Below are 288,358 nucleotides of genomic sequence, written 5' to 3' on the forward strand. Positions count from 1 at the left end.
TAGTTGTTAGTTCACTCTCTTAACTCCTCAAATCATTAGGTATATACGTATCTATTGATTTGTTGCATCCCCCAGAAGAAGGTACCTACCTTGATAGCAGGTACTGACTTCCATTTTGATTTTCTATACCTATCACCTATCATAGTACATGCGTATAAATCAACGGACAAGCACCGACTAGGGGTCACTTACAAAACCCTCTGTTTGGTGGTCAAAACCCTTTTGTTCCAGTCTTCTTCCACCTTATGTCCCTTTACAATTCTTAGATAAAGTGATGCTGGCCTCCTGGTTGTTCCTTGAATAAGACTCCATCTCTCCCGACTATGGCCATTTTCACTGGCTGTCCCCCAGGCCTGGAAAGCTTGGCTTCAGCTGCTCTGCCTCCTGGCTTCCTTCAAACCTCAGCTAAAATCCTACCATCTCCAAGAAGGCTCTCTTGGTTACCCTTAATGCTAGCACCTTCCCTCTGGTGATTATCTCCACTTTATCTTGTCTGTAGCTTGTTTGAATAGTGGTCTCCTTATTTGAGTGTGAAGTCCTTGAGGGCAGGCACTGTTTTTTGCCTTTCTTTGTATCCTTAGCACCTATCACAGCACCTGGCATATAGTAGGCTCTTAAACAATGCTTGTTAACTGACTTATTAAGTACTTAATGTGCTAAGCACCAGGGTTACCAAAAAAGAAAAAAGTAAAAACAGTCCCTAGTCTTAAGATTACATTCTAATAGGGATGACAGATTGTATATTTGTTGGTATATATAAGGTATATAGACAGGGACCTTAGAGGAGAAGGCACTAATCATTTAGGGGACCAGAAAAGGCGTCCTGTAGAAGGCCACATTTGTGCAGAATATAATGAAAAGCAGGGATTCCAAGGGAGAATGCTTACGTATGGGAGACCCCCAGCACAAAGGTGCAGAGATGAGAGATGGAGTGTTGTATGTGAGGAACAGCTAATAGGCCAATATGGCTAGACTGTAAAGTTGGGGGGTAGGGAATTTAAAGTGTAAGGAGACCAGAAAATTGAAAGGGATAGGATTGTTGTAGTTCAGTTGTGTCCAATTCTTCACAACCCCATTTAGGGTTTTCTTGGCAAAGATACTATAGTGGTTTGCCATTTCCTTCTCCAGCTCATTTTACAGATGAGGAAACTGAGGCAAACAGGGTAAAGTGACTTGCCAGGATCACACAGCTAAGAAGTGTCTGAGGTCCAATTTGAACTTGGGTCTTCCTGACTCTAGGCCTGACACTCTCCACTGCACCACCTAGCAGTTTCTATCTTAGAGGTAATAGGGAGCTTATTTAATTGAATTCAACTCTTCCAAAGATAATCCCCAGTATCTGGCAGAACCTGGTTCTGAACCTGCATCTTTCTGACTACGGATCTGGGGTTCTTTCCACTATACCAGGAAACCTCTTAAAGGCCAAGATTTTTGACCTGGAGAAATACTGCCTCAAAGCCTGGTGTATCTTAGGAATCATTTATTCTTTTCATGGACACATTATGGGATTATTCAGTGATTTTACAAAAATAAACAAATAACTCCAAAGGGCCTCCTTGTTTTACTAGGGACAGAAGCATCCCGTGCCTGGATCAGGAATTGTTTGAACTGGAGTGGGGGGCAGAGGGGAGTTTAGCAAAACATCCATCCTGAAACCACCAGAACTGAGTGACCTTTAGGAATCAACTGTACGAAAAGTCCTAAGCAAACACTGTATTAGAGATTTATTTTGTCTCTGCCTTACTGGTGGCTTTCCTCTCGTTTAAATAGCTTTACACATCCACAGCTAGGCCTCCTTAGGTACGATTAAGTTTGATCTTTTAAAGAACAACATCGGTTTATTTTCAAATTCAGGCTCTGGTCTTTGGAGACCAATATCCTTTTCCTTCTCCATATTTTGCCATTGAGAGGCCTGGGGTTCTGCCAAAGAAATGTATTAATAAATTAAAGCTTGAGATTTTCGTTGTCATGTGAACCAGAAATTGGCTCTCAATGAGATGAAGCAGCCAACTTAACAGGGCATGTACGTGTATTGGATTAATAATGAGCATGTCTCCAATAGAATGACTGAGCAATTTGGGGTTTTGTGGTTTGTTTTTAATTTGTAAAGAAGTATGATCTACCAGGCAGAAGGCGCTTGGCCGACTTAGGGTGGGTTTATTTGGAAAAATACATGATTTTACTTTTATCAGGCAGAGCAAATTTATTTGACAAGGACCCTTGATTTAACATTTGTAAGGGGGTGTTGAGGGAGTTCCCTGATTGACTTGATGAGCTTTCAGAGTGGTAGCTTTTATAGGGAAGTTTGATGGTCTGCTTCTTCCTATGTAGAGAAGAGGCATGACCTTTGGCACCTCAGAGAGAATGGGTCTTAGTAGTGAAGCATGAATTTATCGGCTCAGATAGTTATGGGAGAAGCCATCGTTATGTGGGGGACCTGTAAAAGGAAGTTTTCAATTGCACATTCATCCTTTCCCCTTCCCCCTCTCCCCTTTTTTGTGGGACAGGATAGAGTGCAGCAGAACTAAAAACAAGATAGTGTCTTGGGACAATTGGTGGCTCTACCTGCCACCTAATTTGCATTCCAGCCCAGGAGTGGCTTGGCACATGAAAGCCGCAGGTGGTCTCAGACAGATAGCCCAAGAATAGAGTTCCTGATCCTCAGCCTGGGTAGTGGAAAGTGGATCGCTTGGGTGGCTGAATCCTGGAATCCAGCTTTCTAGCAAGGAAAAAGGGATTTTTCTTTTTTTTGGCCAGCTGGTAGCCTTGGGATTACCTCACTAGAAGCCCCATGTTACCAGAGACCCTATATTCCATTCCACAGAAAAAGCAAAAAAAATCTCTGTCTCCTATGCAGAGAGAGAGACAGAGATATAAAATCAGAAAGGCCATGCATCAAAACACTCAGACTTTTCTGAGAAATTCCATCAGGTAAAGTAATTTAGGAAGTATGGTCAATTCTCAGTTATTCAGAACCCCCAAGAAATAGGTTGTTCTATGTAACCATGTGGGATGGAAAGCTTTCTATAATGTTTTCAGCATTCCCATGCCTCCTAACACAGTGTATATAAACATCATTTAAGCTGTTCTAGATGACTAAGGGTCACTGAGGCAAGAATAAACCATCACATGGTTCTGTAATGTCTTCAGGGTGTGGGGAGGTATTTGGGGCGATTCACTCCAGAAGGCTGCGCTTTTGTTCTTATTCTCCTTTATTTTTACAGTTATTCTGTCTCTTTTCTTGCTGTCAGGTATTCCCACCTATTGGCACTTATCACTTCTTTCAGTGTGTCTGCTCAAAGACCCTCTCCCTTCTTCTGTTTTACCATGGATTTGGAAAGCAAATATTTGTGCTTATTAGAATTGTGTTCAATGGGTAAATAAACTCCTCATTCTCAGATCTATTCATGTCACCCTCCAGCATCTTATCGGTAATCAAATCAGCAATGATTTACATACTGCTTCATGGTTTGCATATATTATCTCATTGGATCCTCATAGCAATCCTATCTAGTAGGTGCTATTATCATCACCATTTTACAGATAAGGAAACTGAGGCACACAGAGGTTAAGTCCAGAACCACATGGCTAATAAGTGTCGAGGCAGGATTTGAATCAATCCCATCCCTCTGTAGCTATATTAAAATGAAAGTCACTTCTCTTTGCTTTCAAGCAGTTATCCATTGCACACATAAGCGTTCAATGTATTTGTTTCTCTTGTCAGTTGGTCTTTAAGATAATATACCAGAGAGATGTGAATACCAATGTCCAATGTTAACCAGGTATGTTGCCCAGGCTCTAATGACTTGGACTTGCCCAACAGCACTTTCTTCCATAAGTATTTGCAAAAAAAAATCTTTCAAAATCAAATGTGGAATCATATTGTCATTATTAAGCTGTGCCAGTTAAGGCTGTATTCACAACAGTAACCCTTAACTAAAGTCTTTGAACCTAAGATTTGTTACATAAAATTGTGGAGCTTTTCTCTTTCAGTTTTCAAAACTGTACAAATTCTCCAACAAACAGAAAGACTAAGGCAAGGGTTCTTAACTTTTTGTTGTGTCTTGGACCCCCTTGGCTGAAGCTTATGGACCCCTTCTCAGAATTGTGTTTTTCAATGCATAAAATAAGACACAGGGTTACAAAGGAAATCAGTTATCTTGAAACAAGTATGGATACCTCAAGTTAAGAACTCTTGGAGAGACAACACAGTCAGAAGGAAACTAAGGTAGACTACAGCCTAGTCTATGAGTAAAGACTGAGAGCTGAAATCATTCCAAGCCTTCTTCTGGTTTTTCTAGTACTTGAAAGTACCAAAGTCCCTTTTCTCTATAATACACAAAGAAGGTCCCTAACAGTCCCTATGGAGAGACAGCATCAGTCCAAAAGTCTAAGGGATAGGCAGGAGTCCTGGCTCCAGGACGGCCACTGGTGTGGGTGCTGTTGTTCATCTTTCATACTCAAAAAGGACCAATGTCATCATGATGTTGGGGTCAAGGTACAGTGTGTTCAACTGTGGCTGGCCGGTTCGATATGAGCTTAACAGGCTCTAGCACAGGTCAGGCACAAATAGTCCATTTGAACAGTTGGTGGGATGGAGATGTCTCTATATTTGTGCATCTCATGTTTTCTTTGTGCTACTGTGATTCTGCTTTGCCCATGGAGCACAGTGCCTTTTTTGATGTGGGCATGCTGGGAAGTCCTGCACCAGTGTCTCTCATATCTCACAATCGATACTAAAGTTCTTCAGAGAGACCTTGAGAGTGTCCTTGTACTACTTCTTCTGACCAACATGTAAATACTTGCTTTGTGTGAGTTCTCTGTAAACAGTCTTTTAGGTAAACATGTGTTTGGCATTTGAGCTATGTGGCCAGCCCACTGGAGTTGCACTCTCTGCAGTATAGCTTGAATACTTGGCTCCATTCAGCTCAAGAGAGGACCTCAGTATCTGGGATCTTATCTTACCAGGTAATCTTCAGAATCTTCCTAAAACAATTCTAGTAGAAGTGGTTCAATTTTCTGGCATGTGCTGGTAGACTGTCTAGGCTTCACAGGCATACACCGATGAAGTTAGCACAGCAGTTCCATAGATCTTCAGTTTGGTATACAGCCTAATACCTCCTCTTTCCCACACTCTCTTTTAGAGTCTCCCAAATGCTGAGCTAGCTCTGACAATGTGTGCATTGACCTCATCATCTATGTGGACATCCCTGGAAATATACTGTCAAGGTAAGTGAACTTATCCACAGTATTCAAAATTTCTCCATTTGCTGTAACAAATGGTTCTATGTATGGATGGCGTAGTGCTGGCTGATGGAGAACATCTGTTTTCTTGGTGTTGGTTGTCAGGTCAAAATTGATCCATACTCTGTTGCCTCTCAGTCTCAGAGGCTGCATTGAATACACAATCATCAACTCTCCCTCCGTTTTAGTCTTGGCTTGTAACCTTTTCAAGTTAAATAGTTTTTCCATCAGTGTGGTAAACTGACCACAATGCTGTTTTTTATCCTTGTTGAAAGAGGCTGACATAATGGAAAACACCATGCTAAAAAGCATGGGGGCAAGGACATAGCCCTGCTTTACTCCACTGGTAACTGGAAAAGTATGAGAGCATCATCCTTTATCTAGAACCCATGCAAACATGACATCATGAAACTGATGTGCAATATTGATGAACTTCTCTGGGCAACCAAATTTTGCTAAAATCTTCCACAAGCTCTTTACAACTGACAGTACCAAAGGCCTTGGTCAGGTCAACACACATTGTGTGTGCTCAGACTTCTGTTCTGCTTTGAGCATTTCTCCTGGAATTGTCAGGCAGCAAACACAATGTTGATCATTCCTCAGCCCTTTCTGAAGCCACACTGCCTCTTGGGTAGATGATCATCTTCGAGGTGAAGGATCAACTGATTCAGGAAGACAGGCAACAATCTTGCCAGCAATGACTAAGAGAGAGACCTCTTTGCAACTGTGACAATTCAACCCGTTTCCTTTTTCTTTATAAAGATGGACAATAGAGGCATCCTTGATCTTCTGGGGGATAACCTCATCTTGCCACGTAACCCGGAAGATTTCAGTCAGCTTTTGTATGAACAGAGGACTCCCTGCCTTGTAGATATCTGCTAGGATGGAATCAGTGTCGTGCACTTTGCCATAGTAGAGGAGCCTAATGGCATTCAATATCTCTTCTTCAGTTGGAAGTTCAGCTAGAAAGGGATTGACTTCAACCTGAGGTATAGTCAATGGCTTCAGCACTGGTTGACGATGGTCTGTTAAAAACACCATGGAAGTGTTCAGCCAATCCCTCCAGGATCATGGGAAGAACCCAGAAATGGGCAAATATAATATTCAGATATATATCTGTCCATGAATCTGTGATCTCTTGGAGTTTGGTACCTCTAAAATAGATGGCAACCTACTTATGTCTTTTCATTCTGTGCTTCTTTCCCCTCCGTCCTGAAATACTTTTATGGGAAGCTTATGCAATGTACTGGTGGCCTTCCTCATTGTATAATGTCAAGAGGTACCAAGATATAGAGACTGTTCTGACCATATATAGAAATAGAATGTCTAGGATGAAGGAAGCCATTGTCCTATCTCATGCTTTGATCCAACTATCGCTGAGGGTTTTATGTCCAGTTCTGGGCACATTTTAGGAAAACTATGCTAGGGCACATGCAGAGGAGGGTAAACAGGATGATGCAGGGACTGGAAACCATGCTACAGGATGAACAATATATGCAGTGATAACCAGAAGAAGAAAAGACTTCAGAAAGAAATCAGGAAGAGTTAAATTCCTATCTTAGTGAATGTGGTGAATGGCTTCCTCAGATAGATGAAGGGCTGTCACAGAAAAGGGAAGAACTAAAAGCAGTGGGTGGAACCTGCAGTGGGGCAGGAAGGGGCACCTCAAAAAATGTTGACTATTAGACCAGGGGCTTGGAGTAAAGTAAGCCTAAAGCTCTCCTAGGTCTTAGCTCTCCTAGCCTGAAAAAAACAAACAAACAAAAAACAAGCCAATCACATCTCTAAAGTCCCAGAGGTAGTTTGTGTATGGATGATCTATGGCAGAGAAGGTATCTGGGGTGTAGGCAGAAGAGCTAGACTAGGGATCAGGAGAGATCAGAGTTCCAAAAAGCTTGGGCCCTATCCAGCTGTATGACTTCCCAGAAGTCATTCCTTCTCTCTAGACTTCAGTTTCACGATCTTTAAAATTAAGAGGACAGACTACATGTTTTTGAAACTCCTTCCATCTCTAAGGTTCTGTGGTCCAAGGATTGGATCTCTCTGATTTGAATCCATAGTTTAATATTTCTGTGGTACAGTTAGACCCTACTCCTTAGGGAAACTTCAAGCCCAACCCAATGAAGTGCATAGAGAACTGGCCTTGAAACCAGGACAACTCACATCCAAATTCTCTGACATATACTGGCTGTGTGGCCATGATCAGTCAGGGACCTAGGCAACTCTGTGAGGCCATCCGTTGCAGAGAATGCTCTCTGCAACAATGTAATGACAGATCCAGTCCCTATCCCTTCCTTGTAGAGGCTTGGAGCAACTGGGGGGGGGGGGGCCTTGACCAAAATTCTAACCTCTACATTACAATGTAGTTCTTTTGCAGGCTCTACGCTATTCATTCCTTAGGGAGTTAGGGGATATTTATGTATCTTATAAGATCAAGACACAGTGTAAATGGGGTCACTGACGAGTTGGGGGAGGCATTTAAGGTTTTCTCTATTTTGCATGAACCAATGGAAAGTCCAGGGTTTCTATCTCAGAAAGGGATGGCGTGGTTCTATTTTCTCTTATTTTTTTAAATGTTTCCCAAGTCGATACTTTGCCAACACTTTCTACTTGCAGAGAAGGAAAAAATAACTATAATAAACAGGTTAAAGTTTGCTCAGCTATTGCCTGGGATTGTTTATCTACACTCCATTGTTTCCATGGCAATCACTGAAACTGAAGGCTTGTTTTAATGGCCTGTCCCGCACGGTTTGCATATTATGAAAATCAATAAAACAAAAAATAAAAAGTTTCATTATTTGGGGCCATTAAGTGGGGGGAATGGAGGAGAGCCTATTATAATATGCCTGATTTTAGAGGAATATGCATACTGACATGCCCAGATAAGCTGGAACCCTTTTCAAAAGAAGAGAATATTACAAAATATCCTCCTTCCAGAATGAGCTTGGAGCCAGCCGTCTTTGTTAGAACATCAAACAATGACTGAGAATTCTTTAAAAAACCAGAGCAGTTGAAAGATCACTTTCCTTTCAGATTGAAACTCTTCTGAAAGGCAGGGCATTCCTGGATTCAAGGGCTATTCGTCCTTTTTTCTTCCAAGCTCATAGAAAGGACATGTTTGAACATATGACTGACCTTAATTTTAACTGCTCTCCTTTTACAGATCCTCCCTTCTTCACACCAACAATCCACTTTGCAAACCACCAAATTGGGTGCTAGATAGCACTGAACTGAATATGAAATAGCCTCGAGGATTCCGCAACCAAATGGAACTGATTATACAACGAAAAATAAACTTGAGCAGGGCTCCGGGACATCATGTAATGTATTTTACTATGTTTTGCTAGGTTATATGCATTTGGAAGCAAGAAAATTTGTTTTCAAGCACAGTGCCTTTCCTTTAGAAAACCGAAACACAATGCCTATTTTGGAAGAGGAAAAAGAACAAATAAATGAGAAGCTCATTATTCAGAAACTAACCATTTGTTATCAACTGTGAAATCTAAAGGGGAGAGCTTGATTCAGAGCATGGCCTACCACAAAAGCATGTGCTTAGCTTCAAAGCAGGGCTGATCTGTTTAACTATGTGCAGATAGCACTCAGCAGGCTGTGAACCTTTTAGAGGGGACAGACAGTTCTTAAATACCTGTCATCAGTATTACATCGTAGACACACTAGGATGGAACAGAAAGATTCTCATGTCAAGCCTTCACTATTACTACAACACAAATGACTTCATCTGTGCAATTAGCGAACAGGCTGTTCCCGCTTGGGAAACTGTTCCAGAAGGAGAAGCTTATTTGGGGTTTGATTTGTCCCTTTTTTTTTCTGCTGTGAATGTTGCAACTTTAGGCCGACTCAATCTCTCAACCTAATGCTTGCTGCCAAAATGGGAAAGCTCTGCCCTCAAATGATTAAGACAAATAAAAAGAAGGAAAAGCAAATTAAAAGCAGCCCTTCTACCCTCAATCTAGATTATATCTACCTACACCTTATAATCTCCATGGTCAAAATGTTTTAGCACTTTTACACTTGTAAAATCAAATTAAATGGATTTCTACTTAACAAATTGGTTTTTTCCAAAGCCATGCTTTGCTACTATTATCATTACTTTATTGAGCTGTTTCAGCAACTTATTCCAGAAAGCTGAAACTAATTAAACTCCTTTACTTAAAGGAAATCAAAAGCAAAGGAAAGAGAACCTTTTCTTCTCTACCTGGTTTTTCCTCTCTGGAGAGTAAGCTACAGCTAAAGGCAGACCTGTGGAGATTTAAAATTACTATGAGAGTAGTAGAAATGAGGAATACCTCCCATAATGGTCATGACTTAAGCTTCTAATACAAAAGAAGGTCACATATTTACACAAAAAAAGGAGAAAAACCACACCAGAAAATGAAGCTGTACAGAGATTGCTTTCTTAACTTTGACTCAACAATGAGACTGAGTAACCATTCCCAAAGTCCTACTTAATAAAAAAAAAAACAAAAAACTAAAAGCAGTTTCCTGTTTTTTCATATAGGTCCTTCTTCCAATCCTAATATGTCCTACTGTTGGCAGACACTAGGGACTATCGGCAAAGTTATTAAAGAGATACCAGTTTCTTCCATTAGCAAGTAAAAAGTGAATGTGGTTGGTGTAACGATAGATCATAGAGTGTTCCCATTAAAGAGCAGTATTAAAAAGTTATTTATGCTGTTGCTTGACTGGTGACCTTATTATGTATTACAGCTTCAACCCATTTGAGAGTTTGGGGGATGTATTTCCTAAGCAAATTATTTTCACTTTAAAAAAGCTACTTCATTCAGTTTCAGATATGATTTTTAAAAAAGAACAAAAGCTGTTATTTTATAACTAATGCTCTCTTTGGTCTTAGTATTTGTGAAACATAGGTTTTAAAAGGTTAAAAATGTTTCAAAGCCCAGATGCCCCACTGCTGCGATAAGACTGTGCACTCACTCATCCATCTGCTTGAGATGGAATTTAATGGATTCAATTTCAATAAACATGTATTGAAAGCCTACAATATGCAATACACTCTTTTAGACACACGGGAGAAAGCGAACTGAGATGATGTGTGTGTCTAACTATAGCTGTGTAAAACATGCAAGGAAAGTGATGGGAGAGTTCAAAGAAAGGAGAGATCACTTCAAGTAGGGGCATCAGAGAAGATGGTATGTGAGCTGGCTATAAAGAGACAGGTGATCTTTCACCAAGGTGAGGTATGGTAGGAACAGATACTTTCTAAGATCTGTCTCAGGAGCTGATAACCACACATAGGCATTCTTCAGCACAGACAGCGGGATGGGAAGGCAGGGCAAATGTGCCAATGCTGACCGATTCCGGGCACTCCCTAGTCTTCTTGTTGTCTGTCAATTATGGCTCTGGTCTTGGGCCAGATACAGTTAATTTGGAATATAGAGCAGAAGATATAAGAATGCATCAGAAAAAAAATGTGCTACATTCCACAGTGGGTACAAAAATGATCAGAGGTCTTACTGATGCCCGACTTACTGTCAGTGGGTTGTTGGGCTTGGAATATAAATGTTCGTTGTCTCAGGATGGAGGCTTGTTAAACATTTTCATCAATGACTTAGAAGCATATCAAGCTAGGCAAGGAAGAGCTTAGAGGGAAGAATTTTAACATGAAATGATCTTAGTAAATGTAGTAAAACCTTTCCAGACTATGGCAATGAGACCCTTACCTGAAATCAGAGCCTTCATCATCTACACCATTCATTTGGCAGTGAGTCATATAGGCTGTCTTGTAACATTTTTTTGTCTTGTCTTCCATTTTTGATGCTTATATAATAATTTTAAGTAATTAAAAATAACCTTTGAGATTTTAGATTTGGTCTCTGAGTTCTTGGAGAACCTCCTTTTCACATGGTAGAGCCTCAATATGTAATTGTCAATTTCAAGATTTCAAGATGAATGTTTGTTCAGAAATAAAATCCTGGGATTTACACATCAAATACAGAGGTAAATACCTCATCGCTACACTGGCTATGCCCCCTTGTAGCACCTAGAGCGTAAGGTTTCACATCACCCAGTTATGAAAAGATCAGATGCTCACATACCTAGGAAGGATCAGTTCATTAAAGTAGGTTTGTTGAATCCATGAACCTCCTCCCTTCTCTACTTGTCTTAGATGCTATTATTTGGTAGAAAAGGAGCAGTGGATTTTTTTTCCATTTCCATTGGTGAGGAAGAAAATGGGCTCAAGCTGAATCATGAGGAGATTCATATTGAGCACAATGCCTTCCTATTGTGAAACATTTCTGAAAGGTTATTCAACATCGGAACAAGGAAGGGATACTGGGCAACCTTCTCAGAGGCTTTCAATAGGGGATAGCATTTTACCAAGGGGGCTCTGAGAATGATAATTTACCTCTAAAGGAACTTACCCACACCATAATTAAATGTTTTTGGAGCCTTTCAAGTTTTTATTCTTCTATAAATTTCCATGATGTTCCTGGAATGGGTTATGTCTCCTTGATTAATAGTCACTGCATTGGCTTGTACCTCGGCTTAGCTGATTGTCTAACAACAGAAAAGATAAAGTCCTTTCTTGTTTCTCCTTTTTTAAAAGTCCATCCACTTAAAAATATAATCATGACAAACTTTTCAGGGGGGGATTTCTAAAATAAGAATGAAAGTATAGCAAAGTGTGACTGATGTTGCCAGAAGCTTTTTTACCACCTGAAGAAAAGGGAGGCATAGTTGAGGTTGTTTAGGCAGTCCCTTCTGGCTTTTAACGACTGCTTTTGGAGAAACAATTGGTTACTACAACAACACGGCATCACACAATTTTTGTTTAAGTGAGAAAGTGAAGGAGAGAAGTGAAACAGATGTTAGAATATCCTTAAGAGAGTTCTGAAAATAACTTGACTCAACTTTTCATCTCAAAGGAATCAATCTGTAGCTTACAAAAGGCAAGTTTAATAAGATTATTAAAATCTATTTGGTAAGTTCTTACAAAGTAGGATTAGTATTTTAATACATAGGAATATAATGGCCAAAGCAAGCATTTCTCATCGATATAAATGAAATTATTTTTAATTTCTTAAATCACTTTAACCTTTCTTGGCATTCACTGCTTCACCTGCAAGACGAGAAAACTGGACGAGATGATGTCCACATGCTGAAAATATTTTTATTCATATTTGTGAGATTGTTTATTGCTGAAAATGTACTAACAAGATTAACTATGTAGCAAAAATATGTATTATATCTAACTCCTATGATTTAGAGCTGAAGGGACCTCAGGAATCATCCAGTTCAAGTCTTTTCTTTTAAAAAGAGGAAGCTGAGGCTCAGAGAGGCAGGCTGAGCTGCCCAAGATCACAAAGAGCTGGGATTCTGAACCCATTTTACAGTATATTGTAAAACGTGAGGTTTGTCGGCTTACGTTTTAGCCTTCTTAGCTGTTTACTCAGGTGTTTAACAAGATCTAGAGAAATACCACAACTTGTGGGAGGGCAGAGAAAGGCAGTACAAGATCTATTTAATCTCATCGACATCTATGAGCTGCTGCCATCTGTGGAGTCAGCACCCCAAGACTTCAATGAAAAAAAACAGATGGCCTGTCCAACCCTGACAGACCGAGGTAGCCACCACAGTGACACTGATTTTCATCCTTTAGCTTATTAACATTTTAAGAAAAAGAAGGCAAAATAAATTATTTTTAATGACTGCCACACTGGCAACATTGTAACATTGCTACATTACAAGATTAAAATGTGGGAATTTCCATACTTTGTGAACTCTGAAGATGGAGCTTGTTATTTAGAGCAACCTGTTCAGGAACAAAGCAGTTTTACTAAATAGTGTTGCCTGGGTGACGCTTCCTAAGAGCACATGGACACCATTCATCCTTTAAGAGAAGCCATGTTCTGCTCACAGATGTAAGGAAACTTGGTGGGTTGTGTGTCAAGGGAAACATTTAAAATGTATATCATAATTACAATAGACTATAAAGATATAGATTTGTTTATTGTTGATCCTTGGCTCATTATTGGTAGATTTTTTTAAAAATAAATTTTTAAATAGAAAAATTCTGGAAGTCTTAAGTATGGCTTAGCATCAAATCTAGCTTCAGATCAAAGGAGAAATAGAACCATTCTATACTTCTGGAGTAAAACAGTAAATTTAGGTTAATTCAATTGACTGGGAAATAGCAGCATCCACTAAGTTTCTCAATATCTCCACGTAACAGATGTTTCAAGACTTCTTAAACTATTCCCTGTTGTGCACCATTGTTTATAGAGGATTGTCTCTACAGGTGAGAGGCTCCTACAATACGTGCAAATTAATTGCTCTTTTTGAGCAGTGAATCATAAGGGGTAACACAGATGCTTACCTAACTCTTTTTCAAGAGGACATTGCATTGACAGCCAGTGTTGATTGTTACCTCTGACCCTGGTAATATATGACGACCAAGTGCTGAAAGGGGCTGTTCTCTAGTTCTCTAGAACCTCTTCACAACCACACCTTGAAGTCTCCATAGGTAATTTGGCGATTTTGAACTGTGTTGTCGTTTGGACAGAAAATTATTTAGTAAATGTTATGGAAGTGAACTCAATGTGAATATTTTCATGCTGAAATGATTAGTACAAATAGCCTACACAACTTAACCAAGTTCAATGTTTGGGTAGAGCTAATTAGGAAGTATATTACCTGTTATTAAACTCAAAGTAAATGGTTTTTGTCTTTCAACTTCCATTGCATCACTCAAGTATCACAGCTTAGTGCCTGTAATACCATTATGCTTTATTTTAATTAGGCTATTCAATTTTTACTTATTCAGGTACACTGGGGTTATAGATGCTTCCATGTGGTAATAGGATGCACACTGTCAAGTTACTTGTCTACCATGACAATAAAAAATCCTTGGCATTTTTAAAACACAGAAATAATTTTTTCGCTGATTGTGTGGCTGGTTATTAATTCCTTTATGGGTCAGACAAAACTCAAGTTAGTCATTATAGAAAATTTGCACAAATTAAGATGACTCCTAGATAATATTTTTCAACCTGTGATAAGAAGCCCTTATGATGAGCTGAAAAATCTCAGGCTAGTAAATATTTTGTAAGAGAGGTGATCTCTGAAAGTTGTCATCCTCCAATATAATAGAAGTGGATTTCACCTTAAGTCTAAAGCATATGAGCTGTCAAAACATCCCTCCTATGCAGTATATATTATGTAGATATAAAAATTCTATACGGTCAACATGAAGTTCAGTCACTAAAAGAAGATTCACTATCTGAACTCTCTTTGGCATTTGCTTCATCTTCCCCATCAGGCACTGGGGCGTCTGGCCTCCTAAAAGAGAAAAAAGGGAAAAGTTTTTTTAAACTTTTTTTCCAGTTGAGCAAAGAATTTACTAACTGTAAATGAAATTCATCTTAACATACAATATTTCTAGTAACAAGGCTGCCAAGCCTGCCAGGCTTAATTGTGGGAGTCTCCCCCTCAACCACCACCGAGCTGTCCTCTGGCACCTTCGGCATCCCAGGGATTAAGTGCAATTCCTCTCGAGCCCACGCACTCGACTTTCCTTCGCCAGTCCTTCCATAGTTCGCTGCTTCAGCACTTTCTGCCTCTCATTGCCATGGAGACGGGGTTGCAGACAGAGATGGGAGCTGTAGGGGCATGCAGGGCAAGTGCTTGATGCCAGCAGGCTCCAAGTGAGGGAGAGGTACAAGAGAAGGGAAGAAAAGAGGGATGTTCGGGAAAGAGAGGCTTGAGGATGGACAGCAAATTCAAAGAAGCCTCAAGGAGACACATAAAACAAAGATGCTGAGTGGGTAAAGAAAAACAAAACCCTCAAGGTAGAATATGGAAAAAACAATTTCCTAGGGACCTTATGATATTTCCAAGGAGTGCCAGAGAGACATAAGCATTCCTGCAGACGAGCTTCGTCACTTATGATATTTTTAAAAGGTCATGATAACAGCAGCTGAGGCTGCTTCGATCCCTGGTTTGTCCTGGCACTGTGATGACAAAGTCTATATATTTTAATCAGGCCAGTAAAATTCTATTTGTAGAAGAGAATACGTCTGAGTGAGGGCCCAGCAAGAAGGACAGAAAGGATGTAATACACAATTACCTGTTTTAAGACAAAAGAAACCCTCCAAGTTTTCATTTCTTTCTAAAAGTTTCTTTAGGCTCCCTGTCTCTTGGAGACTTAGTTCTTCCAGTAAATTCACCTTTTTCCTTTGATGAGCCTCACAGGAACCTGGATTTCTTTGGAAAACCCCCTCTAGAACCGCCCCCCCCGCCCCACCCCCAGCTGAGGCTTCCTTTAAGTCTTAACTAAAAACCTACCTCTACAGGAAGCCTTTCCCAACTCCTCTTAATTCTAGAGTCTTCCCTCAGTTAATTACTTCTTATTTATCCTCTATGTAGATTGTTTGCATATATTTCTAGTCTCTTCCATTGCACTGTTCACTCCCATTCCCACATTGTTCCCCATCCTGGCTCTTTGCTACCCATCCTAAGCAGCTTCTCCTCTTCCACTGTTCACTCCATTTGCCAACATCATCCTGTCAAGCTCCTTCCTGCTTTCTCCTTTTGTCCAAGATAATGTCCCTCCTTTCTTAAGGTGTTTAATACCCAGCTCAGAGCTTTCTTCTTGGACCCAGCTGTTACACTTCTACTCTCAATTGTCAAAATTCAAGCTGATACTTCCACTAACACCCTGGCCTCCCAGATCATCAGCCCCTTCAATTACTATGCTCACTCTCTCTACTTCTCAGCATAGTCATTAGCTCCAATTGCTTCATCTCTGTGACCCTGAACTCTGAAATTCACCTCTCTGCAGAATTTTCTATCATTCTACTGCCTCACCCCTCTGAGCTCCATTTTTCTTCCTTACCACAACATTCACTCCCTCCACATCTCCTTGTTCTCTGGGTCCAGCACCTCCCATTCTGGTTTCACTTTCCTCCAAAGTCTCAACCCAATGGTTAGCGAACTTCCTCATGCACCATCTCTGAGCCCTGAATCCTTCTGCCATTCGTACCCTGCCACTTCTTGACCTCAGATCCCTCCCACTACCTGTTGTCTTTGCTATCATTCACAAGATGCTTGACATCACTGAAGCAAGTTCTGTAACTTTACCAAATTGTTCCACGACAAATTCATGCTAAAATAATACTAGCCAATATTCATACAGTGTGTACACAATAAGTTAATTTGATCTTTAGAATAATCATCTGAGGAAGACGCTATTATTATGCTCCTTTTACAGATGAGGAAACTGGAGCACAGAGAGAGTCCTAGTATTAACTGGGCCTTATCCATTGCATGGCAATCTCTTCATTCTTACGTGGTAGACTTGCTATCACACTTCCCACAGTGAATATTCTAAACCTTCTCTTCTTGTTAAATCACCCCAGCCCCCTTTCTTTCTCTTCCAGTAGATAATCTTTACCTCCCATTTTACTGAGAAAACTGGGGCTATTCATCATGCATTTCCTTTTCTTTCCTACCTCACCCAGCATCCTCTCCTTTGTTCCAGACTTGAAAGGGGCTTCTGTCTCTTTTCCTTGTCAAACTAAAACATTCTATTGTGCCCTAGGTCTTACCCTCTCCCATTCCTAGGGCACCTTACCCCAAGGAGAATCCAATCTTTCCCTGTCTTCCTTGCCTACTACCTAAAAACACAGTTTCATAGGCTCTGGAACAGGAAATGACTTTACAGATCACTTAGCAGTCCAACCCCCTCGCATTCTACAGGTGAGAAGAACAAAACCAAACCAAAAAACTAAACGAGGACCAGGAGGGGATTTTGCACAAAATGATATCAGTTCACGTGGGTAGTATGTAACTTAGATGGGTTTTGAACTCAGGCCCTCTGGTTAAAAATTCAATGATATATCCACTACAAATTCAAATCTGGTATGCTACAAAACAGAAAAATACTGGCAATGTTCCATGGCTTTCAAATATAAACATAAGATGTTTCACATTTTTGGATGACATTTTGGTGTAATGTTCCTAGAGGTCAACTATAGAGTTTTTGCCTTTCTTTGTATCCCCAGCACTTAGAATGGTGCTTGACACATGGTGGTTGTTGTCCTTTGTTCTCGAAGAGGACTAAAATGACACATGGTAAATGCTTAATATATGTTTGTGGACTGACTCACCAATAAATAAAACAGTAATAAACAGTTTGCCATATATCAGAAGTCACAGAATTTCAATGTTGGAAGAAACCTTGGAGATGAGCCAGTCTAGCAGGGACTTGAACAGTAATCTCTACTATGATGTCCCCAGCAAGCAGTCTTCAAGACTCCACCTGAAGATCTCCACTAAAAGGGAACCCACTACCTTCATAAAACAGTCCACTTCACTGTTGGATAGTTAGGAGCTCATAGGAGCAATAGCATCTACATGGGCCAGTTTCCCAGGTTCTAATTTATGTTCCATTTGCACAGGATATGAACAATCAGCTAGAATCAGCCACAACTATGAGTGGATTGTAAGGTAACATAGCAATACGTGAGGCCTATACAACTGAGACTGGCCTAGTTGGCCAAATGAAAATTGGCCACAAGACTGGAGGTAGCAGGTATATTTTTTCCCTTGGCTTTCAGTTTAGAGCATATACTTTCTTACTAATTACAATAGAAAAAAAGGCAAATTCCTGGCAAAAGGGCACAGATACTAGAATATTCCATTTTTCAGTTATGGGCCACATCAGAATTGGATGACCATCTAAGACAGTCCAAACAAATAAAAATGAACATATCTCAAAGTTATTTTAAAATAATCTAAACTCTGAAAAGGTTAAGAGTTGAGATGAAGAGAAAAGAGACATGAGAAACACAAAGGACAGGAAATCAGTGAAGGGAATAAATCACCTTCCCTCAACCCTACATATATACATCTAAGTTTTCATTCAGCTGGCCTGCCTAAATCTTAAATTCTAATCCAGCCCATGTGTTTGCTTTGGGGATTAAAAAAAAAAAGCCCTGAAGCAAAGTGTAAGGGCACTTTTTAAGCCTACATCTCTGTTATTTAATGGCATTTTCCCCACATAGGGTAGAAAGGAATCTTCCTTTTTAAATTTCAGGATGATAAACATATTGGAAAATTAAATATATGTTGAATCAAAAATCATATTCTATACTTAATCTTGACTCCATACATGAATCTTACATTTAAAACTTATTTTAATAGGATGACAATATTTTAAAAGACATATGCTATGTTGAACCAGGATGCTAAAGTAAAGCTCCTTCTCTTATGGCTTAAAGGAATATTTTCAACTCAGATAAAAAAGAAATCACAACACCTTACTGCTAAAATTCAGAAATGAAGATACCACATTTATGTATCATATTTAAGATATCTGAATGACATTCACCAAAAGGAACAAATATATCAGCAAAATCTAGAAAAATTACATAGTTATGGGATAAATCAGTAGTAGAAAATTATATATGCACATGCCACCAATTTCTCAACTTTAAGTTTAGTTATACAATTTTAAAAATTTCGTTTGATATATGCCACATTTGGCAAGCAGATAATATCACCAGAATCTATGTTACATAAATTCTTAGAGTAAACTAAAAGGATAACTTCTAAGCCTGAATCTTTTACTGAGGCTAAGTTCTCTTAAATAAGGCTAAATTCATCTCCAAAGAAGGAACTGATATGTCCTTGACCGAACAGGACCAAAAACAGGAAAAAGACACGAAAAGAGCACTTTGACTACATGAAGTATAACTTCTCTGATTTAAAAATCCTTTGTTAAAGACAGCACCTTCCTGTTATATTGACATGCATGGAAAGCATCTGAACCATTATTTAAGAGAAAACCTATTTATGCATGTAGACACATAGTTAACAAAAAAGTTCCTGTCTGCTTTTTAACTCAAAACAGTTGAACAGCCCATTCCAACCCTATAAAAATGTAGTTATAAAATCATTTGGGGGCTCAGACTAAGTAGACTGAGTATGAACTTAGGATATCCTAAGTAATATGGGATAGGGCTATCATGAAAGATCCTTTTCAAACTCCACATCAAATCTATCATACATTTCAGAAAAGCAATAAAAGGGTAAGAGAGCAATAACAGCAAACACATCCCATTTCGTTTGATATGTTATGACTGAACTGTCTAAGTCCTCAACATAAGCCTTTGAGCAGCACTAAGAACTTATAGAAAGTCAGAAAGCTGACCAGGGAAATAGAAAAGAGAAACCACATGAAATCCTCACAGCATAGTGGCATTCCATCCGAGCTCAATCCAGCCTCAATAGGTGGTCTTGAAGAAAGATCAAACCACCAAGACTCCTGCACTCAGTTTGCATTGGCTATCTGACGATCTACTGGGAGCCCAGATCCATTAATTCCTGTTCTCATATCAATAGAGTTGGTTTTGCTGAAAGGTTTAAAATAAGGCAATTATTGAGATGTGCAGTCATAATAATTCAATTATAGTTCTACTCGGGCCATACCAATATGCTACAACAACCCTGATTAAGAGTGAGCTCTGCCAAATTTCAATTTCAGAAATCTGTTCTTGAAAAAGCACACAATATATGCTATTTTTCTCAATAGTTTAAGAAAATACATGAAAGCATAATAAAAAAGGCCTTTTAAATACCAATATCTTCAGTAACAACAAAGATATATACTATATTTCTGAATGAAGAATTCAAATAAATTAACTTTTGGACAAGATCCACTGTAAACTTTCCATTGTCTCTCTCCCTCTTACTGTTAGTTTAATTTCCACTAATGTATCCTTCCATACACCTTTATATATCATTGGCATCTGGGACTAGGTTTTACCTGGAATATTAAATCAATTTCCTATTTGGGAAAATAGGAGATAATTTTGCTTAAAAAAAAAATTAAACAAACCCAAACCTGAGGTTTTTGCAAAATTCTATCTTCACTCAAAAAACTTTCCCCAAAACCCAACTTAGCAAATAAACCAATGGTACTATGACACTTATTTTTCTGAGAAAAAAGCCAGATCTCCTCTCTATTGTCATGCTGACTTAGTTTTTGGGCTGAAATTCAACACTATCACTTGATTTTCAGTAGTTCTTTCTCTACAAGTGAATCAAACAGAATTCTTGGACCACGTTTATTGTAAACCTTAGTTTGGTTCTTTTGTTTCTTCATGTGAGCAGAGCAGCACTGTTTCTACCAGCCGTCATATAAGTCTGTGGAGATACACTTACTACTTAAGGCTATAAAAACTTTTGTGTTTAGACTTTTAAAGAGAAAAGACAAAGAGAACAATCTCTACCAAAAGTTCTTGGCTAAGGCTTCTTATGTACAAAGGAGTCTAAATGAGAGATGAGAAGGGGGCTTTCTTCAGTTGGCATATGGTGCTGACCCTTCATCACCCTGCCTTCTTTGCCAAAAGCAAGGGCTTTAACTTTTATGTAAAAATCATTTACCAACTATCAGAGCTGCTCTATCAATAGGAAGTTTGAGTCCATTTATCATCACATCTAGATGTGCAATGTACTTCGAGTGGCTTTTCTAGTAGTGATGAGATGCACTGAGCTAGCCACATTCTCTCACCCAAACCCCCTTGTGATAAATGGCATGCATTTGTGAGAGAGCAAGCCAAGACTGAGGTTGTCAACTGTGGTTGAATAACAGTTTTTCCTCTATGAAAAGCTAAATGGTTACTGGAATTCGACCCTAAAACCTTGGCAATCATCTTCCTACCCAATGTTTCCCAACTTTCTCAGTCATTGACATGCCTATGAACACACCAAGGGGAGGATTTTTTCTTTCCTGGCTTGGAATCCACGGATCAAACCAACTTCCCCACTCCTAAATGCACTTATGGATGTATGGATGTATACAATAGCACATTATCCAGAAGAATGTGCCCCTCTCTACAATATTTCCTACTATCATAGTTCACCTAATCTTGATCAAAAACTGGCAAAACTGGCAAAAAAAAAATAAAGTCGGGAAATCAGAAACATCATGACACATCGATTCCAGTCACATTTTAAAAAACAACTCTTGTCAAAAGGCACAGAAATAACTACTATAATTCACAACTCTTTTCTTATGATGATACCTTAACTCGATCTATATGGTGCGTAGTTTCAAAGTGTTTTTTAATGCGTTATCTCATTTGATTCTCACAACGAGATAATACAAATTTGGGTGGGAATTGGATTCAAGTTTATCTTTGTAAAGATATTTTTGTACCATTTTTCTGGTATTCAACATGTCTAAAGCAGAATTCATCATTCTTCTCCCCAAGCCTACCTCTTTTTCCAATTTCTGTCAGTGACAATGCCATTTTCCCCATCTCCGGGTTCATAACCTTGGCATCATTCTTGACTCCTTGACCTCCCTCAACTCACACAGCCCATCAGCTGCCAGCTCTTGCCCCTTCTGCCTTCATCAGCCCCTTCTCTATTCTCACACATGAGGCTCACTGCCTGCTCACTGGTGTCCCTGCTTTGAGCACCTCCCCACTCCATTCTCTCCTCTACACAGCTGTCAGAGTGATTTTCCTCAAGCACAGATTTATGTCACTCTCCCTGGTCAATACACTCCAATGATTCCCTGTTGCATCTATGATAAAAATAAAAATACCAACTTCTCTGTAGCATCTTTAAATCCCTCCACGACTTGGACTCAGCCTTGATTTCCTGTCTCACTGTATGTCCCTCCCTTTTGTGCGCTCTATGGTCCAGCCAAACTGGCCTTCTCTTTGTTCTTCCCCACCTCCCACCCCCCATTCTGGGATGCCCTCTCTCTTTTCTCCACCCTCATGGAATCTCTCTCTTCCTTCAGGATGCATCTCAAGTACCACCTTTCTTACAAAGCCTTTTGTGACTGCAGATGCAAGTGCCTTCCTTCCTTTCCTAGCCGCCTTGTTTGTTCCACACATGCTTACATACATGTATATGAATGTTAAGTTCTTTCAGGGTGGGATCATTTCATTTTTGTCTTTGGATCCAGTGCCTGGCACACAGGAGCCACTTAATGGATGCTTCTGATTGAATAAGTTTTCAAAAAAAATGGCAAGCTCTCAAAGAGTATGTGAAAACATGCTCCAAATCACTAATAATAAAAGTGTAAATAAAAACACCTCTGAGGGTTTCACTTCATGCCTAGCAAATTGGCAAAGGTGACAAAAATAGAACCTTAATTCCAAGGAGTTGTGGGAAGGCAAGTATAGTGTTGTACCACTAGTGGCATTTCAAGTTTTGGAAAACAATTTAGTCATGCAAAAAAAAAGTAACTAAACTCTTCATACCCTTGACTCAGTGCAAGATCATGCAGGACTGACCTCATTGACCTTAAGGAGGCAAAGAGAAAGGACCACTACTACACATTCAGAACTTTCATTAAGTTGATGGATCTTCCCTTCCCTTAATCAAAACACACAGGATTGTAGCTAAGTTCCTTGAAGGCAGTAACCCTGAACTTCTTCCCTTTGTACCTCCTTTAGCAAGTAGCACAATATACTGCACAGGTCTCACACCTTAAGAAAGCATGTATAACACCTATGGTTAAGGAGGCTCCACTGTGTAACAGAGGCTAAAACATGGGAAGGCATGGTCATTACTGAATACATTGTATAAAGTGGTATCTTAAAATATATTATATTTTCATGACTGCCAACCAGAGGCTGGACATGCTTTCAACTCACATTAAATGCACATATGAAGCCAACACAAGGAAGGGAAGGGAGTAAGGGTGCTATAAAGCACCTACTATGTGCCAGGTATTATGGTAAGTGTTATCTCATTTGCTCCTTGCCACAACCCTGGGCGGTAGGTGCCAGCTCTTAGTATTCCCATTTTACAGGTGAGGAAACTGAGGCAGATAGCCATTAAGGGACTTGCCCGGGGTCATACAACTAGTAAATATTCAAGACTGAGCATGACGCCTGAGCATGATGCCAGGCCTGGCACTCCATCCATTAGGTCACCGGTTTCCTCTACGACTTTAACAGTGTACATTGGATAGAAATCCAGTAACAAATGTTATGTACGATAGTGATGCTTCAGTGGAGATATGGAATTAGTTTTGATCGCTGAATTACTGAGACATGCCAGTGTTTGAACTGTGTGTTATCTGGAAAATGCAACTGGGGAGCCAAATATGTTGACTTTTTTCCGAGTCTTCCATTTCACGTTCTGGTAGGTAGAAATAACAGAGAATTCCAACACTCCTTGTAAAGTTGAGAGCCATGCAAAACTGCAAGGTCTAACACCTGCGGCAGGATCTGAGACATGAACGATGATGACTAAATAGCTCAGAATACCAGGATGAATCAAAACTGGAAGCCTCTTTACAAGAATTTAGAGCAGCTCTGAAGAGGCCGATGAGGTGTATGGGCCTAAGGTTGACAAGCCGCGGGATTCCTTTGAACAGAACAGATTTGATGAGGGCAGGGACTGTCTTTTCCTTTTCTTATTATCCCCAGTGCTTAGCATGATGCCTGGGACACAGTAGGCACTTAATAAGTGTTTGACTGACTGACTAGAAGAGAATCTTGTTAAAACTTTTAAAAAACACATTTTCACACTTCTGAAAACCAACACATATGTTTCTTAAAACTCATACAAACCAGGACTTGTTTTCTGTTTGTTAATCCCTGTTATAGAGACTCAGTAAAACTAACCCTGTTTTTTCTTAATTTGGTTCAACCAAGGATTTAGTAAAATTCAAATTCTTAGCACTCTAAGGTCTTCAATGAAAAGTTTCTAAGTATTATGAAGACTAAAAGAAGGGGAGTTAAGGGAGAAAAATAATAGCTTGCTCTTCTATCCTACCTTCCCCTTCATAATGCTGTCTTACCTTTGGAAGATCCATCGGCTACTTACAGCTATGTTTATCAACAAGCTCCTAAAACTCTTTGCTAGATGATGAAGACTGGTTAACTGACCATTTAATCATTTAAAACAGCACTGTGCCCCACAAGTGTGACTGGAACGGGCCATTTATAAAGGAAGCTTATTCATTCATAAAAAATCAACAAAGAAATGAGACTTTTTTCATTGCCCTGGATAAATTCACTTCATTAATGAGAACCCAATCAGCACTCTGTAGGAAGAGTTACTTACTCAAGAAGATCTGGGTCCAGTCCTTCAGATATCATTTTGTTTCTTATTGCTATCACAGGAACACCCTAACCAAAGAAACACAGAGAAGACATAAACATCAGCAACGTCAACCTACACAATTTATCACCTCTCTGTGGCCACCCACTCCATGTGTGATCTTCAGGTCTACCCTTTGTAAAAAGGAAACTATATGAAACCAGAGGGACTGTGAACTATTTTTTTAAAGACTGCAATAAGTGTATTTCAATACAATTGGTTTCCTTTGTAATCTGATGTATTTTTTAAATACATTTAAAAACCTTATTTTGAGACGGGTTCTATAGATCCATTTGGCCAGACTGTCAAAACCCCTGTATAAACCTAGGCACTAATGGGTACTTAAATGCCTTCTGAGGCTATTTATGAATCTTTTTCCACCTTGTTCTTGCAAAATCCAGGTTCTTCCTTAAACACACCACTGTTAGATGAATGATAATTCACATTATTAAACCAGAGGGTAACAACTGTTGTTGACACTATTCAACATATCCAGCTGAAATTGAAAATGTCTGACTGTATAATCACTAAGGGTGACTTCTCTGTTTATCTTTTTTTCTTTTAACCAGACCCATGATTTCATTCACCTAAGGGAATTCTAATGAGGAACCTGATGGATACCTGATATGCGTTTTAGGGAATTTAAGGGGGGTAGTGACCTATTCAGGGTCACAGAACCAGTATGTGCCAGAGGCAAAACTTCAACACAGTTTTTCCTGACTCTGAGCCTTGCTTTCTATCCACCAAGCTATGATTTTCCGCATAGAAATAGAAAAGAATTCTAAGTTGGGGCAGCTAGGTGGTGAAGTGAGTAGAGCACCAGCCCTGGAGTCAGGAGGACCTGAGTTTAAATCCAGCCTCAGACATTTGACACACCTACTAGCTGTGTGACCTTGGGCAAATCACTTAACCCCAAAAAGAAGAAAAGAAATCTAAGTCAAGAGGGAATGAAAACGTTACCTGTGGGGGATGTTTAACATTAAGTCACTTCATTTTTAGTAATGATGACCAAGAACCTGGATAATTAGCCACCTCTTCAAACTGCTAAGCCTTAGGTCTATCACTATGATTTTAATGACCTGTGATCAGTATTTGAGGGAGGGTGTTAGGAGTGCACCAAGGTCATCAGCCATCACACAGCTCTTCTGTGAATGAGAGAACCTGTTTTGCAATCTGGTAAATCCGGCACGTTTAGAATGCCAAACTTAATTTTAAATATATCAGCAGGAACACTGGAGAGCTAAGAGAGGAACTGTAAGATGTAAGTTAATGCTGTATTTTTAAAAAGAGACTTTTCTGTGTCTTTAACCTTGGCCTGATGATATGAGGGCTTTCTACAAATCCAACTGCTTGCTTTAATTTGACTTTAGCATAATCCACAGGCTATCACTGGAAAGGTTATGCAAACAAGATGCGAGTCCAAGAAAACAGAAAGGGAGGGGGAAGGAGAAAAGGGGAAAGAATGTTTCCTAAAACATGGCAAAGAGAACGAAAGTAGAGATAGGGATTGACAGATTAAGACTCTTGGATTCATAAGCACTTTATATTAACATGTTTCCCAGAACTGGTGGAAAGCCAATTCAGTAGAGAGATGTACTTGGACTATGGAAGAGCTCTGGTCCAAACTTGATATGCTCAAGGTTACAGAAAAAAATCAAACAAACCACCTTTTCAGCATCTGTCCTGCTAGAGACTTCATCATGATCACCACCTTTACAGGAAAGACATAATGCATGCTCCCTAAGAATACCTATGGATCATCTGCCTCCAGAAGGAAGGATGTTTTGAGCTGCCACTAATGTTGCCCAGAAAATTTGTTCTTGTGCCCTATTCTGCTTCAGAGGTCGAGAAACACTGCCTGGCTTGTTAAACATCCAAAAGAAAAGAGTCCCATTTCTGACTTCCAAAGGACAGAGCTACTGGTGGTCTAAGGAGGACACGAATGACCTCAAAACCCAAGTATACTGAGCTGTGGGATTTTTTTTGGCATGGAACAATTGTAGCATGTCCAAGGTAAGTAAAGAGGAGGAGAGAAGGCAGCCATAGGGCTGATGTTCCAGAAAATCTCGTCTGGACTTGCGTCACTGGAGAAAGTGTATAAAGAAGCCAGACTACTGAGATTATGACTGCAGCACCAAGAGTTAAATATAAGTTCTTCATTGCATCACAGAAACTTATGTTTGTGAGGTTAAAAGTTGCCAAGATATACACTGATCTGTTATTAGTGTTAATAGGAAGTGCCCTGCTAAATCCCTTTATGCTCTGTTGAAATTTTCCTAAAAGTTTAACTAAGAGTAATATTGGGGGGGGAAATTTTAAAGGCCCTTTATCTGCTTTAAGATATAGAAATTGTTTCTTTTCACAATATCCTCACAAAAAAAGCAGAATCCCAGAGTTGGAAGGGACGACAAGAGATTATGTATTTCAATCAGCACCTGAACAGGAATTCCCACTGAATGATTATCCAGTCGCTGCTCAAAGACCAGCAGTAAAGGGCATCTTCTGAAGGCAGACCATTCCACCTCAGAACAACTCTTAATTGTTAGGAAATGTTTCTTTACGTGGAGCAACTTCTCCCTATTAGTCCCGGTTTTGCTGCCCAGGGCCAAACAGGCCGACTCTCAGCCCTCCCGGCACATGGTGCCCTTCCACACCCTTGGGAGCCCGCTCTCTCTCTCCTCAAGTCTTCTCCAGGCTAAACATCTGAAGCTCCCTCAGCTGCTCCTCCTATGGCCTGGTCTCCCTGCCCTTATCATGCACGAATGGATGTACTTGACTTGGCAATGTCTCTCTTCAAATGCGGTGCCCAGAACTGAACACATGCTCCAGATGTGGTGGGACCAGGGTGGAGTGCACTGGGTGTATCAGCTCTTTCACTTCGAACATAATGCCCTTCTTAATGCAATTTAAGAAACTGGCAATTTTTCTGGCTGTCATGTCACACTGGTAACTCATGTGGAATTCAGACCGTCTTCTACAACCCCTGGCGCTTGTGCCCAGGACCTATTGTCTAACCATGCCTCCCCTTTCCTCTCTTCATGTAGTTGATTTTTTTTTAACTCAAGCATGCAGTACATTTTGTGATTTTTCTCCTAGATTGGTAAACTTAAATGACAATAATTTAATTAACAAATAAAGAATGGAAAATCTGAAGACTATTTACCCTATTATGTTAACAAAAGAAGAAACAGCTTGTTAAATTGATGGGTAGGATTTAATAAACCTTTGCAGCCTATTGTTTGGGGGCAGTGGAGATACCACTATATCCAGATGCCAGAGCAGGGGTGGGGAACCTAAGGCCTCGAGGCAACATGTGGCCCTTAGGTCATCAAGTCCAGCTCTTTGACTGAATCCAAACTGCATACAACAAATCCCCTTATTAAAAGGATTTGTTCTGTAAAACTTATTCAGTCAAAAGGCCACACACAAGGACCTAGAAGGCCACATGTGGTCTCCAGGCCACAGGTTCCCCACCCCTGTGCTAGAGATTCAGCTGGCATAAAAGATCATTAAGTATTTATGGTTGTCTTGGCCCAACCTCTTTCTGGCTCTACATATGTTAGCAACCTAGTCACATGTGAGATGATGCCTGAATGTTATGAAATGTTGTAGCAGTTTTTCATTGAGGGTAAAGATTTTTATATAAAATATTCTGCACAGTAGAAAGAAAATCTAATTTGGTTAGCTTGGCAGCTTTCATTGGACAGATGAAAAGTTCAAAGCTTCAAAATGAAATACCTTTCAGACACAAACTACTCCATCACTGTGCTCCAAGTTAGTTATTTAGAACAGTGATGTTAAAAAAAACAGATAAATGATAAGAGTCCAGGCAGCTAGGTGGCTCCATAGTGCATAGAGCGCCTGGCCTGCAATAGGGAAGACTCATCTCCCTGAGGTCAAATTGGATCTCAGACACTTACTAGCTGTGTGACTATGGGCAAGTCACTTAATCCTGCTTGCCTCAGCTTCCTCACCTGTAAAATGAGTTGGAGAAGGAAATGTTGAACCATTTTGGTATCTTTGCCAAGAAAACCCCAAATGAGGTCACAAAGGGTCAGATATGACTGAAAAACTACTGGACAACAACAAAAATATTAGAGTCACCACGATCAACTTTTAGCTTGCCTGTTAGCAAAGACTCAGGTACTTGACTTGAAACTAACATCTTCCAGAGTGTGGAGGTAAAGGGATATTTGCAGATCAGAGCAGCTACTGCAATTTGGCCAAAGGCAAGCTTCTAAGGAGTTCAGTTCTCAATGACCTGATCTAACTTTTTAAATTGCACTCATATACAGGTGAAAGACTTAGAAATTAGTCTAGTTGGGTTTGGGTCCCCTAAAAGATGGGCTACGAAGGTTTTAAATTCTACCCACAAATTTACTAAGCTATTTCTTCCTTTGTTAACATAACAGGGTAAATAGTCTTCAGATTTTCCATTCTTTATTTGTCAATTAAATATTTGGGTTCAAATTCAAGTCGTGATACTTTTACTAGCAAATGACTGAATCTCAGCCTACTTCCCCATCCATAAAATGGGGTATATACTTGTAGAATCTATTTCTTGGGGTGTTGAGAGGCTCTAATGAAATAATCTATATAAATCACTTGTTATATTCTCATCATCATCAAATGGACATGATGAAATCCAAAGGCCAGCCAAAAGAAACTATGAAGCTGGTTGGTCTATTATTGTGAGCTTATTTATGCAAAACAAAAACAAACAAAAACCAGGTTAGCAGTCTAACCAAATAATTTTAAAGACCAAGAACTGAAGTAATAGGGTCAGTTGGTACATGAGAAGTTTGTTTACATTCCTAAACCTCTTAAGAAATACTGTCAATTGACAAGTTCAGTGCAAAGCATTTGTCACCCAGCAACCTGAAGAGTCACTGCAATAGTTTCACAATGGGGTTCAAGTTTTGCTCTCAGAAAAGTATGCATCATGCAAAACCTTCAAGTGCTAAAATGTGGAGAAAAAAACACAGCCCCTGGCCCACAGATGGGCCTTGGTATTGACTGATTTTAGGTGGTTAGGCACAACAGGAAAAGTACAAGTTGTGGGGCCACAAAGTTTAAGTTTAGATTCTGCTGGATCTTGGGTAAATCAGTTTGATGCATTTGTTCCTTATCTGTAAAATGATCACAAACGATGACAGTACTATTCACCTCACAGGGTTGTAGTGAGGATCAAATGAAAAAATGCTGCAAAGTGAGTTGTAATCCTTAATATGCTATAGAACAGAAATGGTTATTCCTTGAAGAAAATGGTTTTAGGGTGGTGGAAGACAATATTTCTCCCTCATCAAGACACAAAACCTAAAGTCCAAAATCTACTTTGCACCTGGCCTGCTAAATAAGAGGATTACATTTTTGAAAAAGCATTTTTTTCATGCAGCATTCCTTACAGTCAAAAAAAAAAGTTCCTGAAAAGTTGTATGTAGACTAAAGTGCTGTAAACTGATTTTGGGCACTTTGAGGGAGTTGGTTATTTAATGGAATTTTGTGGAGATTCTTTTATGATGAGAATACTGACCCACTGAATTACATACGATGTAAGTTCTGTGTTTCTCCTATCAGGTTTTCTTTAAAGAAGGGTTCACTTGTCTTTACCTGTTCCTATTTCTCACTGTTTGAAAGCATCTGAAAGAAACACCACACAGTTCTACAGTAAGGACTGTGATGAATGCACTGTTGTTCTCCTTGGAAGGTGATCCTATACCACAGCAGAGCATTTGCTCTGAGTTGCTTTTCAAAGAGGATTCTGCTTTGTCCCTTTCAACTCTTGCACTCCATCTCTTTGGTAAGCAATGGGCCCCTTTACGGACAACCAGCTGGTGAAGGATGCTAGCTGTGGCCATGGGACAGAGTACAGTTCATTGATCTATATGGAAATTGAAGTTATGACCTTGGCCTCATCCATAGAGTCTCTAGCCAATGGAATTAATCACAGACTAATATAACTAGGCAGGAAAAAGCAAGAAAGAAAAGTATGGGTTTATCATTAAATCATATAAAACCTTAGTGATTAAACTATACTGGACATGGGCACCTGGAGGTATTAAAGCAATAATAATGAAGTGTTAAGATTTAGGCAACTTCAAGCATGTGTATGGTAGGTATAGACAATTTCTCAATCAATGGCATTACTCCACATCAATCAAAAAATCATCATATCTCAAAAACTATAATTACTTTGATAAGCATCTTTCCTTGAACATAATCATTTCTGTTAGATTACTAACGGAAAAGGAAATTGTTCGTAAAGATCTTTAACCACATCTTTTGTGGATGTGGTTCAATCAAGGCAAACTGTCTTACACTTTCCTGTAGCTGTGCACTATGCCATGAAAGCTCATAGTACCAACAGTCCTGCATAGAGCACGAGAAAGAGTGGTTTCACACTAGAGGTGAGATGGGGATGGAGAATATCTCCACCATCAGGGCTCCTGTCTTCACCACCTGAAGTCCACTTTCCTTTCACTGCTCCTCCCTTGTTTCTTCCATCATCATTTCCCCTTAACCTGAACCTTAGACAGGCTGATTTATCTTTATTTATCTTTAAGATTTATCTTTTAAGAAAATGTTTAAAGGTATGGCCAATATGGTAGAGTAGTGGGAAGAAATACAGCCAATGCGGCCAATATGGTGAAGTGGCAGGAAGAAAAACAGCCGAGCTCTTCCCCCTAAGCCTCCAACTCCTCCAAACAGATCTAGAAAATATACCAGATTTAAGTTCTGACTGGGAAGTCCGAGAATAAAATCAATGAGTTATTTTTTAGTCCAGGCTGGTATAGGGAGACACAGAAGTCTACAGAAGCTAGGGATGGGATGCAATCAAGCCAGAACAGCCCCATGGAACATTCCAGAGCAGGAGAACCTGTGCACAAACACAAGAAGTGCTCCCAGATGCTAAAGAGATGGGCCTAACTCTGTGCAGGGTACAGGAAGAACGTCAACCTGACAGTTCTGCTGCTCATTTCCTCATTTTGGGTCACAGATGCAGGGCATGTGAGGAAGGGGTAGGCAAGACAGGATGGTACTCCGGCTGAGAAGCAGTTGCAGGCCTTAACCTGTTGTGTCAACAATCTGGCTAGCAGCTGTTGTGGGGGTGTAAGACCAACCCAAGCCCAACAACAAGAACGCTACCAGCACACTGCAAAAGCACAGGTTCTTTTGATTTGCTTAACTAAGGAAAGCTACGTTTTAAGGGGTTGACAAGCTTACTTTAATTCAGCATACAAATATCATTCACTTAGTTCAGGGGAAAAAGCCAGCACCCTGAACTTCAGAACAAATACAAATTACAAACATGGACAGACAGACCATATCTGATTCAAATCCCAATACATAGTTACCAGAGTTTAACAAAGTCCCAGCATCTGGGTTACAAGCTGGAGGGCCCTTAGCTACAGCTGCCTGGGAGTCTCTGAATCAGCACACCAGCACGAGTGAGAGCCATCTAGGTTCAGCCCGGGAGCTCATAACATGGGCTGGCCCAGAGTCACTCGCGCCACCACTGCTGTGGGAAAGAGCTCCAAAGAAGAGAAAGCCAACCCCTGGTTTTATATCTTTTTCAGCGTCAGGGGTGAGTCACACATGTGACCTAAAATCGTCACAAAGAGGGGACTTAAACCCACATGGTCTAAGAGCCTCTGATGTTCCAAACCTATCACTCAAACTCATGTGTAAAACTAGGCCCTCCCCTGAGTTAGCCCCACCTTGGGCCCCACCTTAATTACCAATCCACACCCACATAGGTTTTACACCTAATAGGGGTTTGGGCCTGGGGCTTAGCACCTAGTAAGGCTCAATGAAATACACTGAATTACTCAAAGGAGACAAAAGCCAACTAAATGCTAAGAGCCCATTTTGCTTACCAACACAGCTGTATACTGAGGAAGGACAGAAGGAAGCTGTAGTTGTATGGCCAGGACCCCAGAAGCATACCTCCTATTGTAGTGTAAAACCTGCAGGGGCAGAAGCAGCACAAGAATCCCAGACCAAAGGGTAGCCTACAATTGGTTCTGTTACTCTGTTTCAACAGAGCCTTTCGCTGGCTGAGAGTGGATGAGTCCAGCAGAAGTCTACCAGAACTTCAAAGGAGTTAAGTCCACAGGTGCTGATCAGACCCAAACCTAGGTTAAGAATTTGCAGAGCTCAGGAAGTAATCAGACACTGCCCTGGATCAGATCACTTTGAGAATACTGAAAGCTTTCAGGTCCCCAGCTTGAGCTGTCCCAAGATCCTGGAATAATACAAGACTTAATACCCTGAGAAAGCAGAAAGACCAGTCCAGGCATTCTCTTCAAAAGTACATGGAATCTGGCCTTAACATAAAGACTCAAGTCAGGGAGTAGGCTGGAAAAATAAGCAAACAAAAAAATAATCCCACAATAAAAAGCTATTATGGTGACAGGAACATTTAAGACATAATCCAGAAGAAGAGAATGACTCCAAAACATCTACAAGCAAGAGCCTCAAAGAAAAACAGAGCTCCGGCACAAGTTCAACTTGAATTTCTGGATAATAAAGCAAGCATTTAAAAAAAGAACTAAAATGTTTTTTATAAATGAAATGAGAGCGCTAGGGGAAAAAATTGGAAAAGAAATGTGAGTCATGGAAGAAAGAATTGAAAAGAGGAATTAACAGGCTGGCACAAGAGGTACAAATCCTTGCCCAAGCAAGAATCACTAAACAAGCATCAAACTCCCTGAAAATTAGAATATTCCAAATAGAAGCCAGAGACTCCAGGAGGAAAAAAAAGAAATTGTCCCAAAAGTCTTGGTAAAGTTTTAAGCAACTGCCTGCTCCCCTCCTGGCACTAGCTTAAAACTATGCTAAGACTTTGGGAGATTCCAGATTAAAACAATGTCAAAAAACTGGGGGTGGGGGGGTGGGGGAGAGAAAGTGTAAGGTATCTGCCCCAGAAAACAAATCAAAGAAGAATAACTTAGGAAAGCATTGGTCTATCCAAAAGCTATGAGTAAAAAAAGAGCTTAGACAAATTATTTCAAGAGATCATAAAAGCAAAGTCCCCAGAGGGCAAAGTGGAGATAGAAAGAATTTACTGGTCATGTCCTAAAAGAAACTCGAAAATGAAAGCTCGCAGATACATGATAGCCAAAATCCAGAGCCTCCAGGTCAAAGAAATAATGCTGTAATCAGCTAGAAACAAGGAATTCAGGTACCAAGGAACCATAATCAGGCTCATGCATAATTGAGCAACCGCCACTACAAAGGCACGGAGAGCTTGGCATACAAACGATATAGGCTTACAACCAAGAATAAGTTACCCAGCAAGACTGAGTAATTAAGGAGGAAACAAATGTACTGTCAATGAAAGAGAAGAATTCCTGATGAAAAGGTCAGAGCTGTGTAGAAAGTTAAAAATACAAACACGGGAGTCAAGAGAAACAAAAAAGTGTTAATATGAGTGATCACAAAGAACTAAATAAGGATAAATTGTCTACGTTCTAATACGGGGAGAAAATGCATGTGACCCCTAGGAACCCTTCAACATCATGGATCATAGAGTCTAATTAGATACAGCACCTGGGAGCAGTTCCATTCTATCAATGATTTTAAAAGGAGAAGGAAAAAGGAAGGGAAGAGAAGAGGAGGAGGTAGAAAAAGGATTGGGAGAATGATATCTCATAATTGTGGTATGTAAGCAGAAGTCAATACAAACAAGGACAAAGGGGCAGGGGAAGAGAGTCACACTGAAATTCACTGTCATTTCAACTGGTCAAAGGAGAGAAGAATATACAAACACACACACATGTACATGGTACTCAACAGGCAAGCAGGAAGAAAAGGAAAAGGGAGGAATAAGAGAGAGAGAAGATTAAGGGAGGGATTAGTCCCAAGCAAAACAAACCCTAAGGATAAACAAAAAGGTTTGCAGCAGCTCTTTTTGTGGTGAGGAAGAATTGGAAATTGAGGGAGTGCCCATCAGCTGGGGAATGGATGAACAAATTATGGTACACACGTGATAGGATACTACTGTGCTAAAAGAAGTGACGAGAGCAGAGTCATGAGAATAATTTACACAATGACACAAATAATTTTAAAAGACTTGGGAACTCTGATCAAAATGATGACTATGATTCCATAGGACTCATGAGGAAACATGCTATCCATTTCCCAAAAGAGAAGTGAAGGCCCTGTAAACTGAGATTTTTTTTTTTTGGAACACAGCTGATGTGGGAATTTCTTTTGCTTTATTATATATGTTTGTAACAAGGGTTATGGTTTTCTTTCTTTCTCAGGGTGGGGCATGGAGGAGATGGGAGACAAGGTGAATTTTTGCTGACTGAAAAAAAGGTAATTTAAAGGAACTTTTAATGGGGAGCTCCAATGTGCCAAGCACTTTATCTAATACTGTGGACCGAGAATTTCTGATATGGGTGAATACAAATAAAGATGTTATCACCTTATCCTCAAGATCCTCGAGTCTGGAAATTCTTTGTATCCCCCCCCCCCCCCCCCCCCCCCGCTTTTTTTTTCAGCAAGGGCAAGATCAAAGGAAAGAAACCAGAAGGGAGTTAGATAAGAGTTTGAGAATCACTAAACAAGAATATTGTTGTTAAAAGAAAAAAAAATAGAATATGTCATTTAACTCTATTTTTTAAAAAGAGCATTATGGTACAACTTCAAAGGGACTTTGTGGTAGCTATGAGAGCAGAACTTTGTACTTATTGTACCAACAACAGGATGGGAACTGGGAATTTTTTTAAAAGGGCTAATGCAAAAGATGTGTAATCAGAGTTATGACCTTCTTCTGTTAAATGCTCCTCACTGCTAGTTGTTGCTTTTTATGTTAGAGTAAACCAAAGTGAAATCTAAAATGACCCTATAAGCCACTCTCCTGTCCCCAAAACCCATCACCTAAATTGTGCCCCCCCTTTTAAAAATAATTCTATAGCTGGCTCATAAAGCAGCTGAAATAAATTGTGTCAAAGCTTGACAACCACCCCCACCCCTTTCCAAAAAAAAAGTACATAAACTAAGACTAAGAACGGAAAGGTACAGCTTGAAAGGAATATTTCTGCAAAAACTTCTACTGTCTGAATATAGCAATTCTGCACATAATAGTTCATTGCCTTTTCCCCTCAGTCCCTATTACCTTCATAATATCATTGGCACAAAAATACTTTGGATTAAATTATTTCAGAAACATATGCTCTCTTCATGTCTAAGTCTTTGCTCTTAAGAAAACTTTATGAGTGCTTTGAAAATATAAAAATATATCAGCATGGATACTTCTCATTGTGTATATATTTAACACCTAATGCATTTTCTGAATTATTTTAAAATGCTGGGAGAGGTGGCCCACACCTGTAATCCCTGCTGGGGGTGGGGGGTGGGATGGAGGGAAGCTGGCTGAGGGATCACTTGAGCTTGGGAGTTCTGAGCTGAAGCTGGATTTAGGCTGCTCAGGTGTCTGCACTAAGTCCAGCACCAATAAGTCCCTGAAAGTTGGGCCCAGTGCAGAAAGGGCCCAAAGGGATTGGCCTGTGAATGGTTATGGGAGATAAGGAGACACAATCTGCCCTTCAAGACCACCTCCCCCCCCCGCAAAGATATCATTGTTATGTATTCAAATTTTCCTTTAAATTTTCACTTAATCTCCTTACCTGAGAAGCAATTATATTATGAAAACAAAAAATTTAAGAATACAGTGGCTTGAGATTCTTCTGCAGCTTTAACAGGGACAACAACATCCCGTGTTTATGACCTTTCTAATGCAATCAAGAATTTTAGGTTCTCTTGCTCTCCTTTTTTCCTCTCTTTTTTTTGGTTTTGTTTCTTCTTTCTCATGATTCATTCCATTGGTCATAATTCTTCTTTACAACTTGACCACTGTGTAAATAAGTTTAATGCGAAGCTATATGTAGAAGATATATCAGATTCCATGCCATCTTGAGGGGGAAGAGAGAGAGGAGGGAGGGGAAGAAAATCTGGAACTCAAAAACATGCAGAACTGAGTGTTGTAAACTAAAAATAAAAAATCTTAATTTAAAAATTAAAATTAAAATTAAATAAATTAAATTAGAAAATTTGACTTTCAAACACAAGAATCAAGAGAAGCATGAAAAGGAAACAAGAAAGAGAAATCATAAGGGACTTGCTAAAGTTGAACTGTTTTGTTTACATTCCTACATAGAAAGATGATGTGTTATGATTCATGAGATCTCAATATCATAGTACCTGAAAGGAATATGCATATATATATGTTTTTGTACATATATATATATATAAGTGAATGTGCATGTATGTATATATTTATGTGTATATATATATATACATATATATATATATATATATATAAAGAGAGAGAGAGAGAGAGAGAGAGAGAGACAGAGGACACACAGGGTGAGGTGAAGATGAAGGGAAGATATCTAAAAGAAATAAAATCAAATTAAGGGATGAGAGAGGAATATATTGAGAGAGGGAGATAGGGAGAGATAGAATGGGGTGGATTATCTCACATAATGGTGGCAAGAGGAAGCAGTTCTGTGGGAGGAGGGGAGAGGGCAGGTGAGGGGGGAATGAGTGAATCTTGCTCTTGTCAAATTTGGCCTGAGGAGGGAATACCATACATACTCAATTGGGTATCTTACCCCACAGGAAAGAAGAGGGACGAAGATTAAAAAAAAAGGGGGGATGATGGAGGGGAGGGCAGATGGGGGTGCAGGTAATCAAAAACAAACACTTTCGAAAGGGGACAGGGTCAAGGGAGAAAATTCAATAAAGGGGGATAGGTTGGGAAGGAGCAAAATATAGTGAGTCTTTCATAACATGAGTATTGTGGAAGGGTTATACATAATGATACGCATGTGGCCTATGTTGAATTGCTTGACTTCATAGGGAGGGTGGGTGGGAAGGGAAGAGGGGAGAGAATTTGGAACTCAAAGTTTTAAAAACAGATGTTTATAAACAAAAAAAAAAGTTTTTGCATGCAACTAGAAAATAAGATACACAGGGAATGGGGCGTAGAAATTTATCTTGCCCTACAAGAAAGGAAGGGAAAAGGGGATGGGAGGGGAGTGGGGTGACAGAAGGGAGGGCTGACTGGGGAACAGGGCAACCAGAATATACGTCATCTTGGAGTGGGGGGGAGGGTAGAAATGGAGAGAAAATTTGTAATTCAAACTCTTGCGAAAATCAATGCTGAAAACTAAATATGTTAAATAAATTTAAAAAAAAACCAGAAAAAAAGAATTTTAGATTCTCGAGGTTTATATACCAAAGAGAAATATTTTCCATAGACCAAAAAAGTACTTTGTTAAAATAATATGAATAACAATAATCTTGACCTAACTAATGAATAAAGGACCATTGACTCTCACATATTCATGAATGCCATTTAAGAGTTTTGATTATCATAAGGAAAAAATGTGTTATCACAATAAAATAGAGTCAAATTATAACCTGTCAACAGGGCATATGTTTTGGATTCAAACAAATGGACATAGAGAAAGCTCCTGAGAATCACCTTTCAGGTAGGTGATCTTGGCCATTATTCTACTCTAGATTTTACTCTCCTTCCCACTGCAGTGTCGCCTTCTCAGTTCTCACTTCTTCTAATCATCATTACTTCATTCTAAGTATAAGATAAAAATAAAATGAAATTGATAAATGGTCTTAGCAATTTATTTGCTGAGAGATGGGCAGCTACCTAAGATGAGAACGTAAATGTTGCTAAAATTTGCCATTACATTTAAGAATAGATGGGTATGATAGGCATCAAAAGGTCCAAGACTCTGAAAACCCTGAGCTATTCAGTGTTAAACTACGGGTAATATGTATTTGCAGCTGGAGTGTTTAACTTTCAAGGACACCTTGGAAAACATTCAAATGGCAGCCACAACTGTGACTGAATATAGCTAGAAATTAATCTTCTGTAAAATGGGTATAAGAAAAAGTTATTTAAAGGAGTTAGATTTTCATCATTCCTTTCACTTACTTGCACAGGAAACCAAGCCATAAGTAATTACAATTCTTAGAGATCTCCTCCAGAGACTGAGTGAAGTTATAAAACATCCTGAGAACTGGCTACAAGAAACCATTAACAGCAACAGGAACATTCCATAACACAGCATGCTACTGTTAGTTCTTGGGATTTAGTCATCTTTAGGCACTTTGAAATGGTTGGACACATTAAGGTAATGAAAACAGGTCTGTATTAAAGAAAATCCATGATAGTATTTTTCACAATTCCTATCATTAACTATCTCTCAAACCCACTCAGGCTACCTTAAGGTCTTCTGACCAAAGTGGGATTCTCACAATAGATTTGCTGCATTATAGGATTAAAAGGTAATTTTACTTGTGGACTTCTATGCCACTGAAAGTCATAATGGGATGATCAATTACAAACTCTAACTGCTAAAGTCAATGGCCTTTTTTAAATTAGTTGAATTTCATTCAAATTCTATATACTATCTTTTCCCTGCTTCAAGTTCCTGGAATTTTTTGTTGGAATTCTGTTTGGAATTTGTGTTGGGGATAGGGCTGGACTTTGCAATTTCATTGGTACTGGGAACTCCCAGATGAGGCACTTTCCTCTACAAATACAGATGAATGTCTTTCCTGCAATTTATAATTAGAGAGATGACTTGTTCAAGTGCACACACAGTTAAGAGGTGAGACTTAAAATTGGGTCTTCCAGTTCTCCCATCTTCTCCACCACCCCTTTGATCAATTCTGTTTTGGACTAGGATAGAGTTCCCAGGCTGGAAGCTGTGGAGGTGGTCAGAAGTTGGAGTAGGTGGGGCTTCCCGGACAGATTTATGAAGCTGAGACTGGGTATGTCGCAGACCCTGTACGAACTTAATGAGAGAAGCCCTTCTATACCACATTTTAGTCATGAGTCTCAACCCACTAGTCTCAGCTATAGCTTTATGGCTAAATTTGCCTTTTTGCATCTTCTCCTTGCTTAGATTTATTTATCAAATTTTTGCTTCTGGGTATATCTATGTGAAGCTGGTGGTTTTATGGCTGGTCCTGTTATGCCCTGCCCCACCCTCTCCAGTTTCTCCATCTTGCCCCAGCTCACCCCACTGTTTTTACTCCCATCTCCACGGACCCCACTGTTTGTACTCCCATCTCCACGGACCCCACTGTTTGTGTTCCCTTCTCCACGGAAATAATCCTGCCTCAGCTTGTCCCACTGTTTGTGTCCCCATCTCCACAGAAATCTAATTGTGTTCTTTCCCTTTAAATACTCTTTCTCTCCCTTTGCTCAGGGCTGTTCGATTTGAGTAATTACTCTGAACAGTTGTGCGCTTCAATAAATCCACATCTAAATTTATATCCGGGTCTTGCTCACTTTTTTTCGGCACAACATTTCTGGAGGCCCCAGCGAGATTTGGGGGTGGTTTGTGGCACCCCCAGGCCTGGGCCAGGTAGGGTCTCGTCCTCGGGTAGTGGGTGTTTCCTAGTCCCGACCTCTAAGGGGAGCCGGCCTCTGAAACATTAATAATTGGCTTTTAGGCCAGACGTTTCAGAGCCCCTGGAGCTCGAGAGGGAGAACTAACCCACCCCCTGACGCGGACCTACCCTCTATTCGGACTTTTGTGGATCAAAAAAAAAAAAAATCTTTAGGGGAATCCATCTCTGAGACATTCCAGAGCCCCAGAAGGTAAGTTGAGTCAGGTTTCTGTTTTCTGGTGGGAATTCCCTTCTGGTTCTGGTGGAGATTTGGGGCTGCACGCGGCTTTAGTGGTCAGTAAGGTTGGGAGACAGACCTAATTAGTCTGACAGGCCTTCTGAAGCACCATCTCCCAGGCATGCTGGAGACGGTCCAGCCTCTGCCTGTTCTGGTTTCTGGTATCTGTTCCGGGGTGTCTCTCTGTTTTGTGTTTTGTTGTGTTTTTCTCTGTCTGTGCCTGTACGTGTGTGTGTCCGTGAATGAGTGAGAGTAGCCTGTCAGCTGCTACAGCAGCAGCGGGCAGCAAACTCCCCCCTTGCCCCTCCCTATCACACTGGCATTCCTGAGGAGGGAGCAGAGCAGTGTCCATAAGTTAAAGTCAAGTTGTGGGGGGAGACTGATTTATGTTGAAGATGGGAGAAAACAGGGTATGTGAGAAAAGAAAGCCTGAGAAGTGTTAAGACTGAGTTCTCAGGGCTCTGGCATAATCTCCACTCAGAAAAAGGCAGAAAAAGGCCCCAGAGCTCTGGTCAGGTTGAATGAGCAAACCACACCCTTAAAGAGTTTCTATCTAAACTTGTCCTGGAAAGCCAGGAGAACAGGGTCACTCTACTCCCTCTGACCTTGCTCTGCAGCCGAGGCACCCCTAATAAACTAGGTTTGACACCTCTGAAATTCTTTTTGGGCGGCCCCCTCCTATTAACGCTTCCCTCATTAAGTTCATACAGGGTCTGCAACATACCCAGTCTCAGCTTCATAAATCTGTCCGGGAAGCCCCACCTACTCCAACTTCTGACCACCTCCACCGCTTCCAGCCTGGGGACTCTGTCCTAGTCCAAAAACATACAGCCTTTGGTCTCGAGCCTAAGTGGAAGGACCCTTACACTGTCATCCTGACCACCCCATCTGCATTCAAGGTTAACTCCATTCCGGTCTGGCTCCACCACAGCCTATGAAAGCAGCTACATCCACACAATGGAAGGCAGAACCCCTCGAGAACCCCCTAAAGCTAAGACTGTTCTGATCTCCTTCTTAATCTTCCTATTAACCCCTTCCCTGGTCCCTGGCAATCCCCATGCCCCCAAGCTAAGCTCTACTTGGGTAATCACTACAGGGAACAAACAGTCCTGGACTTTCCAAAATCCCGAAGTCATACATCTCCCCCTCAATACCCCTTTTCCCCAGCTGAGCCCGTTTGAGGAACAACCTGTAGATGCAGGCTACCTGCTCTGTTGTACTTCAGGATGCCCAACCACTTGTGCCTGCCCTTGTGTCATGGCCTACAACCTCCCCTCAACTGACCCCAGCTTATTGTCCTAAACCCTTTTGACCCTGCCTAGAGAGGCCCGATCTCTCGGGTACTGGGATTCATTATTATCTCTTGGGTGACCATGGGGTTGCCACACGTGGGAGAGACTGTGACCCTGACTGTGACTAAGAAGCCTTTACCAGGTCTCCATCCTATTGGCCCAATAGGGAACCTGGCCATCCCTGCCCCATTAGGGAACCTAGCCATCCCTGCCCCAACATCTATTACTCAGGAACCCCACACCTACCAGGTTTCCTTGCTTGCCCTTTTATTGGCTGTTCATAAGACACTCAACAGTTCTAACCACATGCTGGGCAAAAATTGTTGGATCTGTGTTAAGCCCCAGCCTCCTTACTATGTAGTGGTGGCACTAAATGTCTCCATCACCCCTACCTCCAACACAGAGAACTGCCCTCGGCTCACCCTTGGACATACAGGGAACAGGCCTTTGCCTTACATCATCTAACACCACTTTATCCAGTTCTCAGTATGGTTCCATTTGCAAACAAACTCAGGAGATTCAGGCCTCCAGCTCAGACTACTTCCTGGCCCCTCCTGGAGCCTGGTGGGCGTGTCATGATGGCCTTACCCAGTGTATCTCTGCTACTGTGTTCCTCAGACACCAACAACACCCGGAGGGCCCCCTGTGCATCTTGGTGGCCATAATTCCCCAGGTTTCCCTCCTCCCGGGTGAGGAAGGCTGGTGCTATTTTTCCCCCGAAGGGCAACCAAGTTACTGTCAAAGGCGAGCAATACCACTCCTCATCCCCATCTTAGTGGGCCTGGGGCTTGTGGGCTCTGCCTTCACTGGGACGGCAGCCCTAGTCAAAGGGGATCTCAACCATAAGGCCTTAAGTGCACAGGTAAACACTGACCTCTCCCACATAGAGCAGTCCATCTCAGTCCTAGAAAAACAAGTGGACGCATTGGCAGAGGTGGCCCTCCAGAACCGCAGAGGCCTTGACCTTCTTTTTCTCAAGCAGGGTGGTCTATGTGTGGCCCTGGGAAAGGCTTGTTGTTTCTATGCCAACAACTCTGGGGTGGTGTGGGAAAGTCTGAGGTTGGTAGGCCAAAATATTGCCAATAGATAGAAGGAGCTGGAAAACTCTGAGAACTGGTATCAGTCCCTGTTCCGTAGATCCCCTTGGCTCACTACCCTGGCTGGCCCCCTCCTCCTCTTCATTATAGCTCTGGTTGTAGGCCCCTGCCTCATTGTTTTCTGCAATTTGTTAAGTCCTGCATAAACTCTGTAAAACTACTATTGATTAGGGATCTCCATTACCAATTTGCAAATCCCAGTCCCCCTGATTCTTGTGACAGATCTCCTGAGAATGTGTCAAAGAATTGACACACTTAAAAAAAGAAGTGGGGAATGTTATGCCCTGCCCCCCCCAGTTTCTCCATTTTGCCCCAGCTCACCCCACTGTTTTTACTCCCATCTCCACGGACCCCACTGTTTGTGTTCCCTTCTCCACGGAAATAATCCTGCCTCAGCTTGTCCCACTGTTTGTGTCCCCATCTCCACAGAAATCTAATTGTGTTCTTTCCCTTTAAATACTCTTTCTCTCCCTTTGCTCAGGGCTGTTCAATTTGAGTAATTACTCTGAACAGTTGCCCGCTTCAATAAATCCACATCTAAATTTATATCTGGGTCTCGCTCGCTTTTTTTCGGCACAACAGTCCTGTTCTTGGACACTTTTACCTCTGAGTCGCAGGTTGACCATTTCTGTGCTGTATGCCCTGAAACCCTCTATGGTATGTGGCTTCTGACAGGCTCATCTGAGCAGTTTTCTTCCTTTTCCTCCATTTTCAGTTGAAAGCCTTCTTGGTCCTCTCTACTAGACTCCAAACAATTATATTTTCTGTACCTTATTAGGTATGTTCCACATCTGCCTAGAAGTCCATCATCTTTGTCTTCAGTTTCTTACTCAGAAACCTTACAGTTCTAGTGACCTAGGTTCCTTCTGATGGTATCTTTTGTGCCCATATGAATCGATGGGAGTGGGAGGTTTTCCATCATAACCCGAACACGTACACTGGGAAGACAATAGCCTTTAACATATCAGGCTGACAGTTTCTCCAAGACCCCCCAGCAGTGAATCACCAAGGCCTACTTTCATCTCTTCTACTGCTGATCTTTACATTTCTCCTGATAATACCTATGAATCCATATGACCATTCTCTAGACCATAAGAAACTATTTTTTTCTCTATCTGAGGAAAGAGCCTCATGCCTGTCACTCTAAATATTCAGTGGTGCCTCTTCCCTTCATTAGCTATTTCTTCTATCTTCCACCGGTCTCCCAGAGTTAGGATTCTATTCTGCCTGATGCTGACATTAACTGTCATTGATGGCAAAGGCAGGTCAGTCCAGCTGAAGCAGCAACATACCCTGAAGAAGAGACTGCAATCAGCATTTATCAGGCTGGTCAAACTACTGTGACCACTGGTAAAGTCAGTCTAGGATCCTAAGCACAAGAGTCCGGGAAGCAGCAGTATCATCCAGAACCATCAGCCCTACTTCCAGCCCCGCCTCAGCAGCCATTATCATCAGGGAAAGGAGCCCCTGAGGAGATACAACCTGGTAACTGTTTGTGAAACTGATGTCAGCCTCACCTCCTCTTCAGTCATAGTCCTGAGAACCTGGCAAAGTAAGTCCTCCCCAACAAAGCCCTCATCGCATCAAATGGCTCAACATTAGGAACCGAAAAGGCTTTCTTAATGGAAAGGACATGAAAGATGATGCATTTCTGTTTGCTTTGCTATTGTGACCTAAGGGCCCGGGTGTCTTTCCATCAGAACAGAAGTAAAAACTTCCTCCAAATATGTGGCCTCCGTTAGAACGTGAGCTTCTAGAGGGACAGTCTACCTTCTCTATTTGCACCCCCAGTGCCAAGTACAGTGCTTTGCACTTAAATAAAGGTGTTTTCATTCATTCACTCATTCATTCAAAGCCTCTTCTTCCTTAAAGTACATCTTCATTTTTTTTTCCAGAAAAAGATTTCATTTTCCTTGCTAACATGAAGACCATGGATGCAAGTGAGGTTTCCATAGCTGTTATGTCACATGGCTATTATAGAAATGCCAATATTGGCACCTTTCTGCACCTCCTGGTAATAAACTTCTTGTTCTTCACCCCAACTAGACCTGAGGCCTGAAGTGCCACTATAGCCAGGAGTTGCGTTGCCTACTAGTCTCTCTTCTTGATCAGCTGTCTTTGATGGGCAATTAGTTCTCTCCTGCCAAGTCCACAGGAAACAGGGCAGTCCTTTGAGCAAGGTCATAAAAAAGCATTGCAAAAATAAAGGTTGAATAGAAATAAAGATACTAGAGGTTGTTCTGAAAAGCAATGGGACATGGAACTTGAGAATGGCTAAACAAAGTGTAATATAGGAATGTAATGGAATATTATTGTACCATAAGAAAAAATGAATATGAAAAATTCCCAGAAGCACAGTTAGATTTATATGACATGGTTGGAGAGTGAAGAGAATTAGGAAAGCAATGTACATAGTAAAGACTAATGCTGGCTGCTATGTAATTGCGGGGCAGCTAGGTGGCGACATAGTGCACAGAGTCAGGAAGACTCATCTTCCTGAGTTCAAAACTGAGCTCAGATGATTCTTAGCTGTGTGACCTTGGGCAGGTCACTTCACCCTGTTTGCCTCGGTTTCCTCATCTGTAAAATGAGCTGGAGAAGGAAGCAGTAAACCACTCCAGTGGCTTTGCCAAGAAAACCTCAAATGGGATCCTGAAGAATCGGACATGACTGAAATGACTGAACAACAAATGTAATTACGACCAATCTTGGCCCCAAAAAAGACATGATAAAATGTATTTCCCTCCAATTCTTTAGCAGACAAGGGGGACAAGGGAAGCAGAAGGCTGCGTACATTGCCAAATGTGCCTAGTTTAAAGACATTTTTAATTGATATTTTGTTTTTGCATTACCTTTATCACCCCAAATGTCCTTTCCCACCCTCCCCAAGGCAGCCATCCTTTTAGCAAAGAACAAAAAAGAAAAAAAGCAGTTTGGCAAAACTACCCAGAACATCTAAGTCCAATAGCACAGACAGTACTCCATTCCTATATCCCTCCATCTTGGCAAAGAAGAGAGAAGAGGGATTGGTTAGTTTTGCTGGATTACTTTTTTCCTTTTTTTTTTTTTTTTGTTACAATGAATGGTGCACACATAGAAGGGGAGGGATATAATCAGAAACAAACACATACATACATATCATTAACGTTAAAAAAAAACCCAACAGGATAACTGGAAAATATTTGGTGAAAGCTTGTCAAAATAACGAGAATAAAAATGAAGCTCTCAATTTTCCTCTGGTGCTCCTTGAGACCAGGGATTGCCTTGTACTTGTCTTTGTATCTCCAGTGCTCAGTACAGTGCCTGGCACATAGTAGGGGGTTAATAAATGCTTACTGATCACCTGAGTACATCGAAGCTGAAGTAAAAGACCTGAGGGTTGTAGATGTTCTTGGCAAGTGTGAGGTAAATGGATTAGCATCATAGGATCATAGATTTGAAGCTGAAGGGGCCTCTGTTGACCTGCTCATTTTAGTTAATATGACTTGAATCCATCCATGGAAGACTATACTGTACTTCTGGATACCTCTTCCCTGGCTTCATGCTCTGGCATACACCATCAGAATTTGTGAGTAACAACAGAAGTGCTTTCAACATTACCTTATTTAGACCAGGGTTTCTTAAACTTTTTTCACTCACGACCCCTTCAGCACTTCTTAAACTATGGGTCGAGACTCCGTATGGGACCCCCCCGTTTAAGAAATCCTGATTTAGATGAAAAAATCTGTTATTTTTTTCTACAAATGCTGACAGAGGAGCATTAAAATGAAAGAACAATCATCATCACCAAAACAAAGGACATGTTTCTTACCAGCACATGGCAAATTTAGCAGTGAATTTCTGTATGATTCTCTAAATACTAATTTTCCTTACCTGACTACCTTCTACCTATCTAAAACCATTCTCATAACCAGTTTTGAGAAAAAGAGGGAAAAAAGATTTGTAAAAGTCCCAACTAAAATACAGAAAGCCCTCCCCAAGGCCTCTTAATTCTAGTCCTCTCCTTTGTTAATTACATCCTATGTCTACAGCTTGTTTGTATATATTTGTTTGCACGTCGTCTCTGCATTTGACTGTAAGCTCCTTGAAGGCAAGAAGTGACTTTTTTTTTTTGGTATCCCCAGAGCCTAGCCCACAGCAGTAGATAAATAAATATTTACTGACTAACTGATTGTTAATTCTTTCCAAGAGGAAAAAAAAAGGTTGACATAAAACTATAGGGAACTGTGTTAGTATGAAGAGTCAAACCTTCAAGGTTGTATAATTTTTTGAGTTTAGGTATTCCTACTGACATAAAAATCGCTGTTATTAAATAAAATTGAGAATTATTTTGAATGATAAAACAGAGAATTAATTAAATCTAGTCAGGAAACAGGAGATCGGAAAACTTGGTCACTCAGTTTAGCAGTTTAGGAGAAAAAGAAGAAAAAAAATTCTCCGAGAATTTTCAAAAGCTGCTGCTAGACAGAGAAGACAGACTAAATCAGCTTACCACTTGAACCATTTTGAGATATCTGGCATATCTTGGATCCTTGGCTACAGTTAAGATATGTTCTGCGGCCGCTTCACATTTCTGTGGTCCAGTGTCTTGTATACTCTTCTGCTGTAGAGAGTATTGTGTATAAATCTTTATGTAATTCAGAAAAGGGGACTGTCATTCTATTTACAAAGGATGCTTCTTTTTTAGAATTCTAAAGCAACTAACAAGCTTTAATCCCCAAAAGAAAAATCATATTTCTAAGACTTAGATTAAAAATAAACTGAGGTATATCTCAAAATATTTGTGCACACCCAAATAACATTTCAAAAGAGGTTAACTTCAAGTTTGACATACTGTTTTTGGAAAGAGAAACTGTGGTAGGAAAAGACTCCTTTCAAAATCTGAAAATTCTCAGAAATGTTAATATATGGGTCTCATATATATATATGAATAATAGAAAGACATTATTTTAATGACACTTTATCATCATTCCTTTAATTATCAAACTAATCTAAACTGTTTTAGGGGCAGTCAATGACATCCTTAAGTATGTAAAGCTGGCTCATTTGGATCCCTTACTAAATATTTCAATTTAACTGTGTAAAGCTATTTCTACTTCTTAGAAAATGGTACTGAGGGGCAGCTAGGTGGCGCAGTGAGTAGAGCACCGGCCCTGGAGTCAGGAGGACCTGAGTTCAAATCCGGCCTCAGACACTTGACACATGTACTAGCTGTGTGACCTTGGGCAAGTCACTTAACCCCAATTGCCCTGCCAAAAAGCAAAAAAAAGAAAAAAGAAAAAAAAAGAAAAAAAAAAGAAAATGGCACTGGGAACATCACTGTATGGTAAATAGAAGCCTATCTCATAGATGAAATTCTCAATTTTGAAAGTTTCACATACATATAATTATTGTTTCAAAGGTACAGAAAAAGAAAAAAAATTGAAATATTTGGACCTGTGATTTCAGCAGTGCAGTATAACTCCCAGTGTGGAAATTCTCTACACCATCAGAGACTAGCAAATGTCATTTATAATCTTAGAGCATTGAAAGGCTAAGTGACTTGCTTATAGTTACAGGGTCAGTATGTGTCAGAGGAAGAAAATGACTTCAGGTCTTCATAACTCCAAGGCTGGTCCTCTAGAGATCCATTATGTCATACCATCTCTGAGTAAGACTTATACAATTCTCTCAATATTTGCTACACATCACACTGATGTATGACCTTCAAAATTTAAATATGTGTGTGTGTGTGTGTGTGTGTGTGTGTATACACACATACATATATATATTTCATATTCACTGCTTCAATTTTCTAGTAAATTGAACCCTTTTACTCATGTGAACATTCGAGATAAAGTTAATGATTAGGAATTTAAGCCAGTATTGATAGTTACTTTGTGTTCAATTCTCTAAAGCAGAATCTGTATGCAGTTTAATAAAGAAAACTTAACCAAATGAAAAGGAACCAGGCAGTGAGTCATTCACTTATGAAGGTCTAGAATAGGGAGATCTATTCAAGTGTAGCATGCCTGTCTTCTGCTCTCTGAGAGTTCAATACCTGTTTTATATAGTAGTAAATGAAAATACATAATACAATTTAAACCAGAGGCAAGTCTGACCAAAATCCCAAGTTAGGCTAACAAGAAATATTCCCCAAACCTCTGAAGTCTCTCAAAATGAAATGTTTAATAGTCCTAAATGTACTACTAAAAAATTTAGGCACACTTCATATTTTGTCTACATGTAGGTGAGCATGTGGAGATGAAACCACTAAATTAATTTTTAAAAAATTCAAACAAGCTTCCAAGAATATTTTTATTTATGGACAGTAAATTTGCACAACAAAATGGAGCAACTCTCAGTGAATACACTTGTTTAATAAATTTTAATTCGTAACTCTTAACTCATGCTGTAACCAAGACTTCAATAAGGTTATATAACATTTTGCATTTCTGACATTTGAATGACCGTCTTGGATCATCTACCATATCTCTCAACTGGCCCTAATTTTATTTCAGAACTCACCTCAATCTGCATGAATTAACTATTGCTCCTGTAACAAATGGTAATATCTGACCCTTGAAATAAAGGTTGCAGAAAATCAGTGTGACATTTTAATTTAATGCTTCCTAACTCCAAATCACGAGCTAGTCCTATATTTAGGCCACGGGTTGAGAGGTATGGGTCACGAACACAATATACATGATCACCCATTACTGCAAGGTTTTCCAAACATATTTGGTGTTGTCTTACTTTAGAAAAATACAGATTTAGCAACTGAGCTAATGGCGGAGTCAATGGAAAATGAAAATGTGTTCACTGGCATAGCAGTATCAAGATAGTTTACATATGTATATCTATTTCAAGATTACGTTGAATAGATTTTTAAAAATTAACCCAATAAGCATGCAACATCATCAGAGGCTTGCAATACATGCAATGAATGGGCATACTTTATGGATATTCCAGTTGAACCGATGCACAGTTTTTATGTAAAACGGCAATACATTGTACATCCACTTTATCTTAGATACACAACACTTTATCATCACCCTGAGTTTGCAAAATATGTTAGAAATCTGGCAGAGTAGGGCTGATTAGTGTTTTTCCTAAGCAAAACAACGACAACAACAAAAATCCCCGTTAACAGTTAATACGCTAGGGCCACATTAACTTGTCAAATACATTTCAGAGACAACATTCCACAGCGGCACCTAAAAGGCCTAAGCCAAATTTCATCCCTGTGTCGCTTTTAAGTTTGCAGGCAGACATTTTAACAGGTCCAGGTGTACCCTGCTTAATGGTAAATGTTTCCATGCAATCGCAACTTTAGGCAAAACAGGAAGCAGTCGACTGCTATAGAAACAATGCTATGAATGTGAAGGACCCTCCTTGAGGGCAGGATGGGAAGGGAAGATGTTGGCCAGAGCTCGTCCAGAGTCTGAAACATGGGGAAGAAGGGCTAAGCACCAAGGAAAGGGGCCCTGGGCACTCTGCTCCTCAGCAGGGGCTGAAATGGGTGGAAGGTTTGGGAAGACCTAGGTATCGTGTAGGAGGAGGGCCTGAGCAGGGGAGAAACAAGTGGGCAGAGGAGACTTGGGTGCGAGGGAGCACTGAGACATAGCCTGCCACAAGAACTCAGCCTCTAGAGGCTGGGATGGGGTCAGGTTTACATCAGAACAACTACGCTGGCCCAAGACCATGGGGCTGACAAAGGAGAATTAACTCAAATGAAAGTGGGGTTTCCCATTGTTAAGATGGAAGTTTTGTTAAACTGTATTGCTCATGTGGATTAGGGTAACTTTAGTGGGATATGCCTGTACAATTAAAGATAATTACAAGTAAGTGTATAAAGGAGACAGATGTAAAAATTTCAGAAATCTCATTTGGGGACAAGAAAATTTAGTTTGGTTGAAAGAACAAATAATCCTTTAAAGAAAGGTAAATTCCTGTCCAACAACTGTACATATTTTTGGAGGCCCTAATGATAAATGAAACTATACACTGTGTACCAAATGAATATTAAATTACCCAATTGTAGGGACTTATTTCTCTAATCTGCATCCAAAATGCATGTCTGAATATACAGCACAGTAAGTACTTTGTTCACAATAAGTACAAATAAATGTTGAATTAAATATATTTAAATAAAAGTAAAAAATAAATGACTACAGACAGAAGTACACAATTCCATACAGGTGAATGGATATCATTATTTTGTGATAGCCATTTAAAGGATTATAAAAATGGTCTTGCTTATTAGTCTTTGAACTAAATACCTCACTGAAATAAATATCTGAAGACTGTCCTTATCTCAGATTGTCCTGAATGGTAAAAAACTTAAAAAGAACTTTTAATATGCTTTGTAACTGGACAACAGCTTAAATTAAATCCGACAAAAATTTAAAAAACCATTAACTGTTGGAGGTGAAGGGTAGAATCATATTCAAGGTTTTTTTTCCTAACTCCCAATACTTCATGTTTCCCTTTTTAATAGTTTTAAGGAAAAGATGAAAAAGTTCAACTTTAATCTGAATTTCTGAAATGACCACCCTCAGAAAGCAGGCCACTTGAACAAAGACAAACAGGAAACAGAGGCTGACAGTATTTTTACACTTCATATTTTAACTCATTTGAAATTTAGAATTTACTCTTAAAACTTTTCCATTTTTCTTTATCTCTTCTTTCCACCCTAGTTGCTCTTCCATCAGGTTCAACCATGAGGACATATTCTTTGGGAATTAGATATTAGTCCTCAGTACTTAAATACTTACCTCAGATTGAGGAGACAGAGATGACTGTTGACCTGAGGGGGCTTCAGGACCACTTGTAACACCATTTACATTTGCAGTAGATATTTCAAATTTAACATCTTCTAGACCCGGAATAGATGACAGCTGAACATAAAAAATAAGTTCCAACATATGAGGATAATTCTGAAAGCAAATCAGGTTCTAGCTACTATTTTTGCAACGGCCTCATCAAGTTAGTACTCAGATCAGGGGTTTTGTGTTACGTACTCTTTGGGTAGTGTGACAAAGCTTAAGGTTCCCTTTTTGGAATAATGGTTTTAAATGCACAAAATAAAAATATGTAGGTTTGTAGAGGAAACCAATTATATTGAAATGCAGTTATAAAATTAAAAAAAAATAAAGCAAGTTCTAACTTGATAATGAACTCCTATCTAGACCATAGAAATTTACAGGTATATAAAATTTCTAAGAAATATTTTTTATGTAGAAAAATATATTAAAAATATACATTGCAGTTGGATTTATCATTATCTCTTAGTTTGTTTATAATTCAATTTCCTTTCCATTAATAGTTAACATCTTCCAAGTTGTATGTACATTCACAGTGCACTTCAAACTTATAAAATGGTCACTGTGAGGTAAGAACATGGTCACTACTAGAAAATATGGATTCAGAGACATTTTCATGCCACAAGTTAATCAAGATAGTGATTAACTCTGAGGAAAAAAACCAGCTTCTCAGGAGAGGGCCAAGTGTTAGTGCAGGCTTCTGAGTCTCCAAGATTTCACCGAGAGGGAGGGAGTGGCCACCAACTTTCCTCATCAACTCATGAAAGTCAAGCTGTATGTCTCTATTAGAGAAGGGGGCTCTACTTCCAGGGGAGAGAAGGAATCACTGGAAGGTGACACTGATATAGAAATGGAAATGAACGTCAATAATGTATTTTAAAAGAATAAAAGTAAAATTGAAGTCAGAAGCTGAATGGGCTAAATTACGGTCTGAATTTCATGTATTATGTAAATGTATCCATTCTAGTTATTAGAAGATGCTGGCATTCCAAATGAGAACACAATCAACTTAAAAAGGACTGAGCTATTAAAAAAAAATCACCTCTATTAGAAACCTAATGAAATTAGATCCCTAGTCTATCTATACAGAAAGGGAAAGGGAGAGCAGACTGTATAATGATCTCCAACCCCAGTTTTACAGTAAACTTCCCATTAACTGAAGCATTGGGGGATTTTTTTGGCCTGATCGAACTGATATAACCCTCCAGTTTAATTTCATATGTATAAACATTTTAAATATTCATCACTGGGTATTGCTGACATAGAAAAAAAAATTATGGAAAATTAGATAATTCTGGAGCTCGAAAAATTTAAGAAGAGATCTAAAACAATTTTGTAGAGGCCAAGAGAGAATACCAAAGATGAAGTTGCTTTCAATAGGGCAAATATTTGGCTGATTTTAGATTAATCATTCTTTAGTAGCATTTCCCAAACACTGTTTCATAGAATGTTAATAAGACTTCTATGAGAAATGGTTAGTGATATTTCTCTCTCCAAATACTGAATACATAAAATTTTATACACATACATACACATATAAATAAAACACTGTGACAATTTTTTTAAAATTGAAGATAATGTCGTGTCTTTAGTGCCTAAACTACCCTGACTAGTTTATTTCACCCCAGCTTTCCAACCTGTTGCCAGATCTTATTATTTCTTCCCTCTACAATATCTCTTCCATCCATCCTTTCTCTCTCCTCCTCTCTAGGCAGACCCTCACTCCCTCTGCTTGGATGACCATGAGCCCTTCCTAACTGGTCTCCCAGTCCAATCTCTCCCCTCTCCATACAGCTATCAAAGTGATTTCCCTTAAGTGCGGGTCTGATCACGTCACTTCCCTAGTCAGTAAACTATGATGGCTTCCTCTTTCCTCTAGACTCAAATAAAAACTCTTCTGTTTAACTTCTGAAGTCCTTTAGAACCTTGCTCCACCTAGCATACTTTTATAACCTTCTATGTCCCTGTGCTCTGCACTCTACAATTCAGCCAAACTGGCCTTGCTGTTCCTCACAAACGATTCTCCATCTCCTGTTCCCATTCCTTTGTGCTGCAAATGCCTGGAAGGTAGTTCTATTTTACACTTAGAATCCCTTGTTTCCTTCAAAACTCTGCTCAAGAGATACCTTCTACCTGAAGACTTTCCTCACCTCCCATGATGCCCAAGGAGAATGCCTTCCTCCACAAAAACAACTCACCATGTATTTTGGTGGTATATATTTACGTTTGTCAACATTGCCTTCCTCACTTGAACATAAATTCCTGGAGGGCAGGGATGCTTCATTTTTCTCTTCCTAACTCCAGTCCCTGGGCACAAAACAGCACGAGACATCACCCTTGTGATGTCCTTGGTCCTCTTCAAGAAGGAAGGAGGAACACCAACACAGCACCAACAGCACAGCACCTCGAGAGCAGCAGGCACTTGGTCAACGCTTGCTGACGGACTGACGTGCCCGTAATCCCATTCCCCAAGAACCACCAGTCCAGCTCTTCTGGGTTCTGTCGATCTATCTCAAGCCCCCAAATGCTCTGTGGCCAAATAAACTCAGGAAATGCTATTCTTTTTTCTTCCCTGCTCCCTTGTTGCAACCACTGGCATGTTTGGCTTGGTTTAGAGGTATGGTCAGAGACTAAGAAATAGTTTCATATCCCATCCTCCATCATGTCTGTTCCTATCTCCTTTTTGAAGAGACATCCTAACTCCCAACTTCACTGAGATTCAGGAACCGGAATGGGAGCATCTTCAATTCCCTTCCTTTATTCCTGAAAACTCACTATCGCCATCCATTCTCTCCTTCTTCCATTTTGTCTCAGAGAAAGAAGTATCTGTTCCTTGTAAAAACGAATTCTCTCCCTGTGCCCCTGCTCCCCTAGTCTACGGCTTTGCCATCATAATTGTCCTCTCAATCATCTGTGTTGCTTGAGATGACTGTTTCCCATGTGCTTATGGATATGCTCAGCTTCTCCCCAAAAGTTAGGTCCTGATCATCTTAACTGCTCTAGCCACAGTCCCATTTCTATGTTTCTCTTCACTGATGCCAGCATGGGCACAGTGCCTAGAGCTGTGTGACAACCAGTAGAAGTCACTGGCTGAGTTGCAGTTTTGTCAAATGAAGATTGGGGTAATAATTCTATGGATCTACCCCACAGAGCTGTGCAGCTCACACGACATAACAGAAACACCATGCTTCACAAATGCCAACATGCCAGATGACTGTAACCTGGTAGGATTATTCATTCTCAGAAAAGGTTATCTACATCCTGTGCCCCTGCTTCTTTACAATGTGCTCTCTTCACAAACTCTATCCATTGGCTTTCATTCACTGTCCTGTTCTCTGGGAAGTCACCAGGGCCCGCCTCAACCCCAGATCTCAGGGCCTTTTTCTTTTCTCCATCCACTTTAACCAGTCTGGAGCTCCCTTCTCTGCCACCTCTCCCACATCTCTCCATCATCTTGGTTCTCAGTCCTCATGCTGCCATCCCAGTACGACCCAGCCTGTCTCTCCTACTAGCAGTCTCCTATGAGTGTTTTTTCCCATCTCAATTCTCCATCTTGCTCCAAACCATTTTTATGCTGATGCCAGACTTAGCTTCCTCATGCAAAGACTTAGCCATATCTCTCCTACTCAAAACTTTTCACTGGGCTCCTCCTGAGAAGTCCAAACCTCTTTGCCTGGCATTCAAAGCCCCCCCACACCGACCTATCCAGCTTGTGAGTATACTACTGCCCTTTGTAAAGAGAACATGAAATACTTCCTACTGTCTGCATGCACCTGGAATACACTCTTTCCTGGCTGAATTCCTACTAATCCTTTAAAATGCATTTCCATAACACAGCCTCCCAGAAGCTTTCCCTGATCTCCTAGTTGGTAAGGACCTATTTATGCATGAGCCATTTCCTGTTACTATGGAGTAAGCTCCAGGGCAGCACAAGTCAATCCTTCAGGAGCTTTCAGTTTCCCCCTACAAACGACAGGCACTCTAGAAACCAATACACAAAAAGTACTTAGTTGGCAGAACTGAATTGAGTGACCTTAATTGACCTAAGTGGTGATCAAACCCAGGACTCTGCCCTCAATCAAGGGCCAGGTATTGATTTAGCCCCTGTCATGCTATTACGTCCAAGGCACTGGGGGATACAAAGACAAAATGAAACAGTCCCTAACCTCAGGAAGCTTATATTCTATTGGTGGAAATAATGTATACATATAATACTAAGTAATTGGACAGGGGGAATTACTAGGAGGAGAAGGGATGAATTGGAGCTGAGCTTCTGAAAGGCATCAGGGGTATTCAGAGGTGAAGCTTGGTAGGGAATACATTCCAGCTGTTGGAAGAGGCAAGGAGAAGGAATGCACGTACAAGGAAAAGTAAGTTGATCTTATGGGTGGATTGTAGAAGAAAGGGAAGTAATATGTAATAAGCATGGAAAGGAGAGCTGGGGCCAGATCAAAATGAATTTTGAATGTTACGTATTCAATCTAGAGGTAATATGGAGCCCCTAGACTCCTTTTATTTTATTAAAGGGATTTGTTCAGTGAAGTCTGGATTCAGTCAAAGGGCTGCACTTGAGGATCTAGAGGGCGACATGTGGCCCTGAGGCCGCAGGTTCCCCACCCCTGGTCTAGAGCTTTTCTGAAGAGGGGAGTAACACAGCCAGACCTGAGTTTAGGAATATCACTCTGGCAGCTATGTGGAAGATGGCCTGCAGAGGGAAGGGACTTGATGGAAGAAGACTAACACCTGAGTATTCCTAGAGCATTAAAACAAAGTACAATTACATTAATCAAACAATAAAATCTCAAGAACTAATATACACTGAGAATTTGTCAGGGATGAAGATAGAGGGACTGAGTCCCAAGTAGCCCTGCTGAAGGCACAGCAAGGAAATGTTCAAGGACACATCCTTTTATTCCCCCAACTGTGGAACCGTTCTAGGAAAGCCTGCTCTTACTACTTCTGAAGTCTGAAAGGGGAAAGACCAGAGACTTCAGCAAGTCCACATCGAAGGGCACTTTCTCCAGCAGTGAGGATGGCAAACCACCCCCCCACCCCACACACACGCCTTTCATTTTCTGTTACCATAAATGGGGGATGATAGTACAGGAAAGATCCACTCAAAGGCTGTATATATAAACACACACACACACGCACATATACATCCCACACACATGCCCCTCAACTTTGAAAAGATGTGGGCCAGAGCAATGATATATACAAGATACGTTTATATAGAACTTATCCTATTACTTTCTGTATTGGTGATTATTCTGAATATTTTATATTCTTCATCTAGTAGTTTAAACTGACAAATGTGTCACCTATCATTAAGAATTTCAATATTTTAAAGAAAAGAAACTAATATTTTTAAAATGGCTACTGGAGGAGACAATGTGTTGCATTTTATTATAATGAAAATAACAAACAGTTTAGGACAAATCTCGTTTCTCCTCTGATTTCAGCTTTTGAATATCAAGTGTTGGAAAATGTTAGCTTTCTTACTACATATAAGCAAAAAGCTAACCTGAGTCATCTTGAATTATGACTGAAATAGCGTCATTTAATAGTTTAAAGATACTGAGAAAAATCTATGAAAAAGATAAATCGGGTGGAAAGACAAACCTTTGCATCCAAAATATTGAGAGTTGTTTCAATTTGTTGGATCCGGAGAGAAAGAGCTGACAACTTCTAGAAAAGAAAGAGTTCAGACATGAGAATGAAGTTCATCGGCAAGAATGGAAGACCAAAAGAACACTGGACCAATTTAGCAATGAGAAAAAAGAGCATTCTACTATACAAAGAGTGAGACAATCTATTATATGACTTGGCAGAGGCAGGAAAACTTAAACACACACACATACACACAAATATGTATGTATGTATGTATGTGTATATACATATATGCATATATTAGTAAATAAGAAATATAATGTGTTTAGCCTTGGATTCACAATAGGATACACATATAAAAATAAGGGTAACATAAAACCAGCTAGCTAGAATTCACTTGGAATAAGATACAACTTTACTGCATTAACACATGAGCATATATTACTGGCCCCACCCTGACTTTCAAGATTCAGAAGTCAAAGGGTGAGACGAGCATGTTGGGAGATAGGTAATTCTTGTTGGGAAGGATTAAAGGGGTAGGAAAAAAAAATCAGAACAAGATGAAAAAGCAAAAGGAAGCAATCTACCATTAAAATCAAAGATAAACCAGAACTAAGAATTTACCATGCTCTAATTACTCTGCACAATTAAATTACACATACACACATAAACAAACAACAGTATCATCATCATAAAATCTGATCCATAAAAACATTTAAAAAAACCCCCTAACCCTAAACATTACCACATTCAGTCAAACAGACCAAGCCTAGCTGGCCAGGTTGCTAGTTGGCAATTTTGCACTCTGACTGCTTTCTGGCACATTAACAGGATTCCGACTGGCTCATAAGAGCAACTTTAACAGCCCGAGAATGCTCAATCTGCCAATTTTTTTAGAGAAATTAAAAAAAATGAATATATAACCACAATGTAGTTAGCTCTCTTACAGAAGACAATTATTTTTAAGATGGGATTCTTGAAGTTGAGAAGGACATTATTGGAAAAATCAAAAACATTAGAATAAGATATAGACCAACTAAGGCCAAAAAGGAGATTCAAAGTCAAGAGAATCAAGTTTAACCTTAACCTGCTAGGATTTGTTCACTGAAGTTATTCTGATTGCAACAAATTTAGGTCATTTTCAACAAATTCAAGGTAATAAAAACAATCTGTTGAGATTTGTCAGGTCAGTAATTCAATGTTCAAGCTCACACATAAATGTAAATGGTTTAGCAAAATACAAATAAGTGTGCATTTCTTTTAACATAAAAGATTTCTTAAAATTTTAAAAATCATGTTTTGATCAATGAAATTGTACTGTTATGAAACTCAATATTTAAAGAAACCCTATGATGACTCATACAAAATATATCTACAAAATCCTGTATGTGTTAGTTCTCGAAATACAGATGTTCATGCAATGGGCTTGACTGAGATAAATTTGCCTGTACTCAGAATGCAAAAAAAAAAAAACAAAACAAAAAAAACAAAACACGATTTGGGAAAAAACAAACAAAACTGAATTTAGTCTGATACCCATCGTTTGCCTCTAATTCAGCTTTGTCTTTTGACATAGAATTCTTTTGACATTTTATAGGTTCCTTAAATATATGAACAAATCAATCAAGAAGCAGGCATTTGTTAAGGGCCCACTATATGCTAGGTACAAGATACAAACGAAACTCTATTTGTTTGCAAGGAACTCAGTTTCTATTGCAATGCACTAGTTCAATCTGAACTACACCAACACAGCACTTCTCAAAGTTCACTTTTTTAAAAGTAAGATTTTGACACTAATATTGTAGTGAAGGTTTCTAGCATGCTGTCAGACAGGTATCCCTATTATAATGCAATATCTAAATTAAATTCACCTGCCCCAAATGGCATGTGAATTTTGGATTAATAACTGGGATTCACCTCTTATTAATCCTAATAAATCTCTAAGGAAACTAACTTTTCAAATTTTGCCAATTAGTGCGCTTATAGCCTTTGAGGCTTAACTCAATCCACCAGGATTAATCCATTCAATTCAACAAAGATTTATTAACAATAGTCCCTAAACTATAAAGTCACTCAATGTCAGCCAGCCAGTTCTTTTTTGTTGTTCTTAAATATCTCCCAATTACATGAAAAATAAATTTTAACAATCATTTTTTAAAATGTTAATCATGTTTTAAAATGTTAAAATTCTCTTCTTCCCTCCTGCCCTTTCCACATCCTTTAGAAGGCAAGCACTTTGATTTCCATTATGCGAGAGGTCATGCCAAACATATTTCCATATTAGCCATGTTGCAAAAGAAAACACAAACAAAATAAAACAATAAAAATAAAGTTTTAAAAAGCCTGCTTCAATCTGCATTCAGAGTTCATCCGTCCTCTCTCTGGAGGCGGACAGAATTTTTCATCATGAGTCCTTTGGAATTGTCTTGGATTACTATCTTGATCAGCCTTTTGCAGCTCATCATCCTCACAACATTGCTGTTACCGTATACAGTGTTCTCCTGGTTCTGCTCACCTCGCTTTGCATCACTCTATACGAATTTTCCCAGATTTTTTTTTTTGAAATTTGCATGCTTATCATTTCTTATGGCCATTACAAGCACATACCACACCTTGTTCTGCCATTCCCCAATTGTTGGGCATCCCCTCGATTTCTAATTCTTTGCCCCCCCAAAATAGCTGCTATAAATATTTTTGTACATACAGATCCTTCTCCCTTTTCTATGATCTGTTTGGAATACAGACCTAGCAGTGGTATTTTTCTGGGTAAAAGGGTATGCAGTTTTACAATCCTTTGGGAATAGTTCCAAATTGTTCTCCAAAATGGTCAGATCAGTTCACAACTTCACCAACAGTACATTTTGTTCCAATTTTTCCACACCCCCTTCAGCATTTGTTATTCTCCTTCTCTGTCATATTAGCCAGTCTGATGGATATGGGGTGGTACATCAGAGCTGTTTTAATTTGCATTTCTCTAATCAGTCGTAATTTAGAGCATTCTTTATGTGACTATTGATAGATTTGATTTCTTCTTCTGAAAAGTGCCTGTTCATATCCTTTGACTATTTATCAATTGGGGAATCAGCCAGACAGTTCTTAACAGATTAGGTTACAGAATGAAAGAGATAATTTGTCTTTGGCTTTGCTGGTGAACAGAATAACTGAAGGTAAATGCTGAAAATAGACAAGTGGCTCTCTCCATGTTTTCAGGTAATAGACTTTGGTGGGACAAAGAGTCTCTGAATAATCTACCTCACTCACTAATATACTACTAGAAATAAAAAGCAACTCATGCTAATATTGAAGGCCCAGGGCCTGACCTATTACTTTATCTGAGCCTTACAACAACTGTGAGGTATATTACTATTGTTCCCATTTTCCCTGTGGCGAAAGTGAGGCTCAAAGTCATCAAGGGATGTGTTTATCATTGTAGCTTGCAAGTATCTGGATTATGATTTGAACCCAGGACTTCGTGACTCTAACATCAGCCCTATATCCATTATACTATACTGCCTCTCAAACACAAACTTTTGGTAAAGCATTAACAAACTTACATGAATGAATCACTCAAGCTACCAGGAAAAAAAAATAAAGGATTATCTATTCAAATGAGAGAACAGACCAATGACTACTAGTGAAGAGGCTTAAGAACTAATTTCTTAGACACAGATATGGACAAGTTGAATCTCCTATGGTTGTCTTTTGCACACTACTCAGTTAATTTGATGATAGAATAAAGGTTTGAGGGAACATGAAAACAAAATTGTTTAAATAAACAGCCTTGTATCTTAAATTTTATACCTTTTTTCCCCCTAAATTACATATACACACAGACTCACACATATAATAAACTGTATTGTAACAAATCGCTAAGTTTCCATTTTTACAGAAAACCTTAAGTGATTCAAATATTTATGTGTGTGCATTTGTAACAGGATACTGAAAGGAGAGAATACTTAGAGAACACAATTTACATAATGTGCTGACAATAGGGAACGACAAAGAATTTAGAAAAGGATCCAGTTGTTAGTCCACAAAGTGTGGGAAAGAATGCCGGTTATGTTAACCAGGGTTCTTCACAGATGACACTGGACCCCAGGAAAACCACGTGAAAACCTCACCCCCTCCAAAATGACTGTCATCTAGAAGCTCTAAGTGGTAGGATTCTGACTCTTATAAGACAGCAGTTACAACACAAGGACAAGCAGTTCATTTAAGCAGTAACAGTGTCAATTCTTACCAAACGGCCTATGAGATGATCTGGTGATCTGGTCACCACCAAATTCTCTACACAGAATAATCTGGTGCAGTTAACAGTGTGAATGGCATCTTTATTTTCACATACAGCCTGGATCTGTAACAGTGACAACAGGACACAAATAGTGGCTTTCTAGTTGCAAGTAGGGCAGTCCCACCGGGCTTCAGTTCTGCAGGGATCACCAGCATGTAATCACATACGGCTTTTGCGATTGTTTGCAGCCATCAAGAACTAGTCCTTGATGTTGCTATGTGATGCCAGAGCGGATGTGGTACACATTGGTGAGGTGAGGACAGAAGACAAGAAGATGATGAGTGCCAACCTTTATAGAGCACTTTCTTTGTTTCAGGAGCTGCGCTGAGGGCTTTATGATTATCATCTCACTGGACGCTCAGAACAACCTTGAGAGGTAGGAGCTGTGATTATTTCCATTTTACAGATAAGGAAACTAAAGCAAACAGAGATGAAGTGACTTGCCCAGGGTCACACATCTAGACAGTGTCTGATTCTGGATCTGAACTCCTATCTTCCTGACGCCAGGTCAGATGCTCCATCTGCTAAGATCTCAGGCCACCTCAAGACTCAAGGATGACGGGCCCCTTCTCCAGCGGTCTTCTTCCTCCTCTCTAACTCCAGCAGGGTTGTAGCAGCAAGACCTCAAGTGGCAGCCACTTCAATGAAAGGGCCGAGTCCCTCCCAGAGAACAGAGAAGTCTCTGAAATATGTTATGGGTGACTGAGAAAAAGGGCACCATCCAACAGCAAGCAGCAGCCACCTTCACTCTCCCTTTCTTCTCCCCATCAACCATCACAGGCTTGGAGATCTAAAGGTTCAAGGGAGCAAGGGATGGGCTGGCATTCTGCCCTCTCCCCTCTGACCCATTTCACAGATGAGATCATTCTGGTTGAGTGAGGTTAATAACTGGAATTTGAACTCAGGTCCTGCAACTCTAAATCCAGTGTTCTTTCTGCTATGTCTCTGCCAAACTATTGATCAAAATAGTAAATATGTTAAAAAAAATGGGACTAGAAACGTTTATATTCCTTTGTAGTACCTATCAATTTGTTCTTTCTTTTTCCTGTGCTCAAGCTATTTAAAAAATCTTATTAATTACCTTCCTCTTGACTGAGAGATTTTAGCATTTATTCCATTTCATTTTTTCTTCAACTGTATGATTTTTGGATTTATGAATTAGGTCAGACTGTTAATAGTAACATTCTGGCCTAGAAAAATTTAAACATTCACAGGATACAATTTAGCCAAATCTGACCTACAAAAACAACAAAAAAGGGACTAAAAAAGGATCATGCAGTACACCCCAGGAACTGCGAGGAAAACTACATTAACCAGTTGAAGAACATAAACATATAATAAAGAATATGCCTCTAAATAAAGACCCACAGAACCAATTTTCAGTTCTAGAATAATGATCTTCCTTCTAATTATAGACAAAAGATGACATTTTAACAGACCACTGTTTGTTGCTCTACTGGAAATGATGTACAATTTTTGTTTTTACATTTCTTAGGAGGCAAATATAATATAATACAACTGACAATGTCTTGCCTCCGCCACTTGCAAAAGCAGAAAGGCACCGACTGGGTCGTAGGCCTGCTCATCCATTTAAACAGCGAGAGTAGGTCAATTCTCTCCCTTTTAGAAATGGCTTCTTCGGAACAATGTTAAGGTCTACTGACAAGGGACTGGAGCAAGTTCACATGGTGCCTGAGATTTTCTCATTTTTTCCAACGACCATAGACTTCATGCTCAACCAGTGCATTTTTTATACAATACATTAAAGGACAAAGGGAGAAATACATATTTCATGGCTGAATATGTTACACAAAACCAAAATGCTGTGGCTTTGGGTACTGTAAAGTATACACCGCTTACACATTCTGTACTCTACAAGAGAAACACCACTTAGAAAATGAACTTCTTACTAATGGGTAGTGGGTCTACTAAAGGCCCAAAAAGGGAAACTTGGTCAAATTGATGGACATATCAGTTTGAGTGGATACTCTTGAAGCACGATGCCTACTAAAATAACGAGAACGAGGAGGAAAGCACAGGATTTCTGCTAGTCATGACGTTCAATGAGCTTGAAGAATTTCAGCAAAAATGTATATTATGAGCACAACAATGGTAAAACGCAATATTCTAGTTTGTGTCTAGAAAGAGACTCCGAATGGTTCTAGTGACAAAGGAAAAAGGCCAATCATTTTTTTCTCTAATGCAATTCCATTTTGGGTTTAGTTTAACTGAATCTGTTACAGTTTGGTTTGGGTTCAAAACAGTTCACATGGAAAAATAGAATTTTTTCATTTTTCATTTCAAAAGATAGCAACCAAGTTTTCATTTGAGGGAAAAAACTAGCTGTTTATGTCTGTGTTTGATAGTTCTTCCAAAAAAAAAAAAGAATCACTACATTCCTTAAAGGAGCAAGTAATATATTTAAAACAGTTTCAGGCAAGCAAACTAAACACTCTCCAGCTTGGAAGAAAAATCACTCTATATGTTGTGTGTACAGATTATCTTTTCAAGGACAATGATTATCAGATTTCCTAGTTAAACAGACATATGTGTGTACATATGTGCGCACACACACACACATATATATACATATATGTATAGATATGGAGAGGAAATTAAAAATAAATGTGGTTTAAATGACTGAAGGAGCATATAGGGCTTTCTTATATAAAAACAACTTAAAATGCCTCTCATTCCACTGACTCCGAATAAATATCCAGCCTGCTAATAACCAAGACATTCTAATAGCAGCAGAATGACTTGGACACATGACTTTGGATCTATACTATGGGAGATTTGGAATAAATAAAATTCTTGGGCAATGTTAAATTTCATTTTTGTTTAATCAATAGTTGCAATTTTCTCCCCAGCAAAAATTTTGGGAGTGGGTGAAGGTATTAAGGAGCACTGAAATATAACCCTGCAAACTTCTCTCATAAAGGAACATTGAGAGTAGAGAGAAGAAGTTAAGTCATGGTGCCTAGACAATTCATGACGCTATCTAAATCAAATCTGCTGATGACTAATTAGAAGATAACTGTAGCTCCTGCCTTCAATATAGTTGTTAGTAGATACTTTCCAAAGAGATGTGATGCATGAAGGTTAGGAAAGCTTGCTACTGGGCAGCTCAACAAAGTGTTTTTGTTTGTATATAAAAAAGCAGAAAGTTTCTGTAATACAGTAGGACAGGAATTCTTTTCTTGTACTCACACCAGGACTTCCCCATTGTAGCTTCTTCATCCACCTCAGAATGGTACATTTTGCTGTTCCCACCCATCACAGAAAGCCTGACTGTAATAACTTGAGTGTTGCTTAAAAAAATCCAAAACTCTAAAACAGCAGAAAGAGGAAACAAGATCATGTAAAACGTTTGGAAAATTATGACTTACGAGAATCGAATTCAGGTGATTCTAAAAAGAAAGAGGTCAGAACAAATGAGTATTGGCCCTGATACCAGAATCAGTTACAATACACTTTTCCCATAAAAAAAATCACCCCAGTTTCTCTGCCACTCTGAGAACAAACACCAAACCTACCTCTTCACAAACTGTAGAAAATCGGTTGAGGAACTGTACAGTATGTACCACAAACTGGTTTAGAAATGCAACAGTCCTTTTCTGTTGAATTGCTGGCACCTGCATTAAGTAAAAAGACAACATAATTAACATAAAAACACAACATATTTCGAATAGGAAAAAGGGTTTCCATTGAATGCTCTAAGTGGTTCAGTACTTTGTGTGACATCCAGGGCATTGCCAGGAGTGGAAAGAAACTCATTCTAGAGTCAGAGGGCCTGGGTTCCAGTTTGGCCTTTGCCACTCACTACATGTGTGATTTTGGGCCAGTCACTGACCCCTCTTGGGGTCTCAGTTTCCTTATGTCTGAAATGATGGGGTTGGAGTGGATTATTTCTTAGAATCTTTCCCACAAATCCTAGGAGAGCTATCTTTAAGTATTTAAAGAGTTAATAAATGGAAAAAGAATTCTACTTTCTTGGTTTAGCTTAGGGAGCCAAACTAGGGGCAAACAGTAAAGACAGATCTTGGTCAATGTAAGGAGATGCTTCCTAATAATTAGACATTAGCAGTGGAATGGGCTGCCTCCAGAGGTGCACAGGGTCAGTTCATTAGTGGAAGATATTCCAGTCCAATGTCCTCATCTTACAGATGATGGAAGTGAAGGTCAGAGGCAGGAAGTATCTCATCCAAAGGCACACATTCAAGCCCTAAACCCAGTGCTTCTTCCACCACACCATACAGTTCTGTGGTGAAGTCTGAATCTGACCGAGAGACACAAGATTCAGAGTATGGAGAATCTGTATTGACAAAAAAAAAAAAAACCATTTTTTTAAGGAGAAAACTAAAACAGTACGAGAGGAGTAAGTTGTGAATACTGATCTCTGCAATCTGCAGAAATGGGGAATTCTGGGAAAGAATTACTTCTTTAGGAGCCATCCAAGGATAGACACGATGACCTCCTTTTTTAACCCATTCAGGAGCTTATTTGTAATTTAAAGGGGTTGGCTTGGGATTAGTGACACTTCATGGCATTTTGGTGCCGAGAAAAGAGCCTGGATTTGGAATTGGAGAACTTGGGTTTCAATCAATAAACATTTATCAAGAACCTATTATGTGTCAGGCATGGTGCTAAGAGCTGGGGATACAAAAAGAGGCAAAAGACAGTCCCTAGACTTAAGGAGCTTACAAACTAAAGGGGGAGACAATATATAAACAAATACATACAAAGCAAGCTACCTACAGGATAAACAAGAATTAAGAGGGATGGCAATGGCTTCCTGTAGAAGAATCTAGAATGAAAGAGGGAGAATGTTCCAGGAATGGGGGTCAGCCAAAGAAAAGTCCTGCAGCTGAGAGATGGAGGGTCTTGTTCGAGTACCAGCCAAGAGGGTGGGGTCAGTTTCACCCTTAGTTCTGTTGCTGTGTAAACTTGGGTTAGTCACTTCTCTAGATTTAGTTTCCCCATACATTAAATGAGAGGGTTGAATTAAACTTCAGAACTATTGAAAAACAATCAAATAAAATGGCCAAGGAATATTCTTTCCTCAAATCTCTAGGCCAGGACTGCATAATGCCCGTGGGCCCGCCAAAGGATTTCAGGTGGCCTGAGAAAAATGCAGATGATGCTTTCCTCTACACTTTTCAGGCAATGTAGAGGACATTTTCCTCCACATTTTTCAGGCAATGCAGAGGATGTTTTCCTCTACATTTTTCAGGCAACCTGCAATCTTTTGGCATGCTGCAAGCAAGCTGTGCAGGCCTGCTCTAGGCTTTAAGCAGGAAGGACTATGACAATTATCAACCAATCGAGGAGCTGAGAAAATACTTGTATTCCGTGTCTCCTTCAAGGACTGTCCCAAGTACTGGTGCCCTAACTGTGAAGCTGGACAGTGTAACCATGTCCCTCCAAGTAACTGACTAACTGGCTTTCTGTTTCTGAATAAAATAAAATAGCTTCTCGTGTTCTAAATGATGAGAGGAGTATAAGAATGGTTTAATGCGGAGGTAGGGTGCAATTCTACCACCACCACCACGATGTGACCCAGGTGACCCCTGGTCACTGAAAGGCCACTAGATCTGGAGTCTGGACTTGAATCTCATCTGTGTCTGTGACCTCAAACAAGATGTGACTCCTGGTCACTGAAAGAGCAACACAGTCAGGGTTAGAAGACGGGCTCTTCCCGTTAACCACCAGTGTGACTTCAGGAAAGTGCATATTTTTTCTGTGGGACTCAGTTTTCTTATCTAATACCAAGGGGCTTGGACCGGACGGCCTCCTCTAAGGTTCCTTCTAGATGACAGATGGGGAAACTAAGGCCCGGAAAGATCAAAGGATCATAGATTTAGAGCTGGAAGGGACCTCAGGAGCACCTAGTCTGACCCCCCTTAGTTTACAGATGGGGAAACCGAGGCACAGAAAGACTACCTCCCCCCCGCCCAGGATTATATATTTAGGGCTGGAAGGGATGTCAGGAGCATCTAGTCTGACCCTCTTATTTTACATATGGGGAAACTGAGGCCCAGAAAAATCAAAGGATCATAAATTTAGGGCTGGAAGGGACCTCAGAGGCATCTAGTCTGGCCCCCTCCCTATACAGATGAGGAAAGAGAGATTCAGAGAGCAGAAGTGACTTGCCTAAGGTCACACAGACACTAAGCGTTCTCTCTGGGCCTCAGTTTCCTCCTCTGTCAAGCTAGAGGACGGGTCTCCGTGACCCCGTGATCCCCGGGAGCGACCCTCCTCCCCTACCAACCTTGGTCAGGTCTATGCCCGACCCCATCAGAGGCAGCCCATCCTCGTCCATGGCCCCGGCGAGCGGGCCCCACGCCCCCTGCTTTCCCAGCCCGGACCCCGGGAGCAGCTCCCGGCCGGCCCCCTCAGTCCGAGATCCCACGGCCCTTTCCCCCCGGAAGTGGACACAGCGAACAGCCGAGGCTTCTGCGCCTGCGGAGAAGAACAACCGAGCCCTGCCCGCAAAGCCTTTTGGGAGCTGTAGTTTTGCTCTAGAGCTTCCCATTGGCTCTGAGCCTGCGGAAGAAACCAATCTCCCCGGGCCCCTTCCGCACGGCCTTCTGGGAATTGTAGTTTTTCCTCTACTCTGCCACCGGAGAAGTCGATGGCGCATGCTCAGAATAGTGCTCAGAAAGTCAGAGGAATTGTCAAACTTGGATAGAACTAATGTCAGTCTCAGAGCTAGAAAGAGAGCTCACGTGGCCAGGTAAACACGTGTGAGCTTAGGGTCATAGCTCCAGAGCTGAGAGGTGGCCTCAGGTTGTTAGGACCTTGAAACCAGGGCTGAGAGTTGGTCCCAAGGTGGCCAGGTGACCACACACACTCTTAGAATCTTAACTCCAAAGCTAAGAGGTGGCCAGGTGACCACACCTGTTCTTAGGATCATGGCTCCCAGAGTAGGGAGGGAGCTCAGGGGGCCAGGTGACCACATCTGTACTTAAGGTCTCGACTCCACGGCTGAGAGGTGGCCTCCGGTGACCATACGTGTTCTTAGGGGTCTTGACTCCAGAAGTGGAAGGGAATTTAGGTGGCCAGTTAACCATTCCTTTACTTAGAGTCTTGACTGCAGAGCTCAGAGAGCCTCCACTGATCAGGTAAGCCAGCCATGGCTCCAGAGCTAGGAGTAACCCCAAAGGCCATGTAGTCCAAATTCCCTTATTTTACCCTAGAGAAAAGTGAGTCCCTGGGAGGCTGAGCATCTCGCCTAATTTTTGGATTCATATTGGGCTGATATTTAACTGTAGTCAGTTGTTATTCACAGCATAGTTGATCTGTGCTCTGAGTAATGGAAACTGGTAGTGTTAGATTTTTGTAGCTCAGAACAGAGGTGATAACTACTCTGCATTGGTTTCTGAATGCAACTAGTGTGTATTGTTGTTGTTTAGTCACATCCGACTGTTCATGACCCAGTCTGAGGTCTTTTTGGCAAAGATACTGGAGTGGTTTGCCATTTCCTTCTCTAGCTCATTTTACAGATGAGGAAACTTAGGCAGACAGGGTTAAGTGACTTGCCCAGGGTCACGGAGCTGGTTTCTCAGGTAGCCTGAGAAAAATGCAGATGATGCTTTCCTCTACACTTTTCAGGCAATGCAGAGGACATTTTCCTCCTCATTTTTCAGGCAATGCAGAGGATGCTTTCCTCTACATTTTTTTGGGTAATGCAGAGGAAGTTTTCCTCTACATTTTTTGGGGCGATGAAGAGGATGTTTTGCTCTACATTTTTTAGCCAATGCAGAGGATGTTTTCCTCTACATTTTTTAGGCAACCTGAACTCTTTTGGCATGCTGCAAGCAAGCTGTGCAGGCCTGCTCTAGGCTTTAAGCAGGAAGGACTATGGCGATTACCTATCCTGAGATAGGATTTGAACTCATGAAGATGAGTACTTCTGATTCTAAGCCCAGTGCTCTATCCACCATGCCACCTAGCTGCTCATGTAACTAGTGTGGAATGCTGAACATTGGTAGATCAATAGAATGTTTTTTTCTCACAGCTAATTTGCAATGCATTCAACTGGATTAGTGTTATTAGATTGACAATAAGTTTTGTATTTATGATTTAAATCTATGGGACTGATTTATACTAGTGTTAACTTGATAAATTGTAGGTTTTTTTTTTTAACATTGTGACTTTGGAAATCATATAGAAATGTTCTTTTTTTAATTTTGGAGTGATACTTATAAATGTGATTTCTTTGTAACATTAGGATAGAACTTCCTTGATCAGAAAGCTGTGATTGACTTAAGAATTAGTACTGCAACTTATTAGAGATTTTTGTTGGTAAAGAAAGAGACTTCCTCTTAAGTATCCAAATGTGTGTATTTTGGTTTGTAAAAGAGTTTGGTAAACTGTGCTGCAGCCTTTGGGAAGTTGTGATTGGGTGTGAAGATAGCAAGAGACAATTGTCTGCCAGACCTTTTCTCTGGGATATGAGACATTTCAGTACCAGAAGTATCCAGAGGGCCCCTGCTTAAACTCCTTGAATAAACATCAACCTGTTCATAGGAAAACTGACGTCGGGGGAAAAAAGAAAGTTAAATGGAATATTAAGGCAATGAACAAACTTTAGCATTTCTGATCTGTAGACTGTGTGAAGCCTATTATGAAGGATTTTTCAGAAGCACAGTCCAAAACCATCATGGGAATAGCGAGACAAATCTAGGCTGACTCTGTAGGGCAACTACAGTGTATCGAACCCTGGACTTGGAGAAAGGGAGACCTGAATTTCCATCCTGCCACAGACATATGTTCACTGTATGACCCTGGGGAAATTAATTACTTTTAGCCTCAATTTCCTAATCTGTGAAATGTGAATATGGTGCCATTTGTTTTATAGGGTTGTTCTAAGGCCTTGTGAACTGTCATGTGCTCTCTCAAACTATTAAGACAAGAACAGCATCCATCATGGTTCTTTTATCTTTGGTATCATACAAGGTGCTTCTATCCAGATGACTAGACACTATAGTGATGAACATGTTCTCTTCATGGTATATGTGTTTTTATATGACTTCGAGTTGACCCTGTTGCACAGGTAGATTTCAAAGCAGTCATGAGGGAAATTGCCCAGAGACTTTTTGTGAGCCAAGGACCAAAGCTGGAAGCTGGGATCTTCACTCCCAAAATTGTATGTACCACAGTGTAAATGAACTTCAGCTTCCAAGATAGAAAAGACAGAGTGATTGCACTACTAACCTTTCCCCTGTCCAGGGAAAAGGATGTACCATTTCAGACCAAAGAGACTGGATCCTTTGGTAGAGTATCTACCATCTCCAGGACAAAAGATTGTATGTTAAGTCATGATGAGTTCCGTTTTGGAAAGACTCATGAAAGCTTAAACTGAGAACGTGAGATGTTTTATGTTGTACAACCAGCTGCATTGACTGTTATATACCCTTACCTGTTGCTTCCTGCCTTGGCGGCCAGAAATGTACTCTGTAAGAAGGTATTGGTTAAGCGTGCATCCTGGGGTCAAATGTCTGTAATATCTGATATATAAATGTTGCCATTAATGACCACAGTGGTTCTTTATAATGTCACTGGATTTTGCAAGATGGTTCCATGGTACTGGTGACCTGAGAATGGGATCATAATGTGCTCTAATTATAGGATCTATATGCAGGATTTTTAAAGCAATCCTATAATAATCTGTTGCTTCCCAATATTCTTATTGTTCTAAGACTTCCGCTGTCTGTTTGACATAACTTAATGGGCTCTGGGTGGATCATATCGGATATTTTGAGGTAAAGTTAACTCTGGCATTTTCACTCTGGAATGTTCATAAAGACCTCGAAAGAGAATAGACCTTGGAAGGGATGCACGTAGAGGAACAGCCCTGTAAGGCATCATTAGCCTTATTTTATAGAAGAAGAAACTGAGAGGTAAAAATGAGCTGACCAAGGTCCTAGTTTCAGAGATCCTCTGACTTTAGGCATAGAGCTCTTCCCATACCCCTCTCACCCCAAACTGCATCTGGTAAATACAGTGTAATAAATCTCATAAGAGATGGGAAGCAAAATGCTGGAATCAAAAACTAATGAAAGGCATCACTTTTACCTCAATGGCTATTGAGCACAGAGAACCAGGTCTAGTGTCAGGAAGACCTGAGTTCAAATCCAGCCTCAGACACTTACCAGCTGGGTGATCTTGGACAAGTCGCTTAACTTCTGTTTGCCTCAGTTTCCACAACTGTAAAATGGGGATAATAATAGCTCCTACCTCCTAAGTTGTTGTGAAGATCAAGTGAGATATTTGTAAAGTGCTTAGCGTAGTGTCTGGCACATAGTAAGCACTATATAAATGTTAGCTATTATTGTTAGTTGAGGAGCTCTGAGAGAAGGCTTCATGGAAGAAGTATTTATTTGAGATAAACCTTTCAGGATAAATAGTGTTGAAAGTGGATTTTTGGGAGAACATAAATGATTTCATTTTGTCCAGTGTTTGCTTTTCTTTCTTTCTGTGTGATGCCTCTTTGATAGTACTGTCTCCTTCAAACACCTCCTTTCTGCCTAATCACTTTAAGACTAGAAAAGAAAAACTCTGAAGACCTCAATTGTTCATCCTTCATTCTCTAACATAACCACAAGGGTGATGCCGTGACTTGCATGTGAATTGGATTTAAGCGAGGCAGAGCTGAGCAAAGTTGTTGGCCTCACTCTCTCCTCCAGCATCATAGGAGTCCAGGTGCAAGACCCAGGTCAAGATGACTGCAGATGGCCCAGGATACAATGGGTGACCTTGGCCTTTCTACATGAAGGTCTTTTCCAGGTCTCATTTTGTCCCAGGCAGTGCCCATTCAATGACTAAGGGCTAGGTAAAAGTCAAGACAAAAGATGGCCCAATTTACCATCACGAAACTATCGAAACTATCGCTCTAGGAGGGGAAGACCCTTAGAGTTTCTGGCTGGAACAGAAAACAATTGCTATTTATACTCATTCAAGGACCTTAACAGTTCAAGAAAGTCATTCCTTTCTCTTTATTCTATCTTAATAAAGCACTTAATAGTCTCTTAACAAATGCTTATTTACCAACTGACTGATAAAGAAGGTTAAATTTTCTTTGGTCTAGTGCAAATGGCTATTATAGACAGATAAATAGACAGATAGACAGACAGGCAGATAGATAGATAGATAGATAGATAGATAGATAGACAGGCATATTGTCTGTGTGCATATATATGTGTATATATGTGCATATTTGTATGTATGTATATATACATATATATGACACTGAAATACACTTGCCTACTTGTGTGTATCACACTCTTGAGTGAATAAATAAACTGTAGTTACCCGCCTGTCTATATTCTATGTTGGCTTATTTGGCCAGTAGCTAGTAAGGACCTGGAAAATTCTTCCAACTGTAGGATTTCATAGGCTCATCAAGAATTTATCAACTACCTACTATGGGTCAGGCCCCAGGCTAAGCAGTGAAGACACAAAGATGAAAATAAACTAGTCCCTGCCCTCAAGGGGGGAAAGTGATATGTGGGATCAGGGAAGAGAATAATTGCACCCATCTGAACTGGGTCTTGAAGGGGAGTATGGATTCAAAGAAGTTAAAGAGAGGTGGGAGAACATTCTAGGCATAGGGTTCAGTCCCAGAGGTGGAAGATGTTGTGTCTGGTCAGTTTATATAAAATGTAGGGTGATTGAGAGGAAATAATATCAAATAAGTCTGGAATCATAATCTAGAAACAGGTGATGAAAGACTTTAAATTCCAAATGGAATAGTTTGCATTTTATCCTAGAGGCAAGAAGGAGACTTGAATGCTTCTTGAGAAGGAGAGTGACCAGGAAAGTCGTGCCTTGGGAAAACCAATTTCCTAGCAGGCTGTTTGGAAGTTGGATTGGTGAGGGGAGACACTAGAGTCACAGAAATCAGGATGTTGTTGCAATAATCCAGAGGGGATTCGATGATGGCCTGAGCTAGGATATTGGCTGTGTGAGCGGAGTGAATGGGACAGATGGGAAAAATGTGGATATATAATTGAAAAGATTTGGCCACAGACTGGCTGTGCAGGGAGAGTGGGGTGGAGTAAAATTCCAGATCTGGACTGAAACAAAGATTCAACCTGAACTTGTTCTCAGCTGATAACTCGATGGAAAAACTGCTCCGAGTTCTCTCAGATCTATTTTTGTCAGATATAAGGCTAGCATCCCTAGTTCTCATGTCAGGGAAACACTTGGTGTTTCTTTGCCTACTGGGTACCCAACTGCTACTGCTCATCAGTCATACTGATATCATTATAACCCCGGCTTTGTGTAGTTTTAATTACTGGACTCCTAGGGCCACTAAAACTGATTTGTACAGCAAGTACTCATTAAAAGAATAGTCACAGAACTTCCAAAGAAACTACTCATTTTTCCATGTGCATGTGTATCTCTTAAAAAACCTGTAGACATGTGTTGTATTACTTCATTTGTTGGAGTGATCCTGGATGCTCTAATTTTACTGACCAGGGACTATAGAGACTGGCCCTGCTTATTTTCTTCAAGATATCTTTTCTAATCTTCATATTTCAATGCAGATGCATCCATAATCTTGTTGATGTGCCTGTTCCCTCCAGGATGGATTACGATCTATCTCTGCCTTCTTTCCCTTAGACTAGGAACTCCTTGGAAGGCAGGACTATTTTGGCCTTTGTATCCTTAGAGCTCAGCCCAGTACTTGGCACAGAGTTAGTGCTTAATGAATGAATACATGTGGATTCACTGGCCCTTTTTTACCTTATGTATCTTTTGCCCATGTCCTGCCATAAATTCTCCACAGGGGATCCACCGCATGTGCTAGAGATCTTCCTCAGGGTCTTTCAGGGCGGGGGGGGGGGGGGAATTTGGGACCATAAAGTTGTCATTCCTTGAAATGCGAATTAAAACAACCCTTAGGTACTACCTCACACCGATCAGATTGGCTAATATGACAGAAAAAGAAAAGGAGAAGATGTGGGAAAATTAGGATTCTAATGCACTGTTGGTGGAGCTGTGAACTGATCCAGCCATTCTGGAGAGCAACTTGGAACTTCAAACTGTGCTTACCCTTTGATCCAGCAATACCACTCCTAGGTCTGTATCCCAAAGAAATAATGAAAAAGGGAAAAAGACCCACATGTACAAAAATATTTACAGCAGCTCTTTTGTGGTAGCAAAGAGTTAGAAGTTGAGGGGATGCCCATCAGTTGGGGAATGGCTGAACAAGTTGTGGTATATGATTATGATGTGATACTATTGTGCTGTAAGAAATGATGAGCAGGATGGTTTCAGAAAAACCTGGAAAGACATGAACTGATGCTGAGTGAAGTGAGCAGAGCCAGGAGAACATTATACATGGAAACAGTAACCCTGTGTAATGATCAACTATGATTGGCTTAGCTTTTAGCAATACAATGATCCAAGATAATTCCAAAAGACTCATAGAAAATGCTATCCACATCCAGAGAAAGAATTGATGGAGTCTGAATGCAGATCAAAGCATACTGCTTTTGCTTTTTTGTTGTTGTTTTTTGGTCTTTTGTTCTGTTTCTTCTTGCCCAACGTGACTAATATGGAGATATGTTTTATATCATTGCACATGTATAACCTGTATCAGATTGCTTGCCATCTTGGGGAGGGGGGTGGGGAAGGAGGGAGAAAAATTTGGAACTCAAAATTTTTCAGAAAATGAATGTTGAAAATTGGCTTTACATGTAATTGGAAAAAATAAAATACTGTTAAAATAAGTTGTCACTCCTCCCCTTTTGCCCACCTCTTTCCCCAATACTGGATGATATCTTCTACATTGCTCCTTATATAGAAGCCATTTTAGTAACATGCTACAGCTACTGCTTACTTAGAACCATTCTACATCTGTATCACATCAGTGGGATAATATTGGTGTTCAAGAGGTGGCCATTCTGCTTGTGAGCCTTCTACAGGGAATTCTTCCATTTGGACTCCGTGCTGAACATCCTCCATGACAGTAGCAAATTAATGTATATTTCCCTGTGTTGTGACTCGTTTTATTTGATAACCAGAACTGTTGAACATGATTATCTTGTGGTTACATTTTTCAAGGAATCTTGTATGATCTTAACATATGCAAGGGAGATTCCTTTTTTTGGTTTTATACCTTTAAGGCTGCATTTGGTTCTGTTGTTGGATATTTTTTCAGTTACATCCCACTCTTCTTTATGCCATTTTGGGGTTTTCTTGGCAAAGATACTGGAGTGGTTTGCCATTTCCTTCTCTAGCTCATTTTACAGATGAAGAAACTGAGACAGACAGGGTGAAGTGACTTGCCCAGGGTCACACAGCTAGGAAGTGTCTGAGCCCGGATTTGAACTCAAGAAGAGGAGTCTTCCTGACTTCTGGCCCAGAGCTCTATCCACTATAGCGCCACCTAGCTGTTTCCATTTTGTTCTACCGATCAATCAGTAAATAGTTTTAAAATGCGTACTATGTGCAGTACTGTGCTAAGTACTGCGGATACAAAAGGAAGCAAAAGATAGCGACTGATCTCAAGGAGTTTTTAATAATCAATAAACAATTAAGTTCAAAGGTTTTTTATAATCAAACAGTAGACAGAATAGCATCTTGTTTTATATACATCTTTCTGTCAGCTGTGTGATTATGAAGATGTGGTCTTCTGGGAGAAGGAAGAAAGTGAATAAGCATTTATTAAGCACCTATACGCTAGGCACTATGCTAAGAGCTTTACAAATGCTATCTCATTTGTGTTCACAACAATCTTGGAAGGTGAATCCTGCTATTATCTTTATTATACTATTGAAGAAAGTGAGGTAGATACAGGTTAAGTGACATGCCTACGTCACACAGATTTTAGTGTCTGAGGCTGGATTTGAACTCAGGTCTTCCTGACTTCATTTTTAGGGCAGCTAGGTGATGTAGTGGATAGATCATTGGATTTAGAGTCAGGAAAATGCCTCTTCCTGAGTTCAAATCTGGCCTCATACACTTACTAGCTGTGTGATCCTGGGTAAGTCACTTATCATGTTTGCCTCAGTTTCCTCACCTGTAAAATGAGCTGGAGAAGGAAATGGCAAACCACTCCAGTATCTCTGCCAAGAGAAACCCAAATGGGGTCACAAAGTTGAACGACATCTTCTTGATTCCCAGCCCAGGGAGCTATCCATTTGCGCAAGTTTGCCTTCTCATGTTTTCATCAAGTATACTCAATGTATATGTGGCTCATTCTCATAAAGATTTAAGAGGGATAGGAACATAGCCATATGGTTTGGTTATTAGTGATTTCCTTTTGATCACTTTTGTTCAGTAGTGGTATTAATAGCATCTTTTGTGCATTTCTCCAATCATTTGTTATCTTCCTCACTATTTCCAGATATCTTGAGAATTGATCCCTTTATGTTTACTGCACTGAGGCATTATGATGTGATGATGGTCCCCAGTTTTAGAAATCTATGCTGGTAGAGTATAATCCTTGCAGGTTCTTCCGTGATGAAAAAGCTTTGAGTACCATCCTGGCAACAGGTTATGTCTGCTTTCCAAAGATCAGTCCAGCTAGTCCCAAAGAAGCTTATCCCCAGTTGGCTGACCAATTGGTGATCTATTCTTTTCTCCTGGTGACCCATTACACACACACACAAAAATACAAAATGATATTTAGTCCTGATTGACACCTTTCCATTCTTCTGTTGTGATGGTGGCTGTGTATCAGAGAGAGGAGGCAGAGAGTGCTAAGTATCACACAGTTTTTAGACCATTTATAAGCATTAACAATTATTGCTGCTTTGAAAATGAGAGTGAGTGAAGAAATAAGTCATATCAGTCTTGACATTGTCACTGTGAGATCTGAAGATGAATGGGAGTTGCAGCCAAAGGAAAGAATAACATGTAGGTTCTTCTTATAGAGGCAAATCACAGAGCTGAACAGCTGAGGTTTACTGCACATCCATTGCCTCATGAACCATTTGCTTTTCTACTCACTGACTGTGTGACTTTGTGTACTTCCTTTATTCTCTCTGGGCCTGTTTCCTCATCTATAAAATGAAGGAATTGGACCTGATGGCCTCTGAGGTCCCTTCCATCACTAAACCTGTGATCCTGTATTGCAATGCCCTGGATAAACATTTACAAAAAGATTGTTGTGAAAATAATTTTAACTTACCAATGTCCGTGGCAGAGGATGAGGAGATTGACAAATTCTATGAAGAACCTGATAAAACCCTTCAAATTAACATACATTGTGAGGTATAATGAATTTAATGCAAAGTTGAGCATAGGCAAGAATGGGGATAACTATGTTGGAAAATATGATGCCCAACTGAAAGCAGAGAATCCCTTAGGTAAAGTCCCAAGTATCTGTAACACTGATTCTACAGACTCCACTATCTGAAGGCCAGGTAGGTTACATTTTGTCTTTCTCCCAGAGTTCTCCAATACTTTTAAGAGGGTTGAGGATATTTAGTATCTGCCATTGGCTCAAATCCCCACTGATTGTGTTCTCCAAATTTTAAGACTCTAAGCACCTCAGCTCTAATTAACCACTTAACAGTTGGACTAATTTTTATAAAGGATTCAAAGGTTACATTCTGCATCTATCAAGGTTACTTTGTGTATCCATCAAGGTCACTCTGCATCTATCAAGGTTACTTTGGGTATCCGTCAAGGTCACTCTGCATCTATCAAGGTTACTTTGGGTAAACGTCAAGGTCACTCTGCATCTATCAAGGTTACTTTGAGTATCCCTCAAGGTCACTCTGCATCTACCAAGGTTACTTTGGGTATCCCTCAAGGTCACTCTGCATCTATCAAGGTTACTTTGGGTATCCCTCAAGGTCACTCTGCATCTATCAGGGTTACTTTGGGTATCCCTCAAGGTCACTCTGCATCTATCAGGGTTACTTTGGGTATCCCTCAAGGTCACTCTGCATCTATCAGGGTTACTTTGGGTATCTATCAATCAAGGTTACTCTGTATCTATCAGGGTTACTTTGGGTATCTATCAATCAAGGTTACTCTGTATCTATCAGGGTTACTTTGTGTATCCATCAAGGTTACTCTGTATCAAGGTTACTTTGGGTATCTATCAATCAAGGTTACTCTATATCTATCAAGGTTACTTTGGGTATCTATCAATCAAGGTTACTCTGTATCTATCAAGGTTACTTTGGGTATCCATCAAGGTTACTCTGTATCCATCAAGGTTACTCTGTATCTATCAAGGTTGCATGTGTTACTTTGTGTTACTACAAGGTTAGATGTACATATATCTACATCTTGTGTATACCTACATATATACATGAATCTACATGTACATGTATCTACTTTATAGGTATCTTGTATATATCTATAGATGTGCATGTATCAACATTGTAGGTAACTTGTTTATACCTACATACATACGTTTATGTACATGTACATGTGTCTGCTTTGTAGGTATCTTGTATATGCCTTACACACACACACACACACACACACACACACACACACACACACACACACACACACATTGTCTCTCCCACTAGAATGTAAACCTCTGGAGGATAGGGTAGTTTTTACTTTTTTTTTTTTTTGTATCTGCAATACTTAGCACAGTGCCTTGCATATAATAAGCACTTAATAAATGCTTACTTGATAGAATGGACCTGACTCATACATTGGAAGATCCATGGTCTCATGGTCCTGGGTCCTCTCTCCACTAATGAAGAAGTAACCATTCCCTGATTTCTTGGTTTGTAAGGTTCTAGACCGCTTTCCTCCATAAATCCTTCAGAAGGACTCTCCAATGGACCACAGGCCTTCTTTTGTTCTTTTAATGACTCAGGGTACCAGAGTACCACTTGGGTTGCACAATTGTTGTTACTGATTCAATTCTTCTTTCTGTTACCAATATTCTCAGTAATATCTTTTATGCTGCTCCTAAAATATAGCTACTTACAAACTTATGTAGATACTTGCTCTGTATTAGTTAGTATAAGACAATATTCACTACAAGGAGGAAACATAGGATAAGTGAAAATAGTCCTACAAAATTACAAGTTGGGTTACTTGTGTCTGATTTTAAATGCATAGCAAAATGAAGGGGGAAAATTATTTGCTTATAGCTTAATCAAAGGAAGCTTGCTTAAATGAATGAACCCAAGCTACTTAAAGTAAAAAACCAGTTTATAGAGAAAACATCTTTGTTTCCTTATCATTGTTGTATAATTTACCACCAGTGGCCCTCGGCTTGCTTTGGCAGGCATTGTTGTACCTGGCTTATTTTTTTGTGACAAAACCACCTCTCCAAAGAGTTTTGCCAACAGCTTTAAGAGAGCTCTTCAGTTGACTTCAAAGATTAGCCTTACTTTTGGCAAAAGGCTAATCTGAACTGGGCTTGGCTCAATAAGAAGCAAGACAGCTGTGTTTATAAAAAAGATCAAAGTTTTATGTGTACCACCGTTTGGAGCAAAGATACCAGCAGGATTTACTGTCTTTTACTACAAAGCAAAGAAAGAACTGTGCAGCTCAACAACAGTAAATGAAATTGTGAGGAATGTTGAAATTACACAAAAATGGAACATAGAGTCTACTGGGAAGTTTAATACCAGCAATTGAGATTGTTTGTACAGGCCAAGGAAACTGGCAGATACCTCTATTACTTACAATTGTTTGTATGGATTTTATAAGCTTCTCTAAGTGTTACAATTCCCCAGTTAGACTATTCTGTTAATAATCAGTGGAGAAGTCAAACAGCCATACAGCTATGGGGTAAGTTAAACAGAAATCTGCTGACCCAAGGAAATTTCCAGACATGTTGTCACCTGATCCTCCACGAGGGCAACACTTGTTTTTACTGAGGTGGTCCAAAGAACGACTGAAAGGGTCACAAAGTAGATCGAATTCTTTTGATTTCCCATGAAACCCAAGCCCATACATGCAGAGGAAACTATGGTTATATGGTGTCTGTGTCATAGATTATATCCACCAACAGGCTCTCCACATCTGCTTTTATGAAATGATAGTCTCCAAGTTGACACTCTAATCATTTTGTTGTATTACTACATTGCATGTTAGGAAAGTATCCTTTGCAAATTAAAATTATGTGGATTTAAACAAAACAACCAGCAAACCACTCCCCTTCCCCCTCCCCTAATAATTTTAAGGTTCATATCTTTTTAAGTTCATAATTAGAAACAAATGTTGGCTGTTTTGAAATTCTTTTGATATGGCTGCTTTTTTAAAAAAGCATTTTTAAATCATCAAGGTGTTAGATCAAAGAAACAGTTCTCTCGTCCTTATTACTGAGGATACTGGCAGCTAGTTCAAGTTACATAGAAAAAGACTTGCTTCTCTGAGGACTTGACCATGCCATCATAAAGGATATAAGGAAAAGGCCATGATAATAGGGTTTTTTTCCCCTGCTTTTTAACTTTTGAATCTAAAGTCATATTTGGGCTCAAAATTGGGACTACTGGTATGATATTAAGTTGGGTTAAACAGAGTTTAACTTTGGGGGCTACAGAAAAACATGAGAAATACCCCAGAGCAGCTGCTCTTCTCCCTTCAGAACTATTAACATTAAAAATCTTGGGCATGAGAATATCTCATAACTTCCCAATCAGTATTTCTGGGACAAAGTCAGATTTTGGACAATTACAAAAATCCAGACACAAATGTGCAAACCAGATTCCAATTTCTCCTCTTGACATAAGATTTAAAACAGCCCAGGAACATTTCTAGGTCAGTGTCAACATGTAGTCACAAATTACCAGAGTAAGAAACAAATTGGAGTGCATGGGTGTGCGAGTTTGTGTTTTGGCAAGGGAGCAACATTGAAATACTCACAGTGTACAAGCCAAATCATAAAAATAAAATGGGATTTATGATCCCATCCTTTTTGAAAGAGTAGGACTTAGCCCTGACATCTTGCAGATTTGTGATATCCTGACTTTTGTTTCAACAGTCCTAAATCACACTGCATTTTAGACTATCAGCACAACTATTGCCGGGTTTCTGAATGAAAGAATAATGTAGAAAATGCACAAAGTAGCTTTGATTGCAACAGAAAGCCAATCTACCTTAGTTATATTGAAAAATAAGGAAAATTTTATTCAACTCAACAAGAATATGTTAACTTCTATGTAAAAAAAAGGCTGTGTTGGGTAATTCTTCAGTCATTTCAGTTGTGTCTGACTCTGAGACCCTATTTGGGGTTTTCTTGGCAAAGATCCTGAAGTGATTTGTCATTTCCTTCTCCAACTCATTTTACAGATGACAAAACTGAGGCAAACAGGGTTAAGTGACTTGCCCATGGTCACACAGCTAGTAAGTGTCTGAGGCCAGATTTGAACTCAGTCTTCTTGACTCCAGGCCTGGCACTCTATCCACTATGCCACCTAGCTGCTCCCTGGAGACAGAAAGCCAAAGGCAAAACAGTTCCTGCACTCAGGGACCTTCTACTCTACTGATTGTGACTGGGTTACAAAAGTCGGATTCCATATTGTGTGTTGGCAATTGAAAAGCTATTAACAACAATTAATTTTCCCTTTCCAGTCTCTCCTGGTCCCATGGCTACACCTGACCAGATTTCAAAAGATAGACCATACCCAAAGGAGAGCAAAATTGCTGTCTCTTTTATGGAGCCCATATTAATTTGAACACTGAAGGGGGAAGTGGGGAAGGAGAGGTAGAATCCCACTGAGGACACATTAAGGATTGAAGATTTAGGGGTGGAAGAGATTGCTGAGATCTTCTGGTCCTGGACTTTGGGATTCATGGATAGGTGTTTTAGGGGGTCTATGAACTTAGGTGGGAGAAATTTCATCTTTATTCCAATATAATTGGTTTCCTTTGTAATTCTTTGCATTTTATTTTATGTATTTGAAAACATTCTGAAAGTGGGTCCATAGGCTTAACCAGACCAACAACAGGGGTCCATGATATAACAAAAATGTTACAAATCCCTGCTCATTTTAGAGTAAATTGAGGCAAAGAAGTGAATTACTTTCCTAAGGACACACCAGTAATCAGTGGGTACAAAGTAGAATTTGAACCCAGATCCTGGGATTCCAGATCTTTCTGCTGCTGCTTTCTTGCCCCTGTGTTTCAACACTCTGGCTAGCAGCTGTTGTGGGGGTGAAAGCCCAACAACGAGAACGTTACCAGCATGCTGCAAAAGCACAGGTTCTTTTGATCTACTTAACTAAGGAAAGCAAGGTTAAGGGTTTGGCAAGCTCACTTTAATTCAGCACACAAATATCATTCACTTAGTACAGGGGGAAAAAGCCAGCATTCTGAACTTCATAACAAAATACAAACAAAGTACAAACATCAACAGACAGACCTTGTCTGATTCAAATCCCAATATATAGTTACCAGAGTTTAACAAAGACCCAACATCCGGGTTTACAAGCTGGAGGGCTTCTTAGCTACAGCTGCCTGGGAGTCTCTAAACGCCACCACGAGTGAGAGCCCTAAACAAGTTACAAACATCAACAGAGAGACCAAATACAGATTCATAGTTACCAACATCTAGGTTCAGACCGGGAGCTCATAACGTGGGCTGGCCCAGAGTCACACGTGCCACCACTGCTGTGGGAAAGAGCTCCAAAGAAGAGAAAGCCAACCCCTGGTTTTATATCTTTTTCAGCATCAGGGGTGAGTCACACATGCGACTCACCCATGTGATCCAAAATCGTCACAAAGAGGTGACTTAAACCCATGTGGTCTAAGAGCCTCTGATGTCCCAAACCTATCACTCAAACTCATGTGTAAAACTAGGCCCTCCCCTGAGTTAGCCCCATCTTGGGCCCCACCTTAGTTACCAATCCACACCCACATAGGTTTTACAACTAATAGGGGTTTGACCCTGGGGCTTAGCACCTAGTAAGGCTCAATGAAATACACTGAATTACTCAAAGGAGACAAAAACCAACTAAGTGCTAAGAGCCCATTTTGCTTACCAACACATGCTGGCTCATGGTAAGAGACAAGGGCATCATTGCCCTACTAGAGATCTAACATTTCTTGGGACTTAAATTTTCTAACTTGTAGAAATGCCGATGTCTCACAAAAAGATCTCTTTCACAGATGACCCTTTCTTTCACAAAACTCCAGCACCCTAGCATGGCAATCTTCAGTAATAATTATGAATAACCTGGATTTGCTTTTCTCATGATAGCTCCCCTCCAAAACACACAAACTGAATGGGATTATTTAACTAGAGATTATGTTCTTGAACATTTCCTCATGTAGAGCTATCATCTCTCATCCTTGAACACTCATGCTGAATACAATTCCCAAGTCTCCACCCTAAGCACAATTTTTTAATTCTCTAAATCAAGTCCTCTAAGGGCAAATCTTTTAAAATTTTGCAGTAATTAGTGCCAAAGACACAGCATCCTTTGAATGCCACCAAACTCCCATATCCTGAGATGGCAAACCACCCTGGAGAGCCACGGATTTGAAGTCAGAAGATAGGGAGTTAAGGCTTGGTTTTGCCTCTTGTAATCTCTGGGACCTTGAGCAAAAGAGGCTGTGGTGTGCTGGTGACTTTCACAGCACAACATAGCTGAGAAATTTTACAGGTGATTAATTCAACAAATACTTATTGAGCACCTATTATGTGACAAACAATGGAGATACTTACTCTGGAGGATACAGAAAATAAATGATGTCGCCTGCACTCATGACACTTATTGTCTAGGGACAGACAGTTGGGGAGGGGGATAAAGACAGATACTCCCTTGTTACTGTAACAGGAACTATGTGAGAATGCCACAGGAGCCCTTACCCTGTGATGCTGGTTCAGAGTTCAAAGAAGGCAGTGATTTCTGGCTGGGATTGGGGCAGACATATTTGGCATGCCCTTCCTTCTCACCTTCACCTGGTAGAGTCTTTGGTTTCCTTCAAAGACCATCATCCCCTTAGCTGTCTTTGGCATCTCTCCTCAAATTATCTTGTATTTATCTAGGTTTATGTGCTGTATATTCCAGTAGGATGTAAACTCTGTGAGAGTAACGCCTTTGCTTTGTATCTTTGGCACATAATAAGGAGCTAACTAAAACATAGCGGTTATTGCATTGTCTTTTTTTGTTGTTGAGAGGTCTTTTGAGCTTTTGAGGGGTGAGGGTGTGTTTAATTTACATTTATTAAGCAACACTTTTTTGCAGTTTTTTGTGCCAAAGGAAATACAAAGTTTGAATATTATATATTACTATGATATAAAGATGCACATGTGTACATCTGTATATATATATACATATATATATATATATATATATATATATATATAACTTAGTATACATTTGTTTGCATGTTGTTTGTCTCATTAGATTGCAAACTCCTTGAAGGCAGAGATTGTCTTTTGTCTTTCTTTGTATCCCTAGCACTCAGCACAGTGCCTGACACATAGTAGATGCTTAATAAATGTTTATTGATGGATTGATATGGGGCTTGTTCTTATGGACTTTGGTAGATATAACACATCTTAGTAGAGAGAATTATTAAAAGTGATATTATATATTTTTTTTCTCTGTGTCTTCTTCAGTTCAAATGGGATTCATGATGACCTCTATGTTGGCGACTCAGATCCAGTCTCTCTCCTGAGCTCTAGTCTCCCATCATCAATTGCCTCTTGGAAGTTTCCAAGTGGACATCCCATAGGGATCTCAAATTCAACATGTCCAAAGCAGAGCTCATGATCCCTCTTCCCAACTATTTCTGTCGAGGGCATCACCATCCTTCCAGTTACTTAGGTTTGAAACTGCAGTGCCATCCTTGACACCTCTTGCTCTCTCATTCCATATCAATCCAATCACTTGCTAAATACCATGGATTTCACCTTCACGACATCTTTTCCATCTGTCCCCTTCCCCTCCATTCCCACAGCCACCACCCGAGTTCAGGCCCTCCTTACCTCTCACTGAGATTAACCCAACAGTCTCCTAATTGGCCTCCCTGCCACAAGGGAGGCCTCTTCCCATCGTAATCTATCCTCCATACAGCTGCTGAAGTGACTTTTTTGAAAGCACAGGCTTGACTGTGTCGCCTTCCTTCTCATAAAATTCCAGTGGCCTCTAACATCACTAGGATCCAATATAAACTCCTTTCTTTGACATTTAAAGACTGTCACAACAATTAACTTTCCAGTTTTCTTTATTACACATCACCTCCTTTCACACGCACACTCTTCTTCATATGCAGCACTTTGTTTTCCATCTTTGTGCCTCTTTCTATGCCTGAAAGGCATTCCCTTTTCCTTACGTTTTCCTCTTAGGGGCTCCAATTTCCTTCAAGAGTCAGCTTAATGACAACTCTCTCTACATGAAGCCTCTCCTGATCCACCCTGGTGATAATGTTGTGCCCACACTGCTTCCCTTGTGCCCAGCACATAGTAGGTTCTTACTAACTGCTTACTGATGGAATGTATTACTTTGTATCAATCAGACATCCTAAATAAAACACTTTGTGAAGTCCAAGAGGGAAGAATGGGGAAGGCATCATGTTGATGCTGAAATAGGAGTTGGGTTTTGAAAACATCTAAAGAATGGGAATGTCATTACAGGCATAGGAACAGTGTGAGCAAAGGCATGGGGTGCGAAGGGTTGGGCCTGTATGGGAGACAAGTGTAGTCCTCTTTGGGTCGGTAAGGCATACTGTATGTTGTGGGGAGCAGCATGAGGCAGGGATGGCGATGGAAGACAGTGTTAGGTTACAGAGGAAGAGGAAGGTCAGGCAAAGTCGATGGCCATAGGAGCCACTCAAGATTTCTAAGGAGTAATGTGGCCACATCTGTCCTAGGGACATCAATCCGGCAACCAGGAATATGAGATATTATGTACATCACAGCATCCCCTCAAGCCAATTTACCCTCAGAGGAAACCAAAAGCTGGAGTTGGAAAAGTATGGCTGCGTCCAAATGGTGGTGAAAGCAATTCAGTCGGCCACACTGACAGTTCGGCGATAAGTGATGCAGCTGGGATATTAGTACCTTAAGAAATTTCTTGAACCTTAAAGCCAATCACTCACTTATTGGCTATGTGGTATTAGATTAAAAGGAAGCATATTAGCATCATGAAATGAAAAACCAACCCAGAATTTGCCAAAAATCAGAGGGACACAGGCAATCAGGCAGATTTTACTTTTCTGTATAAAGAATTTTTATTCTCTTTCTTATTTACTGTCATCTAGCTTCCCTATACATTTTTCCTACTGAGAGTGGGAGAATTTTAGGAAAAAAGGGAGGCTAGTTAAAAGCATGTTGCTGGGATTCAGATTTTGAATGGTACTCATTACTAAATGTTATTGTGTGAATCATCTATTAAATTGTCTGATGGTCCTACTTTGTTGAGCAAGTAATCAGATGAATTTGAACAACAAAATGAATTTCCTATGGTAAATGAAACATAACAACTCATAGTCACTGATGAGTTCAAAACGCTCTATAGATTTAATCTTATTAAACCCAACATTCCAATAAAGCCAAACTGCCAAAGCAAATGTATATACACATGTATATACATACTCTGGCAGTGGTGGAGAAATAATGGAAGAGAGCCAAATTTTCTGACATTTTTCTTCCTGTAAAAAATGTTTGTGTTGTGGACAACTGGGAGCAATACATACATCCCAATACAGCAGATGCCCTTTGTACACTACTGTAATAAATCAAAAGCACTGGCCTTTCATTTACCTTGTTTGGATTAAGGTCAATTACATGCTCTCAAAAATATATGAAAAATGAAAATTTAGAACAGATTAAGAAAAAATCATTTAATAATAAGATTAAACACTTAGACATTAGTATTAAAAACATCTGACTGTTTAAGGTATATTTGAAATATAAAAAATAAGGATTCTGACCAAAATATTTATTAAAAATATAGTTTGAGAACTTAGCGTACAAAGAAGATATTGTTTTACATCTCAGTCACCCAAAATAATAACTTGTGGTCACCTCCCATCACACAAAGAGGGAGAGTCCGGTGCCAGGACAGACCAGATCCCACAGCTGAAGAACCAATGAGGATGGGCTACAAAAAACAAAAAGCAGAAGATGGGAGAGAAGATTTAGAATGTAACAATAAATTCAAAAGGCACAAAAATCTAAACAAAGTATCCTCCAAACAGCTCTCTGTCCTCATTTATAGCATATACCAGAGATGGGGAGCCTGTGGCCTTGTGGCCACATGTGGCCCTCTAGGTCCTCAAGTGTGGCCCTTTGACTGAATCCAAATTTCAGAACAACCTGCGACCAGGTTCCCCACCCCTGGCATTTGCTTTATAGATTAAATTTCCTCTTGTCTGTTGTCTATACAAATGACCACCCTGACAGATTCAGGGGAACATGCCTGCTGACTGATGTCTCCAGGATGAAATCATGTTCTTGGCCAGTCCCTTCTGCCCCACACAGCATGTGCTACTGGGATGGCAGGGCAGCAAGGGTACTGTCTGAGACCAAGGGAGTAGGAAGATGACCAGTCAATCCCTTAAGGAATCAAGTTCGTGACCTTGTTGTCATTAATACTTCAGAAAATTTCACGAGAAAATGACACAATTTAAATAAAGGAGGAAAATAGAAAATCAACAGGAGGGAAATGTTAGCACTTTCTAAATTTGAAAAGACTATTTTATTAACTTGCTATTAATGAACACAAACATTAGGAAAAATACATCTTCATATGTAACATAAGTGGCTAAAATGACAGCCAATTTAGGGATTATACATTTAGAGAGAGGAAAGCAAGTAGAAGGGACAGAGAGATGATGACAGAAACAGCTCTAAACCCTAAGACAGTACTACCTGAGGGTGCCCCAAATGATGAATCAGAAGTTGAGTCGTCATTTTGCCCGGGTAGCCAGTAGTTGCAAATAGGTTCTCGTTAACTGTCGACCACCTGAGAAAAGAATCACCATCAGTCACTTTGGCCTCTCCATACACCTGAGCCTACTCCTCCACCCAATCCTGACCCCAATCTCTGTCCTAAACTCCAGTTCCATGTTACCTAAGAGAATGTCTTCATCTAGTCCTAGTGACACCTAAAATTCCAACTGGTCTGGAATTACTCATCTTTTTAGAGGATCAATCCTACTTTGGCTCCTCATTTGGGAAAGTTACTATTTATTCAGGCGTGGGGTCAACCCACAGATGTACTAACCGGCTAACTTCTGCCACTGCTACTCTCACTGTGTCTTCCCTATTTTTTCCTTTTCATTGCCAGTGACGCCGCTGGGATGCTGCTGCTTGATATTCTCCTGTCTTCTGCCTGGGCTACTGCAGCGGTCTCCTGACTGCTGCATCAGATGTCTGCATCTGGTCTCTTTCCTTTCTAAACTCATCTGTCTACTGCTGTCACATCAACTTTTATTCTCAGGGATCTTAGAAACCATCTAGTCCAACCCCTTGTTTTACAAATGTGGAAATTGAGGTCTGAAGATGAGGAGCCTTTTCAGAGGTCACAGAACAGAGATGACCACTTGGAAGGTCTTCTCATTCCAAATTCAGTGCTCTATTACAGGGCTGTCCAAAATGTGGCGGCCCGCATGTGGCTGCAGTGTGATTTATGCGGCCCGCCTACAAGCATAGAAATATACATAAATGCTTTAATAAACGAAGCTGAGCTACTGCAGAGCTCTCACTAAAATGGCAAATCAAAATATATTGTCTACTGTTTCAATAAAAACCTAAGGTTGGCAGCCCTGCTCTATTGTGATACCAGGCTGACTCCTCATTGGCAGTATCATAGCATTTTGTGCTTCTACTTTTTCATTCTGTGTTACACCTTGGATTTTCACCTACTAGATTAAAAATTCTATGAGGAGAGATTCTCATTTGTATCTCCCATAGCATAGATGTCAAACTTGGGGCCTGGGCAGCTTGTGGCCTGCAATACTCCCCAGTGAGGCAAGGAAATGTTTTAAAAAATAAATAAAAAATACAGTAAAATACAGATAATGTCAATTTGTGGTTTTCTAAGTTTCTCTTTGAGTTTGACACCACTGCTTATTTTTTTTGGGGGGGGTGGTGCATGGGTGGGTAGTTCCAAACTGCTTTCCAGAATCACCAGATCAGTTCATGGCTCCACTAACAGGACATTAACCTGCCCATCTCTCCAACAATTTTCACTCTATTGTTTTTCATCTTTGATGAACTGGTGAGTGTGAAGTGGCACTACAGAGTTGTTTTAATTTTATAATGCGTTGGAACATTTTTATATTTTTTTTTTGCTTTTTTTTATATGGCTTTTTTACTCTTTTTGAAAACTGCTAGTTTGTATGCTTTGACTATCTGTTGGGGAATGGACCTTGTTCTTATATATTTGAATCAGTTATCTATATCATAGATATTAGATGTTTATCAGAAGTTTGCTGCAATATTTCCCCTCTGAATTAACTCTTTCCCTGCTAATTTCAGCTACAATGACTTTGTGAAATAATTTTCAATTTCACGTAATCAAAACCATTCATCTTATTTCTTGTTATGTTTTGTATCCCTTGTTTGGTCAAGAACTCTTCCTACGGACAGCGGTGCTTGTGATGCGACCTTTTACTTTTAGATCACATACCCATTTGGAGCTTAGTATGGTATATGGTGTGAGATGCTGATTTAACCCACATTTTGCTAGACTGCTTTCCAACAGTTTTGTCAAATTCCATACATTTCTTCATTGCATGCCCTTGAAACCTCCCAGGCTTTTCCTAAGGGGCCTGAGGTCAGGACAGGGTAAAACTGTAGATTTACTGAGCAGAGACAATGGCCCTCTGGACTAGGGAGGTGGCAGTGCTTGTCTAATCTAAAAGATGTAAAAGGACAAGATGACAGATGGAACTCGGCAGAAGGAATCAACTAACTCCAAGGTTTGGAACTGAGGAGACCAGAAGGACTGTGGGGGAGGGAGTTGGAGGCTACTTACTACAGGAATCCTCTTCTTCAAATACAGATTACAAAGGCCTTTTCTCATATAGAAAACAAATGGAATCAAAAGGCTTGTAATTTAATTGGAAGCCTGCCAAAACCACTGCTAAAGGAACTAGTATGTTTAATGCACAAATTTTATAGTAATCAGTGTGGATCCCAGTCTTGGAAGGGTGCTGTGAGGAGGGAAAAGAAAGCTCTTTACGATGGAAAAACTATTCCTTGAGGCAAACCCTATAATTGTGTACATTACTGATAGCTGCTGAACATGCATAAAAGGAACTAATGAAATTTAGGTTAGAAAACTAGGTTTGGGCCAATTGGAGAGATGCAAGTGTTGGGCAAAGAAGCCTGGATTTTACTGAGTAATGGGAGCAGGAGCAGGGAAAGAAGTGAATTTAAAGAAAGTCTGGCAAGAGACCTATCAAAGCAAAATAATCCTGGGGGCATTTAAGGATGAACAGAGGAAGATGACGGCAAAGAGACAAAAATGGAAACAATCTGTACAGATTTTTGCAACAAACTCTTTTCTGCCGTCAGTAACAGTGGAGCAGCCATATCTGGACGATCCCTGATGGGCTGCATGAGGAAGGAGAAGCTGAGTAGCCACACTAGCCACAGCCTGCACCTCGCAGAGGAACTCTGTGCCTGAGAGGGCACAATTAGGAAGGGGGAGGAAGCCAAAGGCCTGGGAGATACCTTGGAGCTTACTGTTATTTTTAACAATGACAACAAAATGGACTAAATGTTAAACACTATTGATGCATACATCTCTACACAATTTTAATGAAAATAATCTATACACACATTGAGGTTATTCTCAATGAAGTTATGAGAAGGAACAGGCAGGGCTTTGCAAATAACATTCACCAGCACATGCCTTTTTTTTTTTTTTTTTTACAATCATCCAATTTTAGATTTTACTGTGCTTATAGCATATCTATAAAAAAAGCATTTGACTTGGTAGAGCTAAACAATGCCTTAAAAGCTCTTTTTCAGCAAGGTATCTTTCCTGCCTATGTTAAAGTCATATAAAATTCCTTCAATGATGTAACAACAAATATAACTTTGGTGATTCTGCTTATTATTATCAAAGAGATCATAGAAAAGGTAGACCTGTCTCCCATATTTATGAAAGATTATCCTGTACAGTATCCAAGTGGGAGAGGGATTCCCCAGTGATGTATTGACTGAATAATCTCCTCACTGTATAATCTCCCTTGCTATCATACAAACTGCTGCTATGGCCCCATCAATGGAAAAAGAAACAAGGGATAGTAGACTGTAGAGTTGACTTAGATTTGTTTTCTTCCAGGGGTATAGACAAGGACCTCTTTTCCTTCTTGCAATACCTGTCCATTCTCTGTATTCTTTAACTTGTTTTTGGTTTTACAAAACCAATCCAAACTACATCCATCATACAACCAAGTTTTTCACCAATCTACAAGTTTTTGTTTGGAATATTTAAAAAAAGTATTCTTGAAATATTGATGATGTTGACTCCACCATTATTCCATTTCAGTCAGGCAGAGAGTATTCACTGAATGTCTGTCTGCTTTGTGCTCAGAACTATGGTAGCTCAATGGGGAAGAGAGGAATGAGTGGTGGTGGGAGAAAATGAATTGTGGGAGATAAGAAAAGTAATGGGGCATAATCTCTAATTCAAGGAACTTACAAACTAGTAAGCAAGGAGACTAATACATGTGAAATTGTATCTAATAGTATAAGAAAACAAACAAGTGATAAACTGTGTAGACTGCACAGCATGTTTTATGGGAATTCAGAGAAGACGGACATCCAGGAGAGCTAGAGTGGTCAGAGGGTGATCTATGGAAGAGGTGGAGTTTTGAGCTGGACCATGGAGCCTGAGGGGAATGGGGGTAGGTGAAGGAGAGTACAGAGCATACAGAGCATTACCATCATGCTAAACCGGGGGGATGTTTTGGTGAGAGGGGAAGTCGATTCATATGATAAGAAACAATATTAGTACTTTGAAGGGGTTGGACTAGATGGTCTTTAAGGTCCCTCCTATCTGAAATGGTTTGTGATGCTTTTTTTCTATCCCTATCCATTTTTTAATTAAAAACTGCAATTGACTTAGAGGTTAACTTACTGGCTGCAATATGCAGGATTCAAAAGGTTAAATTAGAAACTTTCAAAATAACTGGGAAACTGTACCTGAATAAGTGGGCTCGATCCATATGGACAGGTCTCTTATCCTGAGGATAACTAAAAAGAAAGTATTTAATTACAACCTATTCATCAACCAGTTAGCCAGTCAAGTCAATAAACATTTATTAAGTGCCCATTATGTACCAGGCTCGGGAAACAGAATGGTTCTGAAGAAACTCATATTCTAATGGAGGAGGCAGCATGTAAACAACAAACAGCGTAGGAACAAAACATATACAGGATAAACTGGAGACAATTAACAGAGGAGGCATGAGAATTAAATGGGATTAGGAAAGGCTTTCTATAGAAGGTGAGATTTTAGCTGGGAAGGAAACCAGGAGGTGGAGGTGAGGAAGGACAGCAGTCCAGGCCTGGGGGACAGCCAGAGAAAATTCCCAGAGTGGAGAAATGGAGCATTTTGTTTGTGGAACAGCCAGGAGGCTGATGTCATTGGATCAGAAAGTATGTGGGGGAATAGAGGGACAATGAAAAAGACTGAAAAGGTAGGGGAGGGGACTAGGTGAGCTTTGAAAATCAAACAGAGGATTTTATATTTGATCCTGCAGGTAACAGGGAACAAATGGAGTCTAGGAAAATCAGTTTGACTGCTGTGTAGAAGATGGAATGGAATGGAAGAGCTCACGGCAGGCACACCAACTAGCAGGCTATTTTGAGAGTCCAGGTGTGAAGTGATGAGGGTCTGCATCAATGTGGTGACTGTCAGTGGAGGAAAGGGGCGAGAGATGGTACAGAGGTTGTGGCAACAGACTGGATATGGGGGGAGAGTGTGAGAGAGAGGAGACTGAGGAGAACCAGGAGAGGGTGGTGTCCTGAAAACCTAGAGAGAAGAGAGTATCAAGGAGGAGAGAATGATCAAGTGTCAGAGGTCAAAGAGAGGTCAAGAAGATGAAGACTGGAGAACAGGCCATTAGAATGGGCAATTATGAGATTGTGAGAAACTTTGGAGACAGTAGTTTCAGTTGAATGATGAGGCTGGAAGCCAGACTACAGAGAAGAGAGTGAGAGAAGACGAAGTAGAGAAACCTACTGTAGATGGCCTTCTCAGAGAGTTTACCTACAAAAGGCAAGAGAGATGTGACAGCTGAGATGGATGCATCAAGTGAGGATTTTGTGAGGATGGGGGAGACACAGACACGGTGGTAGTCAGTAGGGAAGTGGCCAGGAGACAGAGAAAGAATGAAGATAAATGACTGTAGAGATGATAAAGGGGGTAATCAGCTGGAAAAGATGGGATGGAATGGGATCACTTGGTCATGTAGAGGGGTTAGCCTTACTAAGAAGAAGGGCCACTTTTTCATGTGAAATAGGGGAAAAGGTGAAGATGGTGGAAGCAGCATCTGAGTGATTTGAGATGAAGAGGAAGGGAGAAGAGGGAGCTTTTGGTGAGTGGCTTCAATTTTTTGACAAAATATGAGGCAAGGTTCTCAGCTGAGCTGGGAAAGCAGAGTCATGGGAAGTTTGAGAGGGATGAAAAGGTTTGGAGGAGCTGCTGTGGTGAATAGGATAGGGAGTTAATTAGGGAGTGGTGGAAAGGCTGCCTTACAGCAGTGAGAGCCCAGTTGAATTTTGTAGTGGACCCAGTCAGCATACTTTCATGATTTTCTCTGGCTTTGTTCAGAAGCAAATCTGTAGGGAAGACAATGAATGGTGGGAATGATCCAAGGCTGAGACTTAGCAGGGAATGATTGGCAATAAGGGGCAAGGCACTCAAAGGAAGACAGGGTGGAGATGAAGTGGTTTATTAAAAGGTCAAGATGAGGAAAGGAGGAGAGTGTAGCTAGTATAGGGGTGATGGCCTGGGAAAGAACCAAGGGGTTGAGGGACTGGATGTTACAGTGGGGATGAAAAATGGCGTGGGGTTGGAAGATGAAAGGAGAGATGGAATGGTGATAGACTGCGATCAGATAAAGGAATTTCAGAGTTCAGGAACACAAAACTGCAGCATGGGGAGTGATGGCAAGATCAAAGATCTTTGTGTGTGGCTGAGGTGAGATGGAGGATGAATGAATGAACTGGAGGATTATGAGACGAAGGTGCTTGAAGGCTTGTCAATATGTACGTTGAAGTCCCCTAGTATGAAGGCAGGAGTTAGAGGGAAAAGACATGAGTTAGTGTTGCAACAAACCAGCTAGCAGCTGCTGTAGGGGGTGTAAAACCAACAACAACCAGCACACAGAACGCTACAAGCCCAGGTTCTTTTGATCTGCTTTACTAAGGAAAGCAACATTAAGGGGTTAACAATCTTACTTTAATCCAGCACACAAATATCATTCACTTAGTTCAGGGGAAAAAGCCAGCACCCTGAACTTCAGAGCAAACACAAACAAATTACAAACATCAACAGACAGATCTTGTGTCATTCAAATCTCAATTCATAGTTACCAGAGTTTAACAAAGTCTGAACATCTGGGTTTACAAGCTGGAGGGCTCTTAACTACAGCTGCCCAGAGTCTCCACATCAGCACACCACCAAGAGTTTGAGCCCTTGCTCAGCACTCTCCAGTCTGCATGTGGGTCAGTCCTGCTGTAGCTCAGAGCTCCAAAAAAAGAAAGCCAACCTCTGGTTTTATATACTTTGTTCAGGGTCAAAGGTGAGTCACACATGTGACTCACCCACATGACCTAAAATTGTCACAAAAATGCGACATAAACCCACGTGGTCTAAAAGCCTCTAATGTCACAAACATATCATTCAAACCCATGTAAACTAGGCTTTCCCTTGAGGCAAGGAGGTCATCAAGGACTCCTAATTTAATCAAGGAAACAAAGGCCAAACTCTTCAAGGGCACTTGGTTGAAAAAGTGCTAAGAGCCCATCTTGATCGCCAATAGTTAGGCACTAAACTCAGAGGAAAGAAGGGGAGTGTCCTGGAAGCTGGTAGAGGACTGTTTCTAAAATTCTGACTGGGTGGTAGATATGGATTGAGTGAACCTCAAAGGAGGTGAGGTTACTGAGTGGTCATGATAGAGGGAAGCTGGAATATGCCAGTGAGTCAGGGGGAATGAGGGAAAGTGCAATCTGTGCTGGAAAGGAGGTCACAGGGAGGCTGGGTCATCAGGAGGGAAGCAGTTCTCCATAAGGCATCTGGTTTAAACTGAAACTTGAAACACGCATTTTATGATAAAATGGCAAGTCTAAAGTATTTACACAATGATTGATTGATACAATTATGATAAAATGCCAGAGAAAATCAACAGTAGCTTGAATCTCATAAACAAGGATGAGACAATGCTCTATAATCATTTGAAAGGTAAGAAGTGACTCACTGAGAAGACACCATCAAGTAGTGGTGTAACGCTAGTGTGGCAGCAGAACAGTCCTTGGTACACAGGAAGTGCCCAATTGATGCTTGCTGACTTCATGAGGGCACCCAGCCATCCACTTACTTTGTTCCCAGCTCAACTCACCCCTGCTCTGATCCTCCACTTCCCAGTTCCCTTTTCTCCTCCCCATGAGAATGTGAGCTCCTTGGGAGTAGAAACTGACTGGTTTTCTTGCATTTGTATCCTGAGCAGTTAGCATAGTGCCAGGCACAAATAAAGCACTTAATAAATACTCATTCACTCTACCATACAATAATGTTTAGTAGAATAAAGATTTTTTAAAAATAACAAAAATGCTAAGGAAATACCTGGACCGAGTAATATCCCAGATTAACCAATCATTTCCTGCAACAGCACCAACTTTGAAGGTGTTTCTTAAACACCAGTGTGCTGACATTAATGGTGTCTGTTCAGATTCCAGAGACAGGATAGCCTGTTGGGTAATGAGATCATAGAATCTGATTGTTCCATTCTTCTCTGCAACCATCAACTAAAAGACAGAAAATGATAAATTTAGTGAAAATGATATTACACTTTTCTGCTAAAATAAGAATTCAACAGACAAGTCTGTGCCATAAGATGCTGATCAAAAAAAAAACAAAACAAAAACCACAAATCCAAAAACCAGCTTTCTTGCTAATACTTAAAATGTATGCTAAAGTATGAGGGTATGGATTCAATTCACCAAACATTTTCTAAAAGAATTTAATATGTTTGCAAGGCACTGTGCCGGGTGACATCAGATGGGGATTATATTCTCCCAGAGGTCACAAGGCTGGGTGGCAAAGGGTTTTGTGTAAGCCTTCAACAGTAAGTGGGAGACCTTGGATAAAATAAGAAAAATAAATTTTAATGAGGAAAATCATTAATACAATTTCAAGTGATAAGATAAAACCATTAATGGCTACGAAGAAAGAGTTTGCCCTCCTAAAACTGCTGAGAAAGACTATTATTCAGGATGAGGTCACGTACTGATCATATAATTTTACAGAATGTCAATTTTGCGATACCCTCTGAATTAGGAAAAGACTAAGTTATAAGTTCAAGAGTTTATCAAGCACATACAAGTATTTGTTTCAGATATATCTCTCACTTGTTTAGTCATGAACTTTTCCACTATCCAAAGATCTGAAAGGTAATTCCTTCCTTGCTCCTCCAATCTGTTTATGATGTGACTTTTTACATCCAGATCATGTATCTGTCTTATCCTGATATATGGTATGAGCTGCTGACCTATACCTAATTTCTGCCAGAATGCTGTCCAATTTTTCCAGAAAGTTTTGTCAAATAGTGAGTGCTTCTCCCAGTAACTGGGGCCTTTGGGTCTATCAAACATGATACTTTCTTCTGTATGTCGCAAACTAAAATCTGTTCTACTGCTTGCTTGCTCTTCTCTCTCTCTCCATTCCACCCCTGTCGCTCTTTCACCAAATTTTTTTTTAAGGTAGTATTTTCTTCAGTGGTCTTTTGGACCTCCTTTTCCATTTGGCTAATTCTGCCTTTCAAGGCATTCTTCTTCTCACTGGCTTTTTGGAGCTCTTAAATTTGAGTTAGTTTATTTTTTAAGGTGTTATTTTCTTTAGTATTTTTTTGGGTCTCCTTTAGCAAGTCATTGACTTGTTTTTCATGGTTTTCTCACATTACTCTCATTTCTCTTCCCAATTTTTCCTCTACTTCTCTAACTTGCTTTTCCAAATCCTTTTTGAGCTCTGCCATGGCCTGAGACCAGTTCATGTTTTTCTTGGAGGGTTTTGATGTAGCCTCTTTGACTCTGTTGACTTCTTTTGTCTGTATGTTTTGGTCTTCTTTGTCACCAAAGAAAGATTCCAAAGACTGAGTCTGAATCTGAGTCCATTTTCGCTGCCTGGCCATGTTCCCAGCCAACTACTTGACCCTTGAGTTTTTCGTTGGGGTATGACTGCTTGTAGAGTATAGAGTACTTTGCTCCAAGCTTGAGGGGATGTACTGTTGTTTTCAGAGCTATTTCTGTACAGCCAGCTCTGCCACACCAGCGCTCCTCCTTCCCCAAGAACTGCCAACCCAGACCTGACTCAGACCTAAAGCAGGCTCTGCACTCCTACTCTGATCTGCCACTTCATTCCTCCCAGCAGGCGGGCCTGGGGCCAGAAGCAACTGCAGCTGTAGTTCTGTAGCTGCACCACCCCCGCTACTCATGGGGCGGTGGCCAAACCCTGAACTTCTTCTTTCACTCTGTCCCCTGCAGCTTTTCCCACTAACCTTCTCTGTTGTCTTTGGTGTTTGTGGGTTGAGAAGTCTGGTAACTGCCACAGCTCACTGATTCAGGGCACTAGAGCCTGTTCTGCCCGGCTCCCGGTCTGGTTGGTCCGGGTACAGCCAACGCTGGGCTCTGCTCCCCTCCGCTCCCAGCTCTATGTGTGATAGACCTTACCCAGACACCATCCAGGCTGTCCTGGGCTGGAGCCCTGCTTCCCTCTGCTATTCCATGGGTTCTGCAGTTCTAGAATTTGTCCTGAGCCATTTTTTATGGGTGTTTGGAGGGTCCTGGGGGAGAGCCCTAGCAAGTCCCTGCTTTTGAGTCACCATCTTGGCTCCCTCAAATGTTGTTTTTAATGATTACTGATTTGTAACACAGTTAGAAATCTGGGACTGATAGACTCCCTTCCTTCTTACTTTTTTCTTGACTCAGCAACTCCCATTGCCCCTAGTTCTCGACTGTCAGGCACAGCAGGACAAAGCCAATCCTTTTTCCACACTGTAGCTGCCTCCCTTGAAATCTTCTCTCCTTCAGGCTAAGTATCTCTAGCTTCTTCAACCCTTCCCATCACCATTATGGTAGGCCCCCCCTCTCCCCCTCAGGTTTGTACAGCTTATCAATGTCCTTTCTAAGTGTGGTGCTCACAAACACCATAATAATCCAGATGTGATTTGACCAGGGGCAAGAAGAGTAAAATGATCACCTTCATCTTTCTGGACACTAGGTCACTTTGACTTAATGCAGCTTAAGATTACTGTCTTTTCCCTTCAATTTAACAAGTATTTATTAAGTGTATACTATATGTGAGACACTGGTGCATGCTGGTAATCTACAAAAGGCAAAAATAAAACAGCTCCTGTTCCCAAGAGGCTTTACAGTTAACTAGGGAAAAACCATAATGTAGACTGATAAATATAGTACAAGGTAGGGAAGAAAGGGGCTACGAGAGAGAACAAAGTACTCTAGGACAATCTGATGAGGAAAGCGTTAACAGCTTTGGGTCACAGGGCAGAGGCAGGAAAGGCTTCCTGCAGGACACAGAAGTTGAGCTGAGCCTTGAAATTCAATGCAAATCAACATGCTTTAATAAATGCCTTCTCTGTGCACAGCTCCATAAGAAACACTGAGAATACAGACACCAACATGGAAGTTCCTGCTCCTGAGGAACTTAGACTCTATTGGGAGATAAAACTTCTACAGAGAAGCATATACAAAATAACCTTAAGAAGGAGAAGGCACAAAAAGCTGGAAGAATCAGTTAAGGCTCAGGGGAGACCTGAGTTGAATTGTGAAGGGAACAAAGGATTTTTAGAGGTAGAGAAAAAGAGAGAATGCCTTCTAGACATCATGGACAGCACAAGCAAAGGCGTGGTGTAGGAGGAATGCAGAATTCTGAGGCTAGGAGGGTCAATTTGGCCAAGTGAGTTGGGCCTAGACCTGAAGCAGAGCAGTGTAGGCCAGAGGAAGAACTCTAAGAGACAGGATCTAGCAGTTGATTCTTGTATTAAAGTATTTACTGTTTTTGCTGAGTACACACAGGATATACACCTGGCCCCTTGGAATCAGTCTCATTATAGTCACAGCCCACATACAAACTCTATTTGCATTGATAAAATTAAAAACCAAAAGAAGCCTATCACAACTCACCTTACACGCTTCCTCAGGATGCCAGCAGACACTCATTCCAGGGGAGCGGAGAACAAAGTGAGCTTTCTGACTCCCTTCTAAGTCCCAGACCCTAGTAAGAGAATATGACAGGGTTTACTGTTAACCCTTTATAACTGTTCATTTACACGACACTATTCAAAACTAACTTTGACAGCACACTGAGATTATGTAGTTACTCGGTATTTTTTTTAAAGAAAGTTAAACTTTTTTTTTTTAAGCAAATGAGACAGCATTACAGAAATTCAAGCCTTGCTCTCTATTGCATTATAAAAAGTTGAAGTGTTTTTATACTCCATTATATAGGAAGTTGCCATACTCTTTCTGTGATGTGATTAATATGCTACAGCACATGCCAAACTATTCTGGCACATGGCAGAAAAACTTTTAAGTTAATTACTTTCTATATTGTGGGCTGTATTCCGGAGTTTCCAGAAGCTGAATCTCACTAGACTAAACAAGCTGCAATGCCCTAATTCTACAGTCAGTTCATGTTATACTTTCCATCAATGGAACTTAAAAGACAGGGCTCCTGTTTTCAAAATAACAACATATCATTATGCTGCAGCTTCTAAACTGGCTTGATAAAACTGAATTCACTGAGGTCAGTGGCCATTTACTTGGTATTCCCTTGACCTCTCTGACCACCCTAGCCAAATAGATGCTATCTTACTCATAATTCTTTTGCTTTAGCTCTCCTTTCTTTTTACTGTTGCTACCATAAGCTCGGCCTCTTTGTTACCAATTTTTCCCCCAGCAGAACTCAGGAGTGGTGGCCAAACAGAATGGCATTTGTTCCAGTAACTTCCTTGGTTTTTTTTTTTTTAACAAAAATCCATAACAATGGTGGCCGGCTTATAAAAGAAACTGAACCTCTGAGGAAGGCACTAAGTACTCATACTTTGCTCATACTTTGGGGTAATAAATGTGGAATAAGCCCAGTGGAAGTGGTAAGCCAAAATAAGAGAAGGGCAATCTGTGTGCTGTACTCATTTAATGTCAATAGGCCCACGGCCTGTTGGGTGTGCTCCTGATGGGAAGACATGGACAAGAGCTGCAATGGATGAGAAGATGAAGATGAAGATGAACTGCCCTCTAGAGCCCTGAAGGGAGGGCCCATAGAAATATCAGCAGGGGATACACTGTAGTAATGAAGAACAAGGATGATCAATCAATCCATAAGCATTTATTAAGTGCCCACCCCTTGCCAGGCACTGAACTAGGCACTGGGGAGATGATGTATTAATTACTCAGAAGGAACTGTATTAATAAGGTAATCATTTCTAAGAAAGATTACTTTCTCAGAAACTTATTTAGATGCTCTTAACTCTTTCCTCTCTTCCCCCTAAAGGTTCCCAGGTTCATTGTTTGTCACTTGTAGACAGAGAGGCAGCACAGTAGATAAGAGCGCTGTGCCTGGTCAGGAAGAACCAAGTCCAAATCTGGCCTCAGATCCTTACTGTGTGACTCTGGGCAAGTGTTTTAACAACCCAGCTAGCAGCTTCTGTGGGGGTGTAAGATGCACCCACAGCCAGCACCCAGGGGCCTGCTGGGACCCAGGAGGCTGCCGGGACGCCAGGAAAGCACAGGTTCTTTTTATCTGCTTAAACAAGGAAAGCACGGTGAAGGGGTTGACCAGCTTACTTTGATCCAGCATTCACCTAGCATACAAACAACATTCATTTAGCTCAGGGGAAAACGCCAGCATTCAGTTAGTTCAGGGGAGCATACAGACAAGCATCAAGAGACAGACCAAATAGAGATTCATTGACTTACTTCAGGGGAAAAAACCAGCACCCTGAGGTTCAAAACATTCATTTAGTTCGGGGGGAAAACAAACCAGCACCCCGAACCTCAAAACCAAAATACAAACAAGTTACAAATATCAACAGACAGACCCAATACAATTCATAGTTACCAACATCTGGGCTCGGCCTGAGAGCAAGGGCTGGCCCACAGTCACGCTTGCTTGCCGCTGCTCCCACACCAACCGGAAGAGGAAAGAGAGAGCTCTTCAAGCTGTCCTCTCCCCTCTTATAGGGTTTTTGACATCATCAAGCACCGCCTGAATGACCAGGGCCGATTGGTTCTTGACTTGGCCCCTCCCCCTAGCGTAGATGTTAACACCTCCCCTCAGCCAGCCCCATGACTCATCACACAGGAAGTTTTCTGCTTCCTGACATGGTCTCTGGGCTTCCTGCCCCGGAAGAGCAAGCCACAGCATCCAGAGGCTCAATGAGGTAAGCTGAGTCATTCAAAGAAAACAAAGGCCATTCTGGTTACAGCAAGTCACTTCTGTCTGACTGTTTCCTCAACTGTAAACAGGGATAATAATAGCACCTACCTCCCAGGGGGGTTGTAAGGAACAAATCAGATAATATTTGTAAGTCCTTAGCATGGTGCCTGGCACACAGTAGGTGTTTAATAAATGCTTATTCCTTTCCCTTTATTTTCCCCTCTTCCCTCCCTCACTTCTGTAGAAAGGAGGAACAATGCTGACATGAGAAAGGGGAGTCAAAGAAAGTGGTAGTCAACAAAGTGCCCACAGGATTCTTCTTTTATGACTCATCTGAGTAATTACACACTTTTCTGTTTGTGCCACAGTATCTTTCATTGAATTTTTACTTCTAGACTATTTTGATTATCTCATTATAGGATTTAACTTTTTATTAAAGCAATTTCAAAAATCTAGACAAAAATAATTTGAAAGAAAATATTTTTAGTGAAAAATGCCCATTCCTAGTGTTGAAAGATCAATATATTCACTTTTAAACTAATTCAAGTGTTTTTAAAAGAGTATCTCCTTGACTAAGTAGAGCATGCCTTCTCTACTGCCAGACATACTGCATTTAGACCCATTTAAGTAAAATAATTTTTTTCAACTATATTTGGTATACGGGGGGAAGATTATGATTTTGTTGCATTATAAAAATTGTTAGGTTTGGCAACAGCCACATTTATTAGACATAAACATAGTAACAAGCAAGAAATAAAATGCTAACACTAGCATCTATTTTATTTCTATTGAAATAATAATGGTTTAAAACCCCCATTCTTTTGATTCCACTCTGATTTTACTTGTTAGCCATTCTATAAAACCCAAGTATACACCAGGACTTTCCCCCTCTTTCAAAGGGAAAGCAAGATGTGGAAGTTACAGAGTAAGGATAATATTTTCAAAATGCTAGCCAATTAAGGATTATTTTCCCAAATAGCCTATCTGATCATTGTGCTATCCTCACTTAAAAAACCCCACAACATCACCTCAAAGCACCTCGATTTAACCCTAGGCAAATAATAACATCCCTACAAGCTTTCCCCTTTTCTTTGGGATAAGATGACTTGTGGTTTAAAATTATATGCTTATTCAACAGATTTCAGTGGTTGTATTACTACGTCCAAACATGCAAAAGACAATAAATTAGGCTACAATGAGCATAACTAAATTAGCCATAGATACTATATAAAATGTCTATTCTTTTTGAATGTTTTCATTAAGTTTCTTTCAAGCCTTTTGGTAGAGCTCAATAGACTTTTCTATGACATGTGATTGGGTGTCTTATCTGATTTACTCCACAAATGTCTATTTCCTTGGGGTTCTCACTCAGTGTGCAGAAAATTCTGTGGAACTTACACCTGTGTTCACATGTTCATTGTGTGAGTCTTCCTATCCTTTCCAACTGAGGCACAATTACGGATTTAATTTAGACACCTAACCTGACCATGCCTGCTGACAAGGCTTAATTAACTTTCAGGGCATGGAAAAGGCAAAGCTTTTTATATATTACTTAATAAAAAAGAGAATTTGAGATGAATTCTTCCTTTGCATTAGGCTACATTTTAATGTTTATAAGCATCTATTTGTGAGAAGTTTTATATATCTATATCTATCTATTTAGCAATCTAAATAATTAAAACTCACAATTCAGGAATATGTTGTATGTTGTCTAAATTAATTTGGCTTCATCATTCTGAGAAAAAAATACAGCTTATAAGGAAAAAAAAGCTCCTTTTCTAAGACACCATTGATGGTAATAAGTGATACTTAGAGAATGAGAATGTGCAAAATAAAATATTTAAAAAGCTGACTATGAGCCAGACACTGTGCTAAGCTATCTCATCTGATCCTTACAACAACCCTGTGAGGTGGATACTATTATTATCCCCAGTTTACAATGGAGGAAAATGAGGTAGAAAGGTTAAATGACTTGCCCAGGGTCACACAACTAGTGTGAAACACAACCATTTGAAGTCACATTTGAACTCAGGTCTCCCTGACTGGCCTCCATCGGCTGCATCACCAGCCGCCTCTCCTTGTTCAGTTACTCAACAGAGGAAGCGTTTCCTCCATTCAAATGTCGTGTGTTAATGAACTGAATTAGATCAATAGCTTTGATCTGATAGTCATTGTGTCTGAGCAGACTTTTCCAGTTTACAAATAAGCAGAAAAGAACCGAGTAAAGTCTAGAACTTGTGCAAGGAATTGGTTCAGTCGTTTTCCTTTTGGAGGCCTCAACTTGCTGTCCTGTGTCCTGTCAAATGACAGGAGTACATTGGGGTTGTTGCCACACTAGATGACTTGTTCTCAAAGTGTGCTGGGAGTTCTCCCTGGCTATGGAGAAAACTCTGTGGAGCTTACATGCGTATCCCCATGTTCAGTGTGTGAGTCTTCTTACCCGCCCCTGGGGGGCACCATTACACATGATACTGACACTGGGCTGGGATGATCTCCAAGGTCCTTTCCAGCTTTAATATTCTATGAATCCAAGTCACACATGACTCTCCTATGAGACCTGTCTTAACTGAACAGTTTCTAAAATATAAAAATCAAAACCTTTATATTTATTTGCTTTATGCTGCTGCTGCACGTGTTGTATGTATTTTTATATGTGCTTGCTGTCTTTCCCATTAGAATGAAAACTCTTCAAACAGGGATTGTTCATTTTTTGTGCTTCACACTCCAGTGCTCAGTACACACAATAGGTGATTGATCTTAGTCAAAATAAAAAATGTCGAACTTTAAACAAGGCACTAACATTATTCAACTTTCTTATCTTGTAAATTATGCTAATAAACTCAACTAAAGACTAGGATGAAATTTGACATTAAGGATTTTTAACAAGAGTAAAGGATGTTCAAAAGGAGCTGTTATAAAACTGTGAAAGCAGTTAAAAAAAATCCCAACTAGCCACAATTTCTTAAAGATTTCAAGAGCTGGCCATATAAAAGGTATGGTGATTCTGGCCAGGTTGAGGAATTAACCACAATGGCCTTGATGGTCAAACCTCTTAAATACCATTACATCTCCTCACAAGCATGCAGATAGTTTGATTCAAAACCTCTGTTTGGTCATGGAATGAATGTGAATCTTAAAAAATTCATGCTGAGAGCAAGTTTTCAAATAAAGTCAGGCTGACAACAAGGAATGAAATTGGTTTATTTAAGAATGTTCACAGGTTGTAGTAGAAACCATTTCTCTGCCTCAGATCCTAGAGCAGGTCCCTTTTAAGGGCTTCTGAAGCACTGAAAAAAAAACCAACAACAAACTACCCCAAAACTGACAATGTCAGCTAACATTCTAGATGGACTATAAAAGAAAAATGGCTCCCTTATTAGTAGCAGGTAGAGGTGTATAGTTGTTGGGTGTGAAGAAAATCTGAGAAATGCTTATGACCCTCTAGGGCTTTAGAATGTATAAGGGACAGACAGACAGACACACATACACATGAGAAAGGCTGGCTGTGCAAATGTCAGAGATGTTCTTGGGTACTAGCCACACAACATCCAAGGCCCATACATGATGAATTGGTGGATGGAGGTCTTGTTTGCATCTGGGTAGCAGGACAGCCCTGCTCCCTAACCATCTTTGTTCTCTGTTCCTGGTAAGCTTTTGGGTCAGGTAGCTCTGCATCTTTGGCTCAAACTATACTGCTAACTCCAGCTGCCAAGGAAAAGTGGAATCAGTTTGAGCCTTGCACATTCTTGGAGATGTAATTTGAAATGCACATCCTATGTGCAGGTTCAGCATGTATGGCCTTTATGAAGCCAAAGGAAAAAATACCTGTGGGAGGCGTAACAGAAAGTTCACTAGAGTCAGAGTCAGAAGACCTGTAGTCTCATTCTGAATGTACTAGTGTGTTAGCTTCACCAAGCTATAGTCTATTACCTACAAGATGTAGATAGCAAATGCCCTATCAATTTAACATTAAGATGAGAGGGAAAGGCAGCATATGTGGCAGTGAAAAGAAGATGTTATGTACTCATCTCCCCAAAAGAATGTAAACTCTTTTGAGAATGGAGGGCCAGTTGCATTTTTTTTTCTGTATATGTATCCCAGGGCCTGGCAGATGCTTAATAAATATTTGTTGGTTGACAGGATGGTTGGGCTGCCAAGATAGCACTCATCATCCTTTAGTCTTTTCATTAAGTTTCACCTGGAAGAACAACAGAAAAACCATTCAAGGGGTGGCAGTGATGGGGAAAAAGTGAAGTAAGGAGTTTCCTGCCATGGACAGAGCCTGGAGTTACTACTGTGGGATGAAGAAAGCCTAATCAATTAAGGAGTTCTGTAGGAAGGCTCAAATCTAGAGAGCAGTCAGCACCTAGCTCCACTGACATTCCAATGAATACTATTGGCTTTGGTGAGATCTCCTGACGCCACGAATTTCACCTGGTTGTACTTGCTTCCTTGTAGGTGGCTTAGAAAACCTCAAAAAACTCGTGTTGCATCAGGGATGGGGAGGGTAGGCGTTCAATCTAAGCATGCCTGGAGAAGCACACTAATTCAATCTTCTGATAGAAATATTAGAAGAAGTGGGCAGGCCCATCCCTGAATCCTCAGATGAAAAGAAAGAGGGAAAGCAGAGGCCCCAGACCTTGATACGAGGAATATGAAGCAGGAGCTCCTTAAGTGGGGAGGGGGAAAAGTGGGGGAAAAATATGTTCCTAACACTCCACTCTGAATATGGTTTCCCATAGAAACAATGTTATAATCAGTGGTTAACTTCAGGCACTATGGGTTAAATCGGCTTTTGTGGCCTACTCTGACCATCTTAACACTATTTTTATGGAAAAATGAGGTCTGAATCACAAACTTACAAATTAAGTTTTGGAACAAAGGCTACTTGGAATTTGGGGATTGCCTATATAGTGGATCTTAGTGTACTGAGATTGTTCTTCGATGCTACTTGCCATAAAACAAGCTGAAATTGCAATTCAATATTAGCTTTTTGAATTGCAAGTCATTTCAGAGAGTTAAACCAAGAGCTAGATCTAGGCAAACACTAGATCTAGGAAAAGAAATATTTAGGATTATAATTTGAAATGAAGAAATGGCTCCATTTTATACTTTTTCTTTAGAACTTAGATGCCAGGAAGCAATTATAAAGAACCCAAGGTGGGAAAAGATTACTTGTATCTCAGGCATGTAACATCACATGCATTAATTCAAGATACTTTAATTAAATTTAGCAATCATTTATTAAGTGCTTCATGTGCCATACACTGTACGAGGTGCTGGGGATGCAAAAACAAAATGGTCCCAGACTTCCAGGAACTTAGGTTCCATGACAGGAGAACACAGCATTACACAAATTTGTTGCTGAGTTGTTTCAGTTGTGTCTGACTCGTTGTGACCCCTTGTGGGATTTCTTGGCAAAGATACTGGAGTGGTTTGCCATTTCCTTCTCCAGCTCATTTTACAATAGGAAACAGAGGCAAACAGGGTTAAGTGACTTGCCCAGGGTTATACAGCTAGTAAATGTCTGAGGCTGAATTTGAACTCATGCAGATTACTCTTCCAGACTTGAGGCCTGGCCCTCAATGCACTATGGTGCCACCTAGCTGCCCATGATTTTGAAGGGAGCTAAAAAGCACTAAAAACTGGGTGAATCCTGAAAGGCTTCTTGTAGGAAGGAAGTGATACTTGAGCTGAGCCACGAAGGGAGTAGAGATTTTAAAAGGCAGAAGAAGGGAACAGCAGCAGACAGAATGTCACGTACAGGGTAGGGCAAGTAGGCTAGTCTGGCCAGAATGTAGAGTGCATGACTAAGGGGAAATAAGCCTGGGGAGACGCCAGGTTATGAAAGGCTTTAAATGCCCAATCAGATGGTTTGTATTTTATTCTAGAGCCAATAGGGAGCTACTGAAGCTTCTTAGGAAGGGGAGAGACATTGTCAGACTTGTGCTTTATAATATCCATTTGGCAGCTGTGTGGAGGACAGATTGGAGAAGGGAGAGACTGGTTGCAGGGAGCCTAATTAGCAAACCATGGCAAGAGGCCGGGGGAGAAGTGGCAAGGCCTGAGCTTGGGCAGATGACGGATGAGTGCAAAGAGGAATGAGAATGAAAATGTGGTGGAGGTTTAAGTGACAAAACTTGGCAATGGGCTGGTGGGGGTAGGGGGAGTAGGGAGAGTTAAAAGTCAAGGCACTTGAAGGGTGCAAACCTAGGGGCCTGAAGAGAAAGGGGCCATCTTGAGAGAAAGGGGTGTGTTTAGAGGAAAAACAATGAGTTTTGTTTTTAACTCTTCATCAGAATGTTACTCGATAATATTGCCAAATGACATATAGTCATTTGAAAAGATTCCCTGGAATACTGGCTTGCCGGTTGTTAACTAAATTCAATCGACTCTTGAATATTCTTACAAATAGAGGTAAGGATAATACAAAATGGCAGATAATCCAAAAATCATTTATACTTGGCTTTAGATGGTGTTTTTGTACTTACATTTGACTATGGGTGTGTCTGATATTCTGGGATTCATTTCAAACCAAAAAAAAAAAAAAATGAAACCACATTTTGAAGACCTAACTTAAGAGCTGGGAAGCAGTTCAATTTCTTCATCTTGCCCCCTGTAAATTTTCCCCCTGCAAGCTACTCTTTGCTAAGAATGGGTCACTTATTCTCATACCAAAGCAAGAATGCCTTTTCTGAAACCTTCCTTGGTTAGGGGAAGTAGTTAACTGGGTTTTACATAGTTTCAACTGGGCAAAATCAGAAGTGGAAAGTGAACTGTGTCCTTTGTGAAAGAGATTATACATATGGGATTATGCAGGATAGGTCTGAATAAGCTGCTAGAACCAACATTTAAGGACAGGTGACAGGTAAAGTTTAGAGCATGCCCAGGTCAAAGGCTACACTGCTGGACAGAGCACCACCTGCGTGTGGTCAGAAGCCTGCCCATTCAACAACAATGGCCAAAGATTTACATGAAATAAGCAGTGCTGTTTATTGAAACGTTCCCATTGAAAACACAGGATGTCCCTTTGGAGTGTAAAAATCTTAGCCTACTAGGTGTGGCTCATTGGATGTGAGAGCTAAAAGGAACTTTAACAGTGAGACTAGGTGAGCTCTGAGGTCAGTTCCTGGAGAGATCAGATGTCTACTTTGCTTCTAGTCGGGTAGAGCTAGCTGTTAAAATCATTGCTTCATTTCACTTAGGAGCAAACAAGATTTTTGTGCTGCATGAAACGCTCTCCATGCTCTTTCTCACTCTCTCCCTGCCCTATTCTCTTAATATATTCATGAGATGAAAGGATTTATGCAAATTCAGAACTGGAATATGGAACAAACTCTAGATATTCACAAGGTCTTTTAAAAATGATAATTAGTAGAGGGCAAAGTGCTTTTTGTGGATTCCAAAGAAGGAGCTTTTCGGGTAATAATTTATTCCTTTTATCCTATTGTTCTTGATTTCTGGCTAGCTAATTATCTGCTTGGGAGTTCACTGCAGAAGGAAATTCCTGCTACCAAATGTTTTTGTCAGTATGGACAAAAGGAAAATGGACGGTATTAACTGACACATCTGTATCCACTTGGCTCCTCTAACTGGTAGAAACCACGACCCTTGTGAGAGAATTAAGCTGTTTGATGAACTATAATGCACAATAAAATATGCTAAGTAATAGCTGGGAGATATATAACCAAAGTGGGACTACTGCATGAGAGGATGAATTGTACAGGAAGTCAGGGAAAGAGACTTCCCCGCACATTGACATGTCTTCTGGTAAGGTCTCTCCATAATACGGCCTCATACTACCTACCCCTTTTTTCCACTGTTTCCCAACATCTGGTCAGCCCATATTGTGGTGCTGGAGAAATCAGTTATTGCTAAGGAGAACCCTGCCCCCTGCCCCCTGCCCCCAGCCCCCAGCCCCTAACTAAATACCCCAGTTTGCATAATAAAGAATGGACTCAGACCTTTTGGCATTTAGCAAATGTCCCTGGGGCTCCACGGCTCCTCCAAGGAATGTCAATAGATAAGATTATCCCACTTAACCATAACCTGTCCGAATCCTTGATCTGTCAGGACCTTTGTTCCTGTTCCCCCAACCACCCTGTGACCTGGCCTGTAAATTTCAAGAGATTATTAACCACTGCACCCTGTATTTTCTATAAAAACAACTTTTTCAGCTCTACTTGGGGCCATTCTGATTTGGGTTGAACCCCGAATGGACGCCGGCTAATAAATTCTCCATTTAAAACTTACACTCTGTGGCCTGTCTCACTCGCTCTTGGTATAACAATATGATCCTAATTTTGTTTATACCTTTGACTGTAAAAGCAAATCTGCTTGCTTCTTTACTCAGATGAATCAATTAAGAAAGATTCATGAATACCTATTATATGACAAGAGCCCTGTAGAATAAAAAAAGACAAGGTATATTTGCTAAATAAGAATATAATCACTGAGCTTTGACACTCCCCCCCCCCATTATAAAAATCCTAGAGTACTTTTCCATTTAATTTAATGAGCATTTTAATGCCTGTCTGTCCACAGGGAGCTTCCATTTTACTGGGGGAAAACACATGGACAAACAGGTGAATACAAAATCAATGCACAGAAATTCTGGAATGAAGTGGGAATTAGGAAAATCAATTGATGTGGGAAGTGATTCCTGAACTAAGACAGAGCCAGAGAATGCAAGAAGGAAGGCAAAGCATTCCTGGGATGGGGATGGGGGTGGGGTGGGGTCAGAGATGGACCACTGTGCACAGAGAACAGCAAACAGGCTGGGCTGGCTAGAAGAGTATGTGACTGGAGGATTTTCAATGGCTGATGAGTTTACATTCTATCCTGGAGGCAAAAAGGAGCCATTGAGGCTCTTAGGGCAAGAGTGATATGCTGAGGCCTGGGCTTTAGCAATAACAGTGTGGCAGCTCTGTGTGGGGTGGATTTCCTCACATGTGGAAATAGGACCAAATGAGGCTGTTCACCAATAGATCAGGCAGAGGCAAGGAAGGCTTTGATGGGATGTCTCTGGACTTCTCTTCGCATGACTTTTTCTGTAAAATATGACTCAGGTTCCACAACACACTTGAAGCAATTAGAGAAGAAATTACCACGAAGTGTTCAGAAAAGGGATCGAAAGGTATCTGTCAGAGTAGATGGAGAAGGCTTTGTCACAGAGGTGCAATTTAAGCAGGACATTGATAAATGGGAAAATCTGAATAGGCTAGGAGTAAGGAGGGATTCCATTCAAGTTGGGAAGAAGAGTATAATCCAAAACATGGCATTAGCAGTGCATGTGCTTAGAGTGTTCTAGGAAGGGCAGAGCTAGATTAATTAGCTTTGCAGGTTGTCTATAAATGGCTTTGAAAGTGATGAGGCAAAAAGCCACAATGACAAAAAAAAGGATAGGTTGGTTAAATTATGTGCTTTGAAGAGTTCCTTAATGAATGTCTATGAACTTCTAAAAATAGACTCCTGAAGGACAAAGATTACACTTAAAAAGCATTTTGATGACTACCTAGAAAAGTGACATACGTATCTATCTGGGTATGCAACCATTATAACAGAACAGTCTGGGAATATTAGCAATTTTACTTTAAGATAAAAATAAGGGCCCAAAATAAAGGATTACTGCCTAAATATATCTTTTTTATTCTTAAATGGTAAAAACATTGCCTCTATATGATTCAAAAAATAAACTAGGTAGAATTTCAGGGAAAAATACCTCTGAATTTCATTTGGGCACTTAGAATTAAACATTTCAAAGCCTATTTTCTGAAAAATGTCATAGGCTTTTTTTTTATATACCAAACTCATATGTCTAAGTTAAGTTCATGAAAATTTGAAGGGGAAAATAGTCACTTAAGAATATTTTTTATAAATTTAGCAACAGCAAGGTCTGACAATTTAGTTTCCTGGAATTGTTTGAAAAGGATTAATCAATGCTCTGTGAAAACAGCTAATAGATATAAAGCAAAGTTGTGAAACAAAGTTTATTTTTATAGAGGTGAGAAGCTACTTTGAGGCCAGTGTACAGAATAATCATTAACATGATTTAATTTGTATAGACAAACCTTACATCTTTTCAGATTAGATACATTTTTGGAAAGATGAGGATGTTGAAAAATTTGTTACCTCTACAATATGCTCATGTGTTCTACTTTTCTGTGTCGTCTTAGATAAAACCAAGCCCCATGAGGGCAGGGTGCCTATCTTTTCTTTCTTTTTTTTTGTTGTTTTTTTGAGGGGGGAAGGCAGGGCAATTGGGGTTAAGTGACTTGCCCAAGGTCACACAGCTAGTACATGTGTCAAGTGTCTGAGGCCGGATTTGAACTCAGGTCCTACTGACTCCAGGGCCGGTGCTCTACTCACTGCGCCATCTAGCTGCCCCAGTGCCTATATTTTCTAAACTCTATTCTCCTCCATGATCCTGATACTTAGATGCTTAATAAGCCTCCTGAATTGTGTCTGTAGTTCAGCAGGGGCAGTGGAGAGCCTCAAAATCAATACATTTCCGCTGCCACTGTAATACCATGTCAGTTTTCCAGCAGATCACATGTGATGATTTCATTTTTAAGAAATGCAGAATAAATAGGAGAAATTTTTCTGCAATATAATGTTTTAACATAAACTTACCAGTAATACCACATAGGGAGTATTAGTATTCCCTTATTTCCAAGAAAAAAATTTGAGTCCAATTTGTAGCTTCAAATTTCAGTCTAGGCTATAAGTTCTAACTTTAAAGGAAAACATCTTTTACCATTCACACCAACAGAGAGGCTTAAAACAAACCCAAACGCCTATCTGAATGATGCTCAGTGATTCTTTGGTGCAGCCCATTTCTAGGAAGCATAAGATCCACAGAAGTTAAGTTTAAATTTCAATAAGAACCAATACAGTAATTGAGGGATTAAAGAATGAGTACTAATTAAGCTGCTCCTGTATAGTGCATTGTGGTTGGACGAAGTTTTACACGGCAACATTATACTGAGATTCAATTTTTTGTGGGGGCTTAAATCTTTTTTATTTGGGGGCTTAAATCTTAGTACAAATCTTAACCTAATCATGCCATTGCATTGGATCAACATTTCACTACTCAGCTAGTGCCAACTATGCCACAGCTCTGCACTGGTCCTCCTCCACCTCCTGGCAGAACTTGGCCTCCCTCCTACTCCAGGGATCCTGGGCTCGGGCTTTCGGCTTCTCCTTCCTTGGCCAGCTCCAAATGATATGGCTGTGCTCTTGCCCAGTATCTTCCTTGCTCCTTAGAATACTAGCTCCCTGTAAGGGTTGCTTCTTCACCTCCAACAGAATGCAAACTCCTCGTGGGCAGGGGCTATTGTGCTCGCTGCTATCTGTATCCCTAGTGCTTAGTATGGTGCCGGGGACAAAGTAAGCACTTAATAAATGTCTTTTCACTTACTGATGGATCCACAACCTCATCTATGTAGATACACCTTCTCTACTGCCTAGGCAGCTGAGGTGGTGTGGTAGATAGAGCACTGGGTTGTTGTTTGTTCTTCGTTCTCGAAGGGAACTGAGATATCAGGGAGGTCCATGACATCCAAGTGAATTGGATTTAAGTGACGCAGGGCTGTGCAAAGTCACCAGCCTCACTTTCTCCTCCAGAGCCATCTGGGTCCAATAACAAGATATAGATCAGGATGACCAGAGATGGCCGCCAGGGGACTGGGCCTTGAGTCAGGAATACCCGAGTTCAAATCCAGCCTCAGATACTTACTATCTGTGTTACCTTGGGCAAGTCACTTAACCTTGGTCTGCCTCAATTTTCTCAACTGTAAAATAGAGATAACAACAGTGCCTACCTCCCATTGTGAAGATGAAGTCAGTCAGTATTTGTAAAGTGCTTGGCACAGTGCCTGGCACATAGGAAGTACCACACAAATGCCAACTATGATTATCATTAATACTAGTTCATATGTCAACCCTTTATTGTCTTCTCATCCTATTAAATTCTCACATAGGTCTTCAGTAAACCCATAACCATAAGACATGGCTGTGATTATACTGGTGTAGTGAAGGAGGGCTCTTGTGGCAGCAAGCAAATTGTTATTATTGTAAATATCACACAATTTCCTAAGTGCAATCCAGTTCCATCTCCCTCTCCAAGAACTTAAATGGCCTGCCCAAGGTCCCAGAGAACTCAGACTGGATTCTTTCTCTGTGACATGGCCAACACCTCCAGTGAGCATGTGCTGGTTTTGTCTTGCTTTATGCTGACACTCAGTTAATCAATGAACAAAGTTATATCCATGATCATGTTGATTACTGATTCTTGTAGGTTTTTTTAACATGCATGGGAAACTCCTTGTTTGAAGAAAGTTTTTAAAGGACCCACATGTACAAAAATATTTATAGTAGCTCTTTTTGTGGTGGCCAAGAAGTGGAAATTGAGGGGATGCCCATCAACTGGGGAATGGGTGAACAAGTTGTGGTATATGAATGTATGGAATACTATTGTGCTATAAGAAATGATGAGCAGGCAGACTTCAGAAAACCTGAAAAGACTTACATGATCTGATGCTGAGTGAGGGGAACAGAACCAGGAGAGCGCTGTACACACTAACAGCACAGCATGCCAGGACTGACTTTGATGGACTTAGCTCTCCTCAGCAATGCAAAGATGTAAAACAACTCCAAAAGACTCATGATGGAAAATGCCATCCACATCCAGAAAAAGAAAGACAGAGTCGGAATGCAGATTGAAGCAGACTATTTTCTTTTTTTGTTTTGTTATATGTTTTTCTTTCTCATGGTTACTCCCATTCGTTCTAATTCCTCTATACAAGATGACTAATGTGAAAATATGAAAAAAAAAAGAGCCTCTAAGGTTCCATATTGATGCACAGAACCACCTTAGAAAGCACAAACATAGCAAGGCTGGTTATTCTTTATGACTTGAAGTCACTTATATGACAGTGCAGATAGAGTCTACTGTAGGGAATCTCCAAAAGCCCATCAATCACCTTTTTGTACTGTCATATTAGGGTACTCCAAAAGGCATATGGACCATTTTCACAAAGATCGATGAGAAGAAAAGCCATTTCTGGATACAAATTTCAATTTGTCAGTTAGCTTCTTTAACTCCTGTGACCTCTATTTTCATTCCATTCTAGTCACACACAAAAAAATGGGCACACCCTTGATCCAACAAGATCAAAATTTATGAAATTCTGACCGTAACCTCCTTTCAGTCAGTCAACAAACATTTATCAAGCCACACACTGTGGTAAACTTTGAAGATACAAGGAGAGAAAAAAACATGGTTCTTTCTTTTAAGGTGGTCGCATTCTAATGGGAATGTGCACACTCTAATGAGAACGTGCCTGGGATTATGTACATACAAGACAGATGGAGGGTAACTGGAAGGTAACTTCCAATGCAATTTCTCTTCCATCTCTCCCCATGTTTCCCTCCACCTTAAACCACTTCTTTGTTCTTATGTGAATTGCTAATCTCTCAAGCCCTCTGGTGATGAAAACCCAAGCACCAAACTCTACTCTGAGCCCGCTTTCCTCTTTCCCCAATATTGGTTCTATAGGTAACCAGGGAGATGCTTCTTTAATACTTCTTGCCTACCTGTCTTATTACTGTTCATCACACACCAAGCCCTAACCCTGGATTACTCCCAATGACTGCCTCCTACTCACATGGATCTGTGTTGTACTGGAGGAAGTCACAACTGTGCGGCCCGATCTGTTACGGCATGTGGATTACCTCTCCTGCCCTCCAAAATGTCCACTTCCCTTTCCACTGGTTCCTTCCTTGCTCCATGCAAACCTGCCCAAGTCTCCTCCCCAACTTGGAGAAGCCTTACTTTATTGCTAAATCCAACAGTTTCCCCCTCCCATCCTGTTGCCTCCTCTTTCCTTCTCAATACTTGCTAGCGTGCTCTCCCAGGCACTCAGGGCAGATAAGGCAAGCCACCTACTTTTGAGGCCAGAAAATGGCCTAAAGGCAGGATACAACAAGCACCTGGACAGCCAAAATCAATAAATAATATCCACACAAATTAGACCAGCATCGAACTCAAATAAAAACAGGGCCACTAATCCACACATAAGGATCCCTGTGTGCCACATATGGACCTAGTTTTAAAATGTAATAATATCTATGTTTTATTATATTTTTACTTATTTCGTTAAATATTTCCTAATTAGATTTTAATCTGGTTTGGGCTGCGCTTGGGTTGCATACTTGCCATCTGTGTATTAGAAAGCTGAAAAACCAGGTGCTTTGTGAGATCTGAGGGCTGATGGTCCTTCCTGACTGGGGAAGAGGTCTGGATGATGCTGGTTTTCACAGGAGAGGTTCTAGGATCCAAAATGCAACAACAAGAAGAGGGGAGGGAAATCTTGCTTTCCTAGGGGAAGTACCCCAGACTCAATCAGAACCTCCCTTTACATGTCCAATACAAAGACCAACACTAACTTGGGGTATTCACATAGGAATGAGAGACAGTGCCAGCATGAATCCTGAAAATGATGCCAAGTATTTGGAAGTCCGGGGAAAGAAACTAAAAATCTCAGCATGGCTGGTGTTTTCACCCCTGCTGTAAACCAAAGACAGGAGGAACTTCATAAAAGAGAGGTAGCTTGGATAGTGCTGAATAATGCAATGTGAGTCTGTACACAAAGGTTTTTGATATAAGAAGTAGAATGGGGCACATCAAATAAGAGTGAATAAAAACGAATACATTTGCCTGAAGACTTTATGAATCTGATTAAAAGGGTTTTAAACAGAAAATGGAAGAGGAAGAAGAACATGGCCTCTATGTATCTATTAAGCTGGTTACTATAGAGGTTAATGGGGATGATATTGGAAAATCAATGGAGAAGAGTAATTCTTAGGAGACAAATATCCATAAAGAGGGGCAATGATAAAACTCATGCCCTCAAACATTTATACACAAATGCATCAACTATGGATGATAAACTGAAACACTAATCTTAACACGTTATCGCCGGTTTGGGATATGACGTGATTACAGTATTCTTATGAAAGGGCAAACTATTTAAAAAAACACAGACTAGGAAAAAAGGGACATTGGGTTAGCACTTTATATCAAGAACATATACCTATGAAAGGAAATCCAGGTACCGGAGGACAAAACGATGGTGGAGAGCATGGGTTATCCTGTATATAGTTTGCTTTGTATAAATTTGTTTGCATGTTGTTCCCTATCAGATTGTAAGTTCTTTGAAGGCAGGGATTGTCATTTAGTTCTTTTTGTATCCCCAGCACTTAGCACAGTGCTTGGTACATAGTAGGCACTTAATAAATGTTTACTGATTATCATCCTTCACAGCCTGACTTTACAGGTCTAAGTTTGTAATCTGACCCCAACCTCTAAGTTAGGCCTTCTGACTTCAAGATTAATTCTATTACACCATAATTCCAATTTCATCAGTATTATTTAGAAGGGAAATCTCTGAAAAATCCATAATATTGTTTTGCGGGCTTGTAAATTGCTAATTGCTTTTTGCTAGATATTGTCAGTCATCAGAAAAGACATTTACTTTGATGCTTAGAGCAATTTGTGATTTCAGTGGTATGGAAAACACCAACGCCACGCTCCCTCATCAGAGAAGGTGCTGTGCTCTGTGAGCAGAGCAGAATTGAAGTAGCTCAAAAGAATGCAAGATGCACAAACTTAGAGAATCTACCCCAAATGTTCACATGGACTATTTGTGCCCAACCTGTGGTAGAACATTCCAAGCTCATATTGGTCTGATCAACCACAGTTGAATACATTGTAACTTGCCTCTAACATAGTGATGTCATTTTGGTCCTCTTCGAAAACGAAGAATGGATGCATGAAGATGAAACAGTCTTCCTGTTCTTATTCTTACCATCTAAGTGGTAATATTTTCTCAGTATGTAAGCATTTGATAATGTCTTATTCCTTGCACACAAAGAAAATATATGTGGTTCTATAAATTATCTTTGATTATAAATTGCATATACCTTTTCAATGCACACTGGGCCCTACCCTTTTCCATTAAATTAAACATTTATATGTCCATTATCTGTAATGCATGCTGGGCACTAGATCTATCCACTCAAGAGAATTTGATAATCTACTTAAAAGAACTACAATACAATGAGCTTTATCTTTCTGTTTAAATACATCTACATGGGGAAGATCACAGTGAGCCAACATGGGTTCACTGAAAATAAGCCAAGTTGCTCAAGAACTCTGAACAATGCACTGTGACTCTAGAGGACCAACGATAACAAATGTTTTCCAATTCCTGGACTCATAGCAAGTCACACAGTTTTTGGAAGTGGTTAATGTGGGAACTTGTTTTACTTGACTATGCATATTGTTACAAAAGTTTTGTTTCACTTTTTCTTTTTAAAGTGGAGAATAGAAAGGAAGAAAATAAACACTTATTAACTGAAAAAAAAATAAGGAATATGTCAAAAATTGTCACAATAACAATAAATCATGTTATGTTAAAAAAAGAATAAATCATATTAGTGTAAATTAAATTTCTCTTATGACTAAACTACCATAGTTTAGGGGAATGGTGAAGACATGGTATATCTGGATCTCATTTAACAAAGGCTCTTCGATATTTATAGAAAACATAAGAGAGGAAAATGATTAAATGGGTAGGTTTGTAAATGGCTGACTATTGCCTTTTTATCAAAGGATGTAGCGGAACTTGGTATGAGAGCCTGTTACTAGATTGTCACAGGACTTTCTGTTCTAACATTTCTATTAATGACATGGATGAAGGCAGAGATAACATTTTTGCAGATGAGAAAGTTAAGAGTTATTGTTAACATGCTGATGTGACAGAATCAGCATCTCAAAAGATCTTGATAGCCTAGAATAGAGAACTGAAGATAACGAGATGAAATTTAATAGGTATAAATGCAAAATCCTGCAGTTGGGCTAAAAGAAAAAAAATCAGCAGGATAGGATTCTTGGGGTACAGCCAGAAAACTTCATATGAAAAAGGCAGAGTATCTTTATGGTACTGCAAGATCAGAAGGACTGACAGTTTGATGTGGTAGACAGAAAAGTTCATGCGACCAATTATAGGCTGAATTTAAAGAAGTAAGGTTTCTACAACAAAGAGGGGTGGGCCTAATGTACTCTTTTCTGGTCAGATCACATACAGACTATTCTATCCAATTATGGGAACCACATTTTGGAAGGGACACTGACAAGTGATATGGCAAAAGGAGGGCACCCTAGACGTCAAGGAGGATCAAAACTCAGTCACCCAAGAATTGTTTTAGAGAACTATGGATGTGAGCCTAGAAAACTAAAGACCTGGAGAGGGGTAGAGGAGGGCATGAGTTGATAGTTCTTTTTAAGTACCTGAAGGGTTCCTACAGAACAGCAATTAGACATGCCCTGCATGGCCAAAGAAAGCAGAATAAATGCATGGAAGTTCCAGGACACAGCTTTTTAAGGAAGCCTTTCCTTACGCAGAGCCAATGAGAACTGCCCACAAAGGGAAGGGCTCCCCATAGAGAGGAGTGAGCTCACCATCACAAGCACAGGCTAGCTGACAGCCTGTCATGCAGGCTGCTGTGGGCTGTATTTCTGATTTAGTGGAGTTTGGACTACAAAGAGTCTGAGGTCACCATCAATGCTAAGTAAATTTCTATAATACTCTAATGTATTCTGTGTTTACCTGTTATTGAATTGTAGTTTTTTGGTTTTCTGCGAAGCAGTCGGGGTTAAGTGACTTGCCCAGGGTCACAAAGCTAGTTAGTGTCATGTACCTGAGGCTGAATTTGAACTCACATCTTCCTGATTCCAGGGCCAGTGCTCTAGCCACTGTGCCACCTAGTTGCCCCTTATTGAATTATAGTGCAGAACATCTCCCTAACACTCTCTCCAACTGTTAAAACTAAAGGTACATGACTGATGGCATTTTCAGAACAGCATGGCCACCACGGTCATGTGGACAGGCTCATTCATGGAATACAGCCCTCCCTGCCACTGCTGCTTGGGACAACAGAAAAGACCCTGTGTTGGTAAGCAAAATGGCCTTTATTTTCTTTGAGTAATTCAGTGTATTTCATTGAGCCTTACTAGGTACTAAGCCCCAGGCCCAAACCCCTATGAGGTGTGGAACCTATGTGGGTGTGGATTGGTGACTGGGGTGGGGCCCAAGCTGGGGCTGGCTAAGGGTAGGTGCTAACTCCAGAGCCATGCCATCTTGAGTCTTACTAAGTGCTAAGCCCCAGGCGCTAACCCTTATTAGGTGTTAACCTAATCTATGTGGATGTGAACCTCCCAGGGTCCTAAGGGGAGGGGCTAACTCAAGAACCAATCACCAGAGCCTAAGTTCTGGTCATTCAGACGGCGCTTGATGATGTCAAAAACTCTATAAGAGGAGAGAAGACAGCTTGGAGATAGAGACTTGTTGCAGCCAGAGACAGCTACAGCCGAAGCTGAAGATAAAGCTGAAGCCAAAGGAGCTAAAGACGCAGGAGCTGCTGGTAGCAGGGCTGACCCTCGTGTGGACCGAGGAGTGCTGAGCAAGGGCTTGAGTCCAGTGAGTAATCTTCTTACCGGAGGGGGGAAGCATGAATATGATTTGGTTTAATGCCATCATGTTTTTCTGTGGCCTCCTGGTTACTCTTGTGAGGTGGACTTATTGGGCCTGGAAGCTTTTGACCAGGATATCAAAATGGGGATGCTGGTTCATGGGTCTGCTACTTTGGAGCTTGAATAAATGCTTTAATTCTTCTGCCTTCTACTTAGGGAATTCCTTATATCCTGCAGTTCTAAACCATTCAGACATGTATATGATTCTCTTTGAAATTATAAATTCTGCCTTCATAATACAGATGCCCAGTTGGTGTCCCTGGCATGGTCACATTTGCACTATCATGCTAAATGTAGATGGCTGCTGCCCTCCCCCTTGGCCCCCCCACAATGGCTCTTTCATCTGCTCCTTGGGTCAGGGTGCTGTCCACTGTCTACTTCTCTTTTCTCCCCTGATCCCTGATCACTGGTTTGGTCCGCTGCGGCTCTGCCAACATAGCTGGGCTTTCCTGCTAACAGGTTTGGCCCATCTGAATGCTCCCTTACTCCTTTTTGGTAAATCAGAGCACTACGGCTAATTGGGCATGATCTCCCAACACTGGATCCCAGCCTCTCCCTTTGTTGCTCACTGTTTCTTTCCTGGGAGAGGGCTTGTTTACCCCGAGCCTGCCAGCTTCAGGGATAGTCTAGTCTTCAATTTGCTGAGTCTGACCTCTGGACAACTAAGCATTTGTCTTAAGTGATGCTGTCTAATGTCTACACCTGCAGCATTGAGAGTGCTCATGACTTTCAAAACATCCTCCCTGCAGGCCTCTGAGGTGGCCATACACTTCTGATTATGCCTGCCTGACATATCAGGGCAAGGCACAGTCAGAGAAATTAAATGTCTTTCCCAAGGTCATACAGCTCATAAATGCAGAGTTCTAACCTGAAGTCAGGTCTCAGGACCCCAAACCCAAGCCTCTTCCCCTTACAGCCCAGTGTTTTCAACCTTGATTTTCAGGACTCAGTCAAGTTTTGGCCAGCTTTGGCCTTGGGTCTTTCTGAGGAAATGGCACCTTTGTAACGGACAGTCAAGGAATATGAGATGATGACAAAAATGATAAAAGTAAATGGTCAGAAAGAAATTTTAATGACATTTAAATCTTTTGGGTCTCTAACATGAAAATGCCAATATATAATGCAATACACAATGAGTAACAGTCTTATTTTTGCAACTTAAAAAAGTTACTGATGGTATTAGAAAAACAATTATTTGAAGTAGAAAAAAATTTTAAAACTAAAAAAGAAACTTTAATGCTAACATGAATAGATATTTCACATTTTAAATGCATGTGGGTACTCCATAAATCTGTACCTTATCACTAAATATTATCCTACAGTAAAATTGTAGAAAGTATGACTTTTACATAAAGTTAAGTCATTTGATCATTAAGGAAATTAGTCCTTCTCTATGAGTTAATACTTCTCATTTCAGTTCTCTCCCTACCCCATCCTTCCCCTCTTTATATCTTCCTTCCACCTCCTACTCTTCCTCTTTTAGCATTTTGATCTGTGATATTTACAGGCTTTAGAATTAGCATTTTATAGTTCATCAGTACGTAACCCTGAACAAAATACATGATCCTTAAGTGAACCATATCTACTTACACACAGAAAGCCTCACATATAAAATTTCTGTAAATTTTGCCATACAATGATGAATGAATTTGTGGCTTTTTTTAAAAATAAAAAAAGTCACAGTTCATTTTCAAATCCAAATTTCATTTTTTAAAAGGGTAGTTCCTAATGAACTTTGACATAGCTTTTCATTATCTTTTTCACCTTACAAAAAAAAGTGGAGATTTTGAGTACTTTTATATACAGGAAAATCTCAAACGAGATTATACAGGGAAAGTGGTTTGCATGAAGCAAGCAAGAAATATGTATTAGTTAGGAATAGAACTCATTATTGCTGGTTCCAAGATATGTATTCATACCCCAATTCCAATTGAAATGATTCAGTATGAATGCTTGGCACATGTTAGGTACTAAAGATTTAAAGTGAATTTTCTCTATTCTGTGTAGTTTTTTGCTTCCTATAGTTTTCCATGTAATTCTTCATTTATTTATTTATTGGGAGTGGGGTCAGGAATAGGGATCTCTTTCTAGAGAAAGTTCCTCGGCGAGAAATACCCATTATTTACTGCCCTGAGATGCTACATGACTTAACAGGGTCCTCCAATCAGTAGTCCTCACTCAGAATCCAGGCTTCTAACCATTATAACACACTGCCTTTTGATTATCAAAATAGAAAACAGAAATATGACCTACCTGCATGTATGATCATCACTCACACTTGCAATCTCTTGGCCTTCTTTGGGAGCAAACACCAAATCATTTATGTAATCTGAATGACCGGCTAAAACCTGTCACGTGGAAAAAAATAACAAAAACATGATAGAAGAAAATTCCACTTCTATTTTCATTCCCTTGCCTCACAAATTTCTACTGTGTGTGACTGTTTTCTAGAAACACTTCTTAAGCAGTATGACATTTTAAAAGTAACACACACACACACACACACACACACACACACACACACAAAGAGTTCATCCTCGAAACACGTTGATAATTCCACACTGCTAGTAGCTGGATCTTGCTTTTCCAACATGCAGCACTTGTTAAAATGGAGATGCTCCATTCTTTTCCTCCTGCCTAACCTCCCGTTGCCTTTGTTTTACGGCCCGTAGAAGATAACAAAATAACAAAAAAAGTTCTCAGAGAGATGTGTTCTGGGGAAATTCTGGCTATTATAAAGGTCGTTTTGCTCTTCTGCTCCCTTACCCACTTCCATGATGTTGCAAGGCCTGCGGCAGGAATGACCTGGAAGGAAGGAGCCCTGTCAGCTGGTACTAAGCCTCTCTGAGGGCTCAGAGCTATATGCCAGCCCATCATGAAGACCAATCACTGCACTGAACATGCCCCCGTTAGGAGGCTACCCTTGATTTCTGGGTTATAGAAGGGAACACATGGGGAGAAGCTCAGGAATGAGAGCACTAGACTGAGGAGGCTGGGATTCTCCAAACCCCCCAAGTGAAGCCATTCCAGAGATGGTCATTTTATTAAAGAATGGTCCCAACTTAGAGCACAGGTCAAAGGTTAAAGAAATTATTTTGGATCCTTCTGCTTCTTGCTAATAAAAATTTTAAAAACCAGTTCAGGTAGGAAACACTTTACAGCTGGTAAAGCATTTTGCTCAAACAGTCCAGTGAGGCAGAAAATATAAGTACAATGTTTTCGACAGTAAGCACTCTAGCCCTCAATAAACTGCAGACATTACATTTTGAAAGCAAACAAATACATACAGATCAATAATGTGTAAAGGCTTGTAGGTCTAAACATTATTAAATCTATTACTATGTACCTTGTATTCATTTTTATCCTGAAGATCTGAAGTGAATAGTCTCAACTTCCTATCAGCAGCTGCAGTACAAAATCTGGAAAAAAAAAATCTGGTTATTGGAAGTGAAATTAAAAAAAACCAAAACAACAACCAGCAGACATTATAGATAAATTTTCATACCATTTATTTTCCATTCAGTAAAATACTGACTACAAAGTACTGTGCTAAAGGCTGTGAAGGATAAAAAATAGAAGATAAAATCTGTACCCTTAAAGGAATTACAATTTAGCTGGGAAGACAATTCATAAATGCATGAAAAGCTAAATATAGAGGCAGGGAGGTTAAACAATGATAAAATGTGACATAAAAGTACGATCATTAGTCAGGAAGACTCAATGTATATAATCTAATTTTATTCCTACAAAAAATACCTTAAAACTTTTCAGAACTCAAATATAATCTTTTATTTCCAACAGTAGATATGTCCTCACAGAAAAAAAAGTCCAGAAGGACTAATTCTGTTATTACCTTGTTAAATTGAATACCTGCTTAAAAACTATCTTTAACAAGCTTATGGTTTCATATACAATCTCCTATTTTTCTTCTGGTATAGCATAACTTTTGTGCTTGTGAAAGATCAGTAAGTTAATAAAAAACAAGTTAAGCCCTAGAGAGCTGCTGGAAGCAGACAGAGGTCAAGTGACTTGGCTAGGGTCATCTAAACTAACGTCAGTGGCAGGATGTAAAACCAGGTCTTCCTAACTCCCAGCCTAGCACTTGATCCATGGGATTATGGGGCCTCTCACAAAGGTACACACAACATACGCAAAGTAGGGATTTTGTTATTTTTTTCAAATATACAAAACGTGATTCCTGTATTTACAAAAAACTAACTTAACCAAATAATCATTTAGTAACTGAGTAGACAAATGCTCTCCTATCCACCAGGATAATGATAATACTTGGATTTTAGCAGTTTCCCTTTTTACTGAAGTGTTGCTATTATCACAAATTACAGTATTTTAAACAATTTTTAAGAAGGAAAAAAACCTCATTTGATCTAGGTTAAAAAGAAAAATTGAGTCAAGCCCTTTTAATTTAGCGCCTGGTCACTCAGTGCAGTTCCCAGCCCTCCCTCACTGGCAGGATGAGAGCATGTGCAACTGATGAAGACTAAAAAGTGGTGGAGCTACTGCTGAGGGAAGAAGCAGCAGCCCCTCTGCTCCCCGCACCACCCCCTGCCCCTGCCCCCGCTCCCCCTCCCCGAGCAGTGTCTTGAGTATGGGCACACCTGGATTTCCACACTCAGAGGATTATATCCTCCTATCTTAAAGTGAAATTATAATGAAACAAATTTAATTCTTTGTTTAACAACTCTTTTAAACATTGTATTTAGTTGCAAGTGATACATATGCTCTTCCAGAAAAGAAGTTTTTTCAAAGGAACCTACCAGTAAGACAATTTATAAAGAAACTGTGGTTAAGATCAAGAGGCTGAGTTCCAACTAAAGCCAGCAAATAACAAAGGGAAGAATGGTGAGTGGCTTATTTTTATTTTTAACAAAACAAAATGAAGAGAAAAATTATTATAGAAACCTTAACCTTCAGGAAGTCAGAAGACCTACATGAGCATCCTAGGGCTCAACAACTCATTACATCCATGGACCACTCTTGACCTCTCTGAGTTTCAGTTTTCTAATCTGTACAATGGGCACAATAACAGGGTTGTTGTGAAACTCAATTAACCAACCAATCATCACCTATTAAACATCTGTACTGTGTCAAGCACTGGGCATTCAGAGACACAAATGAAACTGTCCGTCCGACCGAGAAGAGAGCATGGAAAGGGCTAGAAAGGCAAACTCAGGCTATCTCTTAATTAGGCTGAATAGCTCAAGTAAAGTAACTTGTGGCTGAAACAAAAATGTACTAGTGGCCAAGTGATAAGCTGTCACGAGTGTGAGGCAGAGTAGTGCAGAGTGAGCCCAGGTATGTCATACCCACTCTGGGTCCCAGGTCCTCACACTGAAGACACTGCCCTCCGTGGCCTCTGAGATCCCTCCAATTCTAAATCTATGATCTGTGACAATGAACAGAGGCCCCTCTGACAGGCTCACCAGAAAGTGGAGCCGATGAGGTGGGAGAGCTTTTGAGGACAAACTAAAGCTAAGCATTAGTTAGAAAGGTGCTGAACTGGCCCAAAGACATCGATTTCTTCACCATGCTGTTCAGATGGATGGCATTAAGTGTCAGTCAGTATCATGAGTAACTCCTGACATTCGTTTAGATGGTGCTGGGAGCTGGACAAAGCATCTTCCCCAGGGAGTGCCCATGTAATTCCCACTTCAGCTCAGACAGGGTAAAACAACTTATTCAAAGTCACAGAGCAGAGATTCTGATACCAAGACCTAGAGGTCTCTCATCCCAAATTGGCACACCAATAATTCTGGCAGCTAATTCACTTTACTTTACCTGATCATTGGAGGTAAGGCATCGAGCCTGGTCTCTGGGCTCCATGCGATGGCATCAACTCTGAGGCCATGGTGAAACGTTCTCAGTGTTCTATACTGGATCCCATCCACTTCTGCCTCCTCCTCCTGCAGTGAGCAAGGAATAGTTATAAAACCATTAGGGGAAAAAGGAGTGATGCATTTTGTTTCAAGATGAAAACTCTGTTAAATACATGAATGAGACAATCTAAGACAAACCAAACATTATGACAAAAACAAATCATCATACCACATTTTTCTTAGTTAATTTTAGTTTTTAATGCTTCTAACATTATAATAAATCCTTTAGTACATTAAGCTGTTTAACAACAGGAGGAATGGGATATTTTTGTTAAATGAGTTACCATACCTGAGAAATTTATTAGCAAAAAATTAGGATTCAGACAGACAATTTGTTATTTGGGAGACATTTTGTTATTGTGTAGTGCTTCAGGGTCATTATTGTGAACAGCTCCAATGAATGAACATTCAGAGGGGATAAGGTAATTAGATGACTTGAGGAAGCTTTGTGGACTCAGAAGAATACATGAGATCACAAAGGGAATGCTTTTTTATCTTGAAAAGTAACAATTTCTGAAAGTAATGATTTGTGTACTTCTAAGAAGTCATATTCCTACTGCATGCTCATCGTTGTGCTGCCCCTCCTCCCCAGGGGAATCTAGGACCTAATCCTAGCTTTCTTATTTTACATTACTTCAGAAGAACTTGCGTAGAAATCATTTGACCCCTGCGCAAGCTCATCTGAGAATTGCTTTTTTGGACCATATTCCTGACGCTAGTTTATTTACATGCCATCTGCCTGGCTCAAAAAGTAAAGAATATATAAATTCTTGTTATTTGGATTATTTATTGGAATCTGTACAAAAGGTATTAAATTAGATTTAATTGATTGCTACAAGGAAACTCTTTGACTGAGTTAGTATTACTAACTACACGACTGGGCTAGTATCACTGAACTGGTTTGAGCTGTTATTCTAAGAAATGTGTAAAAGAGAAAACCTTAAGAAGTTAGTCAATGCCTCCACTGCTATGGACAAACTAAGTTTAGATTATTACATGGGGCACATCATATCCAACGTGGCAAAAAAGCATTCCTTTGCCAGAATCTCACAAAATTTCACAGTCAATAATATACCCAGAATATGCAGTATTTTCTAGGGGCATTCTACTTGAATATTCTCTTTATTTCTCTAAGGCCAACCCAAGAATTTCCTTCAGATTAAATTTGCAATGTGTTTGCTAGAAGGGTTTCCTAAATGATATCTATTGCAAATCCTTCCTGGCCTCCCCAGAAAAGCCACAATGACCTAGAGTATGAAGACATTTGCTCAGTATAGAAGCTCAGAATGCTCCCTCACACTTATTTCTTGCCATCATTTGAAAAGGATTATAATTTTAGATTAGTTCAGAGTAACAACAAACCATTTCCTTAAAAACAAAAGAAAAAGTGAGAAGGAAAAGGAACAGAAGTCAGTTTTTTCAAGGAGAGAAACACATCAGGTTTTAGAACTTTACGGCTCACGTATATGCTCGATGTATAACTTTAGCTGATGTCTCAATCTGTCAAGGGACACCTGCTAAACAATTTAAAAATGTTAGGGAGTCCAACACCTCATTTCTTAAGAGTTCAGATTATTTTTAGTTTTCTTCACTTGACTAATCAATCTTTTGAAAAATGAAGCCTACGGGTTTTTAGATCAAAATACAGTCCTCTGGATACTGAAAAAGTATGTAGGACAATTAGTCACTGTAATTTGTTACCAAACTAACACAAGGAATTTTATGGAGAAAAAGCCTCAGAAAAATCTAACGATTGTATAGTCTATGCAATCATGTGTCACCCATGAAGCTTATTCCTGGCAGTCAATAACGTGTCCTGAGCCAGCTAAGGATGGGCGGGTATGGTAGGGGCAGAGATGGATGCTATTTTGAGGCTAATGTGGGATTGCATGTTACCGGAGAGACAGCAAAGACAACCTGCTTTTGAAAACTAGACAAAGTGTTGCTAACTTATATTTCCACTGTACTTGATGTGGAAGACATCGTTGGTCGATGGAAAAGTAAGAATCAGAGCGTCATAGCTTTGGAACTAAAAAGGATATTCAAGATTATCTAGATGAACCTTCAGAGAAGGACACTGAAGTCTCAGAGTCAAAGTGACTTGTCCAAGGTCACGTATAAGGGTTTCAAGTTGACAGAAATTCCTGAGATGTCTCCATTCCAGGCACAAACATACCACTAAGTGAAGACTCTATCAGCTTGTATTTACTGTGCAACCTCCATGTACACCACATTTTATTGGGTGGCATGGAACCTGAATAAGCTGACAACCTCCAAAGAGTAGTTGATCATTTAATAAGAAATCTACCTCCCTTCCTTCTTCTGTTTCCTCACCCATCTTGCTCCCTTTTCCTCATGTATGTTTGGCTCCCCTCCCTCCAAATTCCTGTCTATTGAATTCTGTCCTCCTCTCTGCCCACATTTTTTTTAAACTTCAAATCTCCATTCTACTTTTTCAATAAATGAATATGGAACTGAAATAGTTATTGTTCTTTTTGTACAAAACTTTATATTCCCTGCAAGTTTCTAAAAGCAGGATGTTTGAGCATATAAATAACATATCATCATATTACATATATAATACGTATACATTATGTGTATATACGTGTGTGTGTATATATACACACACATGTATATACATACACACACGCATATACTTATATACACACATTATACCATCCCTCATTGTTGAACAGCCTGCATTAGGATAAAAAAAAAGTTTTCTATTTGCCTTATAACAATTCATCCCAATTAGGTGCCCTTTCATGATCCTAAGCATGAGCTTACAGTTTGGTTCCAATCAGCTGACTACTGTCACTTTGTAGGCTTGAAGAAATCAATAAATCAAGACAAGATTTAAGAGTATCTTAGGGCAGGGGTGGGGAACTTGCAGCCTTGAGGCCACCTGTGGTCCTGTAGGTCCTCAAGTATAGCCCTTTGACTGAATTCAAAGGGCCTCACTCGAGGACCTGGAGGACCACAGGTGGCCTTGAGGCTGAAGGTTCCCCACTCCTGATCTAGGGTATCTTACTCTTGATGCAAGACAATTTGGTATGGCTCTTTTGGATCGCTCAGAGATCAGCTAAGTCATAACCTTTTTAAAGGAATCATGCAACATCAGTATAGATTTAGCCCAAACATATACCTCCTACAGAAAGCTACAGAAGTGTGTAAAAATAAGTAATGCTCATCATTCTCAGTCATTGCATGATCCAAAAGTGTCTTTGGAATCAAAGAAAGATTAAATTATGTTCAGTACAGATTTAATGCTAAAAGCATATTTCAGTTTTCTGGAAACTCGCAAACCATGCATTGTATTAACTGGAATGATTCATTGAATAGTTTGGCTGCTAAAAGGTTAATCATAAATATTTTTTGATTTTAAGCCTTTTTGTAGAGGGATAAAAGCAACTTCCCTTTTGTAAAATACAGTGTGTTTGATGCAATTAGGTTTTTGATGACTGAACATCTTGTAATTCCCCAGGGTTCATTCTGAACACTAATTATAGTTCAGCACTATAGATGTAGGTGTTTAAGACCAATAATTAGTACAAATTCTATGTGATACCTGGAAGTTATTTTAAATAGATCCCAATTATCGGCCTGTCATGCCATTTTTTCCTGTCATGATGGTGGAACATAAGAAAAAAGCAATTATTACTGATCATCAGTTGATGGAGGTTTATGACAACTCATTTTACTACTAGAATATTAAATGCCAGAACATGCTAGTACTCAAAGACTTTAGAAAAAAACAGGAATTCACCATAGTTCTTTGGTTCATATTTCTTTCCCCACAATTTGCATATTGGTTGTACTACATAAGGGCCCATTTATTTGTAAATTCTTTTGTTCTTTAAGTTAAGATGAATAGCAACTGTCTGAGAATTATATTCCATTCAATGAGATGGGATAAACTTTGGTCTGTACTAATTTAACAATTCAGTGACATCTCTTCACTAAGACTTTCCCCTATCTAGGTTCAGCAACTGCTATAATACTGCACGCTCACCTGAAACGTACAAGTGCCAACGACCACATAATTATTGCCACCATATGCAATTAAGGTTCCCGCATCACCACACTCAAAGGGATTAAATTCTACCACGTGAACATAATCCTCACAATCCACAGTGTAGGCAGCATTTCCAGAGGAATCTTGCTTCATCTCCTGTGACAAAACATAAGCAAAGTTGAAAACACAATCTTCTGGACAAAGTCAGAAGACTGTGGATTGTAGAATAAACAGACACAATTAGAAACAGACAATGTGTCATCAGAATACCACACATTCAGATGATGGAACATGGAAGGGCTTATGTAGCCCAATATTAGTTCCAAAGGTACTAACAGTTTAAAAATCTTTAAATGACCACTCTCCCCCTTCCATACCACCCCCCCACCAAATTCCAAACCCCAAAACCCATCTTAAAAATCTGAGCCAAACTCCATCAGACTTATGTTTGATACTTTTCCATAAACATTAGTGAATGATGCCTGCATGGTATCACTGTAAAGTTCTCATTTAATTGGCTATATAGAGATTTGGGATAATAAGATTTAGAAAATAAGGGAAATTTAGAGATCATCTAATCCAACCCCTTTCTAGGAAACTGAGGCCCTGGGATTGCCTTTTCGAAGTAACAGAACCAGATTTGATGAACTCAGAGCATTCTGATGCCAAATTCAGTTTTCTTTTTACAACATCACAGCTGCCTCATTAACTGGGAGTATAAAACAGTACTGAGTAACCTTCTAAAAGATATGTGGAACCCCTGATGAACAGTAAACATCTAGCAGAGGAATGATAGAAAACATCAACCACTAGACCATGATCAGCTCTCTGAGAGTAACACTGCTACCTTTGCATGACCACCTGAATTTCTAAACAGGATTTTTTAAAATTTAAAGTTAAAACTAACTTTTTTTTTCATTTATGGGCTACTGAAAATATTTGTGAAAAAATCAAATCCTGCTGTCTCTATTAAGACAACTAACAAACTCTGAGAATTTGTTATGTGCTGGCACTATGAGAGAGAAAGAATTCTCTAAGACTATAAGGCACAGAGACAACGCTCATGTGCGCTGGCAGCTATGCCAACTTTTAGACCAATGAAATCACAGGTCTGTTCCCATTCACTGCCACTTACTCCGGTGACATTGGGCAAGTGGGTCTTAGTTTCTTCATCTGTAAAATCAGGGGGCAATCCCTGAGGATACTTTGTGTGCATAGGGGGGGATGTGAGGGAGGAAAATAGAACATCCGTCCAACTGGTTGATGCATTTGGAAAACATGTACAATGTGAAATGCCTGTGGACCTCTCATCTCCAAGAAGGAGGAAGAAAAAGAATGTCAGCATAACTAACTGTATAACACTCAGAGGACAAGATATTTGTGGTTGGAGACACACACTCTGAGAACATTCCAGTTACTACAGGCTTGCTCTCTGGGGAAAAAGCATCTAGTCTCAGAACACTTGAATGACAAGACACTACATTTCAGTTGCCTCAAGATTAGTCTCTGTAAAAGCTAATTTTGTTTGGGGAAACTCAGACCTCTCATCTTTGTCATGTGAGAAATAAAGGTAAACCAAGGCACACAAAAAGGATTACTTCTAAATGGATACATGACCTAGCTATAAAAGAGTGATGTCATAAAAAACTTAGAGGATCAAGTTAGAAATTTTCTTTCAGATCTGTGAATGGGGGAAAGTTCATAATCAAACAAGTGATAAAGTGGATGAAAGAAGATAAAATAGACAATTTTGATTACATAAAATTTAAAATTTTTTTTCATAAACAAAACCAATGAAGCTAAAATTAGAAAGGAAAGAGTTAACTGAGGGAAAATTGCTACAGCAAAGTTCTTTGATAAAGGACTCAATTCAAAGACATAAAAAGGATTGCCTCAAATTCATAAGAATAAGAGTCATGCTTCAACTGAGAAATGGTTAAAACTTGTTAACAAGTGCTTCTGAAGCTATCAACAGCTTAAGAAAAAATGCTTCAAATCACTGGCAATTAGAGAAAGACAAAGCAACCCTGAGGTTCCAGCAGATTGGCAAATACAACAAAAAAGGAAAAACTACAATGGTGGTGGGGCTGTAGGAAAACAGGCATATTAATGCACTACTGGAGTAAGAGTGACTTAGTCTATACATTGTGGAACTCAATTTGGAACCATGACCAAAGAATCACCAAACACATCCTTTGCATATGCTCTGACTCAGTCAGACCTCTACTAGGCCTGTAATCCAGATCAAAGAAAAAGGAAAAGGGCCCATATGTATAAAAATATCTATAGCTCTCTCTGCAGAGGCAAAGAACTGGAAACGAAGAGGTCCCCATAGATTGAAAATACTACTTTTTAAAAAGAAATGATGAAAGAGGGTTAGTTTTAGAGAAAATTGTGAAGACTTGTATGAACTGATGCAGAATTAAGTGACCAGTATCAGAATTTATACATTATCAACATCATAAAGACAACTCTGAAAGATGTAAGAATTCTGATCAATGTAACCACCAGTCCTGATTTCAGAGGATTGATGATGAAATAGGCTGCTTACCTCCCGATGCAAAGATGGATTCAAGACGCAGAATGAGGCAATGTGGGGATTTGTTTGGCTTGTCTGTGGATATGTGTTACAAGAGTTTTCTTTTTCTTTTAAACTGAGGGTGGGATGAAGAGAAAATAAAGGCTTGTCAATTAATAAAACAAAATAGGTGAATGGATGAGATGATCTTTGTGACCTCTTCTGGATCTAAATCTGTGGTCCTTAGACCTAGAGCCAGAGTTGGAAGGGATCTCAGAAGACATCTAGTCCAATCGCCTCATCTTACAGGTGAGGAAACAGAAGCTTAGAGTCTTGGATGTTTTCTAAGGTTTTCTCTTCTGTAAAATGAGGCAGTTGGAAGACATGTATCTCTAAAGCTAGGGAGCCTTTGTTACAACTCAGTTTCCTCCTCTGTAAAATGAGAGGTTGTACCAGATGGACTCTGAGGTTCCTTCCAGCTCTAGGTGTATGAACGTATCATTCAAGTCTCAGTTTCTTTCCCAGTAGAAGGAAGGGTTTCCACTAAACAGCCTCTGAATCCCCTCCCAGCACTAGCTCTATGAGCTTATGACTTGAAGCCTCAGTTTCCCCACTTGCAAAATAGGGGGGTTCCACTAAATAGCCTTTGAGGCCCCTTCCGACTCTAGTTCTTTTTTTTTTTATTTTTAGTTTTCAACATTCATTTCCACAAGATTTTGCCATGGCATTCTGATTGCCCCTTTCCCCAGTCTGCCATTCCTTTATCACTCCCCTCCCCATTCCCCAGTCCCCTTTCTCCTTACTTTCTTGTACGGCAAGATAGATTTCTATACCCCATTCCGGCTCTAGTTCTAGGATCCTACAGGCATCCAGGTGGCACAGTGCTTAGAGGGTCTGGGTTCAAATCCTGTTGTAGCCACTGGCTGTGTGACTCAGGGCTAAGTGAAGTCGACCTTTGGTTTGCCTCGGTTCCCTCATCCGTAAAACGGGAAGAATCATAGCACGTGCCTCGCAAGGTTGTTATGAGGGTCAAATGAAATAATCTTTGTAAAGGGCGTTGCCAACCTTAAAGAGCTATATCTGTATACATGCAATATATGGACAACCGGCATAACTATATATAAACGTATATAAACATATAATATAAATATAAACGCATTTTTATAAATACATAAGTACGATTATATAAATATAATACAAATACATGTTTGTATGTTATTATATACAATATTAAAACACTAAAATGAATAACAATTATCTGGCTATGATTATTATTATGGGGGGGGGCAAGACCTCCTCATCTGGACGCCAGGGGCCCCAAAGCCACAGCCCCCACCTCAATCTGGGCCATAGGAGAGCAAGGCGAGGTGGGCTGGGAAGGGGCCACCTAGAAGCCGGCACCAGCTCCTGCCCCCACCTTCTTCTCGGCCTCAGTTTCCTCACCTGCCAAATGGGGATGACAAGGGCACCTACTTCCCGGGGCAGTGGTGAAGCTCCAGTGAGGAGGAGGCTGCCTACGAGCCTGGGGGCGCTAGGCTGCAGTCAGTGAGGAGGAGGCAGAGAGGGAGAGGAAGAGGAGGAAGTAGAGGACAGAAGAATTCGGTTGGTCCAGCTTCCCCGGCTCCGGTAGACACCACACCACCTCCCCCTCCTCGAGCGCTTGCGCAGTCTGGCCCCGGCGCTGGTGGACGGGAGCTAGCGCTTCCGGGTCAGAGGGCGCCGCCGCTGATTGGCCCGTGGCCTCCAACCGCTGGCGGAGCAGGAGTTTAAATCTCTCGGAGCCTCAGCCAAAGAAGCCGAGGCGGCGAGAGCCCTGGCGGGGGTCTGGTGAGGTAAGCCCGAGGGGGGCGGAGGGAGGAGAGGAGACTGAGGGTCCTGGCGCCCAACTCCGAGAGCCCGGCTTCAAATCCTGTCGCCGTCATTTGCCAGCCCAGTAACCTTGGGCAAGTCGGGGGCCTCAGTTTACCCACCTGTAAAATGACGGGCGCTCTGTGGATTGCTTTTCGCTCGACCTAGCGACCCACCACAGTCCTGGGGGAGGGGGTGTTGGTGCTTGTCATTATCATCCCCGTTTTACAGATGGGGAAACAGAGGCAGAGCCGCTCCCCGAGGGTCACCCAATAATGACCGTTATCACAGTTGTGACCTCATCTGCGGTTTTCTTGGCAGATACTGGAGAGGTTGACTATTTCCTTCTCCAACTCTTTTGACACATGAGGAAACTGAGGCAGACGGGGTGAAGCGACTTGTCCAGGGTCACACAGCTGGGAAGTGCCTGAGGCCGCATTTGAACTCAGGTCTTTCTGACTCCAGGCTCGCCCTCTATTCCCGGTGCCCGATACAGTAGGGAGCACACTGGCAGTGAGGGAGGGGTGGGTATGGGTGCCCAAGTCACCCGCATCTGTAGAATAAATGTCCTCACTGAGGAACCCCTCTATATTCCAGTAGAATCCCAGGTCTAATCCTTGCCCCTTGCCACCTTTGTAACCACAGGTGGCAATTCTGTTCATTTCAATAAACATTTATTAAGCACCTACTGTATGCCAGCCACTGTGCTACGTGCTGGAAAAGCCACTTGCTACTGCTACTGCTACTGCTGCTGCTACTGCTACTACTACTGCCGTTACCTCCATCAGCATCAGCTTGGTGTTTGGGATAAAGAGCCAGTCTGCCTCTGATACTGTCCCTGTCACCTTGGGCAAGTGAGAATAGTTGCTGATCAGCATTAACAACCAACTCTTGGGAGGAAGAAAAAATGTATTGGGGGTGGGGACTGTGTGCCAGGCACTGTGCTAAATGCTCACAACTACAAAGAAGGTGCCATTATCCCCATATCACAGCTGAGCATACTGAGGTAACAGAGGTTTAGTGACTTGCCCAAGGTCGCACAGCTAGGAAGTGTCTAAGGATGGATATGAACTTTGGTCTTACATGACTCCAGGACCAACTGTTTCAGACACACTTAAGTCGAACCTACATTATTTTCTCTTTCACTTTCTTAACAAAAACAATAAACTAAGGCCTGATCGGTAGTGTTTTAGAGGTGTAAATATTAATACTGAAAATTTAACAATCGGCTCTCACTAGTTGGTCTGAGCTGGATTCAGCACATCCTACCTGTATCAATGAAATAACAAGTTAGGTGCTCCCCAAAAATACACAGAAGAAAGGCAGGATGGTGGTGTCAGGAAAACCTGGGTTCAAGTTCTTTGACACACACTGTATGACCCTGGGTGGTTCACTTAACCTGTTAGTGTCAGATTCAGAAGCAGGGCCAGAAATCCACATGTAAGGATCCTGCAGGCAGTATATTGATTGTTTTAAGATGTAATATGTTTTATTGCATTTAAAAACTTTTCTCAAGTATTTCTTTATTATATGTTGTATAGTATTTCCCACTTATATTTCACTCTAGTTTGGGCCATACTCAAGAGTGTTGGGAGGCACATGAGACCCTTGGATGTCTGACATCTTCTCTAGGCCACACTCTTGAGATTCATTTGCAGAGTAACTGTCCAGTAACTAGAGTTTCTTTGCCTTAGAGTTCGTTATGCCAATGAAATCACAGATCCAATCCAAAACCAAAACATTACCTACCCCATTTCAACATAGTTTTTAAAGTATCTACTCAGCAAAAGATAATTTTTATAACAAAAAGGATACTTTTTGTAGCCTACAGATACAAACATGGGAAAAAGCAATAATCCCTGCTCATAAGTAACATACAAGCTACAGTTTTTCTTTTTGTTGTTTAATTGTGTCCAATTCTTCATGACCCCATTTAGGGTTTTCTTGGTAGAGATACTGGAATGGTTTGCCATTTCCTTCTTCAGCTCATTTTACAGATGAGGAAACTGAGGCAAACAGGATAAAGTGACTTGCCCAAGGTCACACAGTTAGGAAGCATCTGGGACTGGATTTGAACTCATGTCCTCCTGACTCCAGGGCTAGCTCTCTATCCACTCCATACCACCCAGCTGCCCCACAAGCTACTAACTATATAGCCCTTGAGTCAGCGAGACCTGAGTTTAAATCTTTAAATCAAAAAATGCCTCAGATATTTACCATGTGACCCTGGGCAAGTTACTTAACCTATTTCAACCTCAGTTTCCTCAGATGTAAATTGTGGAAAAATAGTTGCTTGTGCCTCATAGGATTCATATATCTCATTTTGAGCCTCAAATGAGAAAAAAAAAAGGTATTTTGCAAACCTTAAAGTGTTCCATAAATGCTCTATCATTAGTGAGTTCCCTGTCTTTAGAGATTTCCAGGCAGCAGCTGGATGACCCTTTAAGTATGTTATAGTGGAGATGCTTTTCCTACATGAATGATTTCAGTTCTCAAGATGCTGTGATATGTGCCCAAATATAAAGCAGAGCATGTTGGGCCAAAGGAGAGACTTGGTATACTATGGGAAAATCCGAGGAATACATCATAATTAGCCACGTCTTCTGACCTCATAAGGACACAGTGACAAAAGGACTTCACAAACCTAAAAGCTTTATATAAATGTAATTGTCATCATTGTTGTTAGTTGGGACCTTGGTCCATGTGTTGAACGATAATAATAGCTGGAGTGTGTACTTTTCCATATTCTTCTATAAAACATTTTATACGCATGATTTCATGTGAAGTAGGCAGTGAGAATATTCCCATTTTACACATGCAGAAATAGGTTTTGCCTTTCCCTGACAATAAATAGTGGGTTTGGAAAGTGACTGAGACAAAGACTCTAGAGGCAGTGTCTGCCTTCAATTCCAGTTCACCTTCCATTATGCTGGTACTATAAAAAGGGAAATGTGGAAATCAAGGAATCAATCAGCAAACATTTATTAAGTACCCATTCTGTGCCAAGTACTGAGATAGAAAATCAAGAGTGAAATGGTTTCTGCCCTCTAGGAACTTCCAAAGGGAGAAAAAGTAGGTAGAAGATACCATACACACTCAGAAAAAAAGATAGTTTTAGGGACAAGTCTTCTGGGGTCTTCTTGTAGCAGACAGACTTTGAGCTGATTATTAAAGAAAATGATTCTGAAAGATGGGGGTAATGATGGACAGCATAATGGGGCGTTCATCCCTCCCTGGTGGGGGGGGGTGTAGCAACAATTTGGCTAGCAGCTACTGTCGGGGTGAAAGACCAACACAAGCCCAACAACAAGAACTCTGTCAGCACAGGTTCTTTTGATCTGCTTTACTAAGGAAAGTTTAACATTAAGCAGTTAACGATATTACTTTAATCCAGCATATACATATATCATCCACTTAGTTCAGGGGAAAAAGCCAGTCCCCTAAACTTCAGAGCAAATACAAATTACAAATATCAACAGACAGACCTTGTGTGATTCAAATCTCAATGCATAGTTACCAGGGTTTAACAAAGTCCCAACATCTGGGTTGACAAGCTGGGGGGGCTCTTAACTCTGCCCACAGTCTCCATATCAACACACCTCCAAGAGTGAGAGCCCCAAGGGAGAATGCCAACCTCTGGGTTTACATATCTTGTTCAGGGTCAAAGGGGAGTCATACATGCGACTCACCCATGTGATTTAAAAGCTTCACGTAAATGCAACTTAAACCCACGTGGTCTAAAAGCCTCTGATGTCACAAACATGTCACTCAAACCCATGAAAACTAGGCTTTCCCTTGAGGCAAGGAGGTCATCAAGGACTCCTAATTTAATCAAGGAAACAAAGGCCAAACTTGGTTGAATAAGTGCTACAAGCCCATCTTGATTACCAATACCGGGGGAGGGGTGCAGACAGTGCAAAAGCTACACTTCAGTAGTTAAAGAAGGCACTGACCTTATACCAAACCCAACTATGTATTTCTTCCAGCATGATGTATGTATATTTGCTTCCTTAAGTGATTTTTAAATATTTTTGTCTGTGTTTGTTTTCTTTCTTTTCTTTTTTTTATTTAATATATTTAGTTTTCAGCATTGATTTTCACAAGAGTTTGAATTACAAATTTTCTCCCCATTTCTACCCTCCCCCCCCCCACTCCAAGATGTCGTATATTCTGGTTGTCCTGTTCCCCAGTCAGCCCTGCCTTCTGTCACCCCACTCCCCTCCCATCCCCTTTTCCCTTCCTTTCTTGTAGGACAAGATAAATTTCTATGCCTCATTGCCTGTGTATTTTATTTTCTAGTTGCATGCAAAAACTTTTTTTTTTGTTTTTGAACATCTGTTTTTAAAACTTTGAGTTCCAAATCCTCTCCCCTCTTCTCTTCCCACCCACCCTCCCTAAGAAGTCAAGCAATTCAACATAGGCCACATGCGTATCATTATGTATGACCCTTCCACAATACTCATGTTGTGAAAGACTTACTATATTTTACTCCTTCCTAACCTATCCCCCTTTATTGAATTTTCTCCCTTGACTCTGTCCCCTTTCGAAAGTGTTTGTTTTTGATTACCTCCACCCCCATCTGCCCTCCCTTCTATCATCCCCCCCCCCTTTTTTTTACTCTTCTTCCTCCTTTTTTCCTGTGGGGTAAGATACCCAATTGAGTATGTATGCTATTCCCTCCTCAGGTCAAATCTGATGAGAGCAAGATTCACTCATTCCCCCTCACCTGCCTTCTCTTCTCTTCCTACAGAACTGCTTTTTCTTGCCACTTTTATGCGAGATAATTTACCCCATTCTATCTCTCCCTATCTCCCTCTCTGAATATATTCCTCTCTCATCCCTTAATTTTATTTTATTTCTTTTAGATATCTTCCCTTCATCTTCAACTCATCCTGTACCCCCCCCTGTCTCTCTCTCTCTCTATATATAATATATATACACACACATACATATATACATACATACACACTCACATATACATATATATACATAAACATATATATATATACACATAAACATATATATATATATATATATATATATATATATATATATGCATGTTCCTTTCAGCTACTATGATACTGAGGTCTCATGAATCATACACATCATCTTTCCATGTAAACGAAACAGTTGAACTTTAGTAAGTCCCTTGTGATTTCTTTTTCTTGTTCTTTTTCTTGATTACCTTTTCATGCTTCTCTTGATTCTTGTGTTTGAAAGTCAAATTTTCTATTCAGCTCTGGTCTTTTCACTGAGAAAGCTTGAAAGGCCTCTATTTTCTTGAAAATCCGTATTTTGCCTTGGAGCATGATACTCAGTTTTGCTGGGTAGGTGATTCTTGATTTTAATCCTAACTCCATTGACCTCCGGAATATCGTATTCCAAGCCCTTCGATCTCTTAATGTAGAAGATGCTAGATCTTGGGTTATTCTGATTGTGTTTCCACAATACTCAAATTGTTTCTTTCTGGCTGCTTGCAGTATTTTCTCCTTGATCTGGGAGCTCAAGAATTTGGCAACAGTATTCCTAAGAGATTTCTTTTTGGGATCTATTTGAGGAGGCAATCTGTGGATTCTTTCAATTTCTATTTTGCCCTGTGGCTCTAGAATATCAAGGCAGTTCTCCTTGATAATTTCTTGAAAGATGATATCTAGGCTCTTTTTTTAATCATGACTTTCAGGTAGTCCAATAATTTTTAAATTATCTTTCCTGGATCTATTTTCCAGGTCAGTGGTTTTTCCAATGAGATATTTTACATTGTCTTCCATTTTTTCATTCCTTTGGTTCTGTTTTATAATATCTTGATTTCTCATAAAGTCACTAGCTTCCACTTGCTCCAATCTAATTTTTAAGGTAGTATTTTTTTCAGTGGTGTTTTGGACCTCCTTTTCCATTTGGGTAATTCTGCCTTTCAAGGCATTCTTCTCCTCATTGGCTTTTTTGAGTTCTTTTGCCATTTGAGTTAGTCTATTTTTAAGGTGTTGTTTTCTTCAGTGTATTTTTCAGTATTTTTTTGGGTCTCCTTTAGCAAGTCATTGACTTGTTTTTCATGGTTTTCTCACATCCTTCTCATTTCTCTTCCCAATTTTTCCTCTACTTCTCTAATTTGCTTTTCCAACTCCTTTTTGAGCTCTTCCATGGCCTGAGACCAGTTCATGTTTTTCTTGGAGGCTTTTGTTGTAGGCTCTTTGACTTTGTTGACTTCTTCTGGCTGTATGTTTTCGTCTTCTTTGTTACCAAAGAAAGATTCCAGAGTGTGAGACTTAATCTGGGTATGTTTTCGCTGCCTGACCGTGTTCCCAGCCAACTAACTTGACCCTTGAGTTTTTCAGCGGGGTATGACTCCTTGTAGAGTAAAGAGAACTACGTTCCAAGCTTGGGGGGATGCACCAGCTCTGTCACACCAGCACTCCTCCTTCTCCAAGAACCCCCAACCCGGACTGGACTTAGATCTTCAACAGGCTCTGCACTCCTACTCTGATCTACCACTTAATTCCTCCACCAGGAGGGCCTGGGGCCAGAAGCAACTGCAGTTGTAGTTCTGTAGCTGCCCCACCTCCGCTACCCCCGGTGCAGTGGCTGAACAGCCAACTCCTTCCACTGCCGCAGCTTTTCCTACTAACCTTCTCTGTTGTCTTTGGTGTTTTTGTGGGTTGAGAAGTCTGGTAACTGCTGCAGCTCACTGATTCAGGGCGCTAGGGCATGCTCCGCCCGGCTCCTGGTCTGGTGGGCTCTGCTCTGCTCCGCTTCCAGCTCTGTGCAGGATAGACCTTACCCAGAGGGTAAGAGCCCTGGGCTACAGCCCTGCTCCCCTCCGCTATTTTGTGGTTTCTGAAGTTCGTCTTTGGTGTTTGTGGGTTGAGAAGTTTGGCAAGTGCCACAGCTCACTGATTCAGGGAGCTAGGGCCCGCTCCGCCTGGCTCCCGGGGTGGTTAGTCCGTGTGGCCCACGCTGGGCTCTGCTCCGCCCCCAGCTCCATGCATGAAAGACCTCACCCAGCAACTATCCAGGCTGTCCTGGGCTGGAGCCCTGCTTCCCTCTGCTATTTTGTGGGTTCTGCAGTTCTAGAATTGGTTCCGAGCCATTTTTTATAGGTTTTTGGAGGGACTTGGCGGGGAGCTCACGCTAGTCCCTGCTTTCCAGCCGCCATCTTTGCTCCAGTAATATCTGTGTTTGTTTTCTGACCCAGATCATATTCATTCTTAAGAGCAGAGACTATGACTTATCTCTAATTCATTTGTGCATTTCCTCTGTGATATAGTTTGAAAAAGAATTCATGGGGAGTGCGTGAGAGAATCACTTTGGGAAGAATAAAAAGATTGCCTTACTGTGTTGAAAGTGTTATACAAAGGCTTTTTGCACCATAGGGATTCTTCCAACAACTTTAATCTCAACTGATTCTTTCACCAGTCCCCGGCATTAGATCTGGTAGGTACTAGGGAGAAACTGAGCCAGGGTAGGTAGATGATTTGTCCTGGTCCTGCTGATAGCTTTCTAGTAGAAGTTCATTGCAGATGCCAGCATGAGGGAGACCAGAAAAGGAAAGGAGGGGAAATGTTTCTGAATAGGGTTAGGTTTTTTGCTGCAGGCTTCAAGATTATGGCCTTGTAAAATTTCAAGGCAACCAGATTAAAATTAATTGGGAGATGTTTAATAAAATAAATAAAAATACAATACAACATAGATAATATTCATTTGTGGTTTTCTTTGTATGCTAATGGCAGGTTTCCATTTGTCTTTGACACCACTGGTTAGTTTTTGCCCTCTTGGGCAAAGAAATTGGACAATTTGTAGTATTGTATTTTCGAAATATTGGCAGAGGCCTTGTAAAAATACTTTGTTTGATGATTTTTCAGTCATGTCTGACTCTTTATGACTCCATTCAGGATTTTCTTGGCAAAGGTACTGGAGTGGTTCACCATTTCCTTCTACAGCTCATTTTACAGATGAGGAAACTGAAGCAAACAGGGTTAAGTGATCTGCCCAGGGTCACACAGGTACAAAGTGTCTGAGGCCAGATTTGATCTCAGGAAAATGACTCCAACCACTTGGACACCCAGCTGCAGTTTAAGCTATTTTATCTGCACTCAGTCTTTCAAAGGACCACAGTTCTAGAGGTGGCCAGGACCTCAGAGACCAGCATAGCCTAACTTCCTCATTTCAGAATGGAGCAACTGAAGCACAGGAAAATTCAATGACTTGCTGACTTGACACAATTCTTTTTATGTGTCTGAAAATTGTATATGTTCTCTATGCCTATAGTATGTGTCTTATACGTGTTTTCAGGTATACTGCTGGATAGTTATTTCTGAAAGATTTTTCTCAAGCCAACTAAAGGAGACAAAATTTGATTGGGTGGGAATTATTGCTATTTGTCCCCTTCCTCTCTGCCTCCCTCCTCTACCCCACCTCAAACTCTTCCCCTCTGAATTAAATGAAAACCAAGACTGGTGAAGGTGAAGGAATACTTCACTGTCTGCTGCGTCCTAACTGTTCCTGTTTCCATCCACTACGTGTTATCGACAAATAAACTTAAGTAACTTAACGTGATCCCTTTTTTCCATTTAGGAAAATGGCTCCACCTTCTGAAGCTGTCTTGGATATGATCAAAAGCTTGAGAAGAAACTGGCACAGCCTTTGTCCTTCTGAGAGGACTACTGTGTGTGGTGCCGATTTCATGCTCGAGACTTTGCAGCTGTCTATGGCAGAGATCAATAAACAGGTCAGTAGACCACCAGAGGGTGAGAGTAGAAATGGTTATAGTAGCTTCAGCTACCAGCTGCTTAAGGAAGCTCTGGAAGAAGTGTAAATGCTCCGAGATCTTCTGGAGTGTACTCTTTCTTATGCCTCTATAAGGGCGCTGCTGCCCCAAATGCCTTCTCATTTCTATCATGCTCAGGCTGCTGAGATGAATTTTGAAATTCTCTTTCCAAAGTTATTCTGTCTGTAGCACTAGCTGGAAAACACTGAAAGGTTTTTTTTTTTTAATGCTAATAGCCTTGGAACTCATGTATGTTAGTTTAGTCTATTTTTGTAAACTATTTTTGACATTTTGTTTTTGGAAAAATAATTATTTTTCAAACTTTCGTTTCTCCTTTGAGAGCAGCTGTCTTGACTTAATCATATCCCCAGAGGCTTTTTAAAGCTATGTTCACCTTTGACAGCTGACTTTGGACTGCTACCTGTGTGATGTCCTTCCAATTGATAATTCACCTGTCTGTAGGTATTGATGACAGGTGGGTGACTGCTGATTCACGTGGTTGGATTTGTATGTCACTATCAGGCTTGCCTTTCATCTTTATTACCACTTCCTTTTCATAAATGAAGGAATGAATGAGTTATGTGAGGCTTAAGCCAATTTTCACATTGGCAGAGTTAAGTTGTAGTTTGCAGTGTTTGTGATGTGGAAAAATATAGGTTGGAACCACTGAGCCAGATCATTGCTGTAGAAGGCTGTGTATACTTTTCATTCATTCAGCAATTTATGAAACACTGATTGGGTTTGAGGTCCTCTTCTAGTTCAGTTGGGTAAACCAAAGATGTGGTATCTGCCCTCAGGGAGATTGCATGTATTTTGGAGAGACCAGACACTCACCCACTTAGATCCCACAAGACTACTTCACCAGGATATTGTAAGAAAAGCTCTTTATCAGCCTTCAGGAACTACATTTGTGGAGGTTAGTGATACTGATGAGTGAGTGCAGGATTAAGTCTCAAGGGGTGGGGTTGAGAAGAATCTGAGGATGCTAAGACTTCAGAGCATAGAGTATTATAGGCTGGCGTGGTCAGGAAGGGCTTTCCCAAGATGATGCTTAATAATAGCACATCTCTGTATAACTCTTGAAGGTTGACAGAACACTTCCTAGCAGTCTTGTGAGGCAGATAGATTGTGACTGTTAATGCCTGTTTTATGGATGAGGAATCTGAGAAAGCTTGGAGAGGTCAAGGGATTCATCCTTAGATATACAGCTAGTAAGCATCAGACCCAGTATTTGAACCCAACTCTCGTGACTTCAAGTCCAGTGTTCATGGTGGGCCTTGATGTACATGAAAGGAAGTTGTAGGTAAGGCAGCTTTGGGAGAGGTTGCAGGGGACGCAAGACAAAGCTGGAAATGAGGGAGCTGGATGTGGAGACCCAGCTTGGCCATAAAACTGGCTCACTGCAGGGCAGGCAGTCATAGAGGTCAGGTGGGAAAGAAGAATGTGAGAAGATGAAGGAGCTCCTGCTATTGCAGGGTAAGGACAGAAGATCACTTGTAGTGAAGGCAGTGAAATGAATGACAAATGAAAAAACACTTGCCAGTGTTTCTTATGTGCCACACCCTGTACTTTGTGCTAGGAATACAAACAGAGAAGTCCCTGCTCTCAAGGAGATTATACTCTAATTGGAGGAAAGAACATAGATATATAAGGATTTAGTGGCAAAGGGGATAGAAGAACCTGGAAGCCCTGGCATCAGTTGCCAGGCCAGTGTCAAGGCCAGGGAACTTAATTTAGAGTTTTGGATTCAGAAGACACCTCATAGATCATCTGACTTGGCCAATCCCTTCCCCTCTCCTTTTCCCCCCAATTACATGTGAAAACAATTTTTAACGTTTGTTTTTTTTTAATTTTGAGTTCTAAATTCTCTCCTCCATCTCCTCCCCGCTCATTGAGAATAGGTTATAGATGTGTAGTCATGTAAACCATTTCCATGTTAGTCATGTTGTGAAAGAAAGCAGATCAAAAAACCCCAAGAAAAATAAAGTAAAAAAAAAAAAGTATGCTTTGATCCGCATTCAGACTCCATTAGTTTTTTCTCTGGAGATGGATGGTATGTCTTGGATCGTTGTATTGCTGAGAGCAGTTAAGTCATTCCCACCAACTCCCTCTTCTTACAAATGAGGGTACTGAGGCCAGGGAGGTCAGGCAACTTGTCTAAGACCCTGTAGCTTATTTGCATTTTTCTTGTATGTAATGTCAAGAGGCCAAAATGAGGGGGTGGATAGTGATCAGGCTTTAGTCTGGGAAATGTAGGTCCCAGTCCCATCTCTGGCACATGCTGGCTGTATGACCCTGGGCAAGTTCCTCTACCTCCCAGGGGTCCAGGCCACTGTCTAAGACAAGGGGACTGGCCTGAGTTAGTAGAGGGGAGTCCTTACCAGGCGCTTCTTAGAAAGTTACCATCACAGATCTGACAAAAAGCAAACACACAAAAATTAACCAATAAAATATCCTATGTGCCTCTTCAGGATTTACAGTGTGCTTTTCTGGGCCTTCCTGGAGTCTCCCTCTAAAATGTCTCATTCTATCTCATTAACTATCATGGATTCGATTCTCATCTCGATTAAGATGTTTCCCAGATTCCCATGCTCCTGCCTCCACAAGGGCAGGGGTGTGGGTTCTGATCAGAACTCAGGTCCCAGAAGGCTTTTCTGTACCCAGAAAGGTAATACATATTTTTGGAATCAGTGTTGAATGAATGAAGAGACTGAGAAAGAATTGTCAAGCAGGAAGGGAACTAGAGAGTAACAACTAGTGGTCCTCCTACCTGCTGATCTATTTCCCTCCAAGATTGCCTTGTATCTACTCTGTGGCTTGTGTGCGTGTGTGTGTATACATTTATATAAATGTGTGTATATCTAGATACGTATATGTATATTTATATAATTGTGTGTATACATACACACATTTAATACACACACATACATACACCCATGTATATACATTTATTGTTGAGTCATTTCAGTTGTGTCTGACTCTCTGCGACCCCATATAGGATTTTCTTGGCAAAGACACTGGAGTGGTTTGCTATTTCCTTCTCTATTTCATTTTACAGATGAGAAAACTGAGGCAAACAGGGTACAGGGTTAAATGACTTGCCCAGGGTCACATAGCTAGTAAGTTTCTGAGGCTGGATTTGAACTTAGGTCCTCCTGACTCCAGGGCTGGTGATCTAATCACTGTACCACCTATGTACATATATATGTACATACACACATGTATATATATACATACATGTACATAATCTACATATACATAGACACACATATATACATACCCACATATATAATGTATTTGCATGCTGTCTTCCCTGTTAGAAAGTAAACCCTTTGAAAGTAGAGACTGTTTCCCGTTTGTCTTTGCCCACTTCATGTTCAGCACAAAGTAGATGTTTCATAAATGGTTGTTGACTGGTTGAAGAATGTCATGGAAACCAAAGACAGAAACATTGTCAAAATGGAGGGCAACAGTCGGCAATGTCAAATGCTGAAGAAAACACAAGAAGAATAAGATCTGAGAAAAAGCTCCTGGATTTTCACCTAGAGCTTGAGTGGGTGTCAGGGCCAAGAAAGGTTCTCTTAGGATAGGAGGGATCTGAACATGTTTGGGAAACAAGCCATTTCCAAATCCCTGTAATTGTACTATTGTTTAAGGTTATCTCCAACACAACCACATGCAAGGATGGTTCTTCCTCTGATCTCATCGTTACCTATAACTGTTCTATCTCTATGTTCCATAGCTAACATTCCTCTATCTAATCATACCTCTTGCCCTTTCTTCTCTTATGGGATCAGTTCTAGAGTTAGAGGGCACATTAGAGATGTGCCCCCCACCCCATTTTTAAAGAATGAAAAAAACCATGCATGCTTCCTCTGTTCCAGGTACCATGCTTAGCCCTGAGGAGACAAGTATAAAAGTGATGCAGCCTGGATGTTAAGAAATTTATATTTTTAAAAAATAGATTTTTATTTTGGATATCTTAATTTTTCTACTGCCTAGATTTCCCTCTTTATCCCTCCTGTTGCTGCTTCCAGAGAACCATGCCTCATAACAAAGAATTTTTTGAAAAGCAAAAAGAGGAAAACAAATACTTTCAAAAAGGGACAGGGTCAAGGGAGAAAATTCAGTAAAGGGGGATAGGTTAGGAAGGAGTAAACTATAGTTAGTCTTTCACAACCTGAGTACTGTGGAAGGGTTTTACAAAATGATATGCATGTGGCCTATGTTGAATTGCTTGCCTTCTTAGGGAGGGTGGGTGGGAAGGGAAGAGGGGAGAGAATTTGGAACTCAAAAGTTATAAAAACAGATGTTCATAAACAAAAAAAAAAGTTTTTGCATGCAGCTAGGAAATAAGATACACAGGCAATGGGACGTAGAAATTTATCTTGCTCTACGAGAAAGAAAGGGAAAAGGGGATGGGAGGGGAGTGGGGTGACAGAAGGGAGGGCTGACTGGGGAATGGGGCGACCAGAATATACGCCATCTTGGAGTGGGGGTGGGGTGGGTAGAAATGGGGAGAAAATTTGTAATTCAAACTCTTGTGAAAATCAATGCTGAAAACTAAATATATTAAATAAATTAAATAAATAAATTGAAAAAATAAAAAAAATAAAAAGGCAAAAAAAAAAAAAAGAAAAGCAAAAAAAGGGCAGCCAAGTGGTACAATGGATAGAGCACCAGCTCTGGAGTCAGGAGGACCTGAGTTCAAATCTGGCCTCAGACACTTCCTAGCTGTGTGACTGTGGACAAGTCACTTAGCTCAATTGCCTTTGAAGGAAAACAAAAATAAAGAAAGTTGAGGGAAAAAAAATCAGCAACACCTATCAAGACACTGAAGAAATCTGACATTACATTTGATGTTCCACACTTGTGAAGCCACCTTATCCCCTTTTAAGCCTATTGTCCATTATCCCTGGAACTTTGTCATTCTGTCCATCCTTGTTCCCCCAAGATCCCTGCTGTTCTGGCCTCTTTTTCCTCCATTTCACCTTTATGCTCTACTCTTCCCATGCAGGCTTGCTCTCTTGTCACTCCTTCCTCACTTCCTTCCCAACCTTACTTTTTTCAGGCCTACTCACCTGATGTGGAATGCCTCTGGAGGAAGTCCCACATCTAGACTGTCCAGGTCCACCCCAAATGGATGGTTTCAACTCCGCTCAGTCCTCACTGTTGCCCATCAGTCCTTTTTACTCTTCCCTGATTATTTCTTTGTCCCAATACCTCTCTGTTTTGAACCTGATTGGCTTTCCCAAAGTTTTTGCTCCAAACCTTCTCTTTTCTTTTAAGCTACCTATGTGACCCTCTTGCCACTTCTCAGCAGAGGACCCTGACTCATACTTCTCTAGAAAAAATTGAGGCCATCTGTCACTGGCTTCTTTTTCTCCCAAATTCTGCACTTTAGGTCACTTAATCACCTCCCACTCTCTCCTAGGCTGTAGGGTCTGAGGAGGAGGTGGCCTACTTCTTGCAAACTCCAATGCCTTTATTTGTGCTCTCATTCCTACTACTATCTCTTCTTTAGCTCTTAGATTATCCCCGCCCCCCCCCCCCCCATGCTTTCCTCGATTTTGACTTTTTTCTTAGCTGCTGGTTCTTTCTCTACTTAACAAATATGTTCTGGGTTCTCCCATCTTTAAAAAAAAAAGCTTTGTTTAATCCTGACATCTTCTCAAACTACTGTTCCTTTCATAGAAAAAGTCCTAGAAAAAACTGTCCATAGTCCTAGTTTTCCCATATTCATTTATCACTCATTTTCATTCATTTCATTCAAATCATTCATTTTAACCCCTTGCAGTCTGGCTTCTGACCTCATCACTCAACTAGAACTGCTCTTTCAAAGGTTGTCATTGATCTTTTAATTACTAAATTCAAAGCTTCCCCCGCTCCTGCTTTTTTCTTTAAAGAAAAAGAATTTGTGGAGGTTTAACCTGAACAGTTGGTACAAAGCATTCCATCCAAATTAGGGTTATACTCTCTCCTTAAATCTACAAAGTCCCTGGGGAGAGTAGGCTAGAAATTAAAGTAATGAACGTAATAAGATAACATGTATAGAGAACACGTGTGGCTAGGTGGTGCAGTTAATAGAGTGCAGGGCCTGGAAGCATGAAGACTCATCTTTTGGAGTTTAAATCCAGCTTCAGGCACTTACTAGCTGTGTGACCCTGGGCAAGTCACTTAACCCTGTTTATCTCAGTTTTCTCATCTATAAAATAAGCTGAAAAAGGAAATGGCAAACCACTGCAATATCTTTGCCAAGAAAACCCCAAATGGGGTCATGAAGAGTCAGACACAAATAAAAAATGACTCAACAACAAAACAGATCAGGAAAGAAAAAAGATGAAAGAAAAAGACACACCATGTGCTCAGGCCTAGTTTCTGCTATGCATTGAGGGCTTGGGAATTAGAAGGCTGATTGCAAGGGGTTGATAAGTTAGGCCCTTAGCATCTCTATCACAGTCCCTTGAATATCAGGAAATGGATTGAGGTGAAGAGGAAGGCTGTAAGCCAGGCATTGGACTCTGGGAGGGTTAGTGACTTGGATCAGGACTTTGCCCTTCAGAACCCCTCCTTGCCTTAGAGAATAAAGCCTTCTATTTGTCAAGGCCAAGGCCTCGATTTGCTCTACCTTCAGTCTTCCCTGGCAGCTTATCCCATCAACCACCCCATTCTCCTTCAGTCTGTGTCTCCCGGCTGGCTCCTTCCAGGCAGCCAGCAGATATCCCCAGCTCTCCAAAAGAGAAAAATCTGACCACTTGATGCTGCTCTCAGACCATCTTGTGTAATTCATTTCCATCTCCTAGAAAGTCAGGCTGTATCCACTTCATCACCACCCCATCACTTCTCCGGGTGGGAAATAGGCTACAGCCTCCTCATGTGAGCCATGAGTCCTTGATGCTTTGGGTCCTTTTGAGACTGGGTTGTCTCAGGATTAATCACCATTCATTCTGCACCCTGGGAGAATTTTTGTGTTTTTCAAAAAAGAGATGGGTTCTTGTGTTGCAGAGAAGGTTGTGATCCTTCAAAGCACTTTACAGTTGCCTAAATATAGTTCTGCATTCTCTCATCTTCTCATTCACTTCTGGGCCCTTCTTGTTTTGCTTTGGTGAATTATTTTCTAGAGTAAACCATGTCTTTATAGTCTTCCACACCACTGGTTGAGATGTGCAGTGAATATATGATCCTGTTGTGTTTGATAACTACTTCAAAATGGTTCTTCTACAACAAGGAATGAATAAATGAATATTATACAAGACTGCTTGATACACATGCTACCACAGAGATAACTCCCTTCTAAGAGCCTTCGATTGTTCAAGTCAAGGAAGATGTAGAAAAGGTGGTATCTGCTCATCAAAACATTTACCACTGCCATGAGAGACACCATGCCGAGGGTCCAAGCAAAAAGAGGATCCCTGCAGATGGTTAAGTTCTCCAGATGCTTCTGTTTGTGAATGACCTTGTGCTGAATGTATCAAGCCCCAGAAGATTTGTGATTATGGCAGAGATTGGCTGGCAGGAAAAAAACAAATGTGTGAAAAGTCCCTATTGTCCAGACTGTTGTGCAAGTGTTTGAATGGTCAGTCTCCTGGGGTGGGATAGCAGGATGTGTGTCTGAAACAGACATACAGTAGAGCCATGAGCTGCACTCCACAGATGATCAGTTCTATTAGACCAAGAAAGACAACTGGCATTCACGAAAAATACCCTATTCCTTTTCAATTTCTTAACCCTAACTCCCCCCAACTCGATCTAGATGTAAGCATTTTTAAAGGTGTAAAACTTTAATTATTACGAAAGAATAATGGGTCTGATATCAAAAAGAACAATTGTTGTGTTCTGAAAGATGCATAAACTTTGCCTTTCTCATTTTATCCTTGTGAAATATAATCTTCCTAATGTCCATCAGAGAATTAAAACATTGAACATTTTGAACTTCCTTCAAACATTAGCCAGCTGGCATGTTTTCCCAGCAAAACATTTTGTGATTTGACCACAGACTCTCTCAATCAGTTGTTACTGATTTGAATAATAGAATATGCTGTCATGGTGGGCACCTGATCATGAAAGCTGATATCTGGAGTGCATTTTTATTTGGATTTAAAATGTTTTTACAACCTCAACATAAGTGCTGTTAATCTAGTCAAAACCTTGTCTCATAAGATCAAGGGATTGCAAAGTTTTATGTTAACTAGTTACATTCAGAGAAATTTATTTTAGGATAGTTTGAGAAAACATTTTAAGTTTTGCTGCCATTTATGTTAGATTTGATCAATTTTTAACTTAAAGGATGTATAAGAGAAAAAAATAGCAGCTGGAATATTTAAGATAATTCACATAATTCATATTGTCTTAGAAATATCTGAACTTGATTAATTGGGATGAGAGTTTAAAAGCATAGATCAATGAATTATAGAGCTGTAAAGAACGTTAGAAATAATATCCTGACTTTAAGAATGAAGAAATTGGCAGGTTAAATGATTTGCCTCAGCTCACATAGCCAGTTAATGAAAGAATGGGTATGAGAACCCCAGGGTTCCTGATCCTACTGCTTTCTGATTTATTGTATTGAGCCTATGTGTGTATAATTTTTTGGGATCACTAGACCTGTGATTTAATTGGTATAGGGAACTTCCAGTGAGAAATTTCCTCTACTGATTCCCGTATATCCTCTATCAATATTGGTCAGCAAGTTATAGTCTTAAGGAGCTGCCTGGGCCATTGAGAGGTTAAGTGAGTTGCCCAGGGTCATATAGCCAATATGTGTCAGAGACAGGACTTGAACCCAGGTATTCTTGATTCCAGAAGCTGATAGGTACACCATACTGCCTCTTATGTGTATAAGATGAATACAAAATTGGAAAATTATAAATCTGTCAAGTTAGAGGCTCCATGTTTCAAAATAACCAATTACCTTCCCTTTGAAAAAAATTGCTAATTGGGCTAGTCTTATGAAATATTTTGTTTTCCCAAGTTCTGATGTAATGGATTGTAAATTCCAGGAGACATTGAGGATAAACTTCTTACCTATTAGCCTGGGATCTTAGGATTTACAGCTGCAGGTAACCTCAGAGATCACTCAGTCTAGCCCCCCTCATTTTCAGATAAAGCAAACAGATCCAAGAAGGGTGTGATTTGCCCAAGCCAGGTAGTTATTAACTAATGGCCAGGATGCAAGCCTAGATCCTTTGATGCTAGTTTCAGCTTTTTAAAAATCATACTATTTGGCCCCTACAAAGAAGAGTGAAGGAGTAACTTTCGGGTTGTTTCAGGGCATCTTGTTTTAAATATGATTATCAAATAGAGAATTAGGTTTTGTGGGATAAAAGAGGCACATAGCAAACCCCTTCCTATAATTCTAGGCTTCTTTGACCATCATGTCCTTACCATTTATTGGATAAAAAGAGTTATCCTGGATAATTACGGTGACTAATCTGTAAGTGTAACAGACTGAGAGACAACCGTGGTCCTAGTAGCTAGAATTTTTTTTTTATTCATTCATAATAGATTCTTAGAAGAACAACATGTGAAATTTCTCAAAGTCCTATGTAGGCATCTTATAAACACAGTCAAAACCCATAAATATGCTGTGTTGGAAAGAGTCAGTGAAATTACTGAGTGAAATAATGGTTGGCACTTTCTGAAAGGTATCATAATAACTGTCTGACTATAGATTCTTTGAAATAGTGGACTATAAGAAGGAAAACTAATTAGTGATGAATCCCAAGCATGGTCATTAAATGATGCTATCATGGAAATGTTGAAAAAGAGACTTTCAAGAAAACCATATACTTATCTAAGATTTGCAAAGAAATGTTGATAGTGAGTAACAAAATGTCCCCCATCACAATATTGGGTCTCTAAGCAACTAGGATGTAATTCAAGCCAGATTGCAATCCATGTTATTTCTTCTGGGCAGTAAGCCAAGAATAAAGGAGTAGAAAAGATATTGATTATGCACATTAGTTGTGGTCTGATCTCTCTTGAAAGGCTCTTTGACTCTGACTTTTAATATGAGCTTGCTTTAGTTCAGCATTGAATTAAAATTGTGCTCATTGGAGTAAGGTGGGAAAGTGTAATGTTAGATTTTAGTAATGATATTTTGCTTTCCTTGGAACAAATTAAAGAAATGAAATCTAATTCTCCCTATGTATCTGTGTGCCTGTATTTTAAGACAAACACTTCTTGGAATAGTGTGGGCTATGGGAATTCACAAAGACAGACAAATTCAGATGAGGTTAAAAAATATATAGATGGACTTCCAGGGGTGGAGCCAAGATGGTGAAGTATAGAAAGCACTCAGCTGAGCTCTCCCAATATTCCCCTCCAAGTCACTTTAAAATAACACCTCACATTGAATTCTAGAGAGATAAAGCCAGAAAAAAGTCAATGAGACATTCTTCCAACCCAAGACAACATAGAGGTCAGAAAGAGAGATCTGTGCTATGGGAGAGGAGACTGACTCAGAGCCCACATGGATGAAACACCAGTGGTGGGATTAGATGATAGTGACAGAAGCAGCAGCAGTTTTGGGAGTTCTCAAGCCAGAGACATTAAGGGAACCTGACAGCTAGTCAGAAATAGATTACGGAGGATCCCTGCTAGTACTGGACACAGGACCAGACAATGTTTGATAACTCTATCACCTATACCCACTTCTGGGTCATGGCAAGAAGGAAAACTTTTAGTCAAGAGGGAAATGGAAGGAAATGATACTGAGGAACAGTATCATTTCTGACCCTAAAGGATCAAGGACCCTGAGGAAAAGTATTGTTTCCAGACCCAAGGGAACAGGGGTCCTAAAGAGCAGTATTGATTGTAATCCCAAGAAATCAGGAGCCTTTCCTAGGTAAGGACCAGAATTCAGACCAGAAAAGCAGTGATGACATCTCTCCCCAGGTCACACCACCTTGGAAGCACTGAAAACTTCCAAACCCCAGCACTAGCTTTGAAAACAGTAGAGCAAAAAAGCCAGGAACTTGAGACAATGTCCCTCCTGCCGCAAACCCCTTTACCCCACTGGGAATAGAGCCCAACATTGAAATTCCAAATAGAGAAATAGGGTGGAAAAATGAGCAAACAACAACACCAAGAAGAACCTGACCATAAAAAGCTATTACAATGACAGGGAAGATCAAGACACAAATTCAGAAGACAATGAAATCAAAACAGCTACACCCAAAACCTCAAAGAAAAATCAGAATTGAATACAAACCCAACAAGACTTGATGGAAGAGCTAAAAATTCATTTAAAAAATCAAATTAGAGTGTTAGAAGAAAAACTAGGTAAAAAAATGAAAGGAAAGACAAATTTTTTTTTAAAAAATTATTTATTTATTTAGTATTTTTAGTTTTCAGCATCGATTTCCACAAGAGTTTGAATTACAAATTTTCTCCCCATTTCTACCCTCCCCCCCCCCACTCCAAGATGGCATATATTCTGATTGCCCTGTTCCATAGTCAGCCTTCCCTTCTGTCACTGCACTCCCCCCCATCCACTTTTCCCTTACTTTCTTATAGGGAAAAATAGATTTCAGTGCCCCATTGCCTGTATATCTTATTTCCTAGTTGCATGCGAAAACTTGTTTTTTTTTGAACATCTGCTTTTAAAACTTTGAGTTCCAAATTCTCTCCCCTCTTCCCTCCCCACTCATCCTCCCTAAGAAGGCAAGCAAATTTGACATAGGCCACATGTGTATCATTATGCAAAACCCTTCCACAATACTCATGTTGTGAAAGACTATAACTATATTTTGCTCCTTCCTATCCTATCCCCCTTTATTCAGTTTTTTCCTTGACCCTGTCCCTTTTTGAAAATGTTTGCTTTTGATTACCTCCTCCCCCATCTGCCCTCCCTTCTATTGTCCCCCTTTTTTATCTCCTTCTTCCTTCTTTCCTGTGGGGTAAGATACCCAATTGAGTGTGTATGTTGTTCCCTCTCAGGTCAAATCCAAATCCCTCACCTGCCCCCTCTTCCCTTCCTAGAGACCGCTTTTATGCGATACCCAATTGAGTGTGTATGTTGTTCCCTCTCAGGTCAAATCCAAATCCCTCACCTGCCCCCTCTTCCCTTCCTAGAGACCGCTTTTATGCGAGATAGTTTACCCCATTCTGTCTCTCCCTTTCTCCCTCTCTCAATATATTCCTCTCTCATCCCTTAATTTTATTTTATTATACATACAATATATGTATATTCCCTTCAGCTACCCTAATACTGAGGTCTCATGAATTATACACATCATCTTTCCATGTAGGAATGTAAACAAAACAGTTCCACTTTAGTAAGTTCCCTATGATTTCTCTTTCTTGTTTACCTTTTCATGCTTCTCTTGATTCTTGTGTTTGAAAGTCAGAATTTTCTATTCAGCTCTGGTCTTTTCACTTGAGAAAGCTTGAAAGTCCTCTATTTTATTGAAAATCCATATTTTGCCTTGGAGCATGATACTCAGTTTTGCTGGGTAGGTGATTCTCGGTTTTAATCCTAGCTCCACTGACCTCTGGAATATCATATTCCAAGCCCTTTGATCCCTTAATGTAGAAGCTGCCAGATCATGTGTTATCCTGATTGTGTTTCCACAATACTCAAATTGTTTCTTTCTGGCTGTTTGCAGTATTTTCTCCTTGATTTGGGAGCTCTGGAATTTGGCAACAATATTCCTAGGAGTTTTCTTTTTGGGATCTTTTTGAGGAGGTGATCATTGGATTCTTTCAATTTCTATTTTGCCCTGTGGCTCTAGAATATCAAGGCAGTTCTCCTTGATAATTTCTTGAAAGATGATATCTAGGCTCTTTTTTTGATCATGGCTTTCAGGTAGTCCAATAATTTTTAAATTATCTTTCCTGGATCTATTTTCCAGGTCAGTGGTTTTTCAAATGAGATATTTCACATTGTCTTCCATTTTTTAATTCCTTTGGTTCTGTTTTATAATATCTTGATTTCTCATAAAGTCACTAGCTTCCACTTGCTCCAATCTAATTTTTAAGCTGGTGTTTTCTTCAGTGGTCTTTTGGACCTCCTTTTCCACTTGGGTAATTCTGCCTTTCAAGACATTCTCCTCCTCATTGGCTTTTTGGAGTTCTTTTGCCATTTGAGTTAGTCTATTTTTTTTTTTTGCATATGTAAGGGATCTTTTTTTAAAATTTTCTTTATATTTAATTTATTTAATATATTTAGTTTTCAGTATTGATTTTCACACAAGTTTGAATTACAGATTTTCTCCCCATTTCTACCCTCCCACCCACTCCAAGATGGCACATATTCTGGTTGCCCTGTTCCCCAGTCAGCCCTCCCATCTGTCACCCCACTCCCCTACCATCCCCCTTTCCCTTCTTCTCTTGTAGGGCAAGATAAATTTCTATGCCCCATTGCCTGTGTATCTTATTTCCTAGTTGCATGCAAAAACTTTTTTGTTGTTGTTGTTTTTTTCGAATGTCTGTTTTTAAAACTTTGAGTTCCAAATTCTCTCCCCTCTTCCCTCCCTAACCACCCTCCCTGAGAAAGCAAGCAATTCAACATAGGCCACATGCTTATCATTATGTAAAACCCTTCCACAATACTCATGTTGTGAAAGAATAACTATGTTTTGCTCCTTCCTAACCTATCCCCCTTTATTGAATTTTCTTCCTCGACCTTGTCCCTTTTCGAAAGTGTTTGCTTTTGATTACCTCCTCCCCCATATGCCCTCCCTTCTATTGTCCCCCTTTTTTTATCTCCTTCTTCCTTCTTTCCTGTAGGGTAAGATACCCAATTGAGTGTGTATGTTGTTCCCTCCTCAGGTCAAATCCGATGAGAGCAAGATTCACTCATTCCCCCTCACCTGCCCCCTCTTCCCTTCCTAGAGACCACTTTTTCTTGCCACTTTTATGTGAGATAATTTACTCCATTCTATCTCTCCCTTTCTCCCTCTCTCAATATATTCCTCTCTTATCCCTTAATTTGATTTTATTTTTTTAGATATCATCCCTTCATATTCAACTCACCCTGTGCCCTCTGTCTATATATATCTATATCTATATATCTATAATATATATATGTATACATATATATGTATATATATATGTACACATATATACACCTACATATATACATACATGGACACACACATACGTATATATATGCGTACATACATATATATGCATATTCCTTTCAGCTACTATGATACTGAGGTCTCGTGAATCATACACATCATCTTTCCATGTAGGAATGTAAACAAAACAGTTCAACTTTAGTAAATCCCTTATGATTTCTCTTTCTTGTTTACCTTTTCATGCTTCTCTTGATTCTTGTGTTTGAAAGTCAAATTTTCTATTCAGCTCAGGTCTTTTCACTGAGAAAGCTTGAACGTCCTCTATTTTATTGAAAGTTCATATTTTGCCTTGGAGCATGACACTCAGTTTTGCTGGGTAGGTGATTCTTGGTTTCAATCCTAATTCCATTGACCTCCAGAATATCGTATTCCAAGCCCCTGGGTCCCTTAATGTGGAAGCTGCTAGATCCTGTGTTATCCTGATTTTTTTCCCACAGTACGCAAATTGTTTCTTTCTGGCTGCTTGCAGTATTTTCTCCTTGACCTGGTAGCTCTGGAATTTGGCGACAATGTTCCTAGGAGTTTTCTTTTTGGATCTTTTTGAGGAGGCGATCAGTGGATTCTTTCAAATTCTATTTTACCCTCTGGTTCTAGAATATCAGGGCAGTTCTCCTTGATCATTTCTTGAAAGATGATATCTAGGCTCTTTTTTTGATCATGGCTTTCAGGTAGTCCAATAATTTTTAAATTATCTCTCCTGGATCTATTTTCCAGGTCAGTGGTTTTTCCAATGAGATATTTCACATTGTCTTCCATTTTTTCATTCCTTTGGTTCTGTTTTATAATGTCTTGATTTCTCATCAAGTCACTAGCTTCCACTTGCTCCAATCTAATTTTTAAGGCAGTATTTTCTTCAGTGGTCTTTTGGACCCCCTTTTCCATTTGGCTAATTCTGCCTTTCAAGGCATTCTTCTCCTCATTAGCTTTTTGGAGCTCTTTTGCCATTTGAGTTAGTCTATTTTTTATGGTGTTGTTTTCTTCAATATTTTTTTCAGTATTTTTTTTGGGTCTGCTTTAGCAAGTCATTGACTTGTTTTTCGTGGTTTTCTCACATCATTCTCATTTCTTGTCCCAATTTTTCCTCTACTTCTCTAACTTGCTTTTCCAACTCCTTTTTGAGCTCTTCCATGGCCTGAGACCAGTTCATGTTTTTCTTGGAGGCTTTTGATGTAGGCTCTTTGTCTTTGTTGACTTCTCCTGTCTGTGTGTTTTGGTCTTCTTTGTCACCAAAGAAAGATTCCAGAGTGTGAGACTTAATCTGGGTGTGTTTTCGCTGCCTGGCCATGTTCTCAGCCAACTTACTTGACCCTTGAGTTTTTCGTCGGGGTATGACTGCTTGTAGAGCAAAGAGTACTTTGTTCCAAGCTTGAGGGGATGCACCATTGATTTCAGAGCTATGTCTATACAGCCAGCTGTACCACACCAGCACTCCTCCTTCCCCAAGAACCGCCAACCTGGACCTGATGCAAATCTTCAGCAGACTCTGCACTCCTGTTCTAATCTGCCACTTAATTCATGCCAGAAGGAACTGCAGCTGTAGCTCTGCAAGCAGCCTTAGAGCTGCACCACCTCTGCTGCCCTCGGGGTAGTGGCTGACCATGAATTCCTTTCACTCTGTACCCGCAGTTTTTCCCACTAACCTTCTCTGTTGTCTTTGGTGTTTGTGGGTTGAGAAGTCTGGTAAGTGCCACAGCTCACTGATTCAGGGTGCTAAGGCCTGTTTCCCCGGCTCCTGGTCTGGTTGGTTCAGGCGCGGCCCATGCTGGGCTCTGCTCCCTTCTGCTCCTAGCACAGTGTGATTGACCTTACCTAGTGACTATCGAGGCTTTCTTGACTGGAGCCCTGCTTCCCTCTGCTATTTCTTGGGTTCTGCAGTTGTAGAATTTGTTTAGAGCCATTGTTTATGGATGATTGGAGGTTCCTGGGGGAGACCTTTAGGCAAGTCCCTGCTTTTCAGCCACCATCTTGGCTCCGCCCCCCATGAAAATTAACAGCTTGGTAAAAGAGGCACAAAAAACACTGAAGAAAATAATACCTTAAAGAGTTGTCAAATGGGAAAAGAGATAAAAAAATTCACTGATGAAAACAACTTTTTAAAATGCAGGATTGGTCAAGTGGAAAAATGTGGTACAAAAGCTCACTGGAAAAAATGATTACTTAAGAATTAGAATTGGACAAGTGGAAGCTAGTTACTCCATAAGAAATCAAGAAACAACATAATAAAGTCTAAAGAATGGAGAAAAGAGAAGAAAATGTGAAATATCTCATTGGAAAAGTAACCAACCTGGAAAATAGATCAAGGAGAGAGAATTTAAGAATTATCAGATTACTTGAAAGCCATGATCAAAGTAAGAGCCTAAATACAGACTGATGCATCTCTCTCTCTCTCTCTCTCTCTCTCTCTCTCTCTCTCTATCTCTATCTCTTTCTCTCCCTTTCTCTGTCCTTCCCTTCCCCTTCCCCCTTCCCTTCTCTCCCCTCCCCTTCTTTCTTTCTCTTTTTTCTTCCATAAAGTGACTGATATGGAAATGTGTTTTACATGATCGCACATGTAAAACTTATGTCAGATTGCTTACCATTTCAGGGAAGGCAGAGGCATGGGAGGGAGAGAGAGATAGAATTTAGAACTCAAAGCCTTTTTAAAAATGAAATTAAAAATAGCTTTTACATGTAATTGGGGGGAAAATAAAATAATATTTTAAAAAAGAACCTAAAATCATCTTTCAAGAAATTATCAAGGAAAAGTGCCTTGATATCCAAGAATCAGAGGGTATAATAGAATTCACTGAAAATGATCCAAAACCAAAAACTCCCAGGTATATTATAGCCAAATTCCAGAGCTCCCAGGTCAAAAAACAAACAGACAAACAAACAGACAACACTTCAGCCACAAAGAAGAAATTCATAGATCATAAAGCCATAGTCAGGATCACTTAACATTTTGCATCTTCCCCATTAAAGGAGCAGAGGGTTTGAGATATGATATTGCAGAAAGCAAAAGAGCTAGGATTACAACCAAGAATAACCTATGCAGCAAAGCAGAGTATAATCTTTCAAAGGAAAAAATGGTTATTCAATGAAAGAGAGGACTTTTAAGCATTCCTGAAAATACCAGAGCTGAATAGAAAATTTGACATGAAAGAGAAATCATAAGGGGCTAAATAAAGTTAAACTGTTTAGTTTTCTATGTGGGAAGATGATACATGCATCTTCTAAGAATTTTACATAGAAAGAAAGTGCAGGAATGATTTGATTATGTTGGGATGTTGTAAAAAAAAAACTGCATAGATAATAAAGAAGGATGCCCTGGGAGAAAGGGGAAGGGAGAGGTAGAATGGAGAAAATTATCTCACATAGAATAGCCATGCAAGGAAGAGCTTTTACAGTGCAGAGGGGAAAAGGTGTGTGTGGGGGCAGGCAACTCTTGAACCTCACTCCCATCTAAATTGATTCAGACTATATACATATACATACACACCCTCATATATACACCTACATACATATACACACACATGCATACATACATAATACTCAATTGGTAATAGAAATATATCTTCCCCAACAGGGAAATAGGAAGGGAAGGGGACAAGAGAAAAGAAGTGGTTGATAAAAGGTAGGGGAGTTAAAGAAGGCAGTAGTCAGAAGCAAAACAGACTTGAGAGGAGGGACAGAATAAAAAGAGAAGAGAAGAAACTGAAGAAAACAGAATGAAGGGAAATATATAGTTAGTAATCATAACTGTGAATATCAATGAGTTGAACTCAGAAACCAGAATCCAACAACATGTTCTTTACAAGAAGTACACTTGAGACAGAGAGACACACATAGAGCTAAAATAAGGAACTAGAGCAGAATCTATTATGCACCAGCTGAAGTAGAAAAGACAGGAGTAGCACTCATGATCTCAGACAAAGCAAAAGCAAAAATAAAAGGGATAAACAGGAGAACATATGCACGAAATGACAGCATCCAAATTCTGAAAGGAAAAGTTAAATGAGGAAATAGTAAAACTATACTACTGGGGGACCTCAACCTTCCCCTATTAGAGCTAGATAAATCTAACCATAAAATAAATAAGAAAAATGTCAAGGAAATAGATCGAATCTTAGAAAAGTTAGACATGATAGACCTCAGGAGAAAAATAATGGTAATAGAAAGGAGTGTACCTTTTTCTCAGCAGCAAATGGCACCTTCACAAAAATTGATCATGTATCAGGACATGGAAAACTCACGAGCAAATGCAGAAAAGCAGAGACATTAAATGCATCATTTTCAGACCACAATGTGCATAGACTAAAAGTTAATTGTAAACTAAACAATCTAATCCTAAAGAATAAATGGATTGAAGAACAAATTATAGAAACAATCAATTTTATTAAAGAGAATGAAAACATTAAACAAATTAAAGAAAATTTTATTAAAGAGAATAACAACAATGAGACAACATTCCAAAATTCATGGGATGCAACCAAAGCAGTACTTAGGGGAACATTTACACCTATGAGTGCATGCATAAATAAAAGTGAGAAAGAACAGATCACTAAATTAGGTATGCAACTAAAAAAACTAAAAAAGGAACAAATTAAAAGTCCCCAATTAAATGCCAAAATGAAATTCCTGAAAATCAAGGGAGATATTAATAAAATTGAAAGTAAGAGAACTATTGAATAATAATAAATTATTATTATTTATAATAAAACTAGGAACTGGCTTTATGAAAACACTAATAAAATAGATAAACCATTGGTTAATTTGATTTTTAAAAAACCTAATTACTAATATGAAAATGGTAAATGTACCACCAATGAAAATGAAATTAAAGCAATTATTAGGAATTATTTTGCCTAATTACATTCCAGTAAACTAACAATCTAAGTGAAATAGATGAATGTTTACAAAAATATAAATTGCCCAGATCAACAGAAGGGGAAGTAGAATACTTACATAATCCTATCTTAGAAAAATAAATTAGACAAGCCATCAATGAGCAACCTAAGAAAAAATCCACAGGACCAGATGGATTTAAAGTGAATTCTAGCAAACATTTAAGTAACAATTAACCCCAATACTATATAAACTATTTGAAGAAATACACAAAGAAGGAGTCTTACCAAACTCCTTTTATGACACAAGTATGGTTTTGGTACCTAAACCCCTGGGAGAGCAAAAACAGAGCAAGAAAACTATAAACCAATTTCCATAATGAATATCAATGTGAAAAATTTAAATAAAATATTTGCAAGTAGATTACACCAATTTATCATGAGGATAATACACTATGAGCAGGTAGGATTTATACCAGAAATGCAGGGCTGGTTCAATATTTTGAAAACTATAACTATAATTGACCATAACAATAACAACAAAAATCATCTGGTTATCTCAAGAGATGTGGAAAAAGTCTTTGACAAAATATAATACCAATTCCTAGTGAAAACACTAGAAAGAATAAAAAATAATGAAACTTTCCTTAGAATGATAAATAGTGTCTATCTAAAACTAGGAATGAGCATTATTTGTAATAGGAATAAACTTGAAGCATTCCCAATAAGATTAGTGGTAAAGCAGGATATCCATTATCATCATTATTATTCAATATTGTACTAGAAATGCTATCTATAGCAATATGATAAGAAAAAGAAATTGGTGAGATAAGAATAAGCAATGAGGAAACAAAACTATCACTTTGCAGAAGATATGATGGTATACTTGGAGAATCCTAGAGGATTAACTAAACAACTAGTTGAGACAATTAACTTCAGCAAAGTTTCAGTATGTATGATAAACCCACATAAATCACCAGCATTTCTATATACTACCAACAAAACCTAGCAGCAAGTGATAGAAAGAGAAATTCCATTTAAAATAACTGCAGACAATGTAAAATACTTGGGAGTCTACCTGCCAAGATGGATACTGGAATTATAAGAACACAATTACAAAACACTTTTCACAGAAATAAAGACAGATCTAAACAATTGGAGAAATATTAGTTGCTCATGGGTAGGTGTTTCCACAATTCGACTAGTAGGTTCTGTGGGGGTGTAAGATCCACCCACAGCCAGCACCCAGAAAGCTGCTGGCACGCTGGGAAAGCACAGGTTCTTTTGATCTGCTTAACCAAGGAAAGCAAGGTGAAGGGGTTGACAAGTTAACTTTAATCCAACATACAGACAGCATTCAATTAGTTCAGGGGAAAAAGGCAGCACCCTGAACTTCAGAACCAAATACAAATAAATTACAAACATCAACAGACAGACCCAATACAATTCATAGTTACCAACATCTAGGTTCAACCTGGGGAGCTTGGAACAAGGGCTGGCCCAGAGTCACGCTCACTACCACTGCTGCAGGTAAAGCTCCAACAGAAAAGGATCTTCAAGCTGTCTTCTCTCCTCTTTTAGAGTTTTTGACATCATCAAGCGTCGTCTGAATGACCAGAGCCCAGGCTCTGGTGATTGGTTCTTGAGTTGGCCCCTCCCCTTAGGATCCTGGGAGGTTCACATCCACACAGATTAGGTTAACACCCAATAGGGCATGGCTCTGGAGTTAACAGCTCCCCTTAGCCAGCCCCATCTTGGGCCCTACCCCAGTCACCAATCCGCACCCACATAGGTTCCACACCTAATAGGGCTCTGGGCCTGGGGCCCAGCACCTAGCAAGGCTCAATGAAATACACTGAGTTACTCAAAGAAAACAAAGGCCATTTTGCTTACCAACACAGTAGGCTGAGCGAATATAATAAAAATGATAATTTTACCTAAGTTAATTCTTTATTCAATGCCATGCCAATAAAACTGCCAAAGAATTATTTTGTAGAGCTAGAAAAAAATCATAACAAAATTCATCTGGAAGAACAGAAGGTCAAGAATATCAAGGGAATCAATGACAAAAATGTGAGGGTAGGTAGCCTACCAGTGCCAGTTCTAAAACAATCTGGTACTGGTTAAGAAATAGAGTGGTGGATTGGTGGAATAGACTGGGTATACAATGGTGTTTGATAAACCCAAAGATCCAATGCTTTTAAGGTAAGAACTTAACATTTGACAGAAATTTCTGGGAAAACTGGGAAGCAGTTTGGCAGAAACTAGGCATAGACTCTCCCACCATGTTCCAGAGAAGGTCAAAATGGATAAATGATTCAGACATAAAGGGTGATATCATAAGTAGATTGGGGCAGCATGGAAAAATGTCAGATCTAGAGATAAGGGAAAAGTTTATGACCAACCAAGAGATAGAGAAGATCACAGGATGTAAAATGGATAATTTTTATTACATAAAATTAAAAGGCTTTTGCACAAATAGAATTGATACAGCCAAAATTAGAAGGAAAACAGAAAACTGGGGGGAAAATTTATGGCAAGTTTCTTTGATAAAGGATTCATTTCCCAAATATGTAAGGAATTAAGCCAAATTTGTAAAAATAAGAGTCATTCCCCAGTTGATAAATGGTCAAAGGATATGAACAGGCAGTTTTTATAAGAAGAAATAGAAACTATCAATAGTCATATGAAAAAAATGCTCCATATCACTACTGATTAGAGAAATGCAAATTAAAGTAACCCTGAGATACCACCTCACACCTGTCAGGTTCACTGACCTGACGGAAGAGGAAAATGAGAAATGTTGTAGAACATGTGGAAAAATTTGGGACACTAACACACTGTTGGTAGAGTTGTGAACTAGACCAACCATTCTGGAGAACAACTTGGAATTGTTGTACCCACAGGGCTATATAAAACTGCATAACCTTTGACCTAGCAATACCACCACTAGGTCTGTATCCCAATGAAATCAAAGAAAAAGGCATTGGACCTATTTGTACACAAATATTTATAGCAGTTCTTTTTGTGGTGGCAAAGAATTGGAAACTAAGGGTGTGCCCATCAGTTGGGGAATGGCTGAACAAGTTGTGGTATATGAATGTGATGGAATATTGTGCTATGAGAAACAATGAGCCAAATGGTTTCAGAAAAACCTGAGAAGATCTAAATGAACTCATGAAGTGAGCAGAACTAGAAGAACATTGTACACAGTAACAGTGATATTATAAGGATGATCGACTGTGACTTAGTTACTTTGATCAAGACAGTGATCCAAGACAATTCCAAAGGACCCATGATGAAAAATGCTATCCACCTGCAGAGAGAGAAAGGATGAATTCTTAAGGCAGATTGAAGCATGCTTTTTAAAACTTTCTTTATTTTTGTTTTATTTTGTTTGTGTTTTCTTTTACTACATGGCTAACATGGAAATATGTTTTGCATGACCTTACATATATAATCTACCAAATTGCTTGCCTTCTCAAGGAAGGGGGAGGGGCAGGAGGGAGGGAAGGAATTTGGCACTCTAAATTTTAAAAAATGATTGTTCATTTTTTTACATGTAGTTGAAATTAAATAAATAAATGGTTAAAATATGTAGATGAAAGAATCTCAAAGTTGCTTTTAAAAAAATAACACAATAATAATAAAATAACAGAATATAGTACCTCCCTAGTCAACAGTATTGAGATACTGGGAAAATATGCAAATAAGCTTTTGCCCTTTGATTAAAAAGCGGAATTTCAAGGAAGCCCAGGACTTTTATTCATCTCTGAATCTGCTGTAATGACTCTGACAAACTTGATTTGAATTAGCCCCTTATAGAAGAGTGGCTAAATATTTTTCCTTGATATATATCTTCTGATATTTGGTTAATTACCCAAATTGGCTCTCCTTTTTTTCTGGGTAGAAGGGGAATAATGGGATAGCTCCAACACCAGTGGCCAACATAGGGTCAATTGTAGCAAAATTTTAAATTGTCTTGAAATTAGCAATTTAAAATTCTCATTTTGATGCATTCAATTTTCATTTTTCATCAGCATGCTGGAGAATTCACTGTCCTTCTTAGTGATGTATTGGTGGCTTGGAAACACTTACTACATGAGAAACTAGACTTGCCATTTGAAGATATGGAAGTGGTTGAGCATTATAAAGACATTAGAAAGACCTATGATGCTTTTTTGAAGAACAGCAACATTCTTGATCTGATTGATGTGTACCAGAAATGTCAAACATTGACTTCTATTTGTGAAAATAAAGTTATGTCTCCTGTAAGTATTTTTAAAATGTTATTTTACTTCATTAAGCTTAAACTATTTTAGTTTTTAACAAAATGTGAGCTTTTATAAACTTTTAAAAATAATTCTTTTACTTTGGAGAAATATGTTGAAAGTAGTAATCATCTGAAAGCTGTTCTTTAAGGATGCAATTTAGTGATGTTTTAGCATAGTGGAAAGAGCAGGAGCTCTAGAATCAGAGAACCTGGCTTTGGAACCCCTCTTGGGTGCCCATTATCTATGTAATCTTGGGCTTAATATCTCTGAGCTTCAGTTTCCTCATCTATAAAAAATTAAGTTGGACTTGGTTGCCTATGGAGTTTCTTCTGGCTCTAGAGCTCTGATCTAGACCAAATTCTTTATCAGAGAAGATTTACTTGTAGGAATTTTCCTTTTTCTATTTTCGTTGTACCTGTGATGTTACAATTGTATTGCTAGAGTTCTCACTTCCCACAAAATATCTCAAGAGCTATTTTTGTTTGCCTGTTTAATTGTACAGTTTGTTGTTGTTGTTTGTCCTTCATTCTCAAAGAGGGCTATAACATCAGAAAGGTGATGTCGTGACCTGCAAGTGAATTGGATTTAAGTGAGGGAAGGCTGTGAAATCACCAGCCTTACTCCTCCAGAGCCATCTGGGGCCAGTGATAAGATATAGATCAGGATGACTGGAGATGGCCATGGATGCAGTGGGGACCTTGACCTTTCTAAGTGAAGGTCATTCTTGGGTGTCAGTTTGTCTGAGGCAATGCCCATTCAGTGATTAAGGCTAGGTAAAAATGAAGCAAAGAATGCACCTGGGATGGGAAAACTCTCAGGGTTTCTGGCCAAAACAAGCAATTGCTATTTACACTCACTCTGAGCCATCAGAACTCAAACAATCACCCTGTGACCCACCGTTCCTTCCTTCCTTCCTTCCTTCTTCCCTCCTCTCCCTCCTTTTTCTCCTCCCACATTGGGGAATCATATTTACCTGTGGGTGCTCTGCCCAAAGGAATATAAATCTTAATCACTGAAACCTAACATGCTATCTTAGGGTTTGCAGGCTAATTTCTTTTTTATAGACCATGCCTTAAACCCAAATCACCCTGGCTCTCATTGATTAACCAACAGTGTAGGTCCCAGCCCAAGCCTCACTGGGTCAACTTTATAGATAATTAAATGATGAATACATGCATGCATTCACTTTGTCAGCAAACTTTTTGATTATTTAATGATTATGGCACCATTATAGTCAGTTTGGGCTAGTGTTTATTCAGTGAAGAAATTGCTAAATAACACATATTCTACATATAAATTAGGCCTAATTCTACATTTTTGGCACAGGATTATATAGGCATATTTTATGTATTTTAAGTTATTTGTGTTCAAAGTTTAGTGGAGTAAAAATCTCATTTTTTCCCCCAGTTTGATTATATTGCTATTAGGGCAAGGGATTTTTGAAGGAAATTAATTTTTTTTAAAACTCTGGTCTGCTTCTATACTCCCCTTTACAAAGCTTGTCAGTGGTGCTCCCTGTTACCTCTACTTAATATAGAGATTCCTCAGCATGGCAATTAAAGCTCTTGGCATTCTTGCTCCTAATTCTCTTTCCAGTCTATTTTCATATTTATTTCATACACTCCTCCTGTAATCAGATGGGCTTGCTGTCTCTTTCTTTATGTGACATTTTGTATGTTGTAAAAGAACCTTATTTTAGTTGACAAATTAATCCTAGTAATAGCTAGCATTTGCATAGTGCTTTAAGGTTTCCAAAGTGTTTTACAAATGTTATCTCATTTTATCCTTACAGCAATCCTAGGAGGCAGATGCTATTATTAACCCCATTTTACAGATAAAGAAACTGAGGCAGATTTTGGTTAAATGACCTACCCAGGGTCGCCCAGCTAGTAAAGGTCTGAGACTAGATTTGAACTCAGGTCTTCCTGACTTTAAGCCCAGTACTCTTATCTCCTGTACCAGAGGAGAAGAAATAAAATGTTCCATGGAATGGAGACTATGCTGTCTGAAGATCAGTTGAATCAAAAGGGGTTGCCTGGGCTAGAGAAGGGAAGACCATGAGCTCCTTGAGGGCAGGGACTGTCTTTTTAGCTTTTTTTTGTATCCCTAGCACTTTCCACAGTGTGTGGCACATAGTTGGTGATTAATAAATGTAATTTGACTAAGGAGACTTGAGAGGGAGACCCAGAGAGGGTAGGAATGGGAAGGCAGGGCATGATAGCTACCTTCAGTATTTGAAAAGCTGTTCTGTGGAAAAGATTGACCCTAGAGGACAAAAGTAGGTGTAATGGGTAGAAATGATAGAGACGTGGGCTTAGTGTGAGGGAACCAAAGTGGAAAGGTCTGTGTCTCAAGTCAAAAGCCTCCCTCTCCAGACCATTAAGTGCCTATATTGAGTTGAAATACTGTATTGGGAGGTCCAACTGTGAAGGAGGATGGGGGATTATGAGAGGAAAGAGCGAGTCTCTTCCAAACACCTCATTTTGCAGAGGAGGAAGCAAACTCAGGACTTCTCTAAGGTGACAGGTGCTAACAGACAGAGCTCAGGGCTCCTCTTGACTGCAGCTCTGAGACTTTTCCACTGAAACTTGCTCTGGGTGCTGCAGACTCGTCTGACTGACTGCCAAGTGCTGATTTTGGCCATCGGTTGTACAAAGTAGAAAACGGTTGAGTGGCCAATCTTTACACTTGCTTCTAGAGCATAATTTTTTTAAAAAAATACATATATATCTCTATCTAGCTATATCTACATCTAGCTTTTTCTAGTTTCTAGTTTCTGTGTCTAGCCTGTTCTCAATCCAGCTCCCTCTCCCTGGTTCCCTAAGATATCTGTCCTTGGTCTGTTTTGCTTTGATCTCTAGTTCTGACTGGACCCTTTTTGAGGAAGTAACAGATCTCTTCCGGTTATTAGTGTCTATCCTTAGCCCTTGCCTGTTTTTCTGTAGCTGAGTAGCAGCTTTCTCCTGGGCCTCAGTTTCTATCTAGTTAATTCTTTTTTTTTTTAAGGGGGGAAGGCAAGGCAATTGGAGTTAAGTAACTTACCCAAGGTCATACAGCTGGCAAGTGTGTCAAGTGTCTGAGGCCAGATTTGAACTCAGGTCCTCCTGACTCCAGGACCCATGCTCTACTCTTTGTGCCACCTACCTGCCCCTATCGGGTTAATTCTTTATCCTCCCTGTCTACCCCCACCTATCCACATTGTCCTCATTTTAATTAGATTGTTATATAAAGTATTTATGAAGCACTTATTATATGCCAGGCACTGTGTTAGATGCTAAAACCAAGTAAACAAAGAAGGAAATAAGACCGTGCCTATTTTCCAGGAATTTATGCATGGCCTTACCCCCCTGAGGCCTTGTTCTCTTTGAGAGTGAAGGACAAACAACAGCACCACTAGCAACACCATATAAAGGGGAGCTGGAAAAGGAATGAGGAGGGGACACCCGTAGGGGTGCGTAGGGGTACGGCTGCTGGGTAGAGGCAGGGCAGGCCAAGAATTAGCCAGAAAGAAAGTGAGCAACACAGTGGGAACTTCTCATGACATCACAGCTCCAGGCAGGAATTCACCAGTCACTGAGTCAGCCTGATAGAAGAGTCATCCATAGTAAGGCAAGACAGCTGGTGTTTAGGTGGAGCCAGAAGAGAACCCTTACTAATTAGCTAAGCTTGTTAGCAAACATAAGATCACTTAATACAACTCTCACAGATAGATTGTACCTGAAATGGAAACAATTTGCCACACCATTGGCATTGGCAACAGCCCCAAATGATCTTTACATAAGGCAGTACAGGAAAAATCAACTCAAGGGCTGATGCTTGCTTTTTAAGGGTGAGTATGTCTTATAGGACATCAGTGTGCAGAGCAAATGTTCTAGTTCTGATGAGATGACAATTCAAAAAAGACATTTTTTTATCCTTTCTTATCTTTGTGGCTTTCGGTTGAAGCCCAATAATAATTGAAAGCAAACTGACTAGACTACAGCAACATATCACAAAGATTATACACTAGGACTGGGCTGGGTTTATGCCATGCATACAGGGCTGGTTCATTATTAGGAAAACTACAAACATAGCTTATAATAACAAAAACAAAAAATCATATACTTATGTTAAGAATTGCAGAAAAAGCTTTTGAGAAGACATAATACCCATTTCTTTAAAAAAATACTAGAAAGCATAAGACTAAATAGAGTTTTCTTTAATATAATAAGTGGTATCTATTTAAAACCAAGAATAAGCATTATCTGTAAGGAAGATAACTAGAAGCTCTTCCAATAAGATGAGGGGTAAAGCAAGGATGTCTGTTATCAGCATTCCTATTCAGTGTAGTGCTAGAAATGTTGGCTATAGCAATAAGACAAGAAAAGAATCAAGGAAACAAGTATAGGTAAGGAAGAGACAAAATTGTCACTTTTTTGCAGGTGATAGGATAGTATGCTTTGAGCACCCTAGAAAGTCACCTATATAACTAAATGAAACAAGTAACAATTTCAGCAGGATTGTAAGATATAAAATAAATCATACAAATCATCCATATTTCATGTATACTACTAACAAAATCCAGTATAAAGAGATAAAAAGAGAAATTCCATTTGAAATAACTACAGAAAGTATAAAACACTTGAGAATCTACCTACTAAGACACCCACAGCAACTATATGACCACATTTATAAAGCTTTTCACATAAATAAAGACAGCTCATGGGTAGGCCAAGTCAATATACTAAATATGATAATACTACCCAAATTAATTTACTAATTCAGTGCCACATCAAATTACCAAATAATTCATAGAATTAGGAAAAATAATAAAAACTTTCTGGAGGAACAAAAAGACTATCAAAGGAATTAAGGGTGGCCTAGCAGTATCAGATTTTAGATTATATTTCAAAGCCATTATCATCACATGATTTGGTATTAGGTAAGAAATACAGAGGTTAATCGGTAGAACAGATTAGGTATACAATATATAGAAGCAAATAAGCAAGTGTTAGATCAACACAAAGATCCCAACTATTGGGGCCAGAACTCACTATTTCAAAAAAACCCGAAAAACTTTGGGGAAAGCTGGAAAGCAGTCTGGAAGAAATGTCTCACCATATTCTAAGATACATTCAAAATGGGTACATGATTTATACACGAAGGGTGAAATCATAAATTGTTAAGGGAAGAGTTCATGACTAAAAAAGAGATCTACATGTTCATAAGAGACAAAATGGATAATTTGATTATTTGAGATTAAAAAAGTTTTTTTTTTTCACAAACAAAACCAATGTTGCTAAAATTAGAAGAGAAGCAGGAAATTAGGGGAAAAATTCTTTGTAGCAAGTTTCTCTGATAAAAGCCTCATTTCTAAGATATATAGAGAACTGGTTAAAATTTATAAGAATAAGAGCCATTCTCCAGTTGATAAATGGTCAAAGGATATGAATAGGCAGTTTTCAGAGGAAGAAATACAAATTATGTCAATAGTAATTTTGAAAAATGATATAATTTGCTAATTATTAGAAAAATACAAATTAAAACAACTTTGAGGTATCACTTCACAACTATCATGTTGGCTAAGATAACAGAAAATGAAAATGACAAATGCTGGAGGGGCTATCAGAAAACAGGTACATTAATGCTATGTTGGTGGAACTATCCACAGGTCAAGCCATTTTGGAAAGCAATTTGGAACTGTGCCCCCAAAGCTATTAAATCTCAATGAGACCAAAGAAAAAGGAAAAGAACTCCTATGTGTAAAAATATTTATAGCAGCTCTTTTTGTGGTGGCAAAGAATTGAAAATTGAGGGGATGCCAATCAGTTGGGGAGTGACTGAACAAGTTGTGATATATGAATGTGATGGAGTAGTATTGTGCTGTATGAAAGGATGAAAGGGAAGCTTTCAGAGAAACCTGGAAAGACATATATGACCTGATGTAAAGTGTAGTGAGCAGAACCAGATCATCAATTTAGACAATAAAAACAATATTGTAAAGGCAAACAATTTTGAAAAGACTTAGGAATGCCGATCAACACAATGACCCATCACAACTCCAGAGAACTCGTGACGAAACCAGTCTCCACATGGAGAGATCATAGCCTCAGAATGTAGACTGAGGCATATGTTTTTCTTTTGATTTTGGACAGTGGTTAACACAAGAATATATCTTGCTTGAATATATATGTTTGTAATGGGTTTTGTTTTCCTTGCTTTCTCAATGGGAATGGGGGGTGGTGGGTGGGAGAGAATTTGGTGCCAAAAATAAAATTGAACTTCGAAGAAAATTTAAAAAAAATAACAAATTGATTTGCATTATGTTAGTTCACTTTTATTCTGGGATTACTCATGAGAAGTGAGTTTACTTTTCTCTCTTGAATGCCTCTAACCTAAGAAACAATTCTGCTCTATGTAGTTCTTTGTATCCCTAGGGAAGAATTAGAAAAAGCTAAGAGGTTGGAACAGAAATAACAAGCCAGACAACTTTCCAGCTGCTCTTGGGTTAAATCTTTATAGCGTGACTGTTCCTTTATCTGAAGCAACATGGCTTCTAGGAACATTAACTGTAATTCTATTTAAATAGGTATAAAACACATTCCAAAATGAAAATTTCTTTACAGTTTTTAGTTATCTTTACAATTACTTTTTTCTGTATTCACCTAAGCTATATATAATTGACTATCATCTTTTAGGTGTTTCAACTAATTAGGCCACAGGTTATCATTTATATGAGGAACGGAAATATGTTAAAGTACTGTGTATCCTTGGTCTTGTCACTGAATTATTCTAAGCCTCAGGCTTCCTCTTCTGTAACACTAGAGAGGTAAAATAAATTGTTGAGAATGCTATGGTTCTATGAAGGAGAAATACTGTGGCAAACTCCTGATAGATCATTGTCCTTACAAAGATACTTATTAGAACTTTTCAATCCCTTGTATTGTAATATATTCATTATTTCTCATATTTTTATTGCAGGTACAACTATTAGATTTCATATCTGGCAGATTATGCACATCCTATGAAAATATAAATCTTTCTGGATCAGAATCTCCAACCAGTAAATGTAACTTGGATAATAAAAAGGTACTGGGAAAGTGGAATTAATAGGGTATGTTCCCTGAAACACCTCTATATAAGTAAGAGAGCTGGATTTAGAGTCAGGCAGACCTGAGTTCAGATCCTGCCTGTCTCACTTAATAGCAGTGTGACCTTGAGCAAGACACTCACCCTCCCTAAGACTCAGTTTCCTCATCTGTAAAATGAGAGTGTTGGGTCTGAAGATGTCTAAGATCCCTTCCAGCTCTATGTCTCAGATCCAATAATCCCCGAATTTTAATGTAATCTCCTCAAAGACAGATAGTGCTTCACTTTTATTTTTGTATCTCTAGTGTCTGCATGTAGTTCAAAAGGTGTTCTTTTTGCTTAATAATTACTGGTCGATTGATTATGTTGTATCGAATCTTTATTAAAACACAGCTCACACATGTGCGAATGTATGTATGGTGAGTGGGTGAAGGTTGCGGTGGTGGCAAGACTCGAATGGGTTTTAAAAATTCATTTGAATGAAGCAATGGCCAACATCTTGATTTATTTGACAGTGTTAACAAATTGGTGGTTAAGAGAATGGCCAGGATTCTCATATACCAAATGAATGGTGAGAAAGAAGGGTCTGAGGTGAGGTGGCTGGAGGGTGCTCTTATTGGCAGGAAAGCATCAAGACTCCAAGGTGCAGTCACTTAGTTGAAGCACCCAAATAGTTTCCCTTTACAAGTACTACCTCCTAGAACCTTCTTACAAAGACTTTTTTTTCCTAAAAATTTTATTTTTTTATTTTGATCTTAACAAATGCCAAACAAAATGAGTATTTCCATATACAAAGTAGAACAGAAAAAGGCGTAAGGCTGAGTTAGACTTTCCATAGGCTAAACCTATGTGACCATGGACAGATTAAAAACTGATTAGTCTTTTTTGTTGAAGGTGGTTTTAATGTAAGACGAATGATGAGATGAAGAGATCAGAGCTCCAGTAATATGGCTTACCACATACCTGGATACTTATGACAATCTATGAGCTTATTGATGTCAATATTCCCTTCAGTGATGATGGCACCCTGTCCAGACCTTATCCCGTGTAACTGTTGTCTTCCCATAAATCCTCCCCAGGGCATCTATCCAAACTGCTGGGAGCCTTCCTTTAGCTTTCTAGACATTGTGGATCCCTGGGCTTCTCACTACATTACCAATTCATACTCTCTTCTAGGCAACCATCTCAGACATCCCACCATCACTTGTGTGTAATTTTTCACTGACAAATGTTGCAGCTTACACCTACCCACTATGTGTTGCATTGTTTTTGTTTTCTGGATGATCTGCTTTGATGCTTTAGAGAAGCTGATTGTTCAATGACCAACAACCACAAAACATCACCAAAGAATATTAACATTAAAGAGATTGGCCTTTATTCCCGATAGAAGCTTTCGTTCATTGAAACCAAAGGCAATCTAGCCCACTTTCTCCTGTTCAATTTTGGTTCCAGCTCATTGTCCATGCAATGTCTATTAAAGATGTTTATGCTGATAGACCGACTTGATGGACTGACTATGTGTATCATAGGCTGGGCAACTGTCAGTCTTCATTTCTTTTTTTTTTTTTTAAATAATGAGTCAACCTATGTAACAAATAGATGAGCTGTAGAAAATGGAGTGAAATACTTTTTTTTGCCCCAGTTTAGTTCACTCTTTTCCCCCATTAGGTCCAGCAAAAGTAAGTAATTAAAGGTCTCACGAAGGGTCTAGATCTCCTTTGGAGGTTCATAAAATTGCAAGAAGTATTCTACTCACTTTTTTCCAGGAATATTGATATTAATACTTTTTTTTAGTATTAATCCATTTTTTATACATTTTAGTTGCTTATGTTATTTCTAAGATGATATGATTTACTAATTAGTTAGTCATTATTTTGGATCTGTATTATGTTTTTACCAGAAGATAGAATAGCATACATTCTGTTTACTAGTAAATATGCTTTTCTCATATTTTTTATAAAGGGAAAATCTATAAAACATACACTTTCATGTCTGAAAATATTCTTAGAAAGTGTTAGAAGCATACTAAATGTCTGAGGTGGCCTTCTGGTTAGCCTTGACAATAGACACCAAAGATATTTACTATTTCCAGGTTGGTATTTCTAGATGGAGTGGCTCTTTTTTCTTGGTCGTGTGTGTGTGTGTGTGTGTGTGTGTGTGTGTGTGTGTGCACACGCACGTACATGTGCATGTGTAACATATGCTTTAATTACACTCTCTTTAGTTAGTCTAAATTGGTGCTATGGAAATTCTGAAGCAACAAATACAAATTCATAAAGATTCACAATCTCTGTTTCCCCCCATAGTTTTGCTAGCTCTGTTTTCTCCCTTCTGTACTATGCACAAATTGGCACAAAGACTGGTTTTCTTCAATAAGAAATAAGTGGGGAGTAAAGGAATGAAGAAAGAAAAAAACTTGAATAAGATTGTTCAATATCAAGTTCTGCAAATACTTTTTGAGACCTATGGAATCAGTCCATTTCACAAAAACAAATAGTGGTATTTTTGTTTTGGGTATCTTCAGAAGAGCTCCAATCTTGTGGATTTTTCCAAGATATGCCATTTCTTCTGGACTAAAGAACTCTCCTTCTGTGGAATGTTTTTTGAGAGTACCTCTTCTAAGCCACTTGAGAATACTACAGTGAGGGCACCATAACTGCCATGTTATCTGACCATAATGAGAGGGAGAGAACTCCAACTGTAGACAGAAGTCAAAATGACTCTAACTGTAAAGAATCCAAGATATTTTTCCTTCAAGTTTGCCCAGGCCCACAAGTCAAGAGAGAACGTGCCAACCCTAGCAAGCAAGTTGTAAATGTGAGAACTAAAGCCTAGTCTTATATCCAGCAGAGAACTGGCAAATTTGTAATGATTCATCCTTTTATAGGGGTGGGGGTGGGGGGTGGGGTGGGGTATTAGGATGGATAGCAAAATAGGAACTAGATTGTATTAGATATAGAAAAAATAGAGAATAAAGTTACTGATAACCAAGAACTTTCAGTTGCCTTTCTGACTTTAATTTTTTGTCAGATCGAATACTTCTTTTAGATGTCAGAGGGATGCAAATAGTATTCAAATGTTTAATAGATAAGAGCTACATAGAGAGAGTTTAAAAGTTTATTTCATATTTAGCCTACTGCATCATAATTTGCAAGTGTCACCTATTATTTAGAAATTCTTTTAAGATCAGAGTGTAAAAATATATCTATACTTTGCTTCCTATAATATCTCCAAACCAAGATTGGCATCTCCAAGTAGCTTACTCCTTAGGTAATATGGACTATCCAACCTTCCAATTTCTAAATATGTTTGTAGAGTTGTATAATTTTTGGAAAACCATTAAGGTGCTTACTGGGGGTGGGGAGGAGGGAAGAAGCATTTATTTAATAACAACTGTGTGCTAACCACTGTGCTAAGTGCCTTATAAATATTACCTTATTTGATTAGTGGACTAATAAGACCACAAATGTTGAAGAGCTTTTTTAGAATATGCAAAAAAAATTAAATTTGAGAAACAAGACCAAAAAAAGAGATTAAAATACTCTAGAATCAAAACCAAATGTTAGAAAAATTATAACCAATTTATAACCAGAATTATAATCTGTAATTATAACCAATCCACCATTGAAGAAGTATTTATTAAGTGTCTTCTATGTGTCTGACACTGTGCTGGGTATGGGAATACAGAGATATAAATGAACCAGAGCCTGTCCTCAAGGAGCTTACATTCTGTGAGGTGGGGGGGACACATGAGATATTTATGCATATAAATGCATAAGAGAAGTAATTTAGGAGGGAAACACTAACATTTGGAGAGATCAAGTAAGGCCTCATGTGGGAAGTTTATTGTGTAGGGGAATGACATGGTCAGATCAGTAGCTCAGGAAAATCATTTTGGCATTTATATGGAAAGTGGATTGGGGAAAGGAGGGGTTTGAGACTTTAGATAAAGGGGAGACTAATTAGGAGGCTATTGTAATAATCTAGGCAAGAGGAGATAGGGGTCTAAATGAAGGAGGATGGCTTTACAAGTGGAGAAGAGGGGATAGATGTGTGAAATGTTGTGTTGGTAGAATTGACAAGGTTTCTTATCTGACTAACCCCTGATGGGGCTAGTGAGTATGTTGTTGTTCATCCTTCATTCTTGAAGAGGACCAGTGACATCAGGAGAGTGATGCCTTGACTTGCAAATGGACTAGATTTGAGGCAGAGTTGTGCAAAGTCATCAGCCTCACTCTCTCCTCCAGAGTCATCAGAGTCCAATGGCAAGACATAGGTCAAGATGACTGGCAATGGCCCCAGATGCAGTAGGAGACCTTGGCCTTTTTAAGCTAAGATCTTTTCCAGATCTCAGTTTGTCTGAGGCAACACCCATTCAGTACTTAAAGGCTAGGTAAGAATTGAGGCAAAAGATGGCCTAGTTTGCCTTCATGAAAGAAGGCTAGTGAGTATGTAGAGCTGAAGATAGTACCAAGGTTACAAAATGATTAAAAAGATAGTGATGCCCTCACCAGTAATTAGACAGTTCAAAAGTAGGGAAGTAATGAATTCTACTTCGGAGATGTTGAATTGAAGATACCTATACAACATTTAGTGGGAAATGTCTAATAGTTCATCAAGAGAGAGACCAGGGCTGTTTATATCTATCTGAGAATCATCTGTGTAGTGATGATAATTGAACCTATAGTAGCTTATGAGACCACCGAGTGAGAGAGAGAGAGAGAGGGAGTGGGGAGAAGAGAGACCAGGACAGAGCCTCAGGGGGCACCCACAGTTAGGGATATGATATGGATGATGATTCAGCAAATGAGACTGAGAAAGAGCAGTCAGGTGGAAGAGAAGCAGAGAGCACATGAAGGGGTGATGCAAAAACCTAGAGAGGAGAGAGTGTAGGAAGAGAAGACAGGACAATCAGTAGTGTCAGGCGTTATAGAGAAGATAAGAGGGATGAGGATCAAGAACATCAGGAACATTGAAAGCATCAAAACAAACATGAAGATGTTCATTCAAATATTTATTGAGCCCCTTTACGTGCAATACACTGTGTGAAAGATTAAAAGAAACATACATCTTAATGGAACCTTCTCTTAGCCCAATTGTGCATCTGGCTTTTGGCTGACGGGAAGTATAGAAAGAAGTACAGACCTTGGGCAGTTGTTGGAAGTCAGGAGTAAAGCCATAGGGGAATGAGCAGCTCAGTAGTGAATGGCCAACCTACCTGGGAATCCTTCCCTTCATAGAAGATTGTCCAGGGACACCAACTAATGGGCACTCATGAATGAAGATTCCTTGGGGACATCCACTTCACTTATCTAAGTTCAGCTACTTTTCACTGAAAAGCATCAGTTTTTACCAAGTGGGGGATGTGCTAGAAAATAGGGCATTCCCCATGACCCCCCCCCCCATCCCTCTTGTTCTTGTTCTTGGTTTGCCAGTATGAATTTCAGGTTTTCTGGGTCTCATTTTTCACCATGGTGCCTTTTCCTCCCCTGGCTACCAGTGTGGGATATGTTCTGAGGTTCAGATACACCAGTTGTGAAGCCTTGCCCACAGTGGTGATATTTTCTATGTTTTCAGGATCAACCCTAGAATTTTAGAACTCATTGAGTCTTTAAAAATCTTCCTGCACACAAAAAGTCTTCAAGTTGGTTTTTAAAGGATGTTTGGGAAATCAACAGATGAAATAGGAAAGGGAATAAATGTCAGGCATGAGGAACACTATGGACAAATGCTTGGAGGTGTGACTATAGCATGTGTTCGGGGATTTCTTGTATGGAGGAGATTAACTTGAAGCAGGTTAAACATAGGTGATGGTAGATTGTGGGGGCCTTAAAATGTCTTGTAGAAGTTTGAAATACTGAGAAATCCAATGGCAGGATATGAAAATGATAGTTTGGAAGGCAGACAATGAGGTGAGGTGGGAAAAATCTCCTGGGAGATTCCTAGGATTGTATAGAAGCTTTTGATGGGATTTGGGGGCATAGAAATAGAGAGAAGATAGGTGGGAGAGACCAGCTCTTAAGCAAGTGTCCCTGCCCTTAAGAACTTTATGTTCTAATAATAGAAGATGATAACCACCACCACAACAATGGCTATCACTTTTGTAGCACTATGTAGACCTTTAAGGTATACGAAGTGCTTTGCATTTAATCCTCACATTTGATGCTCAGCACAACCTTAGGAAGTAAATGCTATTATTATCTCCCTCACAGACCTGGAAAACCAGCCAAACCTAGGTGTTAAGTGACTTGCCCCTCACAGCTAATAAGTCTCTGAGGCAGGATTTATACTCAGGTTTTCCTGATTCCAAATCTTCTCTACCCATTGGAAACTATAGTTGGAAAGGGGGGGAAGGGGGAGATTATTTGTCTAGGGGCATGACTTGGGGTTATCTGGGAAGAAAGATTGGCCCAAGACCAGACAAAATAAGATGAAAGCTCTGAATTCTTCAAGGTAGAATGAGAAAGGAGGGTATTCCAGGAATGGAATGGACAGCCTGTACAAAGGAGATGGAGGTAGAATGATGGTGGGGAACTGGCATTTAAATGAGAGGTAGTTGCCACTATGAGAATGTATAGGATTTGCCCAAAGAGAAAATATACATAGAGAAAAGAAAAGGTGATTTGAGAACAGATTGGGTGTTTAGGAAAGGAAATACTTGTAATAGAGAAGAGAAAGTATTATTTAGAAGCTTCATTGCTAATACTTCCCAAATAGCTCTTTGGGGTTTCTATTTTCTTCAGTTTATATGAGATTGTAACCCTCCACATAATCATCTGATGTTTTATTGAACAGGTACAGTCAATAGCAAGAAAAATTATCTGTTCGTATTTAAGCCTGTTGGTGAATTCAAGGAATGACTTAGCCTTGGCTCACATCATTAACATTCCTGACAGAGGACTTGGAAGAGAAGCCTTCACAGATCTCAAACATGCTGCTCGAGAAAAGCAAATGTCTGTCTTCCTGGTATGGAAACCTGAATTTTCAAAGTACCTCAGTTATTTTGTCAAATTAGGCTTAACACTTTCCTATAATGTTGTTATAAAGAGGTTGTTTTATTTTGAAGTACTTTATAGTTAGATTTCTTGAGAATCAGAAGAAATCTCATCTATATCACTAATTTAGATTCTAATAATTTTCTTTGCATCTATGTATATGGGCTCCCTCACACAATTCTTTGACTGTTTTCCAAAGGAAATTTCTCAAGACTTTTTCTTTGCTTTCTTTATATAGAAGTTCTTATTTGAGTGACTTTCAGCAAAAGTACTTCCCTGGGTCTCAGTTTTGTCATTTGTAAAATGAAAGAGTTATACTAAATGGCCTCTGAGGACCCTTTGAACTCAAGATCTCTTATTTGCAGCCAAAAGAATTTCTCCTTGCTCATAGGCATGAATATATGATCATAGTTTCATGGAATTTTAGAATTAGAAAGAACTTTATTCTCACCTCAGTGAAAATAGGAAATAGCTCCTGCCCTCAAGGAGCTTACATTCTGAAGACCAGAGCTGAAGGCCTTTCTTTTGAGGTTAGGGAACCATTATGTTTTTAGGGCTTCTTGAGACCCAAAGACACCGACACTCCGGGTCCTGCTCGAATGAATTCAACTCAAGCCTTCTCACAGCTGTGTGGGGTACAAGACCCTTACCAATATAATATAAAAATTCATAAAATAAAGAGGAGTCTTAAGGAAGAAAAGGAAGTATCTATTCAATTCTCGAGAGAAAGGGGCATCACCTCCACTAGGATGGAAGGAGGTGAATTACAAAAGGCAAGACACAATATTTTTCCTAATGAGAAAAAACTCATGCCCACCACTATCCCTCCTTTCTAGTGGCTGGGAGGCGAGCTTGCAATCTAGGTGTGAAAAACTAGACAAAGAATCAGGAAATCAGGCACAGCCAATCGCAACTAACTGCTGATGTGGCAGTAATATGGCTAAGGTAGAGGAGAGGAATGAGGGAAGGGTGGGGGGGGGGCCTTCCTGGAGCAGGGAACAGACAACTGTATGTAGTTCATTATATCCTTATGTTGTACCAGAAGCAAGCGAGACACACCACAGAGTATAAGTTTTAAGTGGAGGATTTATTAGCCGGCGGCCATCGGGGTATGGCACCACAAATCAATGGCAAATGTGTTGGGGTGATGGCTTGGCTTATATAGGATATGGGAGTACAGAGTGGGGGAGGAAACAGGAACAAAGGTCCTGGCTGATCAAGAGATTCAGTCAGGTTATCGTACTAGTGGGATAATCTCATTTACATTCCTTGGTGGAGTCACGGAGCCCCAGGGATATCTGCTAGACAGGGTCTGCCAGGTTATCCTTCAGTGGGATGGTCCTAGCTATTGAGATTCCTTGGTGGAGTCATGGAGTCCCTGGGGGTTTGCTAAATGCCAAAGATATCTGAGTCCATTCTTTCTGGGGGTGCTTGTCAGTAGCTAGGGGTTTCTCAGGGGTTCCTAATTTTCCTTGTATTACACTTATTTGGTAAAAACTTTGTGCTAGCACCAAGGGAGAGAGAAGGGAGGGCATGTATTGCCCCAAGCCCTGAATTCCTAGAAGTTAGGTAACCACATCCCTACAAGGTTAAATCCCAAGTCTATTCTATTCCTCCAAACTCCACTTATTTCAAGAATAAGAGAAGAAAATAATCCCTATATTCTCCCTCTGTGAAGTCTCCACAAGAGTTATCTCCCACTCACAGCCAAAGAGAAAAGCAAAGTTTATTACAGATTCACCATATTGGATTGTCTTAAGAAATCTCACCATTTGTGCTGCTCGTTTTCACAACTGGGCTAGATTGAATCTGAGCACCTTCATGGAGTCAAGATGAAACTCATAGACAGAAAGATTGTGGGAGGGATATAGGGTGGTCCTGGGGTAGGAAGAGGGGTTTAGGGAAGGTCTTGAGGAGGAGTCTAAGGAGGAGCTTGATGGGACTGGGGTGAGGTCAGACTCCAGCAACCAAGAAAATGGGACTAAGGGTGGGAAGTAGCTGAAGGCTACAAAGTAGGGCTAGGCTAGTTTAAGGGTAACAGATTTGGGCATAGATACTTTGACAAGATTAAGGGTGGAAACTAGCCAGACAATGGAGGGCTAGGCTAGGTTAAGAGTAACCTAGATATTTGTCCCTATCCATGACAAAGGCTTATGGCCTTATCTAGTGGGAAGATTCAAGGAGAGTTCAAGGGGGCTCCCACAGTCTAAACCCCATCATTTCCACTATCCTCTCCTAGAAGACAGCAAAAAGCCCAAGAGGTATCCAATACTCCTACCCACTCTGGTCTGACTTGACAAGGAGATATAACCTTCCAGTGTCTTATTCACAAGATTCCTTGGCTGAGAGGCAAAGATCCTGACCTAAATAAATCAAACCCAGTGAGATGTCTAGACCCCTCAAACTCTAGACAAGATTACCCCCGCTCAGAGAGGGGCATTTGGGAAAGGTTGGAGTGAGCAATGAAAATGTGGCATTTATTTACTGGTAAGCCTCCTAATTTAGCAGAACCCTCCCTTCCAAGACAGATCCCAGCCTTTGCCTCTGATCTGCTACTGGGGCCTGGCTCAGCATCCTCTTGCCTCTATTAACTTCATCCTGGCTCTTTGAACCATCTTTTTGTTATCAAATGTTGGTTTTCATCTCTACTCTGTTTTAGTTTGGTATTGCAGATAAAAAATCTTTGGACCAAGATATTTATATCATATCTTAATGTCTACCTTTTGGTTACAATTGCAACTTTTCTTATTACTTAATTACTAAATATTGCTAAATATTTTCTAAATTGCTAAATATTGCTAAAAATTGCTAAATAACTTCTTTTAACTTCCAGGTTGCCACTTCATTCATTAGGATGATAGAACTTGGAGGGAAAGGATATGCCCCTTCACCATCTGACCCTCTCAGGACACATGGAAAGGGGTTGAATAATTTTATTATTTTCATGGACAAACTGGAAGAAATTCTGGGAGAAATACCAAATCCAAGGTAATAGCTCATGTGATATTCATAGTAGTCAGTTTAAATTTTAATTTATTAACTTATAGATGGACTTATAAAAAGTATTAAAATTATGAAGTCAAGATGAACCAGTGAATAGTGAATAGGCAGATGTTCAGTCTTGTCTGACTCTTTGTGACCCCATTTGGGGTTTTCTTGGCAAAAATATTGGAGTGGTTTACCATTTCCTTCTCTAGCTCATTTGACAGATGGGAAAACTGAAGTAAAGAGGGTTAAGTGACTTGCCCAGGGTCACACAGCTACTAAGTGTCTGAAGCCAGATTTGAATTCATAAAGATGAGACTTCTTGACTCCAGGCCCAGCACCTATCCACTGCACCACCTACTGCCCCCAAATAAGCAAATATTAGGCTTTTATGTAATTGACAAAACTGTAACCATGTGATTTTTGAGTTTTCAAAAGTTTTTGTCTAGCTTTGATTTCAAGAATTTTGCTAATGGTAAAGAGACTACTTTAATTAGCTCTCTCAAATAAGCATGTTTGCCACAAGTCTTTGGAAGAATTTCTAGAGTTATAGAATTGTAGGTATGTAAAAAACCCCATACAAAGTAAGGTAGAAGACTTTGGTAAAGTAGAAAGAGCCCAAGACTTTGGTGTCATTGTAGACCTGGGTTCAAGTCCTGTCTCCTCCATTGGCCAGCTAGGTGAGCTGGGATGATTCAGCTCTACAAACTTTATGTGTATATTTTGTGTCAGGTACTGTGACAACTTGGGGAAAGTAACATGGATAAGTAATACAAAGTCTCAAGACTGAAGATTCAAAGTAACAAAAAGATTTGGGGAAAGTATAGACCAAAGGGCTCAGTATTGACGTTGTGCAAAATTCCAAAATGACAATTCTTTCTTTGCCAAGGAGAGTGATCCTTGGACTGAAAAGGACTAAACAAATTTAGCTTATGAGGAATGGATCCCAAGGGTGTAAGGAGATAATAAAGTCCACCCAACTGCCCTTATGAGTTCACAGTCATTGGCTGTAGAGCTCAGTTCCCTCCATGGGCTGAGAGTTGTGATTGTTCAACCTTTCGTTAATGATCTGAATTGCGTCACTGGAGGGAAGCTCCACACCAGTGGCTCCCCACACCAAATGATGGATTTGCATCATCTCTATCATGCCCGCTCTCTCGCTTTCTTCAATCTCTCCCTGTTTGCTGCCTGCTTCCCTACCGCCTACCATTGTGCGCATCTTCAGAAAATACACCTCATCCACCCGTCTCTGCTGTCATCCTATAGCTCTCCTGCCTGTTGTGGCTAAAATCTTGAGAAGGCTGTCTACATTAGATGAGTCCACTTCCCCTCCTCTCATTGTCTTCTTGTCTCTCTACACTGTCTGGTTTTTGACCTCATCATTCTACTGAAGGGGCTGTCCCTAAAGTTACCAGTGATCCCCTAATTGCCCAATCCAGGGGCGTTTTCTCGATCTTCGTCCTTCTTGACCTCTCTGTGGCCCCTGACACTGTCAGTCTACCTCTTCTCCTTGATATTCTCTTCTTTCTAGGTTTTTGGGACACTACTCCCTCCTGGTTCTTCTCAATTCAAAAATGTTTATTGACTTGAATTGAGGAGAACCAGGGCACTGAGCAGTTAAGTGACTCACTAGTAAATATATACATATATACATACATAAAATAAATAAATAAATACATAGAGATAGATAGATATATGTATATCTACATATATATGTATTAATATGTGGGGCTAGACTTGAACCCAGGACTTCCTGTCCTTTTGGTCCCCTCTCAACCCACTAGACCTCACTGCCTCTGGGTATAATCAATAGTGTTTCTTATAGAATATGGTTTCAGGAGAGACATGGTTACCACCTGGTTACCTCCAGATTATTGCAGACCAGTTCTGTTTCACCTCAGATATGAAGCTTTGGCTTTCTTTCACTTGGGCAGCTCAGAAAACTTGGGCTCAAAAAAATAAACCTCAGAAATACAGGATAAGGAAGTGTGGCTACACACTTTCCTGTGAAAAAGATCTGGAGGGCTTAGTGGATTGTAAACTCAATATAAGAGAACATTGTGACTTGGCCAGAAAAGCCCAAGGGATCTTAGGCTACCCAAAGAGAGGTCTGAGATCCAGGGGAAGGGCCCTGGGCCCTGATCAGAATGCATCTGCAGGTCTGAGTGCCTTGTTTTGGGAAGAAAAAGAATAAAATAGAATAAATCCAAAAGAGGATAACCATAGTGATGAACAGATTTGAGACCGTTGTGTTTGAGCATGGGTTAAAGTATAGAATATTTAATCTAGAAAGGTTATATGATATTAAATATTTAAATATTTACAGGGGCCATTATAACCACTTTCAAGCATTTGAAAGGTTGTCCTGTAGAAATAGTCTAAAATTGTTGTTAGCCTCACAAGGCAGAACTAGGAGTGGTTAGTGGAAGATACAGAAAGGGAGATTTTACCTCAATGTAGGGGAAAAAAAAACCTCACCAGTTATCCCAAAGTGGAGCCAGCTCTTTTGTAGGGAGCATCTTCCCTATCATTAGAAGTTTTGAAGTAAAGGATGCACATTCACCCGTCGAGGTTGATGGAGAGGGGATTCTTCTGGGCATGTCCTCTGAGAACCCCTCCAATAAAGATCCTAGAGAAACCCATGAAAAATCCTGTCAGGGCTATTGATGCAGGTGGATCCATTTGCCAATGGATACTAATACTTTTTGAGGCATTGTGGGATTGTCAAAAGAAAAATGGGCTGGTTGTTAGGAAACCACGGTTCTAATCTTCACTACCTTTTTGAAGCTGGTCAATCCTTTCTCTTCTCCCTGGGTAGATAGCCTTCTCATCTCCTCCTCTAGGCTACATTTGGAAAGGCTTGAGGGGGAGTTTTGGACCCTGATACATTCATACCTAAGAAGTCATTTTGAATGTTACCCTACATATAAGATTACTACTTGCATATAAGGTTTTGCTTTTTTTAATGCCTTAGTAATATTTACAACTGTTTATTTCATTTGACAGTTTTGGGAAAACATTTTTTCTCAGAATTATTTATAGTATCTAAATGCTTCGATATACTAGAATTTGATCTCAGCATTTTGAGGGGAAAAATAAGAAAAAAATGTATTTTGGTGTCTGGCTTTCACGGAGAGTCATAGAACATGTACAAATATGGTTATTTCTCTCTCAATTAACTGTGGTCACACACCTGGGGCCTCCTCTTATTACCAAGCCTGGATGTGTGATTTTGTTACAGAATATCAGATTAATAGATATTTAGTTATTTACATAGATTATGAAATATGCTAATACAGCTAAAATATATATATATATATGTATATATGTATTTTAAAGTGCTTATTTTTCTAGAAATAAATATTTTTTATTTCCTCTCTTTTATGATTCAGAAGTTCATGGGACCAGAAAGAGACAAGCTCTAACTTTCTTTTTTTCATTTATTCCCCACTGTTGTGAGTCACCAATGTGATGTGATAGTCAGGAAGCTAGTGTGCTGTTGGGTGGCATTCAGAGGGGTGGACCTCCTAAGCCTCAGAAGGGGCTGATGGTTTTGCTGTTCTCTGCCCTGCTCAGGCCACATCTAGAACATGGGCTCAATTAGCGCACTGCCATTAGGAAGGCCCTTGATGGGCTGGCAGCCAGGATGGTGAAGGACCTTGAGTCCACATCGTAAGAGGACTGATTTTGGAAGGTGGAGGGATGCATAGCTTGCAGAAGAGGAGACAGTAGGAAATGAGAGTGGTCTTCAGGTATTTAAAGGGGTGTCATGGGGAAGAAGGAGCAGACATGTTCCACTTGGCTGCAGAGGGCTGAACCAGGCAGGAGCAAAGGGTTGAAGCTGCAGAGGAAAGTTTAGGCTTGATGCCAGAAAGAACTAAATAACACAGCTGTGCCACAGGGGTTTGCAAGGTAGCAGCATCCTCCTCATTGGAGGTCTTGAGCAGAAGCTGGCTGACTACCCACTGACTGTGTTGTGCAGGGATTCTTTGGCCAGTAGAGATTAGACTAGAGGATCACCTCAGTATCTTCTAATCAAAAAATTCTGTGATTGTTTGACTCTTCCAACAACAAAACTCTTAAATTTGAATTTTTTTAATTCCTTTTTGTCATACCTAGTCTTTTGGAGTAATCAGAACAAATACATTACTGGTTTCGATGTCTGCCCTTGTCTTGAGGACAACAGAAGATAGAAACAAGTCCTGCAGGCCAAAAGTCAACAAGGGAAAGCTCACAAACCAAGAAGAAGGCGGATCCTTTCTTTATAATTTAAGAAGCTCTTGTCTGTGGGTCATTCCCTGGTATTCCGGATCATGTTCTTAGGCATTATTTTGGGGAGAAAAGGTCTGAATGATGGCACATGAGCACCTGATCTTAACTGCTGTATTCAACAAAAAACATTTCCCCACAACTTTTTCTTTCTTTTGCTTTTTTTTTTTGCAGAGGTAGGGGTGTGGGTGTTGGTGGAATGGAAGGAACAGCAGCATTAGAAAACCCCTCAAAAGAACTGGGAATGAGGAAGGAAACAGCAAAACATTCTTCCTGAATTTTTGTTTTTATTTTTCCATAGGCCTTAACAGCTGTAATTGGGCCGCATCTTCACATTTTTCCAGTAGGTGCCACCATCTGACATATGCTGTATTTTCACCAGAAAATTCCTTCAGTCAGAGGCTTCAGATTATCTAAAATGATTGATTTTCTCTATTGTTTGCAAGGTTTTAAATTCTCTATTTCAGGTTTACTTTAAAGCAAGTGACAGTTCTCCTATCTATCTCTAGACTGTGTGTGTATATTGATGGGTTTACATACATGTATGCATATATACAGATATGTCACAATTCAGTCTAATAACTTAAAGCATTATTACAAAGGCTTTTTTTAAAGTATGATTTAAAATTCATCATTCACAATTTTTCCTTATAAAGTGCAATCTTTTCCTAAAAGGAAAAATAAAATTCTCTCTCTCTCTCTCCTTTCCTGCCTTCTCCCTCTATCTTTATGTGTGTATATATACATATATATATATATGTATGTATATATACACACACATGCATATACATACCTACACATTCAACATTTACACACACACACACATATAAAATATAAGGGCAGGCAGGTGGTAAGTGGATAGAGTGCTAGACCTGAAGTCAAGAAGACTTATCTTCATCAGTTCAGATCTGGCTTCAGACACTTATTTAGCTGTGTGACCCTGGGCAAGTCCCTTCATCCTGTTTGCCTCAGTTTCTTTATCTGTAAAATGAGCTGGAGAAGGAAATGACAAACCACTTCAGTATCTTTGCCAAGAAATCCCCAAATGAGATTATGAGGAATCAGACGTGACTGAAACGACTAAATGACACAAATATATACAATATAGCATTTACATATGTGTGTGTGTATGTATGTATATATATATATATGTACACATATATATGTGTGTGTGTGTGTGTGTGTGTGTGTATGTATATATATAATTGGTTATATAGCAACAGTAAGTGATAACCAATGGACAGCCCACACGCTCTGTTGGTCTGGGTGTAGGAAGGCTCCCAGCATGTGCTGTGGACCCCTTGTGGAGGAGTTTGAATGGGACATGGAGGAGAGCCAGACCAGAATGAGAAGGTTTGACACTGGCCACATCCCAGGTCTGTGGCCTAGCAGACCGAGCAGTGGGCATGGAGTCACAGGACCTGGATTCACATCCTGGCTCTGTTGTTTACTACCTCTGTGACTTCAGGCAGGTCCTTTTCCTCCCTGGGCCTCAGGTCCTCATCTGTCAGATGAAGGGGCTGGACTCCATTGCTTCTGAGATCTGTTCCAGCTCTATGATCCATTAAAGTGTTGAGGTATACATTGAAAAATCATGCTGATTATGAGAACTCAGGTTTTATTGAAACCAGATTTTGGGAGAGGATGGAGGGGGGATTGTGGCTTATATTCGCACCTATACACATTTCCTTACAGAGTAAAAGAAATAGCTGTCTAATCCTTGAAGAAGTCAGGGGAAAAATAGTCACTTTATCTCTTCAGAATGGGTGAAATTAGTCGTGTTTCCTCTCCCCCCACCCAACTCCTCTTCTTTTGAGCAGCTCCTTATTCTGGTCTTTAGTATTTGTATTCTGACGTGATCTCAAGAACTGGGCTGTGATTTCAGGCTTTCTTCAGTCTAGCCCCATACCTCTGAGATGGAAGTATAGGTAAGCCACCAGGAGCCAATCCAGTGTGATGTAGATGACAGAACCTGAGGAGTCACGGGTCTTAGCTCTCGTCCAGCTCTGGGAAGGCCCTGTCTTGCTGGGCTTCAGTTTCTTCATGTGTAAAACATGTGGTATCTAGGTGGCCTGGTGGTTAGAGTATTGGGCCTGGAGTCAGGAAGATTTGAGTTCAAATCTGACCTCAGACACTTATCAGGTAGGACCCTGGGCAAGTCATTAAACCTCTATCTGTTAACAATAATAACACCTGCTTCCCAAGGTTGTAGTGAGGATCAAAAGAAATAACATTTGGATAGTGCTAAGCTAGTGCCTGGAACATAGTAGGTGCTTAATAAAAGCATGTTCCCTTTCCCTCCTCCTAAAATGACTTTGGGGACCTTATAAGTTCTAAAATAATCCCTGTTGGCATCTATCCAGGCTGGCCAGCATGAAACTTCTAAAATACTTTGTCCACTTTCACATACTCTTCTCCCCAAGTCTTACATCAGGTCAGGATAACATAGCTGTAAAATTCTCCATGCATCATTCTATTCCAGGGGTGGGGAACCTGCAGCCTCGAGGCCACATGTGGCCTTCTAGGTCCTTGGGTACAGCCTTTTGGCTGAGTCTGAGTTTTACAGAACAAATCCTTTTATTAAGGGGATTTGTTCTGTGTAGTTTGGATTCAGTCAAAGAGCCACACTTGAGGACCTAGAAGGCCATATGTGGCCTCAAGGCTGCAGGTACCCCTGTATCTAGTCTGTGGGGCCAAGGTTTGAAATGAAAATTGTCTGAGATGTTTTCTAGGGGATTCATGAATTGAATGGGGAGGGATTTAGACCGGATGACCTCTCAGGTCACTTTCAACTCTAGGATTCTACAGTTCAGTGACATCCAAATGGATGTTTGCCTGAACACATACTGCCTGAGCCAACAAAGATGGGTCCCAGCTCTCCTTCTTGTGGCTCTGTGCCAGAGGTCATAATGGGGTCAAGAGCCACTGTCTTACAGTTTGTCCCCAGTACAGTGGAGTTAAAGAGTTGTATTAGTCATAAAATTTAGCTTGTTTCCTGTAGAGGAAATGAGAGAAAGGGAAAAGTCCCCAAAGCTGACTGCCATAATGTAATTAATTTTTCCTGTTCTTAGAATAGACATTGAGGCTACTTCATATTTTAGCAAGCTTTTGAATATACCTTCTTTTTTAAATCTTTTTCCAGTAAGGGTTTATTCCCAGAAAGAGTGAATATTGTATAAACCCACTGGGTATTATGTTCTATTAAGTCTTCATTTCAGCTGTATCTTAGTTCTTGAATATCCTTAATAAGTCAGCGCATAAGAACTCACATAAAGGAATTTCTAAAGAAACCAGCCAAAGAAACTAGTATTATGTAAAGAGCAACATTATTAATCATTAATTATGGTGTGGGGTTGGGTTTTTTTTTTTTCTTGATACAACCCAGGGAGAGTTAATAAAGGCAGATAGTATACTTGAAAAAATCATTGTGCTTAGAAAGCTGGTTTTTGGAAATTGCACAGAATTGGAAAAACACTTAAAGTGATGTATTTGAAAACAGATCATTTGATTCCAGTAATTCAAATATAGAAAGTGAGTGATAACAATGCCCAGGCATCTACTGTATTTGAAGGGTGAACAAAGCAGGCTGCAGGGCTATTGTAAAGCTGTCAATTAATCACTCAGAAAGCATGCACTGAGGACCTAATATGTGCCAGGTGTGTTGTGCTAGGTGCTGGAGTTGTTGTTCAGTTGTTTTCAGTTGTGTCTGACTCTTCATGACCACATTTGGGCTTTTCTTGGCAGAGAGACTGGAATGGTTTGCCATTTCCTGCTTCAACTCCTGCTTATAAGGTAAACAGGGTTAAGTGACTTGTCCAGGACCACACAGCTAGGAAGTGTCTGAGGCCAAATTTGAACTCATGAACAAGAGTCTTCCTGACTCCAGGCCTGGGCACTCTATCCATTGTACCACCTAGCTGCTGGAGTTCCAGAGACAAAAATGGAAGCCCCTACCATTAGAGATGTGCTATTCTGCTGGAGGATACACTTACAAATACTTACAAAATAAATACAGAGTAGAGACAGTGAAGACTAGGAAATGGAAAACATGTTCCACTTTGGCTTTTAAAGAACCAAGGTACTTAGAACTCTAATGGGAGCCACTATAGTAATAACTGCTCCACTTACTAGTTAAGCTATGACAGTATTTCATTAATGAGTCAAAAACAAAAGAAAGAGATTCTGGGTATTAATGCTTGGTGACCTCAGATGCTTAGAGATGTGATTATGGTCTAGGCAGAGGTGTCAGCCGCATGACCTGTGGGCCTCGTGTGGCCCATAACATTCCTGAATGAGACCTGAACCAGATTAAACTGTAATTGGGAAATGTTTAACAAAAATAAGTAAAAGTAAAATAAAACAGAGATGATGTTACTATGTTGTTTTTCTAAGGCAATATATAGCCTGCAGGTATCCTCATGTATGGTTTAGAGGCTCCCTTTTCTATTGGAGTTTGATACCACAGGTCTAGTAGGTTCCTCCTCAGTTTCATTCCAGCTTCCCCTCCATACCAGCTCTAGAAATAAGAAGTGGGTGATTTCCTCTCAACATCAACTGGCCATAACCCTGTCTCACATGAAGAAGTGGCCTTTCTCCTGTCCTGTCCACCCCCTTCCCCCCCCACACTCCTATTCCATCCCATCTTCTCCAGCAGATTCTCTTCATTGTCATCTCTGCTCTCTCATTAAGCTTCACTCTTTCCCTGTCTACTGGCTGCTTCCCTCCAATCTACAAACATGTCCCTGTCTCTCCCCAGCCTTAAAAAAATCCTCATTTAATTTGTCCATCCTCCCTGGTGATTAGCCTCTACATCTTGTGCCTTTTGTGGCTAGAAGGCTCTTTAGAATTAGTACTTCCACCTCCTGTCAATCTCACTCTTCTCATCTCTTTGGAGTCTGGCTTCTCACTTCATCATACAGCTGAAATTGTTCCCTCCAAAATTAGCAGTGATTTCTTAATTGTCAAATCAAACAGCCTCATCTCAGTCTTCTTGAATTCTCTGCAGCCTTTGATTGTTGATTATATCCCATTTGTACCCTCTGTCTCTGGAATCTCTTTGAGTGGAGGATAGAAGCATCCCTCTCTTTTTAAACTTCCTTGTGTATGTTGTCTTCCCTCATTAGATTGTAAGCGCCTTGAGGGTGGGGACTGTCTTTGTTTTTCATATTTGTATCTCTTGATCTCTTGTGCTTTGCAGTGACTAGCACATAGTAAACACATGTTTATTGACTGACTATCCACCATCTTCTTGATGCTCTCAATTTTTCTAACACTAATCTCTCCTGGTTCTCTTCCTACTTGTCTGATCATTCCTTCTCAGACTTGCCAGATCTTCACCCAGGTCATGCCCACTAATTGTGTCAATACTCAATACAATGCTGAACTTTGTCAAAAGCTTCTTCTACATCTATTGAAATAATCACGTGGTTTTTATGGGTATTGCGATTTTTTTTTACCATTTATTTTGTTTTTTTCCAATTACCTGTAAGTTTCTGATATTTTTGTTTACATGATTAATTATGCTTGTTGTTTTAATAATGCTGAACCAATCTCTGGTATGAATCCAACTTGGTCAAAGTAAGCAATTTTATAGATATATTAGTGTAATAAGAGTTTACTTAAATTTTTTTGCTTCAATCTTTATTAGCAAAATTGATCAATAGATCTCTTTCTCTGCTTTGCCTCTCTTGGGTTTGCCTGTCAGAACCTTTAGCATTTTTATAATAGCTTGGATGCAGATTCAGCCACTATGCTTTTCAAGGTTGTGGATAAAATGAAATTAAGACAGGCATTCAGTACATACAATGACAACAAAATTAGTGTCCAGAAATACCTCAACAGGTTTGAACAGAATGCTAAAGTTATGAAATAATGTTTATGGGAGTAAATGTAAAGCTGTGCAGTTGGGTTAAAAAAATTGTACCAAGTATAGGGTATTAAGCAGAAAGGGAGAATGTAGTTAGATGTAGCAGCTTGACTGACTAAATTGTTAACATTCCAAACAGGTGTTTTGGCATCAGGAAGACATTCTCTTCTTGTTTTAATGCTAGTACCCTCACTTCCTTCCAGCAATCCTCACAAAATCTGTTTTCTAGATTCCTCATTGTCCCAGTCACTTTCTTTTTTTAATAGTATTTTTCCCCCAATTACATGTTAAGACAATTTTTAGCATTCATTTTTACAAGATTTTGAGTTCCAAATTTGTCTCACTCCACTCCCCTCTTCCTAAAATGGTAGGCAATTTGATAGAGGTTATACATGTGCTATCATGCAAAATATATTTCCATACTAGTCACAATTGTGAAAGAAGAAACAGATCAAAAGAAAAAAAACATTTAAAAGAATAAAGTGAAAAAAGTATGCTTCAATCTGCATTCAGATTCCCTCAGTTCTTTATCTGGATATGGATAGCATTTTCCTTCGTGAGTCTTTTGTATGTGTCTTAGATCACTGTGTTGCTGAGAAGAGCTGAGTCATTCATAGCTGATCATCACACAATATTACTGATACTGTGTACAGTGTTTTCCTGGTTCTGCTCATTTCACTTTGCATCAAGTTTGTACAAGTCTTTCCAGGTTTTTCCAAAATCTGCCTATTCATAATTCTTATCACACAGTAGTATTCCATTACATTCATATACCACAGCTTGTTCAGCCATTCCCCAATTGATGGGCATCCCCTCAATTTCCAATATTTTGCCACCATGGAAAGGGGTCCTATAAATATTTTTGCACATGTAGGTCCTTTTCCCTCTTGTATGAGCTCTATGGGATACAGACCTAATAGTGGTATTACTGAACCAAAGGGTATGCATAGTTTCATAGCCTTTTGGGCATAGTTCCAAATTGCTCTCCAGAATAGTTGGATCAGTTTACAACTCCACCAACAGTACATTAGTGTCCCAATTTTCCTACATCCTCTCCAACATTTATTATTTTCCTTTTCTGTCATATTAGCCAATCTGAGAGGTGTGAGGTGGTACCTCAGAGTTGTTTTAATTTGCATTTCTCTAATCAAAAGTGGTTTAGAGCACTTTTTCATATGCCTATAAATATCTTTGATTTCATCTGAAAACTGCCTGTTCATATCCTTTGACGATTTATCAATTGGGGAATGGCTTTAATCTCATAAATTTGACTCAGTTCTCTATCTATTTGAGAAATGAGGCCTTGATCAGAGACATTTGCTATAAAGATTGTTTCCCAGCTTTCTGCTTTCCTTCCAATCTTGGTTGCATTGGTTTTGTTTGTGCAAAAGCTTTTTAATTTAATGTACTCGAGATGATCTATTTTATATTTTGTAGTGCTCCCTGTGTCTTCTTTGGTCATGCATTCTTCCCTTTGCCAGACAGGTAGACTATTTCTTGCTCTTCTCATTGGCTTATGGTGTCACCCTTTATGTCTAAATCATGTACCCATTCTGACCTTATATTGGTATATGGTGTGAGATGTCGGTCTGTATCTAGTTTGTATCCTATATCCTAGTCACATTCTCGTGAACATCCTCTATTTATCTGTGTGTGGTCTCCAGAACTTAACACAATATTCTAGATGTGATTTGACCAGAACTGAACTTCAGAGGAACTCTTAACCTTTCATCCTGGATTCTGTACTTTCATTAATGTGGCCTAAGGTTGCTTGATCTCTTTTTACCACAAACAAAACAGGTACTGTTGGCTTCTACTCACCTTCTGGGCCTTGGAGAGCTCCATGAATTTTTCACATAGCTCTGGAGAGATACTTTTTTCAATGTTGTTACTAGGAATTTTTATTTAATGCTTTTTCACTTACTAACTTTAAAAATGAGGGTCCTTTATGACAGAAAAGGAAATATTATACTTAACCAATGATTGTCTTTATGGACTATGCAGGGGTGGGGAACCTGCAGCCTCAAGGTCACATGTGGCCTTCTAGGTCCTCAAGTGTAGCCCTTTGACAGAATCCAAACTTCACAGAACAAATCCCTTTAATAGAAGGTCACCATAGTATATTTTATAAGAATCACTCAAAAAATAAAGTTGGAACCATTCTTGTAAATTTACATACATTGCAAATTCTTCTAAAGTAATTTTTAATGAGAAGCTTAGTTTTTTGGTTAGGAATGTTCCAAGATGCCCATTACAAAATTGCTTGACATTTTCTTTAGTCTTTCATTTTAAAAAATCTTTCTCCTCCATTCTTATAAGTCAAGAAGAGAAGTTGCTATTAATGCTAGAAATGATTCTCACCTTTAGAAAACAAACTTTTGTTTTGCCTTAAGTTGCTCGCATCAAAAGGCCACTCACTGTCTCCTTGGAGGCTGCTGTTTGACTTAAAAGATCACTTACCTTCTTTCAACAGTGTTGATTAACTGTGAAAATCTGATTTTCAAAATAACAAGTCTATTGAAGCATTGCCAATATTACAATGAGGGATCATCTCTTATTCCTATTTTCAGAATTGCAGGAGGTCGGATACTCTCAGTAATAAAGACAGAGTTGATAAAAGGCCGAAGCAGTGGGGATCCATTCTGTCAAGCGACAGAGGAAGTTACTCAGGATTTGGATTTGAGGATTAAAAACATTATCAACTCTCAACAAGAAGATAAAGTTGTTAACACCACTGGCAGCAGCCCAGCGCGGGTAATGGATTGCCTTTTTAGCCTTCTAAAGAAAGAATTATCTCTTTTGTCACTGGAAATATGATTCAATACTTGCTTAAGGCAGAGGAGTGTGACTTCCTCTGTACTGAGATTTTGTTAAAAGAAAATATTTTCAAATAAGATCATTTTAGAGTTTTTTGGTTGTCGGTTTCTAACAACTAAAAATATTCCTAAATTGAATGCTGCCATCTGAGGCAGTACAACCCAGTGGGAAGGGTACTAGATGAAGGTCAGAGCATCCTGGTTTTAGTCCTTGATCAACTGCTAAGTACAATTGTGTGATCTTAAACAAGTCACTTAATATTGAGGAGACAAAATTGTGCCCTGGAGTCAGAGGATCTGGATGCAAATTCCAGCTCTGACACTGAGTGTGTGAACTTAGCAGGTGACTTCATGGGCCTCAGTTTCCTCAAGTGTAAAATGTGGGGTTTGGACTAATTGACCTCTAATGTAACCATTCCAGCACTAACATTCTATTAATTCAAAATAATCTTTAAAGTTCCTTTCTATCATGAAAAAAATTAGGATTCTTAGCTCATTCGGTAATCTAGATATAAGTTTATAAATATGTGCATATATTTTCAGTTTAGCTACCATGTAAGTTTTTCTAAAGCATATCCTAATTTCTTTCCATTGATACCAATTATAAAATAACATTATTTTCATCTCCCAAGTCACCTGTGGCATGGCAATGCTAGGCATCATAAAATAATGATAGGTTTTTGATGGCCAATTTCAAATGATGCTTAGTGGTAGGAATAGGTATGGGTAGAACTTACCTTTTCCTGTGCAGTACCTCCCCTACTCTTTCATTCTCTACCAGACTATGGAGATCCCTTAACTCTGTATATACCTATACAAATAAAAAGGAAGGGAGTGATCAATTTTTTAGTCTCTCATCACCGGGTTGCCTACAGGTGATAAATTTTTCAGGCGCAGAAGCTCTTAAAAACATTCTTTATCAGTGCATAGATTCTTTGTCAGTGGAGGGGAATACCCATGACAATGAAATCTTTGAAGTCTTTTTAATGTCTGATAATGTAGGAAGCTTGTTATAATATTGTTTTGCCATAGAACAAATTTTGTTATAAGATAGTTGTGTCTTAGATTTTTCCTAAGGGGTTTTATTAATTAGCCAGATAAGGACCTTTTCAGAAGGTAGCTCTGTGGCATTGACTTTACAGACAAAATTATAATGGGTGCCAGCATAGAAAGAAAGACTCTTGCTTAATTCCTGTCCCTACATTAGATTCTTGTCTGAAGGAGCTATATTGAGGGATACCATTATAACTGAGATTGCCCCAGGCTATGACAATCTGCAGATGGGAGAAAGCCCTGCATCTCCAATGTGTATTTGGATGAAGCCTAAAGGGGGGAGCACCAGGCCTTGTCCCCAAGGACCCTTGACCTCTGACTGCCTAAGGTCCCTCTACCTAAGCCTGAGTCAGGTGATAGCCCCAGAGTAGCCACTGGATGGGAGCAGTAGCTTCTGCCTCTGAGGGCTCAGGAGGGTCCCATCTCTTGGGTCAAGGGTTGAAAGCAGTAGAAATCTGGTTTCATAATGTCTTTTAAGCAAGTCCCACATCCTAAAACTAAGGACATTCCTTGAGGCTTGGACTTGGTGTTTGCTTTTATGTTGTCTCTATACAGTAATAAATAAATGGTGATAAACAGATGGAATTCATTGGTCCTGACAACAAAGTAGAAGTGGTTTAGATAGGTTCGTGGATGTTAGAGCTACATGTAGGTTATTAAGCAGAAGTGAAGGGTATTTGGAATACGTCTCTAGCCTTTTGAGGTTTGCCACAAACATGGTCTTGGTGCCACTGTTTCTGAGACAGAATATTGGACAAGGAGGACCATTTTAAATCCCAATGAGATGCCTGCTGTCATATAGTCACAGTACATTGCTACTTTTTGTACTTTAATCTTCACAACAGTCCTGTGAGGTCAGGGTGAGGGTATTATCTCCACGTGATACCTGAGGAAACAGATACAAAGAAGTGTCATTCTGTACTCCTAGGGTCAGGCTCTGACAGGAAGAGGACTTGGTGCCTGTCTTGGCACACACAGCCTTCTTTTCTTTCTTCTTGATCCTACTCCTTTCTACAAAGCTATATATTTGGACCTTGAAGGGACCTTCTAAGTTATCTAGTCTAATCCCTTCATTTTTCATTTGTGGAAACCGGGGCCCAGTAACACTGGTTTTCATGAGTGATTTGTACTTCTTGTCTCACCATTTTATGGTCATGCCTCATAGCTACCAAAATGATGTTTCTAAGCTATACTTATGACTGTCACTTCCCTACCTCATATATCCCAGTGGCCCCCTCTTCCCTTTAGGATTAAATAGAAACTCCTCTGTTTGGTTTTTCAAACCTACACGATGTGGCTTCAACCTCCCTTTTCAGCCTCTCTGTTCAGCCAAAACTGGCTCCCTCTGCTCCTCACAGAGGAGGCAGGCAGGTGCTTCATCTTCCACCTCTGTCCTTCCCCCTTACCATCCCCCATGCCTGGAAGACGCTCCCATCTTACCTCCATTTCTCTGAATCCCTCGCTTCCTTCAAAACTGAGATCAAGTATGGCCTTCTCCATGGAACCTCTTGTCATTCTCACAACTGCTCATGACCTCCCCCACCGAAAACTTTACCTTGTATTTAATTTGTATCTATTTCATAGATGCTTATTTCTATCCATGGTGTTTCCTGCTGTGGAACGTAAGCTCCCTGAGGTACCATTTTACTTTTGTCTTTGTATCCCCAGTGCTTAGCACAGTGCCTGGCACATAAAAAGTGTCCTAACAAATGCTTATTGTTTGGGTTAATGTTAGATTAGCCCACCAAGGATGGAGAGTATTGACAATGATAATGGAAGATTGTGAGGAATGGAGGTGGGATGGGGAGGGGACAAGTTGTGTGTGTACAATCTTTATTACATCTACTTTAAATTATTTTTGGATTTAGCCAAAATCTTATGCTATTAATCATGGCACTGCCTACTGTGGCAGAGACACGGTGAAGATTTTACTTGTTCTCTTGGATGAAGAAGCATCGAATCCTCCCACTGAAAACAAAGCAGACCTTTTGTATGGGGATGAAAATACAACCTCATACATGGGCACTCCTATCCTGACTCTTTTTAGGTGAGGAATGAATGAATGAATGAAAATTTGTTAAGTGTTTACTATGAGCTAGGGATACGAATGTAAAAAGAGTGATACCACTCGCCTTTCAGGGAGCTAATGGGGAAAGACAGTGACTCTAGGCAAGTGGGGGCCAAGAAAAGAAAAGCAGGGCAATCTGGGATATTTGTTCATGCAAATAGATGATAACATAGCCTGGGTTGACAGCTGGAGAGCTAGATGGAATGTAAAAGTGAATGATGGTCTGGTGTCTGAAGCCAGTCAGGAGACATGATGGACTAAGAGGGCTGGTTTGCATTCATTCATGAACCCACTGAGATGCCCCCTCTGGTTGGAGCTTCCATGATGAGGCAATTCACTTTATCTGGGCCTGGAAGCATGGAGGTCTAGGCCTGATGTGGTGGATGCTGGTCGACGTAAGCAGAAGCAGGACAGTGGCAGCCAGAATGTAAAATGTCCGGGTTGGGTCAGAAAGGTGAAGGGTGCAGGTAATATAGGCTTTTTATAACTGCCATCGATATAGAAAAAAATGGGTGCCAAAAGATTCGTTACTAAGTGAGGAAATTTCTTTAAATTAATATCTGTCTCTCCTTACTAGTTTAATTATTTGTTTGCTAGAAAGCAGAAGGTTAAGCCAGATGACCTCTTGAGGATGCTTTTAAGTCATTCATTCTCTGATTCCAATTTTTCCCTTGAAACATTCATTTTATTAAAAGATGCTGACCTGGTTCTTCCTCTAGAGCAGTGATCTCCAAACATTTTTGATCATCTATTAAAGCTATCCCAAAGGTGCCTTCAAAGGGTCTATAGAAGATGTATTTCATTCCAATACTCTTATTCAAGTGCAAAAATATTAATTTTATCCATTTTGGAAAATTGACTACAGAAAAGTAAATATAAAAAGAAATAGGATGAGGGTATCTTTTCTCAGATTGATTCTATGTGATCCCCATTAAGAAATGAGAACCATATAGAAACAATGATAATAATCACAGCTTTGGCCTGAGTCCTGGACATTCCTGCCTTCTAAAGGCCCCCTTGTTGTTCCCCACTTAAAGCTCAGCACTCACTGTAGGTCTTCTGGCAAAGGTTGAATGAGGGATGATTCTTTCCAGTTTTGCTGTTCTGTGATATTGTGATTATGGTAACCAGCATTCAGAAGTGGTACCAAATCAATTCATTTTTTAAATAATTTGGATCATTATAATTGCCTGAAAGTTTTCATCCTAAATAGTTGCCTAAAATTTGAGTTTTTAAGTAATGAAAATAATAATGGCCTACATGAAAAGATGACCTGTAAAAACTTGATTAACTCCTAGGGCTCTAAGAAAAGAAAAAGGGGGTGATAGTATCACTGTGTAAAACCACAGAGACTCATAATCAAGAATAAGTCAACTAAGAGCTTAGAAACACTGCTTTCTCTGGGAGGAATAAGATGGTGGGGGCAGCTAGGCGGTTCAGTGAGTAGAGCACCGGCCCTGGAGTCAGGAGGACCTGAGTTTAAATCCGGCCTCAGACACACAACACACTAGCTATGTGATCTTGGGCAAGTCACTTAACCCAAATTGCCCTGCCCTCCCCCCTCCAAAAAAAAATTTAAAAAGATAAAGTATAAGGTGGTTTATCATTCTGTAATTCTTTTTCTTTTTTCAGTTCTCCAACACAGGCAAAGGAATTCTTGATCAAGCCTCTAAGAGAACGTGTTCAGAAATCAATGGAAGAGAAAAAAACAAAGGTACAGTAAGATTAATTTGGATAAAATTATACATGAAGTTTTATTATCGTAGATATGACATACAACTAAGAACATCTTTGGTATTAGTGTACTACATAAAGGAGATCCAGGGTAAAATGCAACACATCTAGGAAAATCAATTGTAAAGAGAATATTGTAAATTTTTAAGTTGACAATTAGAAAAATCCTCTATCTCTGCAATCTTGGTTAATGCGCCTCTTGCCATTTAAATCTTTTTTGTTTTCAAAGAAGAAAAAGAGGAGAAGAAATGAAGCATAAAAGATGATAAAGCCATAGATTTTAACTTGGAAAGGACCTTAGTGGTCTCCTTGTCCAACTCCCTCCTTTTACAGATGAGGAAACTGTGGCCTAATGAGGTTGAATGACTTAGCTAAGGTCACACAGATGGGAAGTATGTGGCAGAGTGAGGGCTCTAGCCCAGAGCTTCTCACTCTAAGACCAGTATTCTTTCTATTCTACCCTCATTATGCACATTTCTAATATATTTAGTTTTCTGTCCCTAGTACTTTTCTGTGCTTTTTTTTTCCCTACCCTGTTCAAGGTTCCTAGAAGGCCTTCTGCTCACTTCTCTGTTTGGTGAAATCCTAATGATCCTTTAAGATCCAGCTCAAATGCCACCTCATTCATGAATCCTTCCCTGATTTCCCCAATCAGTAGTGATCCTTCTCCACTGGGATCTCACAGATTACTCTGCACTGAAAGAAGTCACATGATCTGAAAGATGGTGATATAAGTTATCTTCAGCCCCAGCCTCTGGTTCTGCAATCTCAGAACAGTGAGATATGCACCACATTTATAGTAACTGAAATTGCACCACAGAGGGAAGAAAGAGGAGAATGCCTCTATGTGATGTAAAGCCTTCTGAAGTCATAGTGGAGAGTGAGATTACCTGGACCTCTCACCTTAACCATATGCTGGTGGACGGTGTGCCCAGTGCAAAGAATTTGCTAGGCTTAAGCTCCAGACTCCAACAGCAGTGGCCTCTACCTTGGCCTCCTTATGTCATGACTCAGTCTGAATTCCTCACTCCTAATTAACTTGTCGGGCATCATAACACAAAGGTACCTCCCTTTCCAGCCCGTCTGGCTCCTGCGTCTTGTCCAGTCTTTCCTCTCTCTATGATAATGGTGAAGTAGGTAGACAGACCCATTGACACAGAGCTTGTTACAGGGGCAAAAATTTCCATGCTGGAAGGAAAAGATTGGTATAAATGCATCTGTAGGCCTCTCTACTTGCCAGGCATCCAGACAAACCTCCATACATCCCACCATAAGGATCTTAAAGTTCACCTTGCCCTGAGAGTCTAGACAGGAGAGAGCATGTTCTGTGGTAATGGAAAGGGAGGAAGAGGCAGAGGAATAATGCTGAGAACAGAGAAAAGATGGCAAATGACCAGAAGGCCAAGAGAGAGGTTGGGTTGTTATTGTTGTTTTCTTGTGTTTGACACTTTGTGACCCCATTTGGGGTTTTCTTGGCAGAGATACTGGAGTGGTTTGCCATTTTCTTCTCCAGCTCATTTTTACAGAAAAGAACTGAGGCAAACAGGGTTAAGTGACTTGCCCAGGGTCACATATCTACTAAGTGTCTGAGGTCAGATTTGAACTTAGGAAGATGAGCCTTCCTGACTCCAGGCCCAACACTCTATCCACCATGCCACCTAGCTGCCTGAGAGGCTGTGTATAAACTAGTCAGCAAAACAACAGTCAAAATAATAAAGAAAGAGAAAAATGAGCAAGCAGGCAATAAAAGATCACGAAGCAATGAATAAATATTGCAGTGTTATGGAAACTGAACCAAAATCTCACAATGAAAAATAAAGATAATAAATTATGCAGAATCCCCAGAAATAATAGAACAAGAAACTCCACAATTGTTTAAAAGAGAAATTGAACTATTATAGGAAGATTAGAATGGAGCTCAGGATATTTAAAGAAGAAATCAATAAAACAAGTCTGAGAGTAGACTATTTAGGACAGATGGTAGAATTTTTTCAAAACAGTAAAGGCCATAAGAAAAAAGAGAGGCTTGGAACCTAATAAAGAAATGGAAGAAATTTAGGCAGAACAAAAACAAAAGAAAACCATGTTGGAAGAACACATGAATTTTATGAGAGCTGAAGTGACTGACCTTGAAAACATGATACGTAAGGATAACTGAAAGATCATAGGTTCTCAGAAAAACACAGTCATTTGTGAAGTCAGGATACAATACTCTAGGAAGTGAAAACATGTCTGTCCTTTATAGATATTAAAAACAGAGAACAGAGTAAATCTCAGGATTTGTACAAATCAGTACAAATTTCTGACAAACACCAAGGCACAGCGTGATTAAGTTCTGGAATTCACTGCCAAACAATGGATATTAAAGTAGCTAAAAGCAGCTAAGAGAAGGACCTTTATCTATCAAGGAATGTTCATTTAAATAGCCTAGGACTACTTCTCTAAGAGAAATCAAGGAAAAGATTGTGTTCCACTCCCAAATAAGATAATCTACAAAACTGAGCATTGGTTAAAAAAAAAAAAAAGATGGAATTTCAACATAGAAGAAACATTTGATTGATTCCTCCAAAAGAAGCCAGAATTGAATAGATTATGTGAATTCTAAACTATTCAGCCAATCATTCATCATGCATTTATTGTGTTCTTCCTATGAGTCAGGCACTGTCCTAAGCACTAGGGATACAAAAGAATGCCAAAAAAAAAAAAATAAATAAAAGTACAGTTAACAAGAAAAGACTAAACCATAAATTAGTTCAGCTTTCTAAGGTAAGGCAAGATGTAAAAAAACATTTATTTTTTTAAAAAAAACAATAACTAAAAGCCAAAGAGAAAACAAAGAATTATCAGGGGATGAAAGGATTTATGAATATAAAGATTTAAGGGGAGCTAAATGCAGGAAGGAGAAGGCACGGACAAGAATTGGATTACTATTTGGCAGACTGAAATCCACATTCCCTCAAAAATGAGATGAGTGGAGGTAAAACAGAGAAGTCACTCACATGCAGCATGGGAGAGAAGAGTAAGAAGGGACCAGCTGGCCATGGGTTTGAGCAAAGAAAGGATCATAATTTTGCTGGCCTCTGAACATCTATGTGGGGATTTTGTAGAGCAGGGTAAGAAGAGGGGAATGGAAAGACTTGGGTGGAAGCAAGGAATATAGGAGGCTAGTCTTTCTCTAGAAGGGTTAATGATGAGGGGAGACATTAAATTGTGTACCCATGGGGGTGGAGGGAAGAGTGATGGACTTTCTTTGGAGGAGATGGGCACCATGAGAGACCTCCACCTCTGGGCATGCTTCCCAAACCTGGATCTCACTTCAGGAGAGAGGGAGTAGATGTCCCCATAGGTGGCCAGCTCCCAAAGGGAAGAGGAGCTTAGATTCTAATGTGGGATAGGCTTTAAGAGGGTGGAGTGGTGATGGTAATGGTGCGTATATAGTGGTAGGACTGGACCAGTCAGACAGAGCACTTCCCATTGAACCATATAGCCTCCTCCATGATTGGTTGTTTTCTGGGAGTTAGCCTCCAGAGATTAAGGCTCTTCCAAAGAAGATGATGGTTAAGGCAGGATTGGGTGAGGTATGAATAGGTGCTAATTGGCGAATGGGATAGAGGAAAACATAAAAGTATTTCCTCTTCCAAAAACTCCCTGTAGTGTGACAGGGGAGAATGAACAAAGGATGAGATGTCAGTGTATAGCCTGGAACTAGGAGACTGGCAGAAATGAAGATAAAGTCTAGTGACAGTAACAGCCCACATCTGTATGGCACCACCTCAGGGTTTGCCAGGGGTTCTAAATATATCATCTCTTTGCATCCTCACAACAACTCTGGCAGGTAGGCCCTCTTTTTAGCCTTATTTTGCAGATGAGGAAACTGAATACAATCCCGAATAATAAGCAAGGCAAAAAACAAAATCATAGAAACAATTAATGATTATGTGAAAGGAAATGGTAATGATGAAACAACATACCAAAATTTCTATGATGCAGGAAAAACAGTCCTCAGAGGAAAAATTATTCCTCTAACAATATAAATATAAAATATGAAACATAAATATAAAAAATGTCTCTAAAAGTATATGAAAAATAGAAAATGAGAGAATTAATAAACAGAATATGCATTTAAAAAAAGTTAGAAAACCAACTACATAAATTATTCTCCAAAATTGAAAAAAAATCACTCCACTGAACTCCTTTAAGAGACAATATAGTCCTAATGACTAAATCAGGGAAATATAAAGCAGAGAACTATAGACCAACATTTTTGATTATTATCAATTCAAAAATTTCAAGTAAAATTCTGTCAAAACAAAATACAGCAATTCATCCAAAAAATCATTCACTATGGGAGGTGGAGCCAAGATGGCATCTGGAAAGCAGGGACTTACCTAGGGCTCTCCCCCAGGACCCTCCAAACACCTATAAAAATGGCTCTGAACAAATTCTAGAACTACAGAACCCATGAAATAGCAGAGGGAAGCAGGGCTCCCATCCAGGACAGCCTGAATGGTCACTGGGTAAGGTCTATCATGCACGGAGCTGGGAGCAGAGCCCAGCGTGGGCTGTGCCTGTACCAACGAGGCCAGGAGCAGGGTGGAACAAGCCCTAGCACCCTGAATCAGTGAGCTGTGGCAGTTACCACACTTCTCAACCCACAAACACCAAAGACAACAGAGAAAGTTAGTGGGAAAAGCTGCAGGGACAGAGTGAAAGGAGTTCGTGGTTTGGCCACCGCCCTGGGGGCAGCGGAGGTGGTGCAGGTACAGAACTACAGCTGCAGTTGCTTCTGGCCCCAGGCCTACCTGGTGGGAGGAATGAAGTGGCAGATCAGAGCAGGAGTACAGAGCCTGCTTAAGATCTGAGTCAGGTCTGGGTTGGCAGTTCTTGGGGGAGGAAGATCACTGGTGTGGCAGAGCTTGCTGTGTAGAAATAGCTCTGAAAACAACAGTACATTCCCTCAAGCTTGGAACAAAGTACTCTCTACTGTACAAGCAGTCATACCCCAGTGTAAAACTCAAGGGTCAAGTAGTTGGCTGGGAACATGGCCAGACACCAAAAATGCTCTCAGATTCAGACTCAGACTTTGGAATCTTTCTTTGGTGACAAAGAAGACCAAAACATACAGCCAGAAGAAGTCAACAAAGTCAAAGAGGCTACATCAAAAGCCTCCAAGAAAAACATGAACTGGGCTCAGGCCATGGCAGACCTCAAAAAGGATTTGGAAAAGCAAGTTAGAGAAGTAGAGGAAAAATTGGGAAGAGAAATGAGAATGTTGTGAGAAAACCATGAAAAACAAGTCAATGACTTGCTAAAGCAGACCCAAAAAATACTGAAGAAAACAACACCTTAAAAAATAAACTAACTTAAATGGCAAAAGAGCTCCAAAAAGCCAATGAGGAGAGGAATGCCTTGAAAGGCAGAATTACCCAAATGGAAAAGGAGGTCCAAAAGACCACTGAAGAAAATACTACCTTAAAAATTAGATTGGAGCAAGAGAAATCAAGATATTATAAAACAGAACCAAAGAAATGAAAAAGTGGAAGACAATGTGAACTATCTCATTGGAAAAACCACTGACCTGGAAAATAGATCCAGGAGAGATAATTTAAAAATTATTGGACTACCTGAAAGCCATGATCAAAAAAAGAGCCTAGATATCATCTTTCAAGAAATGATCAAGGAGAACTGCCCTGATATTCTAAGAGCCAGAGGGTAAAACAGAATTTGAAAGAATCCACCGATCGCCTCCTCAAAAAGATCCCAAAAAGAAAACTCCTAGGAATATTGTTGCCAAATTCCAGAGCTCCCAGATCAAGGAGAAATACTGCAAGCAGCCAGAAAGAAACAATTTGAGTATTGTTGAAACATAATCAGGATATCACAAGATCTAGCAGCTTCTACATTAAGGGATAGAAGGGCTTGGAATATGATATTCTGGAGGTCAGTGGAGCTAGGATTAAAGCCAAGAATCACCTACCCAGCAAAACTGAGTATCATGCTCCAAGGCAAAATATGGATTTTCAATAAAATAGAGGACTTTCAAGCTTTCTCAGTGAAAAGACCAGAGCTGAATAGAAAATTTGACTTTCAGACACAAGAATCAAGAGAAGCATGAAAAGGTAAACAAGAAAGAGAAATCACAAGGGACTTACTAAAGTTGAACTGTTTTGTTTACATTCCTATATGCAAAGATGATGTGTATAATTCATGAGACCTCAGTATTAGGGTAGATGAAGGGAATATGTGTGTGTGTGTTTGTGTATGTGTATGTGTGTATACATATATATATATGTGTATATATATATATATATATACACACAAATATATATATATGTGTGTGTGCATATGTATATGAAGAGAGAGAGAGACAGAGACAGAGACAGAGGGCACAGGGTGAGTTGAATATGAAGGGATGATATAAAAAAAATCAAATTAAGGGATGAGAGAGGAAAATATTGAGAGAGGGAGAAAGGGAGAGATAGAATGGGGTAAATTATCTCGCATAAAAGTGGCAAGAAATAGCAGTTCTGTTGGGAGGGAAGAGGGGGCAGGTGAGGGGGAATGAGTGAATCTTGCTCTCATCGGATTTGACCTGAGGAGGGAATACCATACACACTCAGTTGGGTATCTTACCCCACAGGAAAGAAGGAGGAAGGAGATTAAAAAAAAGGGGGGATCATAGAAGGGAGGGCAGATAGGGGGAGAAGGTAATCAAAAGCAAACACTTTTGAAAAGGGACAGGGTCAAGGGAGAAAACTGTATAAAGTGGGAAAGGATAGGAAGGAGCAAAATATAGTTAGTCTTTCAGAACATGAGTATTGTGGAAGGGTTTTGCATAATGATACACATGTGGCCTATGTTGAATTGCTTGCCTTCTTAGGGAGGGTGGGTGGGGAGGGAAAAGGGGAGAGAATTTGGAACTCAAAGTTTTAAAAGAAGATGTACAACTTGAATAATGTGTAAATAAGTTTAATGTGAAGATATATGTAGAACCTATATCGGATTACATGCCGTCTTGTCGGGGAGGGGCAAAGGGAGGGAGGGGAAGAAAATTTGGAACTCAAAAATTTGTGGAACTGAGTGTTGTAAAATAAATTTTTTTTTAAAAAAGAAAAAAAATGAAATGTGACTGTTAATAGTCTGCAACTCTTTTAGGAATTGCTGATTTCTGTTCTTCGACTGTTTATCCACTTAGGAATGGTTTTTGGCCTTAAATGTATTTGTTAGCTCTTTATATATCCTGGATCCCAAAGCCTTATCTGAGAAATTTGATATAAAGTTGTTTCCTATCCAAATACTCCCTTTCTTAACCTAGATACACTAATATTATTCAATTTCAAAATGAACATTATCCATTTTCTGTATTTTGATTGCCTCTATCTCTTATTTGCCTGTGAATCTACCTCCTACCCATTGCTGTGAAAGATATGTGGTCTGTTTCTCTTCTCATCTTTTCTTTTTTTTTTGTTTTCTTTTTTTTTTGGCAGGGCAGTTAGGGTTAAGTGACTTGCTCAAGGTCACACAGCTAGTACATGTGTCAAGTGTCTGAGGCCGGACTTGAACTCAGGTCCTCCTGACTCCAGGGCTGGTGCTCTACTGACTGCGCCACCTAGCTGCCCCTCTTCTCATCTTTTAAAAGGATGATCTGTTATATTAAGTCATATGTCTATGTTGAATTCATTGCAAAATAAAGCATAAGATGTTGGTCTAGCCTAATTTCTGCCAGACTGCTTTGAAGTTTTCCCAGCAGTCTCCATCAGATAGGGAGCTCTTTCCTAAGTACTTTATGTGTTTGGGTTTATCAAATACAAGATTACTGAGTTCCCCTGTTTCTGGTTCTCCCTTGTTAGTTAGTCTGTTCCACTGATCTATTTTTTCGGGGGTGGGGCAGGGAGGAGGTTAAACCAAAAACAAATGGTTCAGGTGGTTATTGCTTTATTATAGCTTTATTATACAGTGTGAGGTCTGGAAGTGCTACTTCCCCTACATCTCTGCTTCCCCACCCCCCTCCATTATTTCCCTAGATAGTCTGCCTAGATCTTTTGTTTCTCCAAATGAATTTTTATTTCTTAAATGATGCCTTTGGTAGTTTGATTGGTATAGCATTAAATCTATACATTTATTGATAGTATTGACATTTTTGACATATTGGCATGGCCCAGCCATGAGCACTGAATAATCCACCAACTATTTGAGTTGTTCTTTATTTCTTTGCGGGCTGCTTTAAAACTGAAATCTATATAAATATTTTGTGTGCTTTATATCAGAGTGAGTCCCCAAATATTTTAAGCATTTTGTAGTTATTTTGGATAGGAATTCCGTTTCTATTATTGCCTTTTTGGTTTTGTTATTATATAAAAATGTTGTTTATTTTTCTGGGTACATTTTTACTGAATCTATCAATTATCTCATACCACATCTTTGCTGATTCCCTGGGATTTTCTAAGTAGAACATCATGTCATAAGGAAATAGGGATAGTTTTATCTCTACTTTGCTTACCTTTAGACATTTAATTTCTTAGTATGTGCTGAGCTCTATGCTAAGCTGAGGACACAAAAGAAACAAAAAGACAATTCCTGCCCTCGAGGATCTTATATTCAAGTACAGGAAACTGTAAAAGTGGTGTGAAGGGAGCAAGCATTTATTAAACACCTACTGTGTACCAGGCACTATGCTTTACAAATATTATTTAATGCTCAAACCTGGGAGGTAGGTGCTCTCATGAGCATCATTTTACAGGATGAGAAAGCCGCTAGCGTTTGGTGGCCAAGGCTACTTCCAGTATGGGAAGGCTGCTGAGAAATGGAGAAAGAAGTCTAGTCAATAGCACTGGCCAGATAGGAATGAAGAAGTGAGTTACAGGATTAATTAATAATTAAAATTCTCCTTTTCCCCCCAAGTATAAATATGATGGGCAAGTCAACTAACCATGCAGTCTCCATTTTCTTATCTATAAAATGGATAGAAATACCAACATTAGAGGGCTTTGTTTTTGTTACTTTTTAGGAAAGTGCTTTGCAAACTTTAAAACCCTTTATAAATGTGGTTTATTCTAATAAATGTAAGACTGATCATGAATACTTTTGGTGTTGTAGCTCTGTCACTTTATTTTTTTCTATAGCTTTTACTTAGCTCTTGAGTTGGCCTAGCAAATAGGTCTTACATAAAGTAATTCAGAAGGAAACCGAGTTGGTGTTAATGTGTTTTGTAGTGCATGACTCTTCAAGCTGAAGCCCCAAAAGAATCAATATAACCAGGTACATAAATGACTCCAGTACTTCACCAGCACTTACTGGAATGACAGAGTTGCAAAAGAAAGCAATGTCATTGAGCTAACTATGGCTGGGCACTTTAGTAGCTCATAAACCCTTTTTAACTCTGACTCTCTTGATAGAAAATTTCTTTTGAGGTATGGAAAGAATCTATTCTTGTAAAGTATATTTTTAATTAGGTAATGAGACTAAACTTGGAGATTTGGTTTGTTTGGTGACTTGATCGTGAATTGCCCATCTCATATTGTCTTGGTCAATATCCTAAACTTCTCTGGCTCTACTGTCTGGATGAGTGGGAAAAAAACATTTATTAAGCTCTTTCTAGTATTAAAAATTGAGACACAACACCATTCCTGTACTCAAAGCAACAAAGAGAAGAGAATAGTGGCCAGAGAAGGGAGTCACAGGGATGCTGAGCTGAGCCATAGGGCAATCAGTGGATCATTGCACCATTTCCAGAAGCAATGCTACTACTGTGATTAGATTGCTGATCCCAGAGAAAGAGGTGGGAAGTGTTTGTATGTAGGAGAGGTGGGGGGGAGACAAGAAGGACAAATTGGTAAGGGTACATGTGGGTGCCAGGGAGGATGGCAGAATATCCTACAATGTGTAGAGTGTATTAATGTGAAGGATGATCTGGGGCGAACTAGAAATAATCTACTTCCCAAAGTTGTTGTGAGAGGTAGATGCTATTATTATCCCTATTTTACAGTTGAGGAAACTGAGGCAGACAAAGTAACTTGCTTGGGGTCTAGAAAGTATCTGAGGCTCAATATGAACTCAGGTTTCCCTGACTCTAGACCCAGAGCTCTATCCATTGAGCCACCTAACTGCCTAGGAAGTTGGAATGCATGATCTCTGAGAATCCTTGCAAGTCTAAATCTCTGTAATTTTAATGAGAATATTAGAGAAGCAGCAGGAATGGATAGGGCACTGGACTGGGAATCAGAAAGACTCCTTGGAAAATGAGGGGGCTGAATTCACCATTCTCTCAGGTGCTTTCCAGCTCTCAATCTCTGGCTATGGTCATTGTGGTTCAAGAAGGGTTCTAGAAAGAGATCACACTTGAATTGGATCTTGAAGAATGGGTGGGAGATGGAAAGGAAGAGAGCCCATTCTAGCCTGGGCCAACAGCACTGGCAAAGGCCTAGACAGGGAACAGCAGGAAAAGCAATGGAAAGTAGTAGAAAACAAAATTGTAGAGATAGGACAGGGTCCAGTTTTGGCAGGCCATGAAAACCAGGCTTGAACTTGATGCTCTAGGCGATAGGGTCCCATTTTAGAACGTAAATAGGAAACGTTTGAGGAAGATAAATATAGCAACATTGTGCAGAGAGGATTGAGAAGAATTTCAAGAGAGAAAATAGGAGGGGTAATCTTTCTCTGATTTTCGAAGGGCCTGAGCAATAATAGCTAATAATACCTGGCATTTATAGATTAAGGTTTGCCAAGTGCTTTATGCATGTTATCTTAATAGGGCCTTTGAATAAGAAAGACTTGTATCTGTGGGAGGAGAAAAGGCCTGATTTGATAGTAGCTAGTTGAGAAGATGAGAGGGATGACTAAAACCTAGAGGAGGGAAAGAATGTTGGTGGCACTGAATCCAAGAAAAGCTGGTTTTCGCCGAACAAATGAGGTTGGTTTGGAGCATTTTGAGATCATGTCCTGTCCTCTGATCAGAGCCACCAAAGGGCCAGAGAAGCCTGCAGTATTCTGGCCTTCATTATATTACAAAAATGAATATCTGGCTTGTCATGGTGTCCTTGGTCTCCCTGGAATTTCTGACCAGATTAGAATTTGAAAACACTATAATTCTTAATCCCCTGAGTCATTGGAGACTTTGACCTAATCTAGAGAGGGAAGTCCTTAGTTTTTCAGAGAAGTCACCTTCTCTAGCATGTGCCCATGTTACCAATGTTCTTTTTGGTACATAATTCAGAACCATAATTGAAGCCTATGTGCATTGGTTCCTTTGTTGCCATGGAATGTCTCCATCCTTTGTTCCATCATTACTGTAACTGTGAGCTGGAAATGGCTTGAATGAAGAGTTTTCTGATTACTAGGGGAATCTTTTGGCTAGACTTTCTCTTCAAGCGTGCTGCTTATAAAATAATAAATGTCTCTGACGGATTAGTTAAACACAGTGTAGATTGTCTTCTTCTGCAGCCCAGATAGTGACTTGTCCAAGATCCTACAGGTAGTAAGTTCCACTGGTGCTCTTGCCCATGTCCTGCAACTCCAAATCCAACCCTCTTTTCACCACACCATGCTGCCTCTCCTGTCAGTCAGATGGCATTTATTAAGCCCCCACTATGTGGCAGGAACTGTTGGGAATGCAAAGAAAAGTAAAAAACAGTCCCTGCTCTTTATAGTGAGGGGTGAGGTGAATGGGAGTCAAGGACAGGAGAATGTGCAGGACAGTAGAGTATCACTAAAGCCAAGGCGGAAGGCTAAAGGAGGAGGTAGTCAGCATTGTCAAACGCTACCCATGGTCAATTGATGCATTGATAGTATTCCCATAAAGAATACTTAAAAGAAGGGATTAAACCAAAAATATATCCATTGTGAGATTTTTGTGTTTTCTCTTTGTTTACTTTGCGTTAGTCAGAGTCAAACATGAATTGTTACTTTGAAGTCTATACAGAACCAAAAATTAGAAGTTAACTGAAAAGGGTAACTCTTACTTTTCCCAACATAAACAACTTGGAATAATTGATGACTTGAATTAAACCAAAACTGGGCTGAAATTCTATCTGGAATGATAGTAAATTTAGAAATGTTAAAAAAGAATAAATGAAGTTAAACTAATTATAATTAATAGTGGTACTAACAGTTAAGTGGAAAATACTAATAATAATAATAATGATAGCTAGCATTTATGTAATGACTACTATGTGCCAGGCACTGTGCTAACTTCTTTACAAATATTATCTCATTTGATGTTCACAATAACCCTGGAAGGTTGGTACTATTGTTATCCCCATTTTACAGCTGAGAAAGTAAGGCAAACAGAGGTTAAGTGACTTGTACAAGATCATATAACCAACACATGAGGGCACATTTGAATTCAAGTCTTTTTGACTCCAGGCTGAGTTCACTCTCCACTATGCCATCTATTTTCCTATGACTTGTAACTTCTTAACATGTATAAGAAAAGATAAATTTAAATTAAAAAAAATATGTGGGAATACAGTACTGATTAGAAAGAAGACAATTGAATATGAAAAGATATTTATAATTTTAAAGTTAAGGATTTAATTATTATACTTGAGCCTTAGAAACTCATTCCAAATGTAGATGATTATTTGAACTCATTCTCTAATCCAATAACAAGAAGAGAGATACAAATTAAAATAAACAACAAGAGACTTTGCAGTTCCCCTTCACACCCGAAAATTGTCAAAGATGATAAAAACTGCGGAGAGTCAATGTTGGCAAGGCTGTGGGAACAGGGGCAGCCATGAATGGGTCCAGTTGTTCTGGATATCAGTTTGGAATCATGCAAGGAAACTGACTAACCTGTCTGTAGCCTTTTATCCAGTGATCCTGCTACTGGGCTCCGAGGATGTCCAGGACAGAAATAAATGTGTCTGAGTCATCCCAGAGTATTTAGAGTCGCACCCCTTCTGGTGGCAATGTACTGGAAACAAAATGGGCATTAATCAGCTGAGAATGATTGTAAAAACTACAGTTTATGATTGTAATGGAATATCACCTAATAAGAAAGGACAAATATAAGGAATTCAGAGAAACGTTAGAAGATTTGAGTGGACTGGTACAGAGCAAAGTAACCAGAGCCCAACGAGTATTATATACAACATAAAGGGATAAACAAAACCCAAAAACGATGGTCCTAGAGAACAGATAATATATGTTTGGAGTCAAAGAGACCTGAGTTCAAATCTAGCCTCAAATGCTTACTAGTTGTGGGTCCCTGGGCAAGTCACTTAGCCTGTCTGCCTCACTTTCTGCATCTGTAAAATGGGTATAATAATAGCACCTACCTCCCAGGGTTGTGGTGAAAATCAAATGAGATAATTGCAAAGCTCTTCACACGGTGAGTACCTGATTATATAGTATGCAGTATATAAATATTAGCTATCATTATTATTATTACTGTTATCATGGCATTGAGACATGGAACTGTTAGAACAGAATGTTGTGTCCATGGACTGATGCACTATGTTGGCTGTTCTTCCTTAATTTTTTTCTTCCTTCCCTTGAAGGGTTTCAGTCTGGAAAGGGAGAGAGAGGGACTTTCTCATTTCCTCCAAATGACTGATAGAATGACAAAAGACATCAGGAAAACAGTTTTTTAAAAAAAGAGAAACTCCATTTCACTATTAATGGGGTTGACTTATGATAATAGTTGTAACTTTTTAACAGTTTGACTCATTCTTCTCCTTAATATAACCAGAGTCAGGCTTTCCTATATGAGGTACTATTTTCCTCAAACTGGGAACCTCCTAAAAATTTCAGTTTAAAAGCAGTTTGTGGCAAAAGGACTTTACCAATTCTTGGCAAACTTGAAGTTCATTGCAATTTTACTGCGCGTGGAAGTCTTTCCAAGGGGTGGGGGTGGGGGTGGGGGTGGGGAAACCACTCTGAAGCAAAATTCAATCTCATCTTCTCATGTGACTCGAACATAAAATTATTTGAACAGCCACGCATGAATCTGGACATTCTTCTCAGTTGTTTAGCACTTCAAAAGCTGGTTCAAGAGAGAATTGTTTTGCCTATTTGTGATTCCAATACAAATAAACAGAGAGATTTGGAAAATTTGCAACAGGAAGCAATCTCAATTCTAAGTAACCACTAATCTTGTGAACAGAAATTCAACTTTTGTGAACAAAGGAAAAGCAGCCTCTTTTTAAGTTATAAATATAATCTAATGCTGCAACTTAGCATTTTCTCCCTATTTTGGGGTAGAATTAATAGAATCAAAGAATCTTAGTATGTGAAGGGGCCTTAGGGAGTCCAGCCTCCTTTTCAGTTCAGGAATTCCTTTTCTGATATCCCTGATGGGGATACACATAGCCTCTCTTGGACATTTTGAGTGACAGTACTCTCTATTTTGTTAGGTGGCTTATTCCAACTAGTTCAAATCAACAGGCTTTTATTGAGAGCCTACTGTGTGTCAGGCCCTGTTGTGCACTGGAAAGTCCTTACCCTCAAGAGCTTACATTCCGTTTCTGGATAATGTTACTTATTTTAAAATCCTTTATTTTAGTAAGAGAGTATCTGCTTCTTTTAATCTTCTACCTAGTGGTTACAGTTCAGCCCTTTGAAGCTACATATAATACATAATACATTTAATAGATCTACAATAAAAAAGCTTACTTTTTCTATGTGATAACAATTCTCAAATATGTTAAAGGCTATCCACATTTCCTCAGTTCTTCTCTGATTAGCATCCCCAGGTCACTTAACTCTTCCTCATATGACTTGGCTTTCAGACCTTTCACCGTCTCAGTCATCGACCTTTAGATACTCTCTAGCTTGTCAGGGTCTCCATTGAAATGTCATATTTAAGGCTCAACATATACTCCAATTGTAGTCTGACCAGTGCAGAGAATACTGGGACTATTACTTCCCCATTATCCAGGATATACTTCTCTTAATGGACCCGAGGATCAAAACTGCTTTCTTGGCAGCCATATCACAGTATTGGCGATGTTGGACTTCCAGTTGATCAAAATCTCTCTGTCTTCTTCATTATGAAAGGCCATTAAACTAGATCCCTTTTGTTCTTAGGGAGTTAGTAATTTTTTGAACCTAAGTGCAGGACTTTGCATTTAACCCTAATAAATTTTATCTTGTTGCTTTTGGCCCCTTGTTGCAGCCTTTTGAAATCTTTTTGAATCCGGCTTCTGGCATCTGTTTCCTTAGTTATCCTGCCTAGTTTTGTACATCTGTGAATTTGACAAGCAGTGTTTTGTGATAGCAGAAACCACCTTCATAATCCTTTCTGTACAGCCTCATTGGAGGTGGGGGTGGGGAGGAGACATCAATGAAAGAAAAACATTTCATGTAATTGGGGCACATGAAAAGTGATTTTTAGTGGGCTGGTGGGAACAGATGATGTCATAGGCAAGGGAAATTCAAGTCTGGGAGATAGAAAAGTTCTTTATCCTTTAGGGTTATGGGCTACTTCTGGAAAAGATTTGCTGCTTCTCTGTGCCCTCTGAATGGAAGCTTGTTCTAATTTTGCTTAATGCACAATTGAAGACCATTTCTCTTTGGTGTGGAGAGCGTTGCCATTATCTTTGGAAAGGTTCACAGTTGTTTGCTTCAGTGCGCTCCGAAGCTTCTCTTAACCAGGATGATAGCCAACATTTATAGAGCACTTTAAGGTTTGCAGACTACTTTCCCTCTGTTCCTTCATTCTATCTTCACAACAACCCTCTGGGATAGGTGCTATTATAATCCCCATTTTACATGTGAGGAAACTAAGGCAGAGAGACTTGCCCAGGGTCACATTGAGTGTCTCAGGCAGGATTCGAACTCAGTTCTTACTGACACCAAGTCCTTCAGCCACACCACTGAGCTGTCTGATGTAATCTCCAGAGTGTTAGCAGCCATAGAACGCAATGCCAAAAAGCTCATTAGAATGTCATTCATTGCGTAACTTAGTTTTAATTCAAGGTGCTGTTTCCCTGATGACGCCTAAATTGTCAGATTTAAATTTCTTTGAGAAATCTTCATGCTATCCACAGAGCATACTTTTCTCTGAAATTAATTTACTTTCCTAATTTAATATCACCAATTTCTGACTTGAAAGATATGTGATCAAAAGCAGATTTGTTGTGAGAACTCACAGGCTCGTTGAGCTAGTGCTGGAAAAGACCTTAGAAGCATCAGTTCAACTCCTCTGACTTACAGGTGAGGAAAGTGGGTCTAGGTGAGAAGAGAAGTGACTTGTCCAAGACCACATAGGGAGTAGGGAGCAAGACACCAGAGAAGGATTTCAGGACTTGAGATGAATGACATTTCCAATGATCAGAAGAATTTTAAAGAATTTTTACTAGATGAGCGTTAGTCGAACAATAAGCATATGAATAATTTTTGTTCATTTTCTGTTGCTTCACCAGATGAAACAAACCTTAATCAGGTCCCAGTTTGCTTGCACTTACAAAGATGACTTCATGACCAGCCACGAGAGATGCAGCAGTAGGAACCATGCCAAAGAAGAGCCAGTGTGTACACCTCACCTGCAAAATGCCCTTCCTGGTAATTGCTGTCATGTTATCTGAACGGTTTATAACTAACTCTGAGCTAATAGTGGAATGGAAAGCAAAAGAAAACAAAGTATTTTAAGTGATGGGAAATTTATCCTGGAAGCTTTTATTTCTTTAAGTGAAATAGAATCTTGCGTTTTGCTTAAGTGAATCTACATGACAATTTGCAAATGCATAAAGCATGCCCCTTGAACTTTTCATTGATCTTAAACTTCATAATTTACTTTTTTTTACAAAAAAATTGGAGAATTTTATGTATATCATTTTCATTCTTCATTTAAAGAATTTTTATATACACACATAAGTTTAAATTCTCTTTTATCATTATCTCTCTATTGTCAGTCACCTCACTCTGCCTTATTCTTCTTAAACCTATTCTTTATTCTCACTGCAAACTCTATTCCCTCTATGCTTGTCTGCCTGCCTGATTCCCCACCTGCTTATTCTACCAGTCCATCATACCTTCTCTGTGCTTACTTTCCTCAATCCTATAGTTAACCAGTTTACTGATCCAGCATCTTACACCCTTGAATCCCTTATTGCCTCATTGGTTTGTCACTCACCCCCAGCAGCAACCTGGCCTTAGTCTCCTTCCCCTTCTGCCTTTTCTGAGCTGATGTAGGAGATGATGAATGTTTCCAGAAGGAAGCACTCAACACTGCTGACAGTATCCGTTAACAGATTCATTTTTTGTCATCCTATATACAGTCTTATTGTTTAATGGAAATCCTTTTCTTTTCCTATTGATCGTCTATCACATTCTATGCAGTGACTTTTCTAATCCTCCTTTCTCTCCCAAGCCCCTAGTGCTGCCACTTCTTGTCTTATAGTGGATAATATCATTCTTTACTTTGCTGAGAAAATCAAGGTGATTTGTCATCAGTCTTCCCACTTCTCTTCCTTTGTACATTACATCCTCTCAATATATTTTCTCATCCTCTCCTTTGCTCCAGTCTCTGAGCAAGAGATAGTTCTCCTGTTTGGCAAGGTTAAACTCTTGGTCTCATCCCCTCTGTACTCCTCCACAATCTTGCCCTATGAGTTATTTCTTCTCTTTATTTCAGTCTCTCCATGTCATCTAGCTCCTTTCCCACTGACTACACATTTTCTCAAGCTTCACTTGTCCTTAGAAACCTTTGCTTGACCCTGACATCTCCTCAAGCTGGCCTTCTAGAACTGTCTTCCTTTTTACTCCCAGGATTCTAGAACAGGAGTTCTTAGCCTGGCTTCTGTGGAAAGATTTCAGGGGTCTAGGAACTTGGGGGAAAACACATCTTTATTTTCATTAACCCCTAAGTGAAATTTAAAATTTCAATTATTCAAAAACATGATTCGGAGAGGAGTTCCATCAGTTTTACCAGACTATGAAAAGGGTCCGTGACATGCAAAAAAAGTCATGATTCCCTATTCTTAAAAGGAAAGGCCATATTGACCATCTCTGCTTCTTAATCAATCACTCAGTCCTTTTTTTTTACCACCTTGTCCTTTGGCTTCACACCTGACCACTACTCATCATATTGCTATATCTCTTAACTGCTAAACTCAATGGCCATTTCTGCCTTAAGGTGTTGAGAGTATTTGGCACCATATACCACTCCCTTCCTCCTGGATGCTCCTTTTTTTCCCCTTGGTCTCGATGACTTGCTGTCTTTCATTTCTCCGTCTACTTTCCTGGCCACTCCTCAATTACCTTTGTTGGGTTATCATCCATCTCCTGCCCCCTAAAAGTGCATGTGATCCAAGGTACCACTCTGGACCCTATTCTGTCTGTATGCTCTTTCCCTTGGTAAGCTCATCTGCTCCTGTGGGTTCAGTTATCATCTTTAGGCATGCTACTCTCAGTTCCATAAATCCATTCCTAATCTCTCTTTGGGACTCCAGTCCAGACGCTGATTCCTGGGTATCTGGTTGACATCTTATAAACAACCCATCCAAAATGGAACACATCAATTTTGCCCAAGCATTTATCTTCCCCAAACATGGTACTTTACTTATCTATGGCCATGTTTTCTCTCCCCAGGCTTAATTTTTCAATGAGGAATTACGAAGTTAGAGATTCTTTTAAGTAATGTGGAAATCTAGAGTAATATGAGAAGCAACTTGGTGTTAGTGGATAGGGAGCCATCTTTATAGTTAGGAACATGTGGATCCAAGGTCTGCCTTTGTCACTTATTGCTTATATGACCAAGGGCATGTCTTTTTACCTCTTATTGTCCCTGGCAGCTATCTGCTAAGTTGCAAGTGATTTGCCAGTCTGCATTAGTAGAGAGAATTTCCATTCTGGGAATCCCCTTCAGCAGTGAAATCCTAGGTCTAGATTGACCAAACTCCCAGTCTCCCACTAATATTTTTAGATATGTACTAAATTCCATGACAAATTTAAATTTTTTTTGGGCAGGGCAATTGGGGTTAAGTGACTTGCCCAAGGTCACACAGCTAGTATGTGTGTCAAGCGTCTGAGGTCGGATTTGAACTCAGGTCCTCCTGATTCTAGGACCGGTGCTCTATTCACTGCACCACCTAGCTGCCCCAACAAATTTAATTTTTAAGATTAATTGCAAACTATTTCAAAGTCATGGAGAGTTAAATGTTTAAAATATTTTTCTGTAACTAACTTTAGTGGACAAAATTATAAATCAGTTGTTTATTAAGAGAAAGTATTTAGTTGAGAGCCAAATTAGGTGATGTAAAGAACTGTAAAAGAACTGAAGACAGAGGAGTTTGATAGTGGTTTGCTTCCATTAGATACCCTCTCACTTAGTAGCATTCCTATGTACTTAATCAGCTAACCTAGTTTTATATAAAGAATTATTGATGAAAACATATAACCTTTGAATGTGTTAGCCTACTCTGACTTCTTCTGGGCAGTAGTACTGAATAGGTATTTATTTTCCTTTTTTTTATACCTCATGCATAATAGAAGGCACAAATTCATTTGATGGAGTACCAACCCTTGGAACAAGTTCTGGAATTGTTCAGCTGAACAGAAGTAAAACTGAAAAATTATCCAAAAAATCAAGTGGTCCGACAGGAAACAAGGGCCCCAAGAGGAAACAGGTGGATTTGAATGGTGACAATGGCCTCTGTGATCATGAAAATGAACTGTCTCAGCCCCAAATGGGTAAGATCCCTAAGACATCGAACAATCTACAAAATAAATCAAACCAAATTCTAGCCAGATCAGCAGCAAAAAGCTGCAAGCCAGCCCCCAAGAATAAGTTGATTGCAGGGCAGACAAAATTAACTCAGTTTTTTAGACTCTGAATTTGTGTTTCTTGTTCTCCAGGTATCTGTATTAGTCACTAAACAAAACCAAATCATCAGTGGAAAGGTCATGACTATCACCTTTGGAAAGGTCAATATGTCAAATACACTTGTGCTTTGTCTGATTGAAATGTAGAATATAGAAGGTGTTACCATCGATCAAATAGACAAATGAGTCATGATTTGTCCTGAATTCTCACAAGGTTTATTATACAGCAAAATGGTTACATTTAGTTTACCCAGGAAAAATCTCAATCATTTATTCCAAAATACAAACACTGACCACATGCACATTTATGAAGCACAGTAACTTTCATGTTTTGTTTCACTGGCACCTCAATAGCTTTCTTTTCTTGGGAAAAGATGATGTAGGCCTGCAGGTATCAGATTTGCCAACAAGGTCGATAGACTCTTCCCAGCATGCACCTGAGCACTGTAGGGAAAAAAATTCCAAAAGTTTAGATTATTAAAAGGATTACATTATAGTGACTATACTAGAAATGCAAGAATGATTAGATTAATGTAGTAATCCTGAGTAACCAGAATTGCTATAATTTCATCACTGTTAATTTATTGGGTGCTGAGTGCTTTATATTAAAAACTGTGTTTTTACAATTGTATTCTTGTTTGATATTGTTGTAATCATCTATTTCTAAAGCCATATTTCTATTTTTGATAACTTTTAAGATGTCTGAGTTGAATAAATAAAACTACTCACTGTCAAAATCTCTCCTTCCTATTGGAAATTTAACTGAGTTTTCTTCATCCCCAATCTCTCGCCTTTCCTGTGTTGATTCAATATTCTGAACTCCACTGTCAGCTGGAAAAGCCACTGATCCCTTCAGTGCAAGATAAGGGAGCTGCTTAAGGGCTACGTTCAACGGCAGACCACGGTTTAAGAAACTATGTTTGGAGCCTATGTTCTGTTTCAAAGAAAAAGTTGAATTATGTTTCAGCTTTCTTATTATAAAATGAAAGTGTAATTTCATGGTAGAACATGTATACGTTAATTAGTGACATCCGTTTAATTTTTGTTCAGAAACACTTGGATGAACCATGTTCAGGAAGACTGAAAACCTTCCAGGGTATATAATATCACACTGATGATATCGAGGCATCAATAGGTTTACATTAAAGCCGTAATTATCAATCATAGATAATTTTGGTTGAGCTTTAAGAAGACAGGTATGAATGATTTAAACTCCTATTGATGTTAAGAAATTACCTTTGAATTTCTGCTGTCCTCCTCGTTGATAAAGCTACCCTCCTCAGATTTATAGTGTTCAAGGGAAGGCACAGCTCCGGATTTCTCTGCAATATCTTCCTTCTGAAGGGCTTTCCCCATCCCAAATGGATTTAGGAACATGTCGTCCTCAACGGTTCTCATGGATTTTGATGCTGAAAGCAAAAATGCCTGAGAGAAGAAAGACAAAGTTAGTATGAGCATGTAGGATGAGAAACCCATGCCTGTTATTCTTCCACTGTTTGCTGTTTGTCTAGGACCATGCAGGTGTTGATACTTGTGCTTTGGAAAACAGAGCCTTCTCAGTTGACATTCTTCCTCCGCTGTCCTTACCTTTTATATGTTTCCCCTGTGAAGAGAAAGCACTTCAAAGATTTAAGTCTATCATTTTTTGAGTGACTCATCAAATGAAACGCCTTTTGTGTAGCTAAAACCTTATATTGTCTAGGTTTGGGCATTGTAGATTTTTAATCTCCAGCATGAATTTTCTCAGTATGATTAAAATTCTTTGTGGAAGGCTTAGTGTACGACAGATTAGATGTTCCTTGTAAATGGGATGTTATTAATGTAGTCTACAGGACATCTGCCTCTCCTCTAATCCTCTTTTCAATAGAACTTCCCTTTTGATTAAATACATTAAAAAATCTAAGTATTCAAAGATGACAGGTAGAAGGATTTTGTTTCATTTTAATCCCTGAATAGGGTATAATTGCTTTTAAGTGATAGTTGTTTGATAAACACTTAACAAAATAAATCCCTGAGGACTGAAATACATATGATTGTAAACAGGTTTATAATTCAGGCATTACATCTGAATTCTCAATGTTAGTAATTGATCTCTGTACTTCTGGAAAAATGCTTTTGTAGGATATTGATATATTTGCTTTTGCTTCGTATCTTCAGTGTTAGCACATTGCCTGGTACATAGTATGCCCCTAATAAATCCTTGTTGAGTGATTGATTGATTTTCTTTTTCCCTTGGCATAAAATTCACTGTCAGCATGTACATTTGGTGTCAAGATAACTGTAGTCCACCCAGTTCTTCCTCTCTCCTTTTCTTCTCTGCTTCTCTGCCCTCTCTCATCCAACCCATTAAAAGTCATTTTCAGGATGAGATTTCTATCAACAGCTTGGGGTATCCTGGGCTCTAGCAGGGTGTCCATCTGGAAGGAGGAAGTTAGTTTTTGTTTAATTTCACCCTAAATGAGACCCTTTTGAACATTTCTACCTCTGGACAATATCTACAGGATGGATGGAGTCTCCCTACTGCAGTATTCACCTAGGTGAGGAGAGAGGTCCACCCAACTTCCAAGGAAAAGACATATTTTTCCTACCTAAGGCTAACCACTCATTGCCCAAAATCTGTCCCCCAGAGTTTGCCCACTTAATACTTACCAAGCCTAGGGCATCACCCAGTATGTTCTCAGCCAGGATTAGTGGGAATTGGCTTTTTTTTCAAGATTTTGCTGATTCCTAAAGCAAAGTCTATGTTCAAAAGATTCCCTTATTCTTACAGCACTTCTGGACAGATGGCTTAAGGTAGGAGCCATTTTGGGTATTGATGGCATCTTAGATGTATCAGATGTCAAGTAGGGTCTTTTTTTGCTCCCTGTCTCAGGAAGACAATCCAGGACCATCTCAGAAGATAAGGTGGATTACCTCATATGTGCAGTGAAAATCTTGCTATAGATTTTCATAGCCAGGCCTCCCCAAAATGGCTTCAACAAAGAAGAGACAGATGGCAGGGCCAGGCCTGATACCACAGTGCAATGTGGTATGGATAGGAGGACTGGAAGACTCGGGTGGGTGGCATAGCAGGAACTTATGATGGTGAATATGGGGAGCACTGATGAAGACTATGGCAGCTCTTGGTCATGAGCAACACCCTAGATCATCCCTCCAACCACAAATTTACTGGTGTAGACAGCCTGGAAGATCTCAGCATTACTACGTGGGTGACAAGTTGCTTCTATGCTGATGTTCATCCATGTTTGGATGAGCAGAGGGTGGTGCAGATGTCATCCTCTCAAAGTTCATAGCAGAAGGCATCTCCTTTGGTGATGTGGGATATACTGAAGGAATAGTGCCACCCTTTCCTGGGGCTGCCAGCTGAAGCAGTGGCCCCCATGTCCAAGCCAGAAGCAATCTCAGGAATCTCCCAGGAGAACTGTGTCCCCTGGGAAGATCTAAAGGATTTGATGCAGGTTATGAAGTGCCTGGGAGTAGCCTGAGAGAGAAGGGGGAAGGTGGAAGCTCAGGGCACCTCCAGGAACTCCTCAGCATGACACAGAGACACTTCATGCTGTTCATCTACTGAGACAAGTCTCTCCCTCTGTGGCTGCATCTATCATCTAGGACCTGACTGGGGCAGCTGAGTCTGGGAGGCCCAGTACAGCACCCAAGCCCACAGGCACTCAGAAGCTCTGGCTTTGCCCACTGCTACTGCAGGAGCCAGAGGGCCCCCCCACCCCCAATCTGCCCAGTTCACCTCGGCTCTTTCTTCTTTCTTTTCTTCTTCAGCCATCATCCTCCCCAATCAACCAATAATACCAGTTAACATTTATCAAGCGCCTACTATGTACCAGGCACTGGTTGAGGGCTAAGGGTTGAGGATACAAAAAGAAGCAAAGGACAGCCCTTGCCTTCGAGGAACTTTCTGATCCATATTTTCGTAATATATCTCATTTACCGTTCTGTTAAAGCAATATTTTCAATAAATGTTTTTTGAGGGTGATGATTATATATTTGTTTTTAGTTAGTGGCTAAGGACATTTCAATTTCAAGCAACATGTATCAGGCACTGTGTACAGAGGACTGTGCTTAAAATATAGGAGGAAGGTGCAAAGATTAAGTGTAGCACAGTCTCTGCTCATGCAGTTTCCAGTTTAGTCAAATACAAGTTATATGCAGAGAATAATCACAGAAAAGGATTCAGATGTGCCCCAAAGAAGTGTAAACCAGGTACTGGGGGACTTTCAAGTTCTGTGGGAAGGGCCCAGAATCCTAACTGCTTGAGGGGTTCAAGGAGAGTTTCTTGAAGGTAGCTGGAGTGGCAATGAATCAACAAGCATTCAAGTGCTTACTATGTGCAGGAGAAACAGTCCCTGATCTCAAGAGGCTTACATTCTAATGGTAATGACAGCTTCTAAATAAATATATATAAAAGATATATACTGACATACTGGAATGCAATAGCGTGTTTTAAGCACCTACTGTGTACAAAGCACTGTGCTAAGCGTTAGAGATACAAACAGAAATTGAGATAGTCCCTTGGCTGACATTCTGATGGAAGGGACCAGACAGAGTCCATATTCATATTGAATTTGTGGTGGATATAAGGTCTAGGGCAGTAATTAGGGGAAATAGCCAAGCAGATGGCAATGCATTGAGGACCTTGGGCAGTAATGGTAGGGCAGATGGTCCTTTTCCAAGAGGATAGAGGGTCCAAGGGTTAAAGTAGGTTAAGGCTCTGGGGTCTTTGCAGCAGAATAGAGATGTAGGGGTCATCATTCAGCTGACAGTGGGCATCTTGTGGCTAGTGGGAACCGGGCAACTGGGCAAAAAGGGTCGCTTAGAGAAGGGAAAGATCCAAGTGGGCTAGAAGAGGGTAATTTCAGAAATTAAATCACTAGCTACTGGGAGGACAAGGAAAGAAAGACCTCCTGTGGGATTTGAGCTGAGGCTTGAACAAAGGCAGGGAAACTAAGAGGTGGCAATGAGGAGGGAGAGCATTCCAGCCCTGGCGAACAGCCAGTGGAGAGGCAGAGACAAGATGGAGGTTTGTGTTCAAAGAACAGCAATCAAGCCAGTATGGCTGGATCATAGGGTAGATGGAGGGCACAAAAGCATACAAAGACTGGTAAGACAGAAAGGGGCCAGACTATGAAGAACTTTAAAGATTGTATTTTATTGGAATTGGTTATCCCATAGGCATCTCAAAATCATTATTTCCAAAACAGAATTCAGTCTTTTCCCCCAAACCTTCCCCTCCTCCCAACTTGAACAAATATTCAGGAGGTGGTGATCAGGTCATGACTGGTATCAAAGACTACAAAGAGGTCAAGAAGGATGAGGACTGAGAAAAGGCCATTAGATTTTATAATTAAGAGACCATTTAGATGGATCAATGGAGTCAGTCACCAACAGAAAATTCTTAAGGCCAGAGAATTAGCTTTTGGGTTGTGTGGGTAGGCAGAATGGACTTTGTTTTCTTTGAGTGACTCAGTTTATCTCATAGAGCCTTGCTGGGTGCTGGGCCCCAGGCCCAGAGCCCTGTTAGGTGTGGAACCTTCATGGGGTCATCTTTGGGGAAGCTCTTCACCTTTCCCTGATGGCTGCTGCTTCTCTTCCAGGGCAGGAAGCCCAGAGACCCATGCCTGGGAGCAGAAAACTTCCTGTGTGACGATTCATGGGGCTGGCTGAGGGGAGGTGTTGACTCCACCTATTGGGTGTTAACCTAGTCTACGTGGATGTGAACCTCCCAGGGTCCTAGGGGGAGGGGCCAACTCAAGAACCAATTGGCCCTTGTCATTCAGGCAGCGCTTGATGATGTCAAAAACTATATAAGAGGAGAGAAGACAGTTTGAAGAGCCCCTTTTTTTTCTTTGCGTTGGAGCCAGAGACGCCTACAGCCAAAGCTGAAGCAGGAGCTGCTGGTAGCAGAGCTGACCCATGTGTGGACCAAGGAGTGATGAGCAAGAACTTGAGGCCAGTGGGTAATCTTACTGTACAGGGGAAGCATGTATATGATTTTGCTTTATACCATCATGCTTCTCTGTGGCCTCCTGGTTACTCTTGTGAGGCAGACTTATAGGGCCTGGAAGCTTTTGATCAAAATATCAAAATGGGGATGCTGGTTTGTGGGTCTGTTACTGTGGAGCTTAAATACATGCTTTAATTCTTCTGCCTTCTACCTAGAGAATTCCTTATATCCTGCGGTTCCAAACCTTTCAGGCATATGTATGATTCTCTCTGAAATCATAAATTCTGCCTTCATAATACATGGGTACACAAAGCTTGGTATGCACCTTGCCAGTTAAATTGTTCTTGAATCAAGTGTTAACCTTAGAAGAATGGGTTTGTTTGATACCATTGAGCTTTTACTCTTTTAAAGTGTTCATTTTTGAACTAGATAATTGTAAGGGGGGGCCCAAAGAATTATTTCACATATCCATTATTATGTCTTATATTGCCCCTCTCTTTAAAAATAATCCACCTTATTTGATGCAAGATTGGGGTGAATGGTGCTAACAGCTGATTCCTTTAGGGGTTGTTTGAATCTCATTAGATGGATTTGCTTTGGGAGAGCGTTTAGTAACGGAAAGCTCTTAAGCACTCAGGCTGCTTTGATCCTCGAGCTTCCTTTGGGGAGAGAGGAAGAATGTTATTAGTTTTTTCCTTGTATGTTTCCCACAGTCTGAAGACCTGCCTTGGAGCTAACTATCTGTCCCATGTACAGAAGATGTGCCTTGGGAGTAAGATTCTCTGAATCTGCTGCAGTTCTCGTAGGGTAATCAGTATTAATAATTATATATTCGGATTTAAATTATGGCTGGATGAACTGGTTTGGCTAATCTTCACACCAAATCGAAACCAAATCCAAACCATTCTGAGGTTTTAAAAAGGTTGGTTAATGTTTTCCTTTATTTTATTTAACTATCATAAGCCTCTGAACATTATGAGGTTTTCCCATAACCATTTAATTATGTAGAAGCAATCCAAATTAAAAAAAAAAATACAAAAAGATAGCTTTTCTTTTACTCTGGTTGCTCTGATGTGCAATGGAGCATAGTTCTTTTTTTCAATGATGCTTAGAATGGTATCCCCAAGCAATAATATCACTTTGAAGGAAAACGACTGGTTTAGGTAGTTTAGAAAATCTTGGGAAGCGACCAAAGCACTCTAAGCAAATGTGGAGAAATACATTTTCTGGACAGTTAACTTTCACCTCCTTCTTCCTAATTATCCTCCTTAGCCTGATTGGTATAGCCATTCAGTGAGGAGTTTGGAATCCAGGTTGGCTCATATGAAATCGTAAGATGGAGACCAGGAAGAGACCTGTCTATTCAAGCCAACCCCCTCATTTTACAGATGAGGAAACTGAGGTTACAGATGAGATGTGAAATGACTTCTACAAGATCTCAGAGCTAGGAAGTTCCAGAGTTAGAATTTGAACCTAGATCCTCTGGTTCCAAATTAATGTGCTTACAGTTCAAGTGATCTCTGGCTCCATCAGAAAAATGCTCTGTAAACCTTGGAGCACCATATAAAGTGTGTTACTGATGAGGTAGAAAGCAGTGATCGAGGCAGATGTGGCAAACAGGATGCAGGACATGACCAGCCAGAACGTGATCACAATCAGGCATGAAACCTCCCACAGTGGGCCTATCTATGCATTCACAAAGCACCTCTGACTACCTGACCTTCCAGACATTCTAGAGCAGCACTTCCCTATTGCCTTTCCTGTTCCCTTTGCTTATCTATATGGACCAAGTGACATTCCAGAGCTGTGCTTTCCCTCCCCTGTCCTGTTCCCCCTCTCATCTTCTTAAACTGTAGTAGCTCCCCACTTCCCCTTATCCTGTTAAACTGTATGTAGACCAAACATATAACCTGGCTCAATGCTCTGTCTCCCATAGGGAGCACGGTCCGCTGGGTGTGTTACCCCAATAAATGCCTTTTATTTAACTTGGAGACCATCAGAGTGAATTTTTTCAGGATAGATATTGTGAATTGCCGATTCTTCGTCATTCCTATTTTCAGTATCATTATGAATTCTGCTGTGCTCATAGAGCCCAGCACCTTCTCTGATGTGGGAATGCCATGCTAACTGGTTCTGTGCCAGCATCTCCCATGTCACACAATCAATTCCAAAGTTCTTGAGAGAGACCTTGAGAATGTCCTTGCATAGCTTCTTCTGACCACCACATGAATGCTTGCCTTGGGTGAGTTCTCCATAAAATAGTCTTTTTGGCAAGCGGACATTTTGCATTCGAACAACATGGCCAGACCATTGGAGTTGCACTCTCTGAAGCAGAGTTTGAATGCTTGGCAGTTTGGTTTGAGGAAGGACCTCAGTGTCTGGTACCTTACCCTGCCAGATGATCTTCAGAATCTTCCTAAGACAATTACAATGGAAGCAATTCAGTTTCCTAGCCTGGCGCTGGTAGACTGTCCAGGTTTCACAGGCATACAACAATGCTCTATGAGCAAAGCAGAATTGAAGCAGCTTAAAGGAAACACAGGATGCGCAAGTTTGAGTATCCACCCCAAATGTTCACACAGACTATTTGTGCCGGACCTATGGTAGAGCCTTCCAAGCTTGTATTGGCCTAGTCAGCCACAATTAGACATACTGAATCTTGACTCAAGCATAGTGATATCGTTTTGGTCCTCTTCAAGAACAAAGGACAACAACCAACCACCAACCAACCATCATTATGAATAATTCATTAATGTGGAACTAACACCTCCATACCTCCATCTCCCATCTAAATGTTTTTGTACAGGCTATCCCCTATACCTGGTGTGCCCTCCCACCTCACCTCTACCTCCTAGAATTCCTAGTTTATTCCAAAACTCTGCTCAATCACCACCTTCTACATGAAGCCTTTCCTGATCCCTCCAGCTGCCAGAGCATTCTCCTCTCTAAATTAATTACCTAGTATTTTGCATATACTTTTATATGGATAAATTTTAGAATATTAATTAAATTAGTGTTAATTTAATTAAATGCTTAATATTTGCAAAGTACTTCTCTAAGTGCTAGACAAACAAAGAGAAAAACAAATTAGTCCCTGATATCAAGGAGGCTCCCCTTCTAATAGGATGATGCCACATACATGTCCACATATACACACAGTATATACAAACACATATATGTATACACACATATGTTGCCTCTCTTTAAAGGCAGACACTTTCATTTTTTTTTAAATCCTTGGTATGTGGCACATAACGAGTTCTTGATCTAGGGTTAGTAAGCTTTTTTAAAAAAATAGTTTGATAGCTTCGTTTCATGAATTACAGTAAAATACAGTTTGTGATTCTATGCATTTTACTTTTTACAGTTAAAAACATGATTTGGAGAAGTGGTCCATAGGCTTTCCTGACCTGTTAATAGGTTAAAAAGGTTAAGATGCCCTGACATAGAAGGGATTTATTAAATGCTTATGGACCGATTGATTAGAAGATTCTGAGATGTTGAAGGTACAGTGGATAGAGTATTAGACCTGGAATCAGGAAGTCCTGAGTTCAAATCATGCCTTACATATTCAATAACTGTGGAACCCGGGGCAGGTCATTTAATCTGTCTGCCTTGTTTTCTTCATCTGTAAAATGGGGATAATAATAGCACCTACCTGCCAGAGTTGTTGTGAGGATCAAATAAGATAATTTTTGTAAAGCACTTTGCAAATCTTAAAATACAAAATAAATGATATTTTTGTTATAATTACTGTTCATAATGGGGAATCTGAGTTATCAAATAATAGGAAAGTTATGATCAATATTCATTAATTAGGTAAATGAACACCACTCTTCTGACTTTTCTTCAGATGCTTTTTGCATTAACCATTCTTCCGGGAGATGTGGTCAGCATTCAGACAACTGAAATACCCCAGGATCGTCTGTCAGCAAAAAAAAACTATCCCAGCAAGCCTGAGGTAGCCAAAGGATGTTAGAAACAGGAAAGAGATTTGGTTTTCCAAGCCTATAATGAAGAGAAGACTTCCTATGGCAGGGAACAGACAAAATCCCTCCCAGACCTGTACTGATGGATGTTTATGGAGAGGCTGGGTCTTCCTCCAGCCTTCCAGAGGCTGAGGTCTGTGAACTTTTTTTTTAAAATTGTTGATAATAATTATATTATATAATTATTTTTGTTTGTACTCCTATGCATTTTATTTTCTGTGTTTAATATGAGAAGAGTCCATTGGCTTCACCAAACTCCCAAAGAGGACCATGACCGAAAGAAAAGTTTAGACTCTCTGGAGAAGATGCCAGACAGACCTATAGAACCCATTTTCAGAACCTACCCAGTAGATATATTTATAGGGTAGGCTGATCAAGAATGACAAAATAGGGTGTCCAAGGAAGAAGACTGTGGACAGTCAATCGCAGTGGAGAATTTTTAAGGCCAAGAACCAGAGGGCATCCCAGCAGATGGTGGAGAAGGCCTCTCTAAAAGACAGAGGGATAGCATTGCAGCCTGCAAGCCAAAAGCCATAAACCTATATATCACAGTCCAAAAATTAGACACCCACCTGGGTGCCCTGGTCTCTAACAGGTGAGCTTTTACCTTATCATTCCTGGGACTAGGACATCGGCTACTTCCTAGTCGGTTTTAAACCAAGCCACCCAAGTCAGGGCAGTGACTACCTTGCTTGCTTGTATTACTAGCTGTGTGACCCTGGGTAAGTCACTTACTGTTTGCCTCGGTTTTCTCAATTGTAAAATGGGTATCTACCTCTAAGGTTGTTGTGAGGAACTAATGAGGTAATACATGTAATGCACTTAACACAGTGCCTGGCACATAGAAAGTGCTATATAAATGTTAGCTATTGTTATTATTTAATCATTATTGTGCCTATCACAGTGTCTGGCATGTAGTTAAGTGCAATTAAATGTTAGGTCTTCTTCCTCTTCTTCTCCTCTTCCTCCTCCTCCTCTTCCTCCTTCTGCTGCTACCGGGCACTGCTTAACAAACGCTTTATTCGCTCATTCATTCATGAATGCATTTGTTGCCTCATTCCACCAGGAGACTTCATTAAATTCCACATCTTAGAGGTAGGATAGTATCACATGATGATGGGCACACTCTGGACAGTCCATCTCTCCCTGGTCTCCCAAGACATCACCCCTAGTCTAACCTCTCTTTCTTCCTTTCAAAATCTTGATCATTTCACCTTGACACTGTCCTCAGCCTTTGAGTTGAAGGATTTAGGACTAGAAGAAGTCTTAGAGGTCATTGAATCCAAACATCTTATTTTACATTGGGGGAAACTGAGGCCCAGAGAGGTTGAGCTGACTTGACCAAGGTCACACAGGTATTAAGTGAGAAAGGCAAAAGTCGAACTGAGATTCACTGACTCTAAAGCCAGTGCTCTTTCCATTGTTGGGTCCCCATTCATCTCTTCCTAGATACCAACCCTGCCCCCATTAGCAGAAAGGACTCCTGTTTACTTGCCGTTGAATGTCACTAGAGGAAAGGCATACAACCCTGCCCACTGGGTCCACCATAAATTTGTGTTTTGATGATGAAAGAAGACATAATATTGGACTAATTTCCAAATGACTTGGCTTTCAACACTTAACTTATGTATACATAGCTATGCACTTATACTACATAGCTAGCCAGATAACCGGTATAGAGCATTGGACTCAAGTCGGGAAGATCTTAGTCTGAATTTTGCTTTAGCTACTTCCTAACTCTGAAACTCTGGCCACTTCACCTCCATCTGCCTCAGTTTCTCAACTGTAAAGTGGAGATGATAATAACCATGATAATAATAGCACTTATCTCACAAGGTGGTGATTATGAGCATTAAATGAGATAATATTTATAAACTGTTTAGCACAGTGCCTGGCACATATATAGTAGATGCTATCATCTCAATTAATAGCTAGTAATTAATTAATTAATCTTCAATGAATAGATGTTTATCTCTTTAAAATGGCACATATTCAATTTCACATGATAATAATGTGAGAAATTAGTTATTTCTCTCTTATATTTAATAACTGATTACTCAATTGGGACCAAGGTTTTCCCCCTTTCTACTTCCTCATCCAGAAACCAACCAGTGTGGGAAGTTTCTCTTAAAGATTTACCCAGGCCAAGATCTAAAAAGACAGTTAAAGAAGTTCTAAGTTTAGACTAATGGGGGGATATTCCTGCTCATTGTGTTTGCTCAGACAAGTCTGGGAAAATATGGATTCTCCTTTTTCTCAGACAGATGATATGGAAATTGATAAGTCAAGATTTGGATGGCTCAGGTCAAGTACCCCAATCCTCATTTTAATATAGCCCACCTCCCATTGTGTTAACCACTCAGTGTTGATTGCCACCACTCAGGAACACCTATTCAAAGGGCATATAACCTGTGAGCCCACCACCAATAGGGGTCTTTGGTCTGAGACAGAAGGCCAAATGACCACCCTTTTATTAATAATGTGCTGGCCTTATTAATTAAAGTGATTAAATTACCCAGAAATTATGTCTCTTGAAATTATTTTCGTCATCTGAAAAGTAGAATAGTAATGGATACAAAACCAGCCTCCAAATCATGAAAAACTGGGCTCAAATCCCACTCCTAATACGTATTGGCTGTGTGACCCTGGGCAAATCACTTAATCCCCAAGTGTCCTAAGACTCTATAAGACTAAAAACTTCAGAGCAGGGGCTGAACTATATTGATGGAGAGAGTTTCCTCATTGGGAGTTACATGTTCCTATGTATCAAACGAGATAATGTATGTAAAGCACTTTGCAAGCCTCAAAGTGTTATACGAATGTTAATAGTTTATTTTTTTTTAAATTAAAAACCCATTTTCTCTCCCTCTTACCTCCCTGCCCAATAGAAAATAGAACAATAAAACTCTTGCAACAAACATACAATCAATCAAAACAAATTCCTTCATTAGCTATGTCCAAAATACTTAGGTCTCAGTCCTTACCCTCAATCTATCATCCTTCTGTCAAGATGTGAGTAGCCTGCTTTATCTTAATTGTTGTTGTTGCTGCTTAATCCTTCAGTCCTGTCTGACTCTTTGTCACACCATCTATCTTCCACTGTCTTTCAAAGTCTAAGTTCATGTTCATCGTTTCCATGACACTATCCATCTCTTCTCCTGTCCCCCTCTCCTTTTACCTTCAATCTTTCCCAACACCAGCATCTTCCCCAATGAGTCCCAATTTCTCATTATGCAGCCAAAGTAGTTAAGCTTTAGCTTCAGTATTTGACCTGCATTAATTTCTTTAAGTTGTTGTTTGTTGTTTATCTTTCCAAGGCGTCCAAGAGGACCAAAGACATCATGAGAGTGATGTCTTGATGTGTGCAAGAATTAGATTTAAGTGGAGCAGGTCTGTGCAAAGTCATCAGCCTCCCTCTCTCCTCCAGAGTCATCAGAGCCCAGAGGCAAGACAAAAGTCAAGATGACTAGTGATGGCCCAAAAGTCAAAAGTCTTCTCCAGCACCACAATTCAAAACATTGATTCTACAGTGCTCGGCTTTCCTTATAGTCCAGTTCTCATAACCACATGTTACTACTGGAAAAATCATAGCTTTGACTGCATGAACCTTTGTCAGCAAGGTGGTGTCTCTGTTTTCTAATATGCTGTCCAGATTTGCCATAGCTTTCCTTAGCAAGTGTCTTTAAATTTCATGGTTGCAGTCACCCTCTGCAGTGATCTTTGAGCCCAAGAATATAAAATCGGACACTGCTTCCATTTCTTCTCCTTCTATTTGTTCAGAAGTGATGGGACTAGTTGCTAACATTTTAGGTTTTTTGATATTAAACTTCAAGCCAACTTTTACACCTTCATCAATTGGTTCCCTGAAATCACAGTCAGTCATTTCATAGATCCCTATTCTTGTCTTTCTAAGTTGTTTGTCTTTACAATCATGTTGTTATTGTATACATTGTTCTCTTGGTTCTGTTCACTTTACTCTGTAGCAGTTTATACAATCTTCTTGTGTTTCTCTGAATTCATCATCAAAATATTATTCCATTACATTAATATACTCTAATTTTGTTCTGCCTTTCCCCAAAATGATGGGTTATCTCTTTTAATTTAAAGTTCTTCACTACCACAAAAAGCACAGCTATAAATATTTTTGTATGTTATGGGTCCTTTTTTTTTCTTTTTGGAGGGTATAGATCTAGTAATGGTATCTCTGGGGTCAAAGGGTATTTTCACAGTTTAGTAACTTTTTGGTCATAGTGCCAAATGGCTTATCCAGAGTTACTGAGCCAACTCTTCTTATTATACTAATGAAATCACAGATCTCATAAAAAAATCCACAGTGCGAAAGGTTTGTAAAGTGCCTTTATATAAAAATTATTCATTTGATCAGCACAAAAGGCCTATGAAGAAAGTAATAGAGTTAATACTCTCTCAATTCTACAGAGGCTTAGAAGAGTTAAGTTATTTGCCCATGGTCAAAGAGCTAGTAAATGTGAGAGGATGGATTTAAATCTTTGTTTCTCTTGACTTCACAGTTGTTTCTAGAATAGTCAGACTAATTCACAACTCCATCAACAATGTGTTAGTGTGCCTGTCTTCCTCTAAAATTGGTCCCTTCCATCTTTTGTCATCTTTGCCAAATTTTGGATGTGAGGAGCATTAATTTACATTATCTTATGAGTGCTATAGTGAAGAAAAGTGCTGGAATTGGGGGCAAAGGACCTTGGTTCGAATCCTGGCTCTGTCACTTACAACCTGTGTCACCTGGAGTGAGCCACTTAACCTCCCTTTGCCTCAGTTTCCTCATATGTAAAATGAAGGGTGTTGATGATTTCTCAGGTCCCACCTAAATCCATGGTTATACAATCCTATTATTGCTGATTTGTAGCAATCTCTCTTGTTATTTGCAATTCTTCTTTAGAGAAGAGTTTATTTATCTCCTTTGACCACTAATCTGTTAGGGAATGGCTTTAACTAGGAATGTGAACAATGAAGAACACTTTCTCTAGCCTGGATTCACTTTAGGGTGGGGGAAGAGAGAATGATGTTCACAATATTAACCCTAAATCAGGATCGTTTTTTTCTTACTTGCATTTAGTCAAAAGTCTAACACTAACCAAACAAGACAGCATATGATAAGTAGTCAGTGACTGAGAATGTGAAAACAGACTGCAGTAAATAAGATCAGGAGATATTGGTTTAGTCCAGCAAGGTCAGGAAAGGCTTCTTTGAGGTGATGGGATCTGAGCTGGGCTATAAAGAATTGGTAAAGATTTGAGAGTATTCTTGGGAGGGAGGGAAGAATACAGAGCATTTGAGGCAGGCACAGCATGAACATCAACCTGGAGGCAGGAAATTAAAGGAATGTTCAAAGGACAATGAGTGGACAATTTGGCTGGAGTATACTCTTTAAAAAGTCAGAGAGAAGGATAGAAGGGTAGGCCTTGGCAAAAGGCCATCTAAAGACTTAAAAGAAGCAGGGCAGGGAATCTTTACTTTGTCCTGTAGGTAGAAGGAAAGTAGAGAAGATTTTGGAGCTAAGGAATGACATAATGAATGCATTGTTTCTGGGAGGCCAATGTGCTAGTGGAGAGATTGCTTCATGTTTATGTTTCATATTTCATGTTTCATGGTTCTATTTTTATCATTTCTATTTAATATTTTAGTTTTCAACATTGATTTCCACAAGATTTTGAGTTATAAATTTTCTCCCCATTTCTACCCTCCCCCCCATTCCAAGATGGCATGTATTCTGATTGCCTCATTCCCAAGTCAGCCCTTCCTTCTATCACCCCACTCCCCACCCCAATCCCCTTTCCTCTTACTTTCTTGTAGGGCAGGATAGATTTCTATACCCCATTCCCTATATATCTTGTTTCCCAGCTGCATGCAAAAAACAACTTTTTTTTTTGAGCATCTGCTTTTAAAACTTTGAGTTCCAAATTCTCTCCCCTCTTCCCTTCCCACTCACCCTCCCTAGGAAGGCAAGCAATACAACATAGATCACACATGTATCATTATGTAAAACACTTCCACAATGCTCATGTTGTGAAAGGCTAACTATATTTCCTTTCATCCTATCCTGTCCCCCTTTATTCAATTTTTTCCCTTAACCCTGTCCCTCTTCAAAAGTGTTTGCTTTTGATTACCTCCTCCCCCATCTTCCCTCCCTTCTATCATCCCTGATTTTTTATCCCCTTCCCCTTACTTTCCTGTGGAGTAAGATACCCAGTTGAGTGTGTATGTTATTCTCTCCTCAAGTTGAATGCCATGAGAGTAAGATTCATTCATTCCCCCTCACCTGCCCCCTCTTCCTTTCCAACAGAACTGTTTTTTCTTGCCACTTTCATGTGAGATAATTTACCCCATTCTATCTCTCCCTTTCTCCCCCTCTCAATATATTCCTCTTTCACCCCTTAAATTTTTTTTAATTAATTTATTTATTTTTAGTTTACCACACACGGTTCTACATAATTTTGAGTTCCAGATTTTCTCCCCTCTCTCCACCCTCCCTCCCCAAGATGGCATGGAATCTCATATAACTATCATGTATAACTTTGCATTGAATTAATTTATACACTAGTTAAGTTGTGGAGAAGAATTATGACCAATGGAATGAATCATGAGAAAGAAGAAACAGAACCAAAAAAAAACAACAACCCAAAAACAAAAACAAAAGAGAAGCAAAAAAGGCGAGCATGTAGTGCACCTCAATCTGTATTCAAACTTCACAGTTCTTTCTCTGGATGAAGATAGCATTCTCCATCGTGAGTCCCCTGGAGTTGTCCTTGCACCTTAGGTTGCTGAGAAGAGCGAAGTCTGTCAGTTACCCCTTAAAGTTATTTCATTTTTTTAGATATCATGCCTTCCTATTCAACTCACCCTGTGCCCTCTGTCTCTCAATATATGTATATTCCCTTCAACTACCCTAATGCTGAGAAAGGTCTCATGAATTACACACATCATCTTTCCATGTAGGAATGCAAACAAAAGAGTTCAACTTTTGTAAGTCTCTTATGAATTCGTTTTCTTGTTTAACTCTTCATGCTTCTCTTGATTCTTGTATTTGAAAGTCAAATTTTCTATTCAGCTCTAGTCTTTTCACTGAGAAAGCTTGAAAGTCCTCTATTTTATTGAAAATCCATATTTTGCCTTGGAGCATTATACTCAGTTTTGCTGGGTAGGTGATTCTTGGTTTTAATCCTAGCTCCTTTGGACTCCAGAATATCATATTCCAATCCCTTTGATCCCTTAATGTAGAGGCTGCTAGATTTTGTGTTATCCTAATTGTGTTTCCACAATATTCAAATTGTTTCTTTCTGGCTGCTTGCAGTATTTTCTTCTTGACCTGGAAACTGGAATTTGGCAACAATATTCCTAGGAGTTTTCTTTTTGGGATCTTTTTCAGGAGGTGATCAGTGGATTCTTTCAATTTCTATTTGACCCTCTGGTTCTAGAATATCAGGACAGTTTTCCTTGATAATTTCTTGAAAGATGATGTCTAGGCTCTTTTTTTTGATCATGGCTTTCAGGTAGTCCAATAATTTTTAAATTATCTCTCCTGGATCTATTCTTCAGGTCAGTAGAGATATTTCCATTGAGATATTTCACATTGTCTTCCATTTTTTCATTCCTTTGGTTCTGTTTTATAATATTGATTTCTCATAAAGTCACTAACTTCCACTTGCTGCATTCTAATTTTTAAGCTGGTGTTTTCTTCAGTGGTCTTTTGGACCTCCTTTTCCATTTGGCTAATTCTGCCTTTCAAGGTATTCTTCTCCTCTTTGGCTTTTTGGAGCTCTTTTGACATTTGGGTTAGTCTATTTTTAAGGTGTTGTTTTCTTCAGTACTTTTTTGGGTCTCCTTTAGCAAGTCATTGACTTGTTTTTCATGGTTTTCTTGCATCACTGTCATTTCTCTTCCCAATTTTTCCTCTACTTCTCTAACTTGCTTTTCCAAATCCTTTTTGAGGTCTTCCATGGCCTGAGATCAATTCATATTTTTCTTTCAGGCTTTTGGTGTAGGCTCTTTGACTTTGTTGACTTCTTCTGGCTGTATGTTTTGATCTTCTTTGTCACCAAAAAAGGAATCTAGAGTTTGAGTTTGAGTCTTAGTTTGAGTCTGAGTTCCTTTTCGCTGCCTGGCCATGTTCCCAGCCAACTACTTGACCCTTGAGCTTTTTGTCAGGATATGACTGCTTGTAGAGTAGAGAGTACTTTGTCCTAAGCTTTAGGGTCCAAGCACTGCTGTTTTCAGAGCTACTTCTACTCCACTGTTGCCCCAGGCTCTGTCACAGCAGCGCTCCTCCTCCCCCAAGAACCACCAGCCAGGATCACAATCCAGATCCAAGCAGGGCACGGCAAGAGAACCTGTCTTCATGCCCACAAAGCACTCCTTGCACTCCTGCTCTGGTCCGCTGCTGAATTCTTCCCACCATGTAAGCCAGGGACTTGGGAAGCAGCTGACACAGGAGCTCTGGGAGCAACCTCAGGAGCTTCCTGCTGCTGCTGCCACCACCACTGCATCACTTTCAACACCCCCAGGGCTGGTGGCCGGACCTATCTGAATGCTATCCCACAGTTTCCCACTAACCTGCTCTTTGGCGTTTGTAGGTTGAGAAGTCTGGTAACTGCCACAGCTCAATGATTCATGGCCCTAAGGCCTGTTCTGGCTGGGTGACTCCCTGTCTGGTCTGTCCTGGCATGGCCTATGCTGGGCTGCACTCTGCTCCCAGCTCTGTGCGATAGACCCTTCCCAGTGACCATCCAGACTCTCCCGGGCTGGAGACCTGTTTCCCTCCATTATTTCGTGGGTTCTGCAGCTCTAGAATTTGTTCAGAGCCATTTTTTACAGGTGTTTGGAGGGATTTGGGGGAGAGCTTAAGCAAGTCCCTGCTTTCCAGCTGCCATCTTGGCTCTGCCCCCCATGTTTCATGATTCTTATCTCTGCTACTAGACAGAGGTGTCAAACATGGAGCTCCAGGTTAAAATGTAATTGAGAAAATTTTAGCAAAACAAATAAAAATATAGTCAAACATTTACCTTTTAAAACTAAGGCAGTATGCGTCTCACAGGGATACTTATTTACAGTTTAGTGTCCCCTGTTTCTATCTGAATTTGACACCATTGCCCTTAAGGGCAGGAACAATATCTTGCAACTCTTCTGTCTCCTCTGTATCTCTCACAGTTTCTCCCACCATATTTACCACAGTGCCTAGCACATCAGTCAGTCAACATTTATTAACTGCCTACTATGTGCCAAGCACTGTGGTATGGTATACTAGGGATACAAAATGAGGCAAAAGGCAACCCATGCCTTCAAGGAGCTCACAATCAAATGGGGGAGACAACAATTAATCAATAAACATCTGTTAAGTGTCTAGTATGTGCCAGGCAGTGTGCTAAGTGCTAGGGATACAAAAAGGCAAAAGACAGCCCCTGCCCTCAAGAAGCTCACAAACCAATGGGAGAAACATCTGTAAGCAAATACATACAAAGCGAGCTATATATAGTATAAATAGGAAATAAAAGGGGAAAAGCTCTGGAATTAAGAGGGATTAGGGGAAGGAAGGCTTCCTATAGAAGGTGATATTTTAGTTGGGACTTAAAAGAAGCCAGGGAAGTTAGTAGTTGGTGCAGAGGAAGGAGCACATTCTAGGCATGAGGAACAGACTGAGAAAAATCTCTTCATAAATGTTTAGTGACTGACAGATCTGAGCACAAAGCAGCAGATTGTAGGGAAATACCAGCTTGATGAACATTAGACAATCTTACACCTGTGAAAAAATCCTGACCAACTCTAGGGTGTCAAGTCTGCCTTTACAGTGGAGGTCTCCAGACACCATCAAGGGTGAATCAAGTACAGTGGGGAAAGGCGATTCAGAACCTTGGTGCTCTGGCCTGCCCTTTTCTTATTTTTGGCACACTGCAAAGATCACATCAATTGAGCTTCCCTGCGGTTCAAAGCCACAGTTATTCTGGGAGTACACAGTTGACATCGTTGAGTAGTAGCTGATTCAAGAGAATTCTAGCCAAGGTCTTGCTGAGGATAGAAAGTGACCTAGCAGTTGCCACAAGGTCTATTTTTCTTGTTTCCTTACGTTGATGGCAGTGACGATATATTCTGAAATCCTGTGCATGTTGTGACCAACATGAGGGCAGAGAACACATCCACTAAGCTTATTTGGGACTGTGCATTGGGCAGTGTTGCAACAAGCATATGAAGGGAGATCATAGATCATGGATCTCATGATCATGGGAACCAGCTTCCCTGGGAAGGACCTCACAGGCCATTGAGGCCAACCCCCTCCTCCTTTTTTTTAAAAAAAATTTAAATTATTATTATTATTTACAAATGAGGGAACTGAGGCTCAGAATGGAAAAATTATTTAGGATCATAGCTTTAGAGTTGGAAGGGACCTCAGAAGCCAAGTCCAACCCCCTCGTTCTTTTTTTTTTTCCTTTTTCACAAATGAGGTAATGAAAGTACTGGGAGGTGAAATCACTTAGAATCATAGATTTACAGCTAGAAGGAATCTCAGTGACCATCTAGTCCAATCTCATCAATTTTTTTACAGGTAAGGAAACTGAGGTACAGGGAGGTTTAATGAAATATACAAGGTGATTCAGGCAGTAATTGTCAAAGGCAGAATTTGAACCTAGGTCTGAATTCAGTCAGGGCTCTTTCTACTATGTCACTCTGCCCACTTTGATGAGGATGAAACTTATATTTTGCTTCCATAGGAACTTCTTAGAGACACTCCGTCAGGACTGGAAACTTTTACTTTATGGCTAGAGTCATGGAAAGAATGCTTGATTTGAATTTGCAAGCACATTTCCCTCAACGTGTGTCAGTAGACACTAACTACCCATAATCCTCCATGCTATTTCCATACATCTTACTTAAATACTACTTTTTGGGTTCTTTTAAAATCCTTCCATGAATGAATGAATGAATGAATGAATGAAAAAGCATTTATTAAGCATTTACTCTGTGCCAAGCATCTTGCTCTAGCAACTTAAACACAGACCCCAAAGTGAGACCATCTCTGCCCTCAAAGAGCTTATATTCTAGTGGAGGAGATAGCCAGGGAGGGAGTGGTCAGGGAGGGGCATTTTGTTCTTTCAAAGTCACAGCAGTTGAGTGAGGGGAGCAGAACCAGGAGATCATTGTACATGATTACAGACCATAGTATCTGTAAGGACTAACTTTGATGGACTTGACTCCTCTCATCAATGCAAGGTTCAAAGACCGCTCCAAAAGACTCATGATGGAAAAAGCTATGCACACCCAGATTAAAAATTATGGAGTCTGAATGCAGATTGAGGCAAACTTTTTGCTCTCTCTCTTTTTTTTTCTTTTTCTTTTTTTGGTTTCATTTCTCCTTTCTCATGATTCATTCCATTAGTTATAATCCTTCATTACAACTGGACTATTATGTAAATAAGTTCAATGTGAAGGTATATGTAGAACCTACATTGGATTATATGCCATCTTGGGAGGTTGGGGGGAGGAGTGGGAGGGAGAGAAAATTTGGAACCCAAAAACTTGTGGAACTGAGAGTTGTAAACTAAAAATAAAAAATAAATTTATTAAAATAAAAAAAAAGAAAAAGACAGCAATTGGGGCAGCTAGGTGGCACAGTGAGTAGAGCACTGGCTCTGGAGTCAGGAGGACCTGAGTTCAAATCTGGTCTTAGACACTTGACACACTTATTAGCTGTGTGACCTTGGGCAAGTCACTTAACCCCAGTTGCCCTGCCCTCCCCCCTCCAAAAAACCCCAACCAACCAAACAAAAAGAAAGTCACAGCAATGTTGATTGGAGCCATAGGAGAGAAGTAATAATGGCAGCATTGATATGATTACAGTTCCACAACTGGAAAGCAGGGGAGGGGGTAGGGCTGCTCTTATTCCATCAAATTAAAGTCCTCCTCTTGGTTCTTCAGTCCCTCTACAATCTGACTTCACCCTCCCAATACAACCTAATTTCATATCATTTCTCAACACATACCTTCTCAGTCTCTAGAGAAACAGCATGTCCTTGGATGCCTCGGCTATAGACTGACAGACTTTTTCTTAGGCTTATACGCTTACAGGACGAAGGATCTTTACAGGCTAACTGGTCCAAACTGCTCATTTTACAGATTTTGAAATAGAGGCATAGCAAGGTCAAGTGATTTTCCCAGGGTCACACGGCTCATAAGTTTCTGAGACTGAATTCAAACTCAGGTCTTCCTAACTCCCAAGTCCAACACTTTATCCACTATACCACCTAGCTATATAACGCATTGAAAATGTCAGTCCCTTCCTTCCTTCCTTCCTTCCTTCCTTCCTTCCTTCCTTCCTTCCTTCCTTCCTTCCTTCTTTCCTTCCTTCCTTCCTTCCTTCCTTCCTTCCTTCCTTCCTTCCTTCTTCCTTCCTTCCTTCTTTCCTTCCTTTCTTCCTTCCATCCTTCCTTCCTTCCTTCTTTCCTTCTTTCCTTCCTTCCTCTTTTTTTTCTTTCTTCAGTTGGGAGGATGGAACAGAGAGAAAAACAAATTTTTGTTAATAAAAAAGACCAAAAATTTAAAAATAAAATGAAGAGATTGGCCTATGAGGCCCTTTTCAGCTCTTGATCTTATGATCCCTTCATCACCTAGTATAGTACCTGGCACATAATAGGTGCTTAATAAATGCTTGTCGATTGATTCTAACTCTAAGATGCTATGATTTTCATCTCAGTAGACCCATGCCCATCTATCCTCATACTCTCTTCCTTCATGTAATGCCAATACTAGAATCCAGCATGACATGCTGAAAATGCCACTCTCTTCACTCCTAATTTTTTTTTACCCCCCTTCCCTGTCCCTAGTTCTCCCTGCCCTCCCCTCCCCATCCCTTTCCCCAATCAGGAAGTGCAACAAGGTTCATGAAAACTTAAAGCTGAATTTTAGAAACTCTCAAAACAACCCAAACCCTCAAACATTCAGTTTGGTTTGATTCTTGGACAAAAGCTCGCTATGTAGCTAGTGGGAGACACTCCAATTTAAGGGCTGTAGTAACTTCATTTTGGGGCTGGTGAAGGGGAAATTATGAAACCATAACTCGGGTTTTGTTTTAACAAAACCAAGAAACAAAAACACTCCCTGGAAGAGTCTGCCTGGGAAAAGGGGCCTACCTAACCCCAGCTGTGGCTATTTTGCTGTGGTTGATTCTCCTGTTGGAGTTATGGGGCCATCCTTTCTAAGTTCCTTCAGAGAAGTTTGACTTTTGAAAGAGCCCAAACTATCCAGCTTGATTTGAGACATCTTACTTTCCACAACAGGAAAAGGTCACTTAAATGCAATGGAGTTGAGTTGTTAAAGTCTCCCTGTTGTTCAATTTTTCATTTCAAAAGTCATCCTAGGAGAGAAGCTTGCTTTGTTGTTCTCCTAGGTGATTTACTAAACAAGTCATGGAAAAGTAGACAGGAACACAAGCTCTGCGGTTGGAGGACCTGGGTTTGAATCTTGCCTTTGATGCTTACTCTACATTTGTGACTTTGGACAAGTCACTTATTCTCCCTGGGCCTTGGTTTCCCTATCTGTAAAATGAGGGGTTGGGCTAAATGCTCTCTAAAGGCCTTTTCAGGTGGAACTCCATGATCTTAAGTCTTTTTCCCAAAGAGGAGCCAATTTTAGACTTAGTCCCCTTTGGATAATAAATTTGTGCTTAGGTAAGAATTTAATCCAATGGATATATGTTGAGAATCACTTTTATCTATGTGGTAAAATGTATTGCAAGGTGGGATGTTCAAACCCAAGGTTTGGAAAACCCTAGTCAATAGATAATATAAATATATATAATAAATACAATATAAATATATATAATAAATACAATATATAATATTTACTAAGTACCTACTATGTGTAAGGCACTATGCTAGGTGATAGTAATAAGAAGTAAAGTAAAAATAAATAACAATTTATTTAAATTATTTTAAAATAAAAAATTAAATTATTAAAAAGTAATTAAAAAAAGAAAAGACAAGCTTTAAAAAAACTTATAAGTTAGTTTGGGCAAAGTTTGAGAAGAAACATGGTAGAATGGAAAAGAGAGCATGAGTTAGAGGTAGGAGATCTGTGTTCAAATCTTACCTTAAATATTTTATAATAACTATAGAATTTTAGAGTCAGCAGCTGTAATAACAATTTAGATTTGAAGATCTTTCCCACCCATTAATAGGCCATGTGACCCACTTACATCACAGGAAGCCTAAGTCACATGTGGTAAGAGGAGCTTGCTGAGAGAAAAAGGAAAGTGTGTCACAGGATAGAACTGGGGGAGAGAGCAGACATGCTAGTTGTGCTGTGAGTGATTATTGGTGGCAAGGCCCCATCAGGGGGCAGGAAGGTTATGGGATCCTTCCCTGGGAAGGACCTCACAGGCCATTGAGGCCAACCCCCTCCTCCTTTTTTTAAAAAAAAATTTAAATTATTATTATTATTTACAAGTGAGGGAACTGAAGCTCAGAATGGAAAAATTATTTAGGATCATAGCTTTAGAGTTGGAAGAGACCTCAGAAGCTGAGTCCAACCCCCTCATTCTTTTTTTTTTCCTTTTTCACAAATGAGGTAATGAAAGTTCTGGGAGGTGAAATCACTTAGAATCATAGATTTACAGCTAGAAGGAATCTCAGTGACCATCTAGTCCAATCTCATCAATTTCTTTACAGGTAAGGAAACTGAGGTACAGGGAGGTTTAATGAAATATACAAGGTGATTCAGGCAGTAATTGTCAAAGGCAGAATTTGAACCTAGGTCTGAATTCAGTCAGGGCTCTTTCTACTATGTCACTCTGCCTATTTCAATGAGGATGAAACTTATATTTTGCTTCCATAGGAACTTCTTAGAGACACTCCGTCAGGACTGGAAACTTTTACTTTATGGCTAGAGTCATGGAAAGATGGAGTGGTTCTCTGCTGTGATATTGTGTATTGAATTCTTTGGTGCTATGTTGTATTGGGCTTGTTGGTTTTGGGATCTAGTTCTCTGGTATCTGAATTTATTTCTACCTTCTATATGGAGAGTCTCTTATGTTTTGTGATACTGAACCGCATAGGCGTATTCACAATTATCATCTATATTGTGATTATTGCCTCGCTAATACAGAAAGGACATTAGCAGCCATCCAACATATGCCCAAAAGGAATTCTTCTTTGTAATATATCCAATGAGTAGTTATTTAGTCTGTTTGAAGGCTTGAGTTAGCAGGAACCCACCATCTCCTAGAGGCCCATTCCCCTGTTGGAGTTCTAATTATTGGGAAGCTTTTCCTGTTATCAACCCTAAATTGGCCTCTTTGTAACTTCTACTTATTCCTTCTTATTCTGTCTTCTGGGGTCAAGCAGGATGAGTATTTTCCATTTTCTGTGTGAAAGCCCTTCAAGCATTTTCAGACAGCTGTAATATTCCCTGTGAATCTCTTTTCCAGGTGAAATACCCCAAGTTCCTTCCACCTATCAATTTCACTTTGTAGCCACGTGACCAGCTGAATGAGTCACTTAGGCCTATGGAATCATAGATTTAAAGTTGGAAGCAACCTCAGATGCCATCTAATCCAATTTCCTCATTTTACAGGTCAGGAAATTGAGTCCCAGAGAGGTTGTGACTTGCCCAGGGTCATATAACTGTCAGAATCAGGATTTGAACCCAGGTCTTTAGGTTACAAAGCCAATGCTCTTTCCATTTATAGCACATAGCTCCTCAGATACTTAGTTTCTTCCTCTAGTGAATGGGGATGACAAAAGTATTCTTCCATATCCCTCAGAAAGTTTTTTTGAGAGGGCTTGGTAAACCTGAAAGCTAGATAATAAGTTTGGGTTGTTGTTATCTATAACAAATAATTGGACTTAAAAAAAGAACTGAATCCTGCAATCAATTAGCAGGGTAGGTACAATCAGTCAGTTAATAAACACTTATTAAGTACCTCCTATGTGCCAGATGCTGTGCTAAGCATTGATATTACAAAGAAAGGCAAAAGACAGTCCCTGTCCTCAAGGGGTTCTTAGTCTAATGAGGGAGGCAATATACAAGTGACTATTTACTAACAAGCTATATATAGGAAAAATAGAAAATAATAGAGAGAGGGCATTGGAATTGTGAGGGTTTGGGAAAGGGTTCCTATTGAAGATGGTGTTTTAGCTGGGACTTGAAGGAGCTAGAGAAACCAGGAGTGAGAAATGGGGGCTGAGGGGGACCAAGTAACCCAGGTATGAGGAACAGCCAGAAAAATGCCTGAAATGGAGAGATAGGGTATCTCGTCTGATGAATAGCAAGGAAGCCAATATCATTGAAGCAAAGAGTATTTGGAGTGGGGCGGGGCAGGGTATAAGGTGTAAAAAGACTGGAAAGCCGGGAGAGGTATGGCTATGCTCAACAGAGTGTCTTAAATCATTTCCATTGGTATAGAACAAAGTGCTGTGTAGACTCAAATTCTACGGATGAGGAATGTAGCACTAGTGGCAAGGAATAATGGAGTCCAAGAACCGAGCTAACATTCTCAAGGATACTAGTACCAAAGTACTTTTCTAAGACGTGGGGCCTTTGAGTATCCAGATATACTAAGCATTTGACAAAGTGCCTAGTTTTTCTCCATTTAGTCTTAACACACTCCAGTTTTGCCAGATAACGAAAAAGACCAAAGCGACAGCATCTATGTCAGCAAACAGCATAAACATTCTCCGAAAGGGTCTGGACTCTTATCAAATTGGCTAGCTCTTTTCACTGTTAATACAAACTTAATGATGCTCATGGAACAGATATCCAACCGGCACAATCATTCTTGAAGTGATTGCTGTTCCACTGAATCACGTTACCATGAAACTTGGGTAGCTTCCCTTGAAACCTGATGTGACTCATAAGAGTCAATAAAATGTGGTTAGTGACATTTAATGTAGCTGGAAATTCCTATGGCTTTATTTGCATTTCTTTTCAAATTAAATATTTGTTAAACATTTCCCTTGAATAGTGGCTGTAGTTGAGTCCATTGCGTTTTAATGTTTGTACCTTAGGTCTCCAGCAAGCCAAGGTCTGTTTCTCAGCAATAAATCTGGCTGAACTTGCTTTAGTTTGGGAGGGGTTCCTGGAATCACTTTATAGACTAACAAGTGGTATAGTCCTGATCCTGGTTAAGTGTTGGAAGATTGTATCTTTCCTCATGTATGCATTATAGAACGTGGTCCTGAATTTTTATGGAATGATCAGCTTTGAAGAACTGGAGAAAAAAAGATGTCATCAGGGAAGTTTATGGTGGTAAAATAAGATGGACTGGCTACATTGCAAGAGCAATGGGGAGGAATGGCAGGTGGATGGTGATACCTGAGATGTCAGGAGGAAGAGAGGAAAATCTCCAGTATGTTGCATGGATAACACCCTCCCCTGCCCCAAGGGAGTATGATATGATGCAATGAGATAGGGAGAGGAGAGTACAATTAAATCAGCCCAGGAGGGCTTGGACAACCTAAACTTTTAATTCATGGCTCAATAACAATGTGAAAGAAGAGGTGTCTAATGGCATTTCCTAGTGGGGTGGAGGTGGGTCTGTCCTTGGTCCTGTTCTGTTCAACATTTTTACCAAAGGCTTGGATTATCACAGGTGGCTCTTTTTTTTTATTGAATCTGTGAATGACATGAAATTTAAAGGGATAGTTCCATCACTGGATAGCCATTAGGGTTCAAATAGATCTATGGAGATGGGTTAGGCTGGAATGAGGATGGGAGAGGGTTTATGATTAGAAAGCAATTTGTTTAAAAAACAACAACAAACCTAGATGTTGTAGTGGAAGAAAAGTTCAATATGATTCAGTTTTGTGATGTGGCGATCCCAGGCCAAATTACTAGGAGTATAGTTTCAATAGGAAGTGAGATTATAGCCTTGCTCTACTCTATACTGGTCAGACCCCTTCTGGAGTACTGTATTAAGCTCTGGGCTCTGCACCTGGAAGGCAAATTGGTTAGCTGGAGTGAGTCTAGAGGAAGGTTGTTGGGGAGAGAGTTGGAACTCTATCTCATGAGGATTGGTTGAAGGAACTTGGGTGTTTAATCTGAACAAGAGAAGCAATGTAAAATCAAGGACTGTCTTAGATGATCTCTAGGTTTCATTTCAGGTCTTCTTCTATAGTCTCTCTGGTAAAGACTCCTCAATATTCAAAGCATTTTTAGATATAACTAGTGTGTTGATCTGTTTTGCCTCACTATATAATATCTATATGCTATATATGTAATATATAATATTAAATATTTGCTATATATTATATTGTCAAGGATGATCTTCTTTGGGAGGAGGAGGGATACATTAGTTGGTAGTGATGGAGACAAAAATCTCTGTCTCTCTCTTCCTACCTACTGTCTGTTTACCTATCTCTCTATCTACCATGTACCTCTCTCTCTATCCATCCATCCATCCATCCATCCATCATTTATCCATTCATATCTATTTATCTATCTACCATCTACCTACCTATCTCTCTTCCATCTCTCTTTCTCTCTCTACCTACCTATCTCTCCATCTGTTTATCTTTATATCTATCATATCAATCAATTTATCTATCCATCTATCTATCTATCTATCTATCTATCTATCTATCTATCTATCTATCTATCTTTTACCTACCTATTGTCTATATGCCTCTCTCTCTCTCTCTCTACCATGTACCATCTCTCTCTATGCATCCATCCAGCTATCTGGCTACCATTTTATCCATCCATGTCTACTTATCTATCTACCATCTACCTACCTATCTTTCTCCATCTCTCTCTCTCTCTCTCTCTCTCTCTCTCTCTCTCTCTCTCTTTCCCCATCTCTCCATCTTTTTTTCTCCTTCTTTTTATCTATCTTTATATTTATCTATCTAGTCCCAAAAGTCTTCATGCAGTTTTAAGCCACTAAAGCTTAAAACTGAACAAAGACTTTTGGGACACTCTATGTATCTATTTATATATGTATATCTATCTACATATAAAGTATATGTGTATGTGTGTATATATACCATATATGCGTATAGCTTTGAAAAAACTATACATTAACATAGACAATTCTCTTTCTTGTTCTTTGCATTGAACTGCTAGTATTTGTTGATGGCTGTTAAATTCATAATTTTTTTTAAAAGGAACATTTAAAATTTTAAAAGCAAACAAAAGAGACTCATTGCCTTAACACCAAATTGGTAAAGCCAGGGTAAAGGCCCAGGGCTGGGATTGGATAGAGTCTTTCCAGCTATGTCTTTGTTGCTTTCCATTTCCTCATTCTTCTTCAAGCTCCATTTTGGGCTTTCTAGATTTTCTCCCACTATGACACAGGAGTCTTCTCACTCTGGAAGTTCATTCTTCCTTGGTAGCCCCTTCTTCTGACTGGTTAGTTCTTCCCGGAACCTCCATTTTAAGGAAAATGTTCAGGCCAGCTGTGTATTTATTCTTCTATGGGTTCCACTCTTGATTCTCTGGACTTTCTCCATCATGCCCCCAAACTGCAGGTATTTCTCTCTAGCTGCCCCCCTTGCCCCCTTTTGGCTCTCCTTTCCATGCTCTCTTCCTACATTAGAGTGCAAGTTCTTTGAAGGCAGGGATTATTTTTCTTTTTGCTTTTTTTTGTATTCTCAACATTTAGCCCAGTGCCTAGGACATAGGAAACAATTAATCAATGCTTATTGACTTGTTGACTATGACCTTATCTAGACTGATCAGTGTTGTTTCTTTGAACCCAATGCATGTATTCTTCACTGAGCCTTCAAGACATAGTGGGTTGACAATCAATTTGTGAGGAGTCATTTTATTCCTGGCAACTCCATATCACTCCTTCTATGTAATGAAAGAAGAATCGACAGTTTTGGTGACCAATTTGGATAATGGGATGGTTGATCAACAGATTATAACATGTTGGAGGTCTGAGGAGGACTGAACCACCCAAATGATGGTTGATTGGCTACAAACAGATACAGCCAAAACTTTGGCAAGGCCAAGATGAAAGCTTTTATTCAGTTATGTAATTTTGGCAACGTGTTGTCAACCAATGTACTAATAGTCAAGACATTAGAAAATTATATCAACAAAGTTAGCAGACCATTTAGCAGACAAGTACTCTGGCATAAACAAGATAGCAAACTTTAGACTAAACTAGAGGTCTGCAAAGGAATGATGCTTTACAATATGCTGGATGTTTTATGCCTTTTCTTTTTTCTTCTTTTTATTATTTTAAAAAATTAGTTAATTAATTTTTAGTTTTCAATATTTGCTTTTATAAGATTTGGAGTTCTAAAATTTTCCCCTTCTCTCCACATCTTTCTCCCCAAGATGGCATGCATTCTGATATAGGCTACACATATATGATCATATTAAACATATTTCCACATTAGTCATGTTGTGAAAGAAGAATCAGAGCAAAAGAAAAAAAATGAGAAAGAAAAAAACAAAAAAAGCAAGAGAAAATAGTCTGCTTTGATCCACATTCAGACTCTATAGTTCTTTCTCTGGATGTGGATAGCATTTACCATCATGAGTCTTTTGGAATTGTCTTAGATCATTGCATTGCTCGGAAGAGCTAAGTCTAACAAAGTCGATCATCCCACAATGTTGTGGTCACTATGTACAGTGTTCTCCTGGTTCGGCTGACTTCACTTAGCATCAGTTCATGCAAATCTTTCCAGGTTTTTCTGAAGTCTGTCTGCTCACCATTTCTTATGGCACAATAGTATTCCATTACATTCATATACCACAACTTGTTCAGCCACTCCTCAATTGATGGACTTGTTTTAATTTGCATTTCTCTAATCTTATTAATGCTTTAAAAAAATAACATTGTGATTAGTTCCCAATAACACTGAGCCCCATAGACCCTTGTAACAAAGAAGTATAATCTAGCAAAATGGGCTCATTCTTGGCTACATCTATTAGCATGGGTGAGGGTTGGATGAGATAGCTGCTGAGGTTGCTTTCCACTCTGAAGTTTTGTAGTTCCCTCTCTCTGTCCACACACACACGTATGTATGTACACACACATATACACACATACTCACTCTGCACCTATGGACCACCACCTCTTTGCTGAGAGGAAGAAGGTATATTTCTTTGACAGTCCTCTGAAGTTAAGATTGGCTACTGCATTGATCAAAGTTCTTATGAATTTTCATGTTATTTTTTTGCATTATTGCAGTCATTGTGTAAATTGTTTCTGTTGCTATTCATTTTGCTTTAGTTCACACGGACCTCAAATTTCCTCCTCTCTAGATGGGTTTTTCATCTTGAGGAAACTTATACTTTACTTCTGGGTTAATATTATCTTGAAATTTGCAGTACTTACTAGCTTTGTGATCCTGGGCAAGTCTTCTAACTTCTATTGGCTTCATTTTCCCCTCTGACAGAGAGTTGGATTAGATGGTCTTTAGTGTTCCCTCCACATATAAATCTGTGATACTACAAATGTATATAATTATATATGTATATATATATATTATATATATACACACTACAATGTAAACTAAGAAATAGATAATACAGGGGAGGCAGTAACTACTCAGGGAATCAGTAAGGATTTTATGTAGAAGGTAAAGCGTGGGCTGATGTTAGAGGAGAAATTTAATGGAGGTTCTCAACTCAATTTTTCATATAATAATAGAAATATATCATATCATATATATACATATATGTATACATACACACACACACACACACACACACACACACACACACACATACCATCTTTCCCAATAGTACATGAACCTATCTCCCTATGGGAGCCTCCCAAAAGCTCACCTAGGCTCACCCTGTAGATCTCCAATGAGGGGGGATCCTCATTGTCTCTGAGGCAGTTCATTGTATTTTTGGTTGACTCTAATTGTTGAGAAATTTTTCTTTATATTGGACTAAAATCTATTTCCCTGTCATTTCTACCAATTATTCCTGATTCTATCCTTTGAATACCATCAGCCATTTGTCTTCCATGCATCAGCTTTTTAAGCATTTTAAGAAAACTATCCTGTTCTTCCTAAGTCTAACAGTCTCCAGTTCATTTGAATGAGCCTCCTTATTTAGCTATTGCTAAAAGATTAGATGAATATTGGGATCTAAAATATTTTAGCTGGACAACTTATAGAATTGTTGCTAATGATGGGAGATACAAGGTGAAATTTTAATGGTCTGACCCTGACTTGGATGGGTTCTATGATTTGGTCACTGGGAGTCTAGCTAGTGGAACTACTTAGGTTCAATGTCAGGAAAAATTTCCTAATGATTAAAGGTGTCCCAAAGTGTGATGGCTTTGTGATGTGTTCCCCCTCCTTGGAAGCTTTCAGACAGAGGCTGTAGGAATCCCTTTGGGTAAGGGTTGGATGAGATGGCTACTGAGGTTACTTTCAGCTCTGAAATTCTGTAGTTCTTTCTCTCTGTCCACACACATGTATATATGTACACACATACACATATACATACAAACACACACACATATACGTGCATACACATACATGTACACACATATACACACATGTACACACATATTTATTTATTCTGGCTTTGTGGATAGAGAGTTGGCCTTGGAACCAGGAAGATTTGGGTTTGATTCTTGCCTTGGACACATACTGGTTGTTTGACTTCTCAATGCTTTTACCTAGACTATAACTCTCTAAGACTACTAAGTTACAGAGAAGGTCCCTACCTGCATTGGTAATAATAATAATAGCTAATACTTATATCACACTGTATATATGTTAGCCCATTTGAGCTGTATAGCTACTCGGTGAAGTGGATAATATTATTAGCTCCATTTTTAAACTATTACCTGGAGTAATCACTGCATGAAGATTGGAAATTTCATGGTGAATGAAAGCATGAATGGGAATATGATAAGGCAGATGTTTTTAAGTGGGAGAAAATCTCTGGAAGAGTTAATCCATTCAGTTTCGGAACTTCCATCTTGGTAAACTCATCTGACACATTCTATCTAAGTGGTCCCAAACCAGGTCATGATACATATCTCATGCAGCTGTCTACCCTAGCCATCTTGCCATTGGACACTGTTGGATAACCCTCAACCCCTTTCTATCTCTTGCTCTGGTCATAGTAATTGAATCGATACTACCATTACTTCTGAAAAGGGTATGTCAATGAATCGACTCACCATCCCTGTGATTCCCTAAACCAAAACTCTCTTCCCTTGCCATCCTTCCTCTGCATCTGCTCTCATTCTATTAGAATGTAAGCTCCAGGATGGCAAGGAATAGCTAACTTTAGTACTTCTATACCCTGTGTTTAACATCTAGAGCATTTATCTCCCAGGGTTGCTGTGAGAACCAAATGAAATAATGATTGTAAAGCACTTAGCACAGTATCTGGCATGATATGAAATTTTCATTCATTCACTATTTTCATTCATTCAACACCTTGCCTCCTCAACTCTACCTCCTAGAATATCTAAGATTGTAGGCATAGAGCTGGAAGGGACCTCAGAGATATCCCCTGATTTTTAGTTGAAGAAAACAAAGTCCTAGAAGTCAAAAGTGACTTACCCAAGATCACACAGAAAGTCAGATCGTGTCACCTCTCATAGGAACCTTTTCCTGATCCTCCTACTGCTAGTGCCTTCTACCCAATTACTTTGACTTGCTTTCATATATTTTATATTTACTCATAGGTGTACATAGGTTACTCCCTAGCAGAAGGTTAGCTCCCTGAGGGCAGGGAAGATCTCATTTTTAAACATTGCATCCCTCAGTAACCTAGGACAGTGCCTTGCCCTTAATCAGTACTTGTTGATTGCTGTTGATCGATTATAGTCTTAGATCAGTTGCAGAGGGAGCAAAGGTCTATTTACGAATGTCAAGAAAAGAGAGGTAGGTAAAAGAGTAGGATTTGGGTCCTGGCACTGGCTCAGGTCTACATCCAGCAAAGAAGATGAGCCAATGGGAAACTGAGCCAATGAAAACACTTCTGTTGTTATTCCCCATCAGACATAGTGGCCTTTGATACACACACACACACACACACACACACACACACACACATACACACACACACAAACACATGCATATGAGTACATATAGACATGCATAGAAATATGGATCTAGGCCGTGACTATGCATATGTGGTCTATCTGTCCATCTGTCTATCTGGCCACCTAAATTTATGAATTTGCTCTTGCATTTGTGTCTAGTCAGCTCAGATGGCTCGACTCATTTCTTGGCTCATAGAACCAAACCAGACCCTTTGGCTCAATACTACCTGAAAACTTTCTGGCCCATGGGATTTAGAGTGAAGTGGTTTCTTTTTCTGAGAAGCTCTAAAACAAATAATTGGGATCCAGGCTAGAGCCAGGGTTATGTGAAACCCACTGGTTGCTGCTCCTGTGGGTTTTCTGACCCTGAGACAATGAAAACAAAGTCAGATAAGAACTCCTCTTCTCTACGTGAGCTTAATGATTTTCCTCCTCTAATGTTACCAGATCATTTTGTTTAAATAACGTTACTCTAGACTCCATAAGCTTAAGGACCAGGGACCTGTTAATTAAATCTTCCTTTTCCCTAATTAAAAACAAATATACCTAACTTAGATTCAGCCCTAGCGCAGGTGTGGTCTGGGAGAGCTGAATTCTTTCCCTAATGCCCTTTATCCATGCAGGGATGTCCATGTATTCCTTACTCAGGTTTCCATCATGATGACATAGGTTCATAAGATCCCAGAATTATAGGCAGAAGGTACCCTAGAGGTATTTTAGTACAGTGCCTTTATTTTACAGATGAAGAAACTGAGTCCCAAAGCTGTTACATGGTTTACCCAAGATAACAGACTAAGTTTAAAAAGTATGGTCAGTGCAAAAACTAGAGGCATATGGTATTTATTGAGATAAAGTCACTCCATTTCCTTTCTATTCATCAAATCCTTTTGTACTATGCTGCTGGAGATCTAGACAATGAGAGACGTCAGTTGATGGAAACACTGGTTTTGGAATCAGAGAACCTGAATTCAGATTTCAGCTGTGTGACCTCTGGGAAGTCACTTTGGATCTTAGTATCTTCTTTACTTTTTTTCTATCTACTTTTTAGAAAGTGACTTTATTTTTATATCACCTACATTTCCCATTTCCCATGATCTGTAGCAGAGTGGCCATGGCCCACTTTGGCAGCCTGGTAAGGCCCATTGACCCCATTCTCAGAATAATGCTTTTACGAGGTGGTGGAGCATCTGAATTCAAATCTGGCCTCAGATACTTACTAGCTGTGTGACCCTGAGCAAGTCCCTTAATGCTGATTGCCTCCAAAAAAAGGAATGCTTTTAATACATAAAATAAAATAGGGAAGATTACAAAGGAAACCAAAGCTTAGTGAAAAGTAAAGATGTGATTTTTTTTTCCATCCAAATTTACAGACCACCCCCCCCAAAATCTTTCTCTGGATTCCTTGGGGGTTCATGGATTCCAGGTTAAGAACACCTAGTTAGAGAAATAGGGACAGAGATCTATGAGTTCATTAAAATAGGAAACTCCGACAGGCGGAGCCAAGATGGCGGCTGGTAAGCACGGACTAGAGTGAGCTCCGTACCCGAGTCCCTCCAAAAACCTATAAAAATGGCTCTGAACCAATTCTAGAACGGCAGAACCCACAGAACAGCAGAGGGAAGCAGGGCTTCAGCCCAGGACAGCCCGGATAGTCTCTGGGTGAGCTCTATTCCACACGGAGCTGGGAGCTGGGAGCTGGGAGCTGGGAACGGAGTGGAGCAGAGCCCAGCCTGAGCGGCGTGGACGATCCAGTGCAGAAGCCGGGCGGAGGGGGCCCTAGCGCCCTGAATACGTGAGCAGTTACCAGACCCCTCGACCCACAAACACCAAAGACTGCGGAGAAGGTTAGTGGGAAAAGCTGCGGGAGTGGAAGGAGTTCGCGGTTCGGCTTCCAGCCCCGGGGGCAGCGGAGGTGGGGCAGCTACAGCTGTTGTTACTTCCGGCTCCAGGCCCACCTGGTGGGGGGAATTAAGTGGCGGATCACAGCAGGGGTGCACAGCCTGCCGAAGATCTGAGCCCAGTCTGGACTGGGGGTCCTTGGGGAAGGAGGAGTGCGGCTCTGACAGAGCTGGCACCTCCCCCCCAAACGTAGAACATAGAACTCTGTAATCTACAAGCAGTCATACCCCACTGAAAAACTCAAGGGTCAAGTTAGTTGGTTGGGAATATGGCCAGGACGCGAAAACGCGCCCAGATTCAGTCTCAGACTTTGGATTCTTTCTTTGGTGACAAAGAAGACCAAAACATACAGCCTAAAGAAGACAGCAAAGTCATAGAGCCTACAACCAAAGCCTCCAAGAAAAACATGAACTGGCCCCAGACCATAGAAGAACTCAAAAAGGATTTGGAAAAGCAAGTTAGAGAAGTAGAGGAAAAATTGGGAAGAGAAATAAGAAGGATGCGAGAAAACCATGAAAAACAAGTCAATGACTTGCTAAAGGAGACCCAAAAAAATACTGAAAAATACACTGAAGAAAACAACACCTTACAAAATAGACTAACTCAAATGGCAAAAGAGCTCCAAAAAGCCAATGAGGAGAAGAATTCCTTGAAAGGCAGAATTAGCCAAATGGAAAAGGAGGTCCAAAAGACCACTGAAGAAAATACTACTTTAAAAATTAGATTGGAGCAAGTGGAAGCTAGTGACTTTATGAGAAATCAGGATATTATAAAACAGAACCAGAGGAATGAAAAAATGGAAGACAATGTGAAATATCTCCTTGGAAAAACCACTGACCTGGAAAATAGATCCAGGAGAGATAATTTAAAAATTATTGGACTACCTGAAAGCCATGATCAAAAAAAGAGCCTAGATACCATCTTTCAGGAAATTATCAAGGAGAACTGCCCTGATATTCTAGAGCCACAGGGCAAAATAGAAATTGAAAGAATCCATCCATCGCCTCCGCAAATAGATCCCAAAAAGAAATCTCCTAGGAATATTGTTGCCAAATTCCAGAGCTCCCAGATCAAGGAGAAAATACTGCAAGCAGCCAGAAAGAAACAATTTGAGTATTGTGGAAACATAATCAGAATAACCCAAGATCTGGCAGCTTCTACATTAAGAGATCGAAGGGCTTGGAATGCGATATTCCGGAGGTCAATGGAGCTAGGATTAAAACCTAGAATCACCTACCCAGCAAAACTAAGTATCATGTTCCAAGGCAAAATATGGCCTTTCAATAAAATGGAGGACTTTCAAGCTTTCTCAGTGAAAAGACCAGAACTGAATAGAAAATTTGACTTTCAAACACAAGAATCAAGAGAAGCATGAAAAGGTAATCAAGAAACGGAAATTGCAAGGGACTTACTAAAGTTGAACTGTTTTGTTTACATTCCTACATGGAAAGATGATGAGTATGATTCATGAGACCTCAGTATTAGGGTAGTTGAAGGGAATATGCATATATATATATGCATATATATATGTTTATGTATATATATAAGTGAATGTGTATGTATGCATGTATCTATGTGTATATGTATGTATGTATATGTATGTGTATATATATATATATATGTAAAAGAGAGAGAGCAGACACAGGGTGAGTTGAGGATGAAGGGAAGATAGCTAAAAGAAATAAAATGAAATTAAGGGATGAGAGAGTAACTTACTGAGAGAGGGAGATAGGGAGAGATAGAATGGGGTGGATTATCTCCCATAAAGGTGGCAAGAGGAAGCAGTTCTAGGAGAGGAGGGGAGTGGGCAGGTGAGGGGGGAATGAGTGAACCTTGCTCTCATCAGATTTGGCCTGAGGGGGAATACCATACATACTCAGTTGGGTATCTTACCCCACAGGAAAGAAGAGGGAGGAAGATAAAAAAAAAAATAAAAGGCAGGGGGATGATGGAGTGGAGGGCAGATGGGGGTGGAGGTAATCAAAACAAACACTTTGGAAAGGAGACAGGGTCAAGGAAGAAATTTCAATAAAGCGGGATGGGTTGGGAAGGAGCAAAATGTAGTTAGCCTTTCACAACATGAATATTGTGGAAGGGTTATACATAATAATACATGTGTGGCCTAGGTTGAATTGCTCAACTTCTTAGGGAGGGTGGGTGGGAAGGGAAGAGGGAAGGGAATTTGGAACTCAAAGTTTTAAAATCAGATGTTCAAAAACAAAAAAACTTTTTGTATGCAACTAAAAAATAAGATACACAGGCAATGGGGCGTAGAAATTTATCTTGCCCTACAAGAAAGGAAGGGAAAAGGGGATGAGAGGGGAGGGGGGTGATAGAGGGGAGGGCTGACTGGGGAACAGGGCAACCAGAATATACGCCATCTTGGAGTGGGGGGGGAGGGCAGAAATGGGGAGAAAATTTGTAATCCAAACTGTTGTGAAAATCAATGCTGAAAACCAAATATGTTAAATAAATAAATTGCATTAAAAAAAAAAGTGCTTAGCACAGTGTCTGGCACATAGTAGGCACTTCATAAATGTTTATTTCCTTCCACTTTTCAAGGGACTAGACCTGTGATTTCCCAATGAGGAAATTTGCTCAACTAATGCAGGTCAATCATTTAAGTGCCTACTACGTGCCAGGCACAATTCAAGGAACTAGGAATATGAATAGAAATAATGAATCAGTATCTGCTCTCAAGGAGAGAGTCTAACCAGGGAGATAAGTACATCTATGAGTCCACACAGAGTTAAAATAAAGAGAATGAATGCAAAAAAAAAAATAAAATAAAATAGGAAACTCCATCTATCAATGCAAGTTGACACTTTTCTTCAACTTACAGTCTTAGAGAGTAACCTACATGACTGATCAAGTGACTTATCCAACGTTGCACAGCCTGCATGTGTCAGAGATAAGAGAGTCCAGGTCTACCTCGCCCCAAGGCTGTCTCTCTATCTACTACCCCACCCTGCCTTTCCCTATGGCACATAGCAGTCAGATGTTCTTGACCATCATATCAAACCATATCCCATTTTCTGCTCTTCCACAATCTCCTCCATAAATGAGCCCTTTTTCAAATTAGATGCCACTTACTTTCCTAGAATTATTTATGAACAGATATCTCAATCCAGCCAACCAGAGGAAAAGCTACTGACAATGTTTTCCTTTTAAACTTTTCCTCTGAGATGCAGTGTAGCGTAGATGTAAAAGACAGAATGTGGAACTTTAAGGAAGGTCTGGATTCAAGTTAGGATTCTGATGCTAGCTTGTGACCCCAGGCAAATTTCTTAACTTCTCTGAGCCTCAGTTTCCCCTTCTACAGACTAGGGCTGTCCTCAGAGTCAGGATGTTTTGAGTTTGAATCCTGCCTCTGACAGATGCTATTTATATGATTCTGGATGAGTCACTTAACCTCTCAGCACCCCGGGTAGCTCCCTAAGTCTGCAAGTTTCCATTAGTCAATCAAGAAGCATTATTAAATGCCTACTTAGTGCCCTACTGGGCACTATTCTAGGTGCTAAGTAATAAGATTGGTCTTATTCTCAAGGAACTTTATGACTTGTTCATTTGTCCTGGTGGAGAATTTTCCTTACCAGGAACTCCCTACTTTGATGAAATCACAGGTCAGGACAAAACTGGAACAGACTAGCTACTTTCTGGGGTGATTGTGATCAAGTGAGACAATGGATGTAAAATTCCACAGAAATGTGAGCTGTTGTCATTGGTTACATTCATTTTTAACACTTCAAAACAAGAAATAACAGCCAAGATAGTTGCCAGTTATTTTTAAATAAAAATGAATAAAAATAAAACAAAAAGTTTCAGTCACTAGTAGCCACAATTAGTTTTTAATTGGAGAAATCGTAGGCTACAGCCATGATGGTCACCTTTCACAACACTCTTTACTTGTAGAATTCTCTAATTTTATTTTTGAGGTGATTTCATTTTCTTTGTCTGTTGGATGCTATGAAGGAGTGGTTTCTGTAAGATTGATTCAAGTGGTTTATGGTTGGATTAAGCTGTTAAAGGGTGACCATCCATTTACTGGTGGAAAGAACTTCCAATTGGATCAAATGGAGTGTAAGTCATTTGCTATGTTCTTCACTCGGCATTTGGGAGCCCATGTGGAGGGCTTGGCATTTGGAGCAAAGGTTAGTGGTCGGCTTCCCAGGGGTGGCTTGCTTGAATTGAGTGTGTTCTAAGATGTTGCTTTTGCACATTCAGCTCTTGAGCTGGAGCCAAAGAGGACCCAATGCCATGATGATTAAATACTCCTGGAAACCAACGCTGTGGCTTAACCTTTTTCAATGATGGCACTGCATTGTGGCTAGAATGATGGAATATGGATTTGTGTTGTGTTTGGGAAGCAACAGGGTGGAGAGAGGGAGAGAGAGAGAGGGAGATGGAGAGAGAGAGATGGAGAGAGAGGGAGATGGAGAGAGAGAGAGAGAGAGAGAGAGAGAGAGAGAGAGAGAGAGAGAGAGAGAGACAGAGAGAGAGAGAGAGAGACAGAGAGAGAGAGAGGGAGAGAGAGAAAGAAAGAAAGGAGTAGTGGACAATCAGGAGACTTGGGCTCTTGTCCTGGCTCAGCCATTTAATTGACTGTGTGACTTCAGGCTAGTTATTTCACTCCTCTGTGTTTCAGTTTCCTCATCTTTAAAGGGGAGAAGGCATTAAATTAGATGATTGTTAAAGTCTATTCTAGCTGGAGAGGTACTGGCAAATATTTAACAATTGGTGCTTTGAAAAAAAAAAGCACATACTACACATTTTAAAGTTTAATCTGCATTCCTAACATTTTCTTCATCTCTTTCTTAAGTCTAGAGAATCAACAAAACAATAAATCAAGCTCTGATGTGTGGAGTTTGCCGATTTATGAGGTATAAATTCTCACACTGAAAATTTAACAACTGGCTTTCCAGCAGGTTAGAGCTGACTCCAGCACACTTCTGGTTCCAGCTCTCAGGAAAAAAAAAGTTCTGTGAATCTATTTAAATTTAGGCATGCCCATGGCTTCTAATTTTAGGTGCTAGTTTCATGCACCATTTACAAACACCATATTATAGCAACATTTTTTTTGTAGTAGCAAAGAACAAGAAACAGATGCCCATCAATTGGGAAATGGGTGAAAAATAAAATATGGTATGTGAATGGAATGGAATGTTGTTGCACCTTGAGACCTGATGAATAATAATCCATCAAAAGTTTATCTTAATTACCTCCTACATTCCAGCTACTGTTCTAGGCACTTGGGCATACAAAGACAAAATGAAATGGTCCCTGCTTTCAGGGAGCAATCAACCAACAAGTTTATTTTGTGCCTACTATGTTCCAGGCCTGGACTAGGCATTGCAATGCAAAGAAAAATAGTTGTTGCTTTTCAGGAAGTTCACAGTCTATAACAAAATAATGAGAACAGAAAAGCTGGGGAAGATTTATGTACTGATAAAGAGTGAAGTCATCAGAACCAGGGAAACAGTCTGTTACAAGGACTACAATAATGCAAATGGAAAAAGGCCAATAAAACAACGTAAATTAAGTGATCTGAAGTTTATAAAGACCAAATTTGCTCTCAAAGTCGAGTTAAAAGGACAATATACCTCCTGCCCTTCTTTGCAGAGGTGACCTTGCTTATAATGTCAGACTTTGTTAATGACTTTGTTAGTATTGATGAACTGTCTTTTTTTCTTCTTTGTATGAGGGATTGAGTTGTCTCTGGGAAGGGAAAGAGGAAGGGCATATTGGGAGATGTAGGTGATACAAGAACAAAAAATATCCATAAAATTTCTAAAAAGAATCCAATTGAATGGGGTTCCTGGTGGTGGTTTTTTTAAAAAGCATTTCAGGAGTAATTATAAACTATTTGTCAGTGATAAATGGAAAGAGCGCTGGCTCTGAAGTCAGAAAGACCTGGGTTCAAATCCTGCCTCTGATACTTATGACTTTGGGCAAATCACTTTAACTTCCCAAGACATCTTTTTCTCCACTTGTAAAATGAATGGTTTGGGCTAGATAGCACTGAATATCCTTCCAGCTTTAAATCTATGACCCTGTGATCTGTTATTTCTTTGTTATATGATCTCCTCCTTGGCTATGCCACTTGTGTAACCTTAGATGAATCTTTTCACTTCTTTGGGCCTCAGTTTTCCCATCTGTAAAATGAGGGGCTTGGAATCAATTGACCTGTGATGACTTCTACATCCATCATCCTAAATCTGTAGTCTTACTTCTAATCTTAGAGAGTTTCTTGAGGCTTAGTGAATTTGTGACTTTCCCATTGTTACACAGGTAATAAATATTAGATTTCAAATCCAGGTGTTCCTGATTCCAAGTCTTACCTTTAATCCACGAAACTCTACTACCTCTCTCTCTATTTATCAATCAATTAGGGTTTCAATCATACTTGTATTAAGGTATGGACATTTCCACAAACAAGTGATAGAAGAGGTGTTCTTTAAAACAGGAGTAAGTAACTCTCCCATGCTAGTGGCAAAATCAAGACTAAATCCACAGGGAACTTATTGGATTTACATAGCACGTGGATACATGATGCATATGTACCTATTCACATACATTTCTACATATATACATCTAGTAATTTATGGTTTGCAAAATAACTCTATCAATCTATCTATCTATCTATCTACCTATCACCTATCTAAGGACTGATCCCCCATATCTCTCCTCATTCCCTTAGTCCACAACCTTTGCCAGTAGGTTGAGTCCCTAGAGGGGTAGCTACTACTACTCTTGGGGTTCCAGGGAAAAGCATGTGAGTAGCTAATTATAGTACTATAGATCCTAAGCCCCTATCAGTGTGCTTCCTTTTAACAAAACAGTCAGCAAACTCAACTTTTAACAAAAGTATTTCTTCAAAAAAGCAAAGCAAGAACAATAATTATATAGTATCCCACACATAAACTTGGGGTCTACCATCCCCCAACTATAGATGATTATCTTAGGGGAGAGTGATCACATTACCATAGTAATGAGGCACATGTGTGGGGAACACATATGACCAAAGTTATTCACAGTTCTTGAATTATGAGACTTAATATCTTTTCTCTTTCTTGGGGATTGTCTTCATAAAGTTCACTAGTGGGCATATTCTCTCTGTTAGATAGGTGACTCAGCTATTAAGCTGGGCTACTCTGGGGACAGACTGTGGGGCTTTGCTACTCTGTGGCCAGCACGCTTCTTTGCTGGAATTCGTCTTTGATCAGAAGGTTCTTTTGTGATGTTCCCTTGGCTACCTATGACTGTGCAAGTATTTAGTATAGAAATAAGGAAATCAAAGCCTAGAGAGTCTGAATGACTGCAAGATTACACATCTTATGGGTGAAGGACTTGAACTCAGGTCCTTAGATGCTAATATCACTTCCCTTCCCACTATAATACTCTGCCTTCACTCTGACCAGAATAAGGGAGGTGATATATTCTCCCATTGTATTATATACACTAGCCAGAACCCATTAAAAGTATTGTGTATAGTTCTGAACTTCCTACTTTCAAGACTGACATTGACAAGCTTGGAATGTTTTCAAAGGAAGGCTCCCAGGATAGCAAGAGGACTCAAACCCAGGCCATAAGAGTGAGTTGAAAGAACTAGAGAGGTTTTACCTGCATCAGACAGGCTTTAGAGATGATACTTTCAAATAAGATTTCTGCTTTCAAATGTTTGAAAGGATGTCATAATGGAAAACAGATTACTCTTTTACTCTGAATAGTAGAACTAGGGCCAGGGTACAAGACCATTAATCAACACTCTTTGGGACCTGTCATTCAATCCAGTTCTGAATCTACCTAACTGTGCTGTCATCCAGCTCACATCTCATTGTCTTGTCCATGATGGTAATTTAAAGCCCTTGTCAGAAGCTTATTAGAAATAAAAACTTCCTAACAGTTTCAGCTCTCCAAAATTCGAGTAGGATGTTCAAGGAGACAGTGATTTGTCTGTCACTGGTGGTCTTTAAGCAGAAAATAATGATTGCTTGCTGGGAATTTCATAGTGGGGATTTTTGTTTGGGTCTGGGATTGGATGAGATGGCCTCTGAGCCATCTGATGGCTTCCATAATAATTGCTAGCTTTTATGTATGGCTTTAAGGTTTTCAAAACACTTTACATACGTTGTCTCATTTGATTTTCAACGCTGGGGTTCTAGTCTAGGGTAAACCACTAACTTGTGGCATGACCCAGTCATTTTGCACATTTGACCATTAATTACAAGTTGGATTGATTATTTACTCTTGTGATGACTATGACTTTTGAGAAGGCCAAGTTTGGGGCTTGTTTTTTGTTTGTTTGGCCAAAGACTAAACCCTACTGTATTTTGATTTAAAATAAAAAGTGACATCATTAGAAGTACCATTCAACTGTTGATCCTATTCTGTGATTGATGCGGGATAGATGAAAAAGCCCTTTTGGAGTATTTGCTCAGGGTCTCAGACTGGACTCTTGAATCTGGGACTGTTTTTGTTCCCTTTCATGGGAGTAAAGCCACCACCAGATCGTCTTTGCTATCTGCCGAAGGCTACTTCCCTAGTCACCTTTCTCCTGAGTTTAACAATGGAGCCAGTTTTACAATCTGAACCCAGGCTGTTACAAATTCTGGAGCATGTCCTCCGTTTTCAGAGGCCACATGCCTGCCGAATACAAACCTAATTACCAGCAGATGTGCCTCTGAATCAAGAATTCCCTCTTCTGGCTGTCCAGGCTGAGCAATGAGCTGCCTGACTTGGATCCCAGGGAGCTTCTTGAAAAACTCCATAGGATGCCTTGATAGCGCCCTGTGAACACTCAGAAGACAGATCCTTTCCAGACTTGGGCAGGATTCTCGGGATGCTGAGATAATACCTCTCTTTGGGAAGGTGCCTTTGATTTTCCTCCATTCCCCTGGAAAGTGTTTTTGCAAACATGATCTCATGTTATTCTCACCAGGGCTCTGTGAGGTAAGGAGGGAAAGCAGTGCTTCTCCTTAGCAACCTGGAGATGCTAAGTTTCAAGGCCAAGGTCAACACAACTAGTTAGTGGCAAAATCAGGTTTAGCAACTTGGTCTCTGTGGGCTCTTTCTTAAACCAGTCATATTTCTGCCAGATAGTTTACTATTTACTTGGAATTTAAAGACTTCTTAGGTGCTTTGGTAATTCAAGCTATTTCACTGATCATGGAATTCAAAGACAGACATGCTAACCTTACTTCCTAGGTATGAGTAAAGGTGAAAAGACTAATACTTGAGTAATTGAGACAGCTTGGAAGCAGTGGATAGTATGTTAGATTTGGAGTCAGGAAAACTTGGTTTCAAATCCCACTTTAGATATTTAGTAGCTGTGAGACCCTGGACAAGTCACTTAAATGCTCTCTGCCTCAGTTTCCTCATCCGTAAAATGAAGGGATTGGATTCCACAACCTCTAAGGACCCTTCCAGCTTCTAAATTTATGATCCTATGATTGTATTATTCTTGCTCACCCCCAGGTGGTGCTGCTAGCCTCTAGACTGATTTGATTGAAAATAACAATTAGGTAGAAAAAGAGAAATACATTTGAAGTTGGAGGATTTGGGTTTGAATCTGGATTCTGCTCCTGACTACTTATGTGAAATTGAGTAACTGACTTAACTTGTCTAGGCCTCAGTTTCCACATCTGTAAGATGAAGGGGACTTGGACTAGATGACCTCTAAGATCTCTTCCAAGTTGAAATCTACAATCTGATGATTCTGGGGTTGGGTGTTCCACCCAACATGGAAATCACATGGAGAAGGCTGTCAAGCTTTCTATGGCTCACAGAGAGCTCCTGCTCATATCCCCTAAAGCTTCCTTGTTCACCTTCTTAATCCACAAGGGGGTGCTCAGTGTAAATTTTTACAACCAGAATCTTCACTCCCAAGGCACCATCTATAAGCAAAACTTCATTTTTTCTGGGTCTGATTGTATCTTAATGAACACTGATCATACAAACATGGAATTTAGGAGTCACCACCCAAAAGCATGGCTTACTGTGTACAGGTTCTTTTACTCATAGCCATAGAGTCAACAAAATGAATAAAGTTAAATATATATTAAAATGACTTCTATGAGTTGTTTGTTTAACCCCTTTTAGGCCTAGGATATTCCTTAACTAGTCTATAGATACAACTCCAAACTAGAAATTAGGAAGGAAGTTCTGTTGCCAAATAGCCTATTGCTAGTCCCTCCTAACAGGATTAAATAAACATCCTCAGATGCTGTTCCACTCATTGCCCGTTGGATTTCCCATTCATGGCCTCCGTGAGCAATACTGGGGAGTCAACTATTAAAGTTCACAATTTAGAGTGACTTGGCTGGGATAGGCTTCTCCTCTTTGACAACCATTGGTAATCTGAGTTCAGATGCTGCTTCCTTCTCTGGCCACTTATTCTCTCTGCTGCAGCTGCTCCTCTCTGGTCATACCTCCAGCCTCTCAGGGCCTTATGACCCTCCTCTGGCCCAAAGGCACAGCCTCATTATGATAAATTTGTGGCAAAACCAGGACAGGCTCTCTCTGTCCTGACAACCACCTTTTTTTGCCCTTCAGCTCTCTACTCACTATCCAGGAACAACCTACAACTTCTATGGTTTTGGTTTTTGTGTCCTCAGTGTCTAGCTTAGTGCCTAGAACACAGTAAGTGCATAATAAATGCTTGTTTGATTGGACAAAGTCTAGTTATTCCCTTGTCCTTGCCTTCCCACTTCTCCAGTCATAGCTGGAGATCATGGAGTCCAATCCCTTTGTTTTATTGATGAGGAAGCTGGAAGGCCCTGGGAGATTAAATAAATTGCCTAGGTCTCCCTGACTTCAAGTATAGCACTCTATCCACCCCTTAAATTAGAAAAAATAGGCATCAATCCCATTCACTCTCATGCTAAATAAATGTTCTACCATCTGAGCTAATTTTGCAATTAGCATAGATTCAAATTTATTCATAACATGATGGTTGATGAGAGACATGGCATAGTAGATAGCAGGTCTTGAAATCAGAAGGCCTGGGTTCAAATCCCACCTTTCACATGACCAGTGTCATACAGCCAATTGGTATGGCAAAATTGTCAGTTGTAGAATTATAGAACAGCTGTTGATCTTTCTTGTTAGAGTTTCTTCCTAAGGGAACTGTCTATGCTGATGAAATTATGGGTCCAACCTGCCCCCCAAAAGATGATTCAATATAGCATAAGAAACATTTATCAAATACCTATTGTGTCTAGAGAATAATGGAATAATATTTGGAAAGAGCTTAGCACAGTGCCTGGCACATAGTAGGTGCTTAATAATTGTTTGTTTCTTCCTTCATATGCTAGATGCTTGGGGAAATACAAAGTTTGGATAAGACATAGTCCCTGCTCACATGGAATTTATATCCTATTAGTTGGATGAGATATAGTTGAGTAAAATATATGATGTTATACGCTAAGGAGACAGCATGGAATAATGGACAGGAAGCCAGTATAGTTGAAGTTCAAATCCTGTCTCTGAAGCCTACTAGCTGTGTGACTGTGGGTAAATCACTTAACCTCTCCAGGTTCTAGGCGACTCTCTAAGATTCTGGGTCCCAGAGAAGATGCTGAACTGCACTGGTGAAGTTCATTCTCTCCCTAGGGAGTTCCCTATACCAATGTAATCACAGGTCCAGTTCCTATCCTTAATGTATGTTAAGTATATTATTGTTATTCAGTTGTTTTCAGTCATTTCTGGCTCTTTGTAACTCCACTGGGGTTTCCTTGGCAAAGATACTGGAATGGTTTGCTATTTCCTTCTCCAACTCATTTTACCGATGAGGAAATTGAAGCAAACATGGTTAAGTGACTTGCCCAGGGTCACACAGCTAGTAAGTGCTTGAGATCAGATTTGAACTCATGAAGATAAGTCTTCCTGACCCCAGGTCTGGCACTCTATCCCCTGCACCACCTTTTTTTTCCTAAAAAAAAAAGGTGACAAGACAGAGGAGAGTTGTTAGTAACAGAGTGGCTTAGATAAAGCTTAATGGGGGGTGGCATTTGAGTTGAACTTGCAAGGATGTGTGGGAATTTAGCAGGCTCTGCTGAGGAGGAAGCCTATTCTAGGCACAGGACAATAGCCTAAACGAAAGCAAAGTACATGGAATAGTCAGGGAGCATACAGTAGTCTAGTTTGACTGGAGATCAGAGTTTGTAGAGGATATTAATAGGAAATAAAGCTGGAAATGTAGAATGGTGTTAGGATCTGGAGAGCTTTGAAAGACATTTGAGCTTGATGGGCAATAGGGATCCATTGAAGATTGTTGAGCCAGAAAAAGACATGGCCAGATCTACCCCTAAGAAAATCCATTCTGTCATTGGTATCAAGGATGGATGTGAATAAGTGGGGAGAGAGTAGAGCTAAATAGACCCAGGCTATTTTTAAAAGACCAGTAGTGGGTTGCTAGAGGAGATCGGATGTGAATGGATTTAGTTGAATGAAGGAAGCAGTAATCAAGATAGGGAACACGGCCAAGAAGACTGCAGACAGAGTAAGTAAGAGATCAAGACCCTTGTGGTGTCACCCTGGCTCTGCCACAAATTGCAGGGTGGTTTCAGGAAGTTTGTAGTGCTCTCATTTCCTTTCCTGTGAAATGGACATGATAGCATTTCACATGGGTCATTGAAAGCATCGTGCTCTGAACCCGATGGCGAGGTCACACAAGAGTAGAAAATGCTCACCTATAGATGTATAGACACTGGAACCTTGGGAGAAGTTTCCTGGCCCAAGGAGGTGGAAAACTGGGGAAAGAGGGTGGCATAGGGCAAGAAACTGAGATTTATCCTTTCCAGCTCCACAAAGAGCAGACCTTTCACATGGGAATGGAAAGCCTAAATGCACTCTCTGGAGGGAAATATGAGAGACTAGATAAATATGTGAAGTTGAAGATGAGGGTATATGTGGGGGCTTGAGCCAGCAAATCTTGATCTCTGTAGGCCTGAGGTTGAGACAGCGGGTAGAAGCAAGAACTGACACCAGATGGTCTCCATCTTCTCAGTAAAGTAAGAGGCAAGGTCATTTGCCAAGAGTGGGGGCGGAAGGCTTAAGGAAAGAGAGCCTGGAACAATCATGATGAGGATTATGCTTAGTAAGATTGCCTAGGAGCAACAAGGGCCAAGTTGAAGTTGGACTGTTCGTGGGCCAGTTCTGCACAGTTCTGCCTCATCCTCCAGCAGCCTTCTGAGCTCTATGTGGTGGGGGTGATTTGAGGTTAAGGATTAGAGGGTGAGAGGGCCTATTGTTTTCAAGGCAAGATCATGGAAATAGAGAGGCAGCATGGTGGAACAGAGCATTGGCCTTGGTTTCAGGAAGATCTGGGTTCAATTCCTACCTCCTAAATGTTCTGGTTGTGTAACCCTGGACAAATTGCTTAACCCCTCATTGTCCTGGACAACTCTGTAAAACTTAAGTTGCAGGGTAGGTGTTGCTCTGCATTGGTAGAGAGGACTCTCTATACCAGTGAAGTCAAATCCTTGCCATGGAAAAACTTGACAATAGCATCCAGGCTAGTGGAGTAATCAAGATTAAAGAGGTATTTATGATTAGAGATTCAGATAAGGAAAAATGGAAGATTCTTCTGACATTGGTAAACACCAACTTCAGAGTTCTGGAGCTAAAGTTATGCAAAGTGATAAGGGTAGGGTTGTTTGAGGTTTGTTCAGTCACTTTTCACTTATGTCTGACTCTTTGTGACCCCATTTGGGGTTTTCTTGGCAAAGATACTGGAATGGTTTTCCATTGCCTTCTCCAGCTCATTTTACAGATGAGGAAACTGAGGAAAAAAGGGTTTAGTGACTTGCCCAGGGTCACATAGCTAGTAAATGTGGCTGAATTTGAACTCAGTTTTTTCTATTTCCAGGCTCAGCAGTCTATCCACTGCACCAACCTAGCTACCCAGGTACTAAAAGGTAGCTGATATGAAATAGAGGTTAAGGTTGGTAGATTCCAGAAAGTCAAGGAATCATGAAGTCATGGTTTCCAATGAATTAAGAATATCAGATGCTTTAATTTCCTGGGGTGGTATCAAGGTGTGAAAAACAAAAACTTCATCTTATTGCCAATGTCATGTGGGGAGAGTGGAAATAGATTCAGGGGGCAATAGATGGTGGTGTTAGGTAAAGATGGCACCAACCAATGAGATAGACTTTGAAGGGAAATGGTGAGGGAATAGTGAATCCATTATTGGGCCTGTTAGAGAGCTGAGGAAGAGTCTGGAATTATGTGTTTTTCTTCAGTTGTAGAGATGGGGTTGGTCTGTGGACATCTACACAGAAGGCAAAAATTGAGCAAAAAAAAAAGGTCAATTTCTATAGTCCCCAACTCTTGACCTTATAAATCCTCATTTCTTGAAAATATTTTCCAGAGCTAAGGCCCAGCAAGCAAGCTGTGACCTGAGCTGGGGATAACAACAATCCTTTGCTCTTACCTTCTAGATGATCTCAGCCACAGCAAAATCCCAGAATTTTTTTCATGTAATTTTCATGTAATTACTATATTGCTTTGACCAGCACCAGGTGTTCTCTGAGTTTGGACAAGCACCTGCTGTATCCATGTTTTGGTCATGAAGCTCTGCTATGAATCAAACTTATCTCACTATTGCTGTTACCCCTCATTGTCAAGGCTACAGTTCACTGCATAGCCATTGGTATAAGTACAGAGATCTCTCTGCACTAAATTGACTCCCCCTACTAGGGGTGGGGCCCCGGTACATGTGTCTAATCTGCCTCCTTGATTACAAGCCATGTCCCTAACTTTGAAATTAATCTTCTGTTTGATTCCTGACTCTCCTGTCTCTAGCCTGCTTCATTCGGCTCTGGCCACCCACAGGTTAGAGGTCTGGTCTGGTTGACATAAATTATATATTCCAGGAAATTTTCCCAAAGACCCATGTGGTTTCTGGGCAATAGAGTATAGTGGAAAGGACCCTGTATCTGGAGTCAGCTGACTTGGATTCAACTCATGGTTCAGACACTTATTATATGTGACCTTGGGCAAGTCACTCAATTCATTAAGTTTTAATGGCCTCTTGTTGCCTCTAGGATCAAATATAAATTCTTCGGTTTAACACTTAAATCTCCTTATACCCTGGCCCAAACTATTTTTCTAACTTTATTATATTTATTATATATATATATCATATATATAATGTATATATATTATTATTCCTTCTTCCACTTTTCTCCCCCTCTTGAAGTCTAGTCAATCTGGCCTTTGTCCCCACCCATGACCTTGCACTCTCTAACCTCCATGCCTGAATATATTTTGTCCTCACCTCTGCCTCATACGATGCCTCTCTTCCCTCAAGATGCAGCTCAGTCACTCCCACTTGCATGAATTCTTTCCAGATCCCTTCACCTAGTCACCTCCTCTCCTACTCCATTTACCTTGTGTTGATTTCTTATGGGCTTATTTATTTATAGAAGCCTTATCTCCCCAATAGAATAAAAGCTCTTGGAGGACAGGATCTATTTCATTTTTCTTTTTGTATCCCCAGCACTTAACACAATTAGGTATTACATTTAATTACTATGTGACTGACACATAGTAGGTGTTTAATAAATACTTGTATCTCTCATGCCCAGCACGGTGCCTGGAACATAATACGTGCTTAAGATTATAGTATGATCATTGGATCATAGATCAAAAGCTAGAAGAGAAATCAGTGGCCATCTGCTTCAATTTCCTAATTTTATAGTGAGGAAATTGAGGTCTAGAAAGGTTAAGTGATTTGCTCATGGTCCCACAGCAAGGAAGCATTAGAGGAAAGATTTGAACCCAGGTCCTCTAACTCCAAAGCCAATGCTTATTCTACTGCATCCTGCTTCCTGCTCAAATATTAATAAGTATTTGATTAATTGATTCTCTGAGCTTTAGTTTCCTAATTTGTAAATTGGGGTTAATGATACCTATGATGTCTCTCTCGTTACAAGGAAAGGACTTTGCAACTTTAAAAAGTACCATGTGGATTTGGGTCATCATTACTTCAATATTTTCACATTAATCAAAAGAGTTGTCCCTTGTAGGCAACCTGGGAATCAGGTTAGCTCGCCTAGTCTTCAGACTACAAACAGTTCGTCACTGAGTCTACATTTGAAACCTATCTAGTTTGGGAGAGGTGAATTGTCTATACTTTCTATAACTCAAGGTCACTCCCATGAGTGAGGTATTGGACAAGGACTTTAATGGAAGGAGTTATCCTTAGTGATTTTCTTCAGAGGGGACTTAATTTTCAGGGCTTGGGTTGGCCACCTTCAATGGCCTGCTATTAACTTTGTGCTTTGGCACAGCAACCTAGATGGGAGCCAACTGAATATTACTCCAGTTCAAAGGCATCACATTTTCACTCAACATTCTCCAAACCATATCTCACTCACCAAATGCCCTGTAGCCACTACATGGAGAAAATAAATAAAGAGAAAGACTATCCTGATGCCTAAGCTCTTCTTTTGGGGGCGGGGTGGAGGGCAGAAAGTGAGATGCCTTTGGGAACCTTATGGCTAGGATGCTATTTAGCCAAATGGATGACTGCTGCAGCCTCCTAGCTACAATTTCTATTGGCTCTTATAGGACCACTGAATGTTACAACTTGAGTTAAAAAGACCTCTGAGTTAATTTAGTCCAGCTTCCTTCCTCCTTCCCCACCATGTGAGAGGTGGCTGTGGTCCTTGGCTTCCACGTCTTTGGCCAATAGTGGTGGTGTCATACCGATGTTCTTGACTGAGCCAAGGGCCTCATGCCAAAGTAGTGATGTATTTACCACCATTGCTCCAAAATGACTCCTAGGGTTTTATGTTAACTTGAAGCAATGCCACAATCACGTGGGTGATAGGGTTGGCACAGAGCCAGATCTGGGGCCATCCTCTGGCTGCCGCCACAGTCATTGTTTCTATCCCCACAAGCCAGGTGGCTACCTAGGCCACCCATAGGGAGGGTTAGTCCAGAGCACCAGTACCGATCATATTATATCCCTTTTCAGGCCTTCAGTTCAACTGTGCCAGAGGACAGAATTCCATTGTTGTAGGTTTTGTCCGTGAAGTCAAGTCAACAAGCATTTATTAAGGCACTATTCTAAGTGCTGGAGACACAATGAAAGGCAAAAACATAGTCCCTGCCCTCAAGGAGCTCACAGTGCTCCCTTGAGGAAGTGGAATACCTTGGAGAATCCTAGGATCATGGACATTTATTGATAGCATTCTAAGGCTAGAGCTAGAAGGGCTAGCAGAAGCCATCTTGTCTACCCCCTTCATTTTATAGATGAAGAAACTGAGGCAAAAAGAGGTTAAATGACTGGGGATCATAGGCTCATAGATCTAGAGATGGAAGGGACCCCAGAGGCCATTGTCCAACCCTGGGACCATTGCCAGTTATCTTGACTTTTGTCCTGTCATTAGACTCTGATGACTCTGAAGGAGAGAGTGAGGCTGATGACTGCACAACTCTGCCTCCCTTAAATCCGATTCATGAACAAGTCAAACCATCACACTCATGATGTCACTGGTTCTCTTCAAGAATGAAAGATGAGCAACAACAACAATCCAACCCCTCATTTTACAGAATGAGGCCCAGGGACATTTACCCAACGTCACACAGGTGACGTCAGAATCAGGATTTGAACTCAGGTGCTTTGGCTGCACAGCCAATGTTATTTCATCTGCACTGGTACTAGTGTAGTGTGCTCTCTCTCTCTCTCCCTCCCTCTCTCTCTCTCTCTCTCTCTCTCCCTCTGTCTCCCTCTCTCCCTCCCTACTCCCCCCTCTCTCTCCTAGTAGTTCCCTAATGATAATGTTATCTCTACCTTCTCATCATTTTTATAGCTTTGAAAGAGTTGAATAGTAGAATTCTTAGGAAAATGTTCTGCTTAGCATTCAGAGCCCTTGATAACTTATTCCCTTTGATCTTTCCAGTATTCTTACACCTTTATCTCCTCTATATACTCTTTGATTCAGTGGCATTGACCTCCTCACTGTTCCATGAACAAGATCCTCCCTCTCTCAACTCTGGACATTTTCTCTTACTGTCCCCCATGCCTGGAACACTTTCCTTCCTCTGCTCCAACTACTGACCTCCCTGGCTTCCTTTAAATCTTAACTAAGATCCCACCTTCTACAGGAAACCGTTCTTAACCTCTCAATTCCAATGTCTTCCTTCTATTAATTATTTCCTATTGATCCTGTATATAGTTTGCTTTGTATGTGTTTATTTGAATGTTATCTTCCCCATGAGATTGTGAACTCCTTAAGGATGGGGACTAGCTTGCCTCTTTTTGTATCCCCTTTTTGGACATGCTTAGCATATAATAAGCACTTACTACATGTTTATTAATTGATTGGAAACAGAGAGAAGATGCACCTAATGGATAGCAGACTTGAGTAAGGTTGCCAAATTGTTCAGTAGGAAGAGTAATAGGTCTGGAGTCACAGGACCTAGGTTTGAACCCTGGCTCTGGCACTTTCAACCTATATGTCTGGACCTCGGTCTCCTTATTTGCAAAGTAAGGAGGTTGAATTGGGTGATATTTGAATTCCCTTCCCTCTCCAGAGCTGTGATCCTCAGACCACCATAGTTTCCAAAGAGCTATAGGGAGGCAATATGGCAAAAGGTGCTTCCCAACTGACTGGGCTTTTAGGTTAGCTGAACTTAAAGCTCACACATTTGAATGCAGCCTTGAGTGAGGCAAATGTACCTTCCTTGGATGGCTCTATTTCTCTTCTGCCTCTTGGTATTGCATTCTTATAACCTGAAAACCCAGATCTTTATTCTTGTCAACTTTCTCTTCCTTTCTTCTCTCCCTCCCTTTCTTGTTATGACTTTCCAGTTTTAACCCTGTTTCCATCTCTGACCATGATGAGAATGAAAATTGTAGCAAAAATGGATATTTCCATGATTATATAGCTAGGAAGTGACTGGGGCCTTTGGCTTCTGGTCCAGACCAGGTAAGAGACCACTTCTGCAAGCTCTGAATGTCTGAATTTCTTGGAAATTCTTTATTCCTGGGACAAAAGAGGGTTTAGTTTGTATCATAGGAACCCCCCCCCTGCCCCGCCGCCCCAGTCATGGTTCTCTCCCCAGGGGCTAACCCATATATGTGTAAATAGAATAAACCCATTAGTGTTCTGGTAAATGTTTAATAACCAACTCTCCAGGAAAATGTATACATATACACTTTTAAATTTAATTTGTATTATTGTTTTCTGCATCACTTTCCCAAGTCTAGACAATCAACAGAACAATAAATCAAGCCCTGATTTGTAGTGTTTTCTGATTGCCAAGGTGGAGGGCTCTCACTGAGAATTTAACAAATGGCTTGAAGTTGGCTCCAGCACACCCTTGAAAACCCCAAGAGGGGCAGACAAGTTCACCCAGGAGGTCAGGAAACAGGAAACCCCTCTACCAGTTATAGATGTATCAGCACACAGAGTCTGAGACAACTCTACCCTCTTGTTCCCCAAAGACTGATGTAAAACCGTAGTTGGTCAGACTCCAAATCACCAGCAATCCTTAATGTTGCATTACATACCCTGCCTGCGATTATTTTCCCTTTCACCTCTCTTTCCCCCATTCCTCTCATCTGCTAGTACCGATGGATATTCCACTCAAATGCCATCTTTCCCCCACCCTTTGCCATCTCCCTTTGCTCTTCTGTGCTGGGGATTGATTGTCCTCATCCTTGTGAGACTGCTGCTCATAAACTGGTATTGAATGAGGAAGAAGCTAAGTAAAGAAAGTGGCCTGGCTATTTTTGTACTCTGGTTGTCATTAGCTTCAATAAATGATTGACAACGAGGGCTAGCTTTCCTTAGAACCTGAATTAACCCAGTCCACCATCTTTTTCTTGTCAAGTTTTTCCTCTTTGTAAACCACAGGGAAAGGTCTGAGTCAGAGACGAGCCCATATGGTGTGATGTTAGGTATGCTGAGTAAGGGTAAGCCCAGCAGAGCCCCCTCCAGGCATTCTCCAGATCTGTGGTTTTATCAAAGGGGTTGTGTTTTTCTGGATTCATTTTGTTTTCTCTTGATAAACTCTTCAGTGTGTGAAAAAAGCTATATTTCTGTTGTAGGTTTAAGCCCATGGTGATGATGAAGAGCAGCCTGCCTCATTTACTGTGTGCTCAGTTTGTTGGTAGACATTAGCAATAAATCAGTCAATTAACTAACATTTATTAAGTGCCTGCTATGTGCCAGGCACTGCTAAGTGTTAAGGACACAAAGAAAGAAAGGCACCGGACAGTCCCTGCTCTCAAGGAATTCACAGTCTGATGGGGGAAATAAAGTATAAACAACTACACACACATCCACACACACACATATCGTGTGTGTGTGTGTGTGTGTGTGTGTATGTGTGTATGATAAATTGTAGCTAATCCCCTGAGGGAGGGCAGAAGAATTCATTGAGACTGGGAAAGGCTTCCTACAAAAGGTGGGATTTTAGCTAGGACTTGAAGAAAGCCAGGAGGCAGAGAGGAGTAGAGAGAGTGTTACAAGCGTAAGTACATTTGAGACCCACATAGTCATCATCACCTGATTAAAAAACAACTTTCTTGATGTGCTGATAACCATAAAACCTGGAAAACTGAAGTTTATCCAAATTTCATATGTAGGATACATATAAAATAAATATAGGTGGTTTTGGAAGAGAAGGTGGTAGCAGTTGAGGGGATCATGAAAAGCAATGTAGAAGTGGGATCCCAGCCTGTAGGTCAGTGGAATCCTAGGCTAGAGGGAAATAAGGAATGTCAGAGGAAGAGCATAGGAGTGAGTGAATTCCAGGCATGAGGTGGTAGTCAGTTGTGTAGGCAGTGCAAAGACAGAGATGACAGATGGGATGTTATTTACAAGGACAGTTTGATTGGACCATGGGGTACCTGAAGGGGAGTAATATATAATAAGGTTGGAGAGGCAGACTGGGGCCAGGTTGTAAAAGGCTATAAATGTTGATCAGGAATTTATATTTGTTGCTTGAAGTCATAGGGAACTACTGTAGTTTATTGATTAAGGGAGTCATATGGTCAGGTCGGGCATGAAGTGATGAGAGTGTGAACTAGGGCTGTGTGAGTGGAGAGAAGGGGACAGATCTGAGAGATGGTGTGCAAGTAGAAATGATAAAATATGGTGACTGATTAAATAGATAAGGTGAGTAAGAATGAGGAGGTGACGATGCTAAGTCTGCAAACCGAGGTGACTAGAAGAATAAATATGCCTTTAACAGGGGTGGGGGGAGGGTTAGAGGAAAAGTATTTATAAAGCACCTACTGTGTGCCAGGCATTGTACTAAGAGCTTTACAGATCTTATTTCATTTGGCCTTTACAACAATCCTGTGAAGTAGGTGCTTATTATCCCCATTTTGCAGTTGAGGAAACTGAGATAAAGAGGTTAAGCAACTTGCTGAGGATCACACAGCCAGAAGTGTCTGAAATCAGATGTTAACTTCCTGACTCCAGGCCCAGCATTCTATCCACTGCCCCACTTAGCTGCCTTGAAACTGAGAGAAATAGGTTAATTTGGAAGAGGTGTGAGTTTGAGGGGGGAAATGATTTTTGTTTTGCTGTGCATGAAAGCACATATTGAGTTGTTATATAGTTGGAAATGTCCAATAAACAATTGATATAGGACTGCAGCTCAGGCAAGAGACTAGGGCTGGATATGTAAATCTAAGAGTGACCAATGTAGAGATGATAATGAAACCTGTGGGAGGTGGTGAGGTCAGCAAGTGAGAGTGCACAAGGGACTAGAAAAGGATACAAGATACCCAAAGTAAGGGGGTGTACATGGCTGATGATCCAGTAAAGGACACTGAGGAGTTCTCTCTTTTTGGATATATTTATCCCAATATGTTTCAATGACTCAAGAATTTCATTGGTGTGGTTTATACCATCCACCGATGCAGATTGCAACCCCTCTCTCCTGCAAGTTCTGTTGTAGCTGAAAAATCTGGTAAAGTATACACACAGTTTAGTGACTTCATATAATTACAAATTGCTTTCCAGATTTTCTTGACCAATTCACAGCTCTACCAACAGTGCATCAGTGTACCCTAATTCCTGCAATCTCTCCAAAATTTGTCATTTTCCTTTTTTTTTTTTAAAAATCAACTTCATTGATCTGATGGACGTGAGGTAGAACCTCAGTATTGCTTCAATTTGTATTTCTCTAATTTTTAATGATTTGGAACATTTTTATATAGCTATTGATAGCTTAGATTTCTTCCTTGAGAAACTGCCCATTCATATCCTTTGATTATTTATCATTTGGGGAATGCTCGTATTCTTACAAATTTTATCGCTTCTTCACGTATCTTAGAAATGAGACCTATATCAGAGAAACTTGCTACAAAGGCTTTTTTCTCCAGTTAACTGTTTCCATTTTAATCTTAGCTACATTGGATGTGTTTGTGCAAAACCTTTTAAGTTTTATGTATTCCAAATTGTGGGGAGAGATGTGAGACAGGAAGACAAATTCAATGTGACCTTTTCTATCTCTTGCTTGGTCATGAACTCTTTCTCTGTCAACAAATATTTATTTAACTTTTACTATTGACTTGGAACTGTCTGATATGCCAAAAAGTCGAGAAAAAAAGTCAGTTAGTCAGTCAGTCAATAAGCATTTATTATGTGCCTATTATGTGCCAGCCACTTTGCTAAATGCTAGAGATAGAAAAAGAGGCAAAAGACAGTCTGTGCCCTCGATCCATTAAGAAGATAACAAATAAACAAATATGAACAAACACACCATTGACAGGACCAAAAGGAAATCATTTAAAGTAAGAAGGCACTAGTTAACTCTAGTAGTTTCCTGTAGAAGAGGCAATTTTATTTGGGACTTGAAAGAAGCCAGGGAAGGTGGAAGGCAGAGATGCTGGGAGCTGAGATGGAGAGTCTTGTTCATGGAGCAGAAAGGAGGTCTGTGTCACTGGATGGAAGAGCATGTGAGGGGGGAGTAAGATGGAAGGAGAGCATTTACACATGAGGGATGGCCAGCACAAGGGCATGGAGATGAGTCATGTGTGAGGAGCGTCAAGAAAGCCAGTTTGGCTGACTCATACATATGTGGAGCAAAGGCAAGTGTAAGAAGACTGGAAAGGTGGGAAAGGGTTGTAAAGGGCTTTAGCCAACCCCCCAAAAAACTTTATGCCTGCTCTTAGGGGTAATGGGTAGACCGTGGAGTTCATTAAGTGAAAGGGTGACATAGGCAGAGCTTTGGCTGCTGGGTGAAGGGTTTATTGGAGTGGAGGCAAGGAGACCAGTATGGGGCTTTGGTAGTAGTCCGGAGGAGATGGTCTGGAGACCTGAACTAGGCTGTGGCCTACGTGAGTGGGGAGAAGGAGATATATAGAAGAGATGTTGTGAAGGTAGCAACAACAAGATTTGGCAATTGATGGTATATGTGGGATGAATTATGATAAATTAGGAATGACACTGAGGTTTTGAGACTAGGTAACTGGGAGATTGGCAGTCGTCTTGACAGTACTAGAAAAGTTGAAAAGAGAGGAGAGGTTGGGAGGAAAGATAAGGCATTCTTTTGGGGGCATGCCAAGTTTGAAATGCCTACAGGAAATTCATTTTGGATGATGAAATTCATTTAGTTGATGATAAAGACCTAGAGTTTAGGAGAGAGTCATGGGCTGGATATATAGATTTGGGAATCAGGTACATAGAGATGACAACTGAACCTGTGGAAGCTGATGAGATCGTTACATAAGATAGTATACAGGGAGAAAAGAAAAGGTCCTAGGACAGAGACTTGGGAGTTTTCTATGGTTAGTGTTTGACACATGGATAAAGATCTAGCAAAGGAGATTGAGAAGGGGCAATCAGACAGACTAGAGAAGAATCAGAGGAGAACAGTGTCATGAAAACCTAAAGAGGAAAGAGTATCCAGGAGGAGATGATTAGCTGTATCAAAGGCCGCAGAGATGTCAAGAATGATGAGGATTGAGAAAAGGCCATTAGATTTGGCAGGTAAGGGACCACTGGATTAAAAGGGGATAAAAAAATAGCTAGAATCTAAGGTAGTTTCTTAGACTTTCTTTTATACAATTGGGAAATTGATGAACAAATGTGGTAGATGAATGTAATGAAGTATTATTAAACTGTAAGAAATGATGAGATGATGAGAGTCAAAATGATGAGTCAATTCCAAAGAATCCTAGGTAGTATGAACTAATACAGCGTGAAGAGAGTAGAACCAGCAACAAGGAGTTGGCCTTGAATGCCAGACAAAAGATTTTATCTTGATGGTGTAGTTCTTGAATAGGCAAGTAACATGACTGAATATATGCATTAAGACTCATCAGAAATGTTTAGTGAAATTCTTGTACGTGCTGGAAGAGCTTTTTAAATTGAATACCACATCTGCTTTTTCAGAGATCACAAAATTAGCTTGAGAGATTTTATCTAGTCACTGTGTTTTACAGATGAGGAAGCCAAGGCCCAGAGGGGGGAAGACACCTGCTTGGAGTCATATAACAAATAATAGCAGAGCTAGGACTCAAACCCAGGCCACCTAAATCATGATTCCATGTTCTTTCTACTACATGTCAATTCTCCTTCACCTCCTAGTCCCGTCCCATCTCCAAAGACAGAAAGGAGTAACATACATTTTTTTTTACCAGACTTACACGGGATTAAAAAAATTTTGAAAAAGGGGCATTGGGATAACCTGCTGGAATTGATGGTGAAGTGGGAAGAATGCTGAATTTGAAGTCTGATGACCTAAGATTGAATCCTGTAACTTTGGACAAGTCGCTTAACTTTTGTATGTCTCAGTTTCTTCATCTGGAGGTTGTATTCAGTGATCTCTAAGATGTCTCCCAGCTCTCTGTCTTTGATGTTATGGTCCTCTTGGATGGCCTTCAATTTTCCCATCTTTAAAATGAAGTGTTTGGAGTAGATAAACTCCAAGGTCCCTTTCAGCTTTAAATATATGAGCCTTTGATTCTATGACCTCTCTGGGCCTCAGTTTCCTCATCTGTAAAATGAGGAGGCCACTTCCAATTCTAGATCTATGATCCCCATACTTGATTTCCCTTTGGTGTTTTGCTAGTGACTATTTGAAAACAACTTTCTCTTTAGCTCACAAAGTTAATGAATAAAGATTTCAGTTTGCCATGCACAGCAACTCTTTTTAATTTTAATTCTATTCTTGATCACTTCCCTCTGCAGTAGACATTACTACTTTCCTTTAGAAAAGTTTTTAATCATTGCTAAAGTTTTGTGAGAGCTTTGTCTAGACACTAACACCTATGAACCAATGATATATTCACAGTGCAATCTGTTCTTCTGCTGGTATCATGGACCACCTGCTATGCACCTTGGAATGGTCATAGAACAGCTTTTGGAACACATAGAGAAAAAACCTCCTCAATAATTCAGTCTCCATGAATTAAGAATCTGTAATAATTAGTTTTGTGCTACATGTAGGAGTGAGTATATTATAATGGATAGGAAGATCATCCTAGAGTCAGGAAAATCAAAACCTGCCTCAGATACAAACTGGCTGTTGTGACCTTGGGCAAGTCACTTGACTTCTCACTGTTCTAGGCAAATTCCTTAAGATCATAAGGACAAGGAAGGTGCAGATCTGCTTTAACTGAAGGAATTTCCATACTGGAAGTACACTGTGTCAAAGAAGTCAGATGCCTAAGTGAGAAGTGAGATAGGTGGGAGCATATTAAAACTACTTGGCTTCAGACAACGATCTAAGCAATTTAGAAGCATATTTAATTAATATAATAACTAGTCAATGTGCTAATTACAAGCTATTATAAATAATTAATATGCAAATGTCAAATCCTTTTGTTCATTAGAGTGAATCCCCAGGAGCCTCTACTCAGTGTGTTGTTTACCTAGTTAAATTACTGTCTTTTTAGAGAAAAGGGAAGTAGATAGTTGAGTATGGACTTTGGAATCAAGGGACTTGGGCTTAAATCCTGTTTTCTAATTTTAACTATGTTCTCATCATAGGAATTATTTAATTAATCTTCTATTGACTATCACATTCTCCACAATGATTATTCCAAAACTTTTACCACCCTTCAACCCCCAATGTTTTTTCCTTCATAGCAAAAATAAAATATCAGGGTCACTTGATATTTTATGTAAGGTATATACATGAACTACACCTTCCTTCCTCATTACTCCATTGGCAACTGTCTCCAAAGTTGCCAAACCCAATGGACTTTTCTCAATCCTCATTCTCCTTTATGCCTCTGTTGCATTTCACCCATTAATCACCCTCCTCCTGGGTGCTCTCTTCTCTCTAGGTTTTTGGAATAGCATTCTCCTTCTATTTATCTGATATTTCCTTCTTAGTCTCCTTTGCTGGATCTTCCCCCAAGTCACAGCAGTTAAACTAGGGGTGAATCCCAAGGCCCTGACCTGAACCCTCTTCTCTTCTTCCTCTATAATGTGTCATTTGGGGATCTTGTCCATTCCAGTGGATTCAATATCATCTCTATGAATATGATTCTCAGATATATGTATCCAGCACTAACCTCCCTTAAGACATCTATGTGACATCCAGTTGAAGTCCAATAGGCAGTTGGAGATGCAAGATTGGAGATCAGAAGAGAGGTTAGTGTTATCCACTCTTAGATGTCTTAAACTCTTCATGTCCAAAACAACTTCATTTGGTGATTTCATCACCTTCCATGGATTTAATTTCCATCTGTATGTGAACAATTTTCATTTTCTGTTCTTTTCTTCCAAATTCAGCTCCCTTTTGATTTATTTTATTTTTAAAATTTTTAACATTTTTTTCTTTTTAAATTTTGAGTTCCAAATTCTATCCTTCCCTCCCACACTCTTCCCCAACCACTGAGAAGGCAAGCAATTTGATATCAATTATACATGTGAAATCATATTATCCATATTCCAAAAAAAGTAAAGAAAGTGAGAAAAGTATACTTCAATTTGCACTCAGAGATTGTCAGTTGTCCCTCTGGAGGTGGATAAGCAATTTTTCATCATGAGTCCCTAGGAATTGTCTTTGATCATTTATTGATCAGAGTAGCCAAATCTTTCACCATTGATTATTGTTATAACATCACTGTTACTGCGCACAATGATTTCCTGGTCCTCCTCACTTCACTTTGCATCAGTTCATATAGGTATTGCCATGTTTTTCTGAAACCACCGCCATGGCACAACAGTCAATTCCCACAGCACCAAAGTACTCCATCACAATTATATGCCACAACTTGCTTAGCCATTTCCCAATTGATAAGCATATATACCTTTTTAAAAAAATCTTTTTGGAATATAGACTTACTAGTGGTATTGCTGGATCAAAGGGTATGTACTTTGGGCCTACTTTCAAATTGTTCTCCAGAATGGTTAGACTAGTTCATTACTCTACTAACTGTTCATTAGTGTACCTATTTTCCCTCATCCTTTACAGCATTTGTCATTTCTGATAGGTGTGAGGTGGTACTTAGAGTTGTTTTAATTTGCCTTTCTCTAATCAATAGTCATTTAGAGCATTTTTTCATATGACTGTAGATAGCTTTGATTTCTTCTTCTGAAAACTGACTGTTTATATCCTTTGACCACTCATCAATAGGGGAATTGCTTCTATTCTTATAAGTTTGACCCAGATCTGTACTCAATATATATTTGAGAAATGAAGCCTTTATCAGAGAAATTTAACATAACTTTAAAAATATTATTTCATCATTTATGGTACCTTTAAGCAAAATGTAATTTCCCTGATTATCCCTTTGAATTAGGTCTATTGTTTGCTTTGTCTGAAATCATGATTGCCACCCTGCCTTTTTTAAGTTCAACTGAAACATATTAGATTCTGCTTCAGGCTTTTATTTTAACTCTGTGTGTGTCTTTCTGTTTAAGTGTGTCTCTTATAAACAATATATTGTTTTATTCTGGTTTCTAATCCATTCTACTATCCATTTTATGAGTGAGTTCATCCCATTCACATTCACAGTTATGATTACTAATTGTGAATTGCCCTCCATTCCATTTTCTTCTCTTTCTTCTTCTTCTCTCTCTCTTTTTATCCTATCCCTCCTCAAAAGTTTATTTTGCTTCTAACCACTGCCTTCCTTAATTTGCCCTCCCTTTTATCACACCCCCCCCATCCAATCCCTGGTAGCCTTTTATCTCTTCCCTTGAGTTTACCACTTAACTTGCAAACAGTTGTCTCTGTTTGCCATCTCTGCTTCTTTATCACTCATTGACTCCTCAACCTCACACTTTGGCTTCTATCCTTAAGGCTCTAGGGAAGCCTATTTCTTCCAAGGTCATTAATGAACTTGTCGAGTTTGTTCCCTTCTCTTTACTTTTCCTGTTTTCTTACTTAAGACCTTTATTGTCTCTAATGGCTTTAATTATTAGCTCAGATAGTTGGCTACCAAATCCATATCTCCATTTCTTTCTGGGCTTGGTTTCTTATATAGTGATGATGGGAACCATGAGAAGAAGTGAGTCTATCGTTTCAGAATCCGTGATAGAAGAGAGGAAAATCAGGCTAAGACTGACACTCTAGATTTTTTCCAAGTCAATTTTAAAGGGCTAAGACAAATGATAGGATCCCAAGGATCATAATTCTCACAAAGTAATTCAGTGCAAGATAGATGAGAAAACTCCAGGAACACAATCCTGAAGATAGGTAAATGACAAAACCCATATTAAGAGACCAGAAAGAAGTGGATAAATAAGCAAAAGACACAGAGAAGGGGGGTGGAGCCAAGATGGCAGAGGAGAAGCAGCAACCCAGCTGAGCTTTCCCAACATTCCCCTTGAAACAACTTTAAAATGGTGCCACAATTCAATTTTTGGAGTGGTAAAGCCAACAAAATATCAAGGAAAGACAATTTTCCAGCCTAAGATGACTTAAGAGGTCAGCAGAAGAGGTTTGTGACACAAGGCTAGGGGCCAGCTCAGAGAGCATGGCAGTAGTACCATCCATAGGCCTTGGAGGTGGCCTTTACGGTGGCAGCAGCAGCAGCAGAAGAAGAAGGGCAGCAGCAGCAATTTCTGGGAGCTCCTAGCCCAGAAACGGTAAGGGTATTGGACAATTGGTCAGAAAGAGCTTATGACACCATTTCCTGCCACTGGATGCAGCCAGTGCTGACTGCTTGTTCTATTGTCCATATGAAGTTCTGGGTTACAGTTCCAGGGCAGAGAGAAGCACTGGTGGCCACAAGAGAGCATGGGCCCTGGTCACAGTTCCAAGGGAGAGAAGAGCATAGCACTTGTGGCTGCGTGAGAGCAGGGGACTGGTCACAGTCAAAGGACTGAAAGGAGTGCTAACACTTGCAGCTACAGAGAAATATAAGCCCTTCCTAGGTAATGACCAGAGTGCAGGAGAGAAGTGACCATACTTGTCCCAGAATCATACCACCTTGGAAGCACCAAAAATTTACAGACCCCCAGAACTAGCTTGGAAAACAGCAACATGAAAAAGCCTGAAGCTTGGGGCAGTACCACCCTATTCCAAAATGAGCAGAACTCAACTTTAACATAAATTTCAAAGTCAATCAATAGGCTAGAAAAATGAACAAACAACAAAAAAGAACTTGACCACAAAAGGCTAAAATGGTGTTAGGGAAAACCAAGACAGAAAGTCAGAAGGAAACAATAATGTGAAAAAAGCTACAAGGAAAGTTTCAAAGAAACATGATAATATGAACAAAGCCCAATGAGAATTCCTGGAAAGTTAAAGAAAGAGATAAGAGTGGTAGAGGAAAAATTGGGAAAAGAAATGAGAATGATGTAAGAAAATTGCAAGAAGAGAATTGATAACTTGGTAATAGAGGCACAAAAAATACTGAAGAAAACACCTTAGAAAACAGAATTGGCCAAAGGAAAAAGGGGTACAAAATCTCACTGAAGAAAATAATTCCTTACAAATTAGAATTGGGCAAGTAGAAGCTAATGACTTTATGAGACTTCAAGAAAGAATAAAACAAACTCAAAAGAATGAAAAAAAAATAGAAAATGTGAAAAATCTCATTGGAAAAACAATGGACCTGGAAAATAGATCAAGGAGAGATAATTTAAGAATTATTGTATTATCTGAAAGTCATGTGTATTGGGAATCAAGATAGGCTCTTAGCACTTATTCAACCAAGTGCCCTTGAAGAGTTTGGCCTTTGTTTCCTTGATTAAATTAGGAGTCTTTGATGACCTCCTTGCCTCAAGAGAAAGCCTAGTTTACACGGGTTTGAGTGACATGTTTGTGACATCAGAAGCTTTTAGACCACGTGGGGTTTATGTCGCATTTTTGTGATGATTTTAGGTCATGTGGCTGAGTCGCATGTGTGACTCACCTTTGACCCTGAACAAGATATATAAACCCAGAGGTTGGCTCTCTCTTTTGGAGCTCTGAGCCACAGCAGGAGTGGCACATGACTCTGAGCCAGCCTTGGTCGAGCTCCTGGCTGAACTTAGATGTTGATGGTTCCTTGGTAACTATGAATTGTATTTGGTCTGTTCATAAATGTATGTTTGTAATTTGTTTGTATTTGCTCTGAAGCTCAGGGTGCTGGCTTTTCCCCCTGAGCTGAGTGAATGATATTTGTATGTTGGATTAAAGTAAAATTGTTAACCCCTTAACATTGCTTTCCTTAGTAAAGCAGATTAAAAGAACTTGGGCTTGCAGTGTTCTGTGTGCTGGTCATTGTTGGCTTTACACAGCCACTAGCAGCTGCTAGCTGAATAGTTGCAACACCATGATCCAAAAAAGAGCCTAGATGTCATATTTCAAGAAATTATAAAGGAAAACTGCCCTGTTATCTTAGATCCAGAGTAAAATAGAAATTGAAAGAATCCACCTATCACCTCTTGAAAGAGGTGAAAACTCCAAATGAAAACTCCCAGGAATATTATAGCCAAATTCCAGAGCTCCCAAATCAAAGAGAAAATACTTCAAGCACTCATAAAGAAGTGAATTGAATATTGTGGAGCTACAGTTTGGATCACACAAGATTTAGCAGTTTTCACATTAAAGGAGCAGAGGGTTTGGAATATGATATTCCAGAAGGCAAAGGAGCTAGGATTACAACCGAGAATAACCTACTCATCAAAACTGAGTGTAATCCTCCAAGGGAAAAATCATAATAATTATAGATGACAATTATATAATGCTTGCTTTGGGGTTTGCAAAAAGCTTACATGTTTCTTCCTACACCTTATGATCCCCTCATACTCCACCACATATACTCTTTGATTCTTTCACATTAGCCTCCTTGCACTTCCCAGTATGAGGTGCCCCATTTCCCAACTCCAGGTATTTTTGGTGGCTGTCCCCCATGTCTGGAATGCTCTCTTTCTTCTTCTCTTCCCCCTCCCCCAGCTTCCTTCAAATCCCAGTTAAAATCCTACCTTCTCCAAGAAGCCTCTCATAATCCTTTGTTAATGCTAGTGCCTTCCCTCTGATATGACCTCCACTTTATCTTTCATAGATCTTGT

At 39.9% G+C, this 288,358-nt stretch overlaps 4 protein-coding genes across 6 annotated transcripts; 1 reads left to right on the forward strand and 3 right to left on the reverse strand.

Moving 5' to 3' along the window:
• Window positions 1-12,163: 12,163 nt before the first annotated feature.
• WASHC3 (WASH complex subunit 3) lies at window positions 12,164-67,585 on the reverse strand. 2 transcript variants are annotated; one of them, XM_036759714.1, is made up of 7 exons: window positions 67,399-67,585; window positions 64,664-64,762; window positions 56,849-56,914; window positions 51,179-51,301; window positions 46,915-47,022; window positions 24,325-24,389; window positions 12,164-14,565 (listed from the first exon to the last, which is right to left on the reverse strand). In XM_036759714.1, the coding sequence occupies exons 1-7, from the start codon at window positions 67,447-67,449 to the stop codon at window positions 14,481-14,483; spliced, it is 597 nt and encodes a 198-aa protein (XP_036615609.1). In that variant the 5' UTR covers window positions 67,450-67,585; the 3' UTR covers window positions 12,164-14,480. The 2 variants fall into 2 exon arrangements, with proteins under 2 accessions (XP_036615609.1, XP_036615608.1); XM_036759713.1 differs by having other exon boundaries at window positions 46,915-47,025.
• Window positions 67,586-86,891: 19,306 nt separating this feature from the next.
• NUP37 (nucleoporin 37) lies at window positions 86,892-134,352 on the reverse strand. Of its 2 annotated transcripts, XM_036758541.1 has the most exons (11): window positions 134,125-134,352; window positions 132,715-132,817; window positions 130,161-130,319; window positions 126,051-126,175; window positions 123,601-123,673; window positions 122,508-122,602; window positions 99,406-99,496; window positions 95,831-96,012; window positions 92,185-92,235; window positions 87,895-87,988; window positions 86,892-87,124 (listed from the first exon to the last, which is right to left on the reverse strand). In XM_036758541.1, the coding sequence occupies exons 3-11, from the start codon at window positions 130,314-130,316 to the stop codon at window positions 87,011-87,013; spliced, it is 981 nt and encodes a 326-aa protein (XP_036614436.1). In that variant the 5' UTR covers window positions 130,317-130,319; window positions 132,715-132,817; window positions 134,125-134,352; the 3' UTR covers window positions 86,892-87,010. The 2 variants fall into 2 exon arrangements, with proteins under 2 accessions (XP_036614436.1, XP_036614437.1); XM_036758542.1 differs by lacking the exon at window positions 132,715-132,817 and having other exon boundaries at window positions 134,125-134,347.
• Window positions 134,353-134,459: 107 nt separating this feature from the next.
• LOC118851487 (PARP1 binding protein) lies at window positions 134,460-221,100 on the forward strand. The gene is made up of 11 exons (XM_036760951.1): window positions 134,460-134,513; window positions 143,098-143,251; window positions 166,238-166,468; window positions 173,432-173,539; window positions 180,335-180,505; window positions 183,368-183,522; window positions 196,225-196,408; window positions 199,392-199,570; window positions 201,224-201,305; window positions 217,690-217,828; window positions 220,757-221,100. Exons 2-11 carry the CDS (start codon window positions 143,102-143,104, stop codon window positions 221,098-221,100), a joined length of 1,743 nt encoding a protein of 580 aa, XP_036616846.1. The 5' UTR covers window positions 134,460-134,513; window positions 143,098-143,101.
• A 383-nt stretch (window positions 221,101-221,483) lies between these two features.
• PMCH (pro-melanin concentrating hormone) lies at window positions 221,484-222,656 on the reverse strand. Its single transcript, XM_036760952.1, has 4 exons — window positions 222,623-222,656; window positions 222,326-222,591; window positions 221,819-222,023; window positions 221,484-221,533 (listed from the first exon to the last, which is right to left on the reverse strand). Exons 1-4 carry the CDS (start codon window positions 222,654-222,656, stop codon window positions 221,484-221,486), a joined length of 555 nt encoding a protein of 184 aa, XP_036616847.1.
• Window positions 222,657-288,358: the final 65,702 nt, after the last annotated feature.

The sequence above is a fragment of the Trichosurus vulpecula genome, chromosome 5 (genome assembly GCF_011100635.1).
Source record: "Trichosurus vulpecula isolate mTriVul1 chromosome 5, mTriVul1.pri, whole genome shotgun sequence".
NCBI lineage: Eukaryota > Metazoa > Chordata > Mammalia > Diprotodontia > Phalangeridae > Trichosurus > Trichosurus vulpecula.

What these genes read in the sequence shown, in the direction of transcription:
- WASHC3 (XM_036759713.1), bottom strand. Translation starts at nt 67,449, where the DNA reads ATGGACGAGGATGGGCTGCCTCTGATGGGGTCGGGCATAGACCTGACC. An exon ending in CGGGCATAGACCTGACCAAG is followed by an intron (nt 64,763 to 67,398) that starts GTTGGTAGGGGA and finishes TACTTAATGCAG; the next exon opens with GTGCCAGCAATTCAACAGAA. An exon ending in TCAATATTTTGGATGCAAAG is followed by an intron (nt 51,302 to 56,848) that starts GTTTGTCTTTCC and finishes TTTTATGTTCAG; the next exon opens with CTGTCATCTATTCCGGGTCT.
- NUP37 (XM_036758541.1), bottom strand. Translation starts at nt 130,316, where the DNA reads ATGAAGCAAGATTCCTCTGGAAATGCTGCCTACACTGTGGATTGTGAG. An exon ending in AGGATAAAAATGAATACAAG is followed by an intron (nt 122,603 to 123,600) that starts GTACATAGTAAT and finishes TCCACGTGACAG; the next exon opens with GTTTTAGCCGGTCATTCAGA. An exon ending in ATCATTTGGGGCACCCTCAG is followed by an intron (nt 87,125 to 87,894) that starts GTAGTACTGTCT and finishes TGTTTTTTGTAG; the next exon opens with CCCATCCTCATTGGTTCTTC.
- LOC118851487 (XM_036760951.1), top strand. Translation starts at nt 143,102, where the DNA reads ATGGCTCCACCTTCTGAAGCTGTCTTGGATATGATCAAAAGCTTGAGA. An exon ending in AAAATAAAGTTATGTCTCCT is followed by an intron (nt 166,469 to 173,431) that starts GTAAGTATTTTT and finishes TTTTTATTGCAG; the next exon opens with GTACAACTATTAGATTTCAT. An exon ending in TGGAAGAGAAAAAAACAAAG is followed by an intron (nt 201,306 to 217,689) that starts GTACAGTAAGAT and finishes TTGCTTCACCAG; the next exon opens with ATGAAACAAACCTTAATCAG.
- PMCH (XM_036760952.1), bottom strand. Translation starts at nt 222,656, where the DNA reads ATGTCAACTGAGAAGGCTCTGTTTTCCAAAGCAC. An exon ending in GGCTCTGTTTTCCAAAGCAC is followed by an intron (nt 222,592 to 222,622) that starts AAGTATCAACAC and finishes GTCCTAGACAAA; the next exon opens with CAGCAAACAGTGGAAGAATA. An exon ending in AGGAAGGAGAGATTTTGACA is followed by an intron (nt 221,534 to 221,818) that starts GTGAGTAGTTTT and finishes TTTTCCCTACAG; the next exon opens with TGCTCAGGTGCATGCTGGGA.